General features: G+C 40.7%; 3 protein-coding genes and 1 pseudogene across 5 annotated transcripts; 2 read left to right on the top strand and 2 right to left on the bottom strand.

Moving 5' to 3' along the window:
• Nucleotides 1-51708: 51708 nt before the first annotated feature.
• On the bottom strand, nucleotides 51709-64272 carry Fbxo4 (F-box protein 4). Of its 2 annotated transcripts, none has more exons than XM_052159911.1 (7): nucleotides 63816-64272; nucleotides 62613-62848; nucleotides 60561-60781; nucleotides 57129-57204; nucleotides 56839-57014; nucleotides 54236-54426; nucleotides 51709-52020 (listed from the first exon to the last, which is right to left on the bottom strand). In XM_052159911.1, the coding sequence occupies exons 1-7, from the start codon at nucleotides 63996-63998 to the stop codon at nucleotides 51931-51933; spliced, it is 1173 nt and encodes a 390-aa protein (XP_052015871.1). In that variant the 5' UTR covers nucleotides 63999-64272; the 3' UTR covers nucleotides 51709-51930. The 2 variants fall into 2 exon arrangements, with proteins under 2 accessions (XP_052015871.1, XP_052015872.1); XM_052159912.1 differs by having other exon boundaries at nucleotides 51711-52020; nucleotides 54236-54411; nucleotides 63816-64268.
• A 2389-nt stretch (nucleotides 64273-66661) lies between these two features.
• Nucleotides 66662-80564, bottom strand: Rimoc1 (RAB7A interacting MON1-CCZ1 complex subunit 1). Of its 2 annotated transcripts, none has more exons than XM_052159755.1 (6): nucleotides 80367-80564; nucleotides 77565-77671; nucleotides 76659-76829; nucleotides 74545-74676; nucleotides 73522-73636; nucleotides 66662-71112 (listed from the first exon to the last, which is right to left on the bottom strand). In XM_052159755.1, exons 1-6 carry the CDS (start codon nucleotides 80464-80466, stop codon nucleotides 70829-70831), a joined length of 909 nt encoding a protein of 302 aa, XP_052015715.1. In that variant the 5' UTR covers nucleotides 80467-80564; the 3' UTR covers nucleotides 66662-70828. The 2 variants fall into 2 exon arrangements, with proteins under 2 accessions (XP_052015715.1, XP_052015716.1); XM_052159756.1 differs by having other exon boundaries at nucleotides 76659-76805; nucleotides 80367-80555.
• Nucleotides 80565-88620: 8056 nt separating this feature from the next.
• Nucleotides 88621-89113, top strand: LOC127666922 (60S ribosomal protein L35a-like; annotated as a pseudogene).
• Nucleotides 89114-108867: 19754 nt separating this feature from the next.
• Nucleotides 108868-238991, top strand: Oxct1 (3-oxoacid CoA-transferase 1). Its single transcript, XM_052159503.1, has 17 exons — nucleotides 108868-109039; nucleotides 116622-116730; nucleotides 118423-118513; nucleotides 128581-128716; nucleotides 135724-135873; nucleotides 139611-139717; nucleotides 143442-143502; nucleotides 176287-176394; nucleotides 177545-177659; nucleotides 179297-179391; nucleotides 183371-183419; nucleotides 189445-189517; nucleotides 190125-190200; nucleotides 210213-210302; nucleotides 224840-224920; nucleotides 229905-230006; nucleotides 237367-238991. Exons 1-17 carry the CDS (start codon nucleotides 108962-108964, stop codon nucleotides 237406-237408), a joined length of 1563 nt encoding a protein of 520 aa, XP_052015463.1. The 5' UTR covers nucleotides 108868-108961; the 3' UTR covers nucleotides 237409-238991.
• The last annotated feature ends 49367 nt before the right edge of the window (nucleotides 238992-288358 follow it).

Raw genomic sequence — 288358 nt, 5'->3', positions numbered from 1 at the left:
ATTCTTCACTAACAGGGATTGGGCTTTGTTAGGAAAGACAAAAATAAGTAAGATAACAACTAGCTACAAAAGAGAGTGTGAAACGAATCGGGCTGATTGACAAGCGAATGACTGGAGTGGCTGAAGCCATAGCTGGATGTCAAGTTAGTCTCTATGATTCGTTCATTTCGTGTGATTACATTTTATTTTTGCCTGTAAATTAAATATGAGATTATATTCAGTTTATTGAAGACTCTTAAATTATTTCCTGATCATAGAACATCAACTCTTGGATGCACAGTCTTTGTCTCCGTATGTCATAGCCGTAGCAAGTCACCATGTCTTTAGCCCTGCCGTAGTACTCTTTGACATGTACGATTTATACTCTGCAAGCAACAAAGCATCTTCACTCTGCATGCACCAGACCTGGATAATGAAATAGAGGATGTAAATCAGTAAGTAAGGTAAAAACCTCAATGAAGACATTTCCCAAACTATAGTAAGAATTTGAGTGGCGGTTTTTATATAAACTTCCCTCTTTCAAGCTCTCTTCATGATTTAAGTTTAACATTTTATTCGTTATTTTCTATGAGTGATACTGGATTATAAGAGCAGGGTTCTAACCAAGAGGGAGTAATTTCACGAGTTAACTACAAAGTTTCCTGTCAGAGTTTGAGGTTGACTGCAGCTCATCAGCATTAGGTCCTGCTCATAAACATCCCTTGAGAGATGTTATAACAACAGCTATTTCCTTGCCCAATCACTCAGAGGTCAGTGTCCATAAGATCTAAAAACATGCAGAATGCCTGAGAGTGGCCAAGAAAGCCCCTAATAGCTGTGTTATGTTTTATGTAGTGGGCATAGATGAAAAGTTACTTGTCAATCAAGCAACTTTTGTCAAGGTGTATTTCAAATGGAGATATAATAATTTTCAAAGACAAATACTAATAAATAAACAATCTCCAAATATTCTGAATTTATGTACATTTTTATTTGGCTGCAAGTGAAGTATACCTTTAACAAACAGCCAATAACCCCATGGTAACCCCAATGCTAACCCTATGGTAACCCTAATGGTAATCCATGGGTTATTTGAATTTTTTGAGGTTAAATTGTCAGTTGAAAGTGGAAATCAATTAAACAAATCACTTAAGATATGAGGCAACTGGACATGTCATATTTAGGAACACATATACACACACAGACTTATATGCACATAGTAGCAGTTAGTGAAAAATGAGGTCAGGAATTTAAAGGAGAGTTAGAGGAGAGGCACATGGCGGGGGTTGGAGGAGAAGGAGGAAGGAAGACATGTAATAAAATCGTATCAACCAACCAGACCCCCCAGAGATCCCAGGGACTAAACCACCAACCAAGGAGTACACATGGAGGGACCCATGGCTCCAGTGCATATGTAGTAGAAGATGGCCTTGTTGGGCATCAATGGGAAGAGAAATCCTTGGTCCTATGAGGGCTCGATAGATGCCCCAGTATAGGAGAATCAAGGCCAGGGAGGTGAGACTGGGGTGAGTGGAGGAACATCCTCATAGAAGTAGGGGGAGGGAGGATGGAATAGGGGCTATCTGGGAGGGGGAATGAAAAAGGGGTAACATTTGAAATGTAAATAAAAAATATATATCCAAGAAAAAAAGAAAAAAGGGGAATTAGTTTAGCAATGAAACAGAAAAATGAAAAGAAAGGAAAGGAAAGGAAAAAAGAAAAGAAAAGAAAAGAAAAGAAAAGAAAAGAAAAGAAAAGAAAAGAGCTGGTGAAAATCTATTGGAAGGAGAGGGCCACGTTCCAGTCCCAGCATGCAGCAGAATCTGGCAGCTTCAGTCATGTGGTTCTGGCTTTAGAGTCAAGGAAGGAAGAAAAGGGTTATGGAACCTCCTTCTGTTGCTGAAGCCAGACAAATGTCAGGGGTGTCCCTGCATGGAGGCCTAAAGAGGCCATTGCATTGAGCTGCAAAGATGAAGCCTGGATTACCTTGGGGACCTCAAGATATTAGAGATGTTAGAGTTGTAGGAGACCTGTCATGGAAAGCTATTAGTGGGAGGGCAAGCAACCCAGGAGAGAAAAGTATGTTACTGTCAACCAACCTGAAAGGAGTTAGAGATCTGAAGAGCACATTGATCCTAGACAGGAAGATCAGTCTTGTTTCAGTCAGCATGTTCTCCCTCTGCTCCCTTTCCTCCATTTTGGAATGTTAATATATATTCTGGGCCATTGTATGTTGGAAGTATTTTAACTGCTTTTTAATTTTGACTTTATAGGGTTACAGTTAAGAGATTGCCATGAGTCTCAAAAGAGACTTTGAACTTTGGATTTTAAACAATGTTGAGACTGTTAATAGACTTTGTGGATTTTTGAAATTGGATTGAATGAAGTTTTGCATTATGATATATTTACAGGCCTTTGGGGATCAGGGAGTGGGATGTGGTTGTTTGAATAAGTTTGGCCACCTTAGGCTCATATATTTGAATGCTTAAGGAATGGCATTAATAGTTGTGGCCTTGTTGGAGAAAGTGTGTTATTGAGTGTGGGCTTTGAGTGTTTAGAAGCCTGATCTAGGCCCAATATGTCTTTCACTTTCTTCTGCATGTTTATTCAGCTGTAGAACTCTTGGTTTCTTCTCCAGCACCAGGACTGCTTGTCCACTGCCATGCTTCCTGCTGTAATGATAATGAATGAAACCTCTGAACCTGTAAACCAGTCCCTGTTAAATGTTTTCCTTTATGAGAGTTGCCTTGGTCATGGTATCTCTTCACAGTAAAGGAAACCCTAACCAAGACAACATCTGATGTTCACTTGTGACATTCTCAGGGTCTAGACACACATGTGGTCCAAGCGCATGTAGTCAAAACATCCACACACATAAAAATAAGTTAATAAAATAAGATATCCTTGAATTGCTTTTCTTGATACCAGTTTTCTGGCATTCTTATTTGAACCCCCATGAATCTATTCAGCAGTATGTTCCCATCACAATAAATAGAAGCTTTAATAATCTATTAAGAAAATATTCCTTACATTTTTACTTGTACACTCACTGCTGAAGATTTCTTGCAAGTTGGTGCCTAGGTAGCAAGGATCAGCTCTTAAATAATTTGTGGACCAATTGCTGTGATGTCAGGGTTTATTTTGATAAAGCATGTATGTGTTATTGTGAACTTCCTTTATTAATATATGAGTGAACTGACTGTCATAATGCTAGGAGTTTAACAGAGCTTACATATGCCACTGTGAACTCCCATAGTTTAGTTCTCCCTCACTTAATTCTATCCATCTCTATTTGGAATACCTTAAAAACATTCTGATCATTTTTGTTTATTAAATATTCAGTAACACTTGAAGGGTATCTGTGTACTTGACACATTGTTCTAGTTTGCTTTGTACAGCTGTTATAAAGACCTGACACAGTTGATTGCAAAGTGTCATGATCATTCATTGAGGAAAATCAGAACAAGAAGCCAAGGCAAGAACCTGTGTATGTAAGGGTCACAGCATTAGGAAGGATGAGAATCACTGCTATGTGTGCTAGCTTATAGGGAATCTAATAGAGTCATTTTCTTAATCGGGATTCTCCTTCCAAGATAATCAGCTTCCATCAAGTTGACAAAAAATTGATTAGGAAGCACACTAATCTATTATAATTAAAATAACATTATCCCAGTAAATTTTATTCTTTCAAAATGACAAATTAAATCTAATCTTATGTAATATAAAGTCAAAATCCAAATCCCATGAGAGTATCTACCAATATAAGCTCTCACTGTAAAAAGCAAGCATAACCTTCTATCTCTGCATATGTTTCCATTTGAGGGCAAGGTCAGATATGATCATTTATTACCGTATTCTCACTAGATTAATATCTACTATTGAAAGACTTGTTGGGGTAAAAGTTCTTATATATATTAGTTACTTTAAGCCACAGGCAGCTTTGCCCCCCTTTGTTCTCCATTGCTAAGCAACCAAATACAGTTGTTACATAATCTGAAGTCTATTGGTGTAAACGTGCTTGGCTTTGCTTTATTTATTCATGCCTAGAAAATTGAATAAGCCAACAAAATATAATTATAACTTAATTAATACTCCATAGATGTCGGTGTCTTTATGGAAATCATTTTGTTTCACTACCACTCTACAAACTCCCTACCCCATTCTATTTATTAGAGTCAAATTCCAGGTGAAATTCCTACAAAAGTGTGTTTCACAGTATTTGCAAAGGCCTTGGAGTATAGTGCCTATGGTAGAAGATGCTACGGGTACTGAGGCACCCATTTCTCAGCTGCTGAGACTGTTGGCTCTAGAGAGCTAACTGTTGAACCCTCAGGCTAGAGTTATTATGTATCTGTGTGACAGCAATCTATTCCTAATGACTCACTGAAGCATATTTCAAAGGCCTCAACTGGGACTCAACTACAAACCTTCAGGAAACACACAGGATTCATCCCGACTTTTATTCAAACTAGATTATGGATTTACTTCTCCCTAAATGAATGGTTTTCAATTGGGAGAGATTTGGGCTGAATGGGACATAGATCAGGTCTGGATACAATTTTGGTTCTTTGTTATTACAGGATTGGGGAAGGATAACTAATAACACCTGGTGGGTTGAGGTCAGCCAACTGCCCCCCAAATATCAGTAGTGTCAAGGCTGAGAAGCACAGGCAGGCCGACACATACAGAAATTGTTCCTATTAGCATACCATGTTGATCCTCTTACATATTATTTTCAGAATCTGAGCCCAACCCACAATAACAATGTTTATCTGAGAGTTATAAAGCAATTCTTCTGTCTTAGTTAATATTGATATCCTTTCCAGCACAAGTACTGTGTGTTCTAAGCTTATCTGTCTCAAAAGAAATAGATTCTATTCTATTCTAAATAGTTTATATTCTATTATTACTAATAGAATATAAGCCAGAAGATGAATTGAAAAAATGATATCCACAAAGACAGTATGGAAATTGATTGTTTAACTTCAAAGTGGGTAGAATAAATCCCGTTATGGGCAGTATTGGTGTGGGGAACTATTTTGAACTCCTTTCTTAACAGTGAAAAAAATGACATAAATAAGATTGCATGGCAAGAAGGGATTTTTTTAATTGACAATGATGTTGATAACTAAAACAAGTCAACTAAAGAGAAATAGTGATCCATTACATCACCAAAATTATCCCCTCCCAACAAAGAAATAAAATCAAGATTTTATGATGTGGGGCTTCAGAGTAAGAAAGACCTGCAGAATGTGTATATTAACACACTAAGAAAGCCAAGGATGCAGTCTGGCAGGCAGTGTTCAGGGGCAGCATACAGAACACTGAAGAGTGTTCTGAAACAATAAACACTCTGTTTGCACTTTTCAGTGAACAGCTGTTCATTAAGTCAGAAGAGAAATTATTATTCTTGCAACACATGAAAATGGAAACAGAACATACCAAAATCCATGGGGCGTAGCCAGACAAGCTGGGGGTGGGGGTGGGGGTACAATGTCATAATGAATCCCCAGGACTTAGAGCAGCAATTATAATCTAAACCCCAATCAGTAGGAGACAGAAATGCAGGTCACAACAGAAATAAATAAAACACGAGTAAGTGAAATACAGAAGATTACTGAAGCCAACAGGTAATTAATTATTCATAAATTAGCGAAAGCCTGATCTTTAATAAGACCAATTCCTTAATCAGAGAAGATGCAAATAAGTAAAATTAGAGCCAAGAAAAGGAGACATTACAATAGAAGTCACAGAAATAAAATGGATTAGGAATTATTTTGAAGAAAATATATGGTAACAAAATTAGAAATCTAGAAAAAATAGAAAAATGTTTGGAAATTTTCTACCAAAATTGAACCAAGAATACATTTTTAAAAACTATGACTAGATTAATATCAAGTACTGATACAGAATTAGTGAGAAAGTTTTCCAACCAAGCAAAGTCCAAAGCGAAGTGATCCAGCAGCAGAATTTTAACAATAACAATTTATCAAAATTTACTGAACTTGATTTTATGTGCATTGGTGTGAAAGTATCAGATCTCCTGGAACTGGAGTTACAGACAATTGTGAGCTGCCATGTGGATGCTAGGAATTGAACCCTATTCCTCTAGGAAGAGTGGCCACTGTTCTTAGCTGCAAAGTCATCTCTCCAGCCCCTTCAAATAACTTTTTAACTGCTTACTTATCAAACTATTCCATTCTACAGGATTGAAATAGAAGCACTACATCTCAACCCATTTTATGAAGCCAGCATTTTCATGATAGTAAAACTTGACAAGGAAAGAAAAAAATAAAGAAACCTTAGAACAAAATCTTCATGAGTATAAATTCAAAAAAATACTCGGAAATTAAACTAGGGGGGAAAACCCTCAAAAGATCATACATGGAAGTTAGGTTAGGTTTGGGTTTCTATGCAGCTCAATAAATGTTATATGACACATAAAGAGAGGAAAAGATTAAAATTGAACAATTATCTCAGCAAGCATTAATTAATTAATATATTAGCAAGCATTTGATAAAGATCAACATCTCTCCACAAGAAAAGCTCCTAACAAGTTGGCAGAATGAATCTCATCATAATAAAACTGTACTCAAGTCCACAATCACCATCTCACTGAATGGGAAAAATCTGACAGCATTTCCCCCCAAGCCAGGAAAAAGACAATGATCTCCATCCTCAGCACGTTCATTCAGTATAATGCTAGAGTCTTTAGACAGCAAGATTATCTATAAGAAGAAAAAACATAAAACTGAGAAACAAACAAAAAATCATTAAAACAAGAAGTTTGTAGATAAATGCTCATATTTCATGTTAAAACAAGAAGGTTGTAGGTGAATGCTCATGTTTCTACCAAAATCTAATGAGTATTCTAAAAGACCAACCGAGAAGGTAAAGGGATGGAGTGAAGTAACAGGAATCCAAGCCAACATAGAAAGCCATCTGCCTTTCTGCATACACATGACTACTTTGCTGGGAAAGAAAGCATGAAAGCAATCCCATTCACAGTGGACAGGAAATACACCGAGAAATAACTTTAACAGAGGAGACATGAGACCTGAACAATGAAAAGTATAAGACATCAATGAAATTCAACAAAGAAGGCATTGAAAGGCAGAGACCGTTCATGCACATGTTCTGTGCTACAGAGTCAATGGATCCTCATCATAAACCAACACTCTGCACATAAGTGGGAAAAGGAAGCACAAAATTCCTCAATAGCCAAAGTGATCTTGACATGGTACTTGCAAAAACCAGACACCTATACTAACAGACAAAATAGTAAACCACAAAACAGCTTCAATTGTCTATATTTAACTAACCATCGAGAAATACTCTGAAACCCATATTGGAGAGAGGGCAATGTCTATAACTAGTGGCACAATAAAAATTGGATAACTGAGTAGTATTCCATTGTGTAAATATACCACATTTTCTGTATCCATTCCTCCTTTGAGGGGCATCTGGGTTCTTTCCAGCTTCTGGCTATTATAAATAAGGCTGCTATGAACATAATGGAGCATGTGTCTTTATTGCATGCCGGGGAATCCTTTGGCTATATGCCCAGGAGAGGTATATCAGGGTCCTCTGGAAGTCTCATGTCCAGTTTTCTGAGGAACCTCCAGACTGATTTCCACAGTGGTTGTACCATCTTATAGCCCCACCAGCAGTGGAGGAGTGTTCCTCTTTCTCCACATCCTCACCAACACCTGCTGTCTACTCAGCAATTAGAAACAATGAATTCACAAAAATTTTAGGCAAATGGTTTCATCTGGAAAATATCACCCTAAGTGATGATATTTTCCAGATAAAACCCAATCACAAAAGAATATACATGGAATGCAATCGCTGATAAGTGGATATTAATTAGCCCAGAAGCCCTGAATACCCAAGGCACAAATTGCATAACAAATGACTCCCATGAAGAAGTATGGAGAGGGTCCTGATCCTGGAAAGGATTGATCTAGCATGGGAAGGGAATATAAGGACAGAGAAAAAGGAGGGAGGTGATTGGAGAAGAGATGGAGAGAAGAAGGTTTATAGGACATATGGGGAGGGGGGATCCAGGAAAGGGGAAATCATTTGGAATGTAAACAAAGAATATAGAAAATAAAAATATTAAAAAAATGGATAACTGTATACATAAAATTGAAGCTTGATACTTTAGGCAGTAGTTTTAAGGATGGGTCCCCATAGTACAAGAAACAGAAGGAAAGGCTAAGAAAAGGAACAAAATGTTTCCAAGTAGCACAAGAAGCAATTAACAGATGAAACAGAAGCAGCGTACAGGCCTTCGTCAGTCATCTGATGGAAGATAATGGCTCAGTGTATATAAGGAACTTACAAAACTTAACACCTACAGCAATCCCAGGAGACAATCTCACAACAATCGCCCTCTTTGTTTCTGTCTTTTAAAATATTTCTGTCACTTCTCATGCAATTATCTTTGAGTCTTTGGTGCAGGAGTTGTGTTGTAGCTGTGTCAGATGGTTTGGAAGGAGGAAAGGGAAGTGCAGAATGATGCCATTATGTTAAACCCTCAATAAATAAAACTATAATTTAAAAATGCAACAGAAAAACTATCCCCAAGGCATTTAAAAAGGGGTAAATGATTGAAACAGTCACTGAACAAAGAAAAAAACATGGATGCCCAATAAACAGACAACAACAACAACAACAAAAACCCAATAACTATGCTCAAGATGTTTCGCTATCGAATACAAAATATCATGAGATATTACCTCCTCCTATTAACACTATACAATAAAACAAAACAGGTCAGAAAGATGGTTGACTGGGTAGAGGTGTTTGATGTAGGTGTTGCTAAAGAGCTGACTTTAATTCCTCAGATCCACAGATAAAAGGAGAGATCTGAAATACACAATTTGTCCAATGACACCCAGAAATGTCTGTGGCATCACATGCACACAAGGCACATGCTATTAACCATCAGACCATCTCTCCAGTCAGGCATGCTAACTTTTTAATGGAATAAGTGTGGAAATTAGGCTGTGTCTCTGTAAGTTACTCTATGTTGTGTAGAGCAGTAGCATTTCAGACAGCCAAGAACCCAGTAGTGTTCCGTTCATGAGACTGAATGCTTCAACATTCGCTGTAGAGTGCTGGAAACCCAGGAGACCCAGGAAAGATTTAGAGAGCTAGCTGGTGGTTTTCAATCTTCATTAAAATCCAGAAGCTGTAAGTTCTAATACCTCATCAAGAGTACAGAATTTTCAAGTGAGAGTGAGTGCTCGTACTCAAAAAGCCAAAATGTGTTTCTCCCTTGTAGTCTGCCTCCACAGTGTGGCCCAGATTTAGGATGGATCTTCTAACCTCAAATGAACCAATCAATACCTCGAAGGTATGTCCAGAGGTGTGCATTTCAATTCATTCCAGAAGCTGTCAGGTTGATGACCAAGATTAGATATGCTATATACCCTTCTTAAATTTCATAAAGAGGTAAATACAAGTCACTGTGGAGACAAAAGCCTCTGTTAAACTGTCATCTGAACACATGATGTGTGTGTCAGGGTACTACAGGCAGAGAGAGAACTGCCAACTATCCCAGGGAATTCAACACTGCTGTGTCCCCACTATTGACATGACTGTCTCAAGTTCTAAGTCCCATCCTCCCATCCACCTGTTTCATCTAGACTTGGGTCTGTCCTTTCGTCTCTGCAGCTGGACTCAACTCTAAAGCTTAGTTCTCAAATGTAGGCACTTCAGAGATAAAACTCTAAGCCATTGCAGTTTCTCCAGCTTTTCCCTGAAGCTGGGTTCAGGTCCATCATCAACAGAGACTCTTTCATGCTTATCGGTTTCCCAGTTTCATCTTTTGGGCCTGTTAGAAATTACTTTCCTTTGGATAACCTTTTCAACAAATGGTGCTGGTTCAACTGGAGGTCAGCATGCAGAAGAATGCGAATTGATCCATCCTTGTCTCCTTGTACTAAGCTCAATTCCAAATGGATCAAGGACCTCCACATAAAGCCAGACACTCTGAAGCTAATAGAAAAGAAACTGGGGAAGACCCTTGAGGACATCAGTACAGGGGGAAAGTTTCTGAACAGATCACCAATAGCGTATGCTCTAAGATCAAGAATTGAAAAATGGGACCTCATAAAATTACAAAGTTTCTGTAAGGCAAAGGACACCATCAAAAGGACAAATCAGCAACCAACAAATTGGGAAAAGATCTTCACCAATCCTACATCAGATAGAGGGCTAATATCCAATATATATAAAGAACTCAAGAAGTTAGACTCCAGAAAATGAAATAACCCTATTAAAAATGGAGTACAGAGTTAAACAAAGAATTTTCACCTGAAGAACTTCGGATGGCGGAGAAGCATCTTAAAAAATGCTCAACTTCATTAGTCATTAGGGAAATGCAAATCAAAACAACCCTGAGATTTCACCTTACACCAGTCAGAATGGCTAAGATTAACAATTCAGGAGACAGCAGGTGTTGGCGAGGATGTGGAGAAAGAGGAACACTCTTCCACTGCTGGTGGGGTTGCAAATTGGTACAACCACTCTGGAAATCAGTCTGGTGGTTCCTTAGAAGACTGGGCACCTCACTTCCAGAAGATTCTGCTATACCACTCCTGGGCATATACCCAGAAGATTCCCCAGCATGTAATAAGGATACATGTTCCACTATGTTCATAGCAGCCCTATTTATAATTGCCAGAAGCTAGAAAGAACCCAGGTATCCCTCAACAGAAGAGTGGATGCAAAAAAAATGTGGTATATATACACAATGGAGTACTATTCAGCCATTAGAAACAATGAATTCATGAAATTTTTAGGCAAATGGATGGAGCTAGAGAACATCATACTAAGTGAGGTAACCCAGACTCAAAACATGAATCATGGTATGCACTCACTAATAAGTGGATATTAACCTAGAAAACTGGAATACCCAAAACATAATCCACACATCAAATGAGGTACAAGAAGAACGGAGGAGTGGCCCCTTGTTCTGGAAAGACTCAGTGAAGCAGTATAGGGCAAAACCAGAACGGGGAAGTGGGAAGGGTTGGGTGGGAAAACAGGGGGAGGGAAGGGGGCTGATGGGACTTTCGGGGAGTGGGGGTCTAGAAAAGGGGAAATCATTTGAAATGTAAATAAAAAATATATCGAATAAAAAAATAAAAAGAAAAAGAAAAGAAATTACTTTTCTCTTTAACCCTGTTTAGTCACTGTGTAAATATAAACATATGAACATTTCTATTTATTGTGTGATGTATAAAGTGTATTTTCTAAGATTTAATATTACTCATAAGGGTAGAATAAGAGATTCTGAGCCTGTTTCCACCAGGATTACCAAGGAAAGTAGAAATATCTGGCAAAAAAAATTCAAAAGCACCTTATTTTGTAAATGTATTGTTATTAATAAACTCGGACATTGTGGGAAGACAATTTCCACAAATGAATATATTCCACAAATAAATCAAAAATGAATAAATTGTGTATTCATCTATATTTTGATATAGCACACTTGTGACAGTAAATATAATACTAATTAGATTAACTACACTTTTTCCAAGCAAATATAATGAACATTTGAAGATCAGCATGGCCATTTGTCACCCAAAGTCAGGCTCAGTAAATATTTATTTGGAATAAAGGCTACACTCATATTCAGGTAGTCTGTGAGAAGATTTACAGGCCTCCTCTCCTGTCACAGACTAGGTCAATAGTAAGTCATTGGCTCATTTTCATTGAAATCTAAGAGTAGGTAGGACAAGGAAAAGAGAAAGATGGGGTAAAGCCTGTAGGACAGTCAATTTAGAAGAAAACCCAAGGTACATCATTGCATTCTCTCTCTCTCTCTCTCTCTCTCTCTCTCTCTCTCTCTCTCTCTCTCTCTCTCTCTCTCTCTCTCTCTCTCTCTCTTGGTTTTTTGAGACAGGGGTTCTCTGTGTAGCCCCGGGTTGTCCTGGAACTCACTCTGTAGACCAGGCTGGCCTCGAACTCAAAAATCCACCTGCCTCTACCTCCCAAGCACTGGGATTACAGGCGTGTGCCGCCACCACATTTTCAAAATCCTTTCACGTAAGTACCACAAATTACTCCCACTCTTTCTTGATGTCAGATAAAATGTTCAAAATATGCTTACCATATTAATTTTCAAATAAATTCTCTTGTCAAAATGCTACTGTTTCTAACAACTTGATTCCTGAAAGGGGTGCCCATAGCCCCTTATTTGAAGCTATTCTTCTATACATTAAGAGTGAAGACAATTGTGAGATACCATAGAGATATAAATAGTGATAAAGAGTCTTTCCCAAGACCCTTCTCCAACAAGCAGACACTATCTTCTCTCATGGGTTGCCTCTTTTTCTTTTGTAAGTTCTGAGGCCAGATCCAGTAATATCCATTATTTAAGTCCAACAGTTTTTATTAAAAGCCTTGGGTTAGCACTAGCCATGTCACAGGCAGAGCCATCTGAGAAAGATATTTTATGGTCCTGGTTTGCATCTGAGTGGGGAGCCTTAGCCTCATTACTAGAGTCAAACAGTCTGAAAGAGATGTCAAGCTCACACAGTTGGACCTAAAAGTTGCATCCCAATCAGAAACTCTTCAGCATTTCTAGACCACTGATCAGATCACATGCTCTGTGTGTTTTCTGCATGTGTGTTTGTCTGTTTATGTACCTACAAGGGCTCTTTTATCTTCTACTCATTTTAGAATGACAGTATAAAATAAACATTCCCGTTCTCCCTTTCCTGTGCTTATCCTGTTTGTGAAGAATTCATCTGATGCTCTCACGCTTGTTTTCTATTCTTTGAGAAAATCAGATTTCTTGTGAACTCCATCATTGAAGTGTTGATTACTGTAATTTTATTTTTTATGAGAGGTGAGCTTTTGTTAAGATAGAAACTGAAAAGATGCAAAAAATGCTCCTTGAAGAAATCTGAAGTGCTTTTTGGAGTCAGCTGAGTATCAGAGAGAACAGTGAAATCAAGAGAACACCACTATTCTTAAGTGGAACAAATATACATCATTGTTTGTGCTCCAGGCTCTCTTCTAAGTATAGAAGATGGAACATAAACAAATGGGATCAAAATATTTGCACATAAGGGTCTTGTTCTGTAGAAAAAAGAGACTGAAATAAAAGACACATGTGCACATTAAACTTAGGATGTAAATGATTTCTGAGCTATGAAGAAAGTCACATCAGGAAAAAGGAACTCAGTGGGTAGGTAGGGAATTTAATTTAACATACACATCATCTGTGTTTGACATAGATGGGTCCTGTGTTTAGGACTGTGTCAGGATTCCAAAACTTTTAATGGCAAACTTATCTTCTTGCAGCTATGGAAATCTCAGCCAGTAAGATAGATTCTGTTTGTTTTTAATTTCTAAGTTTAGGGAAGAAATTACCACTCATTTAAAGGGACCAGTTGTTTAGGTCAGGCCCTGCAGGATAATCTCTAGCTTAATCAACCCCAAGTAGAACATATTTGAGAGCTTAATGCTACCTACAATGTTCTTTGTAACTTTATGATTGAGACAAGAGTATATTGGGGATGATGTGCCATTTTTTCCCTTAATCTTTTAGTTAGAAACATTAGAATGAAAGGCATAATAATGATGAGTGAAGAAATGAAAGAAAAATGAAAATGTCAATAAAGCATAGGCTTGATTTTAAAAAAGTAAACAAAATAGAAAAATCTTTATCTAGATTAGTGGGGAATAAAAATGCAAAACTCAGTTAAATAAAAGCATGGTTGGAAGTGGACATATCATAAGACATACTACAGGGATGTAGCAGAATATGAACTGAGATGTTTCCTCTGTAAAAAGCAATAAAGCAAGGGTACCTATATTCACTACTCATACTTAGTGCAAAGATCTTAGCAAGTACAATTAGGCAAGTGAAAGTAGGTCATCCAAACTGAAAGTGAAGAAGGTAAACTTTCTATTTCTGCAGGTGAAATGACATATCTAAATGCTCCCTTAAAAGGTCGTTACAGCACAAATGATTGACTTGTAGATGACAAAGTCAACAGACCTAAATCAGTAGCTTTTAGTTATTTTGTTTATTATTGTTGCTGTGTATGAGGTGTGTGTGTGTGTGTGTGTGTGTGTGTGTGTGTGTGTGTGTTAGGAGAGAGAGGGGGAGGGAGAAAGAGAGGGAGGGAGAGAGAGAGAGGAGAGTGGAGATTGTGTACTCATGTGAAGGCTAGAAGACAACTTTGGGGAGCTGGTTCTCCTCTTCCACCATGGGAAGCAGTGATCAGGTTCAAGTTAGCATATTCATTTGGTGTGCACTTTCACCCACTGACTATCTCACTGGTCCACAATTAACATTTTACATAGCAGTGATGAAGCTAAAAAGACATCAAGAAAGCAATCTTATTTACAGAAGTGACATGTATTTAGCAAAGTTTTTAACTGTGGAAGTAAAAGTTGTTTTTAATAAAAAAGAAACATAAAATACTGCTAAAAGCCATGAAAGAGGACATAATAAGTGAAATATTCCCCCATGCTCATGTATGATAGGATTAATTTTGATGACAAATGCTACATTAGCCTAAGCAATTTATAGAATCTATTTAGTCCCATCAAAAATACAAATGCTCTCTTTTTGTAAACATACTTTTAAAAATCCTTCAGAAGACTCAGAATAGCCAAAGTGATCCTAAGCAAGAAACTGATTAGAGCCATCACAGTCCTGACATGAAAACATGCAAAAAACTAGTCATGATGGTGCTAACATACAAAGATCAATGGAACAGAAGAGAGAAAACAGAAATTAGCCAACACTCACCTAGGCAACAGATTCTTGAGAAAGATTCTCCGGAATATACATGGGAAAAATGGTGCTCTCTTCACTAAGTGGTGCTGGTAAGATTGGACAAACCCATTCAAAAGAATTGAAATAGACCCCCATTCTCACCATCTACAAATATCAACTCAAGATCAATCAAAGGCCAAAATTTAAATCTTAAACTATGAACTTACTTTAAAAGTACAGAAGAACACTTCAAAACATTGCTGAAAGAAAATTTAGATTTTTTATGTAGGCCCCCAATATCCAGGCGATGAAAATAAAATCAAATGGGATTACATGAAATTAAGAAGCTTGAACACAGCAAGAGAAATGGACAAAAAAGTTAAGAGACAACCATTGGAATAAGAAAAGGTATTTGTGAAGGAGTCATCTGGCAAGGGTAAATCCTCCAAATATATAAGAAACTCAAAAAGCCAATCATCAAAAAGTTCAATAAAATGGGCCAAGAAACTAAAATACCACTCAGTCCCACTAATCAACCGGGAGATTCAAATCAAGTCATAATGGAAGGTCTCATCTGAGTTAGACTGGCTATCATCAAAAGGACAAAAATAACAAATTCTGAGGAGAGAGCAGAGAAAAGACAAGTGGTAAGCTGTTGAAAGGAATGTTCATTAGTAGAGCTACTGTGGAAAACAGTCCAGATTCTTCAGAAACTCAAGATAGAACTGTCACATGACCCAGCATGTCTAACCCTTCATCCAAGGTGAAATCACTATGGCAAAAAATACCTACACTTCTCTCCTGTTGATCACAGATAAAGTAGATAAAATATTGTTTTAACCCAGATGCTCTTCAGTGGATGAAGAAAATGTGCGTTGTAGATGCATGAGCACATATTAGTCGTAGGAGTGGAGAAGTTATTCTGTCATTTTCAGTAGCGTGGATGGAACTGGAAGCCATGGTACTGAGTGAAATTAGCTAGACATATGAAGACAAATATCACACATTTCCACTCATTTGGGGGAAGTGATGATTCCATCTCGTAGAACTATGGGATGGAGTGGTAGAGACTGCAGGGGAGGGGACATTAACAGTCCAATTAATAATGCGAAAATACAGGGTGGAGGATTTCTGTCTGGTTCTCTTTAGGATAATAGAATAATGATGGCTTAATACAATACAGGGTGTTGTTATTGGTTATTTTATTTATTTACTTCAAATGTTATCCCGATTCTGGGTTTCCACTCCACAAACCCCCATTTCTTCCTCCCTCCCCTCTGCTTTTATGAGAGTGTTCCCCAACCCACCCATGTACTCCTGCCTCAGTGCCCTAGTATTCCCCTACTGTACTAAACCTCCACAGGACCAAGGGCCTCTCCTCTCATTGACTCCAGATAAGGCCAACCTCTGCTACATATGTGGCTGGACCCATGGGTCCCTCAGAGTGTGCTCAGAGTGGGAGCTCTAGCGTATCTGGGTGGTTGATATTGTTGCTCTTCCTATGGGGTTGCAAACCCCTCCAGCTCCTTCAGTCCTTCCCCTAGCTCTTCCATTGGGGACCCCACACTCAGTCTGATGGTCCGCTGTGAGCATCCGCATCTGTATTGGTCAGGCTCTGGCAGTGCCTCTCAGGGGACAGCTATACCAGGCTCCTGTCAGCAAGCACTTCTCGGCATCAACAAGTGCCTGGGTTTGGTGTCTGCAGATGGGAAGGATCCCTAGGTGGGGCAGTCTCTAGATGGCCTTTTCTTCAGTGTCTGCTCCACTCTTTGTCTCTGCATTTCCTTTAGACAGGAGCAGTTCTGGGTTTAATATTTTTGAGATGAGTGGGTGGCCCCATCCCTCAAACGGGGCTGTGCCTAACCTCTGGGTGTGGTCTGTACAGGTCTCTCTCCCTTTTGTTGGGTATTTCAGCTAATGTCATCCCCATTGGGTTCTGGAAGTCTCTTGCTTTCCTGGCATCTGGGACTTTCAAGTGGTTACCCCCACTTCCCCACTGCCACTGCTACACACCTCCGTTCAATTTCCTGACTTCTCTCCTGTCTCCTCCCACACCTGATCCTTCTCCCTTGGAAAAAAAATCAAAATCACTTATGAGTAATAATGATTAATATTTGAAAAAATTAGAAATGCTAAGCCGGGCGTGGTGGCGCACGCCTATAATCCCAGCACTTGGGAGGCAGAGGCAGGCGGATTTCTGAGTTCGAGGCCAGCCTGGTCTACAGAGTGAGTTCCAGGACAGCCAGGGCTACACAGAGACACCCTGTCTCAAAAAACCAAAAAAAAAAAAAAAAAAAAAAAAAAAAACTAAAAAAAAAAGAAATGCTATACCCTGATTAGATTATAACACATTCAAAAAATAAAAATAAATAAATAAAAATTTTAAAAAAAGATTATAACACATTCATGTAGATGTACTGAATTAACACAACACAGCCCGTGAACACGAACACATATTGTCTCTATTTATAAAGTCAGGATTTACTGTCTGATAAAGAGTGATAAAAAGCAGGGCAGTGAGAAAAAAGACCTGCACATTCAACTTCTCCTCGACGCACTTACTTTTTAAAAGCCAACTTATAGCTAGCTGAAAGTAAATCCAAGTTCTCGTCCCTTAGTTATGCTGACCTCATTCCAAGCCCTCAGCAGCCGCTTTTGCGCAATGGCTGCGGCTGCGTATTTGGCAGCATGGTTTATGCGTTACTGGAGTCAGGCCAAGTGTCTCATTCTTCTGTTGACCACATGGACAGAAGTAGTAAAAAGCTTTTCTACCGTTGGGAGGTCACGGCAGGAACATTTCTCCTATGGGTTGAGTTTTACATTTTAAAAATAAATAATTTACACTTGTTACAATGGCTGCTTCGTGTCTTTGTTTTTGCAACTGCAGATCCTTCGCTTCTGTCCACCTCGCCAGTGACTGATAGCGGATGAAAAGGAAGAAACAGAACTTGTTTCTCACACTTAATGAACAAATCTTTTATGGATATAGGTGTAAGCAACATGCTGTAAATGCTCAAGAAAAATACAAAAGTACAGAATCATCTACTTTTACCTGGTGTACTTCATTAAAATATTTACAAACCTTCAAAGATTTAAGTTAATGGACATTCGGACATCTATTAAGACAATATTCTTTTAACTGATGATAATTGTATTGAGAGTTTCTGCTATTTCCTTTTAATTCCTTCACATTATCTTCTTTGAACACTCATTAATTTAATGTGCCAACATTTTTCAGTATTTTTACATGGATTTGCATTTATCTTTCTGTGTCACCCAAGCTTAGCTTTGGTAGCAGGATTATGCTAAAGTTTCAGTACTCAAGTTTACATACAGTCAGTGTTCTCATTATTCACTTCTGTCTGAAACGTGTGCTTAAATTTTTCTCTTTGACCCAGGATTTACTTACACAGAAAATATATGTGTGTGTAATAAGGTCCTAAATTCTCTATATTAAAAAAAAGTATTAATCACCATAAGTTAAAATACCCAGGAACCTTGCTTTACACTTCTGGTTTTATGACAATTTTTGCCTTTTAAAAATTCTGGGCAGAAAGTTGTTTGTTGTTTATTTATTTTTGTTTGTTTGTTTGTTTTGACATACGTACTCTGTACATAACCCTGATTGTCCTGAAACTCACTCTGAAGACCAGGCTGGCCTCAAACTCAGAGATCTGCCTGCCTGTGCCTCCTGAGTGCTGGCATTAAAGGTGTGCAGCACCACATCTCTCCCTGACAGTTTTTGCCTTTTTTTCCCCTTAGGATTTAATCTTCCTACACAATTGTACTTTCCTTCTACAGTGCAAACTGATATCCTTGCATGTTGTGATTTGGGTTACGCTTTTCCTCTGGTTCATACAACTATTTTCACAATTTCTTGTTAAACTTTGCCAAGCAGCACGATCTAGTCTTTCCTACTTGCTGTTGTTCATGATGTAGCACTTACACACAGCTCTGATGATGAACTTCGGTTGTTTCTACTTTTATTAAAAATGTTAGTCTCTATCTCTAAAAGAAAACTAATTCTTAAATCCTCTAGTTTCTTCAGTCAACCTACCAGTGTTTGACCCTTCTGATGCTTAGCCACTCTCCTGGTGTTAAAGTTTAGATACAAATTCTCTCTAAGTGTTACCTTCTCAGATCTTTATCTTCTCATAAACCTTAAAACTTGCATATTTTCTTCTCATTTTTTCTTTCTCTGACATCACCTTCCACAACTATTTTCTCCCTCACAACCATGAGCAAAACAGTCTCAACTTTTTAATACCAAGCTGCTACTAAATTGTCTCCACCTTTGAAACCATTGTTAGTAATTATTTGTGACGATGCCAAGCCATCTAAAGCATTCCTAATTACCAGGTGTTCATTATAAAACCATCATTTCTTTCCTCACTACTCTTATATTTTGTGTTTGGTATTTTTTTTTGAGGTGTCCTTGAGAACATTTTCAAAATGGAAGATTATTTGTAGATCCAAACTGGGACTCACTGACAGTTTTTACCTTTCAGATTCAATGTGAACTGGTCTGGTATTAGGTCCCAAGTGTCAGACTTCTTAGTAAGATTCCCCTGGAGAAACTATTATTTATCCAGGCTGAGTTAGAGACTTGTCCTTGGAATGCTTTCTTGGGACAAAGGCCATGGCCAGTTGTAATTGGAGACAGATGAGGGTAAGGATGTAGACTAGACAGGTCAGGATACTTTCCCCTGACACTGCTGTCCTGCTTCCCCATCCTGGTGTGCCTTGATTCTGAACTAAGACTACCTCTGGACCATGATCAGGCATCTCTCACCTCTTCATGCATGCTATCAATTCTGAGGATTTTACCTTCAATCTTCAGTTTTCAGTTGGTTGGTTTAGGTGTTTGTTGTTTATTGTTGTTTGTTTGTTTTTTTCTTGCCTGGTTTCTATTAATCTTATCCATATCTTTTTTGTGAAATAATGTATCAGAGGTCTGAGCTTCTCTTCCCAATAGTCTTAGGAAGGTAGTTTATTACTATTTTATGCCATTTTTGAAAGAACTGGAAGGGAAAGAGGAGAGAATCTGCCTAATCGGTGGCCCTGAAGGACCCTGAACAGTCAGCTTCTTCAACAGCACATGGTTGACTTCTGTTCACATTTTGTTATAACTCATGTAATTTTGTCTGAAACAATCAAAAGTCACATCATTTTCCTTCTATATATGCCTTCCTAATCTCTTCATGTCTCTGAGTCTGTACCCGTAGAATGCTTCTGAAATACCTGACCTGACATTAATTGATCATATTTACTGATGAGTTTATCTTTTCTCCATCCTTTCTTTATATCTATCCAAGCTAATATCTGTTATTTCTTCATATTTCTCTCCAATGACCCTTTTAATGTTTTTCTACTAAGGACATCCCTGACTCACTGAGTGTATTCTTGCCATTTTCTTTGAACACAGTTGGCTCCGCTTAGTGCCAATACTTTGAGGGCAAATCTCAGTCTCTGTTTATAAAACAAACACCCAGTGGTCACCATGTCCAAATAGTTTATCACACTTGAGACATTGTCAGTCAGTCCGCTCAGACCAGAAGCTCAGGAGATCAGGATCTCCATAGCCCTACTGTTTCCAAAAACACACACTAGTCCCCTTGTTTCTGGGGGCGTGTTCTCTTCTCCTAGCAAAGTCTGATTATTCTAATTCCCTGGGATTAACCCCCTGACAGTGTTAAAAAGTTAAGATCTGCCTTTATCTGGTCCCTGTTTTTGATGGAACTGACTTGCAAGTAATGCACTTACACATTTGTGCTTACAAAAGTTTTTGTTAAAATCAAACAGATTTAGATGTCTCTGTGTATATCTAATATGTCAGGACTATGATCAGTCTGAAGACATGGGATCATCCAAATATGGACAAAAAGGCAAAAGTTCTTCCAGTGCACCATTATCCAAAAAATGAATCACTGTCACAGCATGCTTGTGACCGAGGCTCACATGTATCTGAGCTAACCTTCACACCAGACACACAATCTCAACAGTGTTCTAACAGTATTGATAATCCACGAGAGACTTTTTCAGAAAGTATTTGTGCCAAATTCATGGCATTTATGAGAATTTGTGCTATGATAATGAATTTGGTTTTATTTCTATTTCTGAATCCTTGATGTAATCTGTGCCTGACAGAGATCAGAGCAGTTATTCAACCCTTGATATGTTACTGGGGAAATCAAGTCATTTGGCATGTGTGCTTTATGCTGAAACTTTTCTAAGGATTTTGTATGTAATATAACCACAGTAGACATTTTATTCTTGTTAATTTATTTCAGTGTGTGTGTGTATGTGTGTGTGTGTGTGCGTGCGCACGCTCCCTCGCATGCGTGTGTGCAAAGTTTGTGTGCATTTGTCTATATGTGCATATGTGCATGTGTCTATATGTGCATGTGAGCATGTGTCCATGTGCCCATGTGTGTGGAAACTAGAGGCTAATGTCAGATGTCTTCCTTTCTGCTTTCCATTTTACCTTTCACCCTTTCTGTTGAAAAAAAAATCATACACTATACTTTGAATACAGTTTCCCCTCCCACAACTCTTCTCAGATCCTCCCGCTTCCTCATTCACCCAAATCCACACCCTTTCTTCTTCTCTCTCCTTAGTTTTATGGGTTTTGTTTTTGTTACCATCAAAATCTACAAGCCCTAGAGGTTACTTGAATTCCATCTTAGTAAAGACAGCACTTAATTAAAGATTTCCAGACCCACTGGAGCAACATGAATTTCTCACCATAAGCCTCTGTATCAGGCCTTGGTAGCTAATAATATTGCTATTTAATAACATAGATCTGAGGTACATACATACATACACACACATACACAAAAGCACATGGGGTATGAAAATGAAGATGCATTTTAACTCACTAAGAAACATTTGGTTACAATTAAAGTCATGTTAGAAAAGGAGAATGGGAGGGAAAGGAAGGAAGAAATCAAAAGGGATAATTTAGGGAAGGAAGAGAAGAGGAGATGAGAAAAGATAAGGAGAAGAGAGCAAGGGAAGAAAGGCAAAAGGGGAGGAGAGGTGACAAGGGAATGGGAGGGGAGGAGAGAGGAGAGGGGAGGGGAGGGAAGAAGGGAAGGGGCCTGAAGGGGAGGGGGAGAAGAGAAGAGAAATAACTGTTTTGTATTGCTGATGTATACATAATTGTGCATCTATTGTCAAAAATGGTCCCATGGAAACCCTGCAGAAGAGGAGGCAGGAAGATTGTAAGAGGCAATGGGAATGAAAGGAACCAAGGAAGCAAGGCCTTCTATCACAGCCATGCTGACTCTCACATCACAGGGCCTGCTCTGCTCCAAGCACTAAGAGGGCCGTGGAGTCAGGCCCCCATCCCTACCCAGAGGCTATCTCCAATTAGCAACCGCTCACAAAGGAAAATTTTAATTTTCCCCCGAAGAATCTCACTATGCATTTAAACCACACTTAGGGCCAGGTTCTGTGACCATCAGTAGACACATCAGGTCACACAAAACAAACTCAAGGATGTTTTTTGGAGGGTTTTTGTCTCACAATGTTTTTCTGGGTAGGTTTCTTACCTTGCAGGTCTTTTATTTATATATGACTGCTCCCAACTTTGTGTTTTTATGAGATTCTGTGTGTGTGAATGTGTGTGTCTGTGTCTACATGGGTGTCCTGTGCTTTTACGGCTGTTGTTTTCTGTTTGCTTTAGTTTTTATTTATTATTTTTAGATTTTTTTCCTAATGAGAAAGGAAGAAAAGCAGTCGATTAGATGGGAAGGATCTAGAAGAAGTTGGGGAAGAGAAAACCATGATCAGAATATACTGTATTTTTAAAACTCTGTTTTATAAGATTGTCCTTTGGTTCCTCCAAACCTAAGTACAGAATTACCATATGATTCAAAAGTTATTCCTTTGAGTCTATATCCAAAAAACATGAAATTGGGGCCTCTGAGATGTTTATATTCATAAAGATGATACTCCCCAAAACTATGGTAGAAGCAACCCAGTAATAGGTTAAATACACAAAATATGATCTATATTTACTAGGCAATATAATTCAACCTCAAAAACAGAATTTTGTCAAAACGTTAGGCTCAAGCTACAACAAGGATAAAACTTCAATATATTAGACTAAATAAAAACAGTATGAAAGAAAGGCAGAAAACAGAAGATTTGGGTTCCCTTTGCCTGTCTCTCTCTCTCTCTCTCTCTCTCTCTCTCTCTCTCTCTCTCTCTCTCTCTCTCACAAACACACACACACACACACACACACACACACTTTCTGAAATGAGGGACTAACTATACAGGGTTTGGCTTGATGAGAATGGGGACATGGCCAGAACCAGAAGTTAAGCTGTAGATGCTGAGCAACTGGTGAAGTCTTCATTGCAGAGGTTGCTGTGACGACTAGAAAGAAACCAGAAGCAGCTAGTGATGTGATGGAGAGATGGTGCTTGGAAATGAGTTAGTCTCAGGTTCCTGTGAGCTGCACCATTCCTGCCCTGAAGATGGGCCTTAAGTTCTCTCCCCTGTGATGGCGGACAGGGGATAGTGCACCAGGCTATTCATTTGGAACCCAGGAGGAAGAATATGAGGAACTACCTTGGTGTAGGTAGTAAGAGGCAACGGTGACTGCTGTAAGTCGCTCATCTGTGTTATAGTAGAAACAGATGTTAGAGTTGAATGGAATGTTAGCATTAAATCGGGGAGGCAGGAACACAGGAAGGAGCTTGCAGTTGGGTATGTGATAACCAAGAGGACTGGAAAAGAGACAGATGGGCTCTGAGAAGCAAGGCAGGCTGTTATCCAGCCCCACTCTCTACTTCCAGGTAATATGCAGTGAACAGTACTGCTTATTTACATATTCTTCCTGCTAGTGAATCTTATTGTAACAGACTAAGTAAGGATGACTTCTAAGAAAGCCTCCCCCGCCCCCCCATTTCAGGAAGGAGATTCCAGACCACCCCACAGACACCACACTGACTAAGTGAGAACTACCATAGCTATGTTGGTTCTGTGGGAATAAAGAGACCTTAGAATTATTAACAATACTTACAAAACCTGCAAGGTGGGAGGCTAACAATAGTGCATATGTAACTAACAGCTAGCTGCAGTCAAGGTCAATATCTAGCAAAATAGGGGTCGGTTAAGGATACCAGGTTGAGGTGAGTGAGTAGTTGGGAAGGACAGTTCTTCAGCCACCCCTGACTGGGCAGTGCAGCCCATGAACAGCACATAATCACGGGCTGGGTAAGCCTGCATTGACAGACAACCGACCTCAGTGAACTATCCCTTTGTCCAGTGGTTCTCAACCTTCCTAACACTATGACCCTTTAATACAGTTCTTCATGCTGTGGTGACCCCCCAACCATAAAATTATTTTGTTGCTACTTCATATTTTGCTACTGATATGAATCATAATGTAAATATCTGATATGTGGGATATCTGATATGCAACTCCTGTGAAAGGATTATTGGCTCCAAGGGGTCTCCACCCACAGGTTGAGAGCCACTGCATGGGGAGCGGTGTTTGACAACTTTTCTTTCTCCTGGGAATTCTTTCCACTCTCTGTAGTTTCTCTCAACTCTCAGCTCTCAGCTCTCCAGTTTTGTCACTTTTCATTGGTATCTCTTAATACAGGTCCATGCCTTTAATTTTCATTGGCATGACACAATGAACTTGGAAGATGCTGACGCAGGTTGATCTTTGTGACTAGGGCATAATGGGTACCCTAGGTCCTTGGATCAAGCACAGTTACAGCAAGGAAGGTCCTGTCATAATCAAAATCCTACATATATATATATATATGTGTGTGTGTGTGTGTGTGTGTGTGTGTGTGTGTGTGTGTGTGTATGATTTCAAAACTGCTAACCACCTCCCAATCTACCTTCAATAAAATAAACCACCCTTAAATGTCCTGAGAGGAACAATATCTCCTTAGAGGAACAATACAGGCAACTGTATTGTTGGAGAAAGGAAAGAAATCCCCTGCCAGGGCTGGGACATTGGGCAGAACCAGCTCAGGCTTTCTTATCTACCTAAGATGCAACTGGAGCAGAGATGGGCTTTGGTTCTGTAGCAAGTACAACATAATTAGATAGTTGCAGTGGCTAAACTCCCAAGTATGATTCATTAGAAATGCAAGCAGAGCTGGGCGATGGTGGTGCATGCCTGTAATTCCAACACTCTGGGAGGCAGAGGCAGGCAGATTTCTGAGTTCGAGGCCAGCCTGGTCTACAGAGTGAGTTCCAGGACAGCCAGGGCTATATAGAGAAACCCTGTCTTGATAAAACCAAAAATCAAAAAAAAAAAAATCCAAAAAAACTAGAAATGTAAGCAGAGGCTTTTGAATATGTAGTACTAATGTCTAATATGATTTAAACATTGCATCAAAAGCTCTCGGAACTGAGATAACCCTGCACCACCTCCCAGAGCTAAGCAATATGAAGAGGACCGCATAGTTTGAAGACTTAGACACACAGAGCACAGAGGATGTGTCATAGGCAAGACCATGGAGGAGCAGAAGTACAAGTTGAACCATTGGTGCCGAGATTCAGAAAGGGTATCAGGCCTGACTGCAGTGCAAATCAAAACAGATAAATCAAAACATTTTGAGCAGTATGCTGAACTTAATTCTTAGCAGCTTTGGTCACAGACTTGCCATTCCTAGAATTGGGGCAGGTGATGGGGAGGGGGTAGGGTTACAAAAGGAATTCAGGGAGTTCTATGTAACTCCCTAAGAACTTCAAACAAGAGGCAGAGCCACACAGCCTTGATGGGGCCACATCAGGGTTTGGCTTTCTCAAAAGGGTCAGCCCAATGCAACACAAGAATTCTCATGCCCTATTGACTCTGTTACATAAATATCTGAAATTATTCCTAAGTCAGTGTGTGACCAATTGCTTTCTAATTATTCATATATGAGACCCCAGCTTCTTGGGATTCCAAATCTCTGAGCAATGTTTTAACACAAACCCCACAATGTCTCATTGTTTTCTAGTCAACAGTCATCTTGGGGTGACTCTTCCCAAGTCCACTGTTCATTCCTTTCTGTTCCGTCTGGCTGATTTCTCCCTTCTTCACAGCGACTCTAACGTTTTGAATTTCTCACAGTGCAAACACAGACAGATGACTAAGACAGGGGCATTTCCTTGACTGGACCTTGTTTTCTACGTGAGCACTAACCAGACAGCAGCCCTTATCACCACCCACTTCTAAAAATATTCGAGTTTAGTGTTGCTTGTGGATTCCTCTCCTTCAGTGGAATGCTCGTGCTATTTAAGTACAAAAATACCCATGGCATAGTTTCATTTTAAAAAACGAAGGCTATTATAAATACAATGCAAGCATGAATTGGTCCAACAAAGAATTAATTCTCCATTAGCTGGAGGTGAAAAAAACTCTGCTAAAATTCTTCACGTTGCCCATCTCCTGGACATGAGCTAGGAAAGTAAGGAGCCAACCCTGACTTCCTTGTTTGCACAGGAAAGTTTTCTCAAGTGTAAAACATATCCACAGATTATGTTTGTTTACTATAAAGTTATTAAATAACAAGCCTGAGGAATAGAAAGAACAGGAAGTTGTGATGCTGGGCAGTTTTTCAGAGTATCCTTTGGGGTGCTACATCATAACTTAATTATTCTTCCTACATTCAGGTGCAGCTCCCTGAGGTCACAGAGGCTTGGAATCCGCTCACTTCTTAGGGAGTTGTTGGTTTGATTATTGCTGTCGTCGTTGTTGTTGTTGCCGTTGTTGTTGTCATTGTTGGAATAATGGAAATAAGAGTTCATGGTAAGAGAAAGTACTGGGCTATTTCCCCCATAATAAACGCCACACTTTAAAGTTAACCTGAGACACAGGCATGTGAACAGAGGTGCACTTTGCAAAGTCTTCCGACTTTGACTTGCAGTGCCTTTCGTTGGGCAATCTCAGCAAATGCAAAGCAAAGGAGGACCACAATTAATGTCCCTGATGGTTTTGCCTGGAATTTCCCATCATGGCCCAGTCTGTGCCCCCTATTACCTACCACAGCCAGTACCAAGGGACAGCAATTCCTTATTCTTTCTCAATCTTTATTTGAAGATTATTCGGTAAGCATTACCATAGAAAACCTTTCCCATGTAATTTTTTAATCTTTGACAGGATAATTGATTTATTGTCTTATATTATTTTCTATTCCCTATAATAAAGCTAGGCATGTGTCACATATATTTCTACCTAATGTATCTGGTTAGAGTATTTTATATATAGCAGAGTGTCTGCTTATATGGTTTGCCGTTCACAGCAACATTTTAGAAACATGATGGGGGATTCTTGGTATGACATAAAACACATTATAATTTTATTTCCTTAGCACAGAGAGAAGCAAGATATGAGCCAGGGTTTCCATACAGAGCTTCTGACTTTTAGAAATTACTTGCTGATATTCAGAAGAAAAGCCAGGATTCGTAAGTGGTAAAAATGACACAAAGGTAACAGCTGGACTCTGATTTTATGAAACTGATTGAAAAAGACTCAGAGCAGAAGCACAAATGTCCAAGCACTGGGAGCAGTGACACCATGACATTTATGTGAAGACAGTGACACAGAGGCGTGCCCCACCTGCAAAGTTAGAATTAAGGAATTTACTGATAAACAATGAAGCCTTAGTGATATCTTTTTGAAAGAGTAATTGGAAAAGCTTGCTTGAATAATAAAAGAAGAATGTCAAAAGTATCCAAAATGAGAATCTCTAATAGGAAGTAGGGATAAATACAGAAAGGGAGGGGGTGTAATAGCAATGAAGATGTCTGAAAAAAATCATAAGGAGTTATACCATTGCTTGTCTACTTAAAAGTACCTATAATACAAGTAAATTGAAGATTTCCCATATGGGCAAACAGTGCTCCCGCACGAGCCATAAACTATTTATAAAACAGCAGCAGCAGGCATGAGAAGGCCTCTTTTGAGTAGATGAACAGGGTTGTCAGAAACTCCCAAAAGATTTCCAAAACATGCAGGCTATTGCTACTGTCCTTGGTTGCCATCAGAGGCAGAGGGGTAGTCCCTATTACAGAAAGCATGCACTTAGGGACCAGCAGTCCCTGAGCTTGATAGAACTTGAAAGCGTTCTCCCCAAGGACTATCCTTTACAGTTCCAGAAGTGCTCCATGCATGCTTCCAAAGCAGGGAAGCAACCCAAAGCCCCGCCAAGCTATGATGCTCTGGACAACAACGATGGCCACATGACCATCTCAATGGTAACCAGCGTCTCTATAATTAGACACAAGACCTTCTCAACAGGATGGAAACTATACCTGGGACTGGAAACCTCTCCAACTACCCAGGGACATTGAAGTCATATATAACTGCCACTTCACTAAGCCAGTATAATCCCTGACTACCTGTTCTTATGGCCACAGATGAGTATATCCCCCACCTCTCATTGGAGAAACTTCTCTTTGCAACAGACAAATTACAGAAACTCACAACCAGTCACAACAGAGAGTTGTGGAGCCAAGTCCCAATAGATGCATCTACAAAGTAATCCCACACCTAAAACTTGATATCATTGTGGAATACAGAGTGGAAATTTTGGAAGAGACAGAGAAACAGGGGGATTGCTTTGTAATTCTGTCTCCTGGGAATGTCAGAAGCTACACCCATGAAGTCTCACCAATATGACTGCTTATACATGAACTGAACCTGGGCAATAATAGTAGACATGCTAACATGGACAGAGGATAGTCCAGGAGTTCTCAGCCTACACAAAGAACTACAAGTAACTAAGGATGCTGAGAGTGTGAGGAATGTTTTTTCCCAGGGAAGAGCATACCAAATGGCTATCCAGTACCACATAGCCCTGCAAACATTCACGCAAATGACATTACACATACTGGGCAGATTGTTATATATGTATTTAGGGGAACACACAAATATATTTTTAATTTGTGTGTGTGTGTGTGTGTGTGTGTGTGTGTGTGTGTGTGTTTAGAGAAAGAGAGCAAGATAGAGAGATGAGAAAAACAGGACTTGAATTTTAAAGAGTATAGGGAGGATTTGGGTAGGGAAAAAGAAAAAGTTGGAATGTCACAATGATATCATAATCTCAAAAAGAAAGTTTTTTTTTTTTTTTTAATCTAGACAGAATTTAAGGGTAGCTTCTTTGAAACAAAAATGAGGTGAAAGATGCAGTTAAAAAAATCCTCAGGTGCCCCCTACTGGTAAGGAAAGGTAATACAGGAGGGAACGTACTTTGTCCTATGCAGCTAAGATAAAGCATGGAAGCAAAACGCTTCCTAGAAATGAAATAAAGCCCAAAATATAGTCAAGCAATGCCATTTAACCACTGGTAGCGCTATCCTCTGCATTGTGGCAAACATATAATAAAAAAGATTATTTAATTAAAAATAGATAGCTGAGAATTTTTGAAAAAATTCTTTTCCAGCGGTTAAAGAGTCAGGATCCAAGGGAAGGAAAAAAGGGTATAAACGTCTACAAACATCCTTTCAAACATCGGCAAATGATTTTAAAATGTTTAATATCTTTTCACTTCAATTGGTTTCCACAATAAACCCGAGTAAGACTAGTTTAGGTCATCGTCTGGGCGGAGGAAGCAAACGCCAGTGAAAGGTAAGACACGAGGCCTCATGAGGAATCAACTGGTGATCTCAGGAAAGCTATGCCGGCATCCCGTACCTCAGACCCAGCTGCAAACTTTAGTGAGACAGAGATTCCTCCAGTTGATGGATGAACAGCGGAAAGGAGCCCCAGTCTCCCTACATATAACCAGGGGGCTAGGGCTGGGCTCCGAAGGGGACGTGAACAGCTTAAGGTTGAAAGCCCAGTATCCGAGGAACTGAACCACAGACCCTTAGCAGGGAGCCTGGCTTCTACCAGGCTTCCAATTTGCCCCAAATGGAGACAACAGGCTGAGGATACTGATGACTCCTGCACACTAAGTGAGCACTGATATTTGTGACTCCCATTTCACTTCTTTTTTTTAATTTATTGATATATTTATTTACATTTCAAATGATTTCCCCTTTTCTGGACCCCCACTCCCCGAAAGTCCCATCAGTCCCCTTCCCTCCCCTTGTTTTCCCACCCAACCCTTCCCACTTCCCTGTTCTGATTTTGCTCTATACTGCTTCACTGAGTCTTTCCAGAACAAAGGGCCACTCCTCCGTTCTTCTTGTACCTCATTTGATGTGTGGATTATGTTTTGGGTATTCCAGTTTTAAACATCCAATGGAAAAAAGATAGCCTTTTCAACAAATGGTGCTGGTTCAACTGGAGGTCAGCATGCAGAAGAATGCGAATTGATCCATCCTTGTCTCCTTGTACTAAGCTCAAATCCAAATGGATCAAGGACCTCCACATAAAGCCAGACACTCTGAAGCTAATAGAAAAGAAACTGGGGAAGACCCTTGAGGACATCGGTACAGGGAGAAAGTTTCTGAACAGAACACCAATAGCATATGCTCTAAGAGCAAGAATTGACAAATGGGACCTCATAAAATTACAAAGTTTCTGTAAGGCAAAGGACACCATCAAAAGGGCAAATCGGCAACCAACAAATTGGGAAAAGATCTTCACCAATCCTACATCAGATAGAGGGCTAATATCCAATATATATAAAGAACTCAAGAAGTTAGACTCCAGAAAACCAAACAACCCTATTAAAAAATGGGGTACAGAGTTAAACAAAGAATTTTCACCTGAAGAACTTCGGATGGCAGAGAAACACCTTTAAAAATGCTCAACTTCATTAGTCATTAGGGAAATGCAAATCAAAACAACCCTGAGATTTCACCTTACACCAGTCAGAATGGCTAAGATTAAAAATTCAGGAGACAGCAGGTGTTGGCGAGGATGTGGAGAAAGAGGAACACTCCTCCACTGCTGGTGGGGTTGCAAATTGGTACAACCACTCTGGAAATCAGTCTGGCGGTTCCTCCGAAAACTGGGCACCTCACTTCCAGAAGATCCTGCTATACCACTCCTGGGCATATGCCCAGAGGATTCCCCAGCATGTAATAAGGATACATGCTCTACTATGTTCATAGAAGCCCTATTTATAATTGCCAGATGCTGGAAAGAACCCAGGTATCCCTCAACAGAAGAATGGATGCAAAAAATCTGGTATATATACACAATGGAGTACTATTCAGCCATTAGAAACAATGAATTCATGAAATTCTTAGGCAAATGGATGGAGCTGGAGAACATCATACTAAGTGAGGTAACCCAGACTCAAAAGGTGAATCATGGTATGCACTCACTAATAAGTGGATATTAACCTAGAAAACTGGAATAGCCATTTCACTTCTTATAAAAGGCTGTCTAAACTAACATGATGCATAAACCTCTGAGATAAATAGCCTGATTATTTCTCATTTGGATTATAATCACACAGGCCTGGTTTTCCTGCAGACACACTGTTCCTTCTTAAGAGTGCACTGGACTCCTACACAAGCACCTATGAGTTGTTTCATTTCTCCAGTGAGGCCGATGTAGCATTCACTTGCATAACGTTGAACTTGGTCATTAAAGCCGATTGCATTTTAACTAGAGGGCATTTGGTTCTCCGTGAACACAGGAGACTAGTGTTAAAGCAAGAACAATAGAGGCTTTATGATCATAACATAAATAAATGTTAGAGCTCTATTCCTCCCACCTAAAACTATATAATTATCTGGCCATAAGAAAGCAACCATTTAAAAAAAACATGGGAAAGCAATATGGCCTCGGAAGTGTTGAAGATTTACATGTTTTTGTTTTTACTTAGAATATTTGTTTTCGGGGAGTGGTATGCCTTGTAGAACTAAGCTAATGTAATTTGAGTCTATGTCCTACCTCACCTCCAGTTAACACTGGAGTGACTCCAGTTAACACTGGAGTAAAATTGGAAATTTTCAAAGTTCACACAGTCTTGAATAGGTACCATTTTGGAAAAGAGATCATTCCTTCATAGGGCTTTCCATATTTAAAATATGGATGCCATCAATAACACAACATCTTTCCCTCTCCAGAGGTTCATTAAAAAAATCCTCCAATCAGTTATCCAATATCAAGTGGTCAACCCTGAAATAATACATATACAAGTTAATATTATTAGAGCCTAAGTAAAATATTAAGGCCTAGATGCAATGTTGAGGCCTAGATAAAATATTAAGGCCTAGGTGGAATGTTAAGGAGGCCTAGGTAAAATATTAAGGCCTAGATGGAATGTTAAGGCCTAGGTAAAATATTAAGGCCTAGATGGCATGTTAAGGTCTAGGTAAAATATTAAGGCCTAGGTGAAATGTTATGAAGGCCTAGGTAAAATATTAAGACCTAGATGGAATGTTGAGGCCTGGGTAAAATATTAAGGCCTAGGTAACAGTTACTTGGCTAGCCTACCATTATAAGAAAACTTTCTCATATGTTTCTGCTGTTACTAGGAAACCTTTCTAACGCTAAGATTGATTACATATTCAGTTCTATTCTGTGCTTTTCAAAACAATTCACTGTAGAAGTCAGTAGAACTGTTCTGTATAGTTATCCACAGTGAGCTTGTGCCTGAACCAACCACCCAACAGCACTTCCTGTGCCTGTGTAAGCTTTTATGGTATTTGTCTTTATAAGCTGTACCTTAAGTTCCTAAGACCTCCCTTGGAACTGTCATCCTGCTTCGCAGAAAGAGACATGTATGTGAATAACTGTCATCCTGGGTGGCAAGTTCAGATGTAAACGCTAGACAAGTCCCATCCTGGTAGACAAGGCAAGTCCCCAATCCCCAGATCCCGACTGGTAAATAACTTGGCACAGATGTTTGTGGATTCGGGGATTAAAAACCCTCTAGGATGTTAACTTCGGGTAATGGGTCAGTTCTCGAATCTGAACCATGGTCCTGGTCAACCAGTCCTGGGCTGTGTGGTCAATAAACTGTCCCCGTCGGACTGAGATTAGGGTCCATATGGTTCATGAGGCGATTCCTGGACCCCAACAACATTAGATAGACAGAGAATATTGTATTTATATATTTGAGAAAGAGAGAAAAAACAATTAAATAAAAAGACTAGAGGCCATGAATCTAAAAGAGGGGTTGGAGGGAGAGAAAGGAACAGAGAAAGAGTGTAATTGTATTTTAATTATTTAAAAATAAAAAGAACTAAATAATAACTGAATATTCTGAAGTTTGTACCTCAGACTGTTCAGGTTAGGTTTTATTAGTATGACTGGTGAGATTCTGTATTTATAATTTCAATCTAGTTCTACTGATGACAATTTTTGCACATTTACTTTCCTGTAAAATATTTCTGGACAACATCTTTCCCTCTCCAGAGGTTCATTGAAAAAAATCCTCTGATCAGTTAGCCAATATCAAGTGGTCAACTCTGAAATAATACATATACAAGTAATATTGATAGAATCTAGGTAAAATATTAAGGCCTAGATGCAAAACAGTTTCTGTATGCATTCATAAAGCAACATTGATTTCAATGTTTTTTTTTAAATGAGGTCATCCTGATCATAAATTGTCAAAAAAATTAGTAAAGTGGTAGACAATATGTATGCATGGTCCCCTGAGTTGTTACAGACATTGTGTTCTAGTCCCTGAACTTGCCAGAGAGCAGGGGTGTTTGCTTCTCAAATAGTTAAGAGAAAAAGCCTAACCAATACAGAGGTGGATGCTTGCAGGCAACCACTGAACTGAGTGTGGGGTCTCCAATGGAGGAGTTAGAGAAGGACTGAAGGAGCTGAAGGGGTTTGCAACCCCATAGGAAGAACAACAATATCAACCCACCAGACCCACTCAGAGCTCCCAGGGAGTAAACCACCAACCAAAGAGTACACATGGAGGGACCCATGGCTCCAACATATGTAGCAGAGGATGGCCTTGTTGGACATCAATGGGAGGAGAGGCCTTTGGTCTTGTAAAGGCTCAATGCTCCCAGTGTAGGGGAATGCCAGGGCAGTGAGGCAGGAATGGGTGGGGGAGTGGGGAGCACCCTCACAGAGGCAGGGGAGGGAGATGGGATAGGAGATCTGCAGAGGGAAAACCAGGAAACAGGATAACATTTGAAATGTAAATAAATAAAATATCCAATTAAAAAAAGAGTAGGAGAATTTTTTCATCCTTTTCTTTCCTACTGTTTTTATTCCGGAATGCGAAGAAATCAGTACACAAGAAAGCAACACTCTCCATGGTTATTCAACAAAATCCCTAAGTCCTCTAAATGGTATGATGAATGTATACTGGAGTCTTTTTTCTGAACCTTCCCAGTCACTTAGTATTAAGTATTTAGTACTCATATTGATGTAATATTTTACAACCTGGTAATTAGAAGGCTGTGGTGGTATTTTGAAGCTAGAAAGCCTCTGTGAAAACTATTGCTCTTTTTGTATATATATATCTACAGCTCTTATCAATAAGAGAAGATAAATTTGGTGTGTGTGTGTGTGTGTGTGTGAGAGAGAGAGAGAGAGAGAGAGAGAGAGAGAGAGAGAGAGGGCATGGTATAGTTTCATCCCCAACATTTTAAAGTTCTGGTCCTAGAGAAATATAGTAACTAAGAACTAAGGACATCTGTGAACCTGCTACAGTGACGTTTGGCTCAGAAACCTTTGCATTCACCCATTCCTAATTTTTCATTCAGTAATGCACTGGAAATAGTTTAAAATTAGCAAAAACTGGAATTGTTCAACCACAAATGTTGCCAAACACTACAGATCTATACCATTTGTCCTCTCAGATGGAATAAACATTTCTAACACAGAATGTATTTGGTTTAAAATATTTAAGAACTAGGCAGGATGGATTCTAAGGACAGGAAGATAAGACTAGAAGATATGACCAAATGTTGTCTAATGACAATTATGCAGATTCATACCAACTAACCAACTTATCTTAAGAGCATTGGTCATTAAACTAAGACGTGAGCACCAAATCCAGGCATGGCTTGGACTCTCACACTTTTATTGCGTGTATTTCCTCACATTCATGAATCATCTATGGGTTTTATATCTCACAATGGCAGAGCTGAGATGTTATGAAAAAGACTGTCATGTCTACAACCACAACTGTTTGCTATCTTTTATGAAAATAAACATTGGGGTGATGAACTCGCCCATCTGTAGGATGAGGGCTCTGAGGGAAAGTGTCAAGAGGACTTTCACCCTTGACACAAAATCCCATGATCAGAAGCACAGTAGATGGCCAAATTGAGATTAAAAGAAACTGTTAAAGAGTTAAAGAGTAAAGAACTTAGACAGCCAAAGTCAACAAGTCTAAATTAACCTAGCTACCTTAGGAAGAAAAAAAATTACCTCACTCCCAAGAAACACAAAAGTTAACTTGCCAGAAAACAGAAATCTTTGATTTCTCATCCATTTACCAAAAGGTGAAGGAAAAACAGCACTTGTTTCTTCTTCTAAAAATGGAACATAAATCCTGGAAAGTGACCTAGTTAAAATGCTCCGTTGTTTGATTAAAAGAATATATGGCAAAAGTTTTGCAAGTACCTTATATTATGGACAACTCCAACAAGGAAATCTGTATGAAACATGAGGTGATGTGTTAACTAACAACAGTAAAACTAGTCAACTGATTTCGTTATATGGGTCAAAGCACGTATATGAAGAAGAAAAATAAAACAAGAATAAAGAATCACATTGTGCTAGGACTTTAAAACAAACCCTTTTTCAAAATACAGTTTCTGAGTGTTTTGCCTGCACGCATGCCTGTGCACCACATGTATGCCCACAGAGTGCAGAAGAGAGTGCTCGATCCCTGGCGCTAGGTGTCCAGATGGTTATGAGCCGACATGTGAGTACTGGGACCCCAGTCCGGGTCCTCTGGAAGAGCAAGTGATCCTAACTTCTGAGCAATCCCTCCAACCCTGAGACATAAAAATTTAATATCCAGCTACAATAGCTGAGTGAGAACTGGAGAAAGTAAATTTCTTAGAGGAGCTGAATAGAATGTCTAAGAGGGAATGACAGCGAAATGGAGTCTAAGGTGAGAAATGCTACAGTTTAAGATATACGTGAAAACTGTTTCTAAAAAGTAAAGACCATATCAGAATTAAAACCTCACAAATTTCTACCAGGATCTGTAGAGAGAATCTCTTATAAACATCACCTGCCAATAAGAAAAGCGATGGTATAAATGAACCACATGCGACAGGCCCAAAGTGGGATCCAGCTCAAGGGAAGGAACCAAAGCCTGGCACTATTACTGAAGCTATGGAGTGCTCACAGAAAGGGACCAAGCATGAACGCACTCCAGAAGACCCAACAAGCAGCTGAAAGAGTCAGATGCAGATGTTTGCACCCAACCAATGGACAGAAGCAGCTGACCCCTGTGGTTGAATTAGGGACAGGCTTGAAGAAACTGAGGAGGAGGGCGACCATGTAGGAACACGAGCAATCTCAATTAATCTGGACCCCAAGATTTCTCAAACACTGGACCACCAACCAGGCAGCATACCCCAGCTGATATGAGGCCCCCAACACACATACAGCATTCATTCAGAGATGATGCACCTAACCCTCAAGAGACTGGGGTCCCAGGGAGTTTAGAGATCAGGTGTGTGTGGGGGGTAACATCCACGTAGAGTGTGGAGGAGATATGGGATGTGGAAGAGTTGGAGGGTGGATGGGGGGCCATAAAATATGAAGTATAAAAAATAAATACACCAAAAAAAAGAAAGAAAGAAAGAAAAAGAAAAAAGAAAGGAAAGAAAGGAAAGGAAAAGCCGGGCAGTGGTGATGTGTGCCTTTAATCCCAGCACTCGGGAGGCAGAGGCAGGCGGATTTCTGAGTTCGAGGCCAGCCTGGTCTACAGAGTGAGTTACAGGACAGCCAAGGCTACACAGAGAAACCCTGTCTCGAAAAACCAAATTAAAAAAAAAAGGAAGAAAGAAAGAAAGAAAGAAAGAAAGAAAGAAAGAAAGAAAGAAAGAAAGAAAGAAAGAAAGAAAGAAAGAAAGAAAGAAAAGAAAAGAAAAGAAAAGAAAAGAAAAGAAAAGAAAAGAAATGGCCAATACGCCAAGGCAGGAAATAGGAGGTGGGGCACTAGCAGGAAGAGGGAGGATTCTGGGAAATAATAAACGATAGAAAACAGACTCAGGGAGTGATGAGGGAGAAGAGCCACAGACCAAAAGGACAAATGTAAAATAGCAGGGAGATGCTGAGGAGAAGCTAAGAAAGAATCTGGCCAGGACTGAAGAGAGGTAACTAACCAAGTGGTAGACGTAGAATAATCAAATGCATTAAATAAGTTACGAGTCAGGGAATGAACCAAAGCTTATGGCCCAGGCACTTAACAACAACTAATTCCTCTCAGAGACATTATTCCAGGAACAGGACTAGAAAGAAAAATAGATTTTAAAAACTATTTTAACAAAGATCAGATCAATATTTCAAGAAAAGCGTCAACATAACACAGGGAGATTAGATCCTGGGTAAAAGGTCTTTTATTTAGGATGACATTATCTAAATCAGATCACAAAGATCTCCCTCAGGTTGCCTCCTGGTCCTTAGGATCTCTATCAGAGGATGTAAATGAGACACAGAGACTGTAGTGGAGAAAGAGTTCGAAGTTTATCCCAGAGTCTGGTGGAACAGAGAGAGGACAGTGACCAAAGGCTCCTTGTATCAACCTACATTTTTGGTGCACTTTATACTATTTCTAGCATCAGTAGAGACAGTGGCTTTCCCTGAGGCATTTTTCTTTTTCTGTGATGGACACACCCTTTAGGACTGAACTGACTTTCAGGAGAGGAGACAATGTCATGTTCCTGCTCAGTTAAACAGTAATCTTGTGACCTATCAGGCAGTTCTGAAAGTCACTTCTCCACCCAGGCCTGAGATTCCATTCTTTCCAACAAAAATCATGAAGCAAAGTAGATTTGTTTTGTTTTTTTAATTACAGATAAGAAAACAAACAAAACCAGCCAGGTTTCAACAGAGACAGCCTTCCTTCCTACGATGAGCTTCAATATGTAATCTGTAACCTATACCCTGCTACCTCCAGCTTCTTTACCCAGCCTGAGGTCCACAGCCTGCTTGCAGACCCCTGTGGCTATGGGTAGCTGTTAATGTGGCCCAACACAAAAGCATTCTTCTTTTTGTAACGTGACTGTGCAGTTCTTAAGTGTAAACACTGTAGACGTCTTGTTGCTGTGTCAAGAAGTTGGTCCTGATTGGATCTGTAACAGTCCTTCTAAATTCTAAGGAAGCACTTGTAATACTTCACCCCTCTCTTTACCCTTCACTGGTTTTCACTTGCAAAGCCAGTGTGTCTACAGGGACAAAGAAGATAGGGTTTGACTTTGATTTTCAAGGAAAGGAAAGACACTGACAGATCTGCCGGTCAAACAAAATATCTGAGGACAAAAGAACTCTGCTAAATGCAAAAATATCTTACTCAGCCCATGCAGCTTCTGCTGTCTTTCACCTTTTGAAAATAGAGAACACTTTTATTTGAAACAGAACGTCTCTGCTTACATTTTCCCAAGCCCTTGATTGAATAAAATGATTTCCTTCATCAGTCTGTTCCCGGTTTGCTTCAGTAAAGGAGGTCATGAGAACTCCAGCATCCAGCCACAGAATCCTAAAGCTTCAGTTCTTGCTTTTATAAGCTGTTGGTTATAAGGGAGTGGCCCATCCCCAAGGGACTCCAAGCCTGTTAATATTTAATTTTACCTGACAGATAGTTCCTGGAACCAATCTCTGTGAGCCCACAGCCCCAGAATGCCATTGTAGTAGGGGTTGCAACAACAACAACAACAACAACAACAAAATGCTTTCATTCTGTAAAGTACGTTTTCACGAGATCCCGGAAAGATGGAGGTGAACTGGTGTCTGAGTTCAGCATCATATGATGCTCCTGTGTTGTCCTTTCTGTGACACATCATCCTTTCATGACTGGTTACAAAGACCTGTTGAGCATACGGAAGAGGAATCAGCGAATGCCTGCAGGGGTGTTAGCTGTCACCAGCAGTTTCTGAGCTGTTAGATGCAGGCACCATCAGTTTGCTGATAACCTCTTGAGAAGCAGGATGCCTGCACTCACCCGGTGTCAACAATAGGTAACTGAATGAAGGACGGACACCACCACCGACTTGAATGCGTCATGCCCTCTAAATATGAAGTATCTGCTTGTTTTTAGACCTTTTGGTGTACTTTCACAAACACGTGTGCCGCTTCCCTCCTCCATGCCTAAGATATCTCATAGACTGCGAGCTTACTTGCTCTACTAGGTTTTTGTCTATAATATTTTAAATAATATGGAAATATACATAAATGTCATGTCTAAACTAGCAATAATTATCAACACACCAATGGATTATTTTTTTTACTGAAAAGCCTGTACTAATAGCTTACACAGCAGGAACATGTTGGAGATACATCAATTAGTAAACATAACCACTTCCTTACCACTTCACAGCTTTCAGTCTAGTAGGAGCTGCACGATAAACACTTCCTTGGTTCATATGTACGTGGCATAAATGCATACATATACATTCTTATTTTGAGGGAGTGACTCACCTCTTATCTCTCAAGCCTGCTAATGTCAATAACTACCTAAAGCAGGCAGGGCACACATGGATGGCTACGTGTTTAACTTGCTTTATTTTGTCACCCTGGTCCCTATTTCTTCAGGACCACAAACCCGAGGTCTCAAAGTACATAAATATTAAAGATAAAGATAAACTTATTGTTGTGATCATAAAAAGAGAAATTGGGGTAAGAATATGTTCTATGGGTGTGTGGGGAAAGGGAGTGCCTCAATGGGCCCATGTGGAGGCATCCCTTCCCCCTGAGAGGTCACACACAGGATGGTATAACATAGAATAGAGTTCATTTAAGACATGGGGAGGGGAGCTAAGAGGGTAGCAGAAGCAAAGAAAGACACAGAGAGGGAGAGGGTAGAGAAGTCGAGGCCGGCCATGACCATATGGAGGTGGGGGGAGAGAAGGGGGAAGGGAAGAGCCCAAGAGGGCAAGAGAGAAGCTAAGAGAGTAAGAGAGAGAGGAGGGGCAAGCAGCCCCTTTATAGTGGGCTATGGTGAGGTGGAGCTTAGACAGAATCCGAACCCTTAAGAGTGTATTTTCCTGACATGTTGTGTTCTGGTGCTTAGAGTGTATGTGTGCTTAGCACTGTCAGAAAAAACACAGACACATCACTTCATCACAATGAGTCTCATAGTCATGCATATGATCTCTCCAGTGTTTAAAGAGATATTATGAGATATGGGTAAAGTAAAAAAAAAAATGGTATACCTATCTAGGGGTTTTCATACTACTCCAATTCACAAGGAGGCAGGAGCAATATAGACTTTTTTTTCAATGTTCTTATGGCCTCATACTGACTAGCAAATTTTAAAGCTATCTTTTCATGTCTAGGCTTAAGTTTATATTGTTTCTGTAGCTGGAGCTGTGGGTTTATTTCTTTGCCCTTAAGTAAAACTGTGAGAGCATACGGAGGTCGCTATGGGGAAACCACCTTCAGAAAATGCACTGCTAACCTTCACTTGGTCTCTGTCGTTTTTCACCAACTACTGAAGAAGGTAGGAAAATTCTTATCCGTGTTATATTCACTCCCTTCTCTCGACTGCCACTCCTCACACGGTTTCCCCACATCTCCTGTCTTCTCACCCAAATGCCCAAAGTACACTGTGCCCTGTGTTACAATTTCAGCAACCATGGTATTTGTTGCATCATTGCACACGAAGGCCAATGCCACAGCAGCAAGAGTGGGAGAAGCAGGACTGCTTGCTTCATTTTGCAGCCCTAGAGCCTTAGTTGTTTTTTTTTTTTTCCATTGACAAGGAAACTTATAAAAGAAAGTATTTTATTAAGGTATGGTTTCATGAAAGCAGAGCAAAGGCTGCTGGAGGAACAGCACAGAGCTCACATCTTGTTTCTAAAACAGGCAGAGTAAAAAAAAAAAAAAAAAAGCACACTAAGAATGACACACCTCCTCCAACAAGGCCACGCCTCCTGATCCTTCCCAACAGTTCCACCTACTGGGGACACATTCTCAAATGCATGAGCCTATAGGGGACAGCCTCATTCAATCCACCATATGCAAATTCCAAATGAAGCGAATCTCTGGCCTGAGAAAGAAAGAATTCTCTCTCTCTCTCTCTCTCTCTCTCTCTCTCTCTCTCGATTTATTTATTTATTATATGTAAGTACACTATAGCTGTCTTCAGACACCCCAGAAGAGGGCGTCAGATCTCATTAGGGATAGTTGTGAGCCACCATGTGGTTGCTGGGATTTGAACTCAGGACCTTCGGAAGAGCAGTCAGTGCTCTTAACCTCTGAGCCATCTCTCCAGTGCCAAAAGAATTCTCTTTAAAGAAGGTCATTTCAGGACCAGTGAGATACTCAGCAGATAAAAGCATTTGCTATACAACTCTGATTACATGCGTTCAATCCACGGATCCCATCGTGGAAGGGGAGTGCCCAATTCCCCAAAGTTGATCTCCAATATCCACATGCACACTACTGCGTGTTCAGGCTCACACTCACACACATCATGCACCCACACAGACACCTGTGTGCATGTGCACAAGGAAGAATTGATCTAATGCTAAAATCATAAAAATCAAACCTAGATATTTCAAATAAACGTGTTAAAAGAGCAATGAAGACTGTCTGGGCCCTGAACATGCATGAACACGCATGAACACGCATGCTCTGAGTCCAACCTTATTCTTTCTCCTGTCTCCTGCAACTGTCTGAGAATCACACAAATAAGGTGATGAACTTCATTTTCTTGTCTAAACGTATGTCATAACTCCTTCACATAGAAAAGATTCTTTCAGACTCTGTGACCCACAGAATCACCGTAGGGTCTCATTCATCCCAATTGGGAAAGGAGTGTGGGAGCGGAGGGAAGGTCTTTGATAACCCTTTACATATGGCTAAAGTCTACATATCTGCATATGACTGTTGTTAAGACATTTATGTATGATTCTCTTGAGAAGTCTGCCTTTGTCTTTGTGGGTTCTATACTGTTCCCCAAACTCCCCCTCCAGATGCCTGTGCTTCAATACGGGTTAAAAAGACTCTAGCTTTGCTTCATACTGACTCCTGAAATTTCATCCTCCATCAAAGTCAAGAATCCCTGCTGCCCCTGGGTCGAGGCCTCTGAACCCTCCAGGTTACCACAGCTGAATAGCACTGAGCTGTATCTCCTACTCACAGTGCCCCTAGTAACCTGAAGAACCATCTTACCAGACATGATAAAAGGATCTGTAGGAATGGTTGTTCCAAATGGAAAAAAATGATTTGTTTTTAAGACTGGCAAACTGCTTTAAAAGAAAATTTTTGCCAGATGCGGTAGTGCACACCTTCAATCCTAGCACTTGTGAATCAGAGGCAGGCAGATCTCTAAGTTCCAGGTCAACCTGGTCTATCAGGTGAGTTCTAGGACGGCTGGAGCTACCCAGGGAGACCCTGTCTCAAAAAACAAACAAACAAACAAAACAAAAAATGTCTTCCTTTTTATTATTTCAAAGGACACATCTATGATTAATATGCAGAAATTAAAAGGCAAAGATTCACAGCTCATAGAGAGGGCCTCGTATAGAAGGTTCTCAGAAAGTAAAACTAAAATCCTACAGGGTGGTGTCATCGTCTCAAAGGCCTTCGCGTGACTGAATACACGACAACGACCTGTGCCGATTAGCACGACTTAAGGAACAGTTCACATGAAATGAGGAAAGAAAATATACAGACTTGGGAGCCAGATACTGACTACCCGTAAAAACAGGCAACAGTGTGACAGGGTGGGATTAATCATCTTCCTGTAAAAGAGGCCAACCCCGTGGGCGCAGATGTGGGCGCAGATGCCGAGGATAAATCCGCCCCATCGAAGACGAGTTCTGGCTACGATGAACTGAAGGTCGGACCTTTGGGAGCTGTACCCATTCTGCAGAAAGTGAGGACTTGAATGGTGAACGTTTAGGGGAACCAACAGGGAAAGAAAATGCAAATGTCAGAAAGTAAAATTTGCACAGACACGAAGAAAGCTGAAACGGAGATAGGCGTTATCCTCCTACTCGGTTACCTTGACTGAAAAGCTGTGTGTGCTCAATCCCTAGCACTGCGGATGTTGAAGTAAGATGGCCACGAGTTCAAGTCCAGGCCAGCCAGTAAGTTGTACAATGAGACTCTGCCTTGAATACGCACATACATGAATAATCAAACAAATAAGATATTAACAACACCACACAGAGGAAAGAATATCCAAAAACCTGCGCAGCAACAGAGAAACAGTAGAGGGCGCCAGAAAGCTAAGAAAGGTAGTTTGTGCTCCTTCCTCCCTTTCTGCTGTCCTGAGAAAGCAGTAGGTACAACAATCAAAGAAAACTAAAACCCTGCGTTCACACAAGTTACTGTAATCAAAAATAGCAAGTAAAGAGCAAAACGTTTCAGATGAGGAGAATTATTGCAAAACAATTTAGGCAATCAAATGAAATATCCTTAAACATTTGCAGGGATTTAAAGAGTCTGAAAAAATTATACTTCAAAGTTAACTTAGAAATTTTAAAGAATACAAAATAATGTGAAATGAGATTTTACTGAACTCTGGGATCAAAGATAAACTATTACCTCAGAAATGATGACTAAGTTAGAAAATATTTAAGATAACGCAGGCCAGATCAAGAATATAATAAAAAAAGTAATAACAAAAATAATCATAAGAACAGTACAAACATGGAAAACATAAAAAGGTACACTATTCTACAAATTTTATTATAAAGTTTGTTTTAGACATAAAATAGATATTATAAGCACAATGAGAAATAAATAAGCCTTGAACATATATTAACAGAAAGGCAACAGCAACATATATAAAACAGTAAATATGATAAAATAGTATGTGCTAATCTTACTGACAAATAAAAACAGACTTAACCAACCCTTTTAAAAATTGTAAATTAACTTACACAACAAAATTAAACCCCGCTGTCCCTAACACACCCATTTTAAATATTTTAATTCAGAAAGGCTGGCCCTAGTACATATAAATAAGAGTCGACTAATTTCATTAGTGATTTTGTATATGAGGAAAACTTCAAATTTAAAAATATTAAAGACCAAAATTTTACTTCATAAATCTGAAGAGTCTAATTTACTAAAATGAGTGGTTGTAGATATTCACTCAATAACCCAGACAGCATCTTAGTAAGTTGTCTACAGAAAATCCCAATCTTATCACAATTGTTAAAAAGTTGCATTGAAAGGGCTATTTTTCTAGTCACCAATTCCCTCTTCTGTATATAGCAACAGTTCCACCTTCTGGAAATCTAGGGATAGTAGAGGGATATTTTTCAGAAGTTAGGAACAGTCTTCTGATAACGGTGGCATAAGGATTTTGTGCACTCCTCATGTCAAAATAAGGTAAGATAAAATCAGATCATCTTCAATTTGTAGTATTGGTTCTTAGAACCAAGAATGATAGGGTAGGAATTATATAATCATTATTAAATGTAGTAATGTGGGCATTTTTCCATCAAAGATATTTCAGAGAACTACAGGAGTTGGATTAGTAAATTAAGCTAGACTCAACATATCTGTATTTTCTTCAACCAAGAGCACAAACAAGAAGATAGTGATTAGAAGGAGATTCTTCTTCGATGTACTTCAGTACAAGATTGATACCACAATTCCTGCGCCCCCCCCCCAAAAAAAACAAATATTTGGCTAGCAAATTTTTGCTCTAATTGTGTTCTAATGAGAAGACACTGGCAATCCCCCAGATGACTTGATCTAATCTTGTCTCTTAAGATCAATAGAATTTGTATAGCAGAGTTTTCTAGTGAAACAAGAAATAACGTTTGATAACAGCAGTATTCTAATCACCGAAATGTCACACGTGCTAGACAAACTCTTTTAGAGAACTTTTCACATCAGTCACTGTCTTAAGTACTTCAAAACACTCATTTATTTAAATCTCTCAAGAACCATACAAGGTAGATGCTGTAATTGTTTCTTTTGATTTTATATTGAAGAAAATTTTGAAAGACAGAAGCAAAAAAATTTTCCCAAGAGTGCACAACTAGGACCTTAAAATATTCATCCATCTGTGATAGAACAGGCAATGTTCCCTCTAGGTTCACCTAGTAGAGCCCTCAATCACTCCTCAGTTACTGATACTGTTTAAGGAGGTGATGGATGTGTTAGGATGTCCAGTCTTCTGGAGGAAGAGCATTGGGGTGGATGGGCTTTGGGGGTCTATGGCCCTGTCCCAATTCCAGCGCACTGTCTCTTGTTTCTGGGTATGGTTGAAGATGTGACTTCTCGGCTGCCTGCTTTGGCCACCTGTAACCATGACTTGCCTTGCCATTAAGGAACCCTAAGCCTTAACAACTGTAAGCCAAAACAAACACTTTGTCATGGTGTTTGATCATGGTGTTTCATCACAGCAGCAGAGAGTAACTAACGCACCACTCCAACCTGATTTAAATATCTATGCAGGTAATGAGAAAGTTATCTGTCGTGAACAGCTACTAATGCAGAAAGTCTAAGTACATAATTGTACTGGCTGGTTTTGTGTGTCAACTTGACACAGGCTGGAGTTAACACAGAGAAAGGAGCTTCAGTTGGGAAAGTGACTCTATGAGATCCAGCTGGGGGGCATTTTCTTGATTAGTGATCAATTGGGGAGGGCACCTTGTGGGTGGTGCCATCCCTGGGCTGGTAGTCTTGGGTTCTATAAGAAAGCAAGCAGAACAAGCCAGGGGAAGCAAGCCAGTAAGAAACATCCCTCTATGGCCTCTGCATCAGCTCCTGCTTCCTGACCTGCTTGAGTTCTAGTCCTGACTTCCTTTGGTGATGAACAGCAGTGTGGAAGTGTAAGCTAAATAAACCCTTTCCTCCTCAGCTTGCTTCTTGTTTGTGCAGGAATAGAAACCCTGACTAAGACAATAATGAAGTAGGAAGTGCAACAAAATAATTTCTTGAGGCTTTAACAGTGGTCAGAGCCCATATATTATGCAAACATGTTTAGTTCTAATTATGGTCAGGGATAGAAAGGCAATGTAAGTCCCATCACAGAGAAAGAAAGACAGAAGGATCATCACACTATGCAGTAAATATGAAATAAAGGTAATTATAGGGAAAATGAGAGCACAGAAAACTGTTTCACAAGATATAATTGTGATCACTAATTAAATAATCATAGTGAAGCTACTGCATGTAGACACCACATTAGGAAATGCTTTAATACATGAGAGAGTCTTGAAAATCACAAGGTGTCTAACAGACACTATAAAAGCCAGCAAGAGACTCAAATAGTACAAAGAGGGTCACAAGAGATCTCTGTTGAACAAGACAAAAGGAACGGAAACATTCTTTTCTTTTAATCCATTGAAGAGCAGTAGGTGAAATACAAGACAGAAAACAAAACAATAACACCTTCTTACTTTAAGCCAGAAGAGCAGTAAATGCAAAGGCGTCTAGGTAAAGTGGGTTAGGAAGAAACGCAGCAGTTCTTGGTGACTAAAACCCAATCTGCTTTCATGGGGCTAATCGTTTATTTGTATGTTACTGGATACAGTATTAGTCTAGAAATGGGTAGGAACACCCACCCACCACCACTTCCCCCCGTGTCCTTCCTTCTGCTCCTAGGAAGAGATCAAATAGTAGTGTCTCTTCTGATGACAATGGGAAGAATGCTGTATTCTTTCCACAGTCAGAATTAGAAAGATTTCTGCTATGTCGTGGTTCAGGAAATCAACACCTCAGACTGAAGTCTCAGAGACAGCCTCAGAATTCAAGTTTCTGACCTTCTTCTATCCTTCTATCTTGCAGCCTTCTCTTCCCCCTTTCTCCTTTGCCCAAAGTGATCCACAGGAAACAGAAATACTCTCCCTGAAAAGTGGGTCATGGAAACTAGGACCACTTCTCCCCAAAGCCAGCTATAAAGTTTAAAATTTTTTAACTATGATTTTCCCTTAGCTTACTTATTCAAATAAACCAAAATCAAAACATCCAATTTGGGCCAGCAAGATGGCTCAGTGGGCAAAGGTGATTGCTATCAGGTCCAGTGACCTGAGTTCAACACCCACCTGCTGGGGGGGATAATCAATTCTCTTAAGCTGTTTTCTTACTTCCACATGGGTACACACACAGACACATGCACATGTATGCAAATACCTGTAAATATATTAAATAAAAATTTAAAAGGAAAACAAAACACCCACCAACTGATTCAGACAGATGTAGACACCCACAGCCAACAGTGGATAGAGCTTTTGGAAGAATAGGAGGAAGGATTGCAGCCTCTAAGGGGATAGTAACTCCACAGGAAAACCAACAGAGTCAACTAAACTGGACCCTTGGGGCTCTCAGAAACTGTACCCCAACCAAAGAGCATACACAGGCGGGACCTAGGCCTTCCACACACATGTGTAACACATGTTCACCTTGGTCTTCACGTGGGTCCCGAACAACTAGAGACGGAGCTATCCCCAAACCTCTTACCTGTATGTGGGGTATGTTTGTTCTTCTAGTTGGCCAGCCCTGTCTGTCCTCAGTGGGAGAGGAAGCACCTAGCCTCACGGAGACTTGAAGTGCCAGGGGGTGGAGGTGGGTATCCAAGAAGGCCCCCATCCACTGAGGAGAAGGGGAGAGATTGTGGGAGGGGATGACTGGGAGAGGAACAGTGAGCAGGATGGAAAGTGATTAAGTAAAAAAATAAATTAAAAAAAAAAAGACAACAAAAATGTGTGCTGCACAGAGAGGCCTAGAAGAGCCTAGATAGGCTGTGCTCCATTTTCTTATTCTCATGATTTACCTTTTCCCTAATCCACCTTTCTATAATTATTAGTATTTCATATCAGAAACCAAGCACAAAAGCATCCTAAGTATTTGGGTCTTCAGTTGGGTCTTGTGTTACCTAAAAATATGGTTAAATAAGTTTATTATGTTCTCTTATTAATCTGTTTAAATGGGTGTTGGCTCTGACCTTTTATGATGGACAGGAGGAGGCCATTCCCTTATCCACCTCTACCTCACTATGGAAAAATATTTCTTTACCAGGTATTGCATTCTTTGTTTTCTTGTTTTTTGTAGTCCTGGGGACATAACACAGAGCCTCATACATACTAGACAAGTACTCTACCAATGAACCATGTTACCAGACAATTTCTCTAAGGCATGGGACATTTTGTCATATATTCCTTCATAAATAATTCTAAAAATATTTGCTGTGTGTGATGGTTTGTATCTACTCAGCCCAGGGAGTGACACTATTAGGAGGTATGGCCTTGTTGGAGTAGGTGTGTCACTGGGCATGGCCTTAAGACCCTCATCCTAGCTGCCTGGAAGTCAGTCTTCCACTAGCAGCCTTCAGGTGAAGATGCAGAGCTCTCAGCTCCTCCTGCACCATGCCTGCCTGTATGCTGCCCTACTCCCACCTTGATGATAATGGACTGAACCTCTGAACCTGTAAGCCAGCCCCAATTAAATGGTGTCCTTTATAAGACTGGCCTTGGTCATGGGGTCTGTTCACAGCAGTAAAACCCTGACTAAGACATTGTGCATCTACTCGGTACTGACCACTGTTGCTAGTGACACACAGTTAGCAAGTAAAACAAATACTTATTTACAAAGCTTTCATAGCATTTTCCTGCATAGTTCTGTGGTTGAAAGTTTTTCAATCAAATGTTTTTTATGCACTTATTTGGAATATAAATAAAGTTCTTTAAAGATCCAGATACAAAGTATTGGTCATCAAGTTGGTAGATTTGAAGTTATATGGACTCTTCAAGATATAGGAGCCTAAGGAGGCTTTAGAATTTACATAGCACCATAGTCTGGTATTTTCTCTTTCTACTCCTTGACCCATGATTTTTTTCTCTACCATATGCTCCTGTTATATGCTGCTCTTTTCAAAGGTTCAAGACAATGGGGCATTGCTATCTTTGGCTGGAAATCAGAGCCATGAACCAAAATTTATCTCATCTCTTTAAAGTTAATATTACAGGCATTTCATTAAAGTAATGAGAGGCTGATTAACAACACATCATGCTTAGTTGTGAAGATTGCTTTTCTTACTCTCAGTCATCCATCATACTGAGCTATTATTTTTTTAGTTAGAGTCAATATTCTAAATTTCAGAATAAGAAACTTACATGGTTACATGGCCAAGAACTGGAATAACTAGAATTTGAATAAAGCCATTGTCAACACCAGAGTTTCCATGCCTAGCTGTTTTTTATTTACTTTATTCCCTAAACAGCACTGATGAGAGTTTTAGTGAACCATAACAAGGTCTAAAGAATTTACTTTTAAAAGCTATTACTGAGCCGGGTGGTGGTGGTGCACACCTTTAATCCCAGCACTTGGGAGGCAGAGGCAGGCGGATTTCTGAGTTTGAGGTCAGCCTGGTCTACAAAGTGAGTTCCAGGACAGCCAGGGCTGCACAGAGAAACCTGTCTTGAAAAACAACAACAACAACAACAACAACAAAAAGTTATTACTCTGTGTGTGTGTGTGTGTGTGTGTGTGTGTGTGTGCGCGCGCGCGCGTGCGCGCACATGCACATGCACATAGAAATCTATACACATGTACACGAGGTCATACATGTATGCATACCTCTGCATATTTGTAGAGGTCAAGGGACAACTTTTGGCAGTTGATTATCTCCACCTAATGTAAGTTCAGGTTATCTTTGCAGGTTTGAATGAATGCCAAGGACCAGCCATGACTTGGAAAAGGGGGAAAGGGTGTTTAGAGCATCAAAAGAATAACTTGAGGTCAATGATGGGAACAAGCTGAAAGTTCTCTGTTCTGCTTGAGATGTCTCTCCAGACAACTCTGTGCTTGAGACAGCTCTCTCTTGCTAGGAAAAAAATTCTAAAAACTCTCTGGATAGCTCATCTCTTGCAGTCCAAAGCCCAGTTTTTTATTTACATATCAATTCAATTGCCCACTCCAGGTTCCTTTTGTATTATCCCATAAATCAACATTTTATGTCCTTAGTCTCTTGATTCTTAGAAAAGAGAGCACATAAAATTTTAAACATAGAAATTGAACTCAGGAATTTGCCTGTCCTTATAAGCGCAGACAATAAGTTAGCAGGGTGAGCTCTAGCTTTGAAATCACCATTCTCTAAATCTCATTATCTCTTTCCTTAATATTTTTCTGATGAGCTGGTTCATTAATGCAGTTGCCCCTGTTCTTTTATGTCCATGAGCCCCCTCATAAAATTCATATGTAATTTTTGAACTCATGTTTTCAGAGTTCTTTCCCGCAGCTTTAAAGGCTGTTCTAAAGGGCATGGTGTTTACCATTTTTGCTGAAGGATGCATTAGACGCGCCTTACCTTCCAGCCTCGTGCTGTTTCTAATTATAATGGAGTCATTAATCTTAACAAGGAGAACATTCTCAGATGGAAGACATGAAAATATTTACATTATTATACAAACAAGCTTTGTGCCTAGCAACTGTCAACGGGTGTGGAGACCCACCTCCTGCGGGCTCTGTTCCAGGGGCAGGAAACCACGTCATGCTGTCCCTTCCAAGGCATGCAGGACTCAGCAAGTGAGAATGGCCCCAATAGGCTCATACATTTGAATGTTGATCCCCAGTTTATGGAACTATTTGGGAAAGGTTAGGAGGCATGGCTTTGTTGGAGAAAGTTTGTCACTGGGCAGGGATGGATTTTGAGGTTTCAAAAGCCAATGCCATTTCCCAGTTAGCTCATTTGTACTCTCTCTCTCTTTCTCTCTCAGTTTCTCTCTGTCTCTGTCTCTCTGTCTCTATCTCTTTCTCTCTCTGCTTCATGCTTGTAGATCAAGATGTGAAATTTCAACTACTCTAACCCTCTGGAATCATGAACCCCCTAATTAAAAGTTTTTCTTTTAAGTCGCCTTAGCCCCGGTGTCTTATCCTAGCAACAGGAAAACAACTAACATAGGATCTGACTCAAAGCATTAGGTGTTTACCTGCTGAGTCACTTCAGGACTCCTGGGAAATTGACTCCTAGTTAACAGTGGGGAAGGGATTTACAGTCTCATGCCTTCCCACAGCATCATATGGGACTTGGATTGTTAACAGATTTTCCCACTTCTCTGTTTCTCTATTTCTTCAACTAAAACCAAGAGCAAGACCTTGACTATGATTTTAATACAATCTGTCCTTCCTGTAGCATCTGTTGAATTTAATCCCCTATATGTAACATAAAGAGGTAGGAACAAATGGGATCTTTAAAAGTCAATTTGGGAGCTACTTTCATGAGGGGATTTAACCTATTCATGAGATCAACATGATCTCATGATGTAAATGTCTTATCTCTAGAAAAATCCTGTTATACAGGTTAATCCAAGTCTCTTGATTTATGAGGCTCAGTGCAGTTCTGAACTCTGTGAGCAAGACCTTCACCAGAAATAGTTCATAGGCCTGGTCAAAATACAAATGAGAGTCACCTGAATATTTAGAAAGAATATGATCATCTGTATGTTACAACGTTCTCCACAAAACAAACATATTTAAATATATTTAAATACAAACATATAAATTATACAACAATATTTATATTCTTTTCACTATAATTTTAGAATCCCCCAGTTTCGGTAAGGTGCTAGGTCATTTCCTCTGCAAAGTGCAAGCAATTGCTGAGGTTGCTTTCATACATGTAAATCTTTGACATGTATTAAGTATGAAAGAAAATGTAGCATTCCCTTGTTTGAAATGATTTGAACATGACAACTTCCATGAAAAACTAATTTTCCCTGAAAGAATATCAGCTATAACATAAGCATAATATTCTTTCTATTCTCTCAAAAGAGAACAGAGGTTGTGGCCATAACATTAATGCAGTTCTAGTGAAATTTTCATAACTAGTGCCTCTGTTGAGAATAGATTACAGAAACTTTTTTCTGATGAGCAGTGAGTGAGACCCTGAAAAGATCCTGTGGCTTAGCATGCCCTATTAGGGCAACCTTGATAGCAAAAATGAGAGACCATTAGAAATGAAAGAACCACAAATTTTTTTTTGTAGAATTTAATATTTTCAAAAAAGACAGAAAATATAAAATTATCAAAAAATTGAGAGTTCATTTTATGGAAAAGTAGTAGGATTGAAACTTGCAACTGATTCATGGTAAAGTGTCGGAGGCCCAGCTGTAGTCGCTGTCCAGGATAAAGCCCTCTTCCAGAGAGGCAGGAACAGGAGGGACAGGAAACACATGCACCATGACCGGCGGCTTCCCAGGGTCCCAAGGGAACTTCATTTCGCACGCTTAGATTCTACTTCTTCAAGAATCCACTCAATGCCATTCAAAAAACCAGTCAGAGTTTCAGCCTCCGTATCCTGGACCTGCAAGCAGGTAAAGAGAACATGGTTAATTCAAACCAGAACATTATGACAAGTCACATTTCTCTAGACATTACTGTTTTTAAAGGGAGCTAAAATACAATGACTCAAAAAAGTCTGAGTTTTCCGTGTACTATCTCCTGGAGCAGTCATGGAAATAGTGATCTTTTCTTACACCTTCTCACTAACTCAGTGTCAGTCTTGTTTCCTCAAACTCATCTCTGGAAACAGAAAAGACAGGCTTCTTGGACATCCAGGGAAACAATTCCTCCAAAAACATCATTGTGAAAAATAAAACATTTTTGACTCAACCTAACCAAGCCAATTAATAAATGTGACATACTGCAAAACTAGCTGAAGCTGAATGGACTTGGCATACATTCAAAAATATTTGGCCAAGAGCTGCAGAATGCACACTTTTTTCATCATATACTGGAGCAGTCTCTAGAATAGAGCATATGTTTTATCACAAAATCTTCAACAACAATAAAGTAATGAAGTAAAACAAATCGTATGTATTTTTATGGATGCAGCAGAATAAAACTAGAAATAACAACAATAATAAAAAGTTAGAAATTGACCAGGAAAGAAAAGGAAAGAAAAGAAAGTATCAAACATACAGGGTACAGTAAACAGTACAAAAGGGCAAGTTAAAGCAACAAATGCTTAATTTAAATCTCTCTCTCTCTCTCTCTCTCTCTCTCTCTCTCTCTCTCACACACACACACACACACACACACACACACACACACACACGATTTCAGGGGTAGAAGCATATTTTAGTCCAAAGACCCATTAAATGAATAATATTTCAAATAAACATCCTAACGGTGTATTTTAGTGGGTTTGGGAAAGCAAACACCAAATTATGAGACAGAAAAATAACCAAGATACAAAACAGTGATTTGAAAATTACAAAAGGGGGCTGGAGAGATGGCTCAGGGGTTAAGAGCACTGACTGCTCTTCCAGAGGTCCTGAGTTCAATTCCCAGCAACCACATGGTGGCTCACAACCATCTGTAATAGGATCTGATACACTCTTCTGGTGTGTGTCTGAAAAAAGCTACAGTGTACTCATCTAAATAAAAATAAACAGAGGAAATATAAAAAAAATTACAAAAGATAAACAGTTGGTTTCTGAATTTTGAAACAAAATCAACACACCTTTAGCTGGTCTGGGGACGTGGGGGGAGAAAGATCTTTAATCCCAGCACTTGGGAGGCAGAGGCAAGTGGAGCTCTGTGAGTTTGAGCCCAGCCTGTTTGTTCTACAGAGCAAGAACCAGAACAGTCAGAGCTACATAGTAAGACTGCCTCAAAATAAATAATTAAATAAAGTAATAATAATAATTAAAGAAGATACAAATAAAAAGATAATAGATCACCAGAGACTATTATAAGCAGTTTATGAAGTTTCATTTCAGTTTTTATTTTTAAAAAACTTCATTATTCAAATAAAATTTAAAGCACCAGACTATGAGATGTACATTTGCAGTGGTGTTGGGGACCAAACCCTTGGGGCTCCTGCATATTAGGTAGGTAGTGTACCAGTGCACTACCTCCCCAGCCCAAACAACCTGTGCTTTCACAGCTTGTAAAGCATAGTTAGCATTGATGTTGAGAAAGCCAGGAGAGTGGCATCCTTAAAACCACGCCCAGTTGCTGTCTTACTGTTCTACAATAGGGGAGGTGAACAGAGAACAGATGACCAATCCAAAGTTATTAGCACCTGTCAATCAAGCTTTTAATTTCATATTAAAATGGTAGTTCACTTCAAAGATGAATGTTACCCTTCCAATTAATGTTCCCAAAAGTTCTGTGTGTCAGAGGCTTGGTCCCCACTCTGAGGTGAAACTCAAGAAGTGGTGACTAGTGCAGGATCATCTGGAATGTCCCTTGAAGGCCATACTGGGATCTCAGCCCCTTCTCTCTCGTTCCTTTTTGTTCCAAGACAGAGGTTTTCCCCGTCATGTGCTCATTCTGTGAGCCTTGACCCAGGTTCAAAATCAAGGCCAACTGATCAGGGAGTAAAAATGTCAAAAGCTCAGAGAGAATATGCTTTCTTTCCTTTTAAGATAGTCTTAGGTATTTTGTTACTGACAAAGAAAACTCACAGCACACATACATGTAAACATACACAGTCACATATGTGAATAAATTCGTACAATACAAAGTACATAAAGATAAGTTTTTGGTTGCCAGAGCAGTTAAGACCTTACCATCCATGGGTGGTTTAGATGACTGAGGCGCAGCTCGTGAGCTAAGTAAAAACAAGGCATTCTTTTTACATCTGCTTGAGAAATACAGGCTAAAACCAGCATGGGTCTTCCTGAAGATCCGAAAGCTGGGTCTGTCATGGCCATAATGCGAGAGAGTTCATCCTGCCATTCATGACCTAAGGAATTTAAAGCTAAAATACATAATTTGCTTTACTTACAATTGCTCTAAAATAATTATATTTAAAATAACACACAAAGGAATTAAAATTTTTAGTAGGATTTAAACAGAACAACTGCCTTTATTCCTTGGATTTATATATTGCTCTACCACAAAATTTTATTAAATAGTCTTTCAAAGATATATATATTTAGAGGCTTCTTAAGGAAATACGGTCACAATAACATTCAGGTGTGCTGATTATTTAAAGTAACCATGACATGATAATTTTCTCTTAACGCATTCTGCAACTATCTGATTAACCCTTTCTTTCAAGGGTCTTACTTCCTACATCTGAGCCTAAAATTGGGCCTATTTTTTTTATCCGATTTTTTTATGTCGGTCTTTTACTGGAGAGTCCAGATCACAGACATTCTGTGGTAAACAGAATTCCCAAGCCATTTCCCCACATCAGCCTTCCAAGAAGCTTAGACTGCAGGTACGAGCCAGTGTTTTTCTGTTTCAGAACTTTTAGAATTCATGCTAGGTGAATATAGAAAAGCAGTTAGAGACTGGAGTAAGGAGAACTGACTCTCAGAAGCCAGCATGTTCCCGTGATTGCTGGGTCACTAACACATCGATTCCAGTCAAACTGGTCATCATTGATGGTAGTTACTGTGGACACAGAGAATTCAAATCCTTCCACAGTCAGCACACTTGTAATACAGCAGTCAGGAGGCTGAGGCAGAACACGTGCCATCAGTTCAAAGCCAGCTTGGGCTACCTAGAAAGGGTCAAGCTCAGTTTCACATAACAGCTTCAGTCTTACGATGGTAATTGTGCCTGAGTATAATATAGTGGAAGTGTTTTTGTTGTTGTTGGTGGTGGTGGTGTCTCAGCATGACCACTGAATTCTGCCCTGTACTGGTAGAAAGGTATTTCCTGGAAAAAGGTTATCAGACAGTTGCAGAATGTGTAATAGAAAATTATCATGCCACGGTTACTTTAAACAATCGGTACACCTGAATGTTCTTGCGACTGTATTTATTTATGACATCATCTACTCAGACAAGGAATCAGAAACAAAGATTTCTTTCAGTCCAGAGTGCTTGCTCCCAGCTAGATCCTGACCTCTGTGCTCAGGCAAAGAGCTTTCTCTTCTACCGTTCTCTGCAGTAGCAGATAGCCCCCACTCTCCTGTATTGCAGAGCTGCATGGCAAAGATTCAGGAAACAGGTACAGATTCTTTTGTATCTTATGTATTTTCCCTCCACCATGCTTGGGACTGAACCCAGGACCTAGGTTATGGATCATGCTAACCCCTGCTTTTTCTCCCAATTTTACGGGAAGCTATTAGGAGCGATCTAGAAGATTAGACAGAAGTGAGGAGCTCTCTAGGTTTTAGCTCTTAGACATATCTTCACCAGCAAATACAGCTATTGGTGACTCAGCAGCTTTTTGCTGAACAAATAAATCTTCCATTTATTTTGCTTCTAGTTTTTTCTTTTATAGATAGTCCTATAAGAACAAGTAATAACTTATTCTTTTCTTACGAATACTTTTATCCAGGATTTCTAAGTATAATTTCCTCCAGGATTTAACAGACTGGTAGAAAAATGAATTCACTGTAAATTAGTTCAATGCACTAAATAACTATAATATATTATTAATGTGTGCTATATATATATATAAGCAGTATATAAAATAAACAATTTACTGTATACTTATATTCTATCTTGTACACAAAGGATTGAGAGGAAATTATAACACTGGCTCATGGTCCAATGTCATATCAAAACAACATTGTCAGTGACAATTATTCAGAGTATCTGGAAAATAGTATCGACCCATTGGTTTAATTAATTTTAATCTACTCAATTAGCATCCCTATCCCCCACACCTCTCTATAATGTGGGTAAGAAAGACCCAACAAATAAATGGTCAGTTATCTGCACAACTTTGAGTATATCAGAGGTAAAAGAGAGCATCAGTAATTTTAAAATGTAGAATTAAATGATAGAATATGGCTAATCAAGCTTTGACTTATTTCAGAACCCTGTGGTGGTTATAGAAACCAGATGTCCAGGATCCCGGGGAAATCTATGGATGACGTGTGGCATTCTAGGTGTCTTCCATGAGATTCTAATATACAACAAGGGCTGAGAGCACTAGTGACAGGAATGGCCAGAAAAATCACAGAGGCAAGAATCTAACTTCTGTGTTTTACGAAGCTGTAACGACATGATTATCTTTTGCCAAGGATGACGTAGTAGGATGGCGTAGAAGGATGACATAGTAGGATGGCGTAGAAGGATGACGTAGTAGGATGGTGTAGAAGGATGACGTAGTAGGATGGCATAGAAGGATGACGTAGTAGGATGGTGTAGAAGGATGACCTAGTAGCGCCTGTAGTAGCGCCTTGAAGAAGAGAGAAAAGGATGCTTACGTCGGTGAGCTTCAGCGTTCGCCACATAGATGAACCCGTCAACGACTTCACACACTTTCTGGATCTGTGGGATCACACTGTAGCGGCTCCTCTGCTGCTCGGCACCCTCACTCTGGAGGCTGAACATCTTGTTAACGGTGCTGGTGTGCGCCTCCCTTGCCCTGTCTCTTTCCTTTCTGCAAGGAAAAGGAGTGTCAACATGTTTAACACAAAGGCCATAAGCGAGTTCTGTCCCACTAAAGTGTTCGGGCGCTGACGCTTCGGGCAGCCCTCCAAGCAACTAGCCTTACCTCGTAGTCGAATATAATATCAGGATGTTGAATTTATGCTGATTGCTCAACTGGAAATTGAGTCCAGATCCAATACCTACATGAGAAAGTCAATAATAGAAGCAAGCCAATAACAAAAACAATAAAAAATAATTTAAAAAATCTCCAGTGAAATTAAAAAGGGCAAAGGAAAAAATCGAGCAAGTTACATGCAACTTTGGAATAAGATGCAATGCTTGTGACTAAGAAAAAAGGTTGTGTGCAACTTTGATTCACAAGGCAGGAAGAACCTGGATAGAGAGCTAAGTGTTGGCTGTACGGTTTTCAGTCACCATCACGAACGTCACAGCAGCAGCTGGGGCAACTATTTCTATTTATCCCCAGTGCTGACTCAGTTCATATTTTATGCTTCCGTGGGTCTTAAACTCTATGCATACATTTAGCAAGGGCCCATCAGCGAGGGAACATTCATGCCCTAGCAAAACTGTTTACAAACACATGGCCTGTCATTAGAAGTGCCTCAGAAACTGAGTCAAAACTGCGGATGCTGACATTTGGAAGTAGGATGATGTGGGTTAGAACCCTAAACTTGCCATGGTAGTCACTAACTTGTGAGACACTGTTTTGACACAAATCTGAAATAACATGAACTTCTTAGGGGTGACTGTGAGGATTATTGATACCCCTAGATTGCTAAACATTGGCTTCTTACTCTTATGTCTGACACAACCCAACACCATTGCTGTTCCTTTCTTAACATCTGGGTTTGTTGTTTTATTAATGATCAATATCTTTTTTGGCCTTCTGGAAAGAAAAAAATCCTTCATTATTCCATAGCTCTAGTTTTGCTGCATAAATGTCTCTCTGATTCATCTACCTCTTTCCACTACCATTCTCCTTTTGGTACAAATTAGCTATCTGACTTCTGTAATCTCTTCTAACCAGTCCTCCAAATCTTTTTGCTTTAACTGGCCTTTCTTGCAACAGCAGATATATTGCTTAATGATATATGTCTAAGCATTTCTCTTCTCTACAATGCTAATGGCCTCCAGACAGACAAGCAGAACTTACCTCAGCAGAGACAACTCCAGCCTTCATTCCCCTAATTTTTGAACTCTGCTTAAACAAGCTGTGTCCTGTCGTCCTATCTCACTGTTCTAAGCAACACGTTTATAGATCTGGACTTGTGGGTACTAAAACTCTAAGTATCCCAAGACACATGATCCTCTACTCCTCCGGCCATGATATTTTACAAAAAAGCACATGGAAACAGAGATCAAATGTCTCTGCTCTTTGTCTTTATCATTCTAAATTTCCAGAAATTACCCTTTCAACACATCTAACCTCAGCCCGACTTATGCAACCCCTGTTCTCTGATCTGGTAGGCTGCCATTTGCAAGCAATCACCTAAGTTTCTGTAAGGGGAAAGTAAAGGCCATTGCATAATTATCAAATTTCCTCATGTGTTCTGGCTTCTCCTGGGGCCTTTTTGCCTTACACTAAGTCCTTGCCTGAGACTGGTCTGCCTTAGGTAATGCTTTTCTTGCCAAGGACTCTCATTGACCAAAATACATTATTTCCTCACACCCTGTCGGCTGACGCTCTCTAATCCCAATGACTTGCCCAGATCATGACTCAAGGAGTCTTTGGGAGAGTTCCATCTAGAAAACACATCATTCAGTTGGGAGAGCAGTCTCTCCTTCCTCAACTTGGTCATCCATAATCACCTCTCTCCCCACCGTAGACTTCAGCACAAAGCTCACTATCTTCCTATCCATCCTCTTAAACTTCCAAGTCCATGTGAGCTGCTTATGACTCCCAGTTGTCAATTCTTTGTATCTGAACGCATGATCTATAAGTCATTCATTTACTAAATGTGTATGTATGCCATAGTTACTTTTCTTACTTTTCTATTGCTGTGACAAAACACCATAATCAAGGCAACTTATTAAAAAAAAAAAAAAGGATTTAATTTGATTCCAGAGGGTTAGAGTCCTCGACCATCATGGCAATGACCCTATCAACAAGCAGGCATGCTGCAGCAGTTGCTAAGAGCTTCTATCTGAGCTGCAAGCACAATGCAGAGAGAAAGCTAACTGGGAATGGTGTGTGAGTGTTTCAAAGCTCAAAGCCCTCCTTCAGGGATATAAGGCCACACCTCTTAATACTTACCAAAAAGTTCCACCAACTGGGAGCCAAGTATTTGAATAGTTGACCCTATGGAGGCCATTCCCACTCAAACCACCATAGTGTGGAAGCTATGCTATGTCTTATATGACACATACAAACCAAAACAAAACTGGCAATGTCCTCGCCCTTGTGGAACCTAATGCAACTGGATTGCTTACAATATTACTCTTTGTTTATATACCCTGCAGTTATCAGAGTCAGCAAATTCCATCCCTAGCTCCAGTCACCAAAAACAGCAACCACAGAAGCCATTCTCCTCTGCTGATTCCTTACCCTAGTGAATGAGTTTCTACCCAATGTAAACCCCAAGGCAGAAGTCAACAGCTATCCTTATTACATAATCCTTACTAATTGCACCAAGTTTCATCCTCAGTATTCATTTTCTTTCACCCAGTGATTCCTTCCATGTTTTCTTTTAAGTCATATATTGCAGCAGCTTCTTCTGTCTCTTCTAATCCATTTTTTCCTCGAGAGCCAGAATAGACTTTTTAAAATGAAATGTTGATGAGATACCCCTCACATGTTGTTGTCGTTGCTTACCAAGCTCCATTCTTTCTAGACTTAGAGATACTTTGGCTGAGTCCTGAACATTCAGAATGTTGTGCTTTGTTTTCTTGCTGTCTTAAGGGTAGACATCTTCTAAGCCTGAAGAGTCTGAGGAAGCATCTTCTTCAGTGTACAGCCTTCTTTGGTTGTTACCTTTCTATTCAGAAACTAACTGATCATATTCTGACCTTCTAAATACTTGTCTGTGTCCTCACTTACATCTACTGGCTTTTGTGGAAGACCCAGATTTGTTCCAAATCTCTGTATTTATACAGCGAGTAAAGTACATCTCACATTCTATCACTGCTCATTTAATGATTCATCCCCACTTCACCAAGAGGACACATGCTGTTTCATGGACTTTTTCTGTACAGGAGAGGTAATAATATAGATCTTATTTTAAAATCCCAATATATATAAAAATAATTTGCAAGTTGATATTCAGTGGTTTTCTTGGTAAATTTCTCTTATGGTAAACATGCTATGGTCTGTTAAAATTTACTTAACATATTATTAAATTCTAAATTATAAAAACTTGAAAAATTAAGAAAAAAGTACTTATACTAATTTTTTCCCATTTAGTAGGGCCAGGGGTCCATTCACAAATTTCTATATTTCATTACAATATTTAACTTTTAAATGTCTATCTCTTTAACACTAATGTCAAGGTCCAAGTATTGTCATTACTATGTATTGTACAGTAACATGAAAAATTACCATCGATCTGTCTGTGAGGTAAGCCAGCAGTTGGGCAAAGGTCCTCAGAAGACATCAAACTCAACACCAAGGATGTGTCCAGTTCTTCCAAACCTGGTCCAAACATAGCAAACCGGGGTTCATTCTGAATAATCAGTGAGTGTAAGAAAGAGGTAACCGCTCCGTACATAGGACGGCTGGCTTTCAAGGCTCTTCTCCCATATGGACAGCACATTTTATAACTGCATAAAATTGTCACAATTAGGAAATAAAATAGAAAAACATTTAACTTCTTGTTCATTTGAGACTCTATCATTTTTTGTGTCCTCTGTAAGACACGGTAACATAAAAGATTATAGTTTCAACCCTCCCAGACAATCCAGGATAGATACCACTAAAACATGCATGTTGAGAGCAGTGACAAGGAAAAACACAGGTTCTGGAGACTGGGCGTGACCACAAAGCTGCAGAGGTCTCCCTCAGGAAGGCAGTATTTACTTTATCTTTCATTTAGTTTCTTTCATGAGACACATGTTTCACTGTTTGTTTGAATAGTTGAAATTAACTATACGGAATAGTAACCGTTCTCTTCCTGAGAAAAATTTTATCCGTATCCTATAGCCTGTGGCAAAGCCTGAACAATTTTATGTTCACATCTGGGGAGGAGAAGGCTATGATACTAACATCCACTTCGTAGAACCATAGATGTCACTACACATCCTACAACTTCCAGCACAGTCCCCCAAAACTGGTACAAAATGTTAAGATTGAGAACCCCCAAAATGTCAGTTATATTAAGATATTTAGCGTTAAATCCCAGAAATTTAAAAATATTACTAAAGCCACTAATATCAAGCTTCTTAAACACCCCTTTAATAGTCTCCACATAATAGTTGATTCAAAATACTAAATAAATACGCAAGGGGGGCCCAAGAAGACCTAGCTGAAAATTAGCAAAATAAACATCATGTGAAAGAAACTATGATGGCTCAGCAGGTACAGGGCTGGTTGCCAAGCCTGATGACCCAAGTTCAATCTCAGGGACCCATATGTGAGAGGAGAGAATGGACTCCAAAAGACTGACCTCTGACCTCCATATGTAGCATGTAATATGTGTGCCCACCCACACCTACACACAATAAATAATAAGTAAAAGTAATTTTAAAAAAAGAAATGTCAGTGGAATTTGAGATTATCTAAAAAGATCATATACAACTTGATCTAGTCATCTCCTGTTATCTGACATGGCAGCTAGAGTCTGGGTCAGAGAGGCCGAGTAACAGAGCAGAGGGGGAGATTCTCCATGCAGCAATCCTACATGCAGCTACTGAATCACAGTCAAGCAATTCTTAGAGCCAATGGACAAGAATTCTTGGAACTTGTTTTATTTTGCTTTAAATGTGGAGTTAACAATAAAGCAAGTTTTACCTATATACAGTGACATATTTTGAAGGAACACCATAGTATTAACCAATCCTTTGCATACTATATTATATGCGAACTGTGTAACCTTTCTGGCCCTCTATATCCTTAACACAAAGATAAAATCTTAGGTTGAATAAGGACAGGAGTAGACATAGATACAACAGACTCCCATGAATCCAATATGCTGCATGTGCTCAATAAAAGTAACTTTCTCATGTACGTGATGAACTCGAAACTTGGAGGCTTTCAGGTAATTAAAAATAAAACCTGATTTCATTCAGTCTTAAAAACAGTCTTCTCCCCACCGAAAAGAAATGTGTTCTGGTCTCTGGACATTCCTTCTCTGATTAGGAATACACATTTACAATTTAACAAAATGGAAAATGCTATACATATTATGAGAAGTTTAAGAAGTTGTTTTCTTGTCTACTGTACCACATATAATTAATCAGATAATGGTTAGTCACCACAGGAAAATAACAAAAAGATTAAAACTGCGAGGGTCCCATGGAGAAAATGTCAATTAGCTGAACCCCTAATTTGGCCAAGGAGCGTCCAGACAAATCCTATGCAGCAAGTTAATATCAGGGTCAGAACTAATGCGGACTGTTTAGAATCTCTTGTCAATTCACAGAAATAGATACTTACACCTCCATGTAATCAAAACATTTGCTGTCAGTGACCTCAGATATGGGCTTTTTTAAGATCTCTAGGTCTGGAAGTGACTTCCAATCCACAGAAGACCAAGAAGGGAGATCCCGCAACAGAAAGTATCTCCAGAGAATCGGGTCTCTTACAGTTTCATTCCAGTAATGATCTGTACTTCCCAACTGGCACAGATCGTGGGGTGAAAGAAATGACAAGATATAGAGCTGTACATCGATCTGGAACAGAGGCAAACAGCACTTAAGACAAAGGAATCATCTCTCTGGGGAAACTGTTTGGTGGAGAGCTAATCAGTAAAGCGTTGTTATACTAAAGGTCACCTGAAGGATTCATTCTTTACAGTACTTAACAAACTCAAAACTAAACATTTTCATTCAAACATGCCTGAAATGTTGAAAACTTCAAGCTCTGCCTTTCTATTTTTCAAGCAAAATAACCAGTTCCTTTAATTTCTTCCCGTGAGTATGCTAAGGTACCAGTTAAAATTTTATTCTTCAAAATAAACGTGTAGTATCAATTTTCTGATTTTATCACTAGTTCACATGAAAGCATGTGAATCTATTATTTGATTTTCTCTATCTAGTGTATTAATCAGTTCAGAGGATACAAGGAAGCTTGGAGCTAAGCCTGTGGTTTTCCATTAGAACGAATGTCAGTGGGATGTACCAATAATCCAACTGAGATACAGGAATTGTCCTCAACAATGTATAATCTCTTAATTTTATTTTTCTGTGAAACGTTAAATAACATGCATTCTCTTTGCAGTCTGCCCTAACTTGAGGTACTTGTGACTTCATTGATTTTCAATTACGTGGCAGTTTTGTGGCTTAGGATATTAAGAGTTGCTTGCTCTGGGCGACCCCCTAGCTGGAATACAATGAACCTAGGACTGAAAACTAAGATGTGCAGAACAAAGACACTGGAATGCTTTCCAGGCTAACCCACTTCCTTCATCAGATTTCCAGACATCCTGTTTGGATGACTGACAACCTGTGGGTGATCTCACTGGCCATTAGTGTGAGTTGTGGTTGCGACCTTGGCTGACCCGGGGTTACCAAGAGTCACCGTGTAGGCGATTCTGGCCACTTCACTTCCCGGCGAGCACACACCCGGAAGTGGCCGCCCAGCGGGCCCAGGCCCCGGGGCTGCGGCGACCCCAGTGCGCGGCCTGCGGCCCTGGCTCACCGGCAGCCGCGTCAGCGCGCTCGTCTCCTCCGCCGCCTCCTTCCGGGAGGCCGTGGGCGTCGCCCGCTCCTTGCCCACCGAATGCCAGAAGGTCCTCCAGCCGCTCAGGATGGCGGCCTCCAGGCGGCCCCAGTCGCTGGCGGGCGGCGGGGAGCCGGCTCCGCGGGGCTCGCTTCCAGCCATGGCCGCCGGCTCCGCGCGACACGGCCCGGCGCACGGGCTTCCCAGCCGCTCGGCCTTCGTCTCCGCCTCCGCCCGCCCGCCCCGCAGGGACGACCCTGGCCGGTCGGCTGGGCGCGGCTCCAGGCCGCGGTGGCCCGGAATGAGTCACCCGGTTAGCCCAAAGCCTTCGGTTAGCTGGCGTTAGCCCAGGCTACACATCCTCTGGTCTCTGGCCCTACGCACCTCCACACTGCCCTGGTAGCCAGGGCGGGTTAAACAGCCACCCCTTTTCTTTGCTTCCCCTTCCTTAAGCGTTAGGTATTAAGTGTGTGTGCTTCTGGTTTGGAACCAGCAACCTACCACTTCTTGGAGTTGAGCAAAAACTGAGCCCGTGGAGACATCAGGAGCCTGTGGAGCTAAAGTTCTCCAAGACGTCCCATCTGTTATCAAAGATACTGACGTTGGCCTAGGGCTGTGGAGAAAGTATTGTTGATGGAAACCCAAAACTGCCTCGGGCAGAGTTCTTTGAATAATTCAATCTGGTTTTGGTCTAACCTCATCAGCAATATTAGGTGAAACTTGTTAGTACAAACATCTGGCCTTGGCTAACGCTTAAGATTTTATTTAGCTACATGTATGTGAGTACGTGCATGGGCATGAAAGTTCCGGCAGAGGCCACAGGCATCACATACCCTGGAACTGCAATCACACCACTGTGAGCCACCTACTCAGGTCCTCTGCTGAGCCATCTCTCAAGCACCGGCCCCCTTTATCTATTTTAAAGTAAATAATGTTGTAACCAAGACATGATTTGCCCAGTTTTATCTAGGCTGTGTATATAACGCCCTCTGCAGTGTAGGTGGTACATGTGTTTGATATATGGTCTTTTGTTCTGTGGCTATAATAGTTCACGTAATTGCTTCCACAACTTGGTGTGCCATTCAAGATAACCCCAAACCAGTCTCTGGCCATGGCCACTCATATTTTGCTTACATTTACTTCCTTAAGCTCAATTATTTGGTAGTTTCTACCAAAATGATGAGTTTAGGACCACGACAAAAATGTAAGTACACTAAAAAAAAATTGTTCAATCAATGATCTATCATAAAAGGTCAGAAGAAAATTTGATAGGAAGAAACCAGAATGTGATATTCTTAAAAGCCATTAGTGAATTTGTAATCTTTCAAAAGTGATGTCTATTCTGTGAACTTTAATCATAATCGAAAAGAAATGTAAGAAACCAGAGGTAGGCTATATAACAAAATATTTTACAGCACTGGATATAGTCTTAGGAAAGACATAAATACCTGTTTCCTAGCAGGTTTCAGTCTCTCAAGTAGATTACCTCACTTAATCTAATCCCCAAAACCCATTTCACATTAGACTTTGTCACAGGAATACTTCCAATTTAAGAGTCTCCTGTTAAATTATTTAAAATCTTTTAGAATAATTTAGTAAAGATCACCACCACGTTACACCCCAGTAAGACAAATACATCTCAATTAAAATAACCTGAGGTGTAAAATCCTTGTTCTGGAGAACAAGCAAGACAGGTGGATCCCAAACAATATATATTAAAATCATTGTTACCTTTAGCTGCTTACCATTCCAAGATGTGTTTTTGTGAAAACAGTTAAATTTTATCATCTTCTATATACAACTGGTTTAATATCAATTGTCAAAATGTTCTACATCTAGTCCATAGGTTGTTTAAAAATTAATCCCATTTTACAATCTTCAAAGTAGAAGGAAAAGGCCACATCTTTAAAAAACACACTAGGCTATAGGAAATAGTTGTTAGTGTGTAAATATTAAAATAACACTTAGCAATATAGACCAGCATGTAACTTAATGCTCAGTAGTAGACCCTCGATGCTTTTCAAAAGGACCCTTCATTCAAAATGTAGTACCTGAGGATCTAAATGAAAAGTAGCAAAAATTCAATAAAGCTTGAAGCCGGGCAACTGAGGGTCTGTCAGAACCTCCATTTGAAAATGATTATTATTCCCTACGACACTGCTTAGTAGTAAGTAGGTCAACCATTAGCTCAGATTATCAGGACAAAGGAAAAAGACTTATGAATTAATTACTTATAATGACCTTCCTCCTCCCTAAGTTGTGTTTCGTATTCAGAGAAAAAAAATAGCATAAGAAGTCTTTTAAGTATGAAGAAATGAAAATGCCCCTGCTTTTATATTACAAGGAAATGTGACTTATTTACTGAGTGAGGAAGAATTCAGTTTTGTTATAGAAATAATTATTAAAAATAAGGTATGACTCAGTACTTAGGAGCTCCTCCTGCTCTTGCAGAGGACAGGAGTTGGGAGTCCCAACACGGAGCCAGGAAACTTATATCCACCTCTAGGGGATCTGAAGACTCTTGTCTCCATGGGCCACATGCATGCACACCCCCACACCACACCATACCCCCCTACACACAATTTATACATATTTAAAAATAATAAAAAATATAATCTTTAAAGATAAAACGACTTAGCAATTGACAGAGAGTTACAGTTAGGAAATGATGGGGGATGTGATTTAACTCAGGCCTTCTAGTTCCAGAACTCACAATCTGAATCATGATGCTACCCTGTTTGAAAGCTACTAGGACCAGAAGGAAGGTATTCAGAAATTAGTACAGAAAACTGATGCAAGAATAAAATATAAAAGAAAGAAACAAGTAGGGGAATGTCATTTTATTTTATTATAGGTTCCAAAACACTGTAGCTGGGACACGTCACCAAAAGTTACAAAAACAAACCTACTAAACACCAGCATAGTACATGATGAATACTTTTAATTCTGGCTATCTTAAGCTTATGTTGATATAATACTTCTATAATATATTTCATTTTATGTTAAATGAATTCAGGGTAAGTAATACTAGAGAACTATGGAATCCTGGATTCTGTGGCAGATGAAGTATCCTCGTGGAGTTATAAAATGGCACAAGGAGACAAGCAATCTACAAGTAGACCAAGTTAGTAGCAATGGGTTTTAAAAATGTCTTGAAGATAACTGGAAAATACCTTGAGACACAGTTTATACTTCAGTGAACATCATAATACTGAGCACAAGACTGTGAAGCTGGGAATGGATCTTTTACGGTGGCCTCTTAGTCATGACTGTCGCCTCCTACTGTAAGCAAAGGGTAAGGGATGCCATGATATGTGCCTTAACACGAAATACTGCACAGCAGCCAGACTGCCTATAACACAGCGAGAGCCAGGCTCTTAAATCAAGTCTGAAAGTCTGCTGCACATCAGAAAATTCATACTGAGTAAAGAATGATAAACATTTAAAGACTGTGGAAAATCCTGTAACATTTTACATTTAATGAACAGCAGAAAATTCAAACTGAAGATAAATTTTCACTAGAAGCAGGAAAGCAAAAGCTATCAAACACTAGCATGATATAATACATACATTGTGTCTATATTAAGTACCTCTTAATGTAATGTTTCCATACAATGCTACACCTCATATTGTGTTTAAAATATATAGGGAAGTAATACTAAAGACACTACAGAGTTTTGGTTTCTGTGGGAGATGTAATAATTTTATAGAAAATAAAAAAGGGAACTGGAGGGTGGACAGAAAACCACCTGAATAAATGAATAAAGAACCCAAGGCCTTTAGGCAGTATGCATTAGAAACAGCACTGATGAGAGAGTCACAAATCCAACAAAAGGAGAAGGTTTTAAGCACGACTTCCTTAGGAAAATCTTTGAGTGCACTGAATACACAAGGCATCAGAAACAACAGGAACTGAAGACAGTGCTTAGATGAACCTTTCTCACCACCTCCCAGTCACAGCAGTCCGTCCCTTACACCCTGCGAAGCGCACTACAGTGGTGTCTATCACCCGGCATTCTATACCTTCTTCCTCCACTGAAAGCTCCACAACAGCAGGGTGTTTACAAAGCTATGTCCTCACTCAGTGCCTAGGACAATATGGCATGCTGTAGGCACACACTAGCTGTTGAAAAGATCTATTACAGGCTTGTTATTGTTCTTATGTGGAGTTATTTGTTAATTTGAGGTTACTTCAATCTAAATAAAACAATTTACTCATCGAGATTAAATTAATACCAAAAGATGTATTTTCCTTCTATAACACCACAGTAGAAAGTACTACAACTATTATGGTCTATAAATTGTTCTCCAACTGTTTGGGGTTGGGAAGTAAATTGTACAAAAAGCACCCAGAAATACCCTCATAATTGTACCAACCAGTGAGCCCACAAAGGTTATAAAGGCAAAAATGGAAGTTCTCAGCTTCTGAAGACAAAGTCTTATTTTATCAGGTTTAGTGTTCAAGAACACTTGACTCCTCCAAGGAAGACATACTCCCTTTTGTTGTATCAACCACTGGTATAGAGGGCATGGCAGTTTGGAATGCAATAGCAGCAACTCTTTTGTGCAAAGTTTGGCATTTCAAATCATGCCTCATTAATTCAAAAGACATTACTACCTACCATGCAATGAATAGTGTGTGCAAAGATAAAATTTTAAGATATGGAGTTCATTCAGTAGTAAGAAATAATTACAACACATTGCACTGTGGTGACATGGGAAAAGGAAGAGAGAAAATAAACCAACATTTAATTTCTACAGAAAGGGCTGAAAAAGCCTTTAGACACAGTATTACTAAAGGCAAGTCATAGAAGTAAAGTATTTATCTGGCCACAAAGACCAGACCAGCAATAATGATGTCACAATGGTACTAAGGTTGTAAAACATAAGTGCATTTGGAAAAGTAGTGGAAGCACTTGATTAATTGATATGGTCCACTAAAGAAATCTGTGCTTCTAAAATTCACATTAAAGATTTAGAAAGCTATGATATTTTCCTAACAAAACTTGCTAAAATGCTAGGTTACATAAAATCCTGGCTGTATAAAGACAGGCCAAGAGCTGTGGCAGGGATCGAGGAATCTCCCTTGGCTTATTCAAAATTTTGTTTATCAAAAAGGAGCCTGGGATTTTGATGTCTGAAAAATGTTGGTCCATAACACAAATCAGAGTATATGTAGAAATAAGGATGGGAAGTCTATTTGGAAAAACATACAAAATTGGAGAGAAATGAAGCAGAGAAGATTTCCATAAGAGATGAAAATTTGTTATTTGCTCATATTGAACTTAAAATGACCATGCAGCCAGTATTTGTCAAAATGAAGACATTTAACAGACTGTTAAAAATAAAATTAAGAGAGCAAAGAGACTGGGGTTCCAGTTCCTGGCATGGCAATCAGCCTGACATTATAGATGGCGTAAGTCATGACAGCTGTGATAAATACTGTTTAGCGGATATTTAGAGTAAAAAAGAAAATGACAAGGAAGAGAATAAAACTTTCATGAGAACAGGCAGAAAATGAGAAACTACAGGAGAAACAAAAGAAATAACAAAGATCAGTCTTTAGCTGAAAGTAGCAACCTCTTCTTTAAAACAGAAAAATGCATAAATACGAGTTGATTCCCTCATAATCTACTTCCTGTGGAAGAACAAGGGTAGAGGTGACTAATGAACTTTGACCCCACCACAGTGGGAAAAGGGCAGGCACCTTAGTAGCTTGCAGTTAGGGTCGGAAGCGCCGTCACATGTGTAGCAATACGCTTTGAAGGACTGCATGCCTTCCATAAAAGTTAGTCTCCAAAGAACAATTGGTCGACACGGTTGATACAGTGCTGAGAGCCTGCCAACGATGATGCTAACAGATAACATGGGAGAGCAAACAAGGGAGGTCAGTATTTGCATGATGCCCCAGGAAATGTGGGGCAAAAAAAAAGCATGAAAGAGGTTCGCTGTCCAGGGGTTAGAGCAGTGGAGAGAAGCCCGTGAAAAGGATGAAAGCCATCGAATAAAAACAGAAAGGAAAAAAAGAATAAAAACATGGAAATTTTAAAAGCTGGAAAGAAGAGAACTGTCATCAGTTACTAAAATTTAAAACTTTAGAAAGAGAAAGCAAGTGGCTAATGCTTAGGTTTGTTACATAAATGACTGGAATGTGAAGATGTCACTGGGACAGAAGTCTAGTGCATCGGAAAGTATCAAACAGAGCATCGCAAGACAATAGGATTTGAGGTAGGCAGAAAAACAGTGAGCAAGACAGCAAACTAGGCTCTTTGGCCTTCAGCATTTCCATCCTACTGAGAGGCAACACATATGTAAAGTTCATTAAATGCAAAGATGTGCCTTCAGAGCATCTGAACTAATGTAGACTCATCGACACTCACTTTTACCTTCATTATTGGAGAAACCATGCAGTTTTTGTTTTAAACAAAATAAAATAATTTATAAAATGGGTAAGTAATCTAAGTATTATTAGTAATGCATGGCAAAATAAATAAGATTCATTTTTTAAATCTTTTGCTGTTTACATTACTGGAAATGAAATCTAAATATTAGTCATAATATTCTAATTATCTACATTTATATCTATACTATACATTTGAAACAAGGAGAATAACTGATATTCATCTTTGAAGTATGCATACTTCAAAATAAGGATATTTTGTGTTACATATATTTTAGTACAATAAAAAATATAACCTAAAATATTAGAAAAAAGCTGTCCATCTACATTGGGTTCCTCCTTACCAGTGGCAGGTTTATACGTAGTTCACGTTCCATTAGAATAGCATATATGCCATTTTAGAAATTAGAGAATACTTTCTTCACAGACCTAAGACTACACGGGGAAGGTGACAGCATCAGAGAAGCGGAGCCACACTGGGCATCTTTATGTAGTGTAACAGTCTCCAGATCAGCGTAGTCCACCTCCTGTCGAAGCCTTCTTTTCCACTCCTGCGATCTCTCCGTCTCTGGAGCTGAGACCTGAAGACTGCCTAGCTGCAGCACTGCTGGAAGAAGCTGAGGATCTGCTTGGCGTTGGCGGTGTTCCACTCCTGCTCCTTCAGCGGTCCTTCACACACCGACACATACTTCTTCAAGATTTTTTCTCCCACTTCTCGGAAATCCAAGGGTTCTTTGTGCGTGGTGCAGCTTGCTCCAAAGTCAGCAGTACCAACTTCATGATTCTCTGACTGTGGATCTGTGCAATGCTTTAATCCCCAGTAGCACATTTCTCCACTGTACATCATAGCCAGCACATGGATATCACTAAAAATTCCTGGGAAGGACATTTAGAATTAAGTTTATAGAAATACCCTTCAGTTTTTGGAAAACTATAATGTCTTTGACCATAACCTCCGCCACCCACCTTGCCAGCTTGGAGAAGGCCCCTCCCACTAGCACAACCCTATCTCTGTCAGCACTTCTCTCTTAGCAAGAAAAGGTCAACCCTGAGACAGAGCAGAGCACGGTCAGACACTTTTTAAAACTATTTAAGTGTGCTTACTTAATATTTCTAGGAGCCCCTTTTAGGGTCTTTTTTGAGAATTAATCTCACTGGTGGGGCCCTTCTAGGTTATACTCTAAATTCTGTATACAACTCCAGAACTCTCATGAGTTCCTGAATCACACTTGCGCACACAAAGTCCATTGGAAAGATGCTCTACAACATGGTCTATATATGCATCTACTGACAGTGTCATATATCTTGTGTATTTGATAGGCTATACAATTGTAAATTATCACAGACGACAATATCCAAAATGCTTTGTATCATTAGGAAAAAAAAAAACCTCCCAGGACCATTTCCTTCGGAAGGTGAATATTCCTTTAACATCATTCCCAGGAAGTGGGTAATTAAATATTTATTACCAAAGCATGTTAATTTGTTAGAAACATAAATTACTTAGGTGGAAAAACATTTGTAATTCCAATAACCTTGGAAGTGGGCAGGATTATGGTTGCAGACCAGCTTCCTGTAGTATACAGGAGTTCCAGGCTAACCCAGACTACACAATAAAATCTTACTTCAAAAAACCAGATTAAAAAAAAGAAAACCAGAAGATTAAAAAGTAGGTAATCAAAACAAAAACAGATATTAAAATATATGATCATTCAACTTTTTAAGGTCACTTAACACAAATAAATGATTTATTCTAATGTGTAGTACCTGTGTGGTAAGTAAACTTACCTCAAATTAATGATCATGATATCGTTACCATGTTGGTTTAAATAAGAATGGCCCACATATGCTCACATATTTGAAGGCTTAGTCATTGAGGGGTTACACTATTTAAAAAGATTAAAGGTATGGCCTATTTCGAGGTCATGCACCACTCAGTAGTGAACTTCGAGGGTTCAAAACCCGATGTCAAGCCCAGAGCCTTGATCTGTCAGGCCCAAGCTCAGTGTCTGTCTTCCTTTCTCTGTCTGTGTCTCTGTTTCTCTCTCTTGGTCTCTCTCTGTCTGTCTCTGTCTCAGTCTCTCTCTCTGCCTGCTCCTTGTGGATCAGGATGTAGCTCTTACTACTTCACCAGCACAATGCCTGCCTCCCTGCTTCCACCATGATGACAATGGACTGTGCAACTGTAAGCAAGCCCCCAATTAAATGATTCCTTTCATAAGAGCTGTCTTATTTATGGTGTCTCTCACAGCAGCAGAACAGTGACTATGAGACTCCTAAAACAATTCAATACAACTACAAGTATGATGGCAGCAGAATTTAGTTCTGCTGTTTTAAATGTACCAAAGTCCCAAAATTTGTTCTTATATGCTGTCATCTTCAAATTCTTCCTAAAAGCAGCAGGAAGTGAAGTAAGAGGTTCACCAGAATAGCTGACTCACTAAAGTACTGCATCAGCAAAAAGTAATTACTGGAGAACCAAATCTGAGGTTTGTATTCATGAAGATGAAAGAGCACACTACATTATGTTTTCTATGTATAAAACAAGTCCTACATAGCAAGGACATAAAAAGCCCAAAATGTCTATCTTCTTTAAAACGTACGTCCAGTATGACATTAATAGCCAAATCTGATACTGGACAAAATAAAAATAAACAAAAGTAACATGCTACATTAAATCGCTCAAATTATCTCCAGCTCTGGCATCCTCTTCTGGCCTCCACGGGTACCAACACACATGCTTATCCATTTATCCACACACAAGCACATAAATAATAATAGTTTACATGTAGTTTTACATGTTATATGTGTACATATATGTATATATGTACACACACACACATATACACATATGTATGTGTGTGTGTATGTCACAGCTTACTATGCACCTCTGACTCTCCTAGAATTTACTATGTAGATCATAGATCCACATCCCTCTGCCTCCTGAGTACTGAGATTATGGAGCTGTGCCAACACATCTAACCAAAACAAAGTATTTTTAGTGTTTTTTACATCATATGAAAAGATTTTAGTACTTGAATTCATTTAAAATCTAGCATGAAATTTAAATGAGAGTAAAATTAGTAAGCTTTCTAAAACTCTTAAAAATAATTTTCACTTTCCAAGGGTGGCTTCCAAGTCTACATTGATGCACCCGAAGTAATAGTTAATGTTTTGTTTTTTTCTTGTTTTCTGTTCATTGTTGAACCAATAAAGTCTGGGAACCCCCCCCAAAAAATAATAATTTTCAATCACTTATGAAATTTTAACAAGAAACCACATTACCTGTACTCAGTAATTTAGCTGTGTCTAGGTCTTGGAAAGAAACGCCTTCGTTTAACTGGACAGGACATCGATAATTCAGCATCTGCAGCAAGTAATTGATTCCATCGACAAGGTGCTAAATAAAGAAGCCAAATAAATTAAAACATTACACAAAGAACTAGAAAAACAAGTACCTTTTCCCCATTCTTTACTTAATATTAAATAGATTGACATATAGGTACATATAATTACTATAAAAATTCAATGGTATTTGGACTCAGCATTCTAAAACTGTCCTAATATAATTAAACACCCAAATACAGGATTATGAAACAAGGGAAAAAATGTCAACTATAAACACATGCTGCCGTAATATACTTGTTCAAATATGTTATCAAAGGATAAATTCTGTAAAGATGGATTAAAAAGAACTTTACAAATATATATGGAGCTCTGTTTGTTCTGTAATACTTGGAAACGAACCTAGAGCATCATAAATGCTAGGCAGAATTCTAACAAACAACATTTTCAGCCCCTTTTATGATTCAAATAAATTTTAACTAAATTTTTCTACCTGAATGTATAGCCTCCAGTTTCCAAGCTCATGAAAACTATGGGTATCTTTAGACTGAGCTAGAATTCTTAGTGATATAAGACTAAGATTCATGTCTTTGTAATAATAACTGTTAGAACAGAGGTAAATCAGAGGTCATACTGTTTTAAGAGCAGGGTCATACAGGCTCCTCAGGAGTACCTTGCCTACAAAGAGATACAACATGACTACTTCAACCAAAGAGAGTATCTAGAATAAATAGCTTTATCTTACATTCAAATGAACATAAAAATCAAGAACTTAAACTCATGTAGTATCCTCCAAATGATGATAATCGTTCAGGTGTCACCTTACTCTTCACAGTAATTTCAAGAACCTGTGAACCTAAAATGTAGGTCTGCTAATCCACAACTTCTCATCTCACTACTGTTATAAAACGCTTTAAACCTTGTAGATGTCAACAATAAAAATCATAAATGATTTCTTTTTACCTTTTGAAGCAAATTAGATTTTCTGAGGAGCCACTCCCTTCTCTTAGTTAAAGAATGACAATACATATACAGCAAGGCCCCTCGTCTCCAGGAGAGGCACTCCAGGAGCTCATCCCCAAGCAAATCACACAGCTGAAAGGAAATATAAAAGGAATAGCCACAAAGAAAAGCCATGTATCTACAAACATCAAACGTCTAAAGAAAACTAAACAATTAAAAGCACTCATTTCACAGAACCTGTCCGAGTTAAGTTTACAGAGGAAAACTTACATTTGAATCAAGTAGATGTAGTATAATCTATAGGTAAATATACATCACAATAACTCTGTAATTTACAAATAGTTTTATAAAATACCTTGAAATTACAGTATCAAATTCCACTACTAGTATTTGGAAAATGCATAATTCATTATCTATTAAAAGATACCATTTTAGAAACACATTGATTTGAGACTATTTTTTTTCTAGGAATTAAAGACTAGAGTAAGAATTAAATTGCTAGAATAACAAAAAGTTATATACAAAAAAATAATTCTAATAAACCAAAATGTTTATAGTGGTATGGCCTTTATATCTCGGTAATTTACTCTTCCTGGTAACCTGCCCTAATGAATACATAGAGCCAAGATTTTTAGGTAGACACTGAGCAGGCACTTAAATACAAGAAATAATTTACTTCAAGTAGCATTTAGCAGAGCCAGCAAGATGGCTCAGCAGATAAAGGTACTTGCTGCCAAACCTCAAGGCCTGATTTCAATTCAGTAGCTAGGGATTTCATGGCTGGGTGATAGTGTAGTGGTATGTATGTCCAATCTAGGCATGCAGCTTGTAAATATATTAACTGAGTTGTGTGTTCTTTGCACAGGCTTATTGGTGTTGGAAATTTACTGATATAAATTTCAGTCTCTAGTGTTTTCCTTTCATGGAGCTAGAGGGAGCTGAGTGAGACTGGAGTGGTTCTTGGCGTTCTGTAGACCAGCCAGCCACAGGGACCACAGCCAGACAGCCACTTGCAGCTAGCTGTGGAGGATGGGCAAGACCGCCCGCCGATGCTGGCACCTGGAGGGCACAAGCATGGGTTCTTTTAAAATTATACGGCTACAGAGAACTTGTATGGTAGAAGAAAGGAACTGACTCCAGCAAGCTGTTCTCTGACCTCCATATGTGTACCGTGCACATGTATGTTCACACACACATATGCACCCACAAATAAATGAAAAAAAATTAAAAGAGTATCCAGGACTAGATATGAAAATCCACCTAGAGAAGGCAGTTAAAAGTTGTGTGAACAGGATATTACAGATATAACACAGACTATCAAAGGATGAAGAAGACATCCTAGGGAAATGCCTGCCTGTCTCTAAAATAAAAAAGGGTTTCTGACAAAGAACAAGCGAATACGTCTTAAGATGATGGAGGGAAAAGCATGCGAAGATGATCAGTGCTAGTAAGAAAGGCTGAAAATGTTCATCAGGGTCAGGATTTTAGAAGACAGTAAGGTAAGGACTGGGCATAGCAAGACGGATTTCAATCCCAGTACTTAGGAGATGGAGCCAGGTAGTTCTGTGAGTCTGAGGCCAGCCTGGTAGACAAAGGTCAGCCAGCATTTACACAGTGAGACTTTGTCTCAAAAAGTTAAAGAGGAAGGGGTGGGGGGAGACAATAAAAACAAATGTATCAATTAGATTTATGACTGTCAAGAAACAAGGCTTGCAAAAGTAAAAGGGACATGGGTATATCTGTGTTAGAAAAGGATTCTGTGCTGCACTGCAATTCAAATTCCATTAAATATTCTAAAAGTCGTTAATAAAATACATTTTTCCAATCATGGCCTGAAGTGCTAAGTTCTCTTCCTCCACCCCTTCTATCTCGAGACAGTAAGTACTCTTGGCAGCTTGGAACTGACCATGTAGACCAGGCTGGCCTGGGCCTCACAGAGATCCTCTGCCTGCTGAGTGGTAAGAATGAAGCGCGTGACACCACGACTGGCAAACTTCTTTTAATATTAACATAAAGCAATGATCTGCTCACCACAACGAAAATACAGTCTAAAGAGCAGGGCGGCAGCACAACAGTATGACGAGGCTCTACCATCACTGGAGAGTGCCACTTACTTTGGGATGCATATTGTTTTCTTTAGCTAAGGTTTCTGGTTCTGTAAGAAAGGCGAGCAGCTCTTTTACTTTCTGTGGAGAACAGTCCTCAGGAAAATCCTCATCTACGAGCTTGTTCTCCTCAAAATATGTCATGTCCAATATGGCCTTTAGACAAAGAAGAAAATGCATCTGTAAGAGACGGAACTTCACAGAATAAGGAAGAGTTGAGCCTTGCGTATTAAAAGCTTTATTAGACACTCAACCAAGTCGGTACAGTATTTAAATGTGAAAGTAAGCAAGCTGTTCAGCCACAGACAGATCAGGGATGACACCATTTCAGGAAGTAAGTGAAGAGTCACGTTTCAACTAACATGTTATAACTATGAAAATGTAATCAGTTATTACATTATTTGCCATTAATATTTGTATAACCCCTGAAAACTTTATAAATGCCTAAAGTAGTAGTCTATTTCTCCTTTTTAATACTGAATCTCTGGGGGATTTGTCTTTGCAAACACACAGCCAGAATATACCAAATATGCACCCTGCTGTCATCAATGAAGCATGCCAGCAATGAGTCCCCAGTAGCTGATCAGACCTTAAAAGCCCTTTAGTACTTTTACTTATTTAATCTACTGGATTAATACTACGGAAACTGAGCTGCAGTGGTCACCAAACTACCAAGGCCAGCCAATGTCCCGTCAAAGTTTCTTCAAGAGCAAAATGAATATGTAAAACACATGAAACACTCCAAGCACAGGAAGTGATACAAAATCAAGATAGAGAACAACTGAAGAAAACACCTAATTCCAACCTCTGACCTTCAGATGAATACACACAAGCACATAAGCACCCACATCCACATGAATACGTGTGTCCACATGCGTGTCCCAATAGAGCCAGACGCCACATTTGCTTTATTACCTGTGTATATAGCTCCAAAAGATTTGATGGATTGGAACATTCCTTCTCTTCTCCACATAAGAGTTTCAATTTTTCTAGAGCTGCAGAGGCCCGAATTAAAAAGTGATCTGTAAGTAGTAAAAACATGATTATTTTACATAAATCCAAACATTTAAACAAGGAAAGCTATGTAACATAAATGATAGAACAAAACTATATTATGGCAAGATTATATATCAAAAATATATTATGGCAAGTGATCATCTTACCTCAAACACTAAGTATTATATAAATAAAACTCAATCACAATGAAGTAAATTTTATTCTCAAAAGCAAAGGAGGGAAAGCTTTTTAGATTCATTGTTGCTATTTCTTAAATCCAGTCTACATTCTTTTTTTATGAGACTTTACTAAGGAATTAAGTATATAGCCCACTCCTTTCTTGGGTGTGCATGAATAGTGTCTATACATGTGTGTGCATGTTTTGTAAAGACTGACATCAATCTGTCCTCTGTAGTCATACACATACTTGAACACAGAGCTTGTGACTCTGCTAGTCTAGCTAGTCAACTTGCTCTGGAAGCATCAGAATTCCATGGGAAGCACTACGCCACTGTTCATCATGCTTGCACCTTACATGCTTAACCTGCTGAACCGGTCATGTAGCTCTCAGGCTAGTCTTATTCATTTAAAACTTCAAAATGGGGGGAGGGGAGAGGATGGCTCAGCAGTTGATGGCACTGACTGCTCTTCTAGATGACCCAGGTCCAAAATCCCAGAACCAAAACAGCAGTTCACAAATGTCTGTAACTCCAAGATCTGATACCTTCACACAGGCATGCAGGTAAAACACCAATACACATAAAACTGAAATAAATTAAGAAAAACCTTTGAAACTGGACAAATTACCTCATTCCTTCAAACTTAAAGAAAAAAAACAAACAACAAAAAACCCCAATACCTCCTGCATGTTTTCTTACCACAATTTACCCAACTTTCCAAACTTTACCATCTTAACTCAACCATCTGTTTACTATAGTATTTTATGATTTCAGATTTTGAGGCCCCAAAGATACTGTTCACCCTTCTGCTTCATTTCATGCAGTACATGTGCATACCATAGTACAAGACACAAAGTCTTTAGGTATCTTTTCTGAAATACAGAACCTTTCCTAATCACCCACCAGTGGATAGACAATGTAATAATTGGCGTGGCTTCCACAGGTACTTAAAGAGATAAGCTGTTTGGTGTTGGAATAAAAACACCACCAGATATGTCAGCAGGCAGTCACTTAATGACCTTTAGTTTTCCCAGGTAGCTGTAGCTTTAGAGGATTTTCTATTGCTGTAAGATCACTTAACAGTCTTCATCTCTCTCGCTGGTCCAGAAGCACCAACACTCCTACCCAAAAGACAAGATTCTACTGAGAAGCAAAATAGTCCAACCACGGCTCCCCACGTGCTCTACAAGCAGTTTATAGTTTTCCCTTAGCTTCTGAGATTATTGTAAATGCAAAGACTTGTATGGAGCTGCTTAAGTTACAGCTGGAGAGGTGTGTCATAGTTATTATTGTAAGTCAGGTGTGGTGGTGGCATAGCTATCATTCTGGAAAAGTTCATAAAAATACATTCCCTTTATTAGAAATATTTAAAGTAAACTGGCAAGGTAAAAGGTAAGTGACTCATATCATCTTTGGAGAAAGTCCTTTGTTTTAAGTAAGCCCTGTTAGTAATTCTCTAGTAAGATTAACTCCAATGTTGACTAGTAACTTGTAGAGCAAATGGCTACAGTTATGATTTTAGTAAATTTTCAGATGTAAAGCCTCCAAACAAGGCCCTGTAACACTGAACTTCTTTCCAGGTCTTTTACATTGGGTCACAGAATTCTTTCATAAGAAAATATGAATTACTGTTAGGTTCAGTAATGAGGGAATAAAACTACCTAAGCTCTCTGGGCTGACACATGGATAGAGCCCAGGTACATAACAGTGACTATAAATCCTATGTTCCACTTCCCACAAACCAAAAGATATAATATAGCCTCAGTGTGGTGTGTGGGTCATGTACTTCATTTAATTGTAGAACTGATTCTGTAACTATACCAACTATTCAATCACCTGAGAAAAATGTTTCAATATGGACTTTCTATGAGTCTAATCACAAGAATTTTAAAGATCATGTATGTATTGTTGAGCCAACTGGCAACTGAGAATTTATAAAAAGCAAACCACCGAGTCTGATATCAGAAGAACAATATTTCCTGACTCATTTTCCCTTCTAAGAAAATAGCTAAGATCTAAAGTGTTGGGGGTGGGGCGCGTTTAAATTACACCGTAACTGTGTACAATACTATTTATTTACAGTTGAATTTTTGACTTGAACACAAAGTGGAAATTTACAAGGCAGTAATGAAAAAGTGAACTGTCATGCATGTCTCTCTGTATTTGCAGGATGCAAAAACAATTACTGTTCCTTTTTTTTTTTTTTTTTTTTTTTTTGGACAGTATAAACATTCTGGAAATGTCCATGTGTACTTTTATTTAAAGTCTACCCTGGTCGCAGATTCGACACCACATCTGGTCGGATGTAAACAAAAAGATTTCAAGGAATGTAGGAAAGGCTGCATTGGTTAACATGACCTCTGAGGAGAGGGCAAATGATTGCCCAATAGGGACGGGCTCAGAAGTGCCAGCCCTCAGTGGGACCAGGACCAGGACCAGGGACCCCGCCTCGGACCGAAGGCCGCGCCTTCTGGCCACCGAGCGCAGCGGCCCCACGGGTCTCACCACCGTCCGCCCACTTCCCTCTGCGGCGCTCCCTCACCGTCTTCCCCCGCGGCTTCGCTAAGGTGCTGTATGTGAGCCTGAGCCAGGTCCCCGAGCTCTTCCACCCGCCTCACCACACCGGACACCGCGGCCGCCATGGCCAGCTCGGGCGCGCCCGCCCTGTCCACGTGACCACGAGGGTCTGAGATCACCTGATGGCCCGGCTGGCGGAGTGGGGGCGGAGCCCGCACTGCTGGTGGGCGGAGACATAGGCTCCGGGCTACTACCGCCCAGGCCCGCAAAGGTCGTTCCGGTTATTTAGTTCCTCCCTGTGGCCCTCTCACTCCCACAATCCTGTGCTGCGAGGGGCCGGTATGACGTAAGGGCACACCTCTCTCCCGCCTCCTTCTTTTAACCAATCGGAAGCCGACCATGCCCGGGCTGAGCCAATAAGACATCGGCTTTCTCTGCGGTGCTGGGAGGTTGCCGCCGCAGCAGCTGGCTGGAAGAGGGCCGATTGGAAGGAGTGGAAAGAGGATTGCAGCGGTTGGCGCTGTGGTGAAGGAGGTTGACAAAAATAAAACTTGATTGTAATGGGGGAGGTCAGAAACGGAAGTCTGCGGCCAGGTGAGATTCGTCCAAGGTGCGAGACGTAGACAACTTGGCAGTCCTCGTGCTAGCTGGAATAACGCTTTTCCGAAGGTTAACCCCGGAGCTTGTTTTTTCTTTGAATTTATCTTGGCTAGCTCACATTTAAAGTATGTTAAATGACTCGCGACCTAAGCGAGGTAGCGACCTCACAGTTTTAGTTCACCTTGAGACCTTCCCGACTAGTGTTAAGTGTTCTTCCGGATTTTAATCAGCACTCCTGTGGTCAAATGGCTTTGCATTCCATGAATGCTAATTCTTGCCTATGGCCACGGAAATCTAACGCTGTTTTGGTGTTTGTTTTTTAGTTTCACAGAGTATATTTTAAATAACTCTACCCCTCATCTCAATTTTAAGGTTTTTGTTGTAGCCTAGTAGAAAATATTAAAAGTATGAAAATAGAAATGTGATAGTTTAAGAGTGACTAACCAGTGACTTTTCTGCAAGTGGCCATGGTGACCAGTTTTTTTTTTTTTTTTTATTCCTCCTGTCATTTTACTTCAAATGCACAGAGCAAAAACAAAAAAACAAAAAACAAAACAAAACATTTGTTCCGTGTCCTCGGTGCTTATAAAATACCCATACATACTCGAAAAATGGTGTTTAATCGAAAACAATAATCAACAACACATCCTTATGTTACTTTCCAATGAAGAATCCGAACGCCTGGAAAACTGCATTCTATAATCAAGGTGAACCGAAGAATGCAAACTCTTATGCTAGAGTGTTTACTTACTCCTTAATCCCAGCACCTAAGCCTGGAAGGATGTTGCCAGTTCTAGAGCAACCAGTACATAATGAGACCCAGTTTACAAACAAGCAAGCAACCCACAGAAATTAAGGACCCGTATTCTAACATGCCAAACTGCACTAAATAAAGTTTACGGGCACAAACTGTAGAGATCATTTCTGGCATCCGCGTGGCCCCTCCCAACTGTCTAGGCCTCCAGCCTCTGGGTATCGGATGCCTCTTTTGGCATCTGATATATTGTATACACACACACACATCTATATCTATATAGATATATATACAGGCAAAATATCCATACACATAAAATAAAAGTAAAGAAAAAAATTACAATCTTGATGATGCATCAAACCACAGTATTCCAGAGGGAAAGTCTTAACACTGGGAATTGTTGTTGAACTGATAAATTGATACGTTTATTTTCAGAAAGAGAGCAGGAAGGGGTTTGAGCCTAATAATCTAGTCCTTTATTTGCAGATACGGTGAAGGAGAAGGAGAGCTCATGTCCATAGTTTACGGGGTGGCAGCAAGTCACTGGTTCACTTCAGAAAAATGTCCTGGAGCTCCGTTTTCTGAAACTTTAAAGAAAAACAGAAAAAAACCTCTAAGGTAGTGGTTCTCAACCTTTCCAGTGTTGTAACCTTTTAATATACCTCCTCATATTATGGTGACCCTTTGCCATAATATTTTATTGCTACTTCATAGTTGTGATTTTGCTGTTGCTATTAATATTAATATCTGATATCTGACTCCTGTGAAAGACTCATTTGGGCTCCAAGAGTTTATGACCCAAGCTTGAGAACCCCAGTTCCAGGATTTTAGAGAAATCTTTTCATGGAGAAGTATCTCACCACAGGCTCACTAGTTTAAAATTTCCCAAGTGATTGTTAGAACCAGCTGCGAGTTGTTTTTTTAAAACAACTTATAGCCCAGAGAACTTGGGTTATTCGTGGTAGGAGCCTGGTACCAGCAAGCTACCCATTCTTTAGGAGATTGCCAAGAAGCACACTCATACCAGGAAAGGCCTTTTGCCTCCTGTAATGCCTTTCTAATTCTCTCTGCAATCAAAGTTTAATATCCTATCTTCTGACAAAAGTAAAAATTTAAAGGGCCCACATATGTTTGCACAAGTAGGCCAGAGATCTGTGACTGGCATGGAACAGAAGAAAGTACAAGATGCAGGAGATAACATATGAAAGAAGACCTGAGTTGGGAAAGAGCTTAGCACCTTGGAAGAAGGAAAGAAAGCCAGGCAAAAGTCAAGAGTGGAGGAGAGCTAACAGGAAGGCAAGGCCTTAGAGAACACAAGTTCATCAAGAACAGATGCCTCCCTCTAAACCACAGGATGGACCCCAAAATGTGTGTGTAAGCCCCAAATTGGCCATGCTGTTAATTGTCACTGGACCTGAATTTCAACATAATGACTCTTGGCCCTTTATATCATCCTAGTGGACCAACCTGGGCATTGATTTATATAAACCTGAGTCCATATGCTATCTCTGCATTTTCACAGTACAATAATCAGAAAGCAAATTAAAATCGCTAGTCCTCAAGTTGTTCATTTATTGAATAATGGTCAAGATAACTATATATTCATCAAGTTATTGTGAGGGTTAAATTAATGGATCTATGTAAGGTGTCAGTGTATTTCCCAATATATAGTGCTATTATGTAAGAATGAGTAAATGGTATTTAACTCCTGGTTGATTTTAGACATAATCTGTTGGATTATATCTTTTCTTGTTGTATTCTATGGCTGACAAGTTCTACTACTGAAAGAGTTAGCCGAAGCAATGGACCCTGTGGTCGCTAAGACCTTTACACTGCCTGGAAGCAGCAGTACTTTAGACCCACGACCAGTTCTGCTTGCACACACAAGCACATCTAAAGATTTCATCACGAACCTCCATGTCGTGGGTTTAGCAATAAAAAAGAAGTGACTCAATACTTGCTATAACTTGAATGACTCTCAAGGGAACGTTGAGTAAGAGAAAAATAAAAAGGCTGAAAACTATAGTTTATATGCGTTCATTTATTGTTCTTAAAGTGATAAAACTCCAAGGAAAAAAAGGCACTTTCATGGTTATCAAACTTAGTGATAGAGGAGAGTGAGAGGACGGAAGCATGTGAGCATGGTAACAAAACAACAGCAGGCGCTGTGGCTGCCCTGTTATTATTATTGTTGTTGTTATTATTATTATTATTACTATGGTAATAGACAGACACTACATGATCAAATTTCAAAGAACTAAATACACATACAAACTGACATCCCATAAAGTTGACAAAAGTTTGCCAAATGTCCCTGGATTGTATCCATGTCAGTTTCCTTGTTGAACTGTAATAATGTAGTTTTCCAAGATCCTTCTCTGCCTGGAAAAGAGAGTAAGGAGATTTTTCTACTATTTCTTCCAAACACAAGTGATTCTACAGCTATTAAAAAAACACTATGGAAAATGACAAAATGTTAACGCTCTCCTGGTGTAATGCTTCATTTAGAATAGGTTTTGACAGGCAAAGATAGAAATGAAGCAATAAGAGGAACTTGCTCGTTGGAGAGACTTAAGTCAGCAAAAGGACACAGAGAAGTGAAGGACATATTTAAGGCAATCCTGTGACTGAGTTTAGTGGAAGTCTAGAAAGCAAATAGAGAAGTACTATGAGGCAAGAATGTAGACTAGCGCAGCAGTCAATGATGGCTTCAGAGAACAGGAAAAAGCACACTCCTGAGATTGGTGATCTGAGACGAGCTTGTGCCTGCTGTCCTAACAGGACATCATTTGTCATGATCCTCTCAGTCCAGTCAACCACTAGACAGAAAACATCCCTAACTATCTAGATGGCAAGGCGATATAGTGCGGCTTGAGAGAGTGCAGAGTTGTGTAGTATTTTGAGGAGCTAACGGATTTTCAAATAGAAACTATAAGTTGAGATGAGAGAGGGCAGTCTCCACAGCAGTTGTTGTAAGAGTCAGATGTAAAGGGTTGGAAAGAGAGATATATCTCGTGATTGACAAGGGGGAAAGTTCACAATAAAACATTTTAATGACTGAGATAGAGAAAATAATAGATCCAGGTTACTCCTGTTGCCTTCTGAATCATCAGCAGCTTACAACCCAATAAAACCTAAAATCATATGCACAGCTGTTCAGAGAGTAACTTTTGAAAAATATAAACCTTTGACTTAGATAATTTATTTTTCCTTAAACATTGCCTACCTTCCAAGCTCCTTAAAAATATGGCACATGCCTTTAATCCCAGCACTTGGGAGGCAGAGGCAGGCAGATTTCTGAGTTTGAGGCCAGCCTGGTCTACAGAGTGAGTTCCAGGACAGCCAGGGCTACACAGAGAAACCCTATCTGGAAAAAAAAAAAGTCTGGCAACATAGGCCAAAGACAAAGGAAAAGCTGTGGGTCTGTAGGTTCTTTCTACATATGTAGTTAGCTCTCACTTCCACTATTCTCATCATGGTAGCCTTACAAAAGATGTAATATGACAAACATAATCAGATGATGCCTCTTCTAGCCACGGACTTTGATGTAGTAGAAGCTGCTGAGGATTTCTTAGTCATCTTTGATTAACATTTGAATCAAAGAATAGTTCCTTGTTAAAATAGACACTTAGAGTGAAATATTCGTTAGATTCTTTGATTGCACGTATGTTTTATCTGTTTTCTCCCCCATAAATGTCATTAAGATTCAATGCAAAGTATTTCTAAGCACTAGTTAGTCTTTTCCTTTTTTTTAAACTTTATTTTATTCTTTCCTTACTTAGTGGTATGGACCAATATAGAAACTTCAGGATTGTTATTCAGTGCAGAGTGTATATGAACTTCAAAATACCAAAATCTACAGACAGCATCTTCACTTCCGACAGCTTTTCCATGCCATCTTTTCTCATGGTCCCTGAAGACCATGTTGCATCTCCTCTGTCTCTGCTGAGCTGAGTTGGTTATCTCTGGTTAAATTGCAACTATTTAAGGACCATCGAGTCCTGACATTAGCACTCTTTTCACTTCGCTAAAAACCAAACTCTCTTAGCTTACAAATAACCCCCTCTCCCTTTAGCAATAAGTATGACCACATTGTCTTAGACCTTTCCAAAGTTAGTGCTAAACTTTGTGATAACAAAGTACAAAGCAAGATATAAGGTACAAATATGTATATACTGCAAAAAACCCTAGCTATAGGCTCTTACTTGGTACATCAACAAATATGCAGACAAAACACACACATATAGTATATACACATTATATATACATTATATACATATATTTATTTATTTATTTATTTATTTATTTATTTATTTATTAAAGGTAGGGTCCTGAGGAAGTGGGTCTCAGTTCCCAGCATCCACGTGGTACCTCACAAGCATCAATACTTCCAGTTCTAGGAGATCCAGTATACTCTTCAGGCATCCATAAGCAGCAGATATGATGGTCTGATTAGGTATACCCCTCATAAAATCATGTATTTGAATGTTTGGCCCAGCGGAAATGGCACTATTAGGAGGTATAGCCTTGTTGGAGTAGGTATGACTGTTTTGGAGGATGTGTGTCACTGTGGGAGGTGGGCTTTGAGATCTCTTGGGCTCAAGCTACACCCAGTGTGTACAGAGTGTAATACACAATCTCTTTCTGCTACCTGTGGATCAAGATGTAGAACTCTCACACCAAGTCTTCCTGTATATTTCCTACCAGGATGTAATAAACTAAACCTCTGAAACTGAAAGCCAGCCCCAGTTAAATGCTTTCCTTTATAAAAGTTACCATGGTCATGGTGTCTCTTCACAGCAATGAAAATCTCTAAGACACCAGACATGCACACAGTGAACACATATATATACATAGTGCACACATGTAGAACTACAGTGCACACAGATATACATACAGTGCATATACATATATGTAGGCAAAACACTCAGACATTTTTCTTTTTCCCTTCATTCCTTCCTTCTTTCCTTCCTTCCTGTTTTGTTTTGTTTTACACAGAGTTTCTCTGTGTAGCCCTGATGTCTTAGAACTCACTTTTAGACCAAGCTGGATCAAATGCAGAGATCTGCCTGCCCTTGTCTCCTAAGTGCTGGAATTAAAGACATATGCCATTACTGCCTTGCTATTTTTCATTATTTTAATTATTTCCTTTTATTTTTTGAGATTATAATATAATCAAATCACTTTCCCTTCCCTTTCCTTCTACCAAAGCCTCTCATATTGCTGTCTTCCAAGTTTACAGTCTTCATTTTCTTTAACTGTTGCTGTGGTTGTTGTTGTTGTTATGTGCACACACACATCTCTAAATACATACACACAACCTGCTCAGTCTGCTCGATGACTTGTATGTATGTTTTCAGGTCTGATCACTTGGGAAGACCATTTCTCTCACTCTTAGCCTTCCTTATTCACCTGTAGTTCTTCGTGTAGGGCGAGGCCTTGTGAGCTTTTCCACATCTGCATATCATGGCTGTCGGTGCTATCCTGCTCAGTTCATGGTTAGACAGCCATGCTAGTGAGACTTTATGGCTGTAGCTTCTGACATTCTTACAATCTTACAGCAAACTCCGTCTCTGGCTCTTACAATCTTTCCATCCTGAATTCCACAGTGACCCCAGAGCCTCATGTGCAAGAGGCGTGTTGTAGATATATCCATTGGAACTGGGTTCCAGTTGCATTTTGATTAGTTGTGGTTTCTGTAATGCTATCTGTCTGTTGCAAAGAGATGTTTTCTTGATGAAGGATGAGGACTACACTTATCTGTGGGTGTAAGTTTATATATTTTGTATATAATTAATGAATATGCTGATTTAGTAAAGTAACAAGTTAGTGTTTTTTTAAAAATGAATGTTGTAGTTTTTCTCTTAAGCCAGCCAGCTCTCAAATAACTGAGAATGGATTATTATATTTATTTATCAAGCATTAAGGGTACAACAACCGAGAAGTACTACTCTATTTTAATCTTCTAAACTAATGTGGCTACCTCTCAGCCGATATCCCTGTAATACTTGCATTTTAATATTGATCTGGCTCTCTGGGATCCAGGTGTTTTCTCATGGTGTCTCCTGGGCTCTCCCACCCCCTCCTCTGACTGGGAGAAAGTCCAGCCCTATTTGTTCCCCTGCTCGGTCATTGGATAATCAGTTAGCCTTATTGACCAATCAGGGAAGAATTGGGGAGCAATGTTTATACAATATTGAGACAGGAGATTCTCCGAATAAGAATTACAACCTGACTTGTGACAGAAATTAGCATTTGAATAGCACAAGTGCACAACAATAGGCCTGCAGTGACAGTTGCAGGTTCTCCTCCAAGATCCATGGCTTCATTATTCTCCGGTAGTCTATCTCATGCTAAGCAGGTCTTAAGTCCAATGTGAAAGCTATTGGGAGGAACAAGGTCTGAGTGCCCTTAATGGTTATTATGCCATGCTGCTCATCGCTGTGGTTCACAGGTACTGCAGCTAGTGCTGTCCATTGCTTCTGTCCTTTGACATTGCATGGCACTTTCTGGTACCGAGAAAGCTAGTCCGGAAGCATAAGGCTTTCAGGTCACTTCCGGTGCAGGGTTTCTGAAACACATCTGTGTTCAGCAACAGAGATGTATCATTCATCTCTGGCAGGTGACCTCTTCCCTTGTCACCAAGGGCAATAACAGTAGCCTGTAATATTTGGGAGTCAACCTAGAGCAACAACTCAAAAGAAGACTTCTTGTGCCTGGTGTTTCTTGTTTGTTTGTTTGGTTCTGTTAGATGCTCTTTTGCTCTTGGTGGAAAATTTTCATTTAAACCATATATACATGGACTTCTTTGTATTACATGTATTTTTAGGTAGTTAATACTGAATGTCTTTATGACTTTTTCAGAAATCCTTATTGTCATTTTTACCTTCCTCCCTTTGCATTTATCTCAGTGAGGAGAGTTTTCAAAAGGCTTTAAAAGCTCTTTCCGCTATCTTGGAGCCTGTGGAGACCTGCTGGAAACAGGTCTAACAAAAAGCAAGTATGTCTGAAAGGCTGTGGTGCAAGGCCATTTTTGCTGGCTACAATCGAGGTCTCTGGAACCAAAGAGAACACATGGATCTTCTTAAAATTGAAGGTGTTTATACCAGAGTTGAAACTGAGTTCTACTTAGGCAAGAAATGTGCTTATGTGTATAAAGCAAAAAGAAAAAAAAAATTCCGTGAGTTCAGGAGGCAAACCAAACCAAACCAGAGTGATCTGGGGAAAGATAACTTGCGTCCATGGAAACAGAGGTACGGTTCGTGCCAAATTCTGAAGCCATCTTCCTGCAAAGGCCATTGGACACAGAATCTGTGTGATGCTGTACCCATCCCAGAATAAAACTAATGGAGATTAAATAAATAAAAGTGAATTTGTGCTCTTGTAAAAATAAAGAGGCTTTAAAAAAAGAAAAGAAAAAGAAAAGTTACCATAGGACCTACCTATGCCTATCTCTTGGCCTGTGCCTACAAATGCTCCTCTGCCATGCTCACTGTGCCTCTGTTTACAACAGCTAGGAAAGGGAAATGACCTAACTGTCTTTTAACTGACTAAAGGATACATGTATACTATGGGATACTACTCAGCTGAAAAAAGATTATATCATGAAATTTACAAATAAATGGATACCAACCCGTGTTGTCTTATTTTTGTTTGTTTGTTTGTTTGTTTTTGTAGTGTCTGTCATTTCTTCACTCTTGTACATCCCCTATAAGGTTTCCAGAACCAAACAGAGAAGATAGGTTAAACAAGTTTGGATACACCTATGCACTGTAATATAATGGAAACTTCAAAAGTATGCTTTTTGTTTAAATTAGAGTAGAACAGTCAAAAACGGGCAAAAGAGATGGCTCAGCTGATAATGCTCGTTGCTACCAACCTGGATGACCTGAGTTCAAGTACCGGGACCCACATAATGAGAAGAAAGAACTGACTCCTACAAATTGTCCTCTGAGTTTCATACCCATGATGTAGCATGTGGCATGTGGCATGTGTGTCACACACACACACACACACACACACACACACACCATGTCATACACAATCAGAGGAATTTAAGTAGAAGTAAGGATGATGATAAGTAGGGGTGGTGCTTTGAATGAGAAATGTCCCCCATAGATTCAGGTGTGTGGTATCCAGTTGGTGGCACTTTGGAAGGAGGTGGTTCAGCCTCGTTGGGTGAGGTATGTCACTGGGGGTGGGCTTTGAGAATTCATAGCCTCACCTTACTTTCAGTTTGTGATCTCTCTCTCTCTCTCTCTCTCTCTCTCTCTCTCTCTCTCTCTCTCTCTGCTTTGTTTTTATAATTGAAGATGTGATCTCTCAGCTTCCCCCTCCAGCAGCCATACTATGAAACGAAATCAACGTTTTATCCCATAAGTTGCTCTTGGGTCCTTTATTTGAGGGACAGAAAAGCAACTGTTACTAGGTTTGCTATTCAGTTCTCCATCGCTGTGACCAAACACCTGAGCATACCTAACAGGAGGAAAGACGTTTTCACTCTGCTTGTTCAGCTCCATCACTCGGGGCCCAGGTAAGGCAGAGCATTATGGCAGGGAACATGTGGTGGGGAAAAGAGGCTCATGGTAGAAAAGAAACTGAAAGGGAGAAGAAGAAAGAATCCAGGAACCAACTATACCCTCCAAAGGCCTACCTCCTTCTAGTAGGCCCTGCTCCTAACAGCCCGCCAACTATGATCACCGTACATTAATCCCTGGATGGAATCAGTGCTATCAATTCAGTTACCTCTCAATAGTGCTACCGGTGAATCAAACCTATGTTATCTACTGTGATGTCCAGACTCAAAAGAGGTCCAGGTATAAGCCATTGGAGATATTTTATATACTGAAACAATAGCACAGTTATGTAGACTTCATATGGATCTGCCAATTTAAATTTTAAATACTGTAAGCTATGAAAAGTAAAATTAGAATCTTGATGCATTCTTGAATAGAAAACAAACATTGGTAAAACATTTAGCTAAAGGGAGACGAGTATCCAGGAGACAGAAAATCCTACTGCAGTCACATACTTGTTGCTTCCACAAAGCTCCTTAGAAAAGTCGACTTAAGTAGGAAAGGTTTATTTTGGCTCATGGTTTCAGAGGCTCTGGACCTGTTGTGAGTCTGGACATCACAGTAGATAACGTAGAACAAGAAACTGTTCACCTACTGCAGCAAGTGTTGTGGGGTATTCACTAGAGAAGCCTGCTTGGACATGGATTTAAGGCAGTAGAAAGCCTTTATTAGTCTTCTGACAACCACCGTGGGTATTCGAGATCCTAGTGCTGTCCTGATCCTCTCTTAGGGTGGTGAGCTTTTAAGCACAAAAACCAAGTCCTTGGTTGACTTCACTTAACAGGACCAGTTAACCAGAAGTAGAAACACAGAAGCCAGAAAGCAAGATTAGTACAGTTAGAGACTTTGCCAGAACTATGGACTTTGATGGCTTTGTTGTCAGTTTTGGCAGGTGGTACTGTCTCTGTGTTGAGTTTTGTGGTTTCAATAGCACTTCTATCATGGAGTCAGTTGTGATCAGGTAGGTCTAGGACCCTGTTATACAAGGAAACATGGAGATGCTAGAGAAAGTGGGCTGGGTTCAAAATGCGTGGTTCAGACACACACCCTGAGTCTCCTTCCTTTAGCAGATCCGATCTCCTAAAACTTCTTCATCTAGGATGGATTAAATAAGGTTACTTACATAAAGCAATGAACTCTAAAAGGTCCCACCTTGGAATATCACCATTTTACATACCAATATAAAAGCTCTCAGGGAGGTCATTTAAAACTATATCATAACAAAAAGAGACACTGAAACTATAAAAAGGGGCAGGTGGGTGGAATGCTCTGTGTTCTCTTCACAGATGACAGTGTTAGGAAGTGAGCATATTTGGAGGTGATGGACTTTAATCCTTGTGATTAACATTAGTACTCTTTCAAAAAGAGTCCCCAGAGAGACTTTTGCCAGCCTTTTCTTACTAAAGACATACCAAAACAGATGACTGTCAGTTATAAAATCTTGGGTTCTTAATCCTCCAAAAATGTGAAATTTTGTGATGTACAAGTCATCCAGTATACAGTATATTGTTATGGCCACCCAAAGGACTCCAGTAATTTTATTAGGTGGATGTTCAAGTAATAGTTGACTATATACTCACACAAAAATCTTGCATAAATATTCATAGCAGCAATATTTATAATGAACAAAAATCAGAAATAATCTGAATGCTTTTGAACTGATTTATGAAATATGGCTTAATCATACAATTGAACATCACCCAGGCATAAGAAGAGATAATGTTGCCAGGCAGTGGTGGTTCACACCTTTAATCCCAGCACTTGGGAGGCAGAGGCAGGTGGATTTCTGAGTTTAAGGCCAGCCTGATCTACAGAGTGAGTTCCAGGACAGCCAGGGCTACACAAAGAAACCCTGTTTCAAAAAAAAAAAAAAAACAAGAGAGAAAAAGGAGGAGGAGGAGAGAGGGAGATGGGGAGGGGGGAGGAGGAGGGAGAGAGAGAGGAGAGGGGGAATGGGGAGGAGGGAGGAGGAGGAGGAAGAGGAGGAGGAGGAAGAGGAGGAGGAGGAAGAGGAAGAAGAAGAAGAAGAAGAAGAAGAAGAAGAAGAAGAAGAAGAAGAAGAAGAAGAAGAAGAAGAAGAAGAAGAAGAAGAAGAAGAAGAAGAAGAAATAATGTTGGTGTTTATGGTAGCAAATAAACCCTGTATTATTCTGTGTGACAGATCTAGACACAAAAGACAAGTTGTACAATTCTAGTTTTACTAAATGCCCAAGTTATATAAACCCCAGAGACAAAGTGTATGTAATGTTCCCTTGGGTTCAGGTGGGTGGGAATGTAGAGATTGCTGAAGAGCAAAAGGCATCTTTCTAAGATGATGAGGATGCTCTGAACCTGACAGTGGTGATGGTTGAATAGTATTTACCTGATTAGTTACTTTCCTTAAAATAATGGAAACTAACACTTGAATTATATGCTGCGTGAGTAATATTTCAACAAAACTTCTTAAAATCACTGTAGAAATTGAGCAGCTACTCCATAGCAGTTCTTACTCACAAATTCAGAGGCTGTGGCTCTGATGTATTATTACACAAGTCCTCAGATACTCAGTGGTGAGAGCAATTTCACTCAAGAGCAATTTCTCTGAGGCTACATATGGAATTTGTCAAGCACAGAACAGGAAGTATTAGATGGGTACCTAGTAATTTTCAGAAAATGCAGTCTCTTTTTGTCTCTCCATCTCTCTATTACACATACATACATGCACAAACACACACATACACACACTTATATTGACATAGGGCTCTGAATGAAAAAAAACTTGAAAAGCTGGCAAAGGAGATATTGTGGAAGTCTTCATATGCCAAAGAAAGGGTATAGAGATACAGGCCTCGGAGAAATCTGGAATAGCTCTTACTAAATCAGATTTCTGGCAGACACACAGGCAGGAAGCATGAGGCTTTTGAGGGTGTAAATGTGGAGAGAAGGAAACTGGTGAGAAGACACGAGGAAATGGCTCCAACAAGGATATAAGAATGTGTGAGAAAGAAGGGTGTAGGCATGACCATGTAATGTTATTTAAAGGGAGAAATAAGCAGAACAGGTCACTAACGTGGCATAAAGCAAAGACTCAAAAACACTCTGCCAAAGAGAAAAAGCCATCATTTAATCTACTAAACTTCCCCCACTATTTAATTTTTATGTTAATTTTGGAGATTAGAAATTATTTTAGCATACTTGGGCCAGGGACAAGTCTCAGCATTTTCTATTTTTGTCTTTACTATAGTGAGAAAATGAATACATTATAAAATATACTGTCAGATAGCAACAGCCTGAATAAATATACTTCCCTTTCTTATACTTGATCCTCAAAGTACCCTTTCTTTATATTGTAGCCTTTATTGCCTACAATAACTTAATCAACTCTGACAAATGCAATTTACTTCGCCTGGTTTAAAACAACTTCCATTCTGTTAAGTCATTGAAGTCTGTCATTCCCAGCCATACTCCCTAGCCCTTAGAAGGGAATCACTTTGATTTTAATCTGCCTCCACCCTTATCTCCATACCCTCTATAGCTTATCTCTATACCCTCAGCTTCCTTCCCCAGGACCTCCTGACAGCCACCTCCAGGTTTGCAGTGCATCCCTGGGACTCTTGCTCTTGTGTTCTCCATACCTTTGTTTCCTGGACTTTTCCGTGTCACTGCAAACCTGACTAGTATCTTGTGGTTCTTCTTCTTGAGGTCAGGTTTCTTGCTGTCTCACCCCTCTGGATCTTACTCTCACACTAAGTAAAGACACTCAATGTCTGTTTCTTCTTTAACTATTTAACTTCATTCTGCCACCTGTGGAACACAACATGACATCATGGTACACTAGAAAATGTCTTGAACTTCAAAAGGGAATCTCTGATGTATTACATATATCCTTTCCATTTCTGCATGATTACTGATAATTATCCCTTTAGTTTCTCTTTTGGGTCCTGGGACACATGAGCATTCATTGGAACCAGCACTGTCTGTCTCCAGATGACCTGTGAAAGGACTGTTCAACCCCCAGGGAATCACAGTCCATCAAATGAGAACCCCTGATCTAAAGGATAACCAGCCTTTCTATACCTGCTGGATACATCATCACTGTCTAACACAGTTTCTGTGGTAATAGAAATGGACTATATTTATAAATTATCAAAAAATTAATATATGTGACTGTGATTGGTGCTTTTTAGTTAATTTCTTGGGGTTGTTGTTAGGTAATCTGTTTTAAAAGTGAACTCCACACATAATAAGCATCTTCATCAGTCTTGCCACTTCTCTTCCTCCAGCTCCTTCCATGTCTGACACCTCCCTCCAAAATCTGTGATCCCCTTCTTAATATTATTGTTACACACACACACACACACACACATACTGCCACATATGCACACTCATACACATGTATACACACATATATGTGAATGCATGCATATTCTACCTAGTGAATTTGTTTAATGTTGCTTGTATATACTTGTGTCCAGGGTTTATCACTTGAGATTAGATTACCTGTGACAGAGCTCTTTCTTCTCCCTCCTGAGCCATTGACCACCAGTGGCTCTTCATCTGGGTGTGACGCCTGCTCACATCCTGGAAGACAAGAAGCAGGGAGAAAGACAGGGAGGGGCGTGATTTCAATTCCATGGACCTACTTTTTCCAGCTATGCCCCATCTCCTAATGTTTCCAGGACTTCTCAAAATAGCAACAGGAGCTGACGACAGACCTGTTAATACATGATCTTTTTTTTTTTTGAGTGACTCATCATATTCAAACTATTACATGACCAGAGGAGAAAAATAAAAGGGTTATACATATGCTGGACAAATACTCCTACAATATACAGGCCTCTTGGACCTATTTTTCCCATCTTAACAGCTATCATTTATCTAAATTCATCAAGATTTGTTGAGATAGGGGCTGGAAGGTGAACTCCATCCCTATTTTCCATCTCTAGAATAAAACTTGGTTGGTTTCTTTCTTTTCCTTCTTCTTTATTTTATTTATATGAGTACACTGTAGCTATCTTCAGACACACCAGAAGAGGGCATCAGATCCCATTATAGATGGTTGTGAGCTACTAAGTGGTTGCTGAGAATTGAACTCAGGACCTCTGGAAGAACAATCAGTGCTCTGAACCACTGAGCCAACTTTCCAGCCTCATCTCTCTCCTTTCTTTCTTATTAACCCTCTTTTCTAAATGTTAACTGGTCAGCAGCAAGCAGCCAGACCTATGTGCAGTTAGTATTCCTAGCAAGAGGTAGGCTAGTGACCAAATCTCCAACCCATGGCCTTTGAGGGATATTTAAGATCCAAAACATAACAAAAATTATCCTGCTGCTCCCCTCCATATATTGATAGGAAATATTATTGCTTAATATGAAGCATAGCTAATCTCTTGAAATTATCCCTGGGTTCCCAGGTTAAGAATAAGGCAAGTGCAAATTGATAACCAAGTAATATTTATATTACAGTGGCCAGGACTCATACATAATATCTACCTTCTTAATAAGGAAATCAGTGTTCATTTTTGGGTTCTTAATCTCATGGATAAAATAATTTAAAAACAGAATGGAAGGATCATTTTATTAGAGTTTGAAAGAAAAACAGTGTAACAGGCAAGCCATCAATTTTAGCAGCTGATGGGATAAGGGAAATGAAGCAAAGGAAGCCATGCCTTTCGAGTTAGGGTTAAAAATAAACCATCCTGTTCAGCAATGGGAGTTATCAGACAGCTGCTTGGTAGGGAGAAAGGCTTCAGAGAAAGCAGGAGAAAATCTTGGGTGTCAAAGAAACCATGCTTAGGATTTGGGCCAATATCTGAAAGAAAAATATGGGAGAAAAAGTGAAAATATTTTTTGTGGTCGTTTCCATTCTGTTTTCCGAGCTAAGAAGAGCAGACAGGCTTAGCGGGGGTGCAGGTGCAGATGCACGCCACGATTTATCTATCCATCCATACAGGGCTTTAAGCAGCTGCATCCAAAGAGGAGCCTCTGGGAAGGCTAAGTGCATTATCTCATTAAGGGGTGATCATTTCTCTGGGCTTCTGGCCATGCGGTTTACAAGCCTAGCTGAATTAACTCTTTAAGAAGATGACAACAATATGTAATGATCTAATTTTTGGAGCAGAACAGAATGTCCTATCTCCAGTTGGGGCAAAAATAGAATCCATTACACTGACCAGGAAGTAGTTTCTTTTAATGGCCTTTGATAGTGCCCTGATATCTCCATGCTTTCTTATGGTATTTTAAATCCTTAGGAGGGGCATCTGTGGTGTTTACCTCTCTGTGTTACATGGAAAATAGGAGGTGCTATCCAAAGCCAACCATATCTCTAGTACGTATTCTTGTATAATTAAAATACATACCCTTTGAATAGCAGTTCTGTTGTGGAGTATACAATCAGAGAAGACTGGTCAGAAATGGGTTTAAGCCAATACAAAGTCTTTATTAGCCTGTCAACAAACACATAGGGTGTTCGGGATCCTAGTGTAGTCCCTGTCTTTCTCAGGGTAAGCTTTTAAACACAAAAACCATGTTCTGGGTTGTCATGCTTCAGTTAACAAGAACAGTTAGCTAGAAGTGAAACTGCAGAAGCCAAAAAGCAAGGTTTGTATATTTAGAGATGCTCCCAGAATGACTTTGATGGATTTGACCTTTGTTTTTATTCGGGCAAGTGATACTGTCTAGATGCTAATGGTACTTCCCTCATGGAGTCAGTTGTGTTAAGGTCTTGGGGCCTATTAAAGCCTCGAACCCTGCTACAGTTCCTCATTTCCCTCCCTTCACACTCCTGGAAACCAGTCATGTTTCACAGAATTTGACCATTTTAGAATATAATAAGTAGAATCACACAGTATTTGTTCTTCTTTGAGAATATTGTCTTCCTATCAATGGTAGCTAACCCACCAAGGGCCAATACTTATAAATCTCTGTCTTTAATTTTTCACACCTTATAAAACTTTTATTTCCATGAATCCCTACCCCTGCTCCTGGAACCACTGGCCTGGAGCTGCTGAACTTCTCCCAACGCCTTCATTTCCTTTATAAAAATTATTTTTTAAACTGTCTAGTGCTCACTTCGGCAGCACATATACCAAACTAACTGTCTAGATAGGGTTTACTGTTGTGAACAGACACCATGACCACGGCAGTTCTTATAAGGACATTTAATTGGGGCTGGCTTACAGGTTCAGAGGTTCAGTCTATTATCACCAAACGCAGGAATATGGCAGCATCAAGACCGGCATGATGCAGGATGAGGTGAAAGTTCTACATCTTTATCTGAAGGCTGCTAGCAGAATACTGACTTCCAGGCACCTAGGACTAGGATATTAAAGCCCACACCTAAAGTGACACACCTACTCCAACAAGGCTACACTTCCTAATAGTGCCACTCCCTTGGTCAAACATATACAAACCATCATACTAACCAATCAGAAAAGCCTGTGGGGGTGGATTCCAGCCAATGAGAAAAAAGCAGCCATCTCCTTTGTTGGAGAAAGCAAGTGAGCAGTCATCTGGCCCCAGCGTACTGCTAACCTGGTTTTGGAAGTTTCTCCCTTTTTTGAAGTTTCCTTGCTGAGCTCCTTTCACTGATCTCATGTGTTCCTTTGTGTGACACACAGATTATTCTTGTTTCCAACCCTTCTGTAACTGCCCTATGTCATTTGGCATAGCCTCACAGTGACACTCACCGTGCCACATGTCTTTTTAAGGTGAAAGTATCTAACTGCATATGCATACCACGGTTTATTTATCCACCTACACAGATGATTATTTAGGTTGTTAGTGTACCTGGACTACTGTATATAATACTATAATCAACATGAGAGTGCAAATATCTTTTTATGACTGCTTTTGGAATGTGTGTGTGTGTGTGTGTGTGTGTGTGTGTGTGTGTGTGTACCACAGTTAATATGTGGCAGACAAATGATAGCTTGCTGAAGCTGATTCTCTCCTTTCACCATGTGGGTCTTGGGGAGTTGACAAAGGTCTTGGTGGCAAGTGCCCTTATACACAGACACCAAAGCTATATCTTAGTAATCAAAGCTATATCTAGTGATCTAAAAGTTATTTGTAAGCATTTGAGAAAGTTCTTGGTCTTGTGCCCACCCTTCCCTTCCTTTGTAGATGTTCCTTTTCTGTTCTTATGTGACAATACAGAACACCTGATTGTCATCATTATTTAATACAATTTGGAGACTGCCCGTTACACCTATCCTAAACATTTCTACACACAATTTAATATTTTTACTTTTTCATGTGGCAAGTTGGAGTCTCAGGATGATATATTGTAATGCAATGAATCATTTTCCCCAAGGGTTAGGTATTTATAAGTGACTCTGACCTGTATTATACTGGAACATGATACATAAATAAAGGACATTACAGTATCTTAGCAGCAGTGTTTGGAATGTACTGTTGCAGGCATCAATTTTTGCCTTGGATCATGACCAGTGGGAAGTGGCTGCCAACATTCGTGTTTAATTTTACTTACTTCCTTGTGAAAAAAGAGTTAGTTTACTTATGGTTTTTTTTCAAAAGGTTGTAGGAAATAATAATGAAAAAAATCCCACAGGACACTTTGTAGGAAAATAAAAACTTACAAAATAATACATTAAATGACTTGAATTCATGTTCTTTTAGAGCAGGTTATCCATGGCGAAAGGGCAGTTAGAAGTATTGTCTATTCTAAGGATCTGGATATGAACCATCCTAGAGAAGAAAGTTCAAGATCATGATGGTCAGCAGAAGAAAGAGAATGAATGTGGGAACAATTATTACTTCATGTCATGATTAGGGAAGAGATGCTCTGTCTAAAGAGGTGAGCTGACAGGCACAGATTACCTTGTGTCAGGATAGAGAAAGGGCAACTCAAACCAACACAGCTGACATGTGTTGAGCATTGCATTAGTTAGGGCTTCCATTGCTGTAAAGAAACACCATGACCAAGGCAACGCTTATAAGAGTTACAACTGTTATAATTCTTATAAGGCAATTTTTATAAATGTTGTATAAAGAACAACATTTAATTGGGTCTGGCTTACTGGTTCTGAGGTTCAGTCCATCATCATCGTGGGAAATATGGCAGCATCCAGGCAGGCATAGTGTTGGAGGAGCTGAGAGTTCTACATATTGTTTTGAAGGCAAATAGGAGCAGAATGACTTCCAGGCAGCTACGAGGAGGATCTCAAAGCCCACTTGGACAGTGACACACTTCCTGAAACAAGGCCACACCTACTCTAACAGGACCACACCTCCTACTAGTGCCACACCCTTCATGGGCTATGCATATTCAAACCACCACAAGCATCTTCTCTGTACTTAGCATTAACCCCATGACACAATGCCTATAAAAGGCAACAATGATGTTCCTGAAAAGATCATAGTCCAGGTGGCAAAAGGCTCAATGAGCATGTAGTAAACAAAAAAAAAAATGGTTCTCTAGGAAGTGGATCTCAGCAGAGTCAAGGCTCATGGAGGAGAGACGTTTGATATTGGTCCTGAAAGATGAGCAGGAGCTTGCTCAGTTGACAAAGGAAAAAGTCATCAGCAAAGACTCCATGTCATATCGTCTTTGGCATGGGTATGAAACAGATTTATTTAGCCAAAGCCATTGTGATCAAAGAAATATGTACTAAGAGTGATCCTTTCAAATAAGTCCACCATAGATTTTGGTTTATATCTGCTGGTTTATTATAATTGTCTTTGTGTTTGACTACATAATATCAAGAAAATTGTGATCACACTACAGCTTGCTCTATACTTTCATTATATGCATTAGTTAAAGGATTTCACAAAGTTGAAGCAAAGAGTAGCATATATACTATATATAAATGTCAAGTAGGAAGTAGTCATATTGAAATGAGCCCCTGAAGCTATATACAGTGTACTTTCATGGTTTTAAGTACATTTTGTGTGTGTGTGTGTGTATTGTCAGTTTTGTCATGTAGCCCAAGTGTGTCTTGAACATATGCCCCTTCTATGACCCTCCTACCCCAGCCTTCCATATTTTATATACACTTGTTAGGTAACTACTTTGCTGTGTATTAGTTACTTGCTATTACTGTGATAAAATACTAGAACAAAAGCAGCTGAAGTGAGCATGGTGGCTAGCCAGATGACTCAATGGTTAAGAGCACTGGTTGTTCTTCCAGAGGACCCAGGTTTCCAGCACCCACACAGCAGCTCCCAACTTTGAACAATTCCAGTCCCAGAGGATCTGACATCTTCTTCTGGTATTTGGGATATTGCATGCATCTGGTGCATGGGAAAAACACTCCCTGCACACACACACACACACACACACACACACACACACTAACAATAATAAAGATGATGATAACACTATTAATAATAAAATATTTTTAAGCATCTTAAGGAAGAATGGCTTCGGCTCACAGTCTGAAGGCAAGTCTCACATGGAAAGAAGGTCACAGCAGCTATCACATTATCTCCTCACTCTGGAAGGAGAAGATCAATGAGTGCACGTGCTTAGCCAGCTTTCTCAGTCTATGTGTATTTACAGTCCAGGATGGAACCCAGGGAATGGCTCTATCTACTCTTAGTGAAGGTCTCCCTTCCTTAATCAACCTAGTCTGCCCAGAGCCTGCTTTCCTGACTGATTCTTGAGCCTGTCAGGTTGATAATCAGCATTAAACATCACAGGCAGTACGTATGCCTAACCAGAGCAACCAAATATTATACACACAAAGCCAGTGTTCAGACAACTAACTGATAAAACAGGGAATAAAAATAGATAAAGTTAGGGATGACTTATATTCTAAGTTCAAATATAGAAATTGAGATGGTAGAAAAACTATCCTGATGTCTCTTTCCAAATTGTATGATCAGCTAATCATTAATATGTTAAAATATGTCACAACTCAGTATACAGGTGACTTAGGTTGCAGTTGACATAACAGTTAAAATATAAACAGTTCAGTTTCAAATCTCAACCAGTATCCATGTTGGGTCCTTAAAATTAGATGAGCTTTTAAAGCTACATGCTTTTAAAATGCTGGCTATAACTGAATATTAAGACTTTACCCTGTGATGTTGACAGTAACTTCTGACTCAGTGATTTTGGAAATTAATCTGAAGCAAAGCCTCAATAGAAACTTTTCCCCAGAAATTGTGGAGAAGTGGCATGGCGGCACTGATAGACACAGATATCTGTCTACCTCAGAAGCAGGATTCTATTTTTATGAGATTGCTGGAGTAGGCTAGGGTCTGGGAATTTTATAGTTATATTTTCTTTTTAAAAAAGAATTCTATATCTTCTGTGTATAAATATTTTATTTGCATGTGCACAAGAGTAGTTTGTACATGCCTGGTGCCTGTGGAGGCCAGAAGAGGGTACAAGATTCCTTGGAAATGGAATTATATGAAAATTATAAGCTGCCATGGGGGTGATGGGAAGCAAAATACAAGTTCTCAGCAAGCGTAGCAAATTCTCAACTGCTGAGCCATCTCTCCAGCCGCTACAGTTAATATTTTCCAAGAAATATTTTCCTCTAAGGTTAAGGTCAGCAGCCTTTGGCTTCTCTGAGACATTAAACGGCCATCTTGTTCACAGACTTTACCTGCCTCTGGTATCCATCCTTGTACCTTCAAAGACTTCTCAAAATACTTAGGAAAGGTAAAAACACTGAGTATGCATCTGAAATGAAAAGTGTAAGAATGTTTAAATGTAATAGAGGAGAGCTGGAGAGATGGCTCAGTGGTTAAGAGCACTGACTGCTCTTCCAGAGGTCCTGAGTTCAAGTCCCAGCAACCACGTGGTGGCTCACAACCATCTGTAATGGCCCCTTCTGGTGTGTCAGATACACCAGCAACAATGTACTCATATAAATAAAATAAATAAATAAATCTTTATAATAGAGGAGCAATGTTTATTTAGGGGGGATTCACAATCATCTATATCAACAAAACTGAACTGGGAGCCCGGATATAGTTCAGGTTTAGTCAAACTGGAGAACTGGTGTCAAATTCAAAGATGTCTCAGGAAGAGGAGGGAGGGCCCTAGTGGGGGAGGGGCCTAAGGGCAAGAAAGATTAATACAAAGTACAGAATTTGAATCCTGCCTGATGTTTCCCAGTGTGTGAGCAAAGATGAAATAGTAGCCATGGTCTAAATATGCACTCCCTGTCCTTTGTCACCTTATAAGTTGAATCCTAATCACAAATGTAATAATATGTGGGCGTGGGGCTTTTTGAAAGTGATTATGACATTAGGGTGGAGTTCCTATGAAATGGAATTATTGCCTGTATAAAAGATATGACATAACTTTTTGCTATAAGGATATAAAGAGAATAAACGAGCCCATATGAGAAACTTGGTATAAGAAAAAAAAATTAAACAAATTAAATCCAGCAGTGTATTTGAACAAGATTCATTGATGAGGCAGCATCCGAGTCCCTAGTGGTTCAGAGAGCCCTGCTCCCTAGCGTGGGCAGACATTAATTGTAGAAAGAAAGAAAAAAAAGTCCCTTGATTAATCACAGCTCTCATGCCTTTTGTGAGCATGATGTTAGGAGTTATTTGCATCATAGGGAAACAGCCTGGCTAGCCTATGGTTGGCTGACATATAGCTGCTGAGACTGGCTGCCATTCAGCTATTTGTTATGAGAATATATTCTTAAACCAGACTGCAGTTTGCTGCACTGGAATGCAAAGCACAGAATCAGCTGTCACTTAGACCTTAGGCTCTCTGGTATCCAGAACCCTGTGAGGTCAGTTCCTATCTTTGGGACCAAGTATAAGGTCCAGCACTCACATGCGTTTTTGTTGGTTTGCTGCCAACACTTGCTTCTGAAACTGTGTGAGTTCATCTTATAAAATTCCAAAGGCACGCCAGGCAGTGGTGGTGAACACTTTTAGTGCCAGAACTTGGGAAGCAGAAGTAGGTGGATCTCAAGGCAGCTTTCGAGGCTAGCCTGGTCTACAAAGCAAGCTCCAAGAGAGCCAGGGCTCCACATAGGGCACCAAAGCAGGTATCTGATGATGATGTTGAGTGCACTAGATCGCTGTGTGCCAAGGCAATTTATAGAAGGAAGTGTTTACCTTGGCATGTGGTACCAGGGGTGTAAGAGTCTATCATGCTGGGTAGGCATGACAAGGAGCAGGGACAGGAAGCTGAACTCTTACATCTTATATAAGCATGAAGCAGGCAGCATACGGGAAGTAGATGGGACATAGGCTCCCAATTCTTGTTACCAGTGCACACATCCTCCAAGAAGACCATACCTTCCCAATCTCCCCCAAACGGAGCTACCTACTGAGGGGCATGTGTTCCAATTCCCAGGTTAATGGAAACATTTCTCATTTAAAACACTCCACTGCACACCCTGGCCTCTATAAGCTCATAACCACATCTTACTGCAAAACTCCTCGAATCTGATTCCAGAACTCCTCATTGTTTCTCACAGCCTCAGTATTGTGTAAAACCCGAAAGCTCAAAGGCCCTTCTGAGGTTCAAGGGACTCTCTTACTTGTAACCCCTGTAAGGTCAAAACACAAATTACATATGTTCAATGTATAATGCCCCAGAATATACACAGACCTCCTAAATGGGAACACTATGTCAAAGGAAGGTCAGAACTCAATAGGGCCATCACCAAATCTGAAGTTTCACATCTGAAGTCAAGGGGCTTAGAGACCTCTACTCCCCCACCTTTGGCTGCCTGTGACGTACATGTCTCTCCTGGACTGGTTCTGCCCCTATATGCAGCTCTCTCTGGCAGTGTTAATCCCACCAGTTGGGAATGAGACCACTACCACAATCTTTGAGCCAAATATGAAGCAATCGTTCATTAAATGCCGGCCAGGAGGATGGACTCTGGCTGGTTCATTTCCAGACTCCCAGAAAATGGCGACGAATCATATCTAGCAGAGGCTTAAAAAGGCAATCCCACAAGGCCAATCAAGGTCCAATCAAGGACAAGCATATATCTTGACATTTTTCCTGTTAACTTACCTCTTGTCTGCCTGTGATCCGACACACTGGTGCGGTTGGGTCAGACAAACTTGTTCAGGAGTGTGAAAACCTGTGGCTTGTTATCTTCCTTAAACAACAGCCTCCAGCATTTTGAAGTATCTGTCCTTGGGGGCAGGGAGATCATTTTGTTTCATGGGTCTCTAGACACAGTAATTAAAACATAACTTGTCACAGCAGGAAAGCCACGGCTGCTGAATCACCAACATTTTGGGATCTTTATTCTAAGAGCTTGATTATCCCAGCCTCATGCAAAGCTTTCTCAGAGCCTCTTGCCTTCTTAAAGCCTTTATGTAGCAACCCCTCTTCCACACATTTCGTGGCCCCAGCAACTCCCTGAAACCTCGGAAGAAGAATCTGTGATCCAGTCTTGGCCTCCTTCATGCATCTAAGATAACATCATAGTGAGAAACCTGCTAAGTGTGGCTATCAACATGGGATGAATCCATCAAACCACATTAGCAGCTGCTTTTGTTTACTGTTGCCTTCTAGGAACAGAAAAAAACCTCTTAAGTCTTTTTCCTTTCAGAATCTAGACGCTTAGCTGCTGTGTGGAGTGTTAACCATGTTCCAGCGCAGAGCAGGCCTCTTAATGGTGCATGATTTCTGAGCAGTTATAGCCCCCTCTCAGCGCAGTCCGTGCTGTAACAGTCCCGCGGTGCTCTTTTTCTCACCAAACTGTCCATTTTTGTCTTTCTTTCTGTCTCCTTTCTATTATAGATTTGAAGCATTATCAATAAAAACCATGCCACAGAGTCAATGTTATGTAGTCTTGAAGTTTATTCACCAAAGAAATTATTCTGTTACTTTAAAATTTTCCTCCTAGCCGGGCAGTGTGGTGGCACATGCCTTTAATCCCAGCACTTGGGAGGCAGATGCAGTTAGATTTCTGAGTTTAAGGCCAGCCTGGTCTAGAGAATGAGTTTCAGGACAGCCAGGGCTACAGAGAGAAGTCCTGTCTCAAAAAAAGCAAAAATAAAATAAATAAATAGATAGATAAATAAATAAATAGATAGATAGATAGATAGATAGATAGATAGATAGATAGATAGATAGATAAAATTCCTCTTAGGCAAGTTCTTAGGATGAGAGCTTAAGGCCATCAGATTCTTTGCCCAAGTATCGCAAGGGCCCCAAAGGCTAATAGAGTTCCTCTCTGAAACCTCCGGAGCTGGGACTCCACAGTCCCCAAAGCTCTCAGCGTGGCTGTCTTTAAGGCTTCCATTAGGATTACCTTTTAAGCTCTGCCTGAAGGGTTCACAGCTGTTCTAGTCCAGATCTCCACAGTCTTCCACATTCCTCCTCAGAGCAACACAGACAAGTGCTTCACAGCATCAGCCCACTCTGGTACCAACAGCTGTATTAGTTGCTTAACTGTTGCTGTGATAAAACGCAATGACCAAAAGCAATTTATGGAAGAACTTATTTTTTGGCTTACAGTTCCAGGGGGATAAATTATAGAGATTATGGCGGTCTCTTCCCGACATTGGAGAGGCTGAGAATCCAAAGTAGGTGTCCTATGGTGAAGTCGAGTGCACTAGCTCTCTGTGTTTTTCTCATGATGTTTCCTTAGCACCTTAACGTGACTCTCACTTTTATTCTTTCTGACTGTGTATCTCATATATTTTCATTTTCTCCTATGAAAAACATAACAGGAAAAATCTGATTCACTGAAACAAAATTGAGTAAACAGTATTACATCAAAGGAACCTGAAAATATTAAGTTAACAAAATAGGCAAATCAAAGCACAATGATTTACCTAGTAAAATAATACTTTACTTTGCAAATTGATAAGAAACTTGAGATAAGTTTTGTTTATTTGCTTTCTTACTGCAGGACAAGTATTTGAAGGATTTTCCCCCCTACTGCTTAAAGGACTACTGTATAGAATAAGGCAGTTATGCATTTTTGTAACTGCTTCACACCACATAGATTAAAAACTTCAGCTACTAGTTCAGCCGGTTAGACAACATTTGAAAACAAGTCTTCAGATGCCCTGGATTTTCATTCTGGAGGAACATGCTGCTAACCACAAGGATTGGGTGTGTTATCTTTCAGTAAAGTCTGGAGCTATGGCACAATATTTCAGGAGAGTGAAAATGAAATCTCTCAAGCAGAAACATCATGATTACAATTCAATGGTCAGCATTTACCTGGTGAAGGACTTGTCAACACACAACCTCAGAACACAACACTCTCCTTATTACCTGTGTGGAACCTTTTTAAAGCCTTTGAATTTAGTTTTTCCAGTTTTTTAAGAGTACCAAAGTTAAGTGGTGTTAGATTTCACAAGGAGAAGTCTCATGAATGTGGAATATTGGTTAGAAACTGCCTTTCATAATTTCGAGGAAGGCAGTCCCGCAGTTGCAGGCCTATAATCCTAGCTTTTGGGAGGCTGAGGCAGAGAGATGAGAAGTTCCAGTCCAGCCTGGACTACATAGTGCATTTAAGGCTCAGCTGCCAACTTAAAAATAGAACTGGGGATATACGTCATTGGTTAAATGCTCATGCAGGAGGCCTTAGATTCAGTCCCCAGTCCTCACGCCTACACAAATGGGAGAGGGGAATGGTCCTACTAATCAGAAACTTAAAAAGAATCGGAATTTTTATATGTGGTTTAAACATTAAAATGGCTTTTTATAGAATCAGGAAGAAAGATTGGTACAAAATAAACACTCTTTCCAAGTTGAATTGATGTCTTAGACATTGTTGAGCAGGTGTAAAACGAAGCTGTGGATTCATCAAAAAATGCAGCCTCGACTCCCCTCTGACTGGGTAGTAAAGAGGCTGGCTTTTCTTTTTCTTTTTTTTTTCTCCTAGTAGCCTTCATGCCATAGAATAATAAATTTAAAATAGCCATCATCCTCATCTAGGAAAAACTAAATGTGATCAGCCAAGAACAGCCAGTCAGGTGACTGCACGTGAAATTGCCAGTGCTTTTTAAATTTTCCGTTTCACGTGGCCCTGGACAGGAAAAAGTGGAAGAGCAGCTGTAGTGCTAGCTTTTGTTGTTCCTTCTGTGAACTGCGGCTTATTAAAATGTGCCCGAAAGTATCCAGGATTACTGAGTTCACAGTTTAACTTGATATTTTATTTTCCATGTTAAAACCATAATCATCACAGGAGACTTTTTTGAGTTCCGGCAGTACTGAGGTAGTTGCTTTTCTGGGCAGATTTTAAAATTAACTGATTCATTTGTTTTACCTACATACAAATGCATGCACATGCCACAGTCCATGTGAGGACAGAGGAGGACTTTGCTGGAGTTGGTTCTGCCCTGCTACCATGTGGGTCCTGGGGCTCGAACTGAGGTCACCAGGCCTGGGGGCAAGTGTCTTTACCATCTCAGCAGGCCAGTAGACAGACTTTAATTAAACGGGGACTGTTCATCCTTCATTGTCTTGGTGTACCTTTTAAGGAAGTTAAAGAGACATTTACTGTTGTCATGAGTCTTACATCACCTCAAATTCAAATCATTCTTCCAGAACTCGATGGGCTCTTAATCCAATAAATCACCGGGCTTCCAAGTGGTCTTTTCACTCTGTCATGAGCATAGAACATCCTGAAGAAATTGCTCAGGTCCGTTGGGTGCCTCTCAAGGGATAAGGCTGGGGCCAGGCATGACTGCACATACTCTGGGGTAGGCTGCCGTAATAGGGAATAGTTGGAGGTCAGCCTGAGACATAGAGAGAACTTCGGTGGGACCTAAGAGATCTAGAGGCCCCTTCTCAACCAAAACAAAACAGCAAAGAGAACCAAACTCCAAAACAAAAACCTCCAAAATGATAAAGCTAACCCACCACCAAATTTTAGCTAGATTTAGTGCGGAGCATTGGGTGTTCATTGCGTCCCAGAAGCCTTGCCTGGCTTTCCTCATACAAAACTATAACAGGAAGAACATTACAAGGTGAGGGGAATTATGCAACATGGCCAAGGACGTGGAGGAGAGGAGACAGACACTTCTCTGTTTATACCTGCTGTGTAATCTCTGGAATTGTTGGGACTCTGGTGCCAGGAAAATTCTGGAACACAAACTAGGATGATGGGGCACAAGGGCCCAGTTCTAATCTTGTCCCTCTGTTGGTTAAGCAGGTCAGGTCTCATGAGGGTCTGTCAGCACACTGCTGGGTTTCAGAGGAAACTAAGAGCAAAACCAGACTAGAAGAGAGTTGGGGGTGGTGGTGGTGGTTGAGAAATGTTAGAAATGTGAGCTGTCTAGACCAGGGAGGAGATCTTTATCAGTGACCCTTTGTACCTGCACTCATTCCAGAGGGCGACTTGGAGGAGTTAACACGTTCAGAAAGAGACCCTCCAGCCCCTTGGGGACCCGAAACCCTGGTGGATGCCAAGCCTTGCGCGAGGGGAAGGCAGGTACTAGCGCCCCCTCCAGCCGGAGTGGAGCGCCCGCCGCTGCGGGAGTGTGCGGGCAGACGAGCCCAGTACAACCCGCGGGGCTCGCCCGAGCAGTGACGCCCTTCCATTCCCAGCCGTGGGCCCCTCCCGGTCTCGCTTCTTGACAGGCCAGCAGGCGTCAAGGGGCGGCCCCGCTCTGAGGTCCCGAGGACGTCACTGACGCGCGGTCGAGCCTCCAGCCCGCCCCCCACCCGGCTCGCCTTCCCTTCTCTCCTTAGCTGCTGACGCCGCCGCAGCCCCGGGCACCCAGCGCTCGCACGCACTCCCGCGCACGCCGGCTCTCCACCTCCTCCCGCACCCGGGTCTGAAGATGGCGGCTCTCAAACTCCTGGCGTCCCAGCTTCGGCTCTGCGCCTCCGCCCGCAGCTCGCGGGGCGCCCTGCATAAGGTAAATGCAAGGTGGAGCGGGGAAGAGGAAGGCCACGCGCGGGAAAAGCGCGGGCGGACGAGCCGCGAGCGGCGCGCGCGCTTTCTTGCCCTGCCCATCTCCCCCGCCTCCGGCCGGGGATCTGACATCTGCAGCGCGGTGCCTGGGGGCTCGGAGACGCTCGGGTTAGAGGCTAGCCCCGCCTTTCGTCTGTCTGTCTGTCTGTCTTTGCTACTCCATCCGCTTCCCCGATGGAGGCGAGATGAAGGCAAGCTGTCCTTGCAGCGCTGGAGAAGCGATCGGGGCTCTGTGCACCCCAGCAACGCCTTAGAGACTGTTGGCGTCCCCATCTCCCGCCACTCCAACCGACTCCAGGCTAGCCGTCGACGCCCTTGGGAAGGGGGTCCCTGTGGCCTCCGCCCTAGCTAAGGGTGGGGTGGTTGCCGGAGCCGAGCAGAGAAGGGCGGCGCGCGAAGGCTTGCGCCCCACCTGAGGGAGCTGCAGGCGCAGGCTGAGGCCTGGAACCCGGGGCCGGGTTAACCGCTGCTGGCTCAAGTTCACCGCCAAGTGGGCGGATGCTGTGCGCAGCGAAGGCGGCCTGCCGCTCCCCATCCTCCCCTTCCCTATATGGCGGTTGAAAGGGGAACCCGGACTGGAGCGCTTGTCACGGGGCGTTTTAGCCTGCCAAGCGGTTGAAAGCGGATGGAGGGCTGGCGGCGCTCCGTTTGCAAACGTCTCAGGTCTCAGGTCTTTTGCTTTGAGCCCCTCTCAGTCTCCCCCTGGGTTAGAGACTTGCAATTTTCAAAGACCTTAAAAAACAAACAAAAAGCAGACAAACAATCAAAAACAAACACCTTGACCCACAGAATGGTATCCAGAGTCGCCTTAGAGGACCAGCGGGTGGTGGGTGTTTTTGCTTATACACTGTAGAGGGTCTCACCTCTAAGCACACACTTGGGTTGGATTTCAAGGAACAGAGTGCTGGACAAGAATTCTGCATGAGGAGGAGGGTGGGTTCACTTTGCTCAGAAGCCTCCTCCTTGAACCTGCAGATGAAGCGTTTTCTTTGGAGAGGTTTCAAATTGTATTCCTGAACTTAAGAAGAGTGCATCGCACCGCACAGGGCTCGCATTTGCCCTGTGTGCTCTGAACTCCTTTCCCTGTTGCTCATTTCTTTGCCTCCATTCTGAGTGTTGAGAATCTAGAGAAGTCATCACACAACTCCCGTGTGTGCTAGGGAATGCTTCAGAACCAAATCATTGCGTTGTTAAATTCCTCCTAGGAGGTATTTGGGTAATTGCATGCAGATTTGGATGTATCAAACATTATTAAAAGAGCACTTGACCACCAGCCAGCCTGCTGCAAGTGATGGAGTAGATGCAAAAACCAGGACACAGGGATGTCCTTGGGCCAAGGTCAAAACATTCTTTTGACAGTGCATGCTTGTCTAAGTTTAATTTATTCACCTCTAGTCTACCCCACTTTTAATATAATCATTAAACCATTTCTCAAGCCAGCAGACCTCCAGGTGGATGAACTATAATTATGGGTCTTGCTGTTTCTTATTAAAAAGTTCGTGACACGGTTCAAAGTTAGGCTTCTCAGGTATGATAAAAGAAGGCCCAACTCCTGCTTTCTGGAGTCTTCTGCCAGCTTATGCATTGATTGGTCTAACTGCTTGCTTGGCGCTATAGTCATCCACCTCTGTTGAGTTGTAATACCCACGTATTCGTTTAACTGGGACCATGGTATATATCAGTCCTTTGCCCCCCTCAGCCCTGCATACTGCTCTGCAAAGAATACTCATTTTAGTGTGCACCGCACTCTCACCCGTGAGAACCTGCAGGGTACCTTAAGTAACCTAGAACACTGTCCAGCTTAATAGCCAGCAGGTAAACTGGGATAATTATTAAAAATGCTTTTGTGCTTTTGTTTCGGGAGACAGGATCTTGCTACGGGGGTGCCCATGATTCTTTTGCTTGCATTCAGCCTGCAGAATTCTGAAATTACAGATGTGTACTTATTTATCATGTTTAAAAAAATACCTTCCTTCCCTCCCTCCCTCTTTCCCTTTTTCTCTCCCTCCCTCCTTATTTCCCTCCATCTTTGCTTCTTTCCCTCCCCCTCTCCCTCCTTTCCTCCCTCCCTCCTTTCCTCCTTCCCTCCTTTCTTCTCTCTCTCCCTCCTTTCTTCCCCCCCTCTCTCTCTCCCTCCCTCCCTCTCTCCCTCCCTCCCTCTCTCCTTCCTTCCCTTTCATTCTTGGTGAACAAGTTCCTTGTCTGGAGCTGTGGCATGACCTGGGATCACCTGGAGGCTTTTAAATCTGATCGCAGTGCCACCCTACGGTTTCGAGTTGGGTAGGTCCTCAGTGGATCGATTCATGGTGAACATGGGCTGATCCCTCTTGGCAGAGATGTCGGACTCCTCCTGGCAAGCTTGCATGCTATTCACCTGGATAGCGCTGCCTTTTCCTCCTAGCTGGTTTTCTTTCCCCCTTTCCACGACACCTCTTCCTGATTTTGCTTACCAAACTCCCATACTGAGGCAGGCCGTCTCAACCTTTCTGTGCCATGAATTCTTCAATGGTTGAGAGGTGACAGTTAGACACCACTTGGGTGTATAGTTCTCTACCACTCTATCATTAAGGTAATACTTATATTTAAAAAACAAACAAAAAATACACAAGACAAACAAAGTGGGGCCCGTGAGATGGATAAAGCTGCTGCACAAGGACTTATATAACCCAAGTTCAATCTCTAGGACTTACGCGGTAGAAAGAGAGAACTGACTGCTTCTTGTGTCCTGTCCTCTGACCTGCAGAGGTTCACTGTGGCACATCCCTTCCCTACAAACACATGCGTGTGTGTGTGTGTGTGTGTGTGTGTGTGTGTGTGTGTGTGTGTGTGTACATGTATACACACAGACACAGACACACACAGACACACACACACACATATATATACACATATTTTTCAGTAAGTTCTCAAGTGTTGGATGACAAGGAAGAGAGATGTAGGTAAAGGAAATAATAGTGTTAGTGAATGGTTAGAAAGGAAGTCAGGGGATGAGATTTAGGTTGCACCATGGAGTAAGACTTCAGTGGTTAGGTGTAAGAAATTGAAGATCAAAATGGAAATGTTAATAGGAGAAACGTTACACAGAAAGACATTTTACACCTCAAGAATTTCATTCCCTTCATCAAAATCTTTGATCATTGTGTTCCTCACTCAATTTTAATATCAGAAATTACTACCAATAATAAATGGGGTTCTATTGAATATAGGAGAGTGGACCAATAAGACTTTGTGACTAAAACCTTGGTTAAAATACTCCAGTAAGTCAAAACATGTTACTGCCCCACATTCTCTTAGGTAGTGTGTGCAAACATGATAGTTATTTATGTTTTAATTTATTTGGCAGCCACTGGCACATGAACTTCTTTCCAGATAGGATCTCATGAAGCTCAGGCTAACTTCAAACATGGTGTGTACCCAAGGCTAACCTTCAATTTCTGATCCCCTTTCTTCCGGTGCTGACACTGCAGGTATCCTGCTGGGGCTCAAACCCAGTGTTCTGTTCACACTAGTGAAACTCTCCACCAATGCATTTGGTTTTAGAAAATGCCACCTCGCTTATAAAATGTATTGGAAGAGGTTAATTAGGGGTAGTTTAAAGAGTCTTTTTGAACTTGCCTGTCTAAGGAAGAAAGGTAGATGTTATCAGCAATACACTTTTTCCCAGTTGCCAAATCTTAGGAATTAGTGCCAGTGACACTGATATTTCTTGACTCTCAGGAACACAGTGTGAGTAGAGGAGCTAGTGTGTGTGTGTGTGTGTGTGTGTGTGTGTGTAAGACAGAAAAGGAAAAAGCTCCCATTTACGAGCCTGCTTTGGAGAACCTAAGGTGAGTTTTGATCCTCTGTGGTGCAATTTGCCACAGGCATTGGGTTTCCTCCTTGCCCCACTGTCTGCACTCCCGCCTTGCCAAGCAGTCTCTGAATATGCAGACTGGCAAACTGGAGTGTAATTCATATTGCTGGATCGTGGTGTGTGTTTGCAGTTCCAGCTACTTGGAATGGAGACAGGGGGTTGGCTTAAGCCCGGGACTTTGAGACTAGCCAGACCCACTTAGTAAGATACTGTCAAGGGGAAGAAAGAATGAAAGGAATGAGCTTCGAGGGAAGGGAAAGGATTCATAAAGCTGTTTTGAAAATCTTCAACAAATATAACCTGCATTGCTGTCTTCGCAGGAAGTGGATAAAGGGTATCATTTCTCAAAGGAGGATAACATCCCTTGGGTGTTTCCTATAGCCAGGCAGACAGCTTCATTCTGTCTTTGGGAAGCATCTAACAGTTGTCATCTTTAGCTCTTCGGCAAGCTCCTCACCTGACTTTGACCAAAATAGCACCTCTCTTCAGAGACATACTCAGTGGTTACATAATTTTGACACATCTCTTCAGTCCTGACTGAACTAGAATTTGACAAGAGGGTACCTTCTCCCCTTGGAATATTCAAGAAAACACCCTGCCTAGGTTTTTTTTTTTCAGTGTCTTTTCATGTAGGACCTGATACGTCTGTATGCACCACATTCATGCATGCATGTGCCTGTCAAGGTTAGACATCACTGTATCCTTTGGAACCATATAGTTACAGACATTGGGCCCCATGGAACTGCAGTTTCAGGCAGTTTTGTGCACCACCAGAGGTGGGTTCTGGGAACTGAAAACTGACTCCTCTGTGATAGTGAGTGCTTTTAACCACTGAGCCTTCACTCCAGCCTACCTTACTGACTTTGAATTGTAGTTGTATGGCTACTTTTGCAACAATCTCTCACATCTGTTGAACCCAGGGCCTTTTGCCTGCTAGGTAAGCATTCTGCTACTGAACTGCATCTGCAATACAACTTCCACCCTTTCTGGAATATTTCTAAAAGGGTTCTGTTCCCTCTCCCTCTCTCTCCTTCCTTCCTTCTTTTTCTCTTTTCTTCCAGTCTCTCTGTTTTTCCTAAGCACTGGGTAATTAGTGCTGACTGCTAATTAGTATTGTGGCAAGACTAGCCATCAGCTGCTACAGCAGGATGAGATTCTTGCTAAGTTGTGTGGCTGTGTGTATCTTCTTCTGAGTCTTCCAAGGCTTGCAGGATACACATGGGAGCCAAGTCTTCTAGTTCACCCTGTGGAATCCTACAGCGAAGCAGTCCAAGGTGACCTTACCTTTTAGACTTTCTGTGAGCTCTTTCATTTTCTTCCTTATGCTGATGTGGCCTGGGCCCTTCTGCCCACAGAGATAATGCTCATAGAGTTACACATTACAGAACAGGGTTCTCCTGAAGATTTGTTGTGTGTAAATGACAAAGTAGAACAATAGAACATTTTCAGAAGACACGGAAGGAAGAGCAAGGACTGTGTGACAGGAAGGGTCGCTCTGTTCTTTGTTACAGTTTGGATCATTTTGCTTATGCTGACGCCTCTCTGGTGCTGGAATTACAGGCATGAACCACCATGTTTATATTTAATCTATCATATTTTTTATTTCTGAGACACTAACTAGCTCTCTGTCTCTGTCTCTCTCTTGCTCTCTCTTTTGTGTATCTGCGTCTTTTAAACAGAAACAAATAAACCCTTACTAGTTGAGAACAGGAAGAGAAGAACGTCCTTTGTGGTTAAGCCCTTTCAAAGTCCTTGTCTCTCCCTCTACTTATGTCCCAGGCTTTCAGGCAGTGCACAAACTCCTGACCTGACCTTGACCAAAATAGAAACTTAAAGGAATGAAAGTCACATGGTCATGTGTGTAACTTCAACCATGACTTCTCATTTGACTTTCTTTCAGTGTAGATCCCATAAATGGTCTTCTGTGCTAATTGACAGATACTTAAAATGTTTTCAGAGGAAAGAAAAGAAGGATAGACTTTGACAATCTCAGGTCGTAGCTGTCTGAAATACCGTTGGGTAGTCCAGTGGGTGGGACGTGCTAGCTGGGTTTGTCTGTCTGGGCACAGCTCTTCCTCTCTCCGCTCCTTCAGGTGAACTATATAGTGGGAATAAAGTGAAGTGTTGTTAATGTGAGTCATTAGTTACCATAGAACCTGTTTCCTCCTTTTCTCTTGTCCATATTGTAGATGCAGGGCAATAACCTTCTGGTTTTATGAATGCTCACCCAGTGACTCATTTGAGGCCCATCTCACCTGCTGTGACAAACAGCTCAGCCTGGATACTTAGGGAAGAAGTTTAGTTAGCTCATGGTTAAAGCATTGTGTTTCCGGCTTTATAACATGACAGAGTTGCAGAGGGACAAGCAGGTGTGGGCAGAAGAGGCAGCCTCACTTTGGAAAAGCCTCGCTTCGACAGTCAGCAATTCAGTGCGGTAAGAGAAGGCACTTGTGAGCTCCTGCAAGAGTGGACGGCAGCATCAATACCTTTGTGCAGGCTCACACACCTCATGAAGGTCCTTCTGCCTCTTATCACTGTTCCATGGGGACCCAGTTCTGACATGGGCTTTGGAGGTGACAAAAACCATCTATAGACTACAGTGGGCCCAAATAGTTGTCTGGTGTGGACAACTAAACCCTCTGTGTAGTGGTGGTCTACTGCCTTTTCTCCAGCCTCCATAATAGCAACGGCAGGAAGGGTGTCCTCTGGCGTGCTGTTCATCACGTGTCTCTTTAGAGTTTCCCTGTTACCTGGAACTGACCATACTGCACCACACTCTCCCCAGAGAGCAGTGGTCATACCGTAATATAGATTAGATAAACAGTGTGGAACTTGGCACAGGTAGGGTCTCAGTATTTGTCTCCGGAGTGGAAAGCTAGGCTGCTATCAGAAATTGTGACTAATGTCACTAATATTGTGAATTTGCATCTCGGGATGCGATGTGAGTTATTCGCCGTAGTTCTTTTTTGCTTTTTTTGTTTTGTTTTGTTTTGTTTTTGAGACAGAATTTCTCTGTGTAATCCTGGCCATCCTGGAACTCACTTTGTAGACCTGGTTGCCTCTACCTCTGCTTCCCAAGTGCTGGGATTAAAGGCATGTGCTACCATGCCCCACACCTATTTTTAGTCTTTTGGGGGATAGTCACAAGTGACATAGTTGGACTTTTCCTTAGTGATAAGATGTGGATCCAAGGGACCCTGGTGAGAACCCATGAATAAAGCATGTCTATCCTTTCAAAGATAAACCATTTAAAGCCCACCTCTTACAGATAGAATCCTGCCAGAGAAATAGAAGGAATCATCTTAGAGAAACAGAGTGAAATGATATTGCAGAGGTTAGAAGTTGAAGGAGTTGGGAAGATGTTGGTCAAAGGACACAATGATGTTTCACTTAGATAAGAGAAATAAGTTTAGGGTATCTATCATATGTCATGGTGATGATCTGTAACAGTGACTATACTTGAAAACTGAGTAGCTGTGAGATGTTCTTACTGCAAAACAATGTGTGAGGTGATGCCCTGTTAGAAAACTCCAGTTATTCATTTTGTAATGAGTACATGTATCCGAAATGTGATGTTAAATACTGTAGATATATAGTTTTGTCAATTAAAGTGTGAAACGTGTAACATCAAGCTGCAAATGTTTGTTCACTGGAAATGTTTTCTATGTTTCAGGGGTGCGTCTGCTACTTTTCTGTCAGTTCTCGTCACCACACCAAATTTTACACAGATCCTGTGGAAGCCGTAAAAGATATTCCTAATGGTGCAACCTTGCTGGTTGGCGGTGAGTAATGGGGCTGTTTTCCTCTGGGTGGTAATATTCTTAGGTTTTAGGAAAATTATATGATATAGCAGTGTGGCTACAAAGTGACAGTTATTTAATATTTAGCTCTGACAGACTTACTGTCTTATTTATGACACACCACAATACCTATCACAGTCTCTTCTTGAAAGATTAGCACTTATTTACTACAGAACTTCTCCCTCCGCCTTTTCTGATTATAATTGAAAAGCTGGAGTTTTGAACTTTGGGTATCATATCAGGAATCATGATGGATTCCTACATCCTTGGGAATTCTGGTGAACTTGAAACATGTGCCTTAATTTGCCAGATTCCCTAGCCACTCTTTATAGTTCCTATTTGTTTAGCTAGAGAGCAGAGGGTCTCTACGGTGTTGAGCCTCCTATATTCTGTTTCCGCTACTTCTTTGGGATGTCTTTTGTAACCATGGCATCAGACTTAACACTTAACTTCCTGATTCTTGTATATGGAATCAAGTCTTATTTTAGGGCCAGTCTATACTAAATGTTAAACTTAAATCCAACATTTTTGGAAAAAATTTAAAGATATAAAAACATGAAATTTATTGGCTTAGTGCTCTAGTTCTGTAAAATATACTAACACAGATATATAAAAATGAATGTTTAAATAAACAACTAGATTTGGTTTGAATTATGAAGAGGGAAAATAGTACACATGCTGTATATGAACTGACTACTTTTTGCCTTACCTTAGTCAAATGTAAAGGAATTTTAATCCAGCAACATGGCTACTCAGGCAAGAGATCACATCCAAAAACCTAGTAGGTCTGTGAGATCTGGCTGGAATACGGACTCCTAAAAAATGACATCTAACTGAGGAGCAGACGAAGTGACAGATCAGAGAAAGATTTGACAGAATGAGTCAGACTCAGGACAGACAGGAAAGAAAGGCTACTTAAGAGCAGTGCAGGGGGAGAGGTGGAGTGGAGTTCACTTGAGTTTGGTGGAGTTCACTTGAGTGAGTTGAGTTCAGTTGAATTCAGTGCAGTTCAGTTGAGTTTATGAAGTTTCTTTCAGTTCTGTTCAGCTGTGCAGTTGGTATAGTCAGTGCAGTTTAGTTTGTAGAGTTCAGAGGCAGTTTTTCCAAACAGCAATTCAGTCAGAAGCCTAGAGAAGCCATTTTGAATCAGTCTGCTTTGAGAGGAGTTTGAGCCAGAACAGATAAGTTGAAACAGCCAGCCAGAGTTCAGAAAGAGCTAGAAAAAGTGAGTTTCTTTCTGCAGTAAGTCTTGGAGGCTGAAACATTCTATGTCTAGGTTAGCAAATGGAGGATGGAAAGCCAAAGTCTTCAAAGGTTTTAGCGGAGGTTAAAAACTCCCAGGACTGGGCCTAGAGTTAGTTAGATAGAAATGCTCTGGGCTCAGCCCAAGCCATGAATTGGTAAAGATTGGATATGTCTCTCATCCTATCCCTTCCTCTGAGGAAGTAAAACCAACCTTTACAATGGTGTCTGGTGATGTATAATGGTTTGAAACACTGAGATCCAGCTACTTGCCTGACAGCTGTTTATTGAGTTGATAAGGTATGGTTGTTTGTGTATTTGCCATATTACATCTGACAGCGTGCTTTAAGCTTTTTCTCTTCTATGAAGGGTAGTGTACAGGTCTTGAAAGAACATTATGTGCACACATTATTTCCCCTTTGTGCTTTGCAGGTTTTGGGCTGTGTGGCATTCCGGAGAATCTTATAGGAGCGTTACTGAAGACTGGAGTGAAAGATCTAACTGCAGTCAGCAACAATGCAGGGTGAGTGAATTTCTGAACTGACTTGCTAGAAAGAAATACCAGTTTTAAGATAATGGTGAAGCGTTTCATCGATCAGGGATGAGACCTCTAATATATTATTCCATTTCAAATGGTCAGCCCTAAACACATGTATACCCAAGAAACACCAAATAAACTCAGTAGAATCTGTCTGTCTGCTTGCCTGCTTATCTATTATCTGTCTGTCTGTCTGTCTGTCTATCAATCATCTATCTATCAATCATCTATCTGCAATAGTTATAGAAGAAGAGGCCATGAATCCAAGAGGGAGTTGGGGGAGGGGAAGAGAAAAGGGAAGGAAGAAGCTGGATTGTGGGAGGTAGAAATAATGTAAATAAAGTACTCATGTATGAGACTATAAAAATATTAAAAGTCTATCAGTGGAGCTAAATAGCTAGCTGCCACTTTTAAGAGTAATATGTTCAGTCATCAAAGGTGGCAGCTAACTGGCTATAGTAGCACATGATTGGAATCTCATCACTAGGAGATTGGGGAGGATAATCAATTCAGGACCAGTATGATCTCTGTGCCAAGCAGGGAGACCCACTCTCACAAAACAGAAAAGTGGGTAGTAAGGGCAAGAGTGAAAGTTACTTGGTTTTTTTTTTATATGTTTGTCTGTTTATTCGTTACTTGTTTATTTTCGATATTGTTGTTTCTTAACCTGTGACACTGTGATTGTACTTAGGTCCTTGGGCATGTTTAGGCAAGTGATTCACCTGCGGGTTATATCCCCAACCTCCCTCTTTTAATTTTGATTTTGTTATAAGGGCTCATTAAATTGCCCAGGCTAGCCCTGGGCTTTCTCTGTAGCCCAGGAAGATGTTGAATTAATGAGTTTCCTGACTTAGCCTGTGAAATAGGTGGAGTCGCAGGCCTGTGCCGTCAGGTCCAACAAAGTTACATTTCTTTACATAGTTTTGATGTCACATTTCATAATCATAAGTGAAGGAGCTTTGCTTTACCTTATATAACTGTGAAAATTAATGGCTAATGTCGTTATTGGATAAACTTAATGTAAAATATATTGTAGGTCAGAATAAAATTTTTTTGAAGTTGGTCCTTATGGTCTTTGTATTAGAGGCTGTTATGTATAAAGCAAGGAGGACATCAGTTTGAAATCTGTTCCAAGTTTTTTCTTTTACTTATATCCTCACTCCAGATGCCACATGAAGACATGCATTGATCATAAAGAATGTTGTTGGTCTTGACTGGATGTGAAGCACATGCTGTCAGCTTAGCAGTAGGATTGGAAATCAAATGCTCATAATAAGCCATTGTTTTAAAAAGGCCTGCACATGTTGGTACATTTGGTGATGTCAGAAAAAGCTATTTATATGCAAAACAGTTAACTATCTACCCCCTTCCGACAAATAGATGAAAGACTTTAGTTATATCTTAAGATGTTTAAAAATGTAACTGAATTAGCAGTTTGGCTTATTAGTATAAAGACTTTGAGAATAAACAGGGCAGATTTTCTTGGAAGCCAGAGCTTATTTGGAAAGACCTCATATTGTAGAAGGATCTGTAGAAGTTACTCTCAAAGTTCAGGACAGTTACCTTGTGCTGAGTGGCACCTGTCCAGAGGAGATATAAACAAATGTTTCCTCAAGTTGGATAGAGATTATAAGGTAGATCGAGGCAATTAATGATACCACTGGCATCTAGTTTGAAGAATCCATGAGTTTATTGGAGTTATTTACAGAAATATGGGCAGGGGTTACTTATTAGAGCATAGACCATTCAAAGGTATCTGTGTTGCTGAAAACTCACTCTAGCCTGGATGATGGACCCATGAAAACTGCAACCATGGAGCTATCTCCCTTACTTGCAGGGAGATTGACAGATTGGAGGGTCTTCTCAGTAGTTCTTAGTACTTACATAACCTTAGGATGGAAGGGAACTTGTGAATCTGGTAAGTTTCAGGGACTCCCTGAGATTTGTTAGTTGTTTTGTTTCATTTTGTTTTGTTTTGTTTTGTTTGTTTGTTTAAATTTCCTGAGCTTTAACAGTCTCTCTTTAAAACTTCCTGCATTTTAATGAGCTTTCTTCCAATACACAGTGTTTCAGTTCAGAGGAAATGGCTACCAAATACTTTTGTATGAGAGATTAGCTGTTGGCCTTGGTGAGATAAACTCTGCTTTAGGTTCACACCTCTGAATATTTTGTTATGTTGACTAAAAGGTTGAAAAAGCTGAGAATTCATTGATTTTGATGAACTTCAGGTTACAAGCCAGTGCAAACCAAGAGTTTCACAGTAAACTGTCAAGCATTTAAGTCAAAGCCAATGGTGAAATGGGCATATTATGGTATCCATGTTACTTTTTTCCTGACAATATTATTTTGGGTTATAGATGTAAAAGAGTGGGATATAGAAGGCTCCCTGCTTGTATTGGTTCATTCACTTAGTTAATATGTAAGTATGTGTACTTCTGGTTTCTTATGTATCATACTACTCAGGAATAGGAAAAATTTGAGGGTGCAGTGAGTGTCCCTCACACAAAATAAAAATTCTAGTTGTGTGCCAGTATCTTCAAATCTGGAATTAAAAGTAAGTGAACTCTACTTTGCCATATTCCTTTTTTATTTCTACAGCTGCTGCTCTGGTGACCTCATTGAGCAGATGCTGGCCATGTTGTCTTGACTGTGAGCATTCTTTAGGGTTTTGTTACTTTGTTTGGGAAGGGATAATGATATCCTGTGATGTTTACTTGTGTTTATGTGCTTAGCTCATGAAAGACTTTATTTACATCATGGGATTAAACCTTACACATCCACACACAACATTTTTCTTTTATTTTTATACTTCTGATTCATAAATTGTATGATTGAGATTCAAATGAGTCCCTAAATGAAAGCAAAGGAAGTAAAATTTTCCCAATACTTAAGTTTTTAAAATAATTATTTCCAATAAGTGAAATTTTAGAAATTAGATATTCAAGAGATTGTTTTGTTTAGTTTTTTTGTTTTTATGGGATTTTTTTGTTTTTGTTTTTTTCTTTTTGAGACAGGGTTTCTCTGTGTAGCCCTGGTTCTCCTAGAACTCCCTCTGTAGACCAGGTTGAACTCAGAGATCCATGTGCTTCTGCCTCTGGAGTGCTGGGATTATACGGTTTGTGGTACCACACCTGGCTTCAAGAAGTTAAATTTCCAATTCAGAAATTAAATATTTTCAGAAGATGGATGTCTTTTATGCAGTATCACATTAACATATCTCCACAGATTTTTGGCTTTAGGGTTCTTTTAACCACTAAAATATTCAATCCTATAAAACCCTGAGTTTTCTTTTTTTAGGTATTCTAGAGAAACGTTGGCTTCTGGAGGTAAGGAGTACACTCTGTTGGAAATTCCATCCGCATCGCCTTCAGTATCAAGGAGTACAGACTCCATCAGCACCATTTTCAATAGCAAAGAGCACAGAGCTCTTTCACGCTTCTTTCTCTATTAGAAATGGCATGTCCTCATTTGCCTGAGGGTTCACATCTTTAGTCTTTGTATCTTGAGCTAATAGCTGTTAGGGAGGTGGTTTACTTTTTTTAATCATCAGTGATGATACTATTATATTAGACAAGTGTGTTTGATGAGGTCATGGATTGGAGACACTATAGAAAGACACTCTCTTTGTAAGCTATCTAGTAGATTTCTCAAGGCCTAAGCACTAGCTCTTTATCTGGTCCAGTTGTTGAGAATCTTAGGCATTGCCTGGTTGCTATGCCAGGAGACTAGTCTAAAACAAAGCACAGGCCAAACACATAGTCAGCCCCAGAGCCAAGATCAACAAATACAGAAGGTCATCTTTAAATAGAGCCAAGTTAAAATGTGTAATGTGTTGCAAAACTAAACAGAGAAGTATGAAAGAGTGGTCAGAAAAACTTCCAAGTCAATGAATGACCAACTGTGTTTGGGTTTGGGGAATGGACTCTGTAGGCTTGGAGGGAGCTTCGGATATTTAAAACTACAGAAGTCAAATGGGTTTCATCTACCTTACTGGGTTGTTTAATGATTGTGGTTTTATTAGTCATAGCTCTGGGTATTATCCCTGGTAGCTGAGGAGTTTACCAAAGGGACTCCTTTAAAAGGACAGATTATAGTGGAATGAAACCAACGTGGCCCTTAAATAACCCTGTAGATAGTAACTGAAGGGTACTGGTACCACTGCCAGCGCCTGTGCAGCCTTTAGAAGTTTTCTATATAGAAGGTGGGGAAGAGAGCCTGAGTACTACAGATCCTGATATCATTGTTCTCTGGCCCCTAATCTCCCTGCTAAGGGCTTAGCCTCTCCTCAGCTCAGCCCGAGCAGGAGGCAGTAGCAAGAGAGCTCCTTGGTTCATGGCAGATGCTGGCCACCCTGCTACCGAACAGACTGGAGGCCAGCAGTGGATCCAGAGGGAAATGCTGAGAGATTGAGCTGCTCAGCTTTGACTGTCAGCTTGATGTCACCCATCATTCACTGGGGAGAGAATCTTAAGGAGGAGTTTTCTTCATTGCTTTGCCTGTAGTCATGTCTTTGAGGGACTGTTTGGCCTGGATGGAGGCACAGCTCATAATGGGCTCCCGGGGTCTCGCTTCCTAGGCAGGGGATCGATCCTGAGGGCTACAGGGATGAGAGTTAGCTGAGAGCGAGCGAGGAACCCTGAGGAATTCCCCTTCTACTCTTGGCTGTGGTCATATTAGTTTAATTTCTTTCTCTGTCTTTCCCAGGATGGGGGGGGGGCGGGGACCATAGCCTGGAATTCTAAGCTAAGTGAATGTTATCTCCCCCCTCTCCCCGCACCCCACCACATCCCCCCCCCCCCCCCGACCGCTGCAAGTTGCTTTTTGTCAGGCTGTGTAGACACAGACTAGTTCATTTTGGTTAAGAAGCTCTGGCTAGAAGAGACACATGGAATTCAGCAATAAATTCTTTTGGCAAGTGCTCACTACATATTTCTGCAGTCTTTTTTATGTGCCGTATAGCTGACAGGTGCTTGGGATGTGGGAATGAAAGAAAAAACAAAACAAAAAACATCACCACCATCACTCCCCCGCCACACACTAACCTCCCCCCCCCCATTACTACCACCACCAAAAGCAATAGCAGAATTTGTCCTGTCACAGACTTTCTGTTCTATTTGGGAAAGACAGACAGTAGGGTAGTCAACATAAAAATGGGCCCATTTTCTGATACATTGCAAAGTTTTGTACCATGGGGTAAAAAGGAAACAGTAATCAAGAGGACTGGGAACTGAATAGAGAGGCTGCTGTCAGCAGTTGGTGGCATAATCAGGGTGACACTAAGGTACCTCTGAGCCCACCCTTGAAGGAGGTGATGGAGGTGTCATGCAGGGAATAGTTCCAGAGACAGGCAAAGGCCCCTAGGGAAGCATTTCTGGCAGGGCTGGGGGAGCCAAAAGGACAACAGAGAGGCAGAGAAGTAACAGAAGAATAGCCCAGAAGGAATGAGGTCAGAGACAGGGAAGGCGTATAATTAGCGGGCCCTGCCTGCCGCTCTGGAGCGCTTTGCTTCATTCTGAATAAATGATACCTTTGCAGGGCTTTGAGCAGAGTGGTTTCCTGTTCCACTGCTGTGGTTTCTAAGGTGTTTTTTGGCTGCCGTGTGCAAAGGGGATTGTAGGGGCAGAAGCAGAAGCAGATGAGGTTGTCCTGGTATCCAGGTAAAGGTGGTACCGGGTAGAGCAGGGAGTGAGAATGACTTGATGCCTAAACGGGTTGTGGAGATAGATTGGGTGCGTAGAGTTCACTTCTCTAATTTTCCTTTTGCCCATCTTCAGGAGAGAGCTACTCTGAGCTCTGCTGGGCCAGGCTGCTGAGAGAAGCTGAGTTTGGAGGGGAATTGTAACCTGAAGCAGGGCCTGAGCCTTAGGAGCGGGTTAGAGACAAATACTTAAGGAAGGGTGTGGAAAAAAGAGAAGGAGGAAGAGGAAGGGGAAAGAAGACCGGAGGAAAGAAAGAACTGAAAACTTCTCACTAGGAAGACAGTATCTCTGGTGTCTGGAGACCTCTAGTGGACAAGTATATTATTAGCCCAGAAGGCTGTTTCCCTCCTAACTTTAAAGAAGTTTTCAAAGTAGAATTCCATCTGGGCAGGGGTTTGCTTACTGTCTTCCATACTTAGGGGAATATTGGATAGACGAGAAGCTACAGACCTGCCAACTTCCCTCTTCTTCCTAGGTGAGGTGAAGTCGGTCTTGTGTGCGATCTGCTTCATGGATGTCAATGGAGCCTGTTAACAGAAACCGCACCAGGCAGGGACAGTCATGCTGCTAAGCCCTTAGTTTTCTTTTAGACAAGAGAGAGAGAGAGAGAGAGAGAGAGAGAGAGAGAGAGAGAGAGAGAGAGAGAGAGAGAGAGAGAGAGAGAGAGAGAGAGACTAAATGTAAATTATGTCATATGGGTATTTTTATGCCTCTGGTGGGCAGGAAGCAAAGATTTCGGAATGATTAACAGTTCCTTGTGAACTATACACCTTGAGGGATGTGGTGTGCAGGGTGCTGTGGGGGAGGGGAAGAAAGACCCTTAGGAAGGAACAGGTGTAATGGGAGTTGTGAGCCTGGTAACAGGGCAGAGGCAAGTGGTTGTTGAAAGAGATGCTAGTGGTGGCACACGCCTTTAATTCCAGCACTTGGGAGGCAGAGGCAGGCGGATTTCTAAGATCGAGGCCAGCCAGAGGTACACAGAGAAACCCTGTCTCAAGAAATAAAACAAACCAAACCAAAAACAAAACAAAACAAAACAAAAGAGATGCTAGTGGTGCATCGCACTGGCTGGCGAACTTAATGCTTTGTCATGCATGTTAAACGTGTGGGGTGTCGCTAGGGGCCATTAGATTGGTAACCCCAGTGCACTCTTCCGTTAGGTTCCATGGATAAGCCACAGGTCTGCAGGGGATGAGTGTCTGTGGCAGGCAGCTCATCGGGGTGAACCATCGCCCCAGTGTCTCTTGACTCACCCCCTCTTCTCCCCTGGCCTCCACTTCAGTTTAGATACTCGCTGTTGTTTGTTTGGTCTGTATCAAGCCTTTTAACCAACCTCTCTGCCTTGATGGGATCTTCCAGAATTCATGGTATAGCTGTGCCTTTCAGCTGAATGGCCACCGTCTTCTGTCCTTCAGGATGAAGTCCTTCCGGGCAGATGGCAATCAGGCCTTCCTCCCCCTCTCCCCCCCCCCCATCTCGTTCCCATCCTATTCATGCTGAGCACTGAGCAAGATACCTCTTACCCTGGATCTCCATCTCCGACCTTGTTCTCAAACTGTGTTTTCCTTTGGATTCTGTCTGTTTTCCACCCCTGTGTGACCTTTTCCCATAGCTAGACATTCTCCATCCATGGTCCTCAGTCTTCTGTGTTCCTATCACATTCTGTAGAGGCATCCCTCACCATATCCCTCCCTCCCTCCCTCAGGTGTAATTACAGGCTTACTGTGTGCTTCCTCTAAACTCTCAGATCTACGCAGGGACAGGCATAGGCCTTCTCAGGGTCATAGCTGCACAGGCTGACATCCCTGAATAAGCACACAGTCTGGGGTAGCTAGATGTCTAGCTGTGCAGACAATACAAGCTGCATATGAAAGGGGCCGTCAGAACGTGATCATCAAGAGGAGGAAATGCAGGCTACTGTTTCTAAGAGGATTTCACGGTCAATCCCAGTGCAGTTTTTTTCATAATTTATTTTTTTATTCATATTACACCCCAATTGAAGCCCCCTTCCTCTTCTTCTCCCAGTCCTGCCCTTACAAATCCCTCCCCCTATTGACCCCTCCCCACTTCTCTTTAGAGAATCCACACCTTGGGACTCTCATGGCAATTTTGTCTTTTTAAAAAATCCTATAGATACGTAATATAGACTGATATAGAAAACTGATCCTATGTAGATGTACTAACAGGACTTTACAGGCTACATGGCCACGTAGCCAACACCTTTTCAAAGACACAGGACAGGACCAGTCCCCAGAAAGCTCTTTTCCTAATGTCTGCAGTCATTTCAGTCACTGGGAAGTCATCCCCCCTGCCCCATCTACATTATGGATACTTTAGACCACACGCATGTATTTAGACCATATCAGTTCTGTCAGAGTCTGAAGCTCTGGTCCAAAGAAGTTATCCAACACACACACACACACACACACACACACACACACACACACACACACACGTTTCACACACACACGTTTCACACACACATTTCACACACATGTTTCACACACACACACATTTCACACACACACACACACACACGTTTCACACACACACACGTTTCACACACATTTCACACACACGTTTCACACACACATATTTCACACACATACATTTCACACACGTTTCACACACACATGTTTCACACATATACATTTCACACACGTTTCACACACACACATTTCACACACGTTTCACACACACATTTCACACACACACACACACACACACACACACACACACACACACACACACACACACACACGTTTGTGTATAGCTTCTTTCACTCAGCGTTCTGTCTGAGTCTGTCCATGGTGGTGGGTACTGGTCCATCATGCAGTCTCATTGCCGTATCTTGCTGCATTGTCTGAATAAACTATGACTTATCTAGTCTGTAGATGGGCAATGTAGGGGCTTTCATTTTGCCTGTAATGGACAGTGTGCTGATGGATATATTTATATGTGTCTTAGTGAGCATTAAGCATGAACTCTGGTTTGGTAAAGACTCAAGAGGAACTGATGACTCAGTAGCACCTGGATTATTATTTTTTTCAATGCTAACAGTGTCCCGATGCCATTCCCTAAAGCAATGGGTATACATTCATCTTAGCACACAAGAAGGTTCCTGTGTTTCATGCCCTTGCCAAAGGACATGGTTTTTCCTGTTTATATGATCATTCCTTTGTTGCTTCAATTATACAATTATGCAACATTCAGTTCTTCACTACTAAAATATATTTCATCCTTAAAAATCACTTTATATAGCCAGGCCTGTATCCCAGCACTTGGAAGGCTGAGGTTGGAGGGGCTTATGTTCCAGGTTGATTTAGATTACATAGTGAGACTATCCCAGACAGACAAACCAACCTATAAAGTTTGTTTTCTCTCTCTAACTGGCTAACGATCTTCCGAAACCTCTGCGTAGGGAAGGAAGCTGGCTGGAAAGGAGCAAGCGTCCATTCAGTAATTAGTCTGTCTTATCACAGGAATTGTGCTTTAAAATGTAGGGCCACTTTTTTTCTTTGAAAATATGATAGAAATAAAGAAGAAATTTATACTTCGGGAGATAGAGTACTTGCCCCATATCTAAGAATAAATTGAGTTCTTTACAATATTAAACCAAGATATATGTATTATGAGAAACATAGGATTCATTTTGCTACCTGCAGTCTTTTTGTTTGAGAGGATTGAGAACATTCAAGTATGTAAATACTGTTAGGTAAAATGCCTATGATATAGGAAAAATGTCCTTAGACTTACGTATAAATTGTGTCCTATTTCAATGAGTGTGCGCATGTTTATCTTGATTCAGGACCTGTCCTTTCCAGTTGAACACAGAGAGCCTCTGCTGTGTTTTGGGATTTTTTCAAAGCATCTTTACTTAGGTTCTATCTCAAGATGACTTAACAGTAGGAGAAAGAATAAACATGTGTGGTCTGGAACTATAGCATGATTGTGGACTGGGCAGTGTTAGTTCTGTCCTTTACTTGATTGGGGGGATTTGTGATAGGATTTTACTCCATAGTGCTGGCTGACCTGGAACTCACTGTGTAGACCAGGCTGGCCTCATAGCTAGAGCTCCAGCTGCCTCTGTCTCTCAGGTACTGGGATCCCTGGCAGCCTTTTAAGCTGTACTCTCCCCACCGCTGAAATAGACAGCCGCCTTCTGATGGTCTTGCAGTAGTGAGGGGTAGGGGGAACATGCGAAGAGAAGTTCTTAGATTTCTTTTCCACCAAAGTATTAAAATTTCATATCCTTAAAAAACAGAACAAAACAAGACCAAATAAACAAAAAAAGTGTGCTAACTGTTCTGTCAGATGGTCTCATGGCTGTCAACTCCCTTTCTTTCCTTTTAGGGTTGACAACTTCGGCCTGGGCCTTTTACTTCGATCCAAGCAGATAAAACGCATGATCTCCTCCTATGTAGGAGAAAACGCAGAATTTGAGCGACAGTTCCTGTCCGGCGAATTAGAAGTAGAGCTGACGCCCCAGGTAAGGAAATCCCCCTGCTGTTGTTTCACAGTACAGCTTTATAGAAAACTTCCTTTTTTTCCTTCTTAAGTTTTTGTTGTCGTTTAAGACAGAGAGATGACATTTTGTCAAAACCAAGAGATTACTGTCTTTAGGTCACTGCTGTTGATCCTGGAGGACTAATGTTTTCTGGATCTGTGGCAGATTAGTTATTTCTATATTTGTTTTTTTAAGATTTATTTATTATTATATATAAGTACACTGTAGCTATCTTCAGACACACCAGAAGAGGGTATCAGATCTCATTAGGGATGGTTGTGAGCTACCATGTGGTTGCCGGGATTTGAACTCAGGACCTTTGGAAAAGCAGTCAGTACTCTTAACCGCTGAGCCATCTCTCCAGGCCAGATTAGTTCTTTCTAAGTAGAAATTCTTCAAGCTGCCGGATACAGGTTTATATGACACCACGATGTCCATTGAGCCAGAGGCAAACAAAAGGACTTGCTGAGATGTCTGAGATTGTCCTAAAAGTCAGATTTTATGAATGTCGCTGTTGGGAACTTTTGAACGGTCAGATCTTGCTGACTCATGTCAGGAGAGGGAAGCCTGCCTGTGGGTGAAAGTGCCTCCCAGAGTAAGTGCTGTGCTCAGAGCTCAGGCCTTTCAGGGACAGATGTGTGACAGAGCCAGCCATTGGCGCAACTCTGCAAGTCTGCGCCTGTTTTCTGACTCTGATTCTCCTAATCCTCTGAAGGCAACTTTTGAAGCCCTTTGGGTAAGGCCAGACCTTCCACGCTCAGTGTGTCAGTGTTCCACCTTGACACACTCTGCCTCTGTCACTGTCTCTGTAACCGAGCACACCATTCTGCCTCAAGGTAATGTCCGTTACTTTGAAGGTTAGAGCTTCAACTTCAATGGTCCAGAGCATCCGGTGTAGCTTTCACATTGTAGGTGAAGGTACCATGTCGTCTAGGTTGTATAGTGACTGAACCTGAACCTTTACTCTTTTGCTTTATCTCTGTTTTTTCAGAAGATGGGTACGTGGGAGAGGAACTGTCTTAATACTTACTAAAGTGTTTCTTTAATCTAAAAGAAGGTAGTGTTTGTTTCCTCAGCCAGGTGGTGCGCCAGGCCTCTCTCTCATCCTCCTTCGCAGCTTCAGGGCTGGGGTGGGAGGAACACTGATGAAATGGGAGGGGCTGTCTTTCCTTTGGGGGAAGCAGGGTGACGCCCACAGGGGGATTGTCTTCAGACATACATACTCTCCCTTCAGGCTCTTGAGCAGTGGGCAGAGAGATGGAGAAGCATGTTTGGGAAGGGTAGGCAGAAAAAAAATATTTTAAAATGAGGAGGTGTTATGATTGTTTTAATGATTTAATCTTTTTGGATGTTATTGGCCTAAAATACAAGGCAAAGTAGAGTTGCATCTCCATTTGGTGGAACAGAGATCATTTAGATGAGGAATATGGCTTCCTATGTCCCTTTTGCTTCAGAGTTACCTGTATACTCAGATGGCTCAGTAGCTGAGATCCTTCCTGTTAGTTCCTTTGTTAAGGATTTAAACGCCCCAGTGAGTACAGAATTCTCAGGTTGGGATAGTGTAAACAGCGTCATTGACAACTATGTCAATTCTGACTTCTGACTAGCTAATTCGCTGTCTAGTAAGCATGAGGTAGTAGCGTCCCAGAGAGTATCAGGACATATTTAAAGCCAGAGTTAGTGTCCTGTGCAAAACCTGGAAAGTCAGCTGGGAATGGAGGAGAACTAGGGAATCAGTTTGAAACCATCTGTCTCTGGGAGAGGCAGGGTCTCCCATCAGAAGGAAATGCAAAGAAACTTTACCTACACCTACTTCTATTGTGAAACAAAACTTTAAGAACTCCTAGTGTTTTATGAAATTTAAAATATGTATATATATTTATTATTATTGTTGTTATTATTTGTGTGTGTGTGCACATGTGTGTGTGTGTTTGTGCATGTGCGCATGTGTGTTCATACATGGTACACTAGTGGTAGTCAGAGGGGACTTTCAGGAGTTGCTTCTCTCCTTCCACTATGGGGTCTGAGGATTGTATTCAGGTTATTAAGCTTGCATATTGTCTTACTTACTTTTCTATTGCAATGACAAAATACTAGAACCAAGCCAACTTGTAAAAGAAAACCTTTAATTTAGGATACATAGTTGCAGAATGTCAGAGTCCATGACCATCATGGTGGGGAGCATGGCAGCAGGCAGGCAGGCAGGCAGGCATAGCACTGGAGCAGTAGCTGAGATGCACGGTATTGGTACAGAAACAGACACGCTGATCAATGGAATTAAATCAAATACCCAGAAATAAACCCACATGTTGTATGAAATATTAAATAATCAATTCATGCTACCACGCTGATCAATGGAATTAAATCAAATACCCAGAAATAAACCCACATGTTGTATGAAATATTAAATAATCAATTCATGCTACCACTGGCAAGGCACCAGCGGACAGGCTGACCTGTTCACAATCTGGCAGACTCCCTGGCAGTCTCAGTAGCGGAGACCTACTTATCCTCACGCAGGAGAGAGAGCCAGAGAGCGCTAACAGGGGATGACCTGCTCTTTTGAAACTGCAAAGCCCACCCCCAGTGACACACTTCTTCCAAAAAGGCCACACCCCCAGTCCTTCTCAAACAGTTCCCACCAATGGGGAGCCAGACATTCAAATATGTGAGTCTGTCTTAGGGTTGGTTTCATTGCTGTAAAGACACGCCATAACAGCAGCCCTTCCAAAGAAAACTTTTAGTCAGGGCTGGCTTACAGTTTCAGAGGTTTAGTCCATTATCACCATGGCGGGAAGTGTGGCAGAGATGGCATGAGGTGATCCTGGAGGAGCTGCTGAGAGTTCTCCATTTTGATCCCTTGGCAGTAGAAGAAGACTGCTTGTCACACTAGGTATAACGTGACCATAGGAGTCTTCAAAGTTCACCTCCAACGTGACAAATTTCCTCCAGCAAAGCCGCACCTCCTAATAGCACCAGTACCTATGGGCCAGACATTCAAACACATGAGTCTGTGGGGCCATTCCTATTCAAACCACCTCAGAGCCTGTGGGGGCCTTTCTCACTCACAGCGCCACAGGTGGCAAACACACTCACCTGTGTAACATCTTACTGTCGCCTTTAATGGCCACTTTACCCATTTGCCACTTTATGCCTGGCTTTGAATTTTCCTTAAGTAACTTTTATAAATAAGACATTTATGAAAGTGATATAAAATAAATTCTAAAGTGAATTTGAACTTTTTGTTAGATGCAGGCTCCTGTTACATAGCCTGGGTTGGTCTAGTGCATTGTTATGTAACCCATGCTGGCCTTAAACTCATGGCCGTCTTTCTGCCTCAGCCTGGAGGGGGCGGGTCGGGTCACAATTACAAATATTATCACCATCCCTGAACCCAAGATGTAGTACAGAGCAATGGTGATAAAAACTGCATGGTATTGGTACAGAACCAAATACCCAGAAATGAACTCACATGTTGTGTGACATATTAAATAAGCAATTCACGCTACCGATGGCAAGGCACCAGCGGACAGGCCGAACACCTGTTCTCAGGCTGGTAACTCAGAGCTCCAAATCTTTCCACCAGATTCACTAAGTTCTCCATGGCAGGCGGCTGCCACGCATGTCCCACGCTTCTAAATTCCTGTGACTAGCTGGGGTGCCCTGCTGCCATACCTTTCTCTGGAACTCAGTTGAGTCACCTCGTGAAGGAAAACTCCACACTCTTAGTTTAGAATCATAAGGTAACACAATTGTTGTGCACAGAATCTAGCACTCTAATTTTGTAGGCAATTCTAAAATATAAATCCTCCAGTGGCAAATCCTGGCAGATCCGACACCTAAATTGGGGGCCTCTCACTACCTACATTATGTCTCCTGCTCTTCCCCATCCAAAAGGAAGTATCTTTCTCCTGCCTCCCCTCTTCCTCTCCAACCCGGAAGTCCCGCCTACTTGCCCAGTGATTGGTTCCTTGAAATCTTTATTCATTAGGGGAAGGTTCTGCCTTACCCACATACCTATGGACACTTGATTTTTGATAAAGTTGCTAAAACCATATAATGGGAAAAAAAGAAAGCATCTTTACCAAGTGGTGCTGGTCTAATTGGATGTCTACGTATAGAAGAATGACAGTAGATCCATATTTATCACCCTGTACAAAACTGAAGTCCAAGTGAATCAAGGACCACAACATAAAACAGGATACACTAAATTTCAAAGAAGAGAAAGTTGGAAATAGCCTTGAATGCATTGGTACAGGAGACAGTTTTCTGAACAGAACACAGATGACTCAGGATCTAAGATCAACAATTGATAATTGAGAGCTCATGAAACTGCAAAGCTTCTGTAGGGCAAAGGACACGCTTAATAGGACAAAACAGCCGCCTACAGGTTGAGAAAGGATCTTCACCAACCCTGTACCTGACAGAGGGCTAATATCCAAAATATGTTAAAACTCAAGAAGTTAGACACCCAAATAACCTAATTTAAAAATGGGGTATAGAGCTAAACAGAGAATTCTCAACAGAGGAATCTTAAATGTCTGAGAAGCACCTAATGTTCAGAGTCCTTAGTCTTTGGGGAAATACAAATCAAAACAACTCTGAGGTTCTATCTTACACACATCAGAATGGCTAAGATAAAAAACTCAAGCGATAGCTCATACTGGCAAGGATGTGGAGCAAGGGGAATACTTCTCCATTGCTGGTGGGAGTGCAAACTTGTACAGCCACTTTGGAAATAAATTTGGCAGTTTCTCAGAAAATTGGGAATAGGTCTATCTCAAGACCGGCTGTACTACTCTGGGCATATAACCAAAAGATGTTCCACCATCTCACAAAGACTCTTGCTCAGTTATGTTCATAGCAGCTTTATTCATAATAGCCAGAAACTGGAAACAACCTAGATGGCCCTCAACTGAAGAATGGATAAAGAAAATGTGTTACATCTACACAATGGAATACTATTCAGCTACATAAAATCAAGACTTCATCAATTTTGCAGGCAAAATTGTGATCTTGAGAATATTATCTTGAGTGAAGTCACTATTGTGGTTTGAATATGCTTGGCCCAGGGAGTGGCACTATTTGGAGGTGTGGACTTGTGAGAGTAGGTGTGTCACTGTGGGGCTTTAAGACCTGCACCCTAGCTACCTGGAAGACAGTCTTCTCTTAGCAGCTGTCAGATGAAGATGTAGAACTCTCAGCTCTGCCTGCACCATTCCTGCCAGGACTCTGGCCATGCCCTTGCCTTGATGATAATGGACTAAACCTCTCAACATGTAAGCCAGCCCCAAATAAATGTTGTCCTTAAAAGAGTTGCCTTGGCCATGGTGTCTGTTTGCAGCAGTTAAACCCAAACTAAGACAGTAAGCCAGTCTCAAAAGGACATGTATGGTAGGTATTCAACTTAAAAGTGAGTATTAGCTATAAAATACAGGATACCCACGCTACACTCCACAGACCCAAAGAGGCTAAACAAGAAGGAAGGCACAAGCAAGGCACAGTGCTTGAATATCACTTAGAAGGGGAATAAAATTGTCATAGGAAGGGGATGGAGGGAGAGAACTGGGTGGGAAAGGAGATGGGGAGGGCAGTAGGGATGTTCAGGTTCAGGTGTAGTGAGGCACAGGAGGGATGACCAGAGAATGAATGGGAACCTGCAACTGACAGGGTGGGGAACTGGGGGGCATCTCCAGGACAAGACAGAGATCTGGGATAAGGGAAGCACCCAAGAATCAATGGGGGTGTCCTTAGCTGTGTTTCACAGCATTGGGACTATGGAACCTGAAGAGGCCACCTCCTGTAGCCAGGCAGGAACCCCAATGGAATGCTAGGGACACCAACTCACCCAGAAAACTTTCGACCCAAAATGTATCCTGTCTACAAGAGAGGCAGGGATAGGGGATGGAGCAGAGACTGAGGGAGTGGTCATCAAATAACCAGAGTTACTTGAGACTCAGTCCATGGGCAAGCACCAATCCCTGACATTGTTAATGATACTGTGTTACGCTTGCAGACTAGTCTAGCATGGCTGTCCTCTGAGAGGCTCCACTCAGCAGCTGACTCAGACAGATGCAGACACCCACAGCCCAACAGTGGATGGAGCTTGGGGACTCTTATGGAAGAATAGGAGGAAGGATTGTGGCCCTGAAGGGGATAGGAACTCCACAGGAAGACCAACAGAGCCAACTAACCTGGACCCTTGGGGCTCTCAGAGTCTGAACCACCTTCCAAAGAACATATGTGGACTAGACCTAAGGTTCCCTTGCTCATAAGTAGCACAGGTGCAGCTTGGTCTTCCTTGGGTCCTGAATGACTGGAGCAGGGGGTGCTATCCCAAAAGCTATTGCCTGTACATGGGATATATACAGGGAATCTGGGCTGCCTTGTCTGGCTCAGAGGGAGACTGCTCCTAGCCTTGCAGAGGCTTGATGTACCTGGGTGGAGGGATATGCAGGGGGACCTCCTACCTACTCAGAGGAGGAAAGGAGATGGGGGCAGGGTTGTGAGATGAGGTAAGTGGGAAGAGGCAGTGAGCAAGATGTAAAGTGAATATGTACAAAAGAAGTAACTAAATAAACAAATAAATAAATTGCAAATATTTTCTACTCTGTCTATTGCTACTAATGAAAAAATATTTAGTTTCCACTTACATGTGATGCATGGTAAAAGAATTACAAAGCTAAATGTGCATCATTAAGTTTAAAGTTTGATTTCAAGGTATTCGAGGAGACACTTGTGGGAGGTTAGGAGGGGTAGAGTCTGGAGACGGAAAGCACAACTAGACAAATGAACAGTTACTTTGAACTTGGATTGGGATTGGAGTGGTTATTGACTTTTAGTTGATGCCTCAGTTTGGGGATTCATGAGCACGTACACTGCTGCACTCTTTCCAGGCTGGTAAGAACCACGTCTAACGGTGGGTGTCTGTCTCCCTGTCCAAAGTGTACGGCGTGAATTTCTCACGGTTGTTGCTTGTTCATTCCTAGGGCACACTTGCAGAGCGGATCCGTGCCGGTGGGGCTGGAGTCCCTGCCTTCTACACCAGCACAGGGTATGGAACCCTAGTACAGGAAGGAGGATCACCCATCAAATATAACAAAGATGGCAGTGTTGCCATTGCCAGCAAGCCACGAGAGGTAAGAAACTCCCTACCCACGGGACGCTGCAAAACTAATTTCCCCAAGAGATTCTGTGTGGATTCATTTGATAGCTACCTTGGTAAGATAAACAGTTGTTCATTTTCAAAAAGATGAGACTTATAGTTAAGCCTGGGTGTCTGTTCATGCTTAAAACAAACCACAGAGAGAAACTAGAATAAATTAGAATAAGAGAATTATTTACATATCATACTATAATTAAGGTTAGTTAACTGAAATTTTGAAGAAAGCTATAGTCTATATATTAATTAGGGTTAGTTAACTGACTTTCCAAAAGGCTCTAACAAAAGTGAGAACATTTTTCCATTGATCATAATGTTTCTATTAAAACAAAAAAGCTCACACACTGTTTACTATATTGTGTTAAGCTCTTGTGATCAGATTTTCTAACATGACTGAAAGAAAATAAAGAACCAAAGAAATCCTAAGTTTATCTGAAAGCTTGTGAAACAGGCCACTGTTTTAATTATATAACAGAATAGAGAATTCAAATGACCCTTTCCATATTGTGTATCTTAAACATAAGCTCATCTTTTTTATTGACTGGTCTGTGGGGTAGGATGGGGGCACTTTAGAGTGAGTAACTTTAGTTGTATTAGACAACAGTAGACCTCTCGATAGAGCATTTGACATAGTTAGATTTGAAGTGATTACAAAAAACGTGTACAGACCAATACATTATTCTGAATTTAAAAATGTCTTTCTATTCTTTGTCTTGGCTCAAGGAAAAGAGCCACTAGGGGAGGGCGCAGCAATGCTGGGCTCCACCTCCAGGGAGGTGATCTAGCCAATGAAGAGTGCTCACCAGTACAGGGAGTGTAGTCCTGCTGGTCTGCTGCTGTTCTGGGGAGTCAGGAGGTCTATGGTCATGCCCCTTACTGTCTGACCTTTGTCTCCAACTGTGTCCTGCTCATGGTCCTGCTGATATGCTAAACTTACTGGCTTGCTGAATAATTGGATCCAGGGCTGGGATTAGATGAAATGGAAGACTGTCTTCCGTTTGGAGTTTTGCTCCTTTTCTGGGAGTGACCCATATGGATCTAAGCTTTAATTCAAGTATTTTTATTTTATATTTATTTTGCATTTTCACTGTCAAATTAGATTAAAACGTTTCTTGATAAAAGAAACAACAACAACAAAAAAATCGACCCCAGGAACCTAATGAAAATGAAGCTTAGGAGCATATGTTAAAAGTACCCTGGAAAATTGGGTTAATATTCTGATAGCTTATTGGAAAATGTAACATTAACATACCCCAGGAGACTGGAAGACTTGAATCTTTTCTAACTTTTCATTTGTGTCTGGAGCCCGGTGCATGAATTAAGTACCTTTGTAATTTTATATAAAAATCAATCTCTCTGCCTCTCTGACCTCTCTCTGTGTGTATCTGTTTGTCTGCCTTTTTCTCTCCATCCCTACCTCCCTCAGTCTCTGACTGCGATCTCTATTCTGCCTGTTGTCTGCTCGCATGGCTTAGAGGTCATTCGCTCTGGTCAGAAGCAGGTGAAATGTGTCTGAGTGTGATGTGTTCTAAGTTACATCTTGTAAAGATCACTCTCGCTATTGGGTGGTAAGTTTTATGGAGGCCTAAGTTGGGGAGGCCGTGCATTGATCCTGGTGGGAATGGACAGTGCCTAGGATAAAGTGGTGACGTAGAGTGAATTTGTGCAAACATGATTAGGTTGGATGTTGATGGTAGAGCCACCACATGTGACACAAGAGGACAGGAAACAAGATCACTGCTTATTGAGATGGCAAGGCACAGGTAACCAAAGACCTCAGTCAGTCTGTTGGGGAAAAGGTATACTTAAGTTCAGGAGACTCAAGAAGTGCTTGGCAACTCTGGTGAGAAAATTTGAGGCATGGTGTGCATGTGCATTCAAACCCTCAGGGTTAGACAGTGTCCTGGGCCACTGTGTGGATGGAGAGCCCCTCTTTAACAGTTAGTGGTCACGCAGAAAGGGAAGAACTGCAGTGGAAGATGGGGGGGGGGGAGGTCCAGAGGAAATCTGGGGAGCCTGGTGATGTGAAAAATTAAAAGAAGGGGCAGCTCTGTCAAAGGAAGGATGACTAGAATTGAGCAGTGGTGTGCAGATAGAGGCCGATGGCAAATTCTAACTGGAATGGGCTCAAGAAAAACCCAAAGATGCACTGGAGGCCAGACCCACACTGGAGTGAGCACAGCAGGAAGCTTGGTAACGCTAGTAGCTCCCCTCTTTGAAGATTAGAACAGACAGTGCTCTGTAACATGTTTAGAAAATCCTTGTGTTTTCTGTCTCAACCTTCATCACTGGTGGATTTTTTTGTTTGCTTCCTTTCATGAAAGCTTTGTGCTGGAGTTTTTGAAGCTCCGTAGGCCAGGCTTCTCTTGATCTGCCAGAAGTTCTCTTGCCTTTGCCTCTCAAGGGCTTCAATTATAATCATGTGCCACCATCTGTCTCATTAATGATGTTCACAGTAATGACTTCTGAAGTACACAAACCTTTAAGATAATTATGTATATCAATGTGCAGCTAGTATCATATAATCTCATATTAGTGAAGTCTTCATTGGTAGTTTTCACAGCTCATGTTTTCTAGCTAGAAACTGGGATCTCTTTGGAGAAACTTTATGAAATGGTCTGTTTGCAATTCTAACTTTAAAAGTAAGGCTGGAACATCAGTGATGGAGTATATGGTGATGCGCATGAGACCTCCCATCCCAAGTTCAAATCTCATCATCTCCCTAAAGAAAGCAAAGCAGGAAATAATTGGACCCCAATGCTGTGCTGGAAGCTTCTAGAACGTGCATCCAGCCTGTTTTCCACTAGAGGGCACCAGAGGAGCGTGTTGGAGCTCTGCTGTCACAGGGCTGCATTTATGCACAACAGATCCAGCCCTCTCTGGGGCTGTTTAAATTCTCTCTTTAATTCCCAGAGATAAATCTCCAAGGGGGAAAGACAGGAAGGACATAACAGCAAAGGAGAGTTTGGTTTTTATATTCTCTCCCAAAGGGCAGTGAATGTTTGTTTTTTTTTTAAAAAACAACAACAAAAAAATGCCAATAGCATTGTGTTATATCACTAACCACTCGAGACACGCAGTTTGTTAAAACCACCATTTATTATAGCACGGAAATCAAGAATTTCCTATGAGCCAATGCAAAACTCATACAGAGATTTTATGTGAAGAGAATCTATCAAAGGAGGTAAATGAAGATGCTAATAAAAGGAGGGAGGATAGCATTGTGTGCACAGTAGGGAGGCGTGCCAATTTCGTTTATAACTAGTTTACTTTTTTGCGATCATCGATTTTCTCAACACTAATTATAGATCACAGTTAAAGAGAAACAATAGGTAAGCTATTTCATGTAACTTAACGTTATAATTTGGAGAGGGGAATAGAAGAAAAGCGGGACTGTATTTTATGTCTCGAAGGTAAGCAAGGCACACAGTCGGATGGATATTAACACACTTTACCACTTAGACTTGTGGAGGTTTTAGTTTCTCGAATGTAGCAGACCCGCACTTATAGTGGGACCCGTCTGCACGCTCTCTTCTGGAAGAAGCCTCCCTGGGCTATTTTGAGAAAGCCTTATGCTCCTGAAGAAGGCTCTTGAGATTCCTCCCCCTGAAAAAGCCACTCTAGCTAGGCATCCGGTCCTCATGCGTGCCTCTTCAGATCACAGGCATCTGCATCCTGCACAAATACCTGACAGCGCCAATTTATCTCCTGCAGGTGAGGGAGTTTAACGGCCAGCACTTCATTTTGGAGGAAGCCATCACGGGAGATTTTGCTTTGGTGAAAGCGTGGAAAGCAGACCGGGCAGGCAATGTGATTTTCAGGTACTGTTCTAGTCAAACACAACACAGTAGAAGACAACAAAACCTACTGCTATAGACATTCCACCCTGCTCCCTGCCCGTTGAGCCCCCAGCCTCGCCTCCTACCTTGGGTACGAGGTAATACCAGGAGCTATAGCTCAGGCAGAGTACTTGTTTAGGGCCCTTAGCACTTCAGGTAAAGAAGAAATTAAAGGAAGTGAGTGTAATGTATGACAAAGACTCTGATTCCTAAATTACGACTGCAGAAATGGATATCATTGTGAGATGCTAACCGACCATTTAAAATGGCTTATGGTCGTGTGTTCAGAAGAGCATGTCGTGCCTGCTGATGGCCCTGCTGATATGCTAAACTTACTGGCTTACTGAATAATTGGATCCAGGGCTGGGATGTAGATGAAATGGAAGACTGTTTGCCTAGCATGCCCCAAGCCCTAGGTTTGATTCCCTACACCGGGTAGGGCACTGCATTCCCAGCAGTTTGGGGTGGGGGTGGAGGTGGGCAGATCAGAAGTTCAAAGTCATCTTCACTGTATACTAAGATTGAGGCTAGCCTGGGATACGTGAGACCCTGTATAAGAAGAAATGGATTGATGTACTCTTGTACACAGCTACACACAACTATTTTTTTCCAACTGTATTACAGTTGTCAAGAGTATTTTCTTATGAAACATGACAGCAGCCAGCATTTATCTTTTATTTTAATATTGCCATTTTTCAACAGCACCTTAAAATGTCAAAATTGCTCTGATGTTTTGGGGAAGATCGCTAATGATAAGTAATAGTTTAGGTGAATTTCTTTTTCTTGTACAGTTGATGTCTCCTAGGAAAGCCTTCTAAAGGGTCTGTGTGAAAAGCTAATTATCTTTACACAGGCTTGTTTTTCTTCTCCGGGTAGCCACAGGCCTACATGATTTTCCATGTGTCTGATTAACCTTTGTATACTGATCTCTAAGTAATTACGAATATTTAATGCCTTAGTCTTGTAGATTAGATAGTTGTGTTTTGAAAGCTGGCCCACTTTGGCTCTGTATATAAGAGATAAACAATATGATCTTCCTCAGTTCTGCTATTTGCTGCATTAAATGAAGGGTTGTCTTTTTTTTTTTTTTTTTTTTTTTAGTTTTAACAGATGTAGTTTGGCATCAAGCAGAGTTAGATCATCAGTGGCACTTTCATTGTTATTATTTATTTCTTTATTATTTCTGAAGGACTCAGTGAAATCCCGATGCTTTGATTCCTTGAATTCTAGACCTTTGGCATACAACTGCTTTTGGAAATTCTAGGCCGACATCTGACTTCTTTTTTTTTTATTTGATATATTTTATATTTGACTGATATTTATAGAACATTTTACCCTAAAGCAAAAGAATATACCTTTTTCTCAGCACCTCATGGTACCTTCTCCAAAATCGACCATATAATTGGACACAAGGCAGACCTCAACAAATATAAGACGATTGAACTAATCCCATGCCTCCTATCAGATCACTATGGTGTAAGAGTGGTTTTCAGTAGCAACAAAAACAACAGAAAGCCCACATACACATGGAGGCTGAATAATACTCTACTCAATGACACCTTGGCCAAAGAAGAAATAAAGAAAGAAATCAGAGACTTTTTAGAATTTAATGAAAATGAAGGCACAACATACCCAAATCTTTGGGACACAATGAAAGCAGTGCTAAGAGGAAAACTCATAGCCCTGAGAGCCTCCAAAAAGAAAATGGAGAGAGCATACACTAGCAGCTTAACGACACACCTGAAAGTCCTGGTACAAAAAGAAGCCAGTTCACCCAGGAGGAGTAGAAGACAGGAAACCATCAAACTCAGGGCTGAAATCAATCCAGTAGAAACAAAGAGAACCGTACAAAGAATCAACGAATCCAGGAACTGGTTCTTTGAGAAAATCAACAAGATAGATAAACCCTTAGCCAGACTGACCAAAGGGCACAGAGAAAGTATCCAAATTAACAAACTTAGAGATGAAAAGGGGGATATAGCAACAGAAATTGAGGAAATCCAAAAAATCATCAGATGCTACTACAAGAGCCTATACTCAACACAACTGGAGAATCTGGAGGAAATGGACAATTTCCTTGACAGATACCAAATACCAAAATTAAATCAGGACCAAACAGATCATCTAAACAGTCCCATAACCCCTAAAGAAATAGAAGGAGTCATAGAACGTCTTCCAACCCAAAAAAGCACAGGACCAGATAGTTTCAGTGCAGAATTCTATCAGACCTTCAAAGAAGACCTAACACCAATACTCTTCAAACTATTCCACAAAATAGAAACAGAAGGAACACTACCCAATTCCTTCTACGAAGCCACAATTATGCTGATACCAAAACCACACAAAGATCCAACAAAGAAAGAGAACTTCAGACCAATTTCCCTTATGAACATCGATGCAAAAATACTCAATAAAATTCTTGCCAACCGAATCCAAGAACACATCAAAACGATCATCCACCATGATCAAGTAGGCTTTATCCCAGGGATGCAGGGTTGGTTCAGTATACAGAAATCCATCAATGCCATCCACTACATAAACAAACTCAAAGAACAAAACCACATGGTCATTTCATTGGATGCTGAAAAAGCATTTGACAAAATTCAGCATCCTTTCATGCTTAAAGTCTTGGAAAGAACAGGAATTCAAGGCCCATACCTAAACATAGTAAAAGCAATATACAGCAAACTGGTAGCCAGCATCAAACTAAATGGAGAGAAACTTGAAGCAACCCCACTAAAATCAGGGACTAGACAGGGCTGCCCCCTTTCTCCTTATCTTTTCAATATTGTACTTGAGGTACTAGCTCGGGCAATTCGACATCTGACTTCTTGCCTGCTTTCTTTGACCTTTAGTGTAATGTTTGGAAAGTTCTGATGCTTTATAAAATCAAGATGAGTGAAGTTATATATCAAATGACAGTTAACTACTGAAGACATTTGTAGAGTTCCACCCTGTGCTCTGAAGCCTGGCTGTGGTTTCTCAAGACTTAACTTGGGCGGCTATAGGCTGCCCATGTGGAGGTGCTGATGGTCACTGAGCTTTGGTGTGAAGTGAAAGCTCTCAGCACAGTGTTCACATGCTTGAGATCCTTAGGATGCAAATCTCATTAATGGTCACTGAGTTATAGCTGCTGATGCAGACACCACAAAATTGTTCTTCCGAAGCCTTGCTAGAAGGGCTCACTCAGCACCAGCGAGCGGTTCCTATACTGTCAGCTAGCAGAGGAAAGACCAGACCTTCTGTGAAGGAAGCACTCCTCCCTTTCTCTTCCCTTTCTGGTGCTGGGCGTTGGAGCCCAGGGCCTGGTGTGTACCAAGTAAGTGCTTTACCACCAGGTTACATCCCTAAGTATTTTTCCTTTTAAAAAGTTTCTCAGCAAACTATTTAACTGTGGGAGCAAATTCTAATCTTGGTTAAAAGACTAGAGGAGTTTAATTTTAGATATTTATGAATTCCCACTTTATTTACCTGTGTAAAAGCTATTGTCTGTGCATGACAAAACAGTCTTTTCTTCCACCTACTATAAAAATCATATAGACTCAATGAAGTGGCAGTGAGAACTTTTAAGTTTAGAGATTGGTGCAAGTCATGCACTCGTAGATTCATAGATTCTAGGAAGACTAAAAGTCTGCATTTTCAAGTCGAAAGAGATACATCTTTTCTTTGATCTTTCTCCCTCTTCTGTCCTCTTTGTTGAATACAGGAAAAGTGCAAGAAACTTCAATTTGCCAATGTGCAAAGCTGCGGGAACCACAGTGGTGGAGGTAAGAAATGAGGCTTCACAATGAATGGGGCCAGTTCTTTTGCATTAGTTGTCAAGAGGGCTAATAAGGGTAAGTTTTTGTTTTGTTTCACATCTGGAGAGATTCTCTTTAATATATAATCCAGATCTATAATAGTCAGCAGCTTTCTGGTCAACTCTGCTCACTAGAATGTTGCTCTGTCTTAGGAAATCTGTGTGCCTTATAAAAGTAATGTGGTCTTTGAATAAAATAAGATGAGAAATCCTAAGAGGAGTTAATAGGCAGTCATGTACCCCTGAATGGCAAAAACTCATCTGAGAACATATTGAGAAATGATTTTACTGTTATACAAATACTATAGAATGACTTATGCCAACTAAGGTAGGTACACTATCACTTAGTTGTATGATGTTATGGGTCCATTGTAGTTTCATAGGTAGTCATGTGTACAGTCATGGGTATGTGACTGTATAGCATATGATATTCCAGTAAAGTAGGAAGTCACACCACTTGAAATTGATCGGTTTCCAGAGGTAGATGCTGGGAATTTGCTAACAGGATGGTGTACAAGTAACTGCCGTAATATGTTCACTCAGAGTGGTCGAATCCGGGCATTGACTGACACCTTTGGGCATCCTAGCATTTGAAAGAGGCTTGGGCAGTCCAGAGCCTTTTAGACTTGAAGATCTGGAATAGAGATAGGTGCTTATATTGACCTCCTGCCTCTTGGATTATACAGATTCGAAGTCGACTTCAAAATGATTCTCAACTCGGCTTTGATGATCACTTAGAACCAGATGTAAATTGGAACTTGGCATAGTCTTCCCTTGGAAGGGTTTTGTAGGCCCCACTTTGGGGTATGAAAATATGATTGTATTCTAGCTTTTTCATCTGATGGTCATGTTGTGTGACATCATTTGTATGACATTTGGGTTTGCCTATGGTTGGCTAAGATGTTCCTTCATGGAGACACTTCAGGAACACTTTCTCCTGAGAGAGAAAGTGAAGCACGATTTGTTTTCAGTGGTGTGGGGCGTAGCTTTTTCCATCCAGTTTTATTTTGTAGTGCTTCTGTATTGTGTGCATTTGAAAAATAGATCATGTGGCTTACCTGCCTGTGTATCTTGTGTCTTATTTATTGAATCATCTTAGTGACAAGACTGTGGTACACATCTGTAGCACTGCTGAAGAAAGACTGTCTTAGTTAGGGTTTCCAGTGCTCTGATAAAAACACCATGACCAAATGCAACTTGGGGAGGAAAGGGTTTTTTTTATCTTATATTTTGCAGTCCATCATCCAGGAAAGTCAGGACAGGAACTCAAGACAGGAACCGGGAGGCAGGAACTGAAGCAGGGAATGATGATGATTAACAGACGTTCCTAAGGTTTCCTCTTCAGGGGCACGGGTTGTTCTTCCAGAGGATCAGAGTTGGATTCTCAGGATCCACATAATAACCCACAATGGTCTGTTAGTCCTGTTTCAGGACATCCAATACCTTCTTCTAGCCTGCAGGCACTGGGCTAACAGATGTTGTAAAATGTACATATCAGCAGTGTCTCCATGAAGGAACATCTTAGCCAACCATAGGCAAACCCAAATGTCATACAAATGATGTCACACAACATGACCATCAGATGAAAAAGCTAGAATACAATCATATTTTATTCATACCCATATACTTAAAATAATAATAATGATAATATAATGAAGAGTCCCTCTTCCCAGATATATGTTAGTTTGTATCAAGTTGGCAAAACCCAGCCAGCACAAAGGCCCTACCACATAGCTTAACATAATTGATAGCTTCACACTGAGTTTCACATACTTCTACAAATCTGCCAGAAGCTGGCATTCTCATGGGTGGAATTCATTTTTTGTCTCCTACTATACTCCTGTTCCTTTCAGCAATAATTTTCTTATAGGAGTGAAAGCAAATGTTTTGCTGTCCAAGAGATATTATAGTTCGCAAGAGAGGGTCTTTGGTTGTAAAGAGAGAAAGTTACTGAACTGAGTCTGAAGACAGGCTGTCCCTCCCTGTTCTGCAACAGAAATATCCTCTCTGTCATAGCGCTCGATCCTGGTTGACCCAGAACCATACTAGGATCCTGTTGGTGCTGGTCCTCTGGGGCAGCCATTCTCAACTAATGGCACTGCATGGTAGGCTGGCCACTAGCCCTCTGTAGCGTTTGTATTTGCATTCATTAAAACTAAAGGCAGCTTAAGTTCAGGTCTTAGGCCATGCTAGACACCATTCAGAGGCTTGCTACCCCCCCCCCCCCCCCCGCCCCCTTGTGGCTGGCAACTCTGTGTGCCTGCATCGTGCTCATCATGGGAAGCTTTCTTAAACAAAGCTGCATTAAAAGCCGAAGTAAGATGTGGTGCAGAAGAGATGGCTCAGTGGCTAAGAGCACTAGCTACCTTTCCGGAGGACCTGAGTTAGATTCCTAGCATGGAGCTCATGGCTGTCTATAACTGAAATCTGTCTGTAACTGTAGTACCATGGGATCCGATGCCCTCTTCTTGTGTGCATATATGCAGGCAAAACACCCATGTAAACAAACAAACAATTCTTTCAAAATAAGGAATCAAGATTCAATTCATACACCATTTCGTCTGAGGAATTTAAGCAGAACAGCCTGAGGCAATAGGAGAATTTAAGCCAACCTCCTCTGTATGCTCTCCGAAAAGGGTCCACAGACTCAGGTTAACTTGTAACAGTATCCTCAAAAGTAGAAGGTAATTTGGCATTGGAATCTTTTAATTTGAAATCTTCACATTTCAGATGCGAGTTTTATTGTAACTTTCTGGTGTTTGTATTACTCTAAGTAGGTTGAGAAGCCCAGAGCTGTGCCCTCCTGTTCTCCTCTGTGGTCTGTTAAAGCCCCTTATTTTTCTTGCCCTTCAGATTGCTAGGATCTCTGTCTTCTATCCCATGTAACTGTGGTTTGGGGTAGTCTGGATGGAAAGGATGCTTGGGCATTTCTCAAAGGTGTAGGGTCTAAATGAAACTGGGAAGATCATTCCGTTTTCATATCATTCTGGATGTTAAATGTTGACCACAATGATCATTAAAACTGTATTACGTGCCAGACACTGCACACTGCGTTGCAGATTTTTAACTACATCACGGCGTGGAGCCGCAAATGAAAGGACTATGTTTGCCCTTTTCTATCATGTAAATACTTCAAGTCACCATAAACGGATAAAGTTTCAAACTCTTGGATGATATTGAACCAGAATCATGCACGTGTATAGGACTGGGTTGTTGTTCAGTGTGCTGGAAGCTTTCTTTGCCACCTGTATCATCTCCTTGAGGGTGACTTTGAGTCAGCCCGTGAGCAGGAGCCCTTGGATTTACGCTGTTTTTTTTTTCTTCTCTTGGCTTCTGTTCATTCTATTGAGTGTTTTTTCAGTTTTCCCCATATCTGCGCATTAGAGGTCACTCTAGGATGGCCAATAGTGTCTTACACCGTGTGAAGTATCCTTGTGGTAGATTCTCCATTTCAGATAGCAGAGACAAAGATAATTGTCTTACTATGTTTATAGTCCAAACTCTAATTGGTCACTTGACCCTCCTGCCTCCATCTGCCAAGTGTTTGAATTCTGTAAATCAAGCACCAGCGTGTGTTACTCAATTATGCAACAGTTCATTTATGGTGTTTTATGCCAAGAAATAAGCCAGCATGTTTATAAAAAGGAGAAAATCTAACTGCCTCTGGTATTATTTTTACCTTGTATAGATACTACTCTTGCATTTAGAGATGGTTTTTCTTTCTGACGGATTCTATTCAGCCCTATGACACATGAAAGGAAAGACGTGAACAGCGGTGTGTGAACACCATCTCTGAAAAGCAGCAACCATTTGACTGCTTCCCAGTGAAGCTGCAGCCTGCCCAGTTCTGGTTGTGTCTGTCTGGCCCTGTGAAGGAACTGAGTGATTATTTCAGAGACACAGTAGAAGTGGGCACACATGTCGGCACACAAGCCAGAAAGATGGTTCTCCTTTTATCCTCAGACCTGTTATTTCTGGACCTCTCTCTCTCTCTCTCTCTGAGTGGGTGAAGTCGTCCCTGATGAACTTCCCAAGCTGATGAGTAAAACCAGCCCAGGGTGACTCCTTGGTGTCCCGCTGCACATGAACAATGAGGCGCAGCAATGGCTGACTAGTCTCTTGGGCTGGCTCATTGGGGTCTTTTGGGGTCTGTCTCAGGAAGACTCCTGTCAACTTTCCAACTCCCTGTGACATCCTGTCCTGGCTGTCTGAGTGCACAGCACTCTCAGCCCTGTCCTTTTCTCTGTCTCCTCTCCCCCTACTTTTTTCTTTTTTCATGCTTAATATAGAAAACCTAGAGGAGGACAGAGAGTGTTTCACTCAGGAGCCGGCTGATAGCACAGCCTGGAGCGTACTTGCACGTGCTGTCAGAAAAGGTCGTCTGACTCAGCCACGAGGCTGCCAGTGCTGCCTGTGACAGAAATAACCTGTTTTATTATTTTTAATTGTATGTGTGTGTGTGTGCCATCAGCCTGTGCTATGTGTGTGTGCCTCAGAGCCATCAGCCTGTGTTTAAGTTGGTGTTAAACAAAGATTTACACAACGCCCTTTCAACTATCTTAGTTACTTTTCACTTTTAGTTATAATAAATATATTCATTTTCACAAGCCAAACTCATTTCTATTTCACGCTCTTTATATTTACATATATTGATATAATTGCCTATCAGAAGAATTGTTTGCATCACAGGATAATAGTGACATACAAACATGTACACACCACCTGCTTGGCTTACAGAGATTGAAGACCTAAGAATTGTGTATTGATGATAGGAGCCTGCCTTCTTCCCAGAGGCAACCACCACGAGGAAAATTGCATGTTTTCAGTCTCCCTCTTTTGAAAATTTTGTGTTATAAGGAGGTATAAAAATGTGTTTCCCAAAATGATATCCTAAGCTTTCTTTTTGTCATATCCCCAAGAGCGAAGCTTTGAAAACTGTGACTTCATGTTCTGTGCCACAGAACTCTTTAGGAGGATGAACTGAGGAAAAGATTAAGGGACATCTGCCATCCTCCAAGCTGACACGTGTTGTGTCTGGGTAGAGAGTGTGGAAAAGCGAATACTGAGACACAAATGATTTTGCAAAATTATGCTTAAGATGAATATTTTCAAGAAGGGATGTGAACATATGTAAGTGTTAGCAGAGGCTGCCATGAACCCCCTCCCCCCAGCCTAACACTCTGCAGTTGGGTTTCCATAATCCTTCCTGCCCCGACCGCATCTCCATCTTTCTTTCTTGAGACAAGTGCCAGATACTATGTCTCAGTGATGTTTAAGACAAGCTCACCCATTCTATGGCGTTCTAGTATGACCGGCCCTTCTCCGGTGCTACAGATTCATCTATAACCATGAAGGAGAGGGAGCTCTCTACCCTCAGGGAACTGTTAGTCTGATGGTCCAGACAAGCCAAGCAAGTAAACAAGTGAAGCAGAGGGCATGTATAGTGCTGTTAAACATCAGTGAGACAAGGACTAGGAAATAGCAAGGAAAAAAGGAATTCATAAACTAGGTGTAACAACCCTATAGCTGTCCTGGAACTTACTTTACCAGACTGGCTTTGAACTCACAGAGTTCCACCTGCCTCTTCTCTCAAGTTCAGGGATTAAAGGCATGTTTCACCATGCCCAGGGAGGATTTTCAATTTTTTGTAACCTTTATTTTTATTTTCTGTGTATCACATGCATTCAGTGCCCGCAGAAACCGGATACGTCCATTGGATCCATAGGAATTGGAGTTAGAGAGTCTGTGAGCTGCCCTGTGGGTGGTGGGGAATTGAACCCAGAACCCATAGGAGAATAGCATTTTTTCCCCCACACTGCTAAGGCTAAGGAAGAAGAAAGAGGGAGAAAGGTGTCAGGACGAGAAGAGACTCAGGGGGAGGCAGAGAGAGCTTACTTTGTTTTTTGATTGGTTATTTTATTTATTTACATTTCAAATTTGTCCCCCTTCCTGGTTTCCCCTCCTCAAACCCATATCCCATCCCCCCCCCACTTCTATGAGGATGCTCCTAACCCCACCCACTCATTTCTGCCTCACTGCCCTGGCATCTCCCTATGCTGGGGCATCGAGCCTTAACAGGACTAAGGGCTTCCCCTTCCATTGATGTCAGACAAGGCCATCCTCTGCTACATAGGCAGCTGGAGTCATGGGTCCCTCCATGTGTACTCTTTGGTTGCTGGTTTAGTCCCTGGGAGCTCGGGTGTTGGGGGGGGGGGAGTCTGGTTGGTCGATACTGTTGTTCTTCCTATGGGGTTACAGTCCCCTTCAGCTTCTTCAGTCCTTCCCCTAACTCCTCCATTGGGGTCCGCCTGTTGGCTGTGAGCGTCCGCATCTGTATTGGTCAGGTTATGGTAGAGCCTCTCACAGGACAACTATATCAGTCTCCTGTCAGCAAGAACTCGTTTGCATCCACAGTAGTGGGTTTGGTGTCTAAATGGGATGGATCCCTAGGTGGGGCAATCTCCAGCTGGCCTTTCCTTCAGTCTCTGCTCCACACTTTGTCCCTGTATTTTCTTTAGACAGGTTACTTTGTTATAGTAACAGACAGCAGAATAATGCAGAAGTCTGCCAGTGAGACGCAGATGAGGAGAGAATGTGATTTTGAGACTGGAACATTTTAGGTTTTGTGACTCCTTGCTGTTTGGAGACCTTTGCATTAATAAAGCCTCATGAATTATCTTAGCAGAAGTGATCAGAGCGTTTATTGTTTCCCTCTATGGTAGAATGTGGGAACACGGTGGCTTTTAGCCAGGTGGATTAATTACTTCAGTGGATCCTGTGGATTTGTCATCGTCACGAAGCAGAACAATTAGTGTATCAACATTAGAGACGGACTGTGCTCCTGCCGCTTTAGAAAAGATGAAAGCACCTCGGGGGCAGAGGCAGATGTGGTTCCTCTCCTCTCAAATTGCTTTTTATTTGGTTAATTTTTGTGTTTTATTTAATGCGTGTGGGTGTTTTGCCTTTACATATATCTAGCTGCGCACCATTTGTGTGCTCCGCACCCTCAGAGGCCAAAGGAAGCCTCGGATCTCCTGAAACTGGAGTTACAGAAGGCTATCAGTTGGCATGTGGGTGCTGGGCTCTGAACCTATGTCCTCTGGAAGAGCAGCCTGTGTTCCTGACTGTCGAGCCATCTCTCCATCCAAATGTCTTTTATTTTAAATCTTGTGTTTATTAAGGACTTGATACAAAGTTGCAACCACAGTGGGATTCAGGCTGTCTCCAATAGACCATAAAGGACAAACATGGTCTAAACAGCGTGACAAGAATTTATGCTTCTGTCCCCTCAGGACAAATACTTTTAACCATATTGAGGAGTTCTTCTAGAAAGCGCCAGTTTCAAATATTCATACCACACACAGGCAACAATTGCTCACACCTGTGCGGAAGTCATTCGCGCCAACATCCCTGGTTGGCATGCGGAGACACAGTATTTATGAGAACTCTAGCGGAATTTGACATTCAGTGTGTGAATGTCCTTCCTTGCACTTCAGTATTAACCTGATAGAACTCTCAGTTTCTGTTAGCCTGCGAGAAGAATGAGACCATGGAAGAAATAGTTTACACTGCTGGACATGGTGGCACAGACCCATTATCCCAATACTCAGGGGGAGGATTGCAAGTTTGAGGCTAGCCTGGACTACACAGTGAGTCCAGGGCCAGCCTGGACAACACAGTAAGACCCTGTTTCAAAAACAAGAGTGGAAAAAGAGAGGAGAAATGAAATAGTATAATCTGATTATGCTCTTGAATTTCCATCCTGTCCCCCATTTTTTGGCCAGATGTGTGGGACACAAAGAGGAAGGTACAAAGGGAGCTGTTTGCTCTGACAAGGAAGGAAAAAAATCTGTTCCTGTCACTAAGTGATCCCGGTGAGCCTAGAGACCCTGACCTCTGCTGGCAGAACTGTTGACAGCCTTGCTTCTTACAGCAGAGATGTGAAAGGGACAGAGATCATGCCTGGGGGCTGCTTTGCCTTTAGACCCATTGACTTGTGTCAACTTGTACTTAATTGTCTTCATAAGTTTTTTAGTTATTTATTCTTCACTTTTATTTTTCATTTGTTAAACCTCTCTAAACGAAGCATCTATAAATATAGATGCTGTGCTTCAAATGTGGCCAGGTGTAGAACGTTTTGACAGAAAACCTGCTAATATCCTAACATAGCTACACTAAATGAGCTGTTTGTTTTAGGGAATTGAAGTATTTAGAGACTGCTCATTTTCTTGAATTTTCATGACTGGTTGGCTTGGTTTTAAAAAAATTTTGGATTCTAATGGTGATGTATTTAGTGAAGACATATTGTGATTTTCTACTTGGTGAAAAAAACCTTAATAATAAAATTACTATAACATTAATAACTGTAAAATGTAGATTTGCCTAAAGCCTTCTATCTACTTCTATTTTTTTTATGGTTAGTGACTATTGTAAATACTAAATATAAGTCTTAGCCTGATGACCATTTGCATGGAGAATGGCAGAAGAGAAACAAGGTTCATTGATGATAAAGATATAAAAAACAAAGTACTAATCTTGACATTTATTTCTTGTTGCTTGGCAACAATGCAGCAGCTTTTGTGAGGGAGTTCCATTATCTCGGGCACAATGGCCTTGGTGGCATTGTGAGGTAGAAACATCCATTACAGCAAGATATTTGTGTGCCATTGTCCTTACAAAAGTTTGGTTCGGTTTCTTATTGTTAGCGCAGAGATCCTGAAAGACAAAGCCATTTTAATAATATATCATTTTTTGATGGATTGGTGAATTGATTCTAGCTATTTTCAGCTTTTCACTTTGTAACTATTTATAATTTTCTGGGCTTTATGGATTTCCCTTTTAGCAACTTGAACATATAAACCTAGGTATTTAAATGTTATTAGGATAAATGTGATGCTTCGTTGATTCTTAACAACCTTCTTTCCTCTTTGACCATGTGTAAAGGAGGGCAGAATTTTTTATCTTATCAGCAGTGGCCCTTACCTTTGTTTGGTATATAGTGTTCCTATTTTAGTAACTACTTCAGTAGATCAGAAGAACAAAGCTTGCTGAGCTGCAATTTGTTTTAAAAGAATGGCTGAATCATTCTTTTAAACACACATCTATGTTTTTCTCTGTACCATTTTCTATATGGTGTAATTATTATGATTTAAAACAAAACTTATATAACTGGTGGCCTATTTTTGTACTACCTAAGAGCTAAAAATGGTCCTTCCGTTTTAGAGGGTCATTTGAGAAAGAGAAAGAGAACTGCATGGTCACAGCGGTGTGTGGCTCACAGGGGATTATAGAAAAACAGTAACTGCATAAAAATGGTGGAAGACTCTTCATTACAACAGTGTCCATTTTGAATCTGAACGTAGTAAACACTGGTCAGTATTATGCCTTTCAAAGCCAATGAACTTTGGTAGAACTGAGACAGAATAATGATAGCTGAAGATACAGTGTGAATTTCTGGAGCTGTAGGGATTGGCTGCAGGATTTGTAGGCTTTTGTAGGAGTGCTCCTCAGGAAAGGATAATTTATATACAGTACGTTGCTTATCCAGCCGTGGTTGTCCCGGTATCTTTATATTCTTGATAACTGTGTCAATAAATCTGACTTAACTGAACTATAATTAGATGCTGATAGACCCATTTTCTACTAGTGTCTATTCTTTCTACTTGGCTAACCTTGTATTTGTAGGCCAGTGCTTACGCTCACATGGACATAGCAAGTGAGAACAGCAACTCCAGGATTGGAGCTGAGGATGTTTTCACCTTGATGGGGACCTGAGGAAGCATGGCAACCATTCAGGGCTGGGGTCTTTCTGTGTATCTGCAGTTTTCAAAGGCCACCATGTACATTTCTTATCTGACATCTTACTCATAGGGAAGAGAGATGGATGGCATGGTGAGATCTTGGACTGTGGCTTTCAAATTGTGACATTTAGATGCCCATTTTCCTTTTTGTTAGAAAAATGTCTGTAAAATTTACTCATTATTTGCTAGTAAAGTCACTAATCAGGAAGTTAACCAGAATTCAGTAACACGATTTCCTCTTCGATAACAGAAAAGGCTTGAACCAATTCTGTTGACAAAAATCAGCTAGTTTATGGTTGAATTCACTTCATTCCTCTGTTCTGCCCATAGGACACATTCACATTTTTAAATTTTAATATTTTTGAGAATTTCGTAAATGAGTGCAGTATTTATATCATTTCTACCTCTTCTTTCTGCTCCAACTCATGTGTGTGTGTGTGTGTGTGTGTGTGTGTGTGTGTGTGTGTGTTTGGTATAGTTGTATTATACCACAAAGGATGATGATCCTCCTTCCACAGACCAGAGGTGTCCAGTAGGCTCCCCAAACAATATAGGTTCCTGCCTTTATCCTTTGTTTCTCTCCAGAACTTAACGGTAAGAGCCTCCCACTACTGGCTAGTTTTATGTCAACTTGACAGAAGCTGAAGTCATCAGATAGGAACAAACCTAAGCTGAGGAAATACCTCCATGAGATCCAGCTGTAAGGCATTTTCTCAAGTAGTAATCAGTGGGGCAGGTCCAGCCCATTGTAGGTGATGCCATCCCTGGGTCCTGTGTTCAATAAGAAAGCAGGCTGAGCAAACCAGGGAAGCAAGCCAGTAAGCAACACTCCTCTGTGACCTTTGCATGAGCCCTTCCCTCCAGGATCCTGCCCACTTTGGAGTTCCTATCCTGGCTTCCTTTGATACAGCAATATGGAAGCGTAACCCAAATAAACCCTTTCCTCCCCAACTTGCTTTTTGGTCATGGTGTTTCATCACAATAGAAACCCTAACTAAGGCAATCCCTGAACTGAAGAAGCCACATGCTCTGGACACAGGACTTGAAGGAAGCTAGCTGGAACTAGCCAGGAAGCTTCCTCCTGAGGCCTGGCTCTCATAGTATCTCTAGGTGCTATGTAAACTGCCCAGGGAGGAAAGCAATCACTGGTTCTACTCAGCTTTGAAGCCTCCATACTCCGAAAACGGTTGGCCTGGCAAGGGAACCCCAATGTGCAATAGCAACACTATTTTGGGGTAATCCACAGCAGCTGTCTATCTGGAATTGGGTCTGACTCAGTGGTTGGGAATTCATTTAATGTGGAAACATTTTCCCGCCTAGGTCCTTCTTAGGACTGCTATTCTTACTTGACCTAGTGATGGCACCATGCTTAGCAAGGGTTTTAAAATAATTTTTATTATTATTCTTTAATCTATTTTTACAGTCGAGTCTTCCAGTCTTTATCCCCCCTCCCAGTCTGCTCTCTGACTTTTCCTCATTCCTAAACCCCTGTCTTCAAGAAGATGTCCCTCCCCCACCCCACCAGACCACCCCACTCCTTGGGGCCTCAAGTCTCTTGAGGGTTAGGTGCATCTTCTCTGGCTGAGGCCAGACCCAGCAGTCCTCAGCAGTATATGTGTTAGGGGCCTCATATCAGCTAGTGTGTGCTGCCTGGTTGGTGGCTCAGTGTCTGAGAGACCTCAGGGGTCCAGGTTAGTTGAGACTGCTGGTCTTCCGATGGAGTCACTCACCTCAGCTTTTTCCAGCCTTTCCCTTCTTCAACCACAGGGGTCCCCAGCTTCTGTCCATTCTTTAAACCTTTATTTTTATTTTGTATATGGTCATTTTGCCTTCCTGTATGTCTGTGCATTGCATGCATCAGTGCCTACAGAGGCCAGAAGAATGCATCAGATCCCCACTACCTGGACTTTGTGAGTCGCCATGTGGATGTTGGGGAACTTAACCTGTGTCCTCTGGAAGAACAACATTTGTAACGCTAACTCTAACCCATGTATAGGATTTTTAAAACTAAGTTTTCATTGTGAATTTCATCCATGCCTATTACATGTTTTGATCAAAAGCATCCTCCAGTTCCTCAACTCTAGTTCCTTCCCTGTCTGCTCCACTACTTTTTCCTCCAACATGAACTCCATTATCAAATTTAACAAGCCCACGTGTTGCTGTGTGTACCACATAGCATAGTGCATGGGTATAGGGGTATGTACTAGAGAATAAGTGGTTTCTCAGGCCACATCACTGAAGACAATGGACTCTGTTCTTCAGCATTCATTGCCTGCCAATAGATCCCCAGCTAGGGTGGGACTTTTTGAGCCCTTCCCCATCCATGTTGAAATTTGGGCTGGCTTGATCTTGTCCAGGTCTCATGCATGCACAGCCACTGTGAGTTCATGTCTGTAACAGTCCTTTTGTGTCTGAAAAATACTCTTTTACTGTGGACATCCACTACTTCTGCCCCACAGCCTTCCTGCACCTCTTCCTTAATGGTCCCTGAGCCTTGGGGAGAAGGTTGTAACATAGCTGTCCCATTCAGGGTTGGTCACACTACCATTATATACTCCCTCAAAGCTGAGCAGTTAAAGGGGTATGTAGGACTCACCATCCATTGCAAAAAAGAATAGATTAAATAGCAATAGTAGATTTATGCTCTCCCCTAGGGCCTATGACCTAGCTGGACAGCCACAGGTTTCTGGCCCAGTTAACTGTATCAGGCATGAAGTTCATCTTGTGGAACAGGCCTCAAATCAGATCAGAAAAGAGATGATTACTCCCATAAAATGTATCATTATACCAGTGGGCTCATCTCAGTCAGTATTATTGCAGCATGAAGGTTTTGTAACTGGGTAAGACCAATGATTCCTTTTTTCCTAATTGGTGTGTGCACAGCACCCATAGACACTATGAATGCTAGCTTGTAGGAAAGAGGATTTCAGGTCAGTATCAGGTTGTTTTCTTAATGTCCTGTGACTCAAGTTTGTGGTATCTATAGCAATAGGACCTTGCCATCAAGCTCTGGAAAGTGACCTAAAGCAATGGTAATAGCCTGTACAAATTTTGGGGCGGGAGGCCTATTGAACCCCATTGGCTAATAACTTACTGATTGTAGTTTTTTTTTATTACGATGTTTTTGACACCTAAACATTTGTACTCAAAAGTATTTATTTTGCTTCTTTGTTGGTTCATACTTTTAATGTTCAAGGTACTATTTTATGTACAACTTGATGGATACCAGGTTTTTAAGGGAGGTAAAATGATGAAATGGGATATTTTCATTATGAAATTTATCTCAACAGTGCAGAAAGGTCAGTAAAATGCTCTAAGTATACTCTGTTCAGCTAACGTGTGTCCTATTCTGCACAATGTGCTAGATGCTGTGACTGAGGTATTTTCAACAGTGGCAACAGCAAGTTAAGGAGTTATAGCCTAATAGCAATGAGACGAACAAACGGCAAACAGCATCAACAAAGCTATTTATGCTGTGCACGCTAGGGTAGAGCACTTGAAGTCATTCCTTAGAAATAACCCACAGAGGTACTTTTCATTAACCGTTATTTTATAGAAGGAAGAAATGGGGATAAATAAAGGTTTTAAATAAACAATATAAGCAGTGTCCACATCAACACATCCTTTTGTAGTTTTGATTTACTCTCTTCCAAAGCTTCCGTTCTTAAGCAGAAGCAGAGGATTGTGGGTGTGTTTTCTTGTACCTTATTGCACTTTATGCTTTTAACACTTTTATATCATTTTTTCCTTATTAGCAGAGCCACGGAGCTTTACATAACTGAATTTTTCAGTTAACTAAATGCACCTCCAGTACATAACACAAAATTAAAAGTCCATCCAGTCCACTCTAGCCTTTTAAAACACACACACACACACACACACACACACACACACACACACACACAACCCCTAAGCCAACCAACCAAAAAAAAAAACCCAATATAATCATTTTCCTAAAAGCTGTGAAATGAAAGCCCTCATATTTGAGAAGCTAGACTTTCCCCTCTCATAGACATTCCCCAGAGTTACTAAAATAATCTGTTGAAAAAAAGAACAATCAGCAATTCATTTTTAGTTCTTCAGAGAGCTAAATTCACAGGACAAACCACTGCCCTCAAATGAAGGGACAAACAGCACCAGAATCCTGACCAGAAGCCTCCATGAAAACCACCCTTGGGCCAGGAGAACCTGAACTGCAGTGGGTGGACTGTCAAGTTAAGAGCTGCAGAGACCAGGGTAGCCCATTCTTAGAAGAGACCATGCGTTTTTACAGTTTGTACTATTAGTTCATTCTTTGTGGTTCTGTGAAGAGAGGGAAATGTAACTGTCGTAGTATCGGTCCATTGTATTCTGTTCCTAACCAGGCCTGCCCTTGTGTGACCTGTAAGAGGTGGGAAAAAAGTGTAACCATCCTGTCTTAAGGCATTTCTGTCTCTAAAAGAGACATGTTCACTGTCTTAGACCGTAGACCATTGCAATCTGAACATAAGAGTGACCTGGAAACTTGAAGTTAGTGATAGGATGGTGTCTTTGTTTGGATTTTATGGTGGTGAAGAGACGCCATGACCAAGGACAACTCGTATAGAGGCAAGCATTTTAGTGAGGTTGGCTGACATGGTGGGAAGCACGGCATCATGCAGGCAGACCCGGTGCTCAAGGAGCCAAGAGTTCTACAGCTAGGGGAAATTCTCTTCTGCACTGGGCAGAGCCTCAGTATAGGAGCCTGAGAGCTCACCCCCATAGTAAACTCACTTCCTCCAACAAGGCCTCATCTAATAGCACCACTTCCCATGGGCGACACATATTCAAACTACCACATAGGCTGTTCTAGGTGGTTTTATGTCAAATTGTCACAGACTCTCACATGTCTGAGAGAACTGAAACTCAATTAAGAAAATATCTTCATGAGATCAGTTTGTAGGTAGGCCTATAAGGTATTTTCTTAAGTAGTGATTGATTGGGGCTGGCCCAGCCCATTGTGGGTGGTTCCACCCTTGGGCTGGTGGATCTGGGTTCTGTAAGAAAGCAGGCTGAGCAGAAGGCAGATTGTAATGATAGCTCCCGCTAGGACCAAAGCTCTTCTGGGTTTTGGGTTTGGGACACTAACCCTACAAGAATCCTCTATGTCTTTTCTTCTTATTGCTTTAGATGTTTGCATATGGTGGAAGTTAAGGTTGTTCACTGGGTATTTTACATAGTTTCACATGGCTCAAAGGTCCAAACACATTGGAATGAGGATTCAATAGAACTAATGTGGAGAATCTTACTGCCCAAAGCCAAGGAATCTTAGGGGGAAGTGAGGTCAACAGTGTCTTAGCTAAAATTTTAGTTTCTATCTGCAAACATCTTTATTTTTTTCTTTTCCTAAAATTAAGACTTTTCTCTATATTGTTTAGCCTATAAAACAGAAAATGTGTTATTGCAGTGTCCAAATATTTCTCCAAAGAAGAATATATTGATACAGTAAAGTTTATATTAACAAATCTATTCTTTCATTTCATAGTTTTCCATCTTCATTATTTTTCCTGGTGCTTTATTAGAAACCTTTTTCTTTTGATCACACCTCCCTACCCCACCCCACCGCTATGGTGTGTGTGTATGTGTGTGTGTGTGTGTGTGTGTGTGTGTGTATTTTAAAAAGTTCTGGCAGATATGTGTTGCTACATTCTTATCTATAAAAGTAATACCCACGGTGACATGTAAAAGTATAATTTTCAGCTCTTCTTGACAACATGAATATAATATTTTAAATGTTTTTGATAATTTGGTAGGTAAAAATACTGTCTTGTAGTTTTAACTTCGTGCCTTTGATGAGAAGGGAAGGTGATTATTAATCACGTGCTTGCTCGCTTGTTTTCTATGTGTTTGTGAATTTACCATAGAGTACTACTATCTGGTTTGCTGTGGTACAGTAACCCCAGCCACATCATGTCTGGAAGACAGTATTTTACAGTACTTCTTCCCATCCTCTGGTTCTTCCTCTCTGCTCTTTTTTTTTTTCTCCCTGAACTTTCCTGGGAAGGAGGTTGATATCAATGTCCTGTCTACTGCCCAGCACTCACTACCGCTTATCCTTAGTGCATTGTCTGGTTAAGGGTCTCTGCAACCCATTAACTGCAACCCGCCAGTAAACACCTCTCTGACCAACATTGAGAGCAGCACAATATATGTGTATAAATGTTAAGATTTAGAAGGAACTTTGGCCACAGGACCATTTGGCAAGATAATAAGTTTCTCCTGGAGCCAATGACCTCCTAAGCCGTGGGCTCTTGACTAGATCTATTCAATACTATGAATTCCCTCCTGTACATCATGGCTCAGTGAGAAAGCGCCCCACCCCCCTCTAACATCCCACTCTACCTGTAATAATTCTGTCCCTTGGCAGGTCAGTATGTTGATACTCAGGGTCCAGCCTAGGTAAGACTATTAATGTCTTCTATTTCCTGGTAGTCCCCATATTATTTTACAGTCCTATGAGAGCTCTTTAGCTGGTGCCAGATGTTCTTGAGTCTCCCACTTTGATGAAGAATTGTTTCAGAGAGAGAATGATAAGGTTCAGGAGTGTGGTTGGTATGCATGTCCATGACACTTGGAGTTTGAACTTGGCATCCTGGAGATTCTTCTTGTCTGTCTGCTTGACCCCCAAAAGGATGTGGCTGTCTGCAGCTAGGTAGTAGACTGGAGTAGGAAGAGCACCGTGGACCTAAAGCATCTTCCAGTTGCTGAAGTAAATGTGGAGTAAAGGAGGCCATGACCAGCAGCTGTTCCTACAGAGGCTGTTCCCTAAATAAAATGGCACTCAGACGCTCTGTTGGTTGATTCCCTATTTTGAGTCAGCTCTTGAAAACTCATGGTTATAATTTCTCATACAATCATCTGGTTGCAAATGAGAATGCCAATTCTGTGCCCACAAAGAAAAGATGGGCCAGAGGCTCGGTATTATTTTTAACATGGCATGTTGGTTTTTGTAATCCTTACTTATTACATCTTCAGAAATGGTTATTAAATAAGTACAGTGTGACTGACATATACCAAGGAGGCTCGTATAAAACCATCTTGCTGCAAAAGGGATAAAAATTCCATTTCCTCTTTTACTTAACTAACAACCTCTGGCCTGCTTATCAATTCAGCCGGTGTTTGTGTTAAGAATTTAGCTTTGGATTTTTAAAGTCACTCCCACTAAAAATAATACTGGCTTTCCTCACTCCTTTTAGAGACCTTGTCAAAAATGTTATTTCTTTCCACTTCAAATATAGGTCAACTCGACAAACACTGAAGTGGTAATTAGGGCTTATGTAAGATTGTTTAGTATTTTAAATTAACTGCCTTTTTTTTTTTAAAGTTAATCTCCAGGGTGTCTTGTTATTGTTCGCAAATATCTCTGAATGAAGAAAGCGTTTCACAGTCATAGCTTTCATACATGATTTTAGCATGAAATACATGGGAGGAAAATCAGTAAGCATTTTTCATTGATCTTTCAGTGCTGGTGGTTGTCTCTTGGAAGCTCATTTGCCTCACTCTGGTAGTTTGAGCAGCCTGCTAAAATTAGAATATATTCAGATACACCAGTGGGCTGTTACTCGTCCTCTAGACGAGTCCAGGTGCATAGTCAAAAACTGATGGAAGAAGGTAATTGCCTCGATTTAAAATTTTCTTCTTGGAGAAAAGCCACAGTAGTCAAAAGAAACTGCTCTCGTGACATTAGCTAAGGTGAACTTGCGGACTTTTCTCAAGGATGAAGAAAATCACATTATGTTGTTGTTGTTGTTGTTCAAGTGTTGAGCAGTTGTCACTTCTGATACTCTTCCAAAGTTAGGTTCATTATTGCACTTAATTAAACATCCCAAACCTTTATTTTTCCTGACCCCCTCCCACCCCTATGCATCCCCAAAATCTATCCCAAGTAGCATCTTTCCACATTTCACAAACAGCTTCCAACCTTTTTATATCCCCAAGCCTTTACCCTGACAGCCCTGCTGCCTGGGATGTCCTCTCTGTCCTCTTCATGGTCCTCTCTGCATGACTCTCCCCATCATAGCACTCTTTGCTGTAGTACACTATGATAATCTGAAAGTCGTCAGTACCTTGTGTGACTTCGTCATAACTTACCTCTGTATGGCCAGCATGCAGCACGATGTGCGGCACATAATAGATGCTCATTAAGTGATGTTTGAGGCTCTGGACCTGACCTTTTACAATATAAACACCACTTCCCAAGCTTGGAAATGCTCTGCCCATTCTGCTTGATTGACGTCGTTTATCATGCCTCAGTGTAAGAAAGTAAAAATGTGTTTTTCTCTGTGCTTCTTTCTGGCAGCTTTATATTTGAGGCCATTGTCAGGTCGTGTGCTGAGATACAATGACGTGCCCCCAGCTGTTCTGTAATTCCCTTCCTTATTACTGTGACCAGCTTCCTCTGACTTCTCCGGGATCATTTTATCTTCAGGTGTGCCGTTAAATGCTGGCTGGAAGAGATAGTGCATCTCGTTTAGGAGACATTTTATTATTTCAGCTGAAGTAGAGCAAACGGTAATGTTAGTTAATGAGATATGTGAAGGGCTAGAGATGGGTGGCACATAAGCTGCCCTTGTGAGTCCCACTGCCTTGCTAGCCAGGAGGAAATCGGTGTGCCAAGTGCTGAGAGAGGGAGGGAGATAAACGGAGTGACACAGAATTAAATCATGCATTGTACTTAGGAGCATACGCCCAGGAATAGGGAACGGATTGATCCAGTGTGTCAGTGACCCAGAAGAATTTAAAAGACACTGTCTGATAATGTGCATCCTTTATGGACTTGTTTACAGAACGTTCAGGAAACAAGGCAAACTTAACAACTTGGGAGGAGTGGAGCCATTATTGGGCATCGTTACGATTTAACTTTCACATTTTAGAGACTGACCTTCCATGGTTTCCATGAGGACACACTCTAAATCACTTATGGCAGGAATCTGCAGACAGGGACTTAATGCCCAACTCCATATTCTCTTCGCAGCGCTGTTTGTTGTCTTTTTTTTTTTTTTTAATTATAGAGGGCATTGACATGCATGGCAGGAGGACCATAAGGAATAAGGACAGGTATTTCTCTTACAGTGTATTGACACCATTTATTTTGGTTGGTTGTTGGTTGGTTGGTTTTCAGGCTAACCTGGGATACATCACATCACTGAGGAGGGCCGTGACCTCTAACCATCTTTCAATCTCTGCTTCTCAAGTGCTAGGATTCTATGTGGGTGCTACCACGCCATGTTTACTCATATCAACCAGCCGTAACTACTTTTTTCTAGTGGGAAAATTGAATGGAGGAAAGAGAGAAATATTATAATTAGACATTATAATCACATTATAATCTCTCTCTCTCTTTTTTTTTTTTTAAAGTAAGGCTTTAACATAAATCCCTGGTTTCAGGGATGAGATGTACGTGTCAGGTAGACCGAGTTAAGACTGTCTTGCTTTCTCTAGTGATGCTTGTATGTTGCTATTGCTTATTGTAAAAATCTGGAGCCAAGAGATGATCTTTGGTAAAGCTCATTGTGTGGTTCTTCTACTCCTGTTCCGGGACAGGCAGTTTGATCTTAATGCTCATGTTGTGGGGGTTTGGGGGGAACATGACCAGTGTGTGTAGATGTCTCAAGGGCTGAAGGCTATAGTTTTAGACACAGAGAGGGAAAAAGCCATTTTGCTTTGAGATTTGTTGACTTTTGCATTTTATGCCTCCCTCACACTAAATCAGGAAAACCAAATGTAATATTTAAATTTTCTTGATGAAATGGCCAGGGCTGCACTGCACTCGCTGCTTCAGAGGAACGGAAGAATGAAGAGCACTAGAGGAGGACGGGAGCTCAAGGCTCTGCCTCACGGGGATCGCTGAGTGACGTCATGCACAGTGGTCAGATGGCTGAGTGACGTCATGCACAGGGGTCAGCTCCCCGAGTGACGTCATGCGCAGGGGTCAGCTCCCCGAGTGACGTCATGCGCAGGGGTCAGCTCCCCGAGTGACGTCATGCACAGTGGTCAGGTGGCTGAGTGACGTCATGCACAGGGGTCAGATCGCAGAGTGATGTCATGCACAGTGGTCAGATGCTGAGTGATGTCATGCGGAGGGGTCAGATCGCTGAGTGACGTCATGCACAGGGGTCATGTGGTCACTCACAAACTGGACTCACTCTGTTAGACTTAGCAACATCTCCTGTGCACTTGGGTGTTAGCATTTAACCCAGTTCCACTGTTTAGCTTATGTGTTACTTTGTGTTCTTAGATTATATAAAACAGAAAGCTCCAAGGATGATTACTAGTTCTAAATAGAAGGGGGTGTCTTAGAGAGTAACCATTCAGAGTTTTGGGTTGAACTGTAAGGGTTTCATTTGGCAACACTGCAACTGGAATCTGGGAGGCTGGGAGTCTCCACAGATTTTAATCATCCAGTTTCTGTAACTCTCCTCACTGAGAACTGTCCTTCTTATCATTATGTTAATTATACCATGTCCCTCTGACTTTCCTGGAGTCTGTGATAATGGTGTAATTTCTTCTTATTATTATCGACTAGCGTTTTGAATGAGAATGTTAGAACTATTTGATTCTTTTGGTTAGATGTACTCCGTTTAATTATTTCTCCAGATTCGTTAAAGACTTAATAAGTTTTCACTTGGAAAAAGAAATGGCAAGTGCAAGTTGGACATTGGGAATGTGTTTACATCCTAGGAAAGGAAAGCGAATTACTCAGTGAAGACAGGCTTTTTTTTTTTTTTTTGTCAGACAATTTGTGAGCAGAATACCAGAATAGGCCACACTAGGCTGTTTGGACTTGTTATTAGCAATGGTGAAGATGGAAAGAAATGTTTATAAACTATGTTTACATTTAAAGAAGTGATTCCAAATTACAAAAGAAGCCATTGGGATGTTTCATAGTAATTTTCCTCCTTTGGGGGTAAATATGTTCTATTGATTATGCTGTAAGCCATAGATTTAACAGATTGAATTGTTTTAAGCAAAACTCTAAAAAGGGTTCCAATTGCTCCTCTCGTTTTCACGCATGGTCCACATTCTTAACGACTCATATGTGGATGTCTTAGTTATGGTTTTACTGCTGTGAACAGACACCATGACCAAGACAACTCTTACAAGGACAACATTTAATTGGGGCTGGCTTACAGGTTCAGAGGTTCAGTTTGTTATCAAGGCAGGAACATGGTAGCATCTAGGCAGGCATGGTGCAGGAGGAGCTGAGAGTTCTACATCTGAAGCCTGCTAGCAGAATCCTGGCTTCTAGGCAGCTAGGATGAGGGTCTAGGATGAGGTTCACACCCACAGTGACACACCTACTCCAACAAGGCCACACCTTCTAATAGTGCCACTCCCTGGGCCAAGCATAATGAGAAGCAAGAGTCTGAAGGTTGGCTGGCGAGTGGAGAGAAAGAATCTGCACTTCTGGACGGAGCTGTCTTTGTGGTTCACTAAGCCCTTGTCTTATGTATTCAACAAACACTGCTATTAGTCTATGAATAAGAAGCTCAGGCATCATTTTGTGGGATTTAGATTTAATTCCCGCTGAACTTCATTCTCATAGTTACCAGCCTACCTGATTTTCTAAACCAGCCAACACCATTTTTATTAGCTGTACTTTTTGTTTTTGTTTTGTTTTTTTCAAGACAGGGTTTCTCTGTGTAGCCCTGGTTGTCCTGGAGCTCACTGTAGAGCAGGCTGGCCTTGAACTCAGAAATCCGCCTGCCTCTGCCTCCCAGAGTGCTGGGATTACAGGCGTGCGCCACCACCGCCCGGTTAGCTGTAGTTTTTGACTCTGTATCATTCTCCAACTTGATAAGCATACCCTAATTTTTATTTATTTTGTTCTAGTTTTTAAGTAAAGCATGTAAAATCATGTGGTGATTTCTCAAAGAGGGGGTGCAGTATAGAATCATGTGGTAATTTCTAAAAGAGGGGGTACAGTATAGAATCATGTGGTAATTTCTGGATGGCCTCTGCTATCACTAAAGATGCAAATGCATGCCAGAAGATTACTGCATTTTAGAGTATCCCTAGGGTGGAGAGAAAGACTCTACACTTCTGGATGGGGATGCCTTTGTGGTTGGGGGGGCTTTTTCAATAACTTAAGGTAGAAAGGGGGTGGCTAGAAAAATTCCACCTGGATATCATAGCAATAACATTTGTGCTTGGCCTAATCCCTGCAATTTCTTTCAGATCCTCTATACTATTAGCTATAATGGCAATCACTTGCATTTTTATTTGATATCTTATAGCCAGGGCCACACAGAAAAACCCTGTCTGGAAAAACAAAAAAAGCACCATAAACAAACAAATAAATAAAAATAAGGGTTTGCTCCGGTGATATACTATTCTTGGCCATATATAAAAAACCGCTATGTTTGGTTTTCCTTGCTCACCCTTTTATGAACTATTTAGAGGCATAAACCTGGGACTGTTTTCTTTAATGGAGGCGGAGTCTGCCTGCTTGGAATTGCTGGTTGTGCCCAGACCCTTGCTTGCTTGCTCTTTCACAGTCACACGGACCTCCCTGACTCCACTTAAGACCTTGACAAAGATGTTTGAGGACAGAACCAGACTCGGAACCTTTCAAGCAGAGATTTCTCTTCCATGGGAAGAAGTTCAAGGACTAAAAATGTGTGTGTGTGTGTGTGTGTGTGTGTGTGAACTGCAACTTACGTTTGATCACATTCCCTCCTGAAAATTAAACCAAAGAAAAACTATAGCACCACAGTTCTAAGGATCTGTAAGACCCTCAACTATTTGTGGTTTTTCTTTTCTTCTTCTTGTCCTCCTCCTCTTCTTCCTCTTCTCCCCCTCCCGCTTCCTCTCCCTTTTCCTGCCCCCTGCTCTGAATCTCTAAATGAGGGTTTCACTATGTAGCCTTTGCAGGTTTATGTAGACCAGGCTGGATTTAAACTCACAGAGATGCACCTGCCTCTGTGTCCTAAGAGCTGAGAATAAAGATGGGTGCCACCACACTCCCTTTTATTTTTACATTTAAAACAAAGATTTATGTATTTCTATGTGTATGAATATTTTGCTTGCATGTTGTGTTTGTACACCATGAAGCCAGAAGAGGGTGTCAGATCACTTAGAATTGGAGTTTATAGACACTTAGGAGTTGCCATGTAGGATTGAGACCTTGGATTCTCTTAACTGCTCGGCATCTCTCCAGCATTATGACTGCGTCAGGGGAGGTGTGACACAGTTCCAGACCCTGGAGTAGCACCAAACTGTTGATCCCCATGATTCCCAGGTGCACTGATGACTGCTGTTGGCCCGAAATTTATCTACTGTCTCTTCTATTTTACTTTTTATCTCTTTTTCTGGAGAATACACTTCCCCCATTACTCAGAGCTAATCACTCCCTAGTAAATGAAGCAGATGCAGGTCTCAGGCGTGAGGAATGGAGGTGGACCGTGGGGCTGTGAAAGATGAGGAATAGACCCTCTGCTTGGCTTTAGGGCCATGGGTAGACAATATAATCTCAGAGGCAATAAAAGCCTACGTGGTCCTTTGTAGAAATTGATCATTGTTAGACTCAGCCATGAATTTGGAATTATGAGGAGATACATGTACCCTGTGGTCCAATGACTACTGCATGAATTAGCCATGGTGAACTTGGGGATGTCAAAAATGGAGAGTTAAAGTGGTCTCAGGAAGAAAAGACATGGATAGGAAAAGAAGGAATCGATAAAATACAAACAAATGATAGATGGGTCTATCTTGTAGGAGAAAGGGTTATATATGATCTAGAAATAGTCTTAGAAGGAGAGTTCACGAGGCTATAGAATTGCCCGCTAGCTGCTTTACTTGCATACATTTTACAGCTTTGTAGGAAACTTGGTAGTTTGTCGCCTTTCTGTTCTTAACATGAAAGTAGTTACCAGAGCCTGCTGTCTGCTGTACCAGGAAACGCAAGAGCTGTACTCAGCTACTGGTCAGGAGCAGGCTGTGTAAACCTATAAGGAAACGTGCTTCTGCTTTGGGTTTAGTTCTGTTTTAAGGAAGCAGGGATTGGGACTATTGATCCAGGACGCTTGAAGTTTATGTAAATTTAAGAATTTCTAAAAACTTATTAACAATAATCAAAGCCTTGATGATGTAGCTTTAGCAAATAAAAGACTGGGTTCACGCTCTCTGATTGGGAGAAGGCAAAAGAATAGGAAGGAGGAAGAAAGGAGAAGAAGGAAGAATGAGAGAGAGAGAGAGAGAGAGAGAGAGAGAGAGAGAGAGAGAGAGAGAGAGAGAGAGAGAGAGAGCGCACTTGAACTGACACCTTGCATCCACTGCTGACTCCAAGCCATTATGGAATCAGCTTGGCTCCCCTCCCCACCCCCTCAGGACCCTCCTTATGCTGAGGCTGGACCTCCACAGCTTGTCATCTCTTTTCACACCAGAGTAAGCTTCCTGCCTCCCTTCCTTGTTAAACCTCACCTGTGTGTAGTTTGTATTTGCTGGTTTAGAGTGAATGGCTGAACCTGACTCAACATCTCCCCAATAAATCTGGGCCACTCCCACATAAGGAGCTTGGTCTGAAGCCCTGTGAAACCACACATTGTACTCTTCCCTGGCTTTCCTATGAGCTAGCTGATCACAGACCAGCAGAGTTTATTTTGTATGATGTGAACTGGAGGGAGATTGTGTGTTGTGCAGTTACCCCTGCCCTTTCTTTATGCCATACACACCCACTGTTGAGCCATTGGCACAGGCTACTGTGGACAGACCTTCATTCTGAGAAGGAGGCTCTTGCATCTCTTCATCTGCTGATATGGCCGCCATTTTTCTCTTGGTGGCAATTCGATGATTGTGTCTTCGGGCTTTTAAACAATACTGGGAAATAATACCTTGAGGTCTAGAATTCGTTCAGAAAAATCAATATTTCTTCTTAGGATTTGGCTCTTCCTCAAAAATGTTAGCTCTGTCTTTTCTTTCTATGGCAAAAATAGAGGCAGAAAGAAGTTGAGCTCCTCGGTTTCTTCTGCCTTCTGTCCAGACAGAGAATTTTGTCATTCCTAATGCAGCAGCAGCAGCAGCACACATCCCTTCACCATCTTTGGCACTTTGGACAAGCATCATAGCATTCTGATTTCTTTAATCTTCTCTTCCTCCTCCTCCTCTTGTTTATTTGAGACAGGATTTCTCTGTATCCTGGAACTCTCTTTGTAGACCTGGCTGGCTTAGAACTCATAGAGATCCACCTGCCTCTGCCTCTAGAGTGTTGAGATTAAAGTCATGTGCCACCACGCCTGGCAGCCTTCATAAAGTGCCAGAGATCTCGCATGTGTCCCAGGTCATGCATGTCTGTTTTAGAATGTGAGAAAATACTGCTGCTCATGCTGTACAGAGCTCATCTCTTCATAGAAAAATTCTTTTTTGCCATCAAGGTGAATGTCAGAGTGTGTCCTCCAGTCCTTCAGGGGCCCATTTGTCATTTGTAGCTTGTGACACTGGATCTGATTTCTCTTTTCTCCAGCTTTTCTGAAGCCTGGAGTTAGACTTCCTCAATGACCAATAGATATCTGTGGACTCACTCCTTGATTCATTACACATTCCAGTTTTCTGCTGCCATTTTCCCCCATGATGCCCACCATCTTTCATTGGCCATGTGGCATGTCCTTATTGGTTCAGAGACCAGACCCACCGTTCCTGCCGCAGCTTCACTGTGAAAGGAAGAACATGTCAGAAAGCCACACAGCGTCCTTCAGCAGCCGGTCTTCCAAGAGTCTGCATCTCTGCTGATGTCACTGTCTTATTTCTGAGTCAGTTTTGTCACTTCCATTAAAGCTTACTATCCTTGTCTTTCATGGGTGAAGGGTTTGATTTAAATCACACATTAAATATTTTTACTATATTCTAAGCATGCACATTTTCTTGATAACATTTTTTTTTAAATCAGAACCTGTTTTCATTGGACATGTCCTTTGTCATGAGATCTGATCAGCCAGGTTTCAGTGACAGCTTTGCCATTGTGTTCCCTCCTGTCTCTAATGGTATCTGAAGAAACAAGTATGTGTTGGTGGCTCCTTAGCTCTTTTGTCACTGTGCACTTCTGAGAAGGTGTCCATATGCATTTTTGTGCGTGGTCCCTTAAGCTCCCATGCTGCTTTCTCATAACTTTTAACTGGCCACGTTTTCCCTAGCATGGGAGTCTTAGTTCAGGGATTCTATTCCCGCACAAAACATCATGACCAAGAAGCACATTGGGGAGGAAAGGGTTTATTTAGCTTACACTTCCACACTGCTGTTCATCACCAAAGGAAGTCAGGACTGGAACTCAAGCAGGTCAGGAAGCAGGAGCTGATGCAGAGGCCATGGAGGGATGTTACTTACTGGCTTGCTTCCCCTGGCTTGCTCAGCTTGCTTTCTTAAAGAACCCAAGACTACCAGCCCAGGGATGGCACCACCCACAATGGGCCCTCCCCTCTTGATCACTAATTGAGAAAATGCCCCACAGCTGGATCTCATGGAGGCATTTTCTCAACTGAAGTTCCTTTCTCTGTGATAACTCCAGCCTGTGTCAAGTTGACACACAAAACCAGCCAGTACATGGGGGACTTTAAGTAGGGTGTCATTCTCTGTTATATTTCTTTTGCCCCTTTGCATTTTTCTGAAAGATAAATATTTCTCCACAGTTCCTCTTTCACCTCTCCTTCTGTGGGCGAGTGTAGCATGCCCCCATTCAGACTTGGACCGTTATCCTGGCAACCTGCTAACCTGCTAACCCTCTGTGGAAGCTGGGACTCAGGAAACAAGTGTGGTTGGGGGCCTTTTCCTTGCTTGAGGCAGGATCCTGTCTTTACACCACTGCAGACAGCTCTAGGGTCAGGCTCATATTTATGGATGTAACAAACTGAGGTTGTCATTTTTTAAAAATATGTGTCTCCTCACAGCTCCTCTGTTCTACCTGAGCTGTTTTCCACACAATACAAAAGCATTGTCATGGGGAGAATTAGGCATCTTTCTCTGGGCTTTAATATAAAATTTCTCAGACTTATAAAGTAGGAAGGTGCAAGGCAGAGAGAGTAAACCTTTAAAAACAATGTTCAAATCAATAGTGATTAGCATTTCCTAGCCTCTGTTTTCCTCGCTGATGATCGAAGGAAAACAAGTGCTAATTAGAGAAGCCTCAAGTGCATGGACTCTGAGCAGTGGTGCTGTGTGCATGGACTCTGAGTAGTACCAGATGGTGCTGTGTGCATGGACTCTGAGCAGTACCAGATAGTGCTGTGTGCATGGACTCTGAGCAGTACCAGATGGTGCTGTGTGCATGGACTCTGAGCAGTGGTGCTGTGTGCATGGACTCTGAGCAGTACCAGATGATGCTGTGTGCATGGACTCTGAGTAGTACCAGATGGTGCTGTGTGCATGGACTCTGAGCAGTGGTGCTGTGTGCATGGACTCTGAGTAGTACCAGATGGTGCTGTGTGCATGGACTCTGAGCAGTGGTGCTGTGTGCATGGACTCTGAGCAGTACCAGATGGTGCTGTGTGCATGGACTCTGAGCAGTGGTGCTGTGTGCATGGGCTCTGAGCAGTGGTGCTGTGTGCATGGACTCTGAGCAGTACCAGATGGTGCTGTGTGCGAACTGTTCACAGGGCCAGGGAGAAGGCTGGGCTGTTCTTAGCTGCCACTCTTCTGTCCCCAGCTTGGCGAAGGGTGCTTACATTTGCCTATGTTTCCCCGGTCCTTTGATTTTGTTCTGGCACTGTCACAGGTGCCTTCTGCCATCTCTCCTGGAAGGCCTCTGTAGCATGCTTGCTCCATTCATTTTTGTCAGGCTTCCTTTCTTGCTTATGTTATAGCTTTAATCACATGGGACTTTTAAATAACCCCATTGGCTCTTTCTGGGTGTGTCTCAAGATCATGCAAGACCAGCACCATCTTCAGTTCTGTGCACAGATACCATAAAGGTAGTTCTCCCTCTTCTGGTCTGTTTTCATTGAACCCTTCCTGGATTGTCTGAAAACGTATTTTCTCCTTTTGGTTTGCTCATTGAATATTTGCTACCAATTCCACTAGCCAACCCCAAGAAAACCTTGTTTGTTTGTATAGAAATGTTTGGCACAGTCTTATGTTGGTATTGTTTTGACAAATGCTGCACATGCATTTTCTACAATACAGAAATTAGCACTACAAAGTGTAGAACTGATTATTTTTAATGGAATTGTTGCTTTTTAAAATTTTAAACTAGGGCATGCTTATACTATTTGTTCTGAAAGTTGCGTTATAATTGCCCTTAGTAAAGAAACTTTGTCTTGATTTCATAAGTTTTGAGGGAACTAATTGGTGGAACCAGAAAAATCAAGAGTGATTGTTTACTCTTGAGATTTCCAATTTAAGTGAGGACTACTACCCCCATTCTATTGTTTTCCTTGATCTTGCTAAAGACTCAGTGGCAGACACATTAGGAATCTGCTATTGGTAATTCCAGCAGGAGATCTGAATGCCAGACTGACTGCAGTAGCTAGCATTAGGTAGGAAAAAGAATTCTTGTTATTGTCATCAAGATAATAGAGAAAGGGTTTCTGTATTTCCTGAGATTGTAATTGATTTTCACAGCTTTTCTGTTTTCTTCTTACCATGTTCTTTTAATTAGGTGCATATCTAATTGTGAAATCTCTCACATGATTCATTTTTTATATTTCCTAGTTTGGGAAAGCATTTATTTGCTATCTCTTGTGTTGTTTGAGTGCTTAGCCTTCATGAGGGTCTGTGACTGGGATTCAGTTGACTGTGTGTGTGTCTGTCTGTCTGTTTCTCTGTCTGTCAGTCAGTCTGTCTTGGTTTGAATAGGAATGGCTCCCATAGACTCATGTGTTTGAATGTCAATGCATGGGGATTGACACATCATACTAAGTGAGGTAACCCTGACTCAAAAGGTGAATCATGGTATGCACTCACTAATAAGTGGATATTAACCTAGAAAACTGGAATACCCAAAACATAATCCACACATCAAATGAGGTACAAGAAGAAAGGAGGAGTGGCCCCTGGTTCTGAAAAGACTCAGTGAAGCAGTATTCGGCAAAACCAGAACGGGGAAGTGGGAAGGGGTGGGTGGGAGGACAGGGGGAGACAAGGGGGCTTGCGGGACTTTCGGGGAGTGGGGGGCTAGAAAAGGGGAAATCATTTGAAATGTAAATAAAAAATATATCGAATAAAAAAAAAAAGAAGTCGGTGTGTCCTTGTTGGAAGAAGAGTGTCACTGTGGGGGTGGGCTTTGAGGTCTTCTATGCTCAAGCCACACCCAGATGTGACACACAGTCTTTTACTGCCTGCGGATCAAGATATAGAACTCTCCCGGCTCCTCTAGCACCAAGTCTTCCTGCATACTTCCATGCTTCCTTCCATGATGATAATGGACTAAATCTCTGAAACTGTAAGCTAGTCCCAATAAAATGTTTTCTTTACTAAGAGTTGCCTTGGTCATGGCATCTCTTCACAGCAATAAAACCCTAAGACAGTGTGCTTAGCATTTGTGAGCCATCTAGGTATCTAACCTAATCGTCAAATGTTTTTAACTTCCTCCCCCATAAAAAGGGAAACAAAAGTAACTTGTATTAGAGCTAGAGATATATGTCAGTCAGCGAAGTGCTTGCCTTATAAGTGTGTGGACCTGAGTTCAGTTCCCATGACTTACATTTAACTCCCTCTGGCAAGATGATGCTTGCTTGCCTCCTAGCCTGGGGAGGCAAAGCAGCTTCCTGGAGCTTGGTGGCCAGCTACCATAGCTACCCAGTCAGTTCCAGGTCAGTGAGAGACTGTTTCACAAAACAAAGTGGGCAGCACCCAAGGCATGACACTCAAGGCTGTTTGTTCTCTGGCGTCTGCAAGCAGCCCCCTCCCACAGCAATAACTTGTATAGCTCTCCAGAGAGAGGAATTACTAGAATTTCACTGTGCTACTGCTTTTCATGGTTCTACACACAGTAGTGTTAAAAAGCAATACTAATTACCCTGAATTGATCAGTGCAGTATGTGAGTGTCCAAATGTCTACCTTGTTTTGTGACTAATAGTTTATAAAGAAAGAAAAAAGGAAAATGATGTAGTTACGTTGAAGTGTATATGTATAAATATTTGCTTGTAAGAATCTTGTATTGTTTTGGAGCAAATTGTGAGCTGCTATTCAATACTACAAAAGCATAATGCTTGGTTATGTTCTGTTATGGTTCATTCTGTTAGGACACCTAATATTTACTTCTATGAGTTCTCTACAGTTGGCCATTGATGTTTCTGACTTAATATTGAATGCTGTGGTCAATATTTTGTTGAATATTAAGCCTTCGAATATATCCCTGTATAATAGAAACACTTTTAAAGTCAAGAACTTCATTGAAGACTTACCTTGAAAACGTGGTGAAGTTGTGAATGAGTTGTAATATTACAGCCAGACTGAGATATAGCCCAGCTAGGCTGAGACATAGGCCCCAGGCTCCCTCTATTTCTTAGGGTCATTTCTAGCTCTTCTTAACCTGACCCTCACCCACTCTGTAGAAAGAAAGTCAGGACAGGAACTGGACAAATGGCTAAGTCAGTAAAGTGCCTGCTATATAGTGTGCGGGGCCCCCGAGTGTGGATCCTCAGTAACCACACGCAAATGTCAAGTGTGGCAGCAAACATCTGTAATCCTTGAGTCCCTAGAGTTCACTGGCCAGTTGACCTCACCAAACTGATGAGTTAGAGGCATAGGAAAGAATCTTGTATGAAAAAAAGCAAAACAAAACAATGAGGGGCAGGAGAGATCGAGAAAGACCACCATTGTCAATTTCTGACCTCCACAAACATATGCACGTATGTGCATGTGCACCTGTGTATGTACATGCACACACCCTTACAAGCATGGATATATACCGCATACATAGAGACAGAAGGAGGGAAGAGAGAGGGAGCAGGAAGAAAGAAGGGACAGAGAGAGAGAGAAAGAGAGAGAATATGAATAAATAATGAGTATGATTACTTTGAGTATGAACCATCCCAACCATGGGATGATTCAGAGGGGAAGATAAGAGTTTAGGGCAAGAAGCCTTCTTGTCATCCCCTGTTGGAGGACATGCGGCCCACAAATTCCTGTCTTTTTTATTTGTTCCCAAGTCCATCTCTCCACACTGACTCACCATAGATACCATGAATCTTCCCTGGCGTTTTAATTTTTTTCCAGATCTTTCTTATCAGAAACAGTCCCCAGTGCCCTGGCATTCTTCAGCTGCTTGGAGCAGTGTGTCATAACTAATGATCTGAAGTCTGTGTTCCTTCTCTGGCAGGAGCCTGGTGAGAGACAGACATCACTATGCAAAGTAGCATAGTGAGGACTTAACTCCACAAACTTATGGGAAGTTTCATTAATATTTTAGACAGCAAGTTCAAAACAACTCTGCCTGTTTAAATAAGTCAGCTCATTTAAGTAACTGATTATTTGCTTTAGGCATTGTATTAGATTTCTGTCACTATATTGAAAGGTTTGTAATTATCTCCTGAATTATTAAAAAGCTTCTTTTGGGCTATAGTTTTGAGTTACTCCTTCATGAACAGGCAGGCCCGCACCCTTTGGACCTCTGGGGGGCGGGGAGGGGGGCGCTAGAGAGCAGTAGTGGGGGATGTGTGAACCAAGCCCACTTACCTCAACTGTGGCCAGAGAGCTTAATGCCCAGAGGAGGGAGATATGGTCCCATGGAATGACCCTACCCTCAGTGACCTGAAGGTGCCCACCTCTTTAATACAGACCATGAGAAGTGTCCAAGAGTCAAGCACATGTGACATCCATTAAGCTGATTTTGCATATGTCATGTGCAACTGTGAGCTTTCCACACAGCCACTTTGTTCTCTGAAATAAAGACTCTTGAGACTTCTTATGTATGAATAAAGGCCTAGGCCAAACGCTAGGGCTCTGTTCCCTGACTAGCTCATACCTCAATAATCCTGTTGTTATTTGATTCTCAGTTCTGCTGTGTCGGTGGTTATGTGGTCCTCAGTTTTATTTGACCGTCTTCCTCTGTCTGGTTGAATCTTTCTTTCCATGCCTATCTCTTTCCCAGAATCCCCTCTGTCTGCTAGATGTCCCACCTTCTAATCCTGCCTCAGCTCATTGGCCAATTAGCTTTCTATTGACAGGTGTGTAGTGCACAAGAGACTTTCTTTACAGTCATAAGAAAGTTGATTCTTTAACCAGAATTAGCTTTAACCAGAATTTAATGTTGAGATTAGTTTTTCTTGGCTCCTTGTCATTCTTAGTTCATTTATGTCAGTGAAAAAAAAGAAAAAAAAAGATGAATCCTAAAATAACAGACAAACTTGGGAACATTTTATATTTTTGCAAAATGTCATTGTGAATGACTCTGATTCTAGTTAATTTGCCTATTCCTAGTTATTATTTAATAATTCCTTCTTGAAATTTCCATATTAAAATCAATTATCCATCTTGGAGTAGAATTATTTCACTGATTACAGTTCTGTCACGATGCAGGGAAGTGAACACCAGGAGTAATTAAAGCTGGCTCTGAGCGGCATGGCAACTGTATTGAAAAACCTCTGCAAATGACCACACAGATGTTGTTACAGATTTTTTTCTTTGATATGATAAATTTCTCATTAATCTAAGGAGTGTGCATTTGAGCTTCGCATTCATGAGCTGTAATTTCCGAAAGTCCGAGCAGCTGGCCTGGTGCGTTTGATGAATTTGTAACCAAAGTCTCTTGGAAAAGGCTAAGTCTTGTCACTTTATGTCCTGAATTTTGCATTCAGATAAATATATGGATTTTGGTTTCTTCTCAGTTGTGGGTCTAAAGAGTCTGATATATATGTTACATGCACTTATATAGATACTGATGCTTATTATTTATACTGCATTAACACACCGGACATGAATTTGCATGTGTTTCACTTTTAGAAACATAAACATTTATTTTGAACTTTTGTTGTCTTACTTAATATTCTTTTTTTTCCCCCTCTAGGTTGAAGAAATTGTAGACATTGGCTCGTTTGCCCCAGAAGATATCCACATTCCAAAGATTTATGTACACCGCCTTATAAAGGGAGAAAAATATGAGAAGAGAATTGAGGTAATCTACAGAGGCTTATTGCCAGTCCATATAACCTGGTTACCAGAGACACATGTCCCTCAGGCCGCTCCAGGTGACAGATGGTTGGTCTCACACTGAGTCTTAAGTAGGAGCATCCAGTGAGCCCATGGGAAAGGAACTGACTATGTATCTGCACAGGGTAACAGTGTCTCCATGTCTTGTGATTTTGTAGGCCATAATATCTGCCAGGTTTCCGTAATGGTTGCAATGTTTGATCCCTGATTTTGGACAGCTGTCTCAGAGGGCAGAGATGAATAATCAACCTTGGGAGGCGGTACCTCTCTGGAGTTTTAATGCTTCCTCATAAACATCTGTCGTGAAATCGTTTTGTGCTTGTGTGGAATTCAGGAAGAATATAATTTTAACTAGCTTTGAGCTGTGGACAGATGATGGGTGTGGAAGTGCCCAGGGGTTGAGTTTAGGAGGACTGGGCCTTTTCCACAATGACTGACCTACTGGGTCTCAGTTGATGTTAAGAGTCAAAAGCTTTAAGGGATTAGGACCACAGTAGTTACATAGTGGGGATATTAGGAGTCAGACTGGAAGCCAGTCTGCTGCTGGGAGCCCTGAGAGCTAGGGTAGGGTATTTACAAACAGACCAGTCTGTTTTAAAAAGATCTCAACCGTCCTCTGGCTGTTTCCATGATTCCTGCAATGATGTCTACACAGCAAAGCCAGTCGGGACACTGCAGGTGGAAATAGGCAGTTGGGAGCAGTAACACAGCAAACACATCGTGACAGCCCCGGGAGACATGTCCAGAGCCTATGGTTTTCCCCTTATCAGGCTCAGTTTCTGAACACCTGACTAGAACTCAACTGTTAAGTCTTAGGTAGAGTGGTGCAGTAGTCAGAATGGCAAGGACAGGGATTGTTTGCTTCTCAGTGGGATCAGTTATCTCTTCCTCTTCAAACAAATCTAACCTGCTCTATTTACTTCCTAAAGAAAGATTTCTGTCCTGACTCTCCACCCATGCATTCTTCTTAAAAATGCTCCCTTATATCTTGTAGGGCTTGCCTCCTACTGGTAGTGAGTGCTATATTGTCTTCCCTGTAAATTTTTACATTCAAGCAATGCTAAAGTTGAAAGCAGATCTTAACCATGAATACTTTGTTTCTGCTTGCTTTAAAGCGCTTATCACTCCGAAAGGAAGGAGATGGAAAAGCCAAATCTGGTAAGCCCGGCCAAGATGTCAGGGAGCGGATCATCAAGAGAGCTGCACTCGAGTTTGAGGACGGCATGTATGGTATCCTTTATCAGCCTGAGCCCCACCAAACATACAATCCTTGGTTTTCCATGCTCGACAGGTTGTTAGGCTTCTGAGTAATGATTCTTGTTTAGTTCGCACTAACGTGAGCATTAACGGCTCTTCCAGAGGTCCTGAGTTCAATCCCAGCAACCACATGGTGGCTCACAACCATCTGTAATGGGATCTGATGCACTCTTCTGGTGTGTCTGAAGAGAGCAATGGTATACATAAAATAAATAAATAAGGCCAAAGTGGGCGGGGGCGGGGCCAGGGGTGGAGCCAGGGTGCACAGGAGAAGGAAAAAAAAGGTAGTTACACTTTATGGGATGGGATATGTAATCCAGGCATAACAAGATTTTATTTTTTTTATTTGTGACCTACTTGCTTTCTGGATGACAGCTAAAATACACTTAGTAACTGCTGAGTTTACATTGCATTGCTGTAGTTTGGCATTTAGCTAGAAGTTTTGAGAAGGAGCTATTACCCAAGATGGGGGCTTTAAATCTCAGAACCACGGTTGTAACCAATGCTGTTTATTTTCTTGGTATTCTGACATATGATCACTCAACGAGCCACAAAAATCCAACTTGCTATCAAACCTCTGCTTCCTTTGGTAGAGATTCTATGAGTACACTCTTTTATCTAATATTTGTAAAAGTACTCAATGAATGATTCAGATTCTGTACCTCATACCTTTCATCTCGGCAAAACTGACCAGAGTGGACATGATTTAAGTACAGTCAGTGTCTGAAGTTTGAGTGCACTTAATAGTGAGATTGCTTGTCATTTTGCTAAATTTCAGTATGCTAGTGGGTGAACTATAATGCAAACAATACACATGGTGTATGACGAGACAAATATTTATGGACTAAGCTGTAGCTACAGACCTAGGGCAGACAGAGCTAGAACCTGTCCAGCTACGAGCTCCTGTTTCCCGTGAGTTGCAGTCATTTCTCCAGTCATCTTGACTGAGATGGTTTACTACTTGTTCCGTCTTCACCTCTAAGCCTCTCTGTTTCTCAGTTGCTCAGTTCGTACCTGTGCTGTGCTCAGGATTCACTCGGGGAGGAGAGTATTATGTTAGCCATCATCCAGTGTGTGCATAGGCACAGGAGGGAGCCAGCGGGACTGAAGTGCATCCTCCTCTCTTTCCTGAAGATGTCTCAATCATACTTCAGCCATCGAAACAGTGTCAATTTGGTCTGATCAGAATTCTTTTTATTTAAACTTAAAAATATTTTTTTTTGGAATTTTAAATCATCTTTCTTCTTAGTGAGGGCTTTGTATAGTGAAAATAGTTTTTTAACAGAGGCGAAACCATGCTTAGTAATGTCAGTCGGAAATATATATGAATCCAATTTGTTGAACACAAAGTAAAATGACCTTGGTTGTTTTCTGAAGCCACACCCTTGATCTTTGTGATGAAGCATAATAATGTTTGTGGGGAAGTGGGGACAGTCAGAATTTTTTTTTGAGACTTGTCCACAAGTGTGCAGAGAGTGTTTGGAAAATTTATTCAGTTATTATATTCACAACAATTCCCTGTAAAGCAGACTCTTGATCTGGTTTGTGTGTGAAAGGCTCAGAGCACAGTCTCTGCCTCTGCTGTGTTCGCCTTAACCTCTTTCCTCCAGCTAACCTGGGTATAGGGATACCTCTCCTGGCCAGTAACTTCATCAGTCCCAACATGACTGTTCACCTTCAAAGTGAAAATGGAGTCTTGGGCTTGGTAAGGTGACAATTAGACTTCTCCTTAATGATAGCTGCCAGTTACTCATTATACTTTTCCAGTGTTTAATTATCTCTCAGTAGGCTTTTGCTGTCACTGGGATAAAATGATATATACAGAAGAATATATATCCTGTGTGGACAGTATGTGTGATGACCACAGGTACATAGTAAATACTGATCAGTTGAGCCATCTCATGGCCATTTTCAGAGACAATAAAAATGTGTGTCTGGATAGAAGCGGATTCCTATTGATGTCAAAGGCTGCTACTTTTAAGGAACCTCTGAGGTTGTCTAGAGCAGTAGCTTTTTCATTTTGAAGTCAGAGAAAAAGTGTCTGTGAATTATCCATATTGAATATTGAAATAGAAATGTTCAAAAAAAAGAGAAAGAAATGTTCAGAGGCCTTAAACATTGGATGAAATTCAGTTTTTTTTTATTCGATATAATTTATTTACATTTCAAATGATTTCCCCTTTTCTAGCCCCCCCACTCCCTGAAAGTCCCGTAAGCCCCCTTCTCTTCCCCTGTCCTCCCTCCCACCCCTTCCCAGTTCCCCGTTCTGGTTTTGCCAAATACTGTTTCACTGAGTCTTTCCAGAACCAGGGACCACTCCTGCTTTCTTCTTGTATCTCATTTGATGTGTGGATTATGTTTTGGGTATTCCAGTTTTCTAGGTTAATAACCACTTATTAGTGAGTGCATACCATGATTCACCTTTTGAGTCTGGGTTACCTCACTTAGTATGATGTTCTCTAGCTCCATCCATTTGCCTAAGAATTTCATGAATTCATTGTTTCTAATGGCTGAATAGTACTCCATTGTGTAGATATACCACAGTTTTTGCATCCACTCTTCTGTTGAGGGATACCTGGGTTCTTTCCAGCATCTGGCAATTATAAATAGGGCTGCTATGAACATAGTAGAGCATGTATCCATATTACATGGTGGGGAATCCTCTGGGTATATGCCCAGGAGTGGTATAGCAGGATCTTCTGGAAGAGAGGTGCCCAGTTTTCGGAGGAACCGCCAGACTGCTTTCCAGAGTGGTTGTACCAATTTGCAACCCCACCAGCAGTGGAGGAGTGTTCCTCTTTCTCCGCACCCTCTCCAACACCTGCTGTCTCCTGAATTTTTAATCTTAGCCATTCTGACTGGTGTAAGATGAAATCTTAGGGTTGTTTTGATTTGCATTTCCCTAATGACTAATGAAGTTGAGCATTTTTTAAGATGCTTCTCCGCCATCCGAAGTTCTTCAGGTGAGAATTCTTTGTTTAACTCTGTACACCATTTTTTAATAGGGTTGTTTGGTTTTCTGGAGTCTAACTTCTTGAGTTCTTTATATATATTGGATATTAGCCCTCTATCTGATGTAGGATTGGTGAAGATCTTTTCCCAATTTGTTGGTTGCCGATCTGTCCTCTTGATGGTGTCCTTTGCCTTACAGAAACTCTGTAACCTTATGAGGTCCCATTTGTCAATTCTTGCTCTTAGAGCATACGCTATTGGTGTTCTGTTCAGAAACTTTCTCCCTGTACCGATGTCCTCAAGGGTCTTCCCCAGTTTCTTTTCTATTAGCTTCAGAGTGTCTGGCTTTATGTGGAGGTCCTTGATCCATTTGGATTTGAGCTTAGTACAAGGAGACAAGGATGGATCAATTCGCATTCTTCTGCATGCTGACCTCCAGTTGAACCAGCACCATTTGTTGAAAAGGCTATCTTTTTTCCATTGGATGTTTTCATCCTCTTTGTGGAGGATCAAGTGGCCATAGGTGTGTGGGTTCATTTCTGGATCTTCAATCCTGTTCCATTGATCCTCCTGCCTGTCACTGTACCAATACCATGCAGTTTTTAACACTATTGCTCTGTAGTATTGCTTGAGGTCAGGGATACTGATTCCCCCAGATTTTCTTTTGTTGCTGAGAATAGTTTTAGCTATCCTGGGTTTTTTGTTGTTCCAGATGAATTTGATAATTGCTCTTTCTAACTCTGTGAAGAATTGAGTTGGGATTTTGATGGGTATTGCATTGAATCTGTATAGTGCTTTAGGCAAAATGGCCATTTTAACTATATTGATTCTACCGATCCATGAGCATGGGAGGTTTTCCCATTTTTTGAGGTCTTCTTCCATTTCCTTCTTCAGAGTCTTGAAGTTCTTGTCATACAGATCTTTCACATGTTTGGTAAGAGTCACCCCAAGATACTTTATACTGTTTGTGGCTATTGTGAAGGGGGTCATTTCCCTAATTTCTTTCTCAGCCTGCTTATCCTTTGAGTATAGGAAGGCCACTGATTTGCTTGAGTTGATTTTATAACCTGCCACTTTGCTGAAGTTGTTTATCAGCTGTAGGAGCTCTCTAGTGGAGTTTTTTGGGTCACTTAGGTCCCACTTTTGGGAGTAATTAAAAATTTATAGCCAGTATTTACTCATTCTTAACTCTTATATTTTTTCCCCTTTCTCCCTTTCTGTTGGTATATGTTATGATATAAAAGTTCTTGTCTTCATTCAAGTCATTAGAGTTACTTTATAAAAAGGAATATGAAATTAGCTTAAGTGTAGCAGAAAACTTGTAGCATGTGAGTTCCTCATTTTGATTTCCAGAAAACATGCATATAGACACGTATGCATGTGCATGCTTCATATACAATCATATACAAACATGCGCAACTATATATTTTAAATATCCTGCTGAGGACTGAGCAAAGGGACCATACGGATGCCCATGTGTAGATACGAGGAGAGGTAAAATTAGAATTCCAAATCCACATCTTCAGTGTTGTGTACCAAAACAAAAGAACTGCTGTTCCAAGTCCGTGTCGCCGAAGAACACATGTGTAGGTGCCATTTTCTGTCCTCCTGGAAAGGGTTGCAGGTAGGTTCGACCTGTGACCCACAGGCCAAGATAGTTAACGATGCAATCCAACAAAGATCACAAACTTAAAATACAAAATTATTTTGTTATTGTTTTTTATTATTGAAAAAATTTCACACAATGTATACATTTTAAAATAATTTAAATTTTTTATTGTAAATAGATGTTTTATATACTTTATGCAAATCACACCTTCCCCTCCCCCAAGTCTTCCTAGATCCTTCCTACCCCTCCACCCACACAAATCCACACCCACTTTTTTCTATTAGGAAATAGAAAAGTTAAAAACAAAGAAAAGCAAGCAGTCAACTAAAAAATAAAACAAACAGAAGAACAAAAATACCCAAACCAGAATAGGATAAAATAAACAGGAAAAGGGAACAAAGAAAAAGCACAAGAAACTCAGACAGATACACACACACACACACACACACACACAGACAGACACACACACAGAGAGTATCCCATGAAAACAAATTCAGAACCACTATATCAAAGACCTGTAAGGTTAACACAAAACAAAACATACGCAGAATTAGGAGACAAAGCCCTCCAAAAATACATTGGGTTCATTTTCTGCTGACCACCTACTGGTGGCAACGAGGCCTTTCCTTAAGTGCTGTGTGTATGTATACCCAGTTAGACTCTGCTGGAGAAAACTAACCTTCCCATGGGGCAGTGGTGTTACATTGCTTTAATCCTTGCACTTGGGAGGCAGATCTCTGTGAGTTCCAGGCCAGCCTCCTCTACAGAGTGACTTTTAGGACAGCCAGGTCTGTTATACAGAGAAATCCTGCCTTAAAAACCAAAAAGCTGCCCACCCACCAACCCTCCTAACCAACAAAAAACCCCAATTTTTCCTTTGTGGGTGGTTAATTGGAGATACCTCCCCACCTCTCCACACTTCTAACTCCACACTACCTTTATCTCTGTGTTTAGAAAACAAACAGGATGGATATGGACACACACACACACACACACACACACGCACGGATGTGGATGTTAATTTTCTAGATGTTCAGGGAAGGTATTTAAACAGTTTCAGTGAGTGACTGGGGGAAATGTGCTTCTGTCACTCACTAAATGTGTGTTCTGCTGTGTTTGACAGGGTCCATACCCACTCAAAGATGAAGCGGATGCCGATCTCATCAATGCAGGTAAATTCACTTCAGTTTTTTTGTTTGTTTGTTTGTTTGTTTTTTTACCGTTTTCTTTTGCTAGTTCTATGTCGAATACCAGCAACAATTTGATCCAAGTTCATTGTCTTTCTTGGAAAGGATTCATCATATTTACAACAAAGGAGGGAAGTGGCCCTTCTAGTGTTTGAGGTCACTCCTATCCTGTCTCAGCTCTGGTAAAGGAGGAAGTGTAGGTACCATTTTAATGGCAGAACCTTGTAAATAGAGAACAGGCTTACATGGTGCTATTGAGATAAGCAATTTACAAGCGTTTGGATAGAAGGAAACTCAGAAATGATGAGGAAGTCTTAGAGGGAGTTATACTCCTTTATTTTTAAAGGGTAGTGGCACAGAAGAGCATTGTGCCAACTCTTGTTGTGTGGCATTGGGTTAAAAAGGCCCATCAAATTACAGTGACCTTGGTGGGCTGAAGATAGCCTCTGTGGATATCTCCAAGTGGATAACCCCAAGTGGAAATGTATCGGGCTTCTGCAGATAGAGAAGGTGGGAGTGGATGCACAGTACTAGGCTGGTGCATGGGGGTTTTGATTGTAGGCAGTGTGTATCATTCTGTACTCTAGACCTCATTAGCGTGAGAGGGTCCTCTGCAGATAGGGTTGCCTACATCTATACCAGGCCACTGAGCTCATGCCGAGGATGTGAACTGAAGACAAGTAGAGAATTTCTTCTGCTCATGTAGTCACATGCTTTGCCTTTTATTATCAGCCTGTTATTTGACAGGGACATGAAGTATATTAGCAACCTAGAGAATGAACAGGTCAGGCCTTTGGCAACTGTCACGATGCTTGAGGTAACATTGCTTTTCCGTTGGCCTTCTGCTCATCCTTGGAATGGAGCTGCTCTTAATTTCATTTCTGTCCTAGGAGGATTTTCAGTGCCTTCTTTGTTAATTCTGCCCCCACAGAAGTATTGTTCTTACTTAGCACTCAGAAATAGTATGTGTACCTCTCAGAAGTAATGTGAGCAGAACATAAAGGCCAGCTGTCAAACTGATGTCTGATGCTGGGGATTTTGGGAAGTGATGCAGATTTGGGCTGAGCATCTGAGTTAGCTAACACAACTCAACTCTGAAAAGCCCGTGTGATAATGCAATGACATTTAACCAGTGCTGTACTTGAATTATGCCCGACCCTTCCGCAGGAGCTCACTGATCTGTGAAAATATTTGCTGCTTGCTTTGACTAATTTATTATGTTAGTTGGTTATTTGCAAAAATGAATAGCTCCATTTCTGAAACCTTCGGTTTTGCCGTCGTAAGACCCGTTTTCCTTGGGAAAGCAGCTCCTCCTTTGAGTGACTTTGTTGAACTGGAGGGCTTCCTACGTTATAAAGTTTGGAAATAGTTCTGTCCTGATGGAGCTGCCATCTTTCCAGGTCTGAAATACCACTGTCATCTTAAAGTGCCCAAGATAAAGTCATCAGAGCCTGAGCTCCCAGTGTCTTATTCTTGCTCCATGGCTCTGTCAGACACCAAGTTACAGAGGGCTTTAGAGAGGCACAGAGGGCAGCCCGTAGGGTAGGTACAGGCCTACCATAACCGTGAAGTTTCTAATACTTCCCACGCTTTGCTCTTTCATTAAATGCGAGCCCAGCATGCTTCCCTGTGGGTGATGTTCTCTTCCAATATACAAGTAACACTCCTAATGACATACCATTCATGGAAACTGCTTTAGAAACAACCACCTTTGTACATCCCGTGGCCTGTGTAGGCCCCGCTGTGTAATTCCTACACTGGCCATTTTCAAAAGGCTCTTGGGGACTTTTGACTGTTACGTCTGGGAGCAAGCACTACTGATATCTAGCAGGTAGAGAGAGGCCAAGGATGCTACCAAACATCCTGTCTCCCTACTTTTGAGAGCCGGACTGTCTATTGGGCTCTCTGCTTAGGATCACTCCTCTATTCCTGTATGTTCCTCCCCCTGAACCTACGGTACACTGAGTGCCTTTCTCCCATCATTTCACCTTGTAACTATTTCTCTTTTTTGCTGTACTATGAGCTCCTTTCCCCCCTTAGGGTAGTAGTTCTTCAAGTCTCCATATCCACAGTGGCAGCATGACCCAGGACCATTAGATCTCAGCTCCTACTACCCATGTACTGAATTAGAAACTGGGTGAGTTGGAGGAGGGGGCAGTCTATGTGTATAGAAGCCCTCCATGGGACTCTGATGGGTATTCATATTTGAGAACCAATAGCCTAGGGCAGTTGAATTTTGTTGGCAGCTTTGTTTTGTGCTCACAGTAGTTATTTACCACTCACTATTGAACTGTGAACCAAAGGCCTTGGTGAGGATAAAGTGAATGGACTCTCCTGACAAAGCTGTGAGAAAAGATTTAGATGTGTGCACGGGTTGTTTGTTGATATTGCCACACGTGCATTAGTGCCTTCTATTACTCTGTTCTCACACCCTCTCTCATCTCTCTCTCATCCCTATCATCCGCATCCACTGCTCCCCCTCCCCCAGACTCAGGACTTTCAGTTTTGTTTCATGATCCCCTTAATTTAGCCAGGGTCATGTGTGTGACCCTCAGATTGGAAGTCTAGTCCATTGGAGCCAGGTGGAGTCAGCAGTGGGTAACACAATTGAGGGCAGAGACTCCCTCTCTCCCTGAATTATCAATAATAAATAGTTCAGTAATGGGGGTTGGGCTTTGTGAGGCCCTCCCCATCCACACCCGACCATTGGCAGGGCTGTGCTTATCAGTATAGGAACATTCAGTCTCTGGAGCTCGCTGTTCCAAGGACTCTGTCTTATCTATAAGATATCTTTTTGCAGCCCTTCCTCCTGTCTTCCTGCTTTTATATTCTTTCTGCCTCCTCTTCTGCAGTGTAGCGGAGCCGTAGGAGTAAGGCTCTATACTTCATCTTGCTCTATTTCAAATTTACGACCTCACTTTGTTTAAGTGTTTGTGTGTGTGTGTGTGTGTGTGTGTGTGTGTGTTATGGAGTCTATAATGCAACCTGTTTAGTCTGAATAGTGCTGTTGGTATGTATGTTTTCAGGACTGACCTTTGGGTTGGATAGCCTGTTGGCATGCTTACAGCAATTATAAATGAATAAAAGTCAAGTAGTGAAGTGGCTCATGGGCAGAGATGCTCAGGTACAGGCCTGACCAGAGTTCAATCCCTGGGTCTCACACGGTGGCAAGAGAGAACATCCTGAGAATTGTATACTGATCACACACACACACACACACACACACACACACACACAAATAAATAACATAAATAAATGTGTAAGTAGCTACTTTAAAAGAATATAACCATGCTTTAGAAGACACATGAATATACATACACTCAAAATAAACAGAAGTAAATGAAGATGTGGGTAGTTAAATTTGCTTCAGAAGAGAGTAATTTATAAGATTGCCTTAGAAGGGGCCTGGGTCCTTTCCCACAAGAATTGTTCTCAGGGCTTTTAAATAAGATTATCCTTTTTATAGCTTTGAGCAAACTGGAACTCTCCTCATTCGTCTCAGGATTTCCTACAAAGTGCTAATAATAATAATGATAATAATGATGATGAGGAGGAGGAGGATTTCCTACAAAGTACTGATAATGATGATGATGATGATGATGATAATTGTGAACACCCCTCTCCCCCGTGTATCATCAGTGGAAAATGCCTTTGGATGTCATTGTAATTTACTACTTAGCAAACAAAGACATGGTATGTTTATGCCCCTTTCATGTCCTCTACAGTGTTTCTCTCTGACTCTCCACCTCACCCAACTGGCGAGGATCTGATTGTGCTGGACGGGGAAGTTGTGTTTGGATGAGGTCTGGCTGTGTTGTGCGTGTGCTAAAGCTTAGGGCGCTGCAGGCTGGCGAGGAGCCAGCTTTATAAGCCAGTTGTTGGTCCTATGCAGTTATCCCTGGAGGGGCAGCAGCTCTGCCTTTTTTTTCTCAGTGTTTTGGAGAGAGCAGTGTTAGTGATAATCGTGATGGTTGACGTTGTGTGGCCACCGCTCTGTGCCAGGCTCTGAACGAGGACTTCACATGCATTATCTCTCTTCATCCTCCTAGTCTTGTGTGCTGTCTAAAAGCCACTTCTAACCACGTCAGAAAAGTGGTCCCCAAAGCGTTTCAGTTTTATGGTACTTTGGAAGAGGAGAAAATGTTTCCATTATTTAGAATCAAACTCCCCCGGGCAATAAATATTTCAGTATGATATAAATAGGCTCACTTTTCTCCCATACTTGAGCTGAAGTGGGGGATATCGACAAAAGCGTTAGCTTTCAGCAGCCCTTGAGCAGTAGGCAGTGTGACTGAGGTGCGCAGCTAGGGATGGCCAGACCTCTTCTGGCCCTGATGCATCTGCAAGCTTTTCCTGTATTCCGACCTCCCAACTGTAGCTTTTCTTCCTCTTCTTAGCTACCCTACTTCATCGGAGGAGAGGATGGAGTGTTCTGAGACACCTGACTTACTTCAGTCAGATGGCACTTAAGCATTTCTCCAGTGGTGACCATATGATGCTCTGAAACCCTGGAGCAGAGAGAAAGTAGATCGTACAAGTAGATCACATGGGCAGCTTGGGTCTGACCAAGGCACTGGTAGTGTAGCTAGTGTGCTAACTGGATGAACATGGAGGTTTTATTTATATAATTATCTTTAATTGTTGAATCAGGGTCTCAGTCTGTAACCCTAGCTAGCCTGGAATTTGCTCTACAGACTTTGGTGGTCCTTCTGCCTCAGCTTCCTGGTTGCAGGCACATGCTGCCACACCCAGTCAAAAATGCAGCTATTTTTTCCCCCAGCTCTGAACTTTTATAACAATGTGTAATTTTTAGAAGTCTTTCCAAGAAAATCTCTAGGAAATTAGTATTAAATGTGTTCAGAGGTATTCTCTGACCTCATGAATGTAGGTGATTGGAAAAAAACTCACAGCGTATAGGAGCTAGAGAGAAAGATGGATGTGTGTATGTACTGGAATGTAAGGAGGAAGGGTCAGGCTCAGTGATAATAAGGAGTTAGGGAGGTCCTTTCTATATTGTTCACATATTTTTATTTTAGATTTTCTCCCCAGAATTATTAAGGTATAGTTGGTGTCTTAGGGTTACTGTTGCTATGATAAAATACCATGACCAATGCAACTTGGGGAGGAAAGTGTTTATTTGACTTATACTTTTGTATTTCATCATCAAAAGAAGTCAGGACAGGCACTGAAGCAGACCAGGAGCCTGGAGGCAAGAGCTGATGCAGAGGCCATGGAGGGGTGCTACTTACCCCATGGCCTTTCCCATGGCTTGCTGAGCACAACCAGCTCAGGGATGGCACCACCCACACGGGCTGGGCCCTCCCCATCAGTCACTAATAAGAACTTGCCCTCCAGTTGTGCACAGCTAGATCTTACAGAGGCATTTTCTCAATTAAGGCTTCCTCCTTCCTAGTGATTCCAGCTTGTGCCAAGTTGACACAGAGCTAGCCAACACGGCTAGCAAGTTAAAGCAAGCATATATTCAATGTTTAACATTGGATGTTTTCATTGGACGCGTGTCTACGTAGTGAAATGACTGATTGACATAATCAAGTTAATGACCATTCATGGCTCCACGGTCGCCGTCTGCGGCCTCCTTTCGGAACCTAGTTCGAATGTGCAGTGTGGTACTGTTGCCTGTAGCCACTGTGTTGCATGTTAGATCCTTGGCATGCTTCAGTCACTAACTGCAAGTTGTCAGTGTCTAAAGCTGCAATTCTGAAGAGCATCCTATAGATCCTAGAGGTTGTTTTGCCTGGAGAGAATTTTCAACCAGTAATCCCATAAATGCTGGTTCTTATCACTTTCGAGGGACAAGGCTAAACAGTGTCAGTGGCAAAATACGTCTCTTCTCAGGGTGGACAGTTGTTCCCTCACAAGCAAAAGCAGTTTGGTTGCATTGTACAGTCTTTCCAAAGCAGACACAGCACAGACCTCTCTGTCTGTCATCATAATCTCAAAGATCTAATAGTTCCTTCCTTGCTTCCCTTTTTTGTGTGTGTGCCTTTAGGAAAGGAAACAGTTACTGTTCTCCCAGGAGCCTCTTTCTTCTCCAGCGATGAATCATTCGCCATGATTAGAGGGTAGGTAATAGCGGAGCTCCTCATACTCACATGGGGTGGAGTGGGCTGACTCATCCCCTGAGCCTGTGAGCAAGACTCGAGGCACAGTCCCATTTCCCACAGCCCCATTAAACGACCACGGTTTGTTCAGCTGCAGACAAGCTGTGAAATGATTCCCACTGAGGTTCGGGCACGGAAATACCCACCCCACTACTTTGAAAAGACCCCCTGCATGGAGTTTGCATCTTTGTGCCAGCTTGATTGAAATAACATCATAAGGTATTCCCAACAGTTCAAACTGTGGGCTCATGATGCAGCCACCATTTTGTCTTTGAAACAAGTTGCACTCCCTCACTAAAGGAAACAAACTTCACTGTGCACACCCGTGTTTAGTTTGTTTCTGGAGATGATATAGGCTATAATTTATTTAATTTTTTGGCTTTGTAAAGAACTCTTAATGGTTCTTTCTTTGTATCAGCTTAGAGCTGATCTATTTAGAAATCAATCGTAGGGAGTGGGAAAACAGATACATTTCAGGCCATAAGATTATTTTAATTGCTGATACTTTAGAAGCAAAAGAAATATAAAACTTGTGAAGTTTGCTTTATACTTCTTGTTTCTTTCCCAGGGGACATGTCAATCTAACAATGTTAGGAGCCATGCAGGTTTCTAAGTATGGGGACCTGGCCAACTGGATGATACCTGTAAGTAGACGTCTTTTCCTTCTTCTGAATTATGTTGGGTCAGAATACTTTCACGACATTCAGAAAGACCTTAAAATTGCTGTGAGTGTAAGATATAATAATCAAAAATGAATAAACATGTTTGTTTCTTGGTAGAATCTATTTTGATGAGATAAGGTCTTAATCTGTAGCCAAGGCTGGCCCTGAATCCATAGCTTGGAGCTATGAATTTTGATGAGATAAGGTCTTAATCTGTAGCCAAGGCTGGCCCTGAATTCATAGCTTGGCTTCAGGTTCCTAAGTGCTCAGACCCCAGATATGAGCCACCATCCTTTGACCTAACTTAATTTAGCAGTCCTGAGAAGTGCTTAGTGTTTACTGTGTCTTTGGGACACGTGACCAGAAATGTCACAGAGGCTTTTTCTTAGAGAAACAGAAGATTGAGAAAATGGCTTGGTTATAATCTCATGAATGTTATAACTGACATTTATTACAAGCAAGAGTTATAGCTAGAAAGAACAAGGAACGCTTCTTTCAAATTTCATTGATTGTATTTTAATCCTAGTTTTCTTATTTACTGTGATTAAACATCCTTTTTTGATCAGTTGTATGACTCCTTAGTTACATTGTCTTTTGCTAGGAAATTTAAAACCTGTATAGTTCAAGTACGCTTGGAGAAGGCAGCCAGTTTTAATTTAAAGGTGCAGACCAAGGAGGAAGTCTCAGTGTTAGCTTTGGAGAAAGGCTTACAGGATTTCTTTACTTTGATTTTGGACATGAAAAGGCTGTTACTATGAGATTATAGCAGTGGCTATGTGTTCCCAGGGTGAGCAGCACACTATGGCTTCTGGCTCAGGTGTGTGTGTGTGTGTGTGTGTGTGTGTGTGTGTGTCTTTGTGTGTGTGTGTGTGTGTGTGTGTGTGTGTATGTTTGAGGTTTTCTGTGTATTTATCTGTAGCACTAGCTGAAAGGACATTTGTTAAGTAACTAATATTGGTGCTCTATGATAGTTTATTTTGAAATCTTTAGTTTTATTTCAAAGAAATTTTTGGACATGCTGGATTTACACAACTGATATGTTATAAATTGTGTTACATTGGCCTTCTTGACCTACTACTACATGAAATACTAAAATCTAATAGTAATTAAAGCTCTGACTTTCAAATTTAATGCATATTGGAGTCATCTCAAAGGTTTAGAAACTATTGAGGCTGGGCTTAGAGAGAAGGCCCTGTGGTTAAGAGCAGTTGGTGCTCTTCCAGAGGACCTGAGTTTGGTTCCCAGCACCCAGGTGAGGTGAATCAGAACCAACTGCAACTCCACCTCGGGTGGGGGAATAGGGGGTGGAGTGTCTATTCCCCTCGTCTGGTCTCCACAGGCACATACACGTATGTGGCATACATACATACAGACATATATAACAATATATAACAATAAAAAAACTGAGGCCAATTTTGCTTCCAGTCAAGGTTTTCAGTTTGATTAACCTCTGACATAGCCTGGATCTAGTGTGCTGCATAGCAACCTGAGTGATTCCAGCCTGCGACTAAGTTAGGAAATAAGCACATTAAATAATTGTCACCCTTTCATTCACCATTAAAATGTATGGGTCTACCTGTAGTAGCAATTCTTAGAAGACTGTGGATTCTCTTGCTACCTGAGTTGTGAAGGTGAGTTATTCCATGTCAGGTGTGGAGACTCTGTAGGAATCATGGGGGTTGTCCCAACTGTCACCCAGTGTGTCACAGTGGCAGGTAACAGTGTGTTTTAGAATAGGAAATCAGAGTGTATTCCTACCTGCAAATTTCATAAAAATCCAAGGCAGTATAGACTATGGCACTTAGAAAGCAGGCCTTGGGTTCTTTCACTGACAATATCAGGTTCAGTAGCCTAATAAGTAGATATCCAACTACCTGATACCTTAAACTTTTTGCATTAAAGCATTTTCATTATGATATTAAAATGGGAGCTCAAGACTAGAGCGTGATTCTCCTAACTTAGTACTTGAGAAAAAGGGCCCCATGGTGAGATAAATCCTAGTTGAAATCTGCTGCCATTTTTGAACATTATAACATGATCAGCTGCCTGCTTTGGTTTTTCTGATGTCATGACACCTGCTTTATAGATACACGTAAAGGAACAGGGAAATACAGAGTAAATGTCACAGCGCTTGACTCACAGTACTTGGCAAGTGAATGGCTATTATTTTAATAAGCTAAGCAGATGACCTGGGTAGAGAGAGGAGTTGGAATCCTGGCAGGAAGGAAAGCAAGCATCAGCTCAGAAAGGAGGAGCAGCGAGCCTCCCATTTCCCTGTTTCTCAGCACTGTGGCTTGAAAGGCTGCCAGGTGCAAGGCTTCTGGGTGGAGCCCGTTCCCAGGAGCCTCCCTTCGGAGAACGTGGGCATCCGGAAACAGAGTCAAGGCACGTGCTATTTGTTTTTATTATGCTTTAACATGCAGTGAGACTGGAGGATTTTACTGCCAATTATACATTGCTGTTAAAAAAAAATCCAATGTAGATCTTTTTTTTTAAAAACGCCTTCGTAAGCTTTCAGTGAATGGTTAAAGCACCAGTATGTGCTGCGCTATCATTTTCTTCATACAATTTTGGAACTCACGAGTTCCCAAGGACTGGGCCTGTTGGAACGGTACTGGGGAACTCTGGATCATCCTGGAATGACATTCGGGGAGCTGAGAAACTGAGTGTGCGAAGAGTTCTTTGATCTGGACAGGCACTATTGATCATGGAAGCTGCAGCATCCTTAGCCTTTGACTTAAAAAAAAAAAAACTGACAGCGCCTTCTTGACCTCCGTAGCAAAGACCCTGGGTTTGAGCTTCGGCTCCACCTCTTCCAAATGATAAGATCTGGAGCATGGGTTTTCCTTAGCAGTGAGGGGAAATGCAGGAAACACTACTGTTCTCCGTGAACCTGCCTCTTGCCTCCATCTTCTTAACACTGTGCCGGGCAATATGAGAGATTAGGTGGCTAAAACTGAACGGACTCAAGCAAGACATTGGCACAGGAATGAGGAGAACCTGCTTAGCCTAGGGTCATATCCACGGCCAAACTTCAAATGCTTTCAGATACATTTTGGGCTTTTGTTGCTCTTAGATAAGATGTATTCTGCCCTCCTTGTGTAGTTTTAGGAGTCTATCTATTGCTATTTGTCTCAAGGATTTAGGTTGATTTCATAAAGTATAGGTACATTTTTATTACAAAATCTGACAGTCAAGAACCTGGAAAGTTGAGCTCTATTTCATCATTTTTCATTGACTTTTATCTCTTCACTGAGCGTAATAACTTTTTCATTGGCTGTATGAGCCATGAGCTCTCAGCACCAAGGCACTGGCATCCGTCATTACTGTCAGGATATAATAAACGCCGAGGCTCTAAGACAAGGAAATGGTGTGGGTGCTGTTTGTCTCTCCTGTAATGTCTTCTTGGTATGCAGCGTCGCTCTCGCATACACAGATTTTTAACAGCTCCGCTCTGGGTATCCAAAAAGGGAAAATTTGACAACTGCAGTTCTCTCCTCCTCATCCCCTGATCAGCATGGTGATGGTGAAACCCCAGACGAGCTAAGAATACGTGGAAGGATGCGCAGCTGACAGAATCTACATTTGGGTCTGCTCTGGTGCCTTCCTGATGCCTATTTTTGAAAAACAGCTGGAGTAGATTATTGACTTATGAAGGGACACAGATGTGATCGTCTAGGAGAGCTGGGTGAGGATAGCATCAAATATCTGCCCAGAGAGCGGGTCTGTGTAACGTGTGGTACTAGACTCGGAGACCCTCACAGTGCCTGTGGAGATGTGTGGATGAACATCCCTGAGGCAGAGGAGACATGCGCCTTTTGATGCTTGCCTTCCCCTCATAGTTTTCAGTCTTTGTATATTTGAGAAGCATTGACTGAAATGTACAGTATCCACATATGTATCCATTTCCATATCTGTATCCACATGCGCATGCACATATACATGTGTGCATTTTCTCTGCCGATTAGAAACTTGATGCTCTCCTAGTTTACACAGTGTGGGAGTGTAGTGGCCCAAGGCTTTCTTCCTTGATTATTCTTTACTGTCTGAGGCAGGGTCTCTCACCTCAGCCAAAGCTCCTCATTCCTCCTGCTGTACTTAGCTAGCATGCCCTGGGTATCCCTGTCTCCGTCTCTCCATGGCTGGGATTACAGACAGGCTCCCACACTCTCCCGGCCTGGAGTGGACGCTGAGGGTCTGAACACTGTGCCTTCCCACTGTGTGATCCGTGATTTATCCACTGAACCATCATGCTAGTCCTATAGGTTATTCATCACAGCTCTTTCCTTGGGCACTGTCCTTGTTTATACACAAATAAGTTTATCTGTCTGTATGTGTGTCTGGAAAATATTATGTGTTTTTTTTTTAAAGTTCCTTTCTTAAATTTAATAGAAAGCCCTTTTTAAGAATTTGATTGAATAGTTTGTGTCTCTTCTGGTGTTAGAAGGCAGGCTCCTTTGCGTAGAGGGAAGTGTTTCTCTTGCCTCTCTCCTTCACTCCATCTCCCTCCCTTTTCACCCTCCTTCCTCTCCCCTCTTCTTTTTATGTGGAGAAATGAAGAGAAGATATAAACGTGGTGTTTGCAATAATATGTTTGGCTAATGATGCATTCCCATGACTGCGACAGCCCCTTCTCATTAAACAGCCCACTTAAAAGGAGGAAAACATTGGAAATGATAAATGAGACCTCCCAGACACCCATTATCAGTAAGATGAGGACTAATGGGTCTGCTGGGATGACTTAGCAGGGAGTGAAACCACGGGGCTGATGGCAGTGCGACCCTGCAGCTAAAGGCTAATGACTCTTGGATGCTGACTTTTATTAAATCACTGAATTTGACATTCCCACTTGGTGAAATTGTCACTTCCTACTTTATTCTTTTGGTATAGAGACCATCTTGGTCAACACTTAGGTTTTTAGAAAGTAGTATTTATATCGTGGAGACATCTAGTTTAAAATTTTTCACACTGTCTCTGAAATATTCCTTTCAGACTTTCTAAATATAAGGATTGCTATATAGATCACAATCCTGTTATCCTACCTGCCAGTTAGGAATTAAGGAATTAATTTTGTAATATTGAGTTACAGAGGAACAGAAAGATGCATTGAATATAGAGAGCTGAAGTGACTGAACCCATGTTACAAAACTGGTTCTTAGCTACTTGACTGTGTAAGCTCATTCTCCAGCCTTGGAGGCTGATGCTCTTAGCATTACAGGAAGATGCCTCCAATGTGTTCTCCCAGTACACAGAACCCTCCATCTTCTTTGAAGCACAGTGAGAAGTAGCTATCTCTGAAGTCACTGAACCTTCTAGACCTCTTTATTTTTAACGTGTGATGGAGAGAATAACATTTACTGAGTAATTTCATCGGAGCATTGCAAAAATTACTTATTCTCAGTTTATGAGTGTTGGCCTGGATGTTGTACGTGTACCATGTGTGTATCTGCTGCTGCTGGCAGAGGCTGGAAGAGAGCATCAGATCCCCTGGAACTGGAGTTCTATGGAGTTGCCTGGAGCATTTCCCTTCTTGTAATATGCGTTTTGTTGGCAGTGAGGAGGGACTTGTGAGCAGCATCAGTAAGATCTGCTGTTTGTAGGGTGAAGGTAGTGAATGAGGAAGAAGAGGAAAAGGGGGAGTCCTGGGGATGTGCCCCAGGGCACTAAGCATTACACGTGTTCACTAGGATGCCTTTGTGATCGTCTCCTTGGCCAGAAGCGTGGTACCTCCTCTTACTTACACGAGATGACCTCGGTCTGCTCAGTCTATTCATATCCAAGTTATTTTCATTACACTTACATTTCAGTATATTATTGTATAGATTTTTGTCAATATTCTAAGCTAGGTATTACATTTAAGTTTCCAAATGGCTTGATAATATTCAAGAAAACTGCTTACTATTATTGATCTTAGGCTTCGCTAAATTCTTATTAGCTGACATATTAGTATAGTCTCAATAGTATTATTTAATATTAGTCTAAATAGTTACCTTCAAATAAGATTTTTCTCATGCAGTTACCTTGTCTTTATTTAATATAATATCTAAAATATTGTGAGTGATTAGTAATGATTAAAGATTTTACTTTAATCGAGCAATTCAGACTTTTAACTTGTAGTGTACTTAAGGTTTTCCTTTTAAATTTTATTAAAAAAAATAATTTCGAAGAGTTTTCCCCCCCCTGAACTCAGGGCCTCTAGAAGAACAATCAGTGCTCTTAACTGCTGAGCCATCTCTTCAGCCTCTGTGTTTGGAATATTTTAATAGTCCTTCAACTATAGAGAACTATTAATGAATAAGATCAAGTATATATTAGATTATCCAAATATAGCTATGTGAATACCAATTTTAAAATATGGCTTTGGTGGATATTTCTGATTCCTAACTTTGTTAGAGTTATACATGCATCAAGCGTAAGCTTTGGCCCCAAACAATGAGTTTTTGACATGTTTTCACTTTCCATTTTTATTTTGTTTATTATTGTTTATTATTGTTTTGTTAATAATGTTTGTTATTATCTGTTTATTTTGTTGCAATGCAGAACATTTCAAAATAATCAGAAACTAAAATCTTAATCTATAAATGAGCAGAAGTAGCTGCCTTAAATTATCCATGCCCCTAAACTATATGAGAAATGCACTCTAGCACCCACAGATTTTGTCAGCTAACAGGTTTCCACCCTGAACAGAACTGCTGTTCATGGGTATTGTTTTGGAGGAAATTTGATTTTCCCAAGTCACAGCTTTGGGATTGGTGAAAGATGCTTGGCTTGTTTATAAGAGCATTGGAAGGTTTTATAATCTGCGTCCTGAAGAATCTAACTTTATTTTTAGAAACTGTCCAACCTGAAGCTATGTAGGACATTTCCAGCCTTCTGCCTGCCTTTAACTAAATTAATTAACACAATCCAACAGATTAGAAACACTAAGAAAGAAAAATAATGCAATAAGTCCTACTTAATGGGTTCTTTAAAATAGGAAGTGCCTTGTCTTCTGTGTGGATTCAATTACTTCTCTTCGGAAATGGAAGAGATTTTACCTGTACCTTTTTTTCTGACTTGTTTTATAACCTTAGGTAACTTATTTAACTTTCCCATGTGTTTTTTTTAATAAATAGATATAATTACTCCAATATAAGTACTGTTTATTGTTTTATTTTTTGTGATTATAATTTCATTTTCTTCTAATAGGGAATTACTTTTGTAAAATAAAGATTATTGAATGATCTACAATATGAACAAAATAAACCATACAGTAAAAATAAATTAGGATAGCAAAAGGGAAAGTCCATTGTTCGCTGTATAGCAGTTACACTCATATATTTTTTAAATACTGATAATATTGTAGTTTATTTCAGAAGGTCTTGATTGCCATTTGGATTTCAAAAGCTTTTTCAGAATGTAAGATGCCCAGTGGGACAAGCTGATCAAAAGAACAACAGTTTGGATGGCAACATTTTTTACAAAAATGAAAAGAAAAACACCACAGACTCGTAGCTCATATATGCAGTTCTCAGAATCATCCGTTTATGTTTATTGAGGGACTAACCCAGTGAATGCTGGTAGCCATGCTATCATTAAATGTTAGCTTCTGTCAAGGAATAAAGTCTAGCTATTGCTGGAGAACAGATTTTATCTTAATAGAAAACATAGATTAACTGTCACGAATGTGCTTGTTCTGAGAGTCAGATTTTCTAAAGCCATCAGAAGAGTCACCAGGAGAGCCTCCCAGAGGAGAAAATTTGAGCACCAAATTTCTGTTTTGTTTCCCGTTTGATGGGAAAACAGAACCACAGGAACTCACAACGTACGGGATTTTATTTTTTTAAGATAATTTTACACAAGTCCTTCCTCCATGCTCCCTTCCCTTTCTCAAATGAAGCCCCTCCCCCAGCATCATGTCTATACACATCTTCTCCCAGGAAAGAAGCCAGAAAAGGCAGTCCATTTAGGGGGCACATAGGATGCACAGAGAAGCAGACAGGTAGCAGACTCAGTGGCAGCCTCTGCTCCAGTTGTTTGGGGGACCCACATGAAGACCAAGCTGCTAATCTGCTTCACATGTGCAGGGGGCCTAGGTCCAGCCTCTGCTCACTCTTTGATGGGTGATTTAGTGTCTAGGAGCTCGGAAGGGTCTTGGACTTGTGTGAGGGGGTAAAGGGGGACTGGGAGAAGAGGAAGGGCTGATGATGGGTTGTAAAAGGAATAAATAAATAAATAAATAGCCCAGCGGTTAAATAACTTGGAGCTCTCAGCTTAACTGCTCACTTAAAGCAGAATAATAAACATAACTTGTTAGAACTCTTAAGCATTTCTTGGCTCAAAGACCCGGTAGTCAGTCTGCCTTCTTAGCACGTTGATAATGCTAAGAATAGTGACCATAACTTTATCATAGTAACCTAAGCACTTGGCTCATCGCAGATGCTCATTTACATTAGATAGAAATATATATATAATATAATATAATATAATATAATATAATATAATATAATATAATATAATATATATATATATTAAGGATATAATGCTCAAAAAATATATACTTGCATATAACCCCAAAAATGAAATTTTTAAAAATTAGGGTAGATAATGCTAGATTTGCAAGAAAGCATCAGAAATAGTCTCCCGTCATAGAGTTTGCTCTCATTATTTTGATCGGGTACTACCATGGCTGTGCTGTATTCAGTGTGTGCTGAGGAGCATACACTGACACATTTCTGTTATACAGACATCGTCTATGTGTAGATGTCATGTCTTCCTGCACCCCCATTAATGTCCTTGTTCTGTTCAAGACCCAATGCAGGGTGTTATATTGCATTTTTATTCTTATCTAATTTTAATATACTAATGCCTTGGGATGTTCATTGGTTATCCTATTGTGTTCTTTACTCCATGATAGTTTCTTTTTTTAAAAGATTATTTATTTTATGTATAAGAGTATACTGTAGCTGTACAGACAGTTGTGAGTCAGCATGTGGTTGCTGGGAATTGAACTCAGGGCCTTTGCTCTCTCTGGCCCAAAGATTTATTTATTATTATATGTAAGTACACCGTAGCTGTCTTTAGACACACCAGAAGAGGGCGTCAGATCTCATTACGGATGGTTGTGAGCCACCATTTGGTTGCTGGGATTTGAACTCAGGACCTTCAGAAGAGCAATCAGTGCTCTTAACTGCTGAGCCATCTCACCAGCCCAACAGTTTCTATTGTTCCTCTTTTCATGACTTTTCCTATCTTCAGAGATACTGACCCACTGCAATGTCGACTGGTCCCAGTAAGAATTGGTCTGATATTTTTATTATAGTTCATTCATTACTCCATTGATATGTACAACTTGGTTGGGCTTAGTTTTGTTTGGTGGCCCTACCTTGTCTGGACCTCATTTTGTGAATGAGGCTGACCTGAAGCTTGCAGTCATCCTCTGCCTGCCTCCCCACTGTTGGAATTAGAGGCATGTTAAAAGTCAGTTCAGCTGGTAGAAGACACAGTGCTGGATAGGTAGAAGCAAATGGCTCCCTATGGCACACTGTTTTCATTGTTTCTTGGTTTTCCAGGGTTCCTGCTTTATTCTCTAAAAGCAGTTCAGTGTACTTATCCCTTTCCCAGGGTGAAAGGAGATTAAGTGCTACCTTTTGAAGGGAAGGTATAATCATAAGAAAAACATATACAGACTCTCTAAATAGTTTGGAATTTCCTGGTAGGAACGTCACCTATTAATGGCAAGTCCCTTATAGCTATACCCAAGGTTAGGCTGATTAGATGATACCCAAGGTTAGGCTGGTTAGATGGTACCCAAGGTTAGGCTGGTTAGATGGTACCCAAGGTTAGGCTGGTTAGATGATACCCAAGGTTAGGCTGGTTAGATGGTACCCAAGGTTAGGCTGGTTAGATGATACCCAAGGTTAGGCTGGTTAGATGGTGCAGGGTTTCCAGATAAGGAGTCATGATTAGATGGACATTGCTTAAATAGAACTGTCCCTCTGGAGGGGAGACCAGGGCTGGGTATCAATAACCAATGACTAGGGTATCAATACCAATGATGTAACCAATTGCACCTACATAGTGAGACTTTCACAAAAGCCCTAATGGTGAGGTCTGAGTCCGAGATATATACAGCCATGAAGAAGGTGTACGTGGCACAGAGGCTCTGCCCTCCACGTGCCACGCCTTGCCCTGGGCATCCCTGTCGCTTGGCCAGTCTTTGGGTGTATCCTTGATGACAAACAGCATTAAGTCAGATGCTTTCCAAGATTCGGTGACCTGCTCCAGCCAGTTTCTAAACCTGAGAGGGGTCGTGGGAATGGCTGATGTCATAGGTGCTGCATCAGAAATGCTGGGAGCTACTATTTGCAATAATTGTCTTTTGAGGAATGAGAAGGCCATTCTTATGGGGCTAAGTCCCTTTCCTGTGGGACTACACTAACACAAGACGTTTAAAGTCAGAAGTGTATTGAACTGGTGAGCGCAGTATGGCTTGTGATAAAATACTATGGTACTTATGTTCTCTTTATGAGCTCTGTGTGTCCTCGTTGGGAGCTCCTTCGGTTTGGCTTGCACTTGGATCCTTTTGGTACCCTCGCATTTTATTTCTTCATTTTCCACTGAGTGCTTCCCCATATTCTGGTACTACAAATGATACTTATCTCACTGAACAGTCATTATTTCCTCAAGGGGTCTGACGATCTCTCACACTGAAAGAGTGGCATTTAGAAACTAAGATGTGGGCGCTAGCTGTGTTCACTGCCATCCAGGTTTTCGATGCTTCTAGGCCTTTCAGTTCACAGACCTGAGGAATCCCTACAGCCTCATGTGAAGAGTTTTGAAGAATAAGAATAGCATCCCATTTTCAACCTAGTCACTGAGGGAGAATGCCCATGCCTCGAATTTCCCAAAGCAATCTTTGAACCAGTCTTGGTATTTGAAACTTGGTATTTCTACTTCCTTCTGCCTGCCTTGAAGAAAAGCCATTTTTAGTTTGTAGCACCACTCTTGGTCCAAACTGTACAGATGAGAGCATGGACATTTGATTTCCAAGAGTGGCCATTTCCTAAGATGTCAGGACCCCTGTCCCTTCCCACATCAACTCAGGACTTCCATATTCTTAATACTTCCAAAAAAGAAGGGTCATGGTTATGACCATGACCGTAAGCATGGTACTTCTTCTCTGGAGCTCTGGAGGCTCAGGCATCACACACTGTGAGTCTGGATACACTGGTACTTAGGCCTGTGGTTCCCTGGGTACCAGAAATGGGGCTATCTCAGTCATCTCTGAGTCAGACCTGCCTCTCATATAACAAGTACTCTTCACAAAGTAATCCTTGCACCTGAGATAAGAATAAACAACACAAGTACAAACCAAAACAACAACACCCCCCCCAAAAAAACCCAAAACAAAACCCAAGACTCTCCAACAGTAGTCTGAGACCAGTTTGCCATGGATGTTCATAACCAACTGGTCCCAGCTGGTTCTTCACCATCCTCAGATGAACTCACAATTAATGTAGACTCAAAATGATCCAGTCCGCTCTCATCCAAGCCTTTCTTTGCTTCATAGAGAACTAACATTTAGTTCATGCTTTTTCATAATTGCTCTTAGTGGGCTTAAGGAAAAAAAAAAACTCTTAAATCATCATCTACCCTAATTTTTTTTAATCCTTTCTGCTGTGGATAAAAAAAAAATGCCATCGTTGCTAACTTCTGTGTATTCTTCAGTGATGTTCCTTCAGTCACCATGCCTCTCACTGTAAATGTCCCATCCAGCTGTCAGAAATGGCAGTGTAATTACAATAATTCTGTAATGTGCTCTTCGGAGCTGTGCAGGTGGTGGGAGGTGGCGGCGAAAAACGTGTGCCTCTGCCTCGGTTCAGGTTCTCACAGCCTCTTGGAGGAACCAGGAAAGAACATTTCTGAGATTGCCTATTTCATATTCCAAAAGACAGTCATGATTTAATACTCCGTGCTGATGGGGTGTGGAAGAGAGAGCTGTATCCTCATACGTGCAACATAAATGATTATTTGTATTTTCACTCTTGTCTTGTAGGGATTATCCAGGGACTTTCTAAAGTAACGTAAGCCTTTGAAATAGCTCTGTGATAGAGACCGAGGTCTTTTACCCTCTGCACTCTCAAACATTAGACTGTATACTTGAACCCAGCACGAAGATTTATATGTTTGTAGGTCGTAGTTGGTCAAATGTGAACAGTTTCATATTATTCTAGCAATCCATTCCTCTCTGTGATCCAGTGTGGGAAAAATACTAATCTTTAGAATTTTATATATGGTGCTGGCACCTAGTTTTGTTTCTGTTTAACTAATGGCTCCAGAACTTACTGGTATTATCACAGCACTTCATCATTCTAAACAGAAACACCACATCTATCTATTCTGAAACCTGTGTTCAAGTTCCTCCCACTGAAGCCTTTGAAGGCGCCAGGCAGAGAAGGTGCACATAAAGTAGCTTGAGTGATGTTTATTTTAATCTCTGCTGTGTTATGATTAAACTCAATAAAAACCAAAACTTTACAGCTTTGGGCAGAGATCGGAATAAGGTTTTTTTCTCTGACTGCCCATTTTGTGAGTCCAGAGAACAGATCAGACAGCCTATCTGTGATTTTGTGACAAAGAAGTTAACCTCTGTAAATGTGCTTCCTTAGTAATGCCAACAACCCAAGGAACTCGTCACACATCCATTGTTCCTTGGGAAAAGAAAAGCTAGTTCATATAACAAGTGCATATTGACTCCCCATACCCTGGTTTCCTTGACAGCCTTGATCTAATCAGTGATGATCAATGTTAAATGTATTGGGGTTTTGTTCATCAGGAGTGATGTTTCCTAAGAACACTGCAGATGTACCTCTGACTGGTATTTACACTTTTATGAAATGAGAGATTCATTGTGGTTAATGCCAGGAACAAAGCTTACTTTTTATGTTTGAAGTTAATTGATTTCTTTAGGAATCAAGCCTAATACATTTCTGACATGTTCGAGCCTACATAATGGTTTGTTATGGATTACGTCGTAAATGAATGGAGATCCTGACTGTGGTTTTTAAAAGCATCTTTTGTTTACAGTAGGAATTTGGTTCTCTTCGGGCTCACTTCGAGATAGACTGTATCATGAAGAAACGTGTGTTTTTGCCTCTATAGTTTCTGTTACAAAGTGTTAGAAATATTTTCTGTAGGGACTAAATTTTTGTTTTCGGAAATTTGGCCTGAAACTGGAAAATGCACGTGGTGGTAAATTATTCTCTGTAACTATCAAGAATATTTTAAAGTTGATATGTGGTTCTTATTCTATAATTCTATCTATTATAATGGAGTTTATTCCTTGGAGTTTGTACTTCTTATAATATATACTTATAATGTAATATAAACTTATAATGGAGTTTATATGTCTGGGGAAAAAGTTTACTCTTTGAATATTTGTGACAAATATTGTGACAAATATAGTGACAGTGTTAAGGCTTAGAATTTGCACTGTTGATCTCTTTCTTTCTTTCCCAGGATCAAAGAGGGGCAACAAGGAACTCTGGGGTATTCAGAGTAAGGGATTCTGTATGCCCAAAGAGGGGAGAGAGCCTAACAGGTCAGGCAGAGGCTAAATTCATGGCCAGAGCCTGAATTACCATGTTTCTTAAGCTCTTTTTCCTTGGTCAACTTGTAAATGATTCTTTCCTCCTTTGAAAAAATAAACAATAAATTCAATATATTTTGGATGTTTTTGAAATAACATGTACTTACAACTGAGCCCTGAGGAGGATATAAGAGTTTATTATATAAGAGTTATTATATATTAATCTCTTATCCGGGCCAAGGAGAGAACCCTTATTTGACTACCATACTGAGATGCTTTGGAACAAAGATTGTAGAAAGGATGCAGAGAGCCCCCACAGGGGCAGGCAGGAGGAACCAGGTAAGGCTTGTGCCATGGAAACTTTTGAATATATCATTCCAAGCAATTGGTGTAACAGACTGTCATGCCTAGAGATACCAGCTCCAAAGGTGCCTCCTCAGACAACTGCTAGGAGGCTCATTGAGTCCAGGTCTCACTGCAGAGACACGGGCTAGGAAGGAACCAGGTTTAAACTCTGAGGACTAAATCCAGAGGAGCCCAGGGCAGGTTATAACTAATGAAACAGGTCCTTGCAAGAACAGGAATAAAAGTGCTTATTAAAACGAAATGTCAAGTTTATTGCATTTTGCTCTTGGAAAGGCCACTCTATGATGGATAACTGATATTTACGAAGCATAAGCTATTTTACCTGCCTAGCAAAAGAGAATATAATTATATTTCCAGTCCCATACTAGTTCATTTACATGATCAATTCACTTGTCCTGGGAAATGGAATTAAATCGATGAAAGGAAAGTTGCCGTCTTTTGGGGGTTTTGAAAACTACGCTTAATGCAAAAAGGAAAGTATTCTGCTGTAACTTTGTTGTAAACTAAGGCAAATTGAAAATCTTCATTGAACATGAAGAAAAATGGTTATAGCCTGTTTTCTTCGTATTTCAACAAATGTTGTCATTTAACCATCTTACATTGCCTCTCTGCTGCTTTAGGGGGGAGCAGGCTAAGGAGAGCCTTCATTCCCTTGAGCATTGTTTAATAATGAGAAAGACAGAAATACAGAGGCTTATATTTGGATTGAGGTGGGTACTTCATGTTCTGGTGTTTAATACTGAGCAGCGAGCGCCAGGTTTATTAATAATTTGCCCCACAGCCGTCCTTTCCTTACACTTGACGTGGGTTCACGTTTCCTACGGTGGCACATGCCGCCACTTAAAAAAAATGCCACGAAATTGTTTCTATATACAACTAAACGGTTTCTCGCTTCATACCAGAATACTGCACAGTAACCATCCAGAAACGATCTGTTGCTATTTATGGCCTAATGAAAAAGATGGTGTCATGAATAATTTTTCAACATGTTTTGTACTTTATTTAAAGCATATTTTGCAGTACCTCCTAAAATATTCAAACTCCTTGTAAAATCATCAAAAATTATAAGATCGTGTGTAGAGCTTGACTTTACTATCTAGTTTTGCTTATAATTTAACATTTGTAGTTTGCGACATTGACAGGCTCAATGTTAACCGTTAATGTTTTACTTTTTAAAAACTTCTAGCATTAGGAAATAGAGACAAAGCAGATGAAATACATCGAAAATGCAGATTTTTTAAATTAAATTCTGCACTCTAGAATTTTATTGAAAACACTAAAGGCCTTGTATTTCTGATTTTTGTCTTGGTACTTGGATAACAGACCCTGAGTGGAGAGTCGTGGACTAAGGATCATAGTTGGAGCATTATCACTGTACAAGTGTTGTGTGATTCTGTTGTATTGGAGAATACCACATTTCTAGCTCATTTTATTGCATTCTTTTGCATGCTTGAGGTTAGGGTCAGCCCTTAAATGAAAAATGATGAGATGGTTATGAGCTGGACATCCAACAATCATCTCCCCATTATGCCTGGGGCATACAGTACAGAGCTACAGTTACGCCATTCAGGAAATATGTGTGCTGATGAGAGTTATGGAGAGGCTACACATGGTGTCAGTCACCCTGCCCAGTGCTCACCGTGCCCAAACCCTCGTCTTCATCCCAGGGCTATTTGTTCTACAAGTGTCATCTTTCTCTCATGATTTATTATTTAAAGGTCTATTTTTAGTTCCTTAGTCTTCTTATTTATTTAGCTTTTTGTTGTCTAGGGTATTGAGTTTTGTGGAGGACGATGAGTATGGAAATGGGAAGCTGTTAAGAACAGATCTGTTAAGGGAAGCTGTTCCCTTAACAGATCTGTTCTATTCACTCTCTCTGTCATTCACGAGAAGCAATAGCGTAGCTTTACAAGTGTCGGATGATGTGCTGGACGTTTGGATAGAGCAGTGAATTATGGCTCCCAGCAGAGTGTCTGGAGGAGTCAACCCCCTCTTGCCTCTGAAGAGCCTTGCTAACTCTCTTCCACTTGCTCCATTATGTGATTAGCTCTCATTCGACACGGAGTTCTCTGCTGTCCATTAATATGTTGAGTCAATACCACATCAGTGAATTGGTTACACTAGCTGCTGTGTCAAATAAGTCTTCCAGCTTAAGCAATCTGGGACCCTAAGCATTTATTTCCCATTGATGTTGAGCAGTGGGGTGTCAGGAGCTCATCCTTCTCCCATCACGTTGCCTTTTCATGCCCGTAGAGTAGAAGGTGGAAGAATACGAAGGATTCATTCAAAACTTGTGATCTAGCACTACAAGTCACAAATCTTACCTCCCCCTTTTCCATTGTCTGGAATCCAGGCCCATTGCTACTCTTAACTGCGGTAGAGCTGGGAAATGAAGTGATTGGGTTTCACACAATGCTGATAAACCGAGTTGAGGGATAAGGATGAGTTTGCCTTCGATAGCACTTGTTTTTCTTCTTGTTCTTGCCAGTCTAGATAGAGCCACTCGTCTTCTTTCAGTAATTGATTCTACTTCAGGAATGTTTGGGAGTTCAGATGAAAGGAAACATCCTATTTGTCTTTTCCAATGTGTGGAGCACCTTCTTAGGGGAACAAAATATCCACAGAAGGAGATACAGAGACAAAGTGTGGAGCAGAGACTGAGGGAAAGACCATCCAGAGACTGCCCCACCTAGGGATCCATCCCATATACAGTTACAAAACCCAGACACTATTGTGGATGCCAATAAGTGCTTGCTGACTAGAGCCAGATATAGCTGTCACCTGGGAGGCCCTGCTAGTGCATGACAAATACAAAGGATGACACTCTCAGCCAGCCATTGAACTGAGCACAGGGTCCCCAGTGGGGGAGGTAGAGAAAGGGCCCAAGGATCTGAAGGGGTTTGCAGTGCCATAGGAGGAACAACAATATGAGCCCCCCCCCCAGTACTCCCAGAGCTCCCAGGGACAAAACCATCAACCAGAGAGTGTTCATGGAGTTACCCATGGCTCCAGCCGCATATGTACCAGAGGACGGCCTTGTTGGACATCAAAGGGAGGAGAGGCCCTTGGTCCTGAAACAGCTCGATGCAGCAGTGTAGGGGAATACCAAGACAGGGAAGTGGGAGAGGGTTGATTGGGGAACAGGGGTAGGGGAGATGGGTTATGGGATATTTGGGGGTGGGAGAACCAGGAAAGGGGAGATCATTTGAAATGTAAATAAAGAATATATCTAATAAAAAAAGAAAAAAATGAGTAGGAGAACCAAATACCTGAAGATTTTATAGTTACTCCTAGAAGCGTGTTGATCTGGGAGCGCCACTCTACTAATTTTGAGTATTGCTTTCTCCAAGTGGGAGTAAGTTTACTGAAATCCCCTCTTGGTAAGATTGCTGTCAACCCTTCCTGCCATCTCTTCTCCAGGCACAGTTACCAGATGCATCCTCGCTGTCCTAGTGCAATGGGAACACGCCTGGGCCGGTTGGGTTGCCTCCCTCATCCAGATATTTGTGGTGTAGGGGAAACGGAGTCAGGAGGAAGGAAGGACAAAGCTCAAAGCCCCAGTAATAGTTACATACTGAATTACACACTGAAAGGACACAGGTGAAGGTCGTATCTTATCTTCATTTTGGTGATAGGAGAAGTGGGTTATGCCACTTTCAGAGAAGAAAAGCTTGCTTTGTATAAGACATATATACATACATATATAATTTATAATATTAATATATGTTTGTATATATGTATATATATACATAGACATGCATGTCTATCTAAACATATATGTCATATCCTATGTATATAAAGAGATCTATCTGTCTATATACATATGACTCATCATTACTGTCCTTTAATTAGACAATGAACATTTCAAAGAAAAGGATCTTATTTTTGAAGATTTCTAGTTTCTAGTGTTGTATCTAGCTTGCAACAATTTGAGTTGACTGAAGATTTATTTTGTAAATTTGATTTATCACACACTTTCACATATTTTCTTGTGTTGAGTTTACCTACCATGGCTTCATGGCAGAGATATATAGTCTTATTTGGGGTTTATAAATACTTCAGATTCAGAGAGGTTTGATATTTGGCAATGTCACACAGAGTTTAACAGTTGTCCAGTCTTGGGCCTTTTTCACCTTTGAAAGCAGGCATTTAGATGTTAAGATGGTGCTGTGAAATCTCTAGCCTGTGCCTTGGGGGCTAGAGGACATCAAATCACTTAACTGAGCTATGAAGACTTCATGTGCAGTGAGTGTATAAAGAGAGGAACCTTTTAAATAGAAGCAAACAGTAGCTTTTCTGCAATTGTTTCGAGTTCTGTTCCCAGGAGGTTCTCTGTAAGTATTTAACTAACTGAAGTGATTTCAGATGTGTACATCGCATAGCAGAGCAAGCTCCTGTAGGAGGCTGTAATAAGTTTCAAACCTGCGCAGCCATTATATCTCAAAGTTTGCCTGTGGTGTATTCCGACCAAGAATTTTTTTCTAATTCAAAGGATTGATAGCACATTGACTTGATTTCTGGTTTCGTTTCTGTCCATGGCTTTCCCGTACTTATGGAGCCATAAAGATATTGGTGTTTTCTACAAAGATCTGATGACCTGATGACCAGCATGTTAGGGTTCCAGCTGACTAAGGCTCATAGCGTTGACGGAGAAGTTGAAATTGCACATTTAAATGGATATTTTGCATTCTTTCAATCCCTGTCTGAATCCAACTGTTCCTGTATGTTCCACACACCTCTCCACTCTACCGTTGCCAGCTGCCGCCCATCTCCTTGGTGGCGCTACAAAGCATCCAGCTCCTTTGTCCTTCCTACACATAGTTCATCTAATTCATGCCTGCATTGTACTGTGTTTACCTCTGAGCTGTCTCTGAGGTCATGGATTTAATGTCTTGTTTTAGATCCACACATACCCTTCTTAATCCCCTCAGATCTCCGAGATGATTGGAAAATATTTAATGACAAAAGATGCCAGAAGATTGAGCTTAAAAACAATGAATGAATGAATGAATGAATGAATCAAATGTTAAGGAAGTTTCTATGTTAGAAGTCATATCTTTTTACTGTGCCTTGGGAGGTTGTATTTCATCATCTTTGGAAACACCTGTGTTTTCCAAAACTCTGTATCCAGGAGAAAGCAGGAGGTTGGAATCTTTGCCTATGCACAGTGCATTGAAGGTAGTTGATAAATGAATAATGAAGGAGTTGGCGGGTGAGTAGGGACAGAGCAGGGAGGGCAGAACACTTCTGAACGCAGCTCCTTGTCTCTGTGATTGCTTGACTGGGCGCGTTTTCCATTTTGTTCTTCCTATTTTCCAAGTGCAAGTTGAAAACTAAGAGCCAGAAAGATAGACAGACAGAACCACCTTCCTTATGAGTCACCGCTAGAGGATTCCTTTAGCGCCTCAGCCTACTCATGTGACTCTGTAGGAAACCAAAAGTGCCTTAGAAAGTGTCTTCAATGGATGAATTGGTAAAAACAGCTACATGTTGGAAAGAAAGAGACGAAGGTCATGGCTGTCAAAGTTTCAATCTGATCTTTTTTTTTATTTTGCACGAATTCAACAAAGGTTCTTATATTAGTTTCTTATTCACTTGTCTTATTACTAATAAGTTGTAAACAAAAATGTATTAGTAATGCTTAGTAAAAATGATATAATAATAATAATCATCCTGGGAGCTGGCGAGATGGCTTAGCAGGTTAAGGGCCTATTGCATAAGCCTTATGAGCTGAGTTTGATTCTAAGAACCAGTGGAAAGGTGGGAGGAGAAACCCAGCTCTACAGGGTTGTCCTATAACTTCCTCACATGTCATGCGTACCTTTGTGTCAGACATATGCACACACACAATATTAGTATAATAATAAATATTTTGAAAAAACAATTATCTTTTAACCATCGGCTAACAGAATAACAGAAGTCTAGGTTACAAAGCTTCAGTATAGAGTAGTGATGGTTTTTCCAGGGGTGGCTTGTGCTGGCAAGTTAACGGTACACTTCCTCTCGGGATTAGAAGTGAACTGTGCATGACTACTCAGTTTCTGTTTCTGTTTTACAGGGGAAAATGGTGAAAGGAATGGGAGGAGCTATGGATTTAGTGTCCAGTTCCAAAACCAAAGTGGTGGTCACCATGGAGCACTCTGCAAAGGTAACGTGGGTTTCCTCACAAATTTGAATCAGTTCACAGTAACGCTGAGCCTCGGTGCACCATGTCACTGAACTGTGTGGTTTTTAGTTTTCTCTGGCTTTCCCTTTATGTTGAAAAGGGGAAGAAGACAGGAAGGTAGCAAGCAGTTCACGGCCTGGCCAGATGCTTGCTCAGTTTTGAGGGAATCCATGTATCAGGGCGTCCTTTGAACAGCTGTGTGCTCACCCCTGGTTAAAGCTTCACTGTCTTTGAAGTCAGTGAACATGTGTTGGTTGTTGATTTGAGATAGTTGTAGTCACCACTCACTGTGGTCATGTGAAAAGCACAATAGGATGTCGGTCTGTAACAGTCGCTATTTTCAAGTAGACAATTCTTTCCAGAACTCACAGCTTCGGTGATAGCACATATCCTTGTTCTGAGAAGCACATTTCTGACAAACTATCAAACAATTATGGGTGCCTCCTAGATACAGGGTGATCATAGCTAGGATTCAGCAATGACACCAAAGTAAGCCAAAATCACTGATCTGATGGAACATTTTCTACAATCTCCCTCCTTTGATCCCGTAATAAAAATAGCTGACATGTACGGCCTGTCAGGCATCTCTGTGTTATGTGTGCATGCCCATAAAGTTGATAATAGGTATCTTATTTTTCACTACATTTCTTTAGCTATCTGTTTACTTACATACATATTTATTGTCTGTGTGTACATGCGTCCACTTGCCACAACATGTGTGTGGAGGTCAGAGGACAACTTACAGGAGTTGGTTTGGGTTCTGGTGATTGTGCTCAGGCTGTGAGCCTTGAAAGCAAGGGTCCTTACCCACTGAGCCAGCCCACTGGCCTCTAATAATATTTCCCCTCACACATTCACTCCTTTAACTTCCCCCTCATAGCAATTTGTGTTTTGCTTCTGGCAGCAGGGCCAAGAGTCACTTTCTTGAGGTCTTATGACTAGCAAATTGAGACTTGTCTTTCCCTGCAAAGTCCAGTCTTCTAACAGATGGAGCTATTAGTACAACTTGCTTACTTCTTATGTCTTTTCTGTCCCGTTGATTTCAGATGATTGGTGAAGTCAGTCTTGGGTGGTCTGTCCCTCACTTGCTCTGGCCTTAGTTTTTCCTTTATGAATCCTGTGAGGCTTACTGATCTGGGTGGAATGGCCTTGTGCCTGCCTGGCTTGATTTAGTGATGCACCAGCCCTTATAAGAACTCTGGGCTAGCTTCGCACTTCCCTTGCTGGCTCTGGGAGTTCTGTTGGTGAAGGGAGCTGTGAATGCTAACTGCCCTAAATATGAATTAGCATAGCTTGTTTAGAAAACAGTGGGAAGTGATCAGCAGAGCATGAACACAGGATAATAGAAGGGGAGGCAGCACAGGTGACTTCTGTGAGATGCCTTGCACAGCATCCAAAATGCTCATCTGGGAGGCAGGAGAGCGCCAAGCCACAAATCAAATCGAAGTCTTCTCTGGAGCAAATCGCATTTGGAGGGAACTCCATCCAACTTCCCTTTGGTTGTTATTGTACTGTTGACACATAGGCAATGGAGTCTGATTTATTCTGGATTATTTTTGCACATTCATTTTCAAAACATTAGGCCTCCCTCTCCCCCCTCTCTCTCCCTCACCAGAGTCTTTTCTTCTCAGCTGGAATTTCTGATAGAGGAAAATAAATGGTGCTTCAAACCTGTAGTGGACTGAATCCCTGTTAAAGCTTGCTGCAGATGTAAGGCCCTCACATGTCTCCCCCTCCCCCTTCTTTTCGCAGTGAGAAATTGGGTTGTTTCACACTAGAATTGGAGGGCTTCCCACGAATACTGTCATTTGAACAAAGCAGAATAAAATCTACTCACAATTAGTTTTTTTTTTTCAAAAACTTGGAGGGAGTGGCTGTTTGTTAGCTTCTCCATTCTATAATCTAGGCTTGTTTGGAACTCGCCCTGGAGGCAAAGCTGGCCTTAAACTCATGGTCATCCTCCTGCCTCAGAGAGTATTGGGACTACAACATTCACAGCTGCAATTAGAATCGATATTAAAGACTCTTCTCATGGAACATTTATATAAGCTCCAAATCCTATCTGGAACAGCATCTGTCCTCATCCTCACGTCTCTCTTATGGTCCTGGGAATGTGACGCTGCTTGGGACTGCTTCTCTGGACTCACTGCCCTGTGTATGTGAGCCTTGCCTTTCTTCCTGCTGGAAAGGGACAGGCAGGAGGTTTCCCATTCCTGATAGCCCTTCTGGTTAGCCACCCATACTTTTGGGGCTGCCTGGGAACTCCTGCCATTTATAGACTCAGGGCACAAAGCTCACAAAGGGATTAAAACAGGAGGTGAGAAATGCAGTCTTGGATTTCTGAGCCTTGCTTTTGTTCCTGCCTGGATCTACCTGCCCACCAGCGTTTCAGGTCTGGCTTTGTGCCTTTGCACTTCCTTACCTACCTGTAGGGTTACAGGCGCATTGGCAGACCTTTAAAACATCTTCTCCCTCCCTCCCTTTTCCCTTCCTCCATCCCTCCTCTCTCTCTCTCTCTCTCTCTCTCTCTCTCTCTCTCTCTCTCTCTCTCTCTCTCTCTCTCTTCTTTCTTTTTCTTTCTTTCTTTCTTTCTTTCTTTCTTTCTTTCTTTCTTTCTTTCTTTCTTTCTTTCCTTCCTTCCTTCCTTCCTTCCTTCCTTCCTTCCTTCCTTCCTTCCTTCCTTCCTTCCTTCCTTCTTTCTTTCTCTTTCTTTCTTTCTTTCTTTCTTTCTTTCTTTCTTTCTTTCTTTCTTTCTTTCTTTCTTTCTTTCTTTCTTTCTTTCTTATTGTTTTAATAAGAACAAAGGCAATTTTGCAAAACAGGCTGCCTGCTGGTACTGCTCCCAAGTAACTCCTTGCCTTCTGGCAACTTCTGGGACCTCCAGCAGGTGCTTGCATCCAACTGGGGTTGAGGTTGGGAAGTAGGAATACAGGCAGGACTGTACAGAGATAGTGCTTTCTTGCTGTCCTTCCTTCAATCTCTCTTCATTTTAGAAAGTATAATATTTTTAAAAAGTTAACTCTTGGACAGTTCCTTACATACATACTTTTCTTCTTTTCATCTTTGACCTATTCTGTTTTCTGCCCTTAAAACTGGAAAGGCAATAAAGAAGAACTTGGGTCCTTAGCAGCTGGACGTGTGCCTAGCATTGCACAGACTTAGTCTCACTTTCTTGGAGGGCCTCTAAGTAAGTTCAGAGTGTAGGCCAGCCACTGTAGGAATGTGGCTGGGCTTGGAGTTTGAGTCCATCCCTGTCAGCCTATGTCTGCCTTACTCTCACAGATGGCCCACATTGACTACCTCTACCCATTTACCCAGATTTGTCCTTTCAGGAACCTTACGTTTCAGAGAGACTCCTTTGTACTCCTTTCCCCAACCGTGACTCCCATTTCTTTGGTGAGAAAGCCATCAGTAAAGGCTTTGAAAGAAAGCAATCTTAGAGTGGGAGCTCTCTCTGTATTTTTATTTCCTCAGATTTTGTTATAATCCTTTCTCCTGGATGCCTAGTAGCCCAGTGGCAGACAGTGTTTTTGAACCTCTTCTCTATGCCGCTGGGCTGGGATCAGTGCTATTTGAACATTTGTGATGTCTCACATGTTTGAGTTATAATTTAAAGATGAATCCAGCTATAGTACTCTGCCCTTCTCTGCTTCGGTTTGTTTTCCAAGGCCTTTAAAACTGGGCTGAGATACATCGCTGCTCAGTCACCTGGGATCCACAGAGGTCCAGTTCCTTTCCTTGTGAGTTCCCCTGAAGCTCCATCTCTAGGCTTCTGAATCTTCTGTACCATTGTGCAGTACTATTTAAAACGCTGTTTTTGTAGCAACCATTGTATTTCACTAGGCGGTTCCAGAAAGCCTTTGTCTCTGGCGAGCTCCAGAATTGTATTGCTAATTCCTTTTAGAGAACTTCTTCCTGGATGTTCCAGAGCTACCTCAACTACGGCATGCTCCCAAATGAAATTACTTACCTCACTTTCACTTCAATGGTCTCAGCTTCTTCCCCCACCAGCTAGAGAAATCTGCTCTCCCCACTTTTCTATCTGAACAGTGCTCATTGTGATGCCCCTCAGCTTGCACCCGATCTCCACAAACGTGGATCTGTGTGCCCTGTAGTTGTCTGCTTCCTCTGCTTTTCCTCTCCTCACTCATATTTAGGTCCCTGCTGCAGTGTCCTGATAGTCTTCCAATTGCCTGAGACCCTCCTTGTGACCAGTTACATGGAGTAAGGCTTACTCTTTAAATCTTGATACAGCCAACACTGCCTGGATTACCTTTGCCTATCCACAGTATGGAATCAGCTCCCCTACCCCAGCCCCAAAGCCATCCTTGTTTCCAGGATGGGATTTCAGTTCTCCTCCTTGGTGTGGCTCCTATCCTTGGGTGACCCTACTCACCCCACCTCATAGGCAAATGGCATAACACCTGATGGGCCAATAGGTGGAGTGTCTGTTATCTTTTATGAATGGCCAAAGGAATGTTCTTTGATATTTTGCCTTAAAATTTGGTAGGAAAACCTTCTGTGGCTGTGTTGGGTCACCTGTGTATGCAAGCATCAAATGTTTAACAAGGACTACTATGTGGTGGGCACTTCTGATAGGGACTGAGGAAAGAAAAACTAAGAGATTTGGTTCTTCAGACACTTCACTCTGCTTATGGTTTATGATAGAAGTCTATCCAACAGATCATACGGCTGAATAGACAGTTCATTTCTGAGAGGTGACAACAAATTTCCCCTGGGATATGTGGAGCATTTTTAGGGACAGCTGATGGCCAGGGCAGAGTTTCTCAGGGACCTTAGTGTTATAATAGATAAGGGATTGGACACTAAGGCAGTATGAGCCCTAGAACAGTGATTGTTGAGGGATTGATTATGTCCTTCTTAGAGAGCAAAGGTGGAAATGTTAGGTGAAAGCAGGCTTTACATACTCTATGTATGTGCATATGTGTGTGTGTATACACATATATGTATATGTGTATATGTATATATGTATATCTACACTTACTTACACACATGCATGTATGTATGCATGAACCCTCAAGCATGTGGCCATGCCATCTCTTTCTTAACCCAGAAACCTTTCAGTAGCTTTCCATATCACTTAGACTCAAGACTGTTCCTCACTGCTGTTTCTAAAGTGCACTCGGAATAGTTTGACTCCATTCCCCTACCATAGCTACCACTCTCTCCCTCACTCCACTCTCACTGGACCTCCCTTCCTGAAAGTCTGAGACATTCCAAGCACAATCCTACATCAAGGTTTCTGTCCTTGATATTCTGCATGTTTTGAATGCTCTCCCCTAGACAACCTGTGTGGCTCACTCTCACACATCACTCAGGCGCAAGGGACCAGAGAAGCTTTCTCTCAGTGCCTTTCTACAGACCCCTTCCCACACCTCTTCATTAGAAGGTGAGAAGCTCCACAAGAGCTCGGACTCTGTGTCTTGAACATGGGGCCAACCGTGCCATTCTCTTAGAGTATAGGAAATATTAGTCAGGCTCAGTGAACTTTGTTGCATTGATTCATAATTCAGAACATGATTCTCTGAGCATATAAAACACTCCTGACCCCTCCCAGGTGTTGATGCTCAATGTTTTTATTTCATCATTGTAGATCTTATTATTTCCATTCTCATAGAATGGAAAACCAAACCTCATAGAAATAAAATCTTCCAGTAAAAATCAAATGGAAAGAGAGTAAGACTAATCCCGGAGTCTGGGTGTTCTTCCTCTAAACTTCCTTTGCCTTTACAAAACTTTCCTGACAGTGCCATCACTGTCAACAGTGGGAACCAAGTGCTTCCTTCTCAGTACTGTTCTCAGGGGTCTATCTGAGGGCCAAGCACTTGAGTTGAACTTAACATTTACTGTAAACAAAGGCAGAACCTCTATTTTTGGGACCACTAAAGAGAGCTCTGTTTCTGAGGAAGTGTTATATTTTCTTTTTAATACAGTGAGAGATTTGGGGTCTGATGGATTAAGGAGAATCATAATTGTGTTGTTATGAAGTTGAGAATAAATCTTTAGGAATGATTTTTCTGATTTAGTCTAATCTATCTGGGAGCATGGGTTTTATAGATATTTTGATGCCAATTTTATCTTCTCTTTCCTTTTTTTTCTGAAAGAGAATTATAAAAATGGACTGAAGCTTATTAGTCTCATTTATTTTAGACCAAGCAGGTTAGTAAAAGCAACAAATGTGAAAGATTTCCGTGGTAATTTTTGGCAACACTGAAAAGTACTGCCAATTAAATAAAGTATACTTTTGTTTTGGATTCATAATTAGTGGTAGTTTCTGCTTCTGTTTTTACCATCCTGCAAAAAGTATCAATTTTTTTCTATACTGACTGTTAATCAGTCTGTATAGTTTGGAAGAAAAATAGTCTTCCTTAAAAAACAAAAATCAAAATTCTGAGGGGCCTGAGGTATGTGTAACTTTGTAGTAAAGTGTACACTTAGCACACACAAGGTCCTGGTACCATCATGATATCAAACTAAGAATACAGACATGTTTACAAGTGTTCACCCTTTTATTTCTTCCTTATGATAGAAATCCTTGAGAAAAAAATGATCCTTGAGTGTGGACATGACACAATCTAACATCCAGTAAAAGCTTTAAAATATGTCTTATGGGCTATAATTAAGCTAATAATTTTAAACTAAGTGTGGGTTATATAAGTTGCCAATGAAATGATATATTTTTTAAAAGGAAGACAAAAAGTTAAACTAAGAAAAACTAAGCTATCACTCTTTTGTTTTTGTGAGAAGAAAAGATTTCCTATGTATCCCTGGGTTCTGGTTTACAAACAAGAAAGATGGCAAGATTCAGCCTTTACTGAGAGCATGAAAGCCTGGCTTACATGATGACCCTGTTGAAGAGATAGGGCCTCAAAACCCTGAAGCTTCTTCACAGAGAACTTTGGCACACCCATTGTCCTAGTTGGCTACTCTTCCCTTGAGAGTATACCTGTGATTACTAACTCCTACTTTATCCACATATAAAGATCACTCGTAATTGTTGTAGAACTATTTAATCCCAATCTGGGGTTTCTACCCCACCTTTGACCATTTAGTTCCTGGGTAAAAGACGCACACACACACACCCTTTATCTTTATAATATGCCTTAAACAGCTGTAGTGCTGGGCAGATATCTACCTTCTAGACTATTGAGTCTATTTCCCAACAAATACTCCCATTATATAATTTGCTGTGTTCCATCTGGGCTGCTCGTAATGCCAAATGGCCAACCCATTTGGCTATTGTTTCATGACTCATCTGACCCATGGCGCCATACTCCTTTTTTTTTTTTAAGATTTATTATATGTATGCACTCTGTAGCTGTCTCAGACACACCAGAAGAGGGTGTCAGATCTCATTACAAATGGTTGTGAGTCACCATGTGGTTGCTGGGATTTGAAGATTTGAACTCGGGACCTTTGGAAAAGCAGTCGGTGCCCTTGAGCCATCACTCCAGCCCCTTTAAAAAAAAAGATTTATTTATTTATCATATCTAAGTACACTGTAGCTGTCTTCAGATACCCCAAAAGAGGCTGTCCTTTCTCATTAAAGATGGTTGTGAGCCACCATGTGGTTTCTGGGATTTGAACTCAGGAGCTTTGGAAGAGCAGTTAGTGCTTATAACCGCTGAGCCATCTCTCCAGTCCCAGTACTTTACTCCTTAATGCCAAGCACTGTCTATCTCAACTCTGCCCAGCTATAGGCTGCAGACATCTTTATTTACCAATCAGAAATAACTTCTGGGCAAGGTCATATAGTGTCACTTGGATCTACATGCAGACTATCAGCTATGGGGTAACTAGGTCTTGGGGGCCCTGCACTTAGTTATCATTGCACTTAGTTATGTGTTGTCATTACAACACATAGAAACAGATTAAACCTCAACAATTCCCCTTTTTAGTCCAATAAAAGGCTCCCTTTCTCTCAGATACAAATTGAATACAATTATAACAATTATGAAAATTATTAAATATGATGTACATTTATAATGTCCAGTCCATTATATTTGGCAGTTTAAAGTTTTTTATCATCTATCCTATCTTCGTGGGTTAGGATTTTGTATTTAAATCATTCATTATTTTTTAGGCCTAGAAAATCTTGAATCCTCCACAACTTAAGTTTAATTGTGAGTCTTCAACCTCATCAGAGATTTGAGAAGCAATAAAATATTATTTGAGTATGCAGGAAGCACAGGGTCACAGCTTCCAAAAATCATAGAAATTAAAAAGATAGCTTACTGCCTGGACAGTACCCAATATTCCTTATAACATTGGATTCTCTATCCTCAGTCTTCTGATCCAGAACATCTGACAGACTTTAAAGAAGCAGGAATTACGAAGGACTATTTTACTCTGTCTTGGCAGAGCTTAGCAGTTGCCTATCCTGCATCTATTTGTCCTATTTGCACAATATTCTGCTGCAAATAATGTTGGGGCTTCTTTTCCTTAGTGGCTAGTTTTCCACAATTGAAGCAACTCCACATGGAGGTTATCTTCTTTAACATGGACCAGGGGTATTGTCAAGAATAACTCTGTCTTATAGTCAAAAGATCTTTTAATAATGAGATGATTTTGAATGCCATAATCTGTGGATTCCTGATGCTTTTGAAGACCATCTATTTATAGCATATTTGAACGAGCAAACATTGTCTGTATCCAGCTACCTATTATTTGTACAACCCAGGATATAAATTTTTGTGAAATCCAGAGTACAATCTAACATGACTATGAGTTTGATTGATTGACTGTTAATGTGCATTACTTAATTATCTGAAACAGTTTGTCATAGCAGCTATTAAAAGGGTCAGGATTAAACCTTGTATTTTTAAGTGAGTTGCATAGGCATAGGAAAGTGACAAAATTCAGAAATTGAAAAATGTCTCTATGCACACAGATGGTCCCCACCAGTGCCCTGTGAGAACTGAGTAGGTACCCAGAAAGGCTAAAATGTCCCATGAGGATAAACTCAGTGGGAGCAAGCTCACCCTTGCCTGGTACTCTATGCACCTGATTTTCTTTGTTTAGCCAATCCATGTTTGTTATGCCTCACCTCAGTCATCATAGTAACATGACAGTCATGTAATTGGTAACAAGCACAGCATTCCACAATGCAGCGTACACATATGTAGAAAATAGTTCACTTGTTTTCACCATTATGGTGAGGCGTGGTCAGGGAGAAGGCACTGGGCACGCAGACAAGCAGGCTTCTGTGATGCTGTGTTGAGGTTAAAGAGAGACTTGATATTGGCTTCCTTGTACCAAAGATTAAATATTCTCCTACAGAGTTCAGCATCTGGTAGCTTATAACAAGCTTTGGTGATTAGGAAGGGGCCCGTGGAAGAGGCAGAAACCCATTTTATTCTTCCTTTTGATGTTCTGTGTTCTGCACTGCCAGCCTGATGTGTCTTTGCTCTTTGCCTTTGCCCTCTTCCCTCCACCCCTATGCCCTCTCCCCTCCCCCCGCCCAATCTTGTGATCTCCTTTCAAGTCCTTCTATTAGATGAACTTCTGTTGAGCTCAGAGATACTTCAATATGGAAGTGTGTTTCTGAGAGCTAGAAAGATGTCCCAGGCAGCCCACAGGTACTTACTTAGTCACATGGTATTTTATAGCTTCAGCTCTGTCAGAGTTCTCTGAACCACACTGCAATATCCAAAAGCATATTGGCTATTGTGGTGCACTCAGTGTTCTTCTCATTCCTGCAGATGCAGAGATGAATGCTCTCAACTGCGAGCAAGCTCAGAGACTGTTAGGAATCGATAGGAGACGAACATGGATAGTGGGGGAAGGAAGAACAGAGCCTCAAAGAGGGCTCTGGGGATGCCCTTGGGACACTAGAGTGGACACTATGTAAGGTATATTGGAGAGGCTATTCTGACGACTAGAAAGGGCATGGCCATTTGACTCTGTGGTGATGAGATGTGATTTGGTGCATTTTCCCAGTTCCTGGTGACATGGGAATGTTCAATTTCTAGAACATTCTGTTGTGTGCAAAAAAAATGAGCTGGTTATATGAGATTAAGTTCATTTTAATGCCCTGAAATGTACTGCTATGGTAGCAAGAGATATTATCATTTAACCAGAGTTGTTCACTACTGAAAAATGTAGTTCTACAATTACATGTAGAAATCTAAAGAATTAAAGAACTCTCAAGGAAGCAAATTCTAGAAAGTTCTGCGGCACAACTCATTGAAGAACAAAATTGTGAAGTATCTCAGTTCTTGAAGGGGAGAAAGATGTCAGGAAACAGATGGAAGCAATGGGGTTTAGGGTCAGGCAAGGTTATGATGATATTGAGATAGCATTCCACTCGGTCCTCCCTCCCACAGTTCTCATCCCATTCCTCTTCCTCCTTGCCTCCGAGAGGACGCCCTGCCACCAGGTCAACCCTTTCCCTGGAGCCTCAAGTCTCTAGAGGATTAAGTGCATCCTTTCCCACTGAGGCTAGACCAGGCAGACCTCTGCTATTTCTGTGCCAGGGGCCTCTGACTAGCGCCATGTATGCTCCTGGTTGGTCACTCAGTCTCTGGGAGCTCCCTGGGGTCTGGGTTAGTTGAGGCTGCTGCTCTGCCAATGCAGTCACTCTGCCCTTCAGCTTCTTTAATCCTTCTCCTGATCCCACTTCAGTTCCATGGTTGGGTGTAAGTATCTGCTTCTGTCTCAGTCAGCTGCTGTGAGGACCTCTCAGTGGACAGCCATGCCAGGCTCCTGTTTGTAAGCACACCATAGCATCAGTAATAGTGTCAGACCTTCGTACCCTCCCCCCCAACCATGAGAGTCATTGGATCGTATTTCCTTCAGTCTCTTTTCCATTTTGACCCTGCAGTTCATTTAGATAGGAACATTCTAGGTCAGAAATTTTAACTGTGTGTTAGTAATCTAGTCCCTCTTCTTGAGGCCTTGTCCAACTATTGGAGGTAAACTTCCCTAATGTTGGGCAGTTTGACTACGGTCACTCCTAGTGAGTTTTGAGAGTCTCTCACCTCCCATCTCCCAGGTCTCTGGTACTTTCTAGAGAGTTCCCCCTCCAGGCTGCTTGTTTCCATCCATTCATTTTGCTCTCTGTGCTTCTCTCCTGACACCCGCCCCCCAACTGACCCTGCTTCCCCTGCTTTTGTGTTTTAAACATCAGTTGAACCCCTCCTTGTTCAGTTCACCTTCAGTGTCTCCTAGCAGATCAAGGCAACAGAGGATTACAACCCAGAGAATTTAAAGGTTCAAATAAATGCCTCCAGGTCTCCATTAAATGAGAGTACTAGTCTTCGGACTCCTGCAGTGTGTTTGATGCAGCCATACTGTACCGACAGTCTTTATTAGAATTTATTTTTAAATGTTCAATTTCAGCAATTGCTCCTGCTGTGTGGATCACTGACGTATGCAGCTGTCACACTGTACAGTGAGGCTCGGGTCAGCGTGCTTGGGAAAGCGCTAACTCGGGAGTCAGTCACGTTTGTCTGGAGAGCCAACCTGTTGTTGCACTGTAGTAGTGACATTTAGCGTCTGTGTGCATGCTATTTTTGCTCTCTCCTTGGTCCCTGCTATGTCTCGGAGCTAAATGTGAATGGAATCATTTAGCTCCATTGTTCTAACTGTACAAATACACCATGTGCTGGTTTCCTAGGTGAGCCTTATGGTTTGTCTCCAAATATGTACTGTGTTTTCATTAGTTTTGTGGTTCTGAGAAAATTAATTTAGCCCATTTTTTTGCTTATTTCATTGTCAGACTTCATGTAGGGACTTAGAAGCTCATAAAGAATTTATTGGTAAGGTTTTGTGTGTCAACTTGACACAAGCTGGAGTTATCACATAGAAAGGAGCCTCCCTTGAGGAAATGCATCCATGAGATCCAGCTATAAGACATTTTCTCAATTAGTGGTCAAGGGTAGGAGTCTCATTGTGGGCTGGTAGTCCTGAGTTCTGTAAGAAAGCAAGCTGAGCAAGCCAGGGGATGCAAGCCAGTAAGCAGTACCCCTCCATGCCCTCTGTATCAGCCCCTGCCTCCAAGTTCCTGACCTGTGTGAGTTCCTGTCCTGACTCCCCTTGGCGATGCACAGCAATATGAACGTGTAAGCTGAATAAATCCTTTCCTCTGCTTTTTGGTCATGATGCTTTGTGCAGGAATACAAACCCTGACTAAGACAGTAGGTTACATGAATTTTAATTATAGGTGGGATAAACAACAGCAGTTAACAGTTATTCACACAAAGTGTTGGATGCTGTTTTTAATTTAAATCTAATAATACCTACCATAAAGTGAGATAGGCAAGAAAAGTATGAACACACCAGCCTCACACAGATAATGTGAGAAGGACCAGCTTTTGTGCAAAAGTTCCTTGGAGAGACATCGACACCTTTCCTACCTATATCATATTATTAACGCAGAAAATGGTTTTTAAAAGGACTGTGTTGGTAGGGCTCCATTAATGCTGTCGGGTGACATTCATCATTCCTTCTAAAATGGGGTTGCTTGTTCATTAAAATCCACATGGCTGCCTTCACGCCCAATGCAGCTCTTTTTCAAATAATGAGAACAAAGTGAGAGCTTCCTGTGGGAAGTGTTCCTCAGAGGCCTACAGACTCTTCACTCTGTTAGAAGTCAGACTTGGAATTCATTGTGACATGTCTTATTTGAGCTATATTAAATGTAAGAGAGCCTGACAGCTATAGAAGCTCAATGTTCATCATTAATTTCTGCTGTTAAATTTAGCTTCCATGACATGCAGAATTTGAAATCTCACAAGGAGGGTGACATTAGACAAAAAGAGAAGAGATTTTTTATTCTATATCTACAACTTTTCTTATAGAGCAAGATAGAAACAACTTGTTTTTGAAGGTGTAATATCTAGCAACTTAACATGTAGTCAACACTAGTTTGAGCTAAGGTAATAGTTTGTCTTTTAAAAAACAACCCATCCAAGATTTATGATAATCTTCCATTTCATTTCTATTCACATTCATTCTTTCATTCATTCATTCATTTATTCATATATCTGTCCATCCATTCATTCAAATATCTATCCATCCATCCATTCAGAAATTTTAGAATACCTTTTATGCCTTGAACTGACTTACACATACCAAAGTTTCCTTAACTGTAAGTACATTGCATAGTTGACAAGTTACTGTAAGGAGCAAAATCATAATTAGATTGAGTTATCTGAAATGCACTGCCTCTGACTGTATACGTAGTTTGACACCAGTCTGGGGAGAGATCCAAACTAATTCGTAGGTGGATGTTTAAGCAAGCAAATGATGTGGTGACATCAGATGTATTTGGTATGTTTAGATCCACAAGAAAACAGGAACATTTTACTGTTTGTAAGACAAGATCCACAGTGCACTGGGCCAGCCTGCAGCCTCAAAGGAAATGTTCGTTTATGATCTTAGTGCTCTGAAGTTAAAAAGGAGTTTCGTCATAACTGGAAGAGGTCAGAGCTGATGGCGCCTACAGCTGGGCTTACAGCTGGGCTCCCCAGAAGCTTCTAAGAAGCCACTGCTATGTTGGGATCAGGATGGAGATTGGGGAGGGAGTTAGTGGGTAAAACCTGGCTTCTGCCCATAATCCCTCTTCCAGTTTCTGTTGAAAGAAAGGGAACTCTAGCTAACAGAAACCTGGAAAAGAAAAGGCTCATTTAAGCCAGGTCATTTATTTTATTAATGAGCAAACTGAAGCCCAAACAATCTCAAGGGGAAAAAAATAGCCTCAAGAAAAAGTGAATAGAGTATTTGGAGTCCCTTGGCCCCGAGGTGGTGTGCTTTGCATGGTCATTAGATAAGAATGAAATCAATTACAATGGTTGAAATCAACAACAAATCATGACAGGCCCTCCCTGGGAGGACTGAATAGGATGATGAGGTCTTTGGGGCTGCAGGTGGGACTTGAAAGAAAATTAGGTGTTCATATACCACAAGTGGATAATCTCTAAACTTCACAGTGAAGAATAAATAACATGCTAAATATAATACTTTTAATGTAGGAGAAAAAATACATAAAAATATGGGATTGACACATTTTCCCATTGACAAAGGAAGCTTTCTTTTATGCATCTGTTATTTATTATTATTATTTTTAATGAATAGAATTAAGTCTGTTTTAGAAGAGGAAGGTTGGGTCGCATGCTTGTTTTTTATGTATCCTTCCTACTCGTGGCAAATGACTACAGCTCTTTTAAGAGGCCCACACTTTGAAGGAGAATAATGAGGGGATATTATACTTAGAACTGCACATCAAGTGGTTCAGGGATTGAGGCTTGAGGGTACATATAGGTACCTCTTTGTTTTCCCGGTAACCTCGTAAGCCTTTGGTGACTTGTAGGGGTCCTCCCTAAGTTATTCCAGGGGTGATAGAGAGAGAGGAGGGCTTGACAAAGGTTTGGAAATAGCTGCTTCTTAAAAGTTGATGTCTCTTATAGTTCCTGGTTTTCCTACAGTCACACCATTTCTAAGTAGGAATTACTCTTTAAATAATGTTGTTAACATTTTATCATTGTCCTTTAAAACAGGGAAATGCACACAAAATCATGGAGAAGTGCACGTTGCCACTGACGGGCAAGCAGTGTGTCAACCGCATTATTACAGAAAAGGTAAAGTCTGCCCTTGCCTCTGCATGCGTCCACCATCGCCGCCTCTCTTGTTTCATTTGGAGACACATTTGAAGTTTTTTAAAATCCCCATCTGAAGCTATATCGCATCAGTAGCCAAGAGATTACGTTAGTCTGTGGAAGGAGGGAATGGGAAAATTACTCTTTCTAAATGTAGACTTGCTCATGCGCAGTTCTCTGGGATTACACACACACACACACACACACACACACACACACACTGGAACTCTAATCCTGGGTAGCTTTTGCAGTCGTCAAGATGGGTGATGGATGTAAAGTTCAGGGTGCACTTGTCTTCCCTCATTTTCTTTCTTGTCTGCCAAAACAACAAGAATAAAAGGTTGGGTTTTTATATTAGGAAATGCACCCAGAGTTGAGTTTAAGTCACTTGGGTTTGAGCTGTGGCATGGACCCACAATGGGTGAAGACATGTATGCTTGGCAGGGTTTCTGACCTTCATATAAAGTGGACTCCAGAAGATCTGCCCCTTATGTGCCCCTGTACTTTGTTTCCTAAATGGATAATTTTGATCAATTATACAGTAAAAAGCTGCTCATATGAAAAGAATGTTTGGGCCTGCTGTGCACAGCCAGATTCCTTTCTCAGATTTAAACTTACGGTGTGGGAATGCCATGGTTCCCATAAGTCATCTGGGAAGGTGGTTTTCTTGAAGACACAGGACAGAACTGCTTATCTGGGTTTTCCCCACTTGTCAGTGCTGCCTCTCCTCTCCAGAGCTGTGTAGCAGTGTCTCACAGTGTCTGGCTCACTAGCCCTCTTTACAGGATGGGAGCACCCTAAAGCACACTCTGCAACAGGTTAAGTGTAGAACACTTCCCAGGAGCTGCATTCTCAGGAAGTTTCCATCTGGTCCTGCATTCCTGAGACTATGGAATCCTAGAAATGTGCATAAGTGGCAGAAGAGCGAGTGTATCCGCCATTGTTGTTTCTTGAGTGTCCTCTAAGCTATGGACAGGACCTTTGCTTTGTAGTTAAGACAGAGCCATTCTCAATCCTGATTTCTTTAATATGGTGGTAGCCTTAACCAGGGGTTTTCTAACAATGTTCTTCCCAAATCTGAGCTTCCTTTCCCCCTTGAGTAAGGCCCTCTCCATGCTGGCCTGCCTTTGCCTGCCCTTGTTTGCCCTGCCCTTGATGACCTGCCCTTGCCTTGCCTGCCCTTGCTTGCCCCACCCTTGGCCTCTCAGGTCTTCTATCTCAGGTCTTCTACCTACACAGCCTCCTATGTCACACTCTGCTGTCTTGTATTCCTTTAAGCCTAGCTGTACCTGCATCACAACAGGGCTTGTCACCTTCATAGTGCCCAGTGATCTCATCCTCAAAGTGGCCTCTTCCCCCACTCCCATCATTCATCCCTAAACACTTTCCATTTGATCCTTGTGTTTTCTTAAGATGTAACCTTTATGACTGATACAGCTTAATAGCATTCCAAACACCTTTTTTTAAAAACTTCTTTCTTCTATTCTTCCATGTTGTTATTCATTCAATAAACATTTCTTTAGAGGACCTTCTCAGAACCTTACTGTTTCTAACAATGCCTTACAAAAAGGAGGAAGAGGAGGCAGTTACAGACACATCTGCCACAAAGGACACATTTCATAGGATTGGACAGCAGGTATCCGGCATCTCCAGAAGAGTGACACTCCCATAGACAAGGCATAGCACAGCCGACGACATCACATAGGGCAGCCCAGCAGCAGTACCAAGAGCTGCTTCTCAGTGATGTCATACACAGCATTTCCCAAGTTACGCTTTTTACAGTCAAGTCTTTCTGACTTAAACTCTCTCGCCTCAGCAATTTTAAAACTCTTGTTGCCCTCTCCCTCCTGTGGAGCATGTTCTTGAGCTGTACACTCTCCACTTCTCCCTGACGTGTGTTCTTCCCATCCATACCTCAACTACTTCCTGTCCATCTTCCATCTCAGACATGTATCTTCTGTTTCTCTTTCATCTTCTCCCTCCCTACACATCTTGTGAGTGCTTCCATGAAACCTTATACTTAGCTTATCTTAACCCTAACAGCTCTGTTGAAATAACCTCTAACCTCTACCTGTTTCCTTCACAGCTGCTCCTATAACACATAGGGTGGTAACTAACTTGGATTCAGTTATGTCATTAAATATAGGGGGCCATACTTATACTCTCCATACTAAGAAAATGGACAGATTGGATTGGGAATCTTGAAAGACAAATGGGAGTTCTGTGATTGAAAAGAAAATCAAATAAGACAGCACAGGCAAAAGGGGAACAGCCCCATGCAAAGTCTTAGCTTGATGAAGAAAGCCCCGCTTGTTTAAGAACGTCCATGCAGGATAGCTTGGAGCAAAAATGCAGCTGTATTCAGAACTAGAGCAGAAAATACATGGAGGGATCACATCAAAGAAAGATGGGGATGCTCTCTTAAAAATGCGTTTCTTTTCAGGAGGGGAATGGAGAATCCTTCAGCCACTCCTTTATAACTTAGGAAACCATTCTGCATTCGTAAGAACTCTGTAACTTTTTCTCCCTGAATAGACAAAGAAGAGATTAATCTCATTGAAAGGGCCCATCAGTGGTCTAGGTAAGAAAAAAAGATCCCAAATCACAATCCAGAGAGATATCTTAGAAAAATTTAGGAGACTGGACTCTGCCTAATCTTATTTGTAGGGGCCCTGCTGGTAAGACAGGTGAACCTACGTTTTTCTAGGGAGTGAGAATGTCTGACCTGCTATGTCCTGGCAAAGCTCAGGACAGGAGGGAGTGGGAGGCAGGAAAAGCAGAGGCCGAATTTGACACCTTCCATTTCAAATTCCTGAGAATTGGAGAAAGACAATGGGAGACTCAGATCTAGGGTTCAGAGGAGACGTCAGAACTGGAATAAGCTACCGAGAGTCCTTAGCAAGAAGCCACAATCAGAGCATGAACTATGAATGGCACTGTGGGAAAGAAAGAAAGTCAGGGCAGCTGGTCTCTGGCATCTCAGGGAAGGCTGCGTGTTTACCTGAGTCGTGCAGGGCAGGTGCTCTGAGGAGGATGCTGGATCAGAGGGTGAGGATGGATAGGATGTATAATCCGCTCCAAGGAGAATTCCACTAGCTTGCCCTATCAGCATCTGGCTGTGATTAACCCTCTGGTCCATAGTGTAGCTATTATGGTAGTAATAAAGTAATTAACTTACCTATAAAACAAGGTAGTTTCAGTATAATTTTTGATTAGCAGTTAACAATTTAGCCTTTAGGTTTTTAACTCTCTGTATCAAAATTTTGTTTGCCCCTTAGACTACTAAATGAAATGCTTCTTAAATATTTCTAGTTTCTGTCTTTTTAAAAATCTATAGATGGTTGGCCTTCCGTGTAATCTGGGAGTTAATTAGAACCTGATGAGAGTGTTAATCAAAGTGTTGTTTTTTTTTTTTAAATCATTTAGCCTGTTTGCAATCTTTCCTCCCTGCTTCCTGAAGCCCCATATTAGTGACACCACAATTATCTTTTTCCTAAATCATGTCTATATCTCTTCTTAATAACATAATCCAAGAGTTTTTGTTCTCTAATTTTATAAATTTATATGTTGTTTATAATGCATGAAAAGGAGCATATCAGTTTGAATGGTTCTCTGGACCGACTTTCTATAAAAGAAAAAGTTTTGTATCAGAATAAAGGCAGATAATAGAATCTATAGACACGGCCCAAATTAGCATTTCCCCACCCATGGGACACACATTTCTGCTGGAAAATAAAGATGAAGGTTTTGTTGTTTTTTTAAGAACATAAGTGAGTAAGTGTGCAAAAAGAAGTTTGCCGTAGTATTTGCTCTTAAATTTCAGTCATTGTTTCAGGAGAATCAATTAAGTTACCAAACAAAGTATCTTTCATCCTGTGATACTTCTAGAAGAAAAAGATAGACTGACTGGAGACAGTAATTCTTTCAGCCCTTTGACTTGGCTTAGTCAATCTGCTAAGTAATAACAACACCTGTCCCGGGTGTGGTCCGGAGAGGGTGTTATCATCTTCCATGTTTCCTGTAGCACAGGCTGCTGTTGAGCCCCAGGTAGGGGTTTCTGTGCTCTCTGACCACAGGGTCCCCAGGTTGCCTAGCTGTTGTAGAGCAGAGCTGTATGACTGGACGGGTAGAACAGGGTTTGAAGCCCTATAGAAGCAGTTGAGTCTCAATTATAACACATCAACATAGTCTTCCCCAGGACAAGTGACCCCATGCCCCAGAACTAATCACAGCAAATATCTGAGAAGACTTCTGAAGAATTCTCAAGTATGAAGCTGTATCGACTGCTTTGTAGACTTCTATGAAGGTCAAACAGTGCTATGGAGGAACCGTCAGAAGTTGGCAGCTGTGGCCATGACGTGGGGTGGGTTGTGCGGGCTGGGGTTGGCATTCCTGCCTGCCTTAGGCACCAGCACTGCCATTTGATTTGCTCACCGAATGTGTGGCTTCTCATGGGCCCACCTGCTTTCATGGACATTTCAAGGTTGGAGAGCTTTCCCAGGGAGCACTTCAACAGCTACTTGGATGAGTTGGCTGGGCTTTCATTTCACAGTTACTCTTGGGTGCTACAGTGTCTTCTATTGTTTCCTGTAATCCTTTACCCAGCATCCTCTCCCCATCACCTCTATCCTCTCTCTTCCCAGCTATCCCCCTGCCTCATTCCCACTTTATTCATTCCTGTCCTTCTTCAGATCATTGGTTGTCCCTCTGGCATTTCACCCAACGTCACAAATGGAAGACAGCTTTAAAAAATGGAGTCCAGTGGTAAAGGATGCCGACTGTAGCCAAGAATGATGAGGACTTGATATTATTTATAATAATTATAATGAACATTTTTTTTTTCATTCCTGGTTCTCTGTCTCTGGCCCCGGATCTTTTCCCTGTTCTAGGAACTTAAAAACCTAGCTATTCCTTGTGATATTTTTTCATGATGGAAATGGTTGTCATTTTCTTGACTTTCCTACAGGGCGTGTTTGACGTGGACAAGAAAAACGGATTGACGCTGATCGAACTCTGGGAAGGCCTGACTGTTGATGACATCAGGAAGAGCACAGGCTGTGACTTTGCAGTAAGTGCTTCTGTGAGCAGAGCCAGCAGCCTCCAGGACTGCAGGCTAGGTGGACAAATGGTTTCAGGGCACCAACTATTCATTTCTGCGCATTTAAGGAGCTGGTCCGAGCAGTAGAAGAGGAAGCTGTGTGTGACTTGGGCCAGGGCTGTCAGGAATGTGACAGGAACATGAGGACACACCAAGGAGCTGAGGACAAGCTCCTGCTTATCTTGTGTGAATCCTGGAAGGTCTCTTCTCTTTGTCAGATGTGTCCAGTCCTGATGTTAGCCACCTGTGGAGAAGGGATGCTTCCTTGTGCTTACACTTATCTGACAGGGACCCCGTCCTTCACTCACTTCTGTGGTTTTCAGTCCATGCATTAGAGATGCTAGAATGTAACAAGAGCAGATGAGTTGCACCCTACCTGCAGGTAAATGATAGTGCACAGAAAACTCAGCCTTAGAAATTCAGTGAATAGTACTCCATTGTGTAGATATACCACATTTTTTGTATCCACTCTTCTGTTGAGGGATACCTGGGTTCTTTCCAGCATCTGGCAATTATAAATAGGGCTGCTATGAACATAGTAGAGCATGTATCCTTATTACATGGTGGGGAATCCTCTGGGTATATGCCCAGGAGTGGTATAGCAGGATCTTCTGGAAGTGAGGTGCCCAGTTTTCGGAGGAACCGCCAGACTGATTTCCAGAGTGGTTGTACCAATTTGCAACCCCACCAGCAGTGGAGGAGTGTTCCTCTTTCTCCGCACCCTCTCCAACACCTGCTGTCTCCTGAATTTTTAATCTTAGCCATTCTGACTGGTGTAAGATGAAATCTTAGGGTTGTTTTGATTTGCATTTCCCTAATGACTAATGAAGTTGAGCATTTTTTAAGATGCTTCTCCGCCATCCGAAGTTCTTCAGGTGAGAATTCTTTGTTTAACTCTGTACCCCATTTTTTAATAGGGTTGTTCGGTTTTCTGGAGTCTAACTTCTTGAGTTCTTTATATATATTGGATATTAGCCCTCTATCTGATGTAGGATTGGTGAAGATCTTTTCCCAATTTGTTGGTTGCCGATCTGTCCTCTTGATGGTGTCCTTTGCCTTACAGAAACTCTGTAACCTTATGAGGTCCCATTTGTCAATTCTTGCTCTTACACAATGGAGTACTATTCAGCCATTAGAAACAATGAATTCATGAAATTCTTAGGCAAATGGATGGAGCTAGAGAACATCATACTAAGTGAGGTAACCCAGACTCAAAAGGTGAATCATGGTATGCACTCACTAATAAGTGGTTATTAACCTAGAAAACTGGAATACCCAAAACATAATCCACACATCAAATGAGATACAAGAAGAAAGCAGGAGTGGTCCCTGGTTCTGGAAAGACTCAGTGAAACAGTATTTGGCAAAACCAGAACGGGGAACTGGGAAGGGGTGGGAGGGAGGACAGGGGAAGAGAAGGGGGCTTACGGGACTTTCGGGGAGGGGGGGGCGCTAAAAAAGGGGAAATCATTTGAAATGTAAATAAATTATATCGAATAAAAAAAAATTAAGAAAGTAAAAAAAAAAAGAAATAATAGACATTAAAAAAAAAAAAAAGAAATTCAGTGAAGATACAGGGAGAGTTTCTACTAAAATTTCCACAATCACACTTATTTATGTCTGCTTTAAAAAAAATAATGTGTTTATTTATTGTATGTGTATAGAAGTGTTTATTATAAATCACTAGCCACCTTCTCTTAGAGTTGACAGATAGATGCAATTAACCTAAAGTTAACTAAAGGTAAACAGAATATATGTGTCTGAAATATTGAAGGACAGAACCCATTTACTAATTACAATAGAACACACTGAGAAAAAAATTAGAGAAACTCATTTAGCCAAAAGTGTTTGATGTCCCGTCCATAGATTTTATACTTAACTTCCTGAGCACGCAGGCTTGGTCTGTACGTACAAATGCATAATGAATTTCTCTGAAACCGCTTTGTTGTATAATTCATTATGTACATAGTAACCACCTCTTGGTACTGTTCCAAGGCCTTTTGTTTATTAACCTTTTCTGAATTTCCCTTTGGAAAAAAGACAGTCTCCCAGTAATACCTTGCTTGAAAAGCTCATTTTTAATTAGCTTTCCCATAATCTCAGGGGGGAAGAGAGGGGATTTATTTATATTTGAACTATTTAGGATTTCTTACTCTAGTGAAACAAACAGTTCCTAATCAGCTCTTTTGTTTTGTTTTTCCTGTGTAAATAGGAAACCTCTGACAGTTAATACCTTCAGAGATCTGCGGAAATTTCAGTTTCTGCTGCAAAAGAATATACAGCATATACAGATATAATAAGACCCTTATTATCTATCCATTCGTTATTCATGTGGATAATTCAGAAAATTTTGCTGTCTTTGTTATACACACATGGGGGAGGAGGGGCTATTTTTCTTATCTGCATGGATTTGAAAATGTAGTCCTTTTGATATTCCAGTACCATTGTCCTCTGTTTATCATTATTACACTGATATGAAAATTAGTTTATTTAAGAGGTATACTTTGATGTTTTAATATGTATATGCATTGTGTTCAAATTAAGGTAATCATTCCTATGTACTAAAGCATCTGTGATAGGAACGTTTAAAATCTTCTCCACTGGGGAAAGGACGTATATAGCACATCGCTGTTATAAACAGGCAGTCACCACTGCTATGCAGCAAGCCCACATTCTCACTCCTAACTACCTCAGTATGCAGTGACAGGTCACCCATCCCCCTCTCCTTTCTGCTCCCAGCCTTGGGGAAACCAGGATTCTACTCGCCCTTTCTATGATGTCATACCTTTTCTCCTCTCCATGCAACTGAGATCATGTAGTACTCATTTTAATGTGCTTGCTCAAATATTTCATCTAAAGCAGTGACTTCTACTTTTGTGTGTGTTGCCACAAAATCCAAGAATTTGTTTTTTTAAAATTAGTAGATAGTAATCCTTTGTGCACGAACACCGTGTCCTGTGTCCGTTCAATAGGTGATAGACATTAGGTTCTTTCTGTTTCTTGGATCTTATGAATGGGGAATGTGGTTGTGTTGTTGGCGCAATGATCTGATCTCTTTTGTATACTGGATCATGTGGTGATTCTATTTTTAATTTTTGAGGGAATCTTGCACTGAGGTTCATAGTGGCTTTCCCATTCTGTTCCTACCGAGTGTCCCCTGTTATATCCTTACCAACACTTCTTCCTTTGTGATTTTACAAGAACAGTTATCTTCATCTCTGACAATAGCCAACTTAACTGGATTGGGCCTGGATCTCATTGTGGTTTTGATTTTCATGTCTTTAATGATTAAGGATGTTGTGAATTTTCATAAACCCTTTGGTCTTTTGTACGTATCTTTTGTTCCCTTATCTGTCATATTTAGCTATAGTGACCGCTTCTTGTTTGTTTGTTTGCTTGCTAGCTGGCTTTGAGACAGGATCATCTGTATAACTCTGGCTGTCCTGAAACTTTCTCTGTACACCAGGCTGGCCTTGAACTTCGATCCACCTGCCTCTGCTTCCTGAATGCTAGGATCAAAGAAGTGGTGCCACACCCAGCCTCGTTGCCCACTTTTAATTGGATTATTTGAGGGATGCTTTTGCTGTTGGGTTGTCTGAATTCCATAGATACATCCTGGATATTAACTCTTGTCACGTATGTGTTTATTGTTAGTCCCTCGTATGAGCATCCTGCATACGCCTTGTCCCTCTGCACACTGTCCTTTCGTACTTGACTATGGCTTGGTCCATTTGCTCTGGAGCAACATTTTAGTTGATACAATCTCATTTGCTTACTTTTGCTTTTTTTCTCCTGTGCTTTTGGTAGCTTGGCTGTCTTCCTTCCTTCCTTCCTTCCTTCCTTCCTTCCTTCCTTCCTTCCTTCCTTCCATTCTTTCTTTCTTTTTTTATTTCTGACAAGGTTTCTCCATGTAGCAGCCCTGGCTGTCCTGGAGCTCACTCTGTAGACAAGGCTGTCCTCAAACTCAGAGATCTTCCTGACTCTACGTCCTGAGTGCTGTGATTAAAGGCGTGCACTACCACTGCCAGCTTGGTGTCTTTTCTTAAAAAACAAAAAATTCCTTGCCAATATCAAAGTCCTGAAGTGTTTGTTTTATTTTTCTTATGGTGTCTCATAGTCTGAGAGCCTTGTATTTGTGTCTTTAATCCAAGTGGATGTATATAATTGGTGAGCAACAGACAGGGGTGCAGGGGTCAGGTGGGGTGGTGTCTGTTTTGTTCTTGCCTTGGATGTCCAGGTCTCACCTGGACAAGTGCAGAAGCCTGGCCTTCCCTTAGGTTTTAAAGGTTTCAATATTGTTAGTGCCTTTGTCAAACCATGTCACTTTCCATGACTGAATTTAGTTTTAGAGCCTTTGTTCTTTTCCACTGGGCTATGTCTATTTTCATAAGAATATTACACTCTTTCAATAGCAGTATATTTAAAATTTTAGTACAGCAGATTTGTAGTATATTTTAAATTCCAATAGTGTAATGTTTTCTTACTGTGCCCCTGTGACTCAAAACAGCCTCGAGTATTCAAGGTTTTTTGTGGTTCCATTTAAATTATAATATTTCTTTTGATTCTGTAAAGAAAGTGACTGGTATTTTACGTAAGAACTTGGTAGCTAGAGAGATGCTCACAGGGTAAGAAAACTTGCTGCTCTTGAAAATGATCTGATTTCAGTCTTAGCACCCACATAAATGGTAGCCCACAGCTGTCCAGTTCCAGAGTATCCATTGCACCCTTCTGGCCACCACAAGCATGAGGTACACATATGGTGCATGTACAAGACACTCATACACATTTTTTTAGAAGAATGTCACTGGATCTGTAGTTCATATTGAATAGTATGTACATGTTCACCCTATTTGTTCTTCCAAGCCAGGGGCATGAGCGTGAGATAGCCTTCCATTTCACTGTGCCATTTTCAGATTCTTTAGGGTAGTGCAGTGTTCATCTCTGCCTGGACGTTTGGGTCTCCTCTACCTCGTCCTTACTGTGAATATTGGTATTATGGACACTAGTATACAGTGTTTCTTTGAGATCTTGTTCTGAAAGGTTCTGGACATGTCCCCAGAAGAAGGATTATGGGTCACATATTAACTTCCTTTTCAGTTTGTGAGGTACTTCCACACTGTTTTTCACAGTGATTGAACCACTTATATTTCTCTTACAAGCGATTTATAGAATCATTTGTATATTGGCCATCAGAGGATCTTCTTTGAAGAATTATCTGTTCAACTGACTACTTTTTAATCAAGTTATTGTTCTTTGTCATCTTATAGATATCCTTATGTATTCTGGGAGTTACTCCCCTTTTTTTTAATACATGACCTAGTTAGTTGTGTGTGGGGGGTGGGGGGTGGGTGTGTGTCTTTGTGTATGTGTCTGTGTGTGTGTGTGTGTGTGTGTGTGTGTGTATGTGTGTGTGCTTACACAGCGAAGCTTAGATAGGCAGTCCTATGTGGCTTATTTTTGTGCAACTCTGACCCAATATTTTCATAACTAAGGAATCCTATTTGTTTTTCTCCCCTTGTGCTCATATTTTGAAAGAAGGCTCTTCCTAGATTGATCAAATAATTTATTTTCAAAGAACCAAATGATGTATATCCATATACTAAAGCTTTGACAAGCAGATGAGAATCTCAGATTCTTTTTAAAGAATACTTTTTGTTTATTCTTTGACAACTTTATACATGTTACCAATATATCTTCATCATATCTACCTTTATCTTCTCTCCCCAGAGCCCAGACTTCCTTAACTTAACAAGTCTCACTGCTATGATCATGACCTTTTCTTTTTTCTATTGATTGATTGATCTATTCACTTCGCATCTCAATCACAGCCTCCATCCTCCTAGTTCCACCCTCACAATCCTCCCCCCCATTACCCCCTCTTCCCCTTAGAGATGGGGAAGCCCCTCATGGGTACCTACCTGCCAAAGTGCATCCTTTCCCACTGAGGCCAGACAAAGCAGCCCAGTTAGGGGAAGGATATACAAAAGGAAGGCAACAGAATCAGAGCATCCTCCTCCCTCCAATTGTTAGGGGACCTACATAGAGACCTTACTTTACATCTGCTACATATATGTAGGGGGGGCCTATGTCTAGCCCATGTATGCTCTTTTGTTGGTGGTCCAGTCTCTGTGAGCTCCCATGGGCCCAGGTTACTTGACTCTGTAGATGATCTTGTAATGTCCTTCATCCTTCTGGCTCCCTCAATTCTAACCCCACTCTTTCACAAGACTCCCCCAGCTTCACCTAGTGTCTGGTTGTGGGTCTCCACATCATCCATCAGCTGCTGGATGAAGCCTCTCAGAGGACAGTTATGCTAGGTTTCTGTCTACAAGCATAGCAAAATATCATTGATAGTGTCAGGGGTTGGCTTTCTCCCATGGAATGGGTCAGTTAGTCAAGTCACTTGTTGGCCATCCCTACCATCTCTGTTCTATCTTTATCCCTGCATATCTTGTAGACAGATCAGATTTTGGATCTAAGGTTTTGTGGGTGGGTTAGCGTCTCCCTCCCTCCACTGAGAGACCCACGTGGCTACAGGAGGTGACCAATTCTGTCTCCATATGCATAGTCTCCCCAGCTAGGAGTCTCAGCTAGGGTCACCCCCATAGACTCCAGGAGCCTACTCCCTCCCAGGTTTCCAGTCCCAGAGATGCCCCACTCCCAACCAATTTCTGTTCTCTTTCCTCTCCCCACACCCAGTTCCCACCCCTGTTTCTCTCCCCATCCCTTTGTGTATAACCTACTGATTCAAATTACTGCTGCCCCGCCCCCACACGGGTGGAGCTCCTCCACCAGAAGCTGGGCTACTCACCAAGGTTCAGACTCCCAAGAGAAATGCCTTCTCTTTCCCTAGCCGCCATCCATTGCCAGTCGTTTTTTTGTTTTTTTTTTTTGTTTTTTGTTTTTTTACAGCTGGATATGCAGCTTCATGAGTCCCTCTTCTAACCATGAAGAAATGTTGGCTGGCTTAACCGGCACTGATCCTTTTAATTTTGTCTATACTCGCATTAGTCATTGGGTGTTTGGAGGGCCAAACTGGGGAGCGGGGAGTGATTTTCTACTGCTTCAATCCCGTGATCTCTGAAGTATCTCTTGCAGTGTATATTAAGTTATTTTGGTTATTTCTTTCTTTCCTGATGAACAATAATTTAAGTTATATAAAATAGGATTTCTTTATGCTGTATCTTTGGGTTACTTTTGAAATTTGACATTCCCTTTAGTTTTTATTTCTTAATTTAAAATGAAATTATTAAAAATAAATTGAAGCAGTATTTGAACATTCTGTGGTGGTAAACTTTAATTGATTTTTTTTTCCTTTTTCTTCCACCAGGTCTCACCAAACCTCAAGCCAATGCAACAGATTTCTACTTGAAGTGTCCGTTGGACATTTGCCCCAGGCTGCTAAGATTTCATTTTCAACACTTAGGATTTAAATGAAAGGATGTCAGTAATCAACAGTTATACATTTAGCAAGAAGTTTCAGCTAGTTTTCTTCTAGTATTTCTGGATTTGTGCAGCCACAGACGTTCTCTCCAGTGTGATGTATCAGTTCCATGGGGGGGGGGAGGAAAACATTTTATTGTAGTCTTGCTTCTTGAGTGCTAAGAAGGTTGTTTTTGTCATTGTTGCTCACAGTGGATATATGTTCATCTTTTATGCCATATATATAAAACCTTGACTTAGCCCTGAAGGAGAATTTTCATGTGCATTTGTGATTAGGTAGAATACTTTTTTGATGACTATGTCTCTTTTACCTTCCTCCTTTTTGAGAGATGCCAGTTATGCTTCCCTTCTTAGAATATCCGCCTTCCCTCCACACTTCTTATAGCTAAATAGATACTCATGAAGGCCAACAGGAACGTCCCTGGGAAAAGTAAGCAGAAGAAAGACCAAGGCATAGGCTCTACCAGTGCTGGCATCCCACCAGATGTGGCCTTTAAAGAAGACGACTAGCCGTCTACCTATGGTGTGCTATACTAGCCTTTGTATTCTGAATACTGTTTCTGCATTGATCACCAATGTTTACTTATACAACATCTCTTGAGCCAAAAAGAACCATGGGCAATTGATCATGAGCCCTGAATCACAATGTTAGCAGTATTTAAAAAGATGATATCCCAAGATATTTCCATTTTTAGGCTCTCCGTTCTGCTCCGCAAAGATTGTACACATTGACTGACTTTTTCTACACTACAAGGGCATTCTGCATAGGCTAGTTCTCTTAACAAAGTGCTACTGCTTTAGCCTTATCTGTGCCAGGGAAATAAGGGGAAAGACTCAGACCTGAGTAATTAGCAGCCTTTGTGTGGCATAGTAAACAGAGTAGCTTGCATTTGTCAGGGATGCTTCCTCAGAAGTAGCCACAATACAGACAGTTGCCAGGGGGCATCACTTCAGAAGCACCCTTGGTATCAAATCTCTGAAAACCTAGGCACCCTGAAGCCAGACTGGACAGCTGGTATCCGCACAGTGAAATGTATCATCCTTCTGGCACCGATTATAGGAATTTACGCACGTCTTAGGTGATGGTTGTCACTGGAACACACTCCTCAAGAATAGCCACAGTTGACTTGCACACGATGTGAAGGCAGGGGAATAAGCTTTTTCCTTCATAGTACACTCTTTATGTAGGACTGCTTTAATGGATGGCCACGAGGTTGAAAGCATCCTGTGCCAGTGTTGGTAAGAAGAACCTGACTTAGAAGGTACAAGGCCCATGAGAATGCATATGTCGATGTTAGAGTACACATTGGAAGAATGTTCTTATTGCCGATATTGATATGTCTTCAGATGCACTTGCTTATCATTCCAGTCTGTTACTTTACAGCAAAGGCGTTCTAAGAATGTTTTCAACTTCCAAGCCTGAATAGACAACTTAAGATTCAAAGAGTGCCATGATATTTTTTAAAATAAAATGTGTTAAGTGATACAATAAAAATTGCAGATTGACAGAGATGAATGTGTTTGTCCTCTTTTCTCACTTGGGAATGGTGCAAGGTTGATTCTAACAACCCTTGGTCATTAGGTCAGCACGCTTCTGCTTCTAATCATGTTGTTACCTTCTCTTTCTTTTGGGGGAAGGTGGGGAATGTGGAGATGGGGTCTCTCTGAGTAGTCCTGGCTGTCATGGAACCCATTCTATAGACAGGCTGGCCTTGAACTCACAGAGATCCGCATGCTTCTGCTCTCTGAGTGCTGGCATTAAAGGCATGCACCACCATGCCTGGTGTTAGCTTTCCTTTTTACCTTGCCAAATAGGTATATTTTTCTAGAAAGTGAAAGAAAACAATTGAATTCTGCTGCACCTTTCTCCCCATCACTGAAACTCATACCTGTGAAAATTGATTATCAAGCCTCCATATGTTAATTTTTATATGACATTTTCTTTATGGTATGCTTTTTTAGAATTAATATACACATGGCATGTTGAGTTTTCTTGCAGTTTTAAAGGTCTTCTTGTAGCTTATCCAGTGTCTGTTGCCTCTGTATTAACTCTCTCTCTTCCTGGCAAAAATCTTGGGGTTGGGGACAGGTTTCTAAGATATGCCATTCTTTACTAGATGCTCTCTGTCCGCTGTGTCTAGAAATTGTCACATGATATAGAATATACCAATCAGCTCATTTCTCCCATGGCCAAGCTTAGAGATAGAAGAGTTTTTTTTCCTCTTTTGTCCATGAAGCTGGATATTGGTACCCATCCTCTGCTAAACACACATGCTCACACACATGCATACACACACACATACACACACACACACACACACACACATCTGTGCTGTAGTTGCAAAGGAAGATGCTAGTACACAAGAAATCTGTGTGGCTAAAACAGAGTATAGAGGAAATATTCTGGTTGTATTTGGGCCCCAGGTTCTGGTTATACCTAAACCAATTTCTCTCCATCTTACCTATAAACCACTTCCATATCTTCCCATTTGTTTGTCACCCACAACCACAATGTATTATTTATTAATTCAGTTTATAGAGTCATTGAGTTTTCTGTGGGGTCTGGCCTCTTACAGATTTGAGTAATATGAGAAAAACAGCCTGTACACCGAGTCCAGAGATCACATGTAGGCATGTGGCATGGGTGCTAGCAGTGGGTAACAGGTTGAAGGTGAAAAATTTTCCTCTTACAGTTGTACTCTGTAAAGACATGCTATATACAAATGGAATTAAGCAGAGGTTTAATTGGTAGGTAGGTGTCTTTAGCCCTAGCATTAATTGTTTTACAGACTATGATCTTTCATTTCCTAAGCTTAGTTTTGGATCATCTATGTTTAAAATGAGAGGATTGCACTGTTTTCCACAGTGGTTCCATAAGATGAAATTCATATATTTGACTTCTTATCAAATATAAGACGTCTTATCCATCTTTCAAAAAACACTATGTCATATTAGCTTAGAGTAGAATGGATTGCTCCTGGTCTTTTCAGTGTTTCCCCAGCCTACCTGTTGGAGGTCATATTAATATCAAATATCAGGTTAAACATAAATACTAACAATGGATATATTTGCATGTATATCTATGTAGCATACTTGATGTCCCTTCCATTTAAAAAAGTTAGACATGTCTATCTATGGCATCTTCTTGAGATAGTTTGTGAATCACCCAGCATCTCTGAGCTCTCTAGATAACTAACTGGAAAGGTGACTCCTTCCTGCAGTCATGTTTCATTGTGGAGGCTAAATGAGCTAGATCATGTATAAGCTAAATGAGCTATGATCTGTAGTGGAGTGCCCTCTTGCAAAGGATCTCAGGTCACTGTTTCTTGGCTCTTCTGTAGAGTGTCTTGGAATGTGAGTATCTCAGCTGACAAACTGGGATCCTGGTGCCAATGCAGCCCATTGTGTGTGTGTGTGTGTGTGTGTGTGTGTGTGTGTGTGTGTGTATGACTGCTTTGCAGTGGGGCATTCCATTTGTTGCTCTTTATTTGATTCAGGAGGGAATGACTCCAAAAAGTCACATATAAACACTGTTTCCTTTGGAGCCCCATTTTTTATCTAGGAAGAGGAAGTAGCATCCTCCACTTTGTTTTCCTGGAAGCAGAATGCCATTCTGCCCCCTCTAGATACTGTCTCCAGCTGCCAACCTTTGTATACATCCAATTTGAGCAAAAGTTCAACAGTTATTGATGGTTCTCAGGCAGATCTGTCAAAATCAATGTGTTTCTGTGTGTGTGTGTGTGGTGTGTGTGTGTGTGTATGATTGCTTTGCAGTGGGGCATTCCATTTGTTGCTCTTTATTTGATTCAGGAGGGAATGACTCCAAAAAGTCACATATAAACACTGTTTCCTTTGGAGCCCCATTTTTTATCTAGGAAGAGGAAGTAGCATCCTCCACTTTGTTTTCCTGGAAGCAGAATGCCATTCTGCCCCCTCTAGATACTGTCTCCAGCTGCCAACCTTTGTATACATCCAATTTGAGCAAAAGTTCAACAGTTATTGATGGTTCTCAGGCAGATCTGTCAAAATCAATGTGTTTCTCTGTGTGTGTGTGTGTTTGTGTGTGTGTGTGTATATACATATATGCATACACACAAACATTGTGTTCTCAATGTATATACCTGCTTAACAGCTCCATGGCTGGCCATCACTGGCCTGTGATAGTTATCTGAATATATTTATTGAATTAATCTACCAGTTGAAAACATAGTTAATACTGAGTCAGGCTTAGAAGGTCCTCATAGTGAGATAGGATCTTTTAAGAATATGTAAGGGAAGCCAGGCAGTGGTGGCGCATGCCTTTAATTCTAGCACTTGGGAGGCAGAGGCAGGCAGATTTCTGAGTTCAAGGCCAGCCTGGTCTACACAGTGAGTTCCAGGACAGCCGGAGCTACATAGAGAAACCCTGTCTCAAAAAACCAAAACAAACAAACAAAAGAATATTTAAGGGAAAAAGATCAAATGGAACTTGGAGGTTGTCACAATGGAATAGTCCTCAAATACCTATATTTGTTTAAACACTTTATAATTTACAAATCCCCCAAAATATGTGAGATAGCTTATTTGATTTTCACGGTAACTTGCCAGGAAGACATTATTACTACCATTAAAATTAACTTGATTAGTCTGTGAGAAGTAATGTCCACTAGTTCTTTAATCAAATGAGCCTTTCTGAGCTAATGTTAGATTTTGCCAAGTTAGTTAATGAGATGCAAATTAAATTCCCTGAACAGAACTAGATTTGTTGTTGCTCTCTGGATAAGTCATAAAATAAAGTCCACACCCTTTAAACCCAATGGGACAGATATTCTAATTGTGTTCCTTCTGTTCAGACTACTCTTGTGCAGAACCTAGTTCATGGTAAAATAGATAGCTCTTCAGGCAAAACATAATATTCCCATTGGGAAAATGTTTCTGTGGAAGGTGCCTAACCACCCAGATTTGTTCACTTGAAAGGCTTTGTGTAGGCAAACAAGGGTAGAAAGAAATTCATATGATGCCAGCATATGACTAAAAGGTTGACACCTTTCTGAAATTCTGTTTCCTGGGTGCTATCTGTTCCACGTGTTCGAAATCAGAGTTGTAGATGCATCAGACTGATTCAGATGAACCCCAAGAGAAGGCCTATAGTGTCATGTAGAGAGGTTGACCTAATGAGGGCTAGAGCCAGTCCTCCCACCAAGAGAGAAAGGATCTGTGGAGAGAAGGCTGGGACAATAGGAACACAAGGCAAGACATGATGCGATGCATGAGGATACTTCCTCAGCAATGCACAGGTAAATGGGAAGATTTAAATGTTACTACAACACTTCTTGGATGTAAGGCACCAGCCAGTTTTAAAATACAGCATGCTTTTGTTTCTTCTCTTATCAGTGATAAATTGTGTTGTGTACATAGTAAGAATTTTTAATTTTTTTCTAGTCCCAGATGGATTTTCCAAGTATTTTCTCTTCACTGGCAAAGGACCACTGATGGATGCTCTGTGTGCATGTAACATGGGTAGTTAATGACCAAAGGAAATTGCCTATTTAATGTCTGTACATTTTCAATCCAGGGCTTCTTCATGTCCAGTAGTTAAAAGGACAATATCATAATGGTGTACATGAATACCTGTCTCAGCGTCTCCTCTAGAGCTATAAGGCCGCAGGAAGCTGAACGTCCTCAGTTATATGATGCCATCAGTAGTTGAGTGACTTATCTTATTTTCAGATATGTTAAATGTGGAGAATTAATGATTTGGAGTTAGTCCTCTAAGGTCTTCCTAAATAACACTGGATTAGAAAATAATTTTGAGAATGTAATTTTCATGTATCTACACAGTATTAACTATCTAGAAAAATGTTGTTAAGATCTACTTTCAGAGGAAGAAGGATTTGGCCATTTTATTTATATATATATATGGAAACAAGTGCTTGGAAACAGTAGCTAATCAGTTTTCCAATCCAATGGTTTGTTATGTGATCTTTTCATCATGGTTTTCCCATTAGCTATGTCATTGACCTCCTGTCTTTAACTCTTCAGTACCATCTTTTCTAGACATTTTAAGCATATGTAAGCTGAATTTTTTAGATATTACCATTAAAGTTGTTTTTCTATTACTGGGACTCAAGTACGTAAACCAAGTATGAAAACCCATAACATTGTAAGAGATGTTGTGACCTGGTAAGGTGCCTCAGCACATAAAAGTACACATGGTACAACGTTTACCACCTGAGTTTGTTTCCTGGAATTGGCTCCCAAAAGTTGTCCTCTCACTTCTATCTATATAAAATTACATATGCATTGCTGCAGTCACACAACCCCCCCCCCACACACACACACCAACAACAACATTTAAAAGATGGCTAGCAAGATCCCTCAGAGCAGTGGCTTTCAGCCTTCATAAGGCTGGGGCTCTTTTAATATAACTGCTTATGTTATGGTGAACCCCAACCATAAAATTATGTTGTTGCTTCATAACTGTAACTTTACTACTATTATGAATTGTAATGTAAATATCTGATATGCTGGATCTCTGATATGTGACCCCACAAAGGGGTCATGACCACATGTTAAGAACGTTGCCTTAGAGGGTAAAGGCATTTGCTTGAGTTTGGCCCTTGGAAGCCACATAAAGATGGAAACAAAAAGCCTACTTGAAGTGGAAATTTCTGGTTTCTTTGAAGGCTCAGTTGTGTCATGTGATATTTTTATGGAAGCTGTCTTATGAGAGGATGGTTTGTTGAAGCAGTCATGTGAGAGGATGTTTTGCTGAGGCAGACACTTGAGAGGACATATAATATTTGGAAAGAGTATAAGTATAGTCCAACAGAGAGTGAATGATTCTCTTGTATTGGTTAGCCTTTCAATGTCTTACCGGGCTTTGATGAAGACATTCTTGCACTGGTACACTTTGCAACACTTTGCTGGTCTTCACTGACCTTCACTTGTCATGTCTTCTTAGAGAGAAGCACAGAACTCAGAGAGAAGCAAAGAACTCTCATGGTATTCTGGCTGCTTCTTGCCCTTCCTGAGGACTTGTGCCAATTAGGTGGAGACTCATTGTTTCTTCTGGATCAAGACACTGCAACAGATTCATGTTTGGTGTTTGACAGTTGGACTAGACTGCTGCTACTGATTCATGTTTGATATTTTGTGCTGGACTGATGATATCCTGACAACAACAGAACTTAGAGAGAAGCAAAGAACTTCTTATGTTCTGGTTTGGAAACACCCCTCAAAACTGCTTCTGAACAGGTCCACAGTACCCTGTCCTATTAACCATTTTTCCTACTTTTGGTTGGTGGGCTAGAAGGGAGGTTAGAGTATTTAAGAACCCTTATTAATATAGGATTTTAAAAAAATCTAAGCTCACACCTACTCCATAAAAAGTTGTCTTCAGATTTTGATAAGCACCCCAAGGCATGAGCACAGTCTTACATACAGAGATCTCTTTCTCTCTCCCTCTCTCCCCTTTCTTGTTCTCTCACACATTAATAATAACAACAAAGTTAGATCATTATTTTAATACAGAGGAAAAACTGACTGTGCAGTGCCCAACCGCAACAGACACATTTACAACACAATCCAAACACCAAAAGCTCTAAGAACAACATGGGAGAGGAGGTGGAAAAAAAATTCTTAAAAGACTCTAAGGACCAGAGAGCACTGTGAGATTGACAGGGAAGCTTGTATAGCAGTTTCCCCAGGGTTAAAACTCTCCTCTTAAGGGGAAACTTGTTAAAACATAGTATATTTAAGTGGAGTTGAGACAAAAAGATATTTTAAGAAGGAAGGTAAAACGACAGGATTTTGTTTTAAAGGGAGATGAAACTTTCCATCCTACAGAAAAGCACTCAATTCAAAATAGCTTCAGGAAGTATCTGACCACATTCACTAGGCGCCTTCCTCTCCAGGTGTGTATAAGCCCCAAGGATTGCTGAGAAGAACTCCCAAGTCAGTTGAACTTCCTAGAAGAGGCTCAGACCAACTGCACCACCTGACGAAGATGCCTCTCAACCTGTTGAGCTGCCTGCAGACTGCAGTGAGCTCCAGATTTCCAGCTTTGTGATCTGACAACCATGCTGGGGTGGGCTGTGCTGAGTCATTTCTGTCCCTGTAAGTCAGCCGTCTCCCATCTCCCTGTAAGTAACCACAATAAAGCTCAGTTCTCAAAATTGGACTTTAGTGATAACTGTACTTTAGTCCGCAATCAGTTCCTTGTCTTCGGTGAGTTAGAAGTTTATTCACAACTCCTAGGGAATAGTGTCTCACAGCAAAGATACACTCTTGAGATCTCAACAGCATGGCTGCCTAAACAATACTCAAACAATGATGCCACTTGTTGGCATGCCAACATGAATGAGGGAAATCTCACAGGGCCACACCACTATATGAAAAGCTGTATCTGCTGACAGAGGGAGGCGTATTCTTCTCAAGATGATCCTTCTAATTGGCAATCTAGTACTGAGGGGACCAGTTCTAAAAACATAAACATTAAAATTAACATTTAATATACTCAACTGTTTCTATATTTCCTTATATTCTCTCTCTCTCTCTCTCTCTCTCTCTCTCTCTCTCTCTCTCTCTCTCTCTCTCTCTCTCTCTGACTTTTGGCTATGGATTTGAGAGGAACAGGAGGGTAAGTATAGAAGGGATTGGAGGAAGAAGTGGAAAATAATGTGGTTAAAAATAAAGCAAATTCTAACAAAGCTTAAATTTCTCAGAAAAATAAAAAGGATTTAGGGAATTCTAGAGACAACTCATGAAGTATGTAGGCCTTATATAAAAGAGGGTGATAAATTTTAGAAGATGACTAAATTCCCTGATAGATAGACCTTAAAGAACATATATTTCCATAGTTTTTCTTAAGTAATTGGGTTCTTTGATGAATTCCATCCATGCACATGATGTGTTCTGATTGCTCTCACCCACACCTTCTCCCATCTCTTTAAATCTCCTGTCCATCTCCCTCTTTTGTTCCTTCCCTGCCTCCTCCTCTTTTCCCCAAAAGCCCTTTTTTAAAATTTTCTATATTCTTTGTTTACATTCCAAATGCTTTCCCCCTCCCCATATGTCCCATAAGCCCTCTTCTCTTCACCCATTCCCCAATCACCCCCTCCCATTTCTCTGTCCTGGTAATCCCCTCCAATGCTAGATCAAGCCTTTCCAGGACCAGGGCCCTCTCCTTCCTTCTTCTTAGGAATCATTTGATATGCTAATTTTGTCTAGAGTATTCAGAGCTTCTGGGCTAATTAATATCCACTTATCAGTGATTGCATTCCATGTGTACTCTTTTGTGATTAGGTTACCTCACTTAGGATGATATTTTCCAGTTCCAACCATTTGCCTAAAAATGTCATGAATTCATTGTTTTTAATTGCTGAGAAGTATTCCATTGTGTAAGGAACACTACCCAACTCGTTCTATGAAGCCACAATTATGCTGATACCAAAACCACACAAAGATCCAACAAAGAAAGAGAACTTCAGGCCTATTTCCCTTATGAACATCAATGCAAAAATATTAAATAAAATTCTTGCCAACCGAATCCAAGAATACATCAAAACAATCATCCATCATGATCAAGTAGGCTTTATCCTAGGGATGCAGGGATGGTTCAATATATGGAAATCGATCAATGCAATCCACTACATAAACAAACTCAAAGAAAAAAGCCACATGGTCATTTCATTAGATGCTGAAGAAGCATTTGACAAAATTCAGCATCCTTTCATGCTAAAAGTCTTGGAAAGAACAGGAATTCAAGGCCCATACCTAAACATAGTAAAAGCAATATACAGCAAACTGGTAGCCAGCATCAAACTAAATGGAGAGAATCTTGAAGCAACCCCACTAAAATTAGGGACTAGACAGGGCTGTCCTCTCTTTCCATATCTTTTCAATATAGTACTTGAAGTTCTAGCTAGAGCAATTAGACAACATAAAGAAGTCAAAGGGATACAAATTGGAAAGGAAGAGGTCAAACCATCCCCCTCTTCCATGATAATTTCTTTTTCACAGCTATGTTTGTGTCCCTCTCAGCTTGGTCAGGGCTGTCCGTGAAGTCTTGAAATTGGAAGGATCCACAGGAGACTGGGAAGTGCCCTAGTGGATCTGCAGCTGGAGATGGCTGCTTTGCCCTCACTCAGAGCCCATCAACAGGGGTTTTCTAGATTTCAGCAGTAATGGATATATTCCCATGTACACACAGACACACACACACACCCTTATTCTCCTATCTCTTTCTAATGTCAACTCTTCTGCTCTTTACAAGTTCTTTTCTTACAGTAATGTCTCTGTATTTTTTTCTGATGGGCCACTGTGTTTAACCAGGACTGTTTGTGTGACCATGGGTTTTAAACTACTGGAGCCCACTGGGCTCTCTTAGGGTATAGAAGTGAGGACAGTGACTACCTTTCTCCAAGAATCTATTAGTAGTCAGTAGTTCATCACGGTGGGGTATGGTCCTATGAGTCTTCCAGCCTTCTCATTCTTGACTGATGACAGGGCCCAGTCTTATATAAGCCCAGTACAGGCAAACATAACTACTGTCAGATCATGACTATAATGGCAATGTCATGTCCTAAAGATAGAATTTTGCAGCCCTTCTCCTTACCCTCCAACTGTTAACATTCTTTCTGCTCCCTCTTCTATAATATTCCCTGAGTCTTAGAGCAGGTGTCTAATACTTTATTTATTCTCAACATCTTGAGGAGCCGAGTCTCTGTATTCACTACCATTAACTGCAAAAGCTTCTGTAGTACTGAAAGTAACTTTTGCTTAGAGTATAAACATAGCTACTTAGAAGGCAGTTTGATGTTATGTCTACCTAGATGTACATCAGGAGAGCCCAAGCCCTCCAGAGGCAGTTTTTGTTGGTTTTGTTTTGTAGAATTATCAACTCTCTCATTATCCCGCAAAACCTAGTATCATAATATATTTCTTAAATATGTTTAATAAATTTTGGCAAATAAGTGAGCTAAGTTGGTGATGAAAGATATAATTAATAATGAAAAATTCAATGGCACAGGATTATGTTAAAAACTAAATTTATCTTTTAGAATTTTATAATTTTAGTTCATAACCATAAGTGCATACCTGGTTAGGGGCTCTATCATTAATAATCTCCTTTCTCTCTTGACCCCTCCCCCCACTTTCCTCTTGCCTCTTTCCCTCTCCCTTTCCCCTCTGCCTTCCTTTGGTCTCCCCTCTTTTTCTCTTTATTTGTTGATTCTTTTGAACAGATATTTATTTATTATTTTATCATCAAATTCTACTTTGGAGACAAATTACACAGTAGATAGGACAGGGAAAGTTGAATGTAAAGAATTTTTAACTAATACAATTGGCATGAAGCAAAGAGAACTCTTAACCACACAGAGTACAGCCTAGCAGACAGCCACATGGGGTTAAAAAATGGTCCTTCCTTTTTTCCATTGGATGTTTTCAGCCTTTTTGTCGAGGATCAAGTGGCCATAGGTGTGTGGGTTCATTTCTGGATCTTCAATCCTGTTCCATTGATCCTCCTGTCTGTCACTGTACCAATACCATGCAGTTTTTAACACTATTGCTCTGTAGTATTGCTTGAGGTCAGGGATACTGATTCCCCCAGATTTTCTTTTGTTGCTGAGAATAGTTTTAGCTATTCTGGGTTTTTTGTTGTTCCAGATGAATTTGATAATTGCTCTTTCTAACTCTGTGAAGAATTGAGTTGGGATTTTGATGGGTATTGCATTGAATCTATATAGTGCTTTAGGCAGAATGGCCATTTTAACTATATTGATTCTACCATCCATGAGCATGGGAGGTTTTCCTATTTTTTGAGGTCTTCTTCCATTTCCTTCTTCAGAGTCTTGAAGTTCTTGTCATACAGATCTTTCACATGTTTGGTAAGAGTCACCCCAAGATACTTTATACTGTTTGAGGCTATTGTGAAGGGGGTCATTTCCCTAATTTCTTTCTCAGCCTGCTTATCCTTTGAGTATAGGAAGGCCACTGATTTGCTTGAAAAGATAGCCTTTTCAACAAATGGTGCTGGTTCAACTGGAGGTCAGCATGCAGAAGAATGCGAATTGATCCATCCTTGTCTCCTTGTACTAAGCTCAAATCCAAATGGATCAAGGACCTCCACATAAAGCCAGACACTCTGAAGCTAATAGAAAAGACACTGGGGAAGACCCTTGAGGACATCGGTACAGGGAGAAAGTTTCTGAACAGAACACCAATAGCGTATGATCTAAGAGCAAGAATTGACAAATGGGACCTCATAAAATTACAAAGTTTCTGTAAGGCAAAGGACACCATCAAGAGGACAAATCGGCAACCAACAAATTGGGAAAAGATCTTCACCAATCCTACATCAGATAGAGGGCTAATATCCAATATATATAAAGAACTCAAGAAGTTAGACTCCAGAAAACCAAACAACCCTATTAAAAAATGGGGTACAGAGTTAAACAAAGAATTCTCACCTGAAGAACTTCAGATGGCGGAGAAGCATCTTAAAAAATGCTCAACTTCATTAGTCATTAGGGAAATGCAAATCAAAACAACCCTAAGATTTCATCTTACACCAGTCAGAATGGCTAAGATTAAAAATTCAGGAGACAGCAGGTGTTGGAGAGGGTGTGGAGAAAGAGGAACACTCCTCCACTGCTGGTGGGGTTGCAAATTTGTACAACCACTCTGGAAATCAGTCTGGCGGTTCCTCCGAAAACTGGGCACCTCACTTCCAGAAGATCCTGCTATACCACTCCTGGGCATATACCCAGAAGACTCCCCACCATGTAATAAGGATACATGTTCTACTATGTTCATAGCAGCCCTATTTATAATTGCCAGATGCTGGAAAGAACCCAGGTATCCCTCAACAGAAGAGTGGATGCAAAAAATGTGGTATATCTACACAATGGAGTACTATTCAGCCATTAGAAACAATGAATTCATGAAATTCTTAGGCAAATGGATGGAGCTAGAGAATATCATACTAAGTGAGGTAACCCAGACTCAAAAGGTGAATCATGGTATGCACTCACTAATAAGTGGATATTAACCTAGAAAACTGGAATACCCAAAACATAATCCACACATCAAATGAGGTACAAGAAGAAAGGAGGAGTGGCCCCTGGTTCTGGAAAGACTCAGTGAAACAGTATTCAGCAAAACCAGAACGGGGAAGTGGGAAGGGGTGGATGGGAGGACAGGGGAAGAGAAGGGGGCTTACGGGACTTTCGGGGAGTGGGGGGGCTAGAAAAGGGGAAATCATTTGAAATGTAAATAAATTATATCGAATAAAAAAAAAAGAAAAAAAATGGTCCTTCCAATGAACAGATCACTATGATTCAGAGTTTGCGGAACGCACATGGCTAGGACCCACTGCAGAACAGAGACTTCACCTAGTGAAGTGGAAATTTGTCAGTGAGGTAGAGGCAGAAGTTGTTATGTATGAGAGGAAGGAAGAGTCACACATCAATCATTGCCACAAAGTCACTGAAAGAGGTACTAAAGAATCTGTTCACAGGCAAGTGTCTCAACAGGATACTCTACTGTGTAGATGCTAAGGGACTCATAGAGCTATGCGACTTCTGAGTGCTGGACTTCCTTCTCTGTCACACAACTCAGGAGCTAGAAACCAGAAAAGCCAATCATGCTGTGTTTTCTGGGTGTTGGCACGATACAGAAACTGGATGGTGGAGAAACTGAGCTATAGAATGCTGGCAGAAGAATCATACCAGAAGAAAGAGAGACAGCTCTTCCTCTCCGCTGTTCTCTAGCACCTCATTCTGGCCAGGATGAACCAAGTATCACGTGGTGAAAAAACACAATCTTTGCTGTGCCCATCTTAGTTTTCTTAGAGCAGGCAAGGAAGAATGGATTTGTGTCTAATTATGTAACAAATTGCTAATGGCAGGAACACCTTTTATTAGCCAGCATTGTATGATATATGCTAGGGATACTGTACTAAGAAAGCATATATAGTTTCACCGTTAAGAGCTTAACCTCCAAAAGGAGGAAAATTACTCAGTCACACAATGACATGTGAGAATTGAATTTTCCTATTTTATGAAGGGAGAGTATGAATGTGATAAGAGATTATTTGAGCAGCCTTGAAATTACATTTTATATGCATGTCATCACATTCTTAAATATATCACAGATTTTTTTCTAACCAAATTATAAGCATATTTAAAAAGCAAAAGCCAAAGTGACTCAATAGGCAAAACCCTGCAAACACGTAACTTGTGATTTAGGATTTATTCAGAGTCACAAAAGAAACTCTGGCCCAATGGCAATCCATGAGGAAGAAGTGCTTACAGAACAAATGTTAACTATCCATATGCTTCGTTTTTGAAAATTTAAACCTCAGAGTTAGAGAGAAATGATAGGGCTATTGAAAGCATATGCAATAAAATGATCCTGGCCCAGAATAGGGAGGCACAGCATTCAGTGGCTATTGTAGTCATTTGATTATGGATGTTTTAGTGTTGAAAGAGATCACATAGATATAATCTGTTCTGAAGAGGTCAATTGAAATTTTCGAGTGACTCAGGAATAACACAGCAACGAGAACGCCACTAGCCAAACAGAGCCAGCTGTGCTTTGCAGAAGCAAAGCAATTGTGAAATGACCTCATTGTCATCTGCAATGTTGAAGAGAAACAGAAATGTTCCAAGGACATCAGAGCTGCTGGTAGAACTGAATGTATTTACAAAACTTAACCAAGTCATAAACTAAAAAGTAATTCCCATTGGTAGAGAGAGAAAAATCAGATAGCAAAGTAATTAACTGTCTTAGAGAGTAACCCCGTGTATACTTCATATGGCCATAAATTAATAAGGAAATAATTTTCTATTGTATAAAGACCATATCACAAAGGATCAAATTACCCATGTATATAAAACTCCTTTGCCTTATCCATATGGAGAATAATTACGTTAAACTGTATCTATTAAAGTATTTTAAGACATTTACCTGTAAGGACTAGTTTTTCCTGGAAAGGCTCAATGCAGCAGTGTAGGGGAATACCAGGACAGAGGAGCAGGAAGGGGTTGATTGGGGAACAGGGGGAGGGAAGAGGGCTTATGGGACTTTCAGGGAGGGGGAATCCAGGAAAGGGGAAATCATTTGAGATGTAAATAAAGAATATATCTAATAAAAATTTAATTACTTTTATTTTATGTATATGTGTTTGGCCTGCATTACCTGGGTTCAGTGACCTCAGAGGGCAGTTGAGGGTATTAAATGCCCTAAAACAGGATCTTAGATGGTTATTAGCCACTATGTGGGTTCTCGGAACCCAATTCAGCTTTGTTTGTAAGAGTAACACGCAAATAGCAAAATAGATATAGTAATATAAAACTCAGTAAGATCTCATGATAGGGTTAATGGAACAGCTAAAATGAAACAGTGTTACAACCAGATGCTGGTGAGTCACAAAAACACTAACCCACCTATGCACTAAAATGTACAACCAGATGCTGGTGAGGTCACAGAAACACTAACCCACCCATGCATTGCTGTATACAACCAGATGCTGGTAAGGTCACAGAAACACTAACCCACCCATGCATTGCTGTATACAACAAGATGCTGGTCAGGGTATAGAAAATGAAATGTGTAAAATAATCCAAAAGCATTTTTGGCAATTTCTTATAAAACTTAACATGTAACTTAGTATATGGCCCTGCAAATGCAAAATTTCAAAATGAAAAGTTATTTTCACATAAAATCTTGTAAGCAAATGTTAACAGAATTCCAGATGCCCTTCAATGTATAAATGTTTAACTAAATTAGTAAATCCATGTATGGGATGTTACTCCACAGCAAAAAAATAAATAAATAACATACTACTAATATATGCAACCACCAGGATGAATCGAGTGAAAAAGCCAATAAATATTATATATATGTATACTGTGTGTGTGTGTATATATATATATATATATATATATATATATATATATGTTCATTTATATCCTTTTTAGAAAGATAACATTTTAGGATCAGAGAACAAATTAGTGATTTTTAGGGGTTAGGGATCTGGGCAAAAGAGGGAAGAAGTAAGTGTGATTACAACATAGTTACACAAGAGTTCCTTTTGTTGGAACTGCTCTATGTCTTACCTTGTGATGATAGTTATGTGAACCAGTACTTGATGAGAGAGTGAACACTATTACATACACATACACACACACATACACACAAACACACACACACACATACATACACACACTTATACACACAGAGAAATAGATGATAGATAGATAGATAGATAGATAGATAGATAGATAGATAGATAGATAGATAGATAGATAGATAAATAGATATGGATAGATGATAGAACAGACAGAGAGCAGACAGACAGACAGACAGACAGACCACTGTGAAGATGGTGAAGGTGGCTGAACTGGAGAAGTAGAGCAAAAGTGTTGAGTTGCCCTCTGCATAGCAATTATATCTCATAGATTGAGATATAATTTCTCAAATGAAAGCCATGGAGGAAAATAGATGACACCCAAGGGATCTCTGCTTTTACATCTTACAGCTATGTGCAAATAGAGCATATTCTCAGCAGTTCTTCTAACACAGTAAAGTTCAGAAGTAATTTACTGTGCCATGACTGGCTTGTGTCCTTTCCTGATACTGAGAGGATGGAACCCATGGTCTTCAGCATGTTGGGCTAACATGCTGATAGGAACTACTACCACAGCCTAGAACTTGCCCTTTCAGTTTATTCAAAACCTTTATGGCTAATCTTTGTGTTATTTTATTTTATTTTATATTTCTTTTGCTTTATTTTCCTTCTTAAATAAATGAGATATTTCTATTTTTAATGAATGAAAAGAGATAGTTCTGAATGATAAGAAAGAGTCTACACAGGATACCATCCACTAACTGATATTTCCTATTTCCTAAGACATTTCTTCAAGTCTTGTGTAGGCTTTCAGTTTAGAAAGAGGATGCAATACTTTACTCAAAGGGCTGTAAGAACTAAAAAGTATATTTTACATCTATGACACATGGTAGCCACTTAAAGATTTCCCTTTGCACTCAAGACCAGCTGTGCATGTGTGTGTATGTGTATGTGTGTTTGCATGTCTGTGTGTATGTGTGTGTATGTGTGTGTATGTACATGTGTGTGTGTGTGCATGTGTATGTATATGTGTGTGCATGTCCATGTGTATGTGTGTGTATGTACGTGTGTGTGTGTGTGTGTGTGTGTGTGTGTGTGTGGTGTGTCTATACCTTAATCCTAATGGTGGTTTCCTATTGGCCTTCATTGATCACCAAGAACATATGTGGATTTAAAAACATAAAAGCATTCAGGAAAAGCTTTTTCTGGCCTTTTAATGAAATGTTATTTTTAAAACTGCAATGTGTCATCAGTAATTATGTTTATACCCATATCCACCTATTTTTATAAGCAGGCCATAGCTCTTTTAAAGGTAAAATGGAAAAAATGTACTCTTTTGAAAAGCAAACAAGGGATTTACTATCTCTAGTAGTCGTGGTATGCATGAAAACAGATCAAGCTGGACACAGGAAGCTACCAGACAAGCTAATACAGTTTCTTCCCTGGTCCTACTAAAGGAGAGAGTCATGAACTACACAATGTATCTTAAACATGTGAAGCATAAAAGTGGCACAATGAGGTTGTCCTTGAGGTTGACGTTCAATGGTGTCATCTCCTTTGAGGCACTGTCAATTTACAAAATTTCTGAGACTAAAGCTCAAAGTAAGTAAACGTAAAGTGACAAGAGTTTGCACAGCTTTAAAAAACCTTAAACTCTCAAGGGGGAAACAAACAATGTAAACTAGAAATGACAGAGAAGGAAGAGTTCCATCTAAACACCTTGAGGTTCCACCGAGTCCCTAGCAGCCATTACCTTGGAAGCAAGGGCAGAATGAAAAACAGCCAAAGCTCTAGAAAGACAGAAATCTGTTGTCCAAACATCTCCATCCCCAAGACAAGCAGGTATCTGTTATAAGTTCACTGATTAGCACAGAGAACCAAGAATCTCTTCTCAAGAGGACAGCAGCAAGAACAAAGTATTGTCACAGTTGTTCACATTTGGGTGTTGGTTTGTTAGAATGCTTAGATACAGAATTTTTAAAAATCTTTTATTCAAGAAAATAGACAATAAGGTAGAGAATTTACAGACATTTTAATAGAATACCTTAACACGAGGGTGAAGAACCCAATAAATCTGTATATGAGTCAGTGAAAGAAAATGTCTGTAAAGTAACAGGTGAAGTAATATACCTAGAGCAAAATGGATAAGACTAGAAGGATAAGAAACCTATGAAACATACTAAAAAGTCTAACATTTATGTAAAAAATAATGGGGCTAAAGGTTTGAGTAAAACTGTTTTGAAGGTTGCAAAAGATTTTAGATATCAAGAATCACCAAACCTAAACAGAAACAAGAACAACAAAATAAACTAAGGCTAGGCATATCAGGTATCAATAACTACCATTCAATGCAGACATTATGTCTGCTTCTTTCTCTCAACCCATGCTCCCAGAAATAAGACAGATTCAAAATATATATACAAATACCCTGGCCATATAGCTAGGCTTTTCTCTTATTAGATCATAACTTAAATTATCTTATTTGTGCTAATCTACATTCTCCTACCTGGCTGATTACCTGTGCTTGGTACCACACATCCTTCTTACCACATCTTCCTGGGGCAAATCTCCCATACCTTGCTCTCTCCCCAAATCCAAGTGCTGTGGCAAAACTATGAAATTGATTGTAACTTATATACAACACAAATCTCTATGCCTCCAGATGCTCCACCTTCTATTCTATAAACCTTTTCCTATAGGCCATAGGGTTGTTTTTTTAAATTAACAGGTGATACATCCATACTGTATGCAAGATTTTTTTTTTTTACAATTCAGTGGCAAAGAAAAATCTTAAAAATGAAAAATAGTAGTGTAACAAGAGAATGGAAGCTGATTTTTAGGAAGAACAAAAACAAACAAGCAGAAAGCAGTCAGTGTAGACAGATTAGAATTAAAAACACTTGAGAGGGCCTCCATGATTTTGTGTTTTAATATCCGTGAAGTGGATCAATAATCAAATTTCAGAGAAAATTTCTATATTGATTTTAATGAAGGGCTGGGAAGGCAGAAGTGTTTTTGAAGCTAATTTTCCTAATGCCTGCTCTCCAGAGGAACCACTTCGCCAAACTCAAAGCTGCAGGGGTGTTACCAGATTTTAGCTGACCTGGAAGAAGGGTAGTACTCAAACCCAGCACTGTGTGTCTGTTCTCATTCAGGAGCATAGTCGGTGAGGAGCCTTAATTCCTCAGAAAGAGGGAGGACCTACGACTGTGCTCCACATCCTGAATCTCAAAAGGGACTGAGACCAATAACAGATCAGCAGAACAGAGCTCCTTCCCTCCTTGCCATAACACTAGGGGATATTTCTATTTACAACAGTTTCTTTTAATTGAGAGATTATGGCTATTGATCATGTAAAAAAAATTACAAAGCACATTAAAAGCCCAAACATAGGAAGACACAGAGTGAACATCAGAACCAGATATAGAAAAGATGCCTCAATTATCAGACTAGAAATTTAAACCCGTTAGGATGTACATGATATAAATCCTAATTGGAAAAGTAGATAGCATTCAAGAACACAGGTAATGACTCAGGTAATGTAGGCACAGATATGGAAATTCTAATTAAGAATGGAAAACAAAAAGTTAGAAGTCAGAAGCAGATAAGAAGAATGCCTTCACTAAATGTCCTAGTAGCATGCACATATTTGGGGGAAGAAACAAACCTCTGAGTTCAAGGATGTATCTATAGAAGTCTCTAAAGCTAAAAATAAAAAATAAAAAAACCAAATAAAACAGGGGAGAAATCCAAGTGCCTGGCAAAACTATGAAATTAGTTGTGAATTAAGTACAATACAAATAACCAAATGAGAGAAAGGAGGGGCCAGATAAACAGCTGGAATTATAACCATTGAGAATCTTCCTGAAGGTCACAAAACCAGGAAGTTCAGAGAAGAGCAAGCAGGATAAATTGCAAGAAAGAGAGAAAGAAATGAGGACAAGGGGAGGAAGGGGCAGCAGAGGGAGGGAGGGGAGGGCGACAGAAGGAAAGACTGGAAGGAAGAAGGAAAAGGAAGGAATTCAAAAACAAAGCATATATCAAAACAAATAAAGAGTAATCACCTCCCACCTCATCTACCCATACCATTTTCAATGTATAGAAAACCAAAGAAAAACCCTTGAAAGACAGTAGAGGGAAAATCCACCATGCCTGTGTAGATGTCACTTTTCTTTCTGTAGAGGAAGGGTTGAAATAAGAGTCACACCTGAGCTTTATGAATATAGGTGTGGGATGAACCCAATGTGTTTCTATCTACCTGTCCCTGGGCTTGTACCTGGAAGCTTCTAGCTTCTGTGCAATCTAGTCTACAAGCCTGGACCTTGAAGTCTTCAGCTTACAGCCTTTGTCTGCTAGCCTAGGCCCAGGTTGTTTTAGCCTCTGAGACTTCCTGCTGAATAACTCACCCTTTGTAGTTCTTTTTGAACTCTGGATGGATGGATCAAATCAGCTGTTCTGGCTCAAAATCCTTTCCAGGCTGATGGATTCAAATTGGCTTCTGATTGAATAGTTCTGCTTGGAAAAACTGCCTCTGAACTCTACAGACTGAACTGCACTGCACTGACTGCATATGCTGAACAGAGCTACACAAACTCAACTGAACTCAACTCCACCTCTCCCTCCATTGATCTTCAGTAGCCTCTCATTCCTGTCCTCATGAGTGTTGGCCACATCCTATCTTTGACACATTCTGTTGAATCTTTCTCTGATTCATCATTTTGTCTTCCCCTCAATTAGATGTCATTGTTTGAGGTTAAAGGTGTATACTAAGGGCCTGTCTGTATTCCAGCCAGATCACACAGACCTAGGTCTTAGGATGTGATGATACCTTCCGCAAGTAGCCATGGTGCTGGATTAAAATTTTTCATCCATGGAATCAGATATGAGGCACATCCAACTTTGCCTTGAATAACACACTCCATAAAAGAACAAAGTGTAATAAACAACAAACAAAAACAAAACAACTAACTAACCTGTGATTACTAACTACCCTCATTCTTTAAAAGTAGATGTTGTCTGCTGTGGTAGTAGATGCCTACTTTCCCAGAACTGGAAAGCAGAGGTAGGGAAAGTTTGAGTTTCTCTAAGTGGTTCTAGGCCAGCCTGGAAGGACTATGGGATCTCATCTCAAAGAAAGCAACAACAAAACCAAAACAGAAGCAAATCCTTAGAAACATTTTCTTAGACAAAAAAAAAAAAAAAAAAAAAAAAAAAAAAATTGAAGACACTAGTTGTAAAGAAGTCTGACTTGCCAGAAATACTAAAATGAGTTCTCATTTTTCTCTTTTTCTTTTTTCTCCTGTGTGTGTGTGTGTGTGTGTGTGTTTATCCAATCTAGGACTTTGTGCATATCAGAGAAACACTCTGTAACTAAGCTATGGTCCCAGCTCTCTTTACTATTTATTTTGTGACAGAATCCCTTCCCTAATTTTATATTAGTCATTTGTTTCATCTGGGTTTTTTGTTACTCTAGAGCAGTGGTTCTCCGCCTTCCTAATGCTGTGATCCTTCATTACAGTCACCAATGTTGTGGTCTGCCTCCAGCCATTAAAATTATTTCATTGCTGCTTCATAACTATAAATTTGCTACTACTATGAATTGTAATGTAAATATCTGACATGCAGGATATCTGATATGCAACACCTACGGGGATCACGGCCCAAAGGTTAAGCACCACCCTGAAGCATATAGATTTTATTACCTTTACAAAGAATCAGCTTTTTGTTTTGTTTCTTTTCTCTGGCTTCTTATTTGACGTCTATTGTAATTCTTATTTATTTGTTTCTATTGTAACTCTTATTTTTCTCAGGTTACTTTGTATTTAATTTGTGGTTGTTTTAGTAAGATATTAAAGGCGGAAGCTTAAATAATTGATTTTAGGTCTCTTACATTTTCCAGTATATCTATTTGGACTAAATGTCCCTCTAAGTACCTTTCATTATACCTCACAGGTTTTGATTAAAAGCGTATTTCATCCTTATTTACTTTAAAATATGTGTAATTCCTTAAGCTCTTTGACTCTTTTGGCTCTTTTTGTGCTCTTTTAAAATGCATAGTTCAATGCCTTATATGCATACATAGACTCTTTATCATCGAGGAGGCTATGAGAGATATCTCTGCTTTAGGGATGTGAAGAGATCCAAAGCTAGGAAGGAATAGCTTGTATATGACGGCTATTACTATATTTAACCTTCATGTTCAAGTTCTGGTACTTAATAGAAACTTGGTGGATGATCCAGTCCTCTATCAACTTGGCACACGCTAGAATCGTTTGGGAAGAGGGACTCTTCAACTGAGAAAAATGCCTCTGCAAGATTTACCTGTAGGGAAACTTGTACTTACATGTGAATTTACAGATTTGCAGTATTTAATTTAAAAACAGTTAAAGTCGGATCACTATATAGATGGAACAATTCACAGGGGCTCCTTCTCTTTGAAACAGTATACTATTAAGAGAAAATGAATAGAAGTCACACCCACAAATGTCCTCAGGATTCTGCATGCCATGTACAGAGATAAAAACTAAAGAGACAACCCAGTAAACATTTTTATATTCAGAAAATTTAGCAGGTGGTGCTCTGGGAATGGAACTAATACTGCTGAATAGGCAAAACATGGTCCTTGGTATAATGGAGCTGCTGAGCTGGACCAAAGAAAGCCTGGGATGTGTAGTGTCATCAGGGAAATCCAGGGTTCTTTTGGGCTTATTTTATCTTTAAGGATTATTTTATTAATTATTTTCCATGTCTCTAGTGGGTCTGGGTAAATGTATGTCTGCTTGTGTTTGTATGTGTGTGTGTTTCTCTGTATGCGTCTCTGTGTATCTGTATCTGTGTGTATATGCACTCATGCACATGTGCCAACAGAGGCCTGAACAGGGAGTTAGATCCCCTGGAGCTAGGCTTACAGACTGTAAGCAACCTAATGTAGGTCTGGGAACCAAACTCCAGTCCTCTGAGAGAGCAGCATGCACTCTGAAGCACCCACCCATCACCCCAGCACCCTGTTTTGGGTTCTTGGTTTCATTAATAAAACAATTGGAACATTGAAAAATAGGAAAGGAGCTTGCAGATGATTTTATTAGAGTTTAAAGGAAAACCTACAAGATGTGGCCTTGGCAGCTGCCAGACGGAGATGAGGAGTTAGGGTACAAGAAGGCCAGCATGTTCAGCAGCAGAGGGCGGTGAGCAGCTGCACAGCAGAGGGAGAGCAGCTTCAGAAAAAGCATGATATATTCCAGAGTGTCAGGGAAAGCTGATTTATGCTTTTGGCCAGTGTCCAAACATAAGACAGAAAGAAGGAAAGGAAAGTTACCTTTTTTATTGTTATTAGAGTTAAGCAAAGCTGAGTATTGCTGCATGGTGGATACACTATAAGCAGCTACTATAGTGGGGTGGGCCTTCAGGGACCTACATGTTGCATTCCGTCACTAGCGGGATATTTAGTCCTCCTGTCTCCTTAGCAGGTTTTGAGGTGAATCATGGTTCCTGTGACTCTTTGCCAGGTGTTTGGCAGACCCAGCTCAGTTAGTTCTTAATAAAGGAAACAATAGTATCTATTATAATTTCCGGGGTATAATGGAGTGTCATGTCTCCTCCAAGCACAAGAACTAGACCTTAGATTCTATCCTTTTGAGTAGGAGGAAGGATCTCTCCCTTAATGGGACTCAACAAGTCCCTGATAGCCTTCATCTTTTAATATGGTATTTTAAGCCCAAAGGAAGGCACATGTGATGTAGTGTCCAAAGCAAATAATGAGAGAATGTCCACCTTCAATGACTGCTAAGCCAATGGTTGTCATTCTGAGGGTCACGACTCCCCATGGGGAGTCACATATCAGAGAGTCTACATTTCAGATATTTACACTATGACTCATAACAGTAGCAAAATTACATTTATGAGGTAACAACAAAATAATTTTATGGTTGGGGGTCACCAGAATATGAGGAACTATATTAAGGATCCCAGCATCGGGAAGGTTGATACCCACTGCAACCTGCTAACTCTCAACAACAGTTGAACCTATCCTGTCATAAACAACCAGTGCAACTTCCTTCTGGATGCATTCATAGTTCCTAGGTACAGTGGACACAATGCTATGCTTGGCTGAAACTGGCATTCTCAGTCACTGAAGTATTCAGATATTCAGAAATACCTGGCATAGAAAATCAGAGCTGTGTTTCAATATTTCATCCAGAAAGGTAAGAGTAAAAGGTAATAGATCAAACGGGTTGAAAGAATAACAACAATGTAATCCTCAAACCCAAAGAAGCAAAAACAAAACATATTTTTTAGCTCTTTACACAAGAAAAGGCACTTGTTATTTTTACCAATGCAATTTCTAAGTGTACTGACATTTTAGGTAAATCTTCCTAAAGAATGCATCATTTCACTGAATGGTGGGAGATGCTTATTTTGATAGCAGGGATGTTAACTGCTGGATGGGGTGATCATTGTCTTTCCCATATAAAAGTTTTGGTTCACTCTGTCCTTTCTATTTGGTATTTGTTCCTGTTCACTTAAATCCCAGCTGTCCTTTAAGACACAGCAGAAAGACGACTCTGCAGTGAGGGGGAACTTTTTAGTTCCCTCTGCAGAGTCCTCACAGGTGTTTATTCCTTATTCCAACAATTGAAACCTTCTTAATAGTGCACATGGTGTGCACTATTTTCCCTTTAAATTATTTAGTAATACTCTTCTTTCATCCAGAATGATATAATCTAAATCTAAATTATGCTTACATGGAAGTTTGCTCTAAAGGACTTCCAGGCAAATAACCTCAACACAAAAACAACGTTAGGTTGGAGAGATGGCTCAGTGGTTAAGAGCACTGACTGCTCTTCCAGAGGTCCTGAGTTCAATTCCCAGCAACCACATGGTGACTCACAACCATTTGTAATGGGGTCTTGTGCCCTCTTCTGGTGTGTCTAAAGACAGCAATGGTGGTATACTCTTATATGTACAAAATAGATAAATAAATCTTTTTTAAAAAGTAAAACAACCCACAAAGTTGAGTTCCTTATGAGACTGTGAAAGAAACACATTGTATCACTGTTTACTGGTATTGAAAAAAATATAGGTTGCTATAGAGAGGATAGGATGTAGGGAGGAAATTACTGCTTGAAATCAGTGCAGGGGTTTTGCTTTTTATGAGATTGAACTGGGGCAGTGATCAATTGGAAATTAATTGTGTCAACTTAGATAATTTCAGAACTGCCAGGAGAAGCATTCCTATAGTGGCAGTACAGCTAAAGACCGAGTGGTGGACATTTATGAGGTCATTCCTGGAAATGGAAGGGAAATGTGCTGTTCCTCTGGAAAACACCCTGAGTACGCTTGGTCGCTTCTGCTGATGACACTGTATGACAGTTGGATGCTGGCTGCTGCCCCTCACCTCCATCAGTCAAACATGCAGCTGAGCGCCAGCAATGGTAACTTTAAGAAAAACCTATTGCTGGGGTTTTGTCTAAGCTCCACCCCACAGCTACCTGGCAATAGCCAGGTATGCCCCGCCCCAGAGATCTGGCCCACTATAAGAGGGGCTACTTGCTCCTCCTCTCTCTCTCTCTTTGCTCTTTGCTCTCCCACATACTCTCACCTCTCTGCCCCTGGGGCTCTTCCCCCCCCTCCACGTGGTCATGGCCAGCCTCCTCTCTCTCTCTCTCTCTCTCTCTCTCTCTCTCTCTCTCCCCCTCTCTCTCTACCACTAACTCCCATCCCCTATTCTGAATAAACTCTATTCTATACCATGTCTGTGTGTGTGTGGTCCTTCAGGGGCAGAGGTGCCCAGGCAAGGGCCCGCCTGGACACCTTCCCCCACGCCGCCTAGCCACACTCACCTAACCCCTTATACCCCCCACCTTTAAGCCCCTTCATCATCCTGCTGAATCCTTCATTGAATCCTTCACCTATATTTAGGTTTTTATCTTTATTTATATTTATTCATGTTTTGTTTGTGTGCCTACGTGTGTACCCCGTGCATGCCCGGTACCCTCACAAGTCAGGAAAGGGCTTCAGATCCTCTGGAACTGGAGTAATAGATTGCATGATGAGAATCAAACCCAGGTTATCCACAAGGTAACAATTGCTCTTCACTGCTGAGCCATCTCTTCCAACTTAAACATATTATTTTAAAGGGCTTTACTTTTATTTTACTAATGTCATGTAGTCACAATTACAGTTTCATACATAATAGTAGCTTTTCTACCCTAAAATATCTGTGTTCTATAGCTCTCTCTCTCCCTCTCTCTCTTCCTCTCTCTCTGTCTCTCCTTTTCTCTCTCTCCCTCTCTCTCTCCTCTTGGCAACCATTGTTCCTTCTACTACTACCCTAGCTCTGCAACAGGAACTGTATTATAATAGAGCTACTGCTTAATACCATCAATCCCACACACTGAACACTTTGCATGAATTATTTAACTGAATCTACTAAAGCTTATGTGATAAGTAGGACCAACCCCATTGTAATAAGGAAGAAAAGACTTGGGTAGGTCTACTCAGCTGTATGAAATCATACAGCGTTATGTGGGCAGAGTCAAGCTTTGGGTCTATAGTAGAATGCCTTTCCCTAGAGCCTATCTTATTGCTCCCATGATACTGTGAAATATATGAGCTTCTATTCAACATCTATTCCTATCTGGCATTAAGGTTACCCAAAGCCAGAATCCTCTTTACTCTATCAGGTTTGTCTTCTATTGTTCCCTTACGTGTCAGTGAAACTGGTGCTCTTCCTGTTTATTCCTGTTGCCGGGCTGCTTCTGAAGATCCCAGTTCTCTTGTCATTTTAAAAACTGCAAATAAATAAATAAATAAGCTTAATTTTGTTCCACCAAAGAACCTCTTCCCAGTAACTAAAATATCATTGTTTCCTTCTGAAATTAAAATATAATTGAATCATTTCCCTATTCCGTAGCCTTCCTCCAACTCCCCCCACATCCATCAGTCTCCCCACAAGCTTCCCTCCTAAACTCCTTGTGCCTCTTCTTTAATTGCTATTGTTTCTCTCTCACACACATACACACCCACACATAAATGCATTAAATATACACCTGCAGAGGCCATTCCGTGTTATTTGTATGTGTATGTCAGAACTGACAACTTTCTCCACATTTTTAATGGCTATAGATCTCTTCCAATCCTCTCAGTCTGAGTCCTGGTCGCTACATGAGCCTAACAGCCTATCCCCATTCATTAAGCCTTCAATCATTTTCTCTCTGCAGCTCTCAGTAACCAAGGTGCTTCTCTGAGTTTCCTGTAAATGTAAATGTAAATGTAAATGCTGCTTTTGTTTCCTCAGCTGGATGCTAGAGATGAGAGCCACACCCAAGCTTTGTGAATACTTGGCTTGGGCTGAGGCTAGAGCATTTCTATCTGTCTCTAGGCCTAGGCCTGGAAGCATCTAGTCTTCAAACCATCTCATCTTCTGCAGCCCCAGACCATGGATGCTTCATCTTCCAGCCTCCATCTGTTAACCCAGATCTAGAATGTTCTAGCCTCTGAATACAGGTACAGAGACCCAGCTGGAAGTAGGTGGGCCCAGATCTGGTAAGATTTTGAGAGAATAATTACGACAAAGAAACCAAGAGCCTGACCAAGCCATCAAATAGTGCAAGCCTCAGATAAAAATTTCACACATGAAAACTATGAAAACCAGGAAATAGACTGAAAGGAGGAAACATTTCTGAGACCTGCAGGCTAGTTCTCCAGGGCAGAGTCAGTGTGGAGTGGAGGCACTGACCCGCTGTAGCGCAGTGGTCATGACGGTAGCCCAGGTATGCAATTACTGACATGGGATACAGATTCCTTTGGCTCCCATTTTGACCTTTCTGAGGGAGGTTGTGTGTGTGTGTGTGTGTGTGTGTGTGTGTGTGTGTGCGTGTGTGTTTCCAAATACATTGCTTCTCTTTCACTACTTTCCTCAGGTAGGGGAGAAGTAAATAACTCGAAAATTTTTGGATCGTAGGCCATGAGACTATGAAAAATTATCTGAAAATTATGGAGCAGACTGTACATTATCCAAGAAATAATTTTATGCTGTTTCTCACAAGCAAACACCAACTTCCTGCTGTGTTAAACTACTTACATGTTTGGATTTAAAAAATAATAAGTTGTGGCTACACTGAGGTTAACTTCTAAGAATATCTGTTAGATTGTCTTGAGCGTATTTATTGATATGGGAAAGCCCGGCTTACCACTATGGGCAGACCCACTCCCCACGCAGGGGCTACTGCAGTGTATGGAAGAGAGAAAGTGCTAGGCTCTAACATCATGGGTAGCGGGTCCCTTAGTGGCCAGCTGCCTCCTGCTCCTGCTGCCTCAACTTTTCCTCCTCTACAGTTCCTGGTACTATGAGCTAAAATGAACCTCTTCTCCCTGAAGTGACTTTTGTCAGAGTAATTTTCATAGCCACAGATAAAGAAGTGAAGAAGACGTGAGTCTTATTTTGTATTTTTCCATCAACGTCACACGGTGGAGCTGGGGTTTGCAGAAGTGAATAGACCTGTTTGAGGTTCTGAAAGGATAGAAAATAATACAGCCTAACTCTAATGACCTCAAGAAATCAGAAGTTTAAAATGCTATCTTGCTTTGTTAGAAACTAGGTAAAAGGTCACATTCCAGAGCTCGCCCTTTGTTTAGACCTAGCAGAAAGGCCTTGAATAGGTGATCCTGGCCCCACAAGGTAACTGGAAATGGTCTAAGCTTATCTTGCTTCTGTAAACTGCTTACACCATTACTCCTATACAGGAGTTCACGCAGCTATAGACATTCAAGAAAATAGGAAACTAATTGGTCCACTGAGCAAGGGCTCCGATAATTTAAACTGATTGGCCTAAAAACTATGGAGTGGTACAAATCAATTGGCTCGCATTTCGCGAGCTCTCCATGCTAAGAAATGATTGGCTTGTGATTTTCGGGCTTTGTTGTAAACTTATAAAAGCTGTTGCAATTCGGCACTCATGGTCTTCAGTCCTCTACCCCTGCGTGGTGTACGGCTGTGGAACCCAGAATTCTGGAATAAAGAAATCCTTATGCTATTGCATCGAGACTGTTTCTTGTGAGTGATTTGGGTGTCGCCTTCCGGGGTGTGGGGTGCTAGGGCACCCTCGGTTTTTGGGGGTCTTACAGTTCCAGAACTGTCAGGATGGCAAGTACAATTTGACCACATTGATTCTTACCCTACACACTGTTCATAAACTAGAGAGAAGAATAGGCATCAGTTGCAGACTTAATAATGAAAACTAACAACCTCAGAGAGCTAATCCTCAGCTGCACTCACACCATGTACACAATGGGCAGACGGCTTCTGGCATCAGCACGGGGCACACATTTTGAGTAAAATACAGTTGCTAGGCAGAGTGCCCAGCTTTGCAACAGAAGGAAAACAAAATTCATAGCTTCAGAGGAGACTTTGAAGATACGTTTTTCAAAGGAACAGATGATTATTTAAAAGGTATTTGGATGAGTTTCCAGGAACAGCCAATGTATTTTAAATGATATTTTTTACTTTGTTTTAAGAAACACAGGTCTCTGAGAAATAGTAGGAATAATAGTTCAAATAACTTTCTAAAATGTAAGCAAGAGTGACATGAAGCCCGAGGTAAGAACTCAATGGAAAAGGCAACTGCCCTCGACAGCCATTAGCGCTTTCTTCTTGTATTCCTCTCTTCCATGCATTTTATTCATGATGAAAACCACAAAGCAGTATATCAAGTGCACATAGTGACTTTATTAAGCTTTTATTTTTGAGATAGGTTCTTGCTATCCAGCATAGGCTGGCTTTACATTTCCTACTATTCTTCTGCCTTAGTGTCCCAAGTGCTGGGATTATCAGATGCCTATACCATCATGTTGTGACTTCAAAATATACCTATAAAGCAAATGCCCAAAACACAAACAAGGTAACAATTATTAGTTGATTAAATGATGAGTTCTGAGGGCCCTTCCCTATCAAGTCCCTTCTTCCTAGAGGTTATCAACTTATTTTCTTAGCTTTTTATTTCCTTATCATTACAAAGAGAAAAAAAAACTCCAAAGGATTTTATATTTAATTACAAAGACTGGAGGATGGAAAAGATTAATTAGTGAACAGCCACACCAAAATCAATGAGAGGATAAATAACAAAGTCTCATCATCACCCAATAGATGCCTCTGCATCCTTCCCAAGTACAGCATCCCGGAAGCAGCAGTTGCTTGCCCCTAGGAGAAGCTAATCCTTCCTCTCCCAGGAGTCACTAGGTTTTTGTCTAGGGGTAGAACACTATGAAATACACAAATAAAACTGATCATGTTCTTTTATTTTACAGTTTCCACAGTCTCTGTCTATCTATGCACAGATACCCCTCTCTCCCAAACAAAATAATCAATATGATTTTAATTTTAATTGAAGGACAGTTGCATTGCTTCTCCCTCTCTTTGTCTTCCCCCTCCTCTCTCAGCCACCCTCCCTTGGGCCCCTCCCATTCTCCTTCCACTCTCAAGTTGATAGCCCTCTTTTTCTTTGATTATTATTGGTGTGTGTGTGTGTGTGTGTGTGTGTGTACAGAGATATATATTCAACAACATGTTAAGTCCATTTTTGTGGTTCATATGTATATGGTCTCTGCAATGAACATCCAAAAAAGGGTCTCATCCCTAAGTGATGCGAATTGTCCTTCTCTGAGGTCACTGGTTGCCTGTAATTCTTTGTCTAGCAGTGGGAACCCATGAGATTTTTCCTCTTCTAAGTTATTAGCACATACATTGATATTACCACTGTGCTATCCTTGTTTATGCAGCCATTTCTAGGGGAGATAGTTTCACAGTAGACTTCCTGGAATTCTGGCTATTACAATCTTTCTCCTGTCCCTCTTCCTCGATGCTCCTTGAACTGCAGATGTAAGAGACATGACATAGGTGTATTGGTTTGTTTCTTTGCATTGTATCCAGTTGTGGGTTTCTTTTACTGTGAAGAGGCTTCTTTGATGAGGAGGGATAGCTACATTTACCCGTGGATATAAGATTTAGAACATAGGAATTCTGCCAGTCTGGCTGTCCCTCCTGAGGCTGCATTTGGCAGTCTTGTCAAGGATATTGTAAGTATCATTTCTGCTATCCCTAGCACTAACAGCAATACTCCTGTAGGAATAAAGTTTGATGGTAGAACACATGTGAGCATTCACAAGGCTCTGGGTTTCATCACTATGATGTAATAAGTCAAAACCAAACCAAGAAAGGTTATAATTTTATTGGATTAATTAGTTTACAGCTTCATATAATCATATAGCAAAACCATGGATATCAAAAAGTCAAATAGAATCCATATATTTCATAAGATTTAGGATGTTTTTCAGGTATACGTATTTGATCACAGAAAATGTTTAATGTGTTTTGCATGATTTAGGCATTCACTTTTATTTATAAGGCATAAAGGAGAAAAAAACATTAGATCAGCTTTAAAGAGTAAGGTATTTGATACCATATTTGTATTTACATGCCATTCTGGGAATAGCAGATTTGAAAGACATCCAAGGTTAATGTTTTAGTAATCAGCCAAAGTTAATTGATGGAGACACTTCAGAGTAAAATAAAATTATCTTGACAGCTTTTCATTAGGATAACAACCTGACAGTCAAAGGACTACCTAATTTTTTCCTTAATCATGGCAAATTATTATTAATAGCAGCTGTCTTAGTTTCTTTTCTCATTGCCGTGGTAAAAATAGCCTAACAAAAGCAACACAGGGAGAAAGGTTTATTTGGCTCACTATTCCAGGCTCCAGTCTCACACTGGGAGAAAAATCAAGGTAGTTGCATCCACAGTCAAGGGCAGAGAGCAATGATCTAACACACACAGGCTCAGCTAGCTTTCTCCTTTTTACTTAGTACAGAAGCCCAGGCTTCGGAAATGGTGATGTACATCAATTGATGCAATTAAGCTAACCCCTTCACGGGCACTTTCAGAGGCCCTTCTCCCAGATTCTAGATGGTGTCAAGTGAACAGTGTTAACTACAGAGCTGCTTACATATGGATTGCATATATTAAGATCTTTGCAGACTTACAACATGATTTATGTGTCTTCTCCATTAGCCAGGACCCAAGAATCTTAAAACAGTGATGTAAAACAGTGTTTATGCCACACAATGTTCAAAGGTCTCTTTGGCTTCGTCGATTTAATCCAGAAAGCAAAAATCTAAAACAAATGGGTATTGAAAAGTCAGTATAAAGTAGTCAAGATGTTAGCATGCAAGAGAAGGGTCCAAAAGTCCCCACCCACAACTGAGGAGATGTGGATTGCTATTTGCATCTGATCAAGGGAAGGTCAGTTTCATGTAATGATATGGCTCTTAATAAGTTGACCATGCTCCAGTACGGAGCCCCAAACTGAGATATTTATGGGCAACATAAATTGGGGCAGATAAAATGTTAAATTAAAAACAAAAACATGAAGTTAAGGGCAGTATGAAGGCTAGGATAGATCTGGGAGGAGTTAAGAAGAGCAGTTGAGGTGAATATAATAAAAACACATTTTATAGAATGCTCAAAGAATTAATAACTAAAAGAGTAATATTCCAGAAAATATTACTTATTTCAACAAGTTATTTTTATCTGTGTGAGTAATTTTTATTTTTCCTTTTCTTCTTTATTTTTTTCCATTGGAGAAATGTCTTTCTTATTTTTCATAGCTTATGGAATCTGTATTCCATACTACAACCTGAATAGCCTTTTATAGTTTTCAGCTGGGCCAAAAACACTGACAGAAGAGCAGGAAAGATTTGTTGGTATTTGGACACATAACCTGATATAGATTTTAATAATTTATTACAAAGTTACTGGTGAGAATCACAGTGCTTCTTCCTTATGCCTTTGATTGTTGGCAAATAAAAAGATCTCCTATTCATGTCTGTCTTTGACTCCAAGGAGATGATAAAGTAGTAATATGGAGAGCAGAGGTGCCAAGATTTCCTCCATGGACTGGGGCGTTCAACACAATACTGGGAGTTCTTGACTAAAGACGAAGAACACGCCTGTTCCTGACATGTGTGCTCGTCAGGCATAAACCACCTTAGTTTATAAACTCTTTCATTCCCATGCCCTTGATTTTTATATTCATAACAACAAATTAAAAGCTTTCATTTTTGTTTGATAGATTTATATAATTGTGACTATATTTGCTAATTAGTCTTAAACGACCAATAAAAATAATAATGAATAAATTCACATGAATTCACTCAAGCAAAGCTGAAATCTAACATATTTTAAAGCATAACTATACTTTATTTAATAGTCTTATTATTTTCAATTACTGATTTTTCCAGCTGGTTAGCAATGTACAGAAGAAACATCATATCTAGATATATACACTTAAGGATGAATTGTTTAAAGTGGAAAATCTTTTTCTACCAAGTACAATTGTTGTGAAAATTGAACTAATTCACATATGGGGAGGGGGGATCTGGGAAAGGGAAAATCATTTGGAATGTAACAAAGAATATGGAAAATAAAAATATTAAAAATTGCACTAATCTGGAAGATCTCCAGAATTTATTAATTTTATAACAAAGAAAATATAAGAAAAATATTTAGGACTAGTAGAAGACAATGATTTTATTATATAAGAATATTGAGTGCATCATTGAATGGAAAAGATTTGGTAAAGCCCTTCTTTCCTTCCTTCCTTCCTTCCTTCCTTCCTTCCTTCCTTCCTTCCTTCTGTCCTTTCTTCCCCACTCTCCTCCCCACCCATTTCTTGTACATCTACTACCTACATCCTTTTCTGACTATATATATATATATATATATATATATATATATATATATATATATATATATATATATTAGGGCATAGGGAAATTAGAAAAAAAACCTTAGGACCTGAACAGCAGTGATTCTAAGCACAGCTATTAAAGCCAATATGCTCTTTGTCTCAGCTGAGCATGGGATCCAAAGGTACAGAAAAATGGTAGGCTTTAAACTTTTATCTCCTTGTATATTGGTCATATATACTCATATAATTTAGTCTCATCGTTGAAACTGTGGTTTCCTTAATTTTTTTCCTTGTTTGTGCTTGTGGTTTGGGCTTTCACCAAGGTTTAGGAAACCTCATGCAACCTCAGAAGAGGATTTTAATTTTTAAAGGGAGGTTATGAATTCCAGCTATTCCATTGTGTTTGTAGAAGGCCATGAGAACTTTCACAGATAGCAGGTAAAGACAGGAACAAGTGCAGCACAAGAGCATCCGGAGAGTGTGTGCTACCTGATGCTTTGGATGCAGGAGGGGATGCAGGATACAGGCAGGAGGCATATGTATCCTCATAGGTAGTGAGGAGGGGAGAAGGACTTTGAAGGCACCGTTTCTTGAGGCACCCATATACTCAAACTTCGGAATAGAAATGGTAACTCTTACATGGATGTCTATATTGGAAGTAGTATTAGAAGTACCATGGAGTCTTTTCTTCTTCATAAAAATCTGTCAAAGATTCTTTAAATAACCTTGTGATCCCCCTCCCAAACCTGTTAGGGAGTAGCTGGAGGTGTGTAAGTCTCCCCAGAGCCTTTCGGTTGCAGTAATAATGTAAGATAAGAGAGATGGAATCAGATTTTAGAGCATTTGTGTTTTCCTCTTGTCTGGTTCCTATTTTTCGGGTGTCTCTAGAGTGCAGAGGTTAAAATTGAAGAAGAATAGAACGTGCTGCATGGTGATGAGACACCAGGTACTCAGTAAGCATTCCTTTATTTCTAGAGAAGCCAAATTACCATGTAATGCACATTTTAAATAAATTTATTTTATTGCCTTGTCATTTATAGAAACATATCATTTTTAAAACATAGCATGAAAATTAAAGTTGCCTTAGAGCTATTGGTGTTCTGTTCAGGAACTTTTCCCCTGTGCCCATGTCCTCAAGGGTTTCCCCCAGTTTCTTTTCTATTAGTTTCAGTGTGTCTGGTTTTATGTGGAGGTCCTTGATCCACTTGGAATTGAGCTTAATATAAGGAGATAAGAATGGATCAATTCGCATTCTCCTGCATGCTGACCTCCAGTTGAACCAGCACCATTTGTTGAAAAGGCTATCTTTTTTTCCCCACTGGATGTTTTCTACTTCTTTGTCGAAGATCAAGTGACCATAGGTGTGTGGATTCATTTCTGGGTCTTCAATTCTATTCCATTGGTCCACTTGCCTGTCTCTATGCCAATACCATGTAGTTTTTAACACTATTGCTCTGTAGTATTGCTTGAGGTCTGGGATACTAATTCCCCCAGAAGTTCTTTTACTGTGGAGAATAGTTTTAGCTATCCTGGGTTTTATGTTATTCCAGATAAATTTGAGAATTGTTTTTTCTAACTCTGTGAAGAACTGATCAAGAATTGACAAATGGGATCTCATAAAATTACAAAGTTTCTATAAGGCAAAGGACACTGTCAAAAGGACAAAATGGCAACCAACATATTGGGAAAAGATCTTCATCAACCCTACATCTGATCGAGGGCTAATATCCAATATATACAAGGAACGCAAGAAGTTAGACCTCAGGGAACCAAATAACCCTATTAAAAATGGGGTACAGATCTAAACAAAGAATTTTCACATGAAGAAATTCGGATGGCTGAGAAGCACCTTAAGTAATGCTCAGCATCATTAGTCATTAGTGAAATGCAAATCAAAACAACCCTGAGATTTCACCTCACACCAGTCAGAATGGCTAAGGTTAAAAACTTAGGAGACAGCAGGTGTTGGAGAGGATATGGAGAAAGAGGAACACTCCTTCACTGCTGGTGGGATTGTAAGATGGTAAAACCACTATGGAAATCAGTCTGGCGGTTCCTAAGAAAACTGGACATGACACTTCCGGAGGACCCTGGCATACCTCTCCTGAGCATATACCCAGAGAATTCCCCAGCATGCAATAAGGACACATGCTCTACTATGTTTATAGCAGTCTTATTTATAATAGCCAGAAGCTGGAAAGAACCCAGATATCCCTCAGTGGAGGAATGGATACAGAAAATGTGGTATATATACACAATGGAGTACTATTCAGCAATTAAAAACAATGAATTCATGAATTTTTTAGGCAAATGGTTGGAACTGGAAAATACCATCCTAAGCGAGGTAACCCAATCACAAAAGAATACACATGGAATGCAATCATTGATAAGTGGATAGTAATTAGCCCTGAAACTCTGAATACTGAAGATACAATTAGCATATCAAATGATTCCCATGAAGAAGGAAGAAGAGGACCCTAATCCTGGAAAGGCTTGATCCAGCATTGTAGGGGAGTACCAGGACAGAGAAAAAGGGAGGAGGAAAGATAGGAGAATGGAGAGAAGAGGACTTATGGGACATATGGGGAGGGGAGAACTGGGAAAGGGGAAAGCTTTTGGACTGTAAACAAAGAATATAGAAAATAAAAATAAAAAAAAAGTTGCCTTAGAGATCGTTTCATATACACGATTGGTGAGTGTTTCATCTTGAGATGTAAGGTGGTCTTGAAAGAAAAAGAAAATTTAGATTGCTACAATAGTGATTACAAAAATAAGTAAGAAGAATCCTTTTCTTGGTTGAAGAAGTTCTTTATATTATCTTCATTAAAAAAAGTACAGTTCTCTATTTTAATAGTATGGTCAGAAGCTAAATTGAAAAAAAATGTCTCAATTGATCATCTGATATACTCATATCAAGTCTGGGAGAAAATTGAAACATGTCCTTCATAACCCAAAAATGGCAAGCTATTTTACAATATTTAAAATATTGTAAAATTGAACTCACAGTATTCAAAAAGGGGTTTTCTAGGCAGAATGGAATGTTTCCATTTAGGTTTAAGAGGTTGGCACAGAAATGTCATTTCTGGTACAGTGGGTTCTGCTATACAATCTGGGTTTGGGTAGGTCTTGTCAATCTAGGACTTCTCATGGCTCTGAGAAATAATATGGACTGGATAGAAAGGACAAGTAGTCACTATGGAAGACAGATATGTTTTTACATTTTTTGTATTTAAAATATTGCTAAGAAAGTATTCTCCACATTTTCAGTAAGACCTTCTCCTGTACTCTCTAAGTAGTGTCTAAATTCCAATGCTTTTACTTGGGGGGGGGCACTGATTTCTTTTTTTCCATAAATGAATTTATTCACTGTTCATCCTGATCACAGCCCCCTCCTCCCCTCTCACACAGCACTTCTTCCTACCCCTTTCCCTTCTCTGAGAAGGGGGTATCCTAACCTCCAATCCCTGTATTAACTCACCCTAGCACAACAAGTCACTGTAGGACTAGGCATATCGTATCCCACAGAGGCCAGGCAACGCAGAACTGTTAAGGGAACAGTATCCACAAATGAGCAGCAGACTCAGAGACAGCCCCGACTCTAGTTGTTTGGGGTTCCTCATGAAGACCAAGCGGCTCATCTGTTACAAATATGTGGGGGCGTAGGTCCAGCCCGTGTATTCTCTTTGATTTCTAGTTCAGGAAGAGTTAGCTGCTTTCTTGAAAGTCCCAAAGTCTTTAAACAGTGTTGGAATAAACAGATCACACTCGCATGCACACGCTCACGCGCGCGCGTACACACACACACACACACACACACATACACATACACACACACACACATATACTGTTCCATGAAGCTTAGCTCCCCCCCCCCCTTTTTTTTTGAACTTAACACAGAGGGAAGCAAATACCAAACCAAATACCACTCCAGCTTGACTAGGTGCTGCAAAAACTTCATGGTGGAAATGAAATCTTAGCTGCATCCCATGAACACCAAGGTTATTTTTCATTGTAACTCATTGCATAGATCAGAATAACGCTTGTCACCATTTTACATCCCGCCATTATTATTACGTTCTCTTGTTGTCTCATCTAAACTCATGGTTTTGTGCCAGATATTTAAAGAGGAAGATTAATTTTCCCCTGGCACCAGGAGCCAGTTAGTGTGTTATTATTGCTGTATCCTTAATGATACCCTAAAGACATAAAAGAGTTCATGTTCTTCCTTCAGCTTTAGGAGCTAAGACTATAGACAAATCTACATTCGAGTTATTATAATCAGAGATAAAGGAGATAATATGCAGAGATAATTGGTGTACAGTGACTATAAAAGTTTAACAAGCTTGAACAATTCTCTTTGGTCAGACTACATATTATTGTAGAATAGTCGATAGACGGTGCATGATTTTTTTTTTCTTTTTGACTATGTGCTGAATGTTGAATGAGTTAAAATTGTTTGGTTATGACCTCTCTTCATTACCTGATGGAAGATGTCTTTCTCCGTGACTCTCAATGTTCCTATATCACTAAGCACTAAATATGTGTCTCAAGATACATGGATTGTTGTAAGCATGATGTGTAACCATGAGACTCAGGATGCTCATTCTTGCCTAAGCATATCTAGAAAGTCTGTCACTGTTATGTCCATCCTCAGGGAAGAACATCTGTACTATTCCAGCTGAATAGAAGCTTCCTCTCCCTTCTCTCCTCCCAGTCCCTTCCTTTCTCTTTCTTTCCCCTCCCAACCACCCCTCCTTCTTTTCTCCTCAGAAAAGGAGAGGTATCCTATGGATATTAACTAGTCTTGGCATATCAAGATGCAATAGACACATCCTCTGCTGAGCCCAGACAAGGCTGCCAAGTCATGGGAAAGGGATCCAAAGGCAGCCAATGTAGTCAAAGACAGCTCCAGTTCCTGCTGTTAGGAGTCTCCTATGAAGGCCCAGCTGTATAACTGTTACATATGTTCTGAGGACATAGATTCATTCTGTGAATGTTCTGTTTGGCAGTTCAGTCTCTTTGAGTACCTGGTTAGTTGAGTTTTGGTTAGTTGAGTCTGTAGGATTTCTTGCAGTGTCCCTCTGGCTCCTTCAATTCTTCCTCCCCATATTTTACACAAGTCCCCAAGCTCTACTGTAAGTTTGGCTCTGGGTCTCTGCAATAGTTTCTATCAGTTGCTGGGTGAAACCTCTCTGATAACAAGCCCTGTTTGCAAGTATAACAGAATATCATTAAGAGTGAAGGGCGTAGCTCCCTATCATGGTATGAATCTCGAGCTTGGCCAGTCATTGGTTGGCCCTTTCCAAAATTCTGTTCCAATTTTTACCCCTACACATTTTGTAGGCAGGACAAATTGTGGGTCTAAGGACTTACCCTACCTAAGACTCCAAGTATTATATCGAATAGCTATGGAGAGAGTTGACAGCTTTGTCTTGCCTTTGATTTTAATGGAATTCCTGTAAGTTTCTCTCCATTTAATTTGATGTTGCTTATCGGCTTGTTATATATTGACTTTATATGTTTAGGTATATGCCTTGTATCCTTGATCTTTCTAAGACTTTTTAATAAAGGGGTGTTGGATGTTTTCAAAGCCTTTTCAGCATCTAATGAGATAATCACAATTTTTGTTTGTTTGTTTGTTTGTTTGTTTTAGTTTATATGGTGGATTACATTGATGGATTTTCATATGTGGAGCTATCCCTGCATTCCTGTGATGAAGCGTGCTTGATCATTTTATTGAGTATTTTTGTATCAATATTCATAAAGGAGATTGGTCAAAACTCTCTTTATTGATTTAGTCTTTGTGTGGTTTAGTTATCAGGGTGATGGTGGCCTCATAAAATAAATTTGGCCGTGTTCCTTTTGTTTCTATTTTCTAATATAATTTGAGGAGTATTGGTATTAACTCTTATGAAGATCTGGTAGAATTCTGCACTAAAACCATCAAGCCTTGGGCTTGTTGTTGTTGTTGCGGTTGTTGGAGACTTAATGACTGCTTCTATTTCTGTAAGGGTTATAGATCTATTTAGATCATTTCCCTGATCTTGATTTAGCTTTGGTAAGTGATATCTACCAAGAAAATCAACCATTTTGTTTAGATTTTTCAAGTTTGTGGAGTACAGGGGTTTTTTTTTTGAAGAAAGACCTAATGATTCTTGGGATTTCCTCTGTGTCTGTAGTTATGCCCCCATTTCATTTCTGATTTTGTTAATTTGGATATTTCTCTGCCTTTTAGTTAATTTGGCTAAGGGTTTGCCTATCTTGTTGATTTTATCAAACAACCAACTTTTTGTTTCCATAATTCTTTGTACTGTTCTCTTTGTTTCTAATTTATTGATTTCAGTCATGAGTGATTATTTCTTGTCATCTACTCCTGTTGACTATGTTTACTTCTTTTTTTTCTTAGAACTTTCAGGTGTGCTGTAAAGTTGCTAGTATGAGATCTCTCTAATTTCTTTATGAAGATATTCAGTGCTATGAACTTTCCTCTTAGCACTACTTTCACTGTGTCTCATGAGTTTGGGTATGTTGGGTATTTTCATTAAATTCTAGAAAGTCTAATTTTATTTCTCCCTTTCATCCTCTCTCTCTCTCTCTCTCTCTCTCTCTCTCTCTCTCTTCCTCTTTCTTTTTCCTTCCTTCCTTCCTTCCTTCCTTCCTTCCTTCCTTCCTTTCTCCTCTCCTCTGTCTCTGTCTCTCTGTCTCTGTCTCTGTCTCTGTCTCTCTCTCTCTCTCTTTCTTGACCCAGTGGTCACTGAGTAGGGAATTTTTCAGTTTCCATGAGTTTGTAGCTATTTGTTGTTTCTATTGTTGAAATCCAACTTTAATCCATGGTGGATTGAAAAGATACAGGAGTTATTTTAATTTTCTTGTATCTGTTGATTTTGGAGAAAGTTCTTTGAGGTAATGCGAATGCATTTTTTTTTTCTGTTTGGGTGGAATTTTCTGTAGATATGTTAGGTCCATTTGAGTTATATCATCTGTTCGATCCATTCTTTTTCTGTTTAGTTTCAGTCTGGATGACTTGTCTATTGGTGAAAGTGGGGTACTGAAGGTTTCCATTATTAATGTGTAGAGTTCAATGTATAATTTCAGGTTTAGTAATGTTTCTTTTACAAATATATGTGCCCTTGCATTTGAAGCATATATATTTAGATCTGAGATGTCATTTTGGTGGATTTTTCTATTAATTTGTATGAAATGTCCTCCTCCATCTCTTTTGATTAATTATTGTTGGAAGTATATTTTTATTCGATCTTAGAATAGCAAGAAGCAATACTCCAGCTTGCTTCTTGCATTCATTTACTTGGAAAATCTTTTTCCAGCCCTTTACTCTAAGATAAGGTGTATATTTGAGGTTGAGGTGTGTTTCTTGTATGGAGCAGAAAGGTGGATGCTGTTTTTTTGCATAAATTCTGATAGTCCGTGTTTTATTATTGGAGAATTAAGCCCATTAATATTGAGAGATATTTAAGTCCAATTATTGCTAATTCCTGTTGCTTTGATGTTTGTGTTGGTAGTGTGTGTGTGTGTGTGTGTGTGTGTGTGTGTGTATGGCAAGATTTGTAGATATTGTTCAAATTTGTATTGTTGTGGAATATATTGGTTTCTCTATGGTGACTGAAGTTTTGTTGGGTATAGTAGTCTGGGCAGGCATTTAGTATTTCTATTGAGAAGTTGTTTGTAATTTTAATAGGTCTGCCTTTATATGATACTTACTTTTTTTCTCTTGTGGCTTTTGTAATTCTTTATTTGTTTTGTACGTTTAGTGTTTTGCCACAATATTATGTGGCAGAAGGATTTTAATTTTTGGTCCAATCCATTTGGTGCTCGGTAAGCTTCTTGTCCATTTATAGGCATCTCTTTCTTTAGGTTAGAGAAATTTTCTTCTATGATTTTTTTTTTTTAAATATCTTCTGGATTCTGTGAGCTGGTAATCTTCTTCTATTACTGGTATTATTAGGTTTAGCCTTTTCATAGTGTCCCAAATTTTTTCAATGTTTGTTTGAAACTTTTTACATTTAACATTTTCTTTGAGAAATGTATCAAATTCTTCTATCATAGCTTCTTCTCCTGATATTCTCTCTTCCGTCTCTTGAATTCTGTTAGTAATGCTTGTGTCTGTAGTTTCTGTTCTTTTACCTAGGTTTTCCTTATCCAAGATCCTCTCAGTTTTTGTTTTCTTTATTGCTTCTATTTACATTTTCAGGTCTTGAACAGTTTATTCATTTCCTTCACTTGTTTGATTGTGTTTTTCTGTGTTTCTTTAAGGGATGTATTCATTTTCTCTATACAGACTTCTATTCTCTTCATAAGATTGGATTCAAAGTCATTTTTTTTTGCAGCTCGTCTGTGTTAGGACATCCAGGGCTTGCTGTAGTAGGATAGCTGGGCTCTGGTGGTGCAGCATTGCCCTGACTCTTGTTTGTGTTCTTATGCTGGCCATTATCCATTTAGAGTTTGTTGTTATTATCGTTTTAGATGCTGATTTCTGAGTTTATCTTTGTTGGATGGGTATTTTTGTGGCCTGTGTGGCCTCTGGAGTTTTAGGTGCTAATTTTGCCTCTTGGGTCGTTAGTACCAGTTTGGCCTGGAGTTCCTGGTCCAGAGTGGCCTCCAGGAATGCAAGCAGAGTTGTAGGATGGAAAATGGAGTACAGGGTGATGTCTACTGCTGTGTGTGCTGTAGGGGGCTTGATGTTACTAATCTCAAAGCATATCTTTCATCAAACACTTTACGTTTAAAACAAAAAAACCCTTATCAATGCTAAATGTCATATAGTTTGTTTCATTTCTTCATTAAAATATCTCATCTTCCATCATTCAGACAAAACATTTAATCTGACAGCACTGAACAGTTATAGCAACCAATGTCTCTCTTTTATATTAAATTTTTTTTGTAGGTTGTTGAAGTGTTTTTTGATGGAAATGGGAATCAGAGAAGTGTTTAATCTTCTTCCCAGATGGCCCTGAAAACGAACTCAGCTTTAGTTTCCAGTTGTTACATGAGGACATTTGTACCTGTGAGAATCATTTGATATGATACTTTGAAAACTCCTACATTGAGCAGTTATATAAAAATGCAGGATCTTGCTGTTATTATCTGACAGTGCTGTATACTGGGGAATCTAATAGGCCTCTCTGTGTTAGTTAACATTTTATTGCTAGGATACTATATTCCATGGAAGATAACTATAAAATTTTGGATACTGAAAGTCCAAACAGAAGCACTTTCTCTGAGTTACCTCATGGAGAATTGTTACAGTGAGAGTGTTTTGGAGAAGCAGATACATTTTTAGATAGGAAGCCAGAGAGAAATATTTGGTGGTCAGGGTCAAGATTTTATAACAATGCTCACAAAGGAACTCAACTTCAGACAAGCACTATTCCCTTCCAAGGTGGAAGCTACAGTTACCACAGATCTCTCACCAAGCTGTACCTTACCATCCCTACACTGCAATGCTAAGCATCAGATCTCTGACATCAAGATCACTAGAGGCGAACCATATCCAGGTCACGGCAGGATGTAAGAGAAGAACTCTCCTCCACTAAAGAAGTTTTTATACTTCATGAGTCTAAAATAAAAATTTAGAAATTATTTCCTGATATATTAAACATTTTAAAATCAATATATATATATATATATATATGTATATATATATATATATATATATACATATATATATATATATATACACTAGAAAAATAGTAGCTTCTAGAAGACGGACTCCACTGAAGAGGGCCTTGAGTTACAATCACCATAAGGTAAAGTAGTACCCAAATTCTCATTAAATTATGTTACCAAGTAGCTATCGGGTATTAGTGCATTTGTATGTATGTGTATATACAAAAGAAATGGGAAGAAAGCAAGGTTACCAAAATTCACTCTTCATATATTCAGCTAACTGTACTGATTCTTGACATTCAGTATATATATATATATATATATATATATATATATATATATATATATATATATTTTAGTTTACAACACCACTTGGTCATCTGACCTCCTTATTCTCTTGAGCATTAAAGCATTTCTATCTCTTGTCTTTCGTGGACCTTACTATATCCACGCCCCCAGGTAGGTTTTGTAATTGAACTACTGTCACTTGACCTTTGCTAAGGAATGCTTTGATTTTGCTCTGATTGATTAGATAATAGGAAATGAAGGGCTAGATATGTTCTGTCTTGGTGGGAAGGACTGTGAGATGTCTCATCACATAGATAGTTTCCGCTCATGCACATAACATATTTACCTTTATCCTCTTTCAGGGTTTTGTGATGCTATAATCACAGATTATTTATGGGCAAGACTTGTATCTCATTGGTAGTTTCATTAACAAGAAGGGGAAAACCTGGGTACTATTTTTTAGTGATTAAGATAGCTCTAATCTGGATGGTGTCAACGAGATACAAAGGTTTGAGGTTCATCATATGACTTGCCATGGGAAACTGTGGAATCACTTTTCCAACATTCTTGTAAGAGTGGTTCTTCAGGAAGTACCATTTAGTCCCCACATCTGGAAGACACCTGGAAATATCTGGAGACATTTGTGTGTGTGTGTGTGTGTGTGTGTGTCATGACAGGGAGCATGCTGCTAGTATCAAGTAGCTGGAGGCCAGGGCTGCTTCTAAACAATCTTTTGGTGCACCGAACAGCTCTCTCCTTCCCAGGAAGTATTGGGAACAAGATGCCAATAGTACCAAGGTTCAGCAAACCTGCCTTTGAGCCAAAGAGCTGGCAGGATGAATGAGGAATGAAGTACAAGCTCAGGCCAGATCTATCCTGCACAGACTGTTTTAAAAAGTCAGATTTAATGATGATGAAGTATGATTCATAGAGTTCCTGCTCTGAGTATATAAAGGCCTCCCTTCTCTCCCTGAACTACATCAGTATTGCTCATATTTCACTACATTTGGTGTTCACCTTTCTTGCTAAGGGGAGAGATAATCCAGAACAATTATTGACATGTCACATGCCCATCATAGTTCAATCTACTGCCACCCCAAATATCCGGAGAGGGCCAAAAATTATACAACTGGCAACTTTCATGTCAACTTTGAATGAGGAGCTTACAGAAGGTATACATTTTCTGTGTCCAAAATATGCAGATGCCGTGGTAGAGCAACTGCTCAATAACAGACTGAGTTTCCAAGTTCCAGGGATCATGTCAAGACTCATTCACATTAAGGCAACCGGGGAGTTGCAATCCACTGTAAACTAACCTAATTTAAGAAGGGCATCTGTTGCTTTCTCCCTCCCACGGCCTCCAGCAGGCTTCCCATTTCTATAAGTGAGGTTTTTGTTTTCTTGTGTCTCATTAGGATTATTCCTCCCTCCCTGAAAAGCTGAGCCTGTGCCAACTTTCCAGTTACCTTCTGCATAAGCTCTTGTCCAGCCTTTTCCAGAGAGGGTACTTTGAGTTTTCTTTTGCAGGATGGCTTGGCATACCTAATTGAAATAATATATTTCTTGGATGCTTTTGATATGCCATTAGGAAATATACAGCATGTCACATCGTGACAAATAGCTATCAGTCTAAATAGGAATTTGGAATAAATAGTTTTCACTTTCCAGAGAAATAGTGTTTGAGAGGAAAAGAAAACAAAACAAAAAACAAAACCAACAAAAAAAAAAATCCAACTCTACCTCCAGAATTTCTACTTTACTAAGGCAGACAGCTATGCCTAAAAGGGCATCAATTTGAGGCTAATGTTATAATAAACTGAATAAAGAAGGATACTTGTACAAATTAGCTGTAATTTAGGAAAAGAATAGCTTTCAAAAAGCCAACATAAAAGTATATAATTTAGAAAATCAAACTCCCTTCCTGGGCTGCAGAGTCCACAAAATAGGAATACATTTTCTTGTAATAGAATTTCACTGGGGCCTGATGGGAAGGACCAGCCAACTTAGCCTAAGCGTCAAGAGAGATGCAGGTGTGTGCAAAACTAACAAGCAAAAAATGTAGTTCCCTGAGGACATCTCCAAATTAATGTTTAGGTCTGGTTCTTTGGATGGAAAAACACTTGCAACAGAATCGATACATGTAAAAGACTGACTCCCTAATAGAGGCAGGGTCATGCCTTTCTTCAGTCAGGTTAGGTTCTTCTGGAAACCCAAGGGTGTGATAAGGAGGCCCTGTCTGGGAGAATGTCTATCACAGTGCTGTAGCCAAGCTGTGCGTCTGAAGGCTTACCAGGAGAAAACTGTATAATAATGAGTTAGAGGGAAAGAGAGAAAGGGTTTATGAGAATAGGAGCGAGCTAGTGCCTGCAGCATCACTGTTGCATAACTCAGTACTGTCTAGACTGTGCTGATTGATAGCCCAGACAGCCCTTTATCCTGCCCAGGTCTCACAGCCATTCAGGGAAAGGCAGAACTTGAAGCTGCTTCCCTGGAGGGCTTGTCAATTTCTTCAAGGCCTGGTCCTTAGTTATTTATTGCCAATAATTATCAAGTTGGAAAGAGAGCTTGGAATGAGCCAAGCTGGCATTTCTAAAACCATTTGGATAAGGTCGTCCTTTATAAGTGAATACTTTAAAATAAATGTAGTTTGTGTTATATCCTAATCCTCTCTCCACTCAGGCTTTTGCTTAAATGTCACCACCCCAGGGAAGTCAGCTATCTCATGGTATTCCATTCAAAACACCCAAATTATCTTCTCGGTCTGGACTAGTTTGATTTGTGGATGTCGTTCATTATTGTTTTGATATCATTTTTCAAATTGAGTTGTTTATTTTCTATTCTCCTTCCACTCCCTCGACCCATCCGAAATGCAGGATACTAAAAGAGAGGAGCCACAGAAGTCTCTCTTGCTCACTCATTTACTCTTAGCATCTAGGTCATTGCCTGAAAGGTAGTGTGGGAATATGTAAAGCCTTTTGATCTGTCCCAAACCGGCTTTGACTTTGTGTTCAGCCTGTAGTCCACTTGTAGATTTGGAGGTGGTAGCTGATAGCAGATGGTGTCTAAGGTACTCAAGGGGTCTTTATTGGTGAGGCCTCTGGGCTCTCCTCTTTAGGCTCTGATCCTGACGTAATGTGTTTCCTTCCCTCTTTGGATTTTAGACCTCTAATCTTTTTTATCTTAACCTATGAACCCAGTCCAAGTTCTCCGGCCCCCTGATTTTAGTCACCAGAGTTCTGTTCTTATTTGTCCAAGATTACCATCAAATTTCTGATTTCAATACTGTCCCCACATCCCTTCCATGTGGTACATCTAGTAGTTCTGGGGGTTTGACAATGAAGAAGCTTTCTGAACCCTGAAGTCATTTTTGTGAAGGCATCATTGCCTTTGTGTGATGGATGACATCATTGGCAATTGGAAACCAAGTCTAATGTCGGCTCTTCTCCCTTAGTTGGGAGTTTTACAGGGAGCGCAGACGGAAGCGTGATGGCGCTCACATCCAGCGCTGTCACTTTGATGCCTTCTTTACTAGTGCGCAACATGAGGACAACGGAGTATTTCAATCACTTCAGAGTGGCTGCAAGAATTATAGAAGCAAATATGTACACCGTGCTTATCACAGAATATGGAAGATGTGCAGGATGAATATTACATATCATTTCATTTAATTAGAAATTCAAAGGACTGTTTCTGAAGTCTTGTTTTGACAGGGGATATTGGAAAGTAAGGCCACCAAAGTTAGTCCGATGAACTTTGTTTCAGATTTGGAAATTAGTAGATTCTAACAGGAAGACAATATCAGCATGCTTTCTTAGATGATTCAATAATCATTTTCTCTATTCTTGGATGTAAGTTTTTGCTATGCTGTCTAGGCCATAGCTAAGCAATTCCTCACCCTATCTTCCCTTGTAGCTGAGAGTACGAGTGTTTACCATCACTCTCATATTGCAAACACCAGAAAAACTGAGCACCAAAAGGGCAGCAGGTTCTCTTGAGTACAGGCAAGGCTACTGGTGGCAAATCCAGCAACAGAGCACATGGGTCACGCACTCTGACAAATTAAGAGTAGTCAAAATGATATAGATGCTACATTAGCTACATCTAATGAAGGCACTGCTCCAGTCAACAGAACTGAGACACATAGGCCTTTAATAAAAGGTATTTTGATCTCTTTGGGAACTCTGGACAGTACATGACAAGCTTACACTTGCTGAAAGCCAGGGTCCTCACTATGAGCGTGTGGTAACTTTTCAGCACCTCTTCTTGCCTTGTCTGGTCTGTCCCTTGATCTGGCTAGACGTTTGTGGTCTTTATCATAGCCTTTATAATAAGCTTGTAAATACATTTCCCTGACTTATTTAGGCAGTTCTAGGATATTATTTGAAGTGAAAAATTGAGTAGTAAAAACCAATTTATAGCTGGTCAGCCAGAAATGCTGCTGACAAGCTACTATTGTTAACCTGTGTCTGAAGGTGGGGAGCGGGGCAGATCTTGTGGAAGAGAGTCCTTTCTCTGTGGGATCTCACTGTAGCCTAAAGTGGGCAGCTCAGAATTGAAATAGATTACAGACATTAGTCAGTGTCCACTGAAAACCATTGCTGGTAAGGAGACCTCACACATTTTGGTGATCAGAATAAGAAAGTGACTTGGTGACTGAATAAGAAAGGAGGAAACAGTGACCGCTGTTATTTTCCTTAAAATCAGGGCCACAGAATAGAAGATGAACACGCCTCCTGGAAGATGGGTTTATTGGCTATATAACAAAGTGCAAACCATTTTTTTTTAAAAACAAGAAGGAAACAAAATAGGCTATTGCTATCACCTCCAAAAAAAATTGAAGGAAAGTAAGTATTGCTGAAATTACCATGCACTTTCAGCATAAGATTTCAAGGAGCTGGAATGGACCATAAAACCTTTACCAAGGACTAGCTTTAATAGTTCTAGAAGGGTGATATGCAAGTTCCTAAGGAAAGAAAGCGACCAATACTTTTACCTGTAATGTTTGTGAACCACAACAATGGCCATGATGGAAAGATATTCCTAAAGATAACAATAGTAGTACCTGTATCTTGGCAACCACCAACAGCTGTCTAATTGAATTCAAGTCCTGCTTGAGAGATGACAGATGTAACTCTATCCGACTACAGATGGCTAGTGGGGGAATGGATCTTAGAGGGGAACCTACTCCTGCCATTTTCCTAAACCTACACTTCCTAAATGAATTGTAACTGCTAATCTTTATACCCATAGTTAAGTGTGATCTCACCCCTCATCAAAGAATTTCTTTCTTTTCTTTCTTTGTTTCTTTCTTTTTTCCTTCCTTTCTTTTTTCCTTCTTTCCTTTCTTTTTTGTTCTTTCTTTGTGTAGTAGGAGGAAACCATTAAATCAAGCCATAACTAGTCAAAATGAAGAGAACAATAATTGTAGGGTGCTCAGCTTTGATCTATCTATATCTATATATCATCTGTCAATCTATCATCTACCTATATATCACATAAAATGCCAAATACAGATATACATATATACTATATGACACAGTTCTTGAACCTAGGGCTCAGGGAAAATCATGAAAGAGAGTGGAATGATTGTAAGAGAAGCAAGGAGCCTGCTGTGAGATGGTGTTTTCCAGCTACTGCAGGGAAGCTACATTCCTGAAACGTTAACATCATTGCCTCTAGAAGACCCAAACAGTTCCTACAACATTTGACATCCCAGCACTGACAGTGCTCATGGGCCCCATCCCTAGGTGAATATCTATGAGAAATTAATAACTGCTGAGAGAGGGAGACTTATTTGGTTAACCAGGACCAGGTAGTCAGTACTGTTGTAGTTCTCAAACAACACAGTAAGGTAGGACTGCACAGCAAGTGATCCAGTATTCCAGGAGTTGGGTGAATTCTTTTAAACTCCAAAGATAACTAGTCTCAACACAATGAAGCTTTATACCATGCTGTACTCCATGCAAGCAATGCTGAACAGATTCAGGATATATGTGTATGTATATATATATATATATATATATATTCACCAAGATATATATATACATACTATATATATATATAGTATGTAATGTATATACAAATATTACATACCTTTTACTTATACATTTTTATATAATAAATATTATATGCAATAAAATATACTATATAAATAATATAATTATATATAAGTATATATAAATAAAATATATGATATGAAATAGTATATATGCAGTATCTATTTTAATATGTGATATATTATAATATATATGATATATTATAACATAATTTAAATGTATATTTTATATATACTTTAAAAATATACTATATTAAATATATTTAAAAATATATATTATAGAAGAGGAGTCCCTATGACTTTGAAAGAGGTAGGCAGATATCAGAAGGGTGGAAATACTAGAGAGGGTAAGAAGAAAGGAGAAATAAGGGAGAAATTATTAATGTTATCTTAATTAAAGAAAACAAAGGAAACATAAAATCCCATTATTACTCTCCTTTGTATTAGTTAAAATAAAATTAAAAGTATGGGGTCGGTGGGATGGCTCAGTGTGTTGTTACTTGGAAGTCTGATAACCTTAGTTTGAGTCTAGAATGCACAAAGAATTCACTGAAAAATCATCTGTAGTGATTGGCATCTATAATCTTAGGACTAGTACAGCATGGGTGGGTGGCGGAGATAGGAGAATTTCCTGGTAGTTCCTGGGCTGGGTACTCTGGATACACAGTTTAGAGGCCAGATAGAGAACACTACAGGGCAGAAAGTATAAGAGAGGCATGTCACGTGTCTCAGCGTGGTGGAAGGGAAAACCTTCTTCTGAAAGCTCTCTTTTTATCTCCACTCCAACCCAAAGCATTCATATGCTAATGTACACACACACATACACAGAGAGAGAGAGAGAGATTCAGACAGACAGAGACAAAGAGGCACACACACAGACACACACAGAGACTATGTACATATGCATGTGTGTATATATATATATACACACACACACATACACACAGAGAGAGAGAGAGAGAGAGAGAGAGAGACAGAGACAGAGACAGAGACAGAGAGACAGAGTGATGGAGACAGAGATACAGAGACATAGATTGAGATTCTAAAGAAATCA

The sequence above is a fragment of the Apodemus sylvaticus genome, chromosome 16 (genome assembly GCF_947179515.1).
Source record: "Apodemus sylvaticus chromosome 16, mApoSyl1.1, whole genome shotgun sequence".
Lineage (NCBI taxonomy): Eukaryota > Metazoa > Chordata > Mammalia > Rodentia > Muridae > Apodemus > Apodemus sylvaticus.
Note: the sequence above shows the minus strand (reverse complement) of the source record. Positions and strands in the feature narration are given on the sequence as shown.

Coding starts and splice junctions, on each gene's coding strand:
- Fbxo4 (XM_052159911.1), bottom strand. CDS start 63,998: ATGGCTGGAAGCGAGCCCCGCGGAGCCGGCTCCCCGCCGCCCGCCAGC. Junction 54,427..56,838: donor GAACGCTGAAGCTCACCGAC/GTAAGCATCCTT, acceptor TATGTATTTTAG/CTTTAAATTCCTTAGGTCAT. Junction 52,021..54,235: donor ATCTAAACCACCCATGGATG/GTAAGGTCTTAA, acceptor ACCTGCTTGCAG/GTCCAGGATACGGAGGCTGA.
- Rimoc1 (XM_052159755.1), bottom strand. CDS start 80,466: ATGGCGGCCGCGGTGTCCGGTGTGGTGAGGCGGGTGGAAGAGCTCGGG. Junction 76,830..77,564: donor TTTTGGAGCTATATACACAG/GTAATAAAGCAA, acceptor CGTCTCTTACAG/ATGCATTTTCTTCTTTGTCT. Junction 74,677..76,658: donor AAAACAATATGCATCCCAAA/GTAAGTGGCACT, acceptor ATTTCCTTTCAG/CTGTGTGATTTGCTTGGGGA.
- Oxct1 (XM_052159503.1), top strand. CDS start 108,962: ATGGCGGCTCTCAAACTCCTGGCGTCCCAGCTTCGGCTCTGCGCCTCC. Junction 139,718..143,441: donor GCAGGCAATGTGATTTTCAG/GTACTGTTCTAG, acceptor TGTTGAATACAG/GAAAAGTGCAAGAAACTTCA. Junction 183,420..189,444: donor TGCCGATCTCATCAATGCAG/GTAAATTCACTT, acceptor GTGTGCCTTTAG/GAAAGGAAACAGTTACTGTT.